Source organism: Hesperophylax consimilis, chromosome 29 (assembly GCF_061612785.1).
Source record: "Hesperophylax consimilis isolate HC1 chromosome 29, BYU_Hcon_1.0, whole genome shotgun sequence".
In the NCBI taxonomy this organism is placed as follows: domain Eukaryota; kingdom Metazoa; phylum Arthropoda; class Insecta; order Trichoptera; family Limnephilidae; genus Hesperophylax; species Hesperophylax consimilis.
In genome coordinates this window covers 5,407,609-5,695,966 of record NC_142864.1, presented here as the reverse complement: position 1 = coordinate 5,695,966, position 288,358 = coordinate 5,407,609, and the positions used below count along the sequence as shown (strand labels likewise).

Sequence of the window (288,358 nt, the reverse complement as noted above, 5' to 3'; positions counted from 1 at the left end):
AGAAATACGATCTCATCGCTCCCAAGAACTGCTACCACAGCAACCCAGTTTACACTGCCGCCAGCTGGATCATGTTTCCTACCACCTGCGACAGTCCTTGCAAGGAGCTGAATAAGCAGGCAGAGAAAGAGTATTGCGTGTCACGTAGCCCCAACTCTCCTAGCTCATCTGGCTACAAGTACTCCAACCAGGATAACAACCGTTTCAAGAGAGGCGATTCTTCAAGTTCGTCTTCCTCCAGCAGCAGCTCTTCATCCTCTTCTTCTTCTTCCTCCAGCGAGGAGAGCCAGGAAAACCAGAACCACGAAAAGGAACTGAGGAAGTCCCAGGCCTACGGACAAGACCAGGGCAACAGACTACAGAGTCAGGTGCAGTACTACGAGCAGAAGGGACAGACTTGCTTCACATACAGGACACTCCCCGCATGCCCGTCCAACACCCAACCTCAAGGAGAAACTCAAATAAGGGTAAGTCCACTACCCTCACCAAAAAATCTACTATTTACTATTTCAAATCTAGAAGTGTCTAGAGATTATACTTATTGATTTTTTACGTACATTTTACAGGCAATCCTTTGCTATTGTTTATATTTCATCCATCCGTATCATCTCCAACAACTTGAATTATAATAATTTGTTTGTCTACTTCCAGGTAAAGGTTCATTGCCAGTCCTCCAATAATTCCCAAGCGAAGAAGTACAAGGAACAGATCAAGAATGGTCAGAATCCTCAGCTCAACGAGAGCCAGCAAAGACCAAACGGGGAAGCTTACTTCAAGATCCCAGTCTCATGCGAGGAATGAGAGGTCTATATATATATCGTCCTACCATGGATCAACAGATACTCAAGAAACACTACCCCGACTCGGTCAATAGCACTTTACTAACAAAACAACCAACTTAGAAACAAGACTCAGTCAAAATACTCACCAGTTAGATCGTCCCAATCGATCACGATATTCGTAATTAACATTTATTTTGACCGAGTGATGACAATGGCAAATAAGTATATTTAATGATTTTGAACTATGTATTTATATATTATTATGTAGTATTTAGTATAATTTAGTAAAAACAGCTCCATTTTGGAACCTATTATTGAAGTTATGTATAGCAACTGTGATTTGTAGTTGACAATAATAGTACACAAAGCAATAAATTATTTATTACAAATATTTTCTTTAAATACAATCTCAAACCCCTACATTCCACCCAAGCACCATATAACCAAAAATGTACAAAAAATCAAAAAAATAGTTAGGCCACAATTTTTTATGTTAATTAATCTCTGGAATCTATGTTGAAAAGGGTTTAAATGCGTGCGCAAAAAAAATTATTTGATAACACGTACAACAGTGGAAGATACTTTCAATATTGCCCTGGCGTAGGACCATCATTCAGAATTGAAAAGTTGCTTGGAATGGCTTTGGTGACCAGATCTGAATAGATCCAATCATCCTCTTCCCCATCTCATTCCCCTCCCCCCTACATTCAGCCTCGCAACAAATCCCAATTGGGGATGCCATAGTCTCTCTGGCTCCTGACGATTGGGAGCAGTTGGGACTCTCGTGCAGTTTATTATTCTTAAAAAAAACATAGTAAAACATAAAAACAAATGGTAACATAATTATTTTTAAGTATTTCTACTTCAGTGAAGAGAACAAGCTCTCGATTTTGGTGTAGGAGTAAAAATTAATATCATGGAGTGTATATTAGTTTGAATTTTTTTTGTTTTACATCAACCCCACATCTTTGGAGATGCTGGATGGAGGGTCTTATTAAGGTGGGAAAGTTCTGCGAAGGAAAGTGGGTAAGAATCTATCAGCGTGTCCAGGAGTGACGTTTAAATATATCCCTCCCTCTGCAGCGCAAAACGATTGGTCGAGAGCAGAGATGTGCTTTATTTCAAATAAATCCATTTCAAATGGAAATGCAAAATGCAAAATGGGTATTTTCCATTTTGCATTTTAAATGCTTTTCTAAAAACCATTTTGCATTTTGCATTTTAAATGCTTTCTCGATGCATTTTCCATTTTAAATGCTTTTTTGCAACATTCTTCCTACTATCTCCACTTATCTTTTTATCATAAGTCGCAAATATCAGTCGTTCCACAACCTTGCTATGAGAGATAATTTACATTTGTCAAGTTGCTCCCTGGTAGAAGCCCTGGCAATTGAGTGATACCATTACAAAAAATTCTGATTCAAATAGCTACTGAACATTGGGCCATGACGCTGTAATATTAAATGTTAGATAGCAGTTTCTATGTTTTTACGTTGGCAACATTAGTCCCGCGCAAATAATCTCTAGTCGTGGTGTTTTTGGATTTACCATCATGTAATATGTTTGTTCTACATTGATGTCCATTATTAAAAGACAAAATTGTTCAAAAATTCTATAATTATTTTAATTGTTTGACTTGAGAAACCATTTTGCATTTTCAATGCATTTTGAAAATAGGTATTTTGCATTTTGCATTTGAAATGCTTTTCTAAAACCCATTTTGCATTTTGCATTTTCAAATGGAAAAGTTTTGACCCATTTCCATTTTGCATTTGAAATGGTTTTGGGTATCCATTTTGCACATCTCTGGTCGAGAGACCATTTGGAGAGGTTAAGGGTCTCAAAAACAGCCTGTCCCGATCTGGCACGCCACGCAACTGTTGGGCAGGCGTATCCTGAACACACCTCATCCGATGAACACGGGCACCCCTACTAAATCAGTAAACGTGGCGAACCACTTGGGCTGACCTATAACAGAGATGTTGGTTATACAATAAATTGTTATTGCATATATAATTGGAAGTGGTAACATTAAAAAATGTAAATTTGATTCGAAATTTCTCTCCAAAATTGGCGCTATACAAATCATCCAAATATTATTATTATGTTATATTAATGGCGAATTAGGTTCAAATTGTTTCAATGTATTATCTCGATTATTAATAGTCGAGCCAATCAGGGAAACTTGCCAGCAACGCGGGACACGGCGTGACCATCACACTTTCGGTGATTTGTCCAATAAATGAATCTGACAGTATACAGGCAACTCGCATTGTTTATTTTTATTTATTTATTCATTTTCAGGAAATCGACAGTTTACATTTAATCAGTTTGTACATAAGTATTATATAGTAAAATAAAACCAATTATGGATTTCCTCCTTGTGACTTTAACTGAGACAACATAATATGGAACAAGTTATTTAAATTTGTGAGAAAGGAATATGAATTAAAAAATTTATACTTAAAGATTACTTATATAAAACGAAAAATTTACAAAACAATACATTTATAGCCATGGAGAGAGGTTGTAGATATAAATCAAATCATAATAGAGATATAAGCAATAGAGACATAAACATTATTCACAAACCATCAGATAAATATTATTTTATGGACCTCTTGTATTAGGTAAGTTCGCAACTGAAAATATCCACCTTGGATAATACGCTATTGTAATTATTGCATAGTCTGTTCAGGCAAGAATTCTCCTTAGAGTTCGTTTTGCTTTGATCAACCCTGAACAGGACACAAAAGCGTGTTGAACGCGCAGGTACTTTGATACATTAGTACATTGTAATCTTGTTTAAATTTTATTATTTTAATATTTCTACAGCGACGTTAATGTGATTTTTTTTACAAAAACGGCGCTATGAAAAATCATACAAATATTATTATTATAAGATATTGTGCATATTATCGTCCCGTTTCTGTGTACGCACAACGAACGACACGATACAAACAGCGCGGGCGAGTCTAAATACACATACATTCTCAAATACTTTGAAACGCGTAAAACACACTGTGGTGTGAAAGCGATCTGTAAACCGTATCCAAAATGCTAGAACGTACGTTCTTTCCGCGCATGCGCACTGAGACCCACAAGCCAATATGTTCGTCAACTTTATACGATATTAATTACAGCATCCAACGTACAAAACACGTCTTTAATGCTCATATGTATAATGCACAGAATCGTATACTCTATTACTAATCCATTGGATTTTATGCGCGCTCTGCTTTGACAGTTTGCTGTGAGCTCGAATACTGAAGTCGAATTCTTATTGAATATTACTAACCTGCGATTTACTTTTTAATCATAATTTAAATAAATAAAAATGATTCCCCAAAATAAGATGGATACTTCGCCAACGTGTTCTAAATGGTAATAGAGAATTGTGTGGTTGTATAATTGAATCATTAATGCGAAAAAGTTTTGTGTCTCGGCCATTTGCGGAAAAAAAACTTACTCTGGATACTGGAATTATTGAGTTATTGAGCTTAATGGATTTATGGAGATAGTTTAAGACGGTACCCATTGTATCTTGTTCGTGGGCTAGCGTCTAGATGTGCATATTTGATATCAAGTACGTAGTAAGTACGAGTATAAACATTTGATGTCCAGAATCCCTTCTACAAAAAGTCACCGACCGCCACTGCTAGATACTGTACACGTCACCTGGTAATTAAGGAATAAACATACCACTTAGCAGACATTACAAGGAAACATATCATAGGTACCCAACATGAAGTATCTTATTCTTGTATATTGTTACATCACTGTAAATCATGTACTGTTTGTTTCTATAATATATAATAAAATTAAAATATATGTATACTACGTATGTAAATATGACTAAACTTTCATTTGCTTCTTTCTTGTCATTTATCACTATGCCTTTTTGTCAAACTGAAATTTAATTACTTATAATTATTCTCGCTTTGTCTTAACCTTATACATTCACAATGTAAAATTAAAAAAAATACTGATTTTATTTTATCTGTCATTTTCATAATACTGTGTAAAAAAAACCTAGCTAACAACCATTCTCTAAATTTACATTTCAACACAGGCGTTTTACACCTATTGATATAGGAAATACGTCATTATTGTAATTAAATGTAATATTAAATTAATGAAATTAATCGAAAATAAAATCTGCTTATAAATTACTAGTCTTTTTGTAATGGCCCACAAATTGCTGGCTGCATAAACAAATCCAAAAACGGATAAAAAAAAGGTTCGGGCTTGTATCATAAATGAAATGTTTTGTTACACCATTTAGTTTACACTTTTATGAATGTGTTATAATTTAACCACCACACTTATTTTTAGCGTCGTTATGCCAGGCGGTTCGTTTAAAAACGAACATTCAGATCCTGCACAGAAAATTTCCATAATGGACAGCGCTGCAACCTTTTGCCTTACTTTAGCGAACTTTACTTTTCTGCACATGGTCTTGTTATTTCAATGTGCGCTCTTCGGTGGTCAATGTACGACTGATGACGTAGTTAATTCAAAGAATTCTCGAACCCCCCTATAGTCCAGTCAGTGGGGGATAAAAAAGGGCTCCACCTTGCAAAAGGTTAGGTAGTAGCGATTTTCACATATGTTGTTAAGATTGGGACTCAAAAGAAAAAAAAAAGTTTTCGACCTTGGGGGGGGTCGAGCTCGACCCGCCATCTTGGATTGAAGGTGCCAAAGTTTGTTTTTTTTTCAAAATAATTATGAAGTGGTTGATTTTACAACCAAATTGTCGAAAGCAAACTTAAAGACAACTAAATTACCTACATTTTTTGTAGAAAGTTTTTTTTTTGTAAGTCTAATAGGTAACGAATTACAGCGGTTGAAAGAAGAAAATTTTGACAAAAAATTGTAAAACTCCAGTTTTCTTGATAAATTTTGTACGAACATATTACACAATATCATTATTACGTATTTCTACGTTACAATATACTTATATAGCACCATCCGTGTGCTCGATGGCGTTGATTTGTTATAGTGGGATCCTAGTCTACAGCTGACTTGGCAATACTGATTGAGTCCTGGTTACGATCGAAGAAGCACATGTCTGCAGATGTTCTTTTCGATGAAACAATGCCAGTTCAAGTTTCACAAGAACGATTTTTAGCCAGTGAAAATAACAAAGTCCGTCTGATTTCGATGCTTACAAAGCAATTTATACAGGATGATTTTACAGTTAAGCAGGCTGAAGAAGATGCTGATGAGTTGATTGTCAATACTGCGATTTCCTTGTGTTCATCATATGACGCTGTTTTCATTATTGGCGAAGACGTTGATCTCCTAGTTCTGCTGACAGCATTAGCACCACCCAAAAGTAGTATATATCTTCGCAAACCCGGGAGAGGCAAAACTTTTGAAAGACTGTATAAATATAATAATAAAGAATAGTGTGAAATACAAAGAGGCGGCTGAGAATATTCTGTTTCTTCATGCCTTTAGCGGCTGCGATACAACATCGTCCTTCTTCAACCAAGGAAAAACAAAATTTTGTTCGCTTGTGCAAAACGACACAAGACTCAATGCCATGATAGGAATCTTCAAACAACATGATGCAACACCAGAAGACATAGCAGTTGCAGGAACACGCTTTCTTGTTGCTTTGTACGGGGGTGACATGGATAAGGAAACCTAGGAAGAAGTCCGCTACAAACGTTTCGCAAAGTCGACAACAAAAAGCAAATTCAATCTTGCCTCTTTGCCACCAACGAACGACGCTGCACGGTACCATGCATTTAGAACGTACCATCAAGTCCAAAAATGGTATGGAATCCAAAAAAATCCAGAAAACTGGGGCTGGAAACGTGACACCAACGGGCTTGTTCCAGTAAGAATGACAAAGAAACCAGCACCCGAGACTTTATTAAAATTTATTTCATGCAATTGTAAAAAGGATGCGGCGTTGCATGTAGCTGCAGGAAAGCTGGATTGAAGTGTTCTATTGTATGTGGGTGCTGTAATGGTCAAACATGCCGAAATTCGCCAGAGGTTCACATCGATGTCGAGGACGAAGAAGAAGAGATTTTGTCAATGGAAGCCCAGAATCTTAGTATCACAGGCAATGAGTTAGATGACGACAATGATGACGAAGACTGTTATTAAGTAACATAATTTATAGTAACATAATTCATAGTAATGTAACATAATTTCGAAATCTACCATCGCTGGTATATCTGTGGAGTAGACCTACTGGAGATACCACAATAAAAAAATGCGCCATGTTCTCTACCTCATGGTGGTGTGGAAATGAGTAAGCAAAATTATTATAATTATGTAATTAATAACCCGAAAAAATTACAAAGTTGGGAATTTCATAATTTTTTAGAAAAATATTCACATTTCCGCCACTGTAACTCGTTACCTATTAGACTTACAAAAAAAAACTTTCTGCAAAAAATGTAGGTAATTTAGTTGTCTTTAAGTTTGCGTTGACCAATTTGGTTGTAAAAACGACCACTTCACAATTATTTTGAAAAAAAAACAAATTTTGGCACCTTCAATCCAAGGTGGCGGGTCGAGTCCCAAGGTCGAAAACTTTTTTTTTCCTTAGAGTCCCAATCTTAACAACATATATCAAAATCGCTACTACCTAACCTTTTGCAAGGTAAAACTCCCCACTGACTGGACTATAGTGCCAAAAATATTTTCACGTGGTTTACCTCCAGCTAGTCGAAATGATACCCAGATTTCATAATAGGGCAAGTGCAGGGATATCTATAGTAAAACTCGCCACATTAATTTGGATGTCTATGGTAAAACTCCCAACATTAGTTTGGATGTCTATGGTAAAACTCGCCACATTAGTTTGGATGTCTATGGTAAAACTCGCCACATTAGTTTGGATGTCTATGTTAAAACTCGCAACATTAGTTTGGATGTCTATGGTAAAACTCGCCACATTAGTTTGGATGTCTATGGTAAAACTCGCAACATTAGTTTGGATGTCTATGGTAAAACTCGCCACATTAGTTTGGATGTCTATAGTAAAACTCGCCACATTAGTTTGGATGTCTATGTTAAAACTCGCCACATTAGTTTGGATGTCTATGTTGAAACTCGCAACATTAGTTTGGATGTCTATGGTAAAACTCGCCACATTAGTTTGGATGTCTATGTTAAAACTCGCAACATTAGTTTGGATGTCTATGGTAAAACTCGCAACATTATTTTGGATGTCTATGGTAAAACTCGCCACTTAAGTTTGGATGTCTATGGTAAAACTCGCCACATTAGTTTGGATGTCTATGGTAAAACTCGCCACGTTATTTTCAATGTCTATGGTAAAAATCGCCACATTATTTTGGATGTCTATGGTAAAACTCGCCACATTAGTTTGGATGTCTATGGTAAAACTCGCCACATTAGTTTGGATGTCTATGTTAAAACTCGCAACATTAGTTTGGATGTCTATGGTAAAACTCGCCACATTAGTTTGGATGTCTATGGTAAAACTCGCAACATTAGTTTGGATGTCTATGGTAAAACTCGCCACATTAGTTTGGATGTCTATAGTAAAACTCGCCACATTAGTTTGGATGTCTATAGTAAAACTCGCCACATTAGTTTGGATGTCTATGTTAAAACTCGCAACATTAGTTTGGATGTCTATGGTAAAACTCGCCACATTAGTTTGGATGTCTATGTTAAAACTCGCAACATTAGTTTGGATGTCTATGGTAAAACTCGCCACATTAGTTTGGATGTCTATGGTAAAACTCGCAACATTAGTTTGGATGTCTATGGTAAAACTCGCCTCATTAGTTTGGATGTCTATAGTAAAACTCGCCACATTAGTTTGGATGTCTATAGTAAAACTCGCCACATTAGTTTGGATGTCTATGTTAAAACTCGCAACATTAGTTTGGATGTCTATGGTAAAACTCGCCACATTAGTTTGGATGTCTATGGTAAAACTCGCAACATTAGTTTGGATGTCTATGGTAAAACTCGCCACATTAGTTTGGATGTCTATAGTAAAACTCGCCACATTAGTTTGGATGTCTATAGTAAAACTCGCCACATTAGTTTGGATGTCTATGTTAAAACTCGCAACATTAGTTTGGATGTCTATGGTAAAACTCGCAACATTAGTTTGGATGTCTATGTTAAAACTCGCAACATTAGTTTGGATGTCTATGGTAAAACTCGCAACATTATTTTGGATGTCTATGGTAAAACTCGCCACTTTAGTTTGGATGTCTATGGTAAAACTCGCCACATTAGTTTGGATGTCTATGGTAAAACTCGCCACGTTATTTTCAATGTCTATGGTAAAAATCGCCACATTATTTTGGATGTCTATGGTAAAACTCGCCACATTAGTTTGGATGTCTATGGTAAAACTCGCCACATTAGTTTGGATGTCTATGGTAAAAATCGCCACATTAGTTTGGGAATGTTCCTTTCAGTGGTTTCATATAGAACAGTTTTCAAAGTACAACGTGGTTTGATGATTTTGTCTGAATGTGGCATTTTCAATACTAAAAATTCATTTTAAGACTTCAATATTCCATGATTATTTGAAAAACAAATAACCGCCTTAATATAAAAATAATAATTTTATTTATTCCGGAATGTGGGTGGGTTAGTGCAATCTGGTCACCAAACACGGTTAAAGACATTTAAAGCAACATTTCAACTATGAACGGTGGTCTTACTGGGATACTGATCCGATACTGAGAGTGTTTATCACTCTTGCAAGTATAATTTATATTAATTTAAATTAATAAATTGTGAAAAAACACAAATTAAACAAATAAAATTTACTTGCGCACGCCGGATTTGAACCCGTGACCGTCGGAATGCTAGTCGAGAGCATTACCTCTCGACAAGGAGGTCGTCACATTTCAACTTCAGAATTCTCAGAAATTAATTAAATCAAAAAGATCGGGAAAATTTATTGAAGATAATTCATTATATTGATACAGTTAGTTGGGTAATATTATTTTTTTAATTACTATAAACTCAAAACTAAAAAAGCCAAATTTTTCTAAAAAATCGTGAAATGGCGAATTATTTAGTGGCCTATATTTCATTATATAAAATCCAAATATATAAAAGAGCACATTTGGATATTTGCTTTATAAACATTTTATATAAAAGAGCACGTGAATAGCAGTAGCAGCATGTGAATATTTGCCATAATAACATTTTATATAAAAGAGTAGACATATATTTGCTATATAAATATTTTATAAAGAACACATTTGGATATTTGCTATATATGCATTCTATATTAAATAGCACATAATATGGATTAAAAGAGCCCATGTGAGTATTTGCTACATAAACATTTTATATAAAAGAGCACATATGGATATTTGCTATATATGAATTCTATATAAAATGGATATTTGCTATATATGTATTATATATAAAAGAGCACATATGGATATTTTATTTAAAAGAGCCCATGTGAGTATTTGCTACATAAACATTTTATATAAAAGATCACATTTTATGGATATTTGCCATATAAATATTTTATAAAGATCACATATGGATATTTGCTATATAAATATTTTATAAAGAACACATATGGATATTTGCTATATATGCATTCTATACAAAAGAGCACATATGGATATTTTATTTAAAACAGCCCATGTGAGTATTTGCTACATAAACATTTTATATAAAAAAGCACATTTGGATATTTGCTTTATAATAACATTTTATATAAAAGAGCACATATGGATATCTACTATATAAATATTTTATAAAGAACACATATGGATATTTGCCATATATGCATTATATATAAAAGAGAACATTTAGATATTTGCTATTTAAACATTTTATATAAAAGAGCCCATGTGAGTATTTGCTACATAAACATTATGCAAAAGAGCACATGTGAATATTTGTTATTTAAAAACTTTAACTAAAAGAGCACATATGGGTATTTTCTAGAAAATCTTTTTCATTCAAAAATATATTATTTAACTAGCTGTACCCCGCCACGTGTTGCTGTGGCTCTGTCTGCCTGTGCAGATAGAAAAACAATAGCCCATGTTGCTTTTATAACAGATTTTGAGGTTTTTTTTTTAGGTTATATTTGTCCAAAAAATTAGGCTGTTTTTTTTCAAAAAAACATGTTTTTACCTGTCACAGGTGACATCTATAAAAACACGCATGTGTTCGAATGCTGTGTCAAAATTTCAAAGCAATCGGTACAGAACTTTAGTAGATTTGAGAATTTGAAGAAATGAAATTTTTTATTTATAATGATTTGGTTCAGTATTTTGAACTCCAATCCAAATTTCAGTTTTGTATTAAAAGGGCATATTCCTCTTAAGCCCCCTCAATCCAAATTTCTACCGATTTATAACATAATTCTTTTGGACACGTCAAGTTTTTAAGTTCCAAAAAAAATTTACTTTATATTTTTGAGATATATATAATATCTATACATTTATGGAGCCGAAACGGTAATTATATCATATTATATGATCATCTCCAGAAAAGTTCCCACAAAAAAACTCAACACATAAACACGCTACAAGGTTCACAGAAAACTTATTAATCCCAAAAGCAAATAAACTATATTTCAAAAAGGACCACACTACATGGCCATTAAAGTATATAACAACTTTCCACGTAGCATCAAACAAATAACCGACATACTCAAATTTAAATCATCACTAAAAACATTTCTTTTAAACAAATGTTAGTACACCTTAAATGAATACCTTACATAAATTAAAAGTTGTGTAATATAATGTGTATTTGTTGGGTTAGCTGGAAGAAATAGGATGTAACCTATAAGCTATACCCTTTGTACTCTGTATTTTTGTGCAATAAATATATATTTTTTTAATTTATATGAAATTCCCTCGAAAGAAAAGAAATCGCAAAAAATACTCCGAAAATTATTAAAATCACGTTTTGTTCTATTATTTAACATGCTACAAGAATGAAAAATTTCACACTACTTTTTTAAATGCAAATAACCATTTGTCGAGAGATTTTTACTTTATTTTAAATGAGTCGTGTTTTATTAAATATTTTCACAATTTTCGCTTAATTATTGTCATTTTTAATATTAGCGCGCTCCCTCTAACATCCGTATTTACATATCTCCCTTTCAAACCATCTTATTCTTCTTTTTGAACGCTTACTACGGAGCCTAAAATCAGCCTTTAAGAGGAAGCTACAAGCCAAAAATGTGTATATTCTTTGTATACCTTATATCGTAGGTAATAGGCATTACAATCGCTCGACAAACGGAGTCTAGAAACGTTCGATTTCAAGCACAAAACTGGTTTTTATTTATTTTGTAAATAGTTTTATAAGAAAGCAAAAAAGTTAATCAAGTGAAACTGTCACAGATAATCATGGCTATTATACGGTATTTTTTAAGTTGTTTCCCTTATGCGTTCATACATTTCTATTGAAAAAAAATTTTTTTTAGTAGTTTACATTTATATTTTTTATTGGGTAATTTATTTTTTTTATTTGTATTCTACTCAATTGAAACGATAGGAAAACGTTCAATGTATCTAAAGCATATTTTTTGGTATTCATAATCGCAGTTATTTGTCCTGTAGACTATTTATTGTGTTTACAAAAAATTCCTAGATTTCAGAAAGAGTTTGTTTGAGGTAGTCAAGTACTGAATCACTGTAATACTTTTGGCCGTATACATAATATATTCATACTATTAAATTTTAATATATGAAATTAAATCCTCTGAACGGGAGATCCCAGTGAGGATATCATTATCTCTATTTGTTACGTTAAAGGAAGATAATGAAACATTTAGTATGGTTAAACCTTCGAAATATACCTTATATGAGTTATTAACGAACTAACCAACCATCACGCCGTTTCCCCGCAGGGGTAGGCAGAGAGGATGGACCGCCAAACAAATCGGTCTTGGCACACGCTCCTTGCCTCATTCACATTCATACATACTCTTCTATTATTCTGTCTCTTGACATGGCCCGACTGGAGTATCTGATTCACTTGATCGTGCCATATCTTCCTCGGGCGTCCCCGACTTCTGCTACCATTCGCATTTGCATCGTATATTCTCCTTACACTCCTTTCTTCGCTCATTCGCTCTATATTCCCAAATCATCTAAGCGTCCCTTTCTTAATCTTAGTCATTAAGCTTACATCCGCCTTGCACTCTTTGCGGATCTCCACATTCCTCACACGATCATACATTGTTTTACCACACATATGCCTCAGGGATCTCATTTCTATCAATCTTCAATCTACTTTCATCTTTTCTTTGCCAGTTACATGACTCACTTCCATACATCAGGGTAGGTACCAGCACTCCATTGTGGAATGCTAACTTCGCTTCTTTGGACAATTTTTTGTTAAACTTTTAAGATAAGAATAAGACTTGACGAAATTACGTCAGTAATTGTTGAATTTCTCTGAGATCTGATTTCAACTAAGCATATTTTCTCGAGTGGTTCGATGAACGGACTTTACAATGTTATTTCAATGTTATTGCACACTAGTAAATAATAATTGTCGATTAATGCAATTTTACGAGAGATATAATTTGTTACAATAATATGGGCCGTTTCCATGATGTATTAATTGCGAGGAGTGTTTGATTATGTCATTTGTGTGGTACATTGGAAAACTTTTTGACATTCTTACGTACAGGCACTTACATGAACTCCACACGGGAGGCTCTGGTTAAATCATTTTACCTCTGGGCCTTTGCGGATGCTGTGTGGAGAGGCTTTATAATTAAAGGAAGGAGACGAAGTTCTGGAAAGGAAAAGGGTTCGGGTTGTAAGTAATCTGAGGGTCAATGTGTCCGGGAGTGACGGACTTAAAAGCTGTGCAAAGTGATAGGTCCAAAGAGTCCGGCTGGAGATATCGAAAGGTTTCCCTCAACCAGTCTCTCCAGATCTGGCAGATGGACGGAAGTATCCGCCGCCAAGACCTGGACAAACCCCACCACCAGAGAAGTCACCAAACGTAGGGAACCACTTGGAACGACCATGGCAGAGGTGTTGGTTATCCAATGAATGGTTTCCGGGCGACGGTACCCATACCCGCAGGCCAAATTGAAAGCCATTCATATTACTGAGCGTTGAAGGCCAAATTGAAGCATTGAAGAGAAACACTGATAGAAGTATGTTGAATTAAGCTAAATTTCACCTTACTACGAATATAATTGAAAACTTTTTCCAATGACGAAATTCTGCAGAATTATCCTTGATTATCGGGTTCTGTGAAAGTCCTATTCAGGTACTGTTATTATATCATTATAGGCTAGTTGCTTTACAGCACTGAAATAAAGGCAGAACTTGAAAATGAACGTTGAAATTTGATGAATTGTTCAAATTCTCCGAAACAAGCCGTCCTTAGACTTCACTTAACCGCATCTGGTGTAGTCGTATTCGCTGTGCGTACCCATGTGAGGCACAAATAGGGCCTAAAGGTTTCTGAATTGTGTAAATGTGGAAATATTCAAACAAAATAATACACCACAGAAGAATGCCTTCATCTCCCTGGTCTGCCATCAAGATCCACACGACCACAGATCATACACAGAAAAGATAATTTTAACGTTCAGAAATAATTATTGGAACACCCCTCGCAGCACTCTACACAAATGCATAAACATATTTTATCCAAATAATCTCATGCAAAAACGCATTAATCAACAAATTAATAAAGTGTGCTTAAATATCATAACATCAAATGTTGTTGATCGAAAACCACGTGGAAAAGCGCTGAGTCCTCTATTTCGGGGTATATAAGCTGACCCAAGAGCTCAAATCTTCAGACGGTCCTGTCAAGCGAACTGGCAAAGGTCCTCTCTTGCGACATGAAGTTCCTAGTATTCTTCTTCCTCATCTTCTACTTTGTCTTCTTGTTTGGTAAGAAATTTGATTGCTTTACTTGGTTTTATAAAATTGCATCCAAATTTATAACGTGCAGACTTTCAAATTCATTTTCTTTAAAATCTTCATTTGGCAGTGATACTTATATATTTTACTTAATTTATTTTATGTCAATCAAATATGTCTGGTTAATTTTGCTTCTTTCCAAACTAAATCCTCATTTCTAATGCTTTAATGGCCCACTTAACTCTGATCGCTAGGGATATCAAACTTTGAAGGCTACAGCTGTATAAAAATATGCCCATAAGCTTGCAACAGTTACTCTCTGCAGGGCCGGCCCTGAACCAAATGGTGCCTGGCGATAGTAAAAATATCAAGTGCGCTATGTTAGGTATTATCAGCGCCTTATCAAGTCGGCGCTAGGAGCAGACAGCGCCAATTGCGCCAATTGTGCCAGCACAGGGCCGGCCCTGACTCGTTGAGAGATGTAACACAACTAATTTTTTTAAACCTGTTTCAGTGTCGCCTGGTTTGGGGCACGATCAGCAAGACAACGACTCCAGCCAACAACACCAGGGAAATAACAAATGGAATAACGGCAAAGAGAACCATGACTCCAACCAGCAAAACAAATGGTCCAATGGTAAGTTGATAAATCCAGCCAATCCTTGAATAACCAACAGTAACCCTTACGTTATGCTCATTATTCTCTTCAGTCTTTAATCTATAAAAACCCTAGAGCCCTTTAAAGGGTCACTCATCGATTAAGACAACTAGAGACTCGTGAGAGATAAACGAGGTATTACAATTATTCGCAATGCCACAATGTTCTCAATATTTTAACATAAAGCTGACTCTGCTGATGTTTGTTTAGAATGGCGTTACGGTTACGCGTACACCTACGACTTGGATTCGCGCACCCTGACCTCCATAGGCCAGGAATGGGCCGGAGTACACCTCGAGGGAAGCCTAACCTTCATCGCTCTGGACTTCAAGCTTTACGGAAAGCTGAGAGATGTCAAGTTCAGCAGGGTGCATCAACATCTCCCGGAAGGACCTGAGGCTCCCCTTCCCCAAACACAGCCACAGTCCTACCCCGAGCTGGAGCAGCCCTTCGTCGCGCACATGCGCGGTGGCTTGGTCCATCGCCTGGAAGTACCCAGAGGAATGTCCTTGCAGGCAGAGAATTTGATCAAGGGTATCCTGAGCGCCTTACAGGTAGACACCAGCGGCCATCACCTCACCGAATCCAAATCTGCTTTCCTGGATAAAAACAGCGGAAATGGCGTCTTCAACAACATGGAAGTTGATGTAACCGGAAAGTGCAAGACCCTCTACACCGTCAATCCTCTTCGCCTGGATGAGCTCCAGCGCAAACCTTACCTCGCCCCCTTGGCCGATGTCTCTCAACAGAAGCCTGGCCAGCTCTTGGAGATCACCAAGTCCAGGGACCATGCTGACTGCGACCGGAGAGTGGCATATCACTTCGGAGTCTCCGAGAGTGCCAAGTGGGAACACAACCCTCACAGCAACGAAAACTTCATGGATGTGAGTGCTTTCACCTCTTTTGCAATCATATTTTTATATATATACTGTCCTAATCACACATTCATTCAACTTACAAAGACCCGTTAAATGAACGAAGTTGTTTTGATTGCAGCGCGCCACATTCACTCGGCTCATAGTCGACCAGGGCAATAACACCATTTACTCCTCTTACTACACCACCAAGGTGTCTGCCAGCCCCGTCCTGCACAGGAAAGACCAGGTCGAGGTCGTCAGCAGCGTCAACATGACCCTCGCGGAGATCTTGCCCTTGCCAAGAAACCGAGCTGAGGAGCAAAAACCTTCCCAAGCTCGTTTCTCCAACATGCTCTACAGGCTTTCCAGCCCCAAGGCTCAGCAAGAAAACAAGGATTACTCATCATCTAGCTCCAGCAGCTCTTCCAGCAGCAGCAGTGAAGAGAGCCATGCTCAAAAACAGCAAAACAAACAGAAGCAACAACAGAGGAAACAGCAAGAGAATCAACAGCAGCAGCGCCAAGCTGCTCATTCCAGACAACGCAGGTAAGCAGCTTACTCGAAACAATTATGTTGATACTGTTATTATTTTGAACGAATTTAAAAAATACATGCCTATTTTACTTCAGATCGGCTATTCCTGACAGACGTGCTGAACAGAATCATTACCAAGAAGAACGGCAGCACTCTGGAAACAATAACCAACAACAAGGATATACTCGTACCTTCAAAAATAAGTATAAGAGGAATGAGTCATCTGGTTCCTCTTCTTCCGAATCCGGTTCTTCTTCTTCCAATCCTTCCTCTTCATCCAGCTCTGAGAGCTCAGACAAGTGGCAAGATTCCCCCAATATGGATGATAGGCCCATTCACTCCGGTTTTGTCAACCCAGATCTGCACCAACAAGATCAAAATTCTCTGGTCGAGCAAATCGTCAAGATGACAGAAGAGATCGCCAGCGCTATTGACAACGATCAAAATCTTCCCAAAGCAGATATCTTGGAAAAATGGAACATCGTTGTTGAAGCTGTCAGAGAACTGGACTACAAACACTTGGAACAGGCCACCAACCAAATTCAGAAGGCTGGAAAGAATAAGAAGAATTGGAATCTTTTCCGTGACGCCGTTGCCCAGGCTGGTAGCCAGCCTGCGTACAAACAGATCAAGTCCTGGGTTCAGTCCAAGAAGATCCAGGGAGAAGAAGCTGCTCAGGTGATCTCTCACCTTCCGAACACCCTGCACTACCCGACAAAGGAACTTCTCGAAGACTTCTTCAAGTTCGCCATCAGCGACCAGGTCAAACAACAGAGAAACCTGTACGTGACTGCCCTCCTTGCATCCACCAAATTCATTCGCGTGGCCCACGTTGACAACTCCACAGTCCACCGTTACTACCCCGTGCACACGTACGGTCGCTTGGCAAATAAGAACTTTGAGATTGTGACTGAAACTGTCCTCCCCTATCTGGAGAAGGAACTGCGTGAAGCTGTTCAGAAGAAAGACTACAAAAATGCCCAAGTCTACATCAAGGCCATCGGCAACGTGGGACATCCAGCGATCGTCCAAGCTTTCGCCCCCTACCTGCAAGCGCAAGTGCAAGCGCAGACTTTCCTGCGTACACAGATGGTCATGAACTTTAACAACCTTGCCCGATTGTACCCCGAGTCCAGCCGCCTCACCTTATTCAACATCTACCAGAACCAAGGCGAAAACTACGAAGTGCGTGTAGCTGCCGTGACTGAGCTCATGAGTTCCAAGCCGACCCAAGTCATGCTCCAGCGTATGGCCCAGAACACCCACACTGACTCCAGCTACCAGGTCCGTTCCGCCGTACAGTCCGCTATCCTGAGCGCAGCTAGCGCATACCAGCGAGAGCATCGCGTAATGTAAGTCACCAACTCACCATTCTTTTTACGTATTTGTTACAGTATTTGATACACTTGTACTGAACTCGTGCATTATTTTACAGCGCCAAGTACGCTCAAGCTGCTTCCATGATGCTGAGCGAGAGAGAATACGACATCCAGTACTCCAAGCTGAAGTTATCCGAGTACGACAACGAGGAGATGAACGTTGGATACGCCAGTAAATACTGCCAGATTGGATCACTCGACAGTTATTATCCCAAGAATATCAAATTCTCATTCCAAGGGAAACGCGGATCTTCTATGAAGCCAACTAAGGTAAAATGGCTGACGATCTACCTAACACAGTTTTCCGATTTGATATCTGGATAAACACTAATGAAAACAAATTTGTGCTAACTTTTTTAGGTACACGCCGCCGTCTCCAGCGTCAAGCAGTGGATGGAAGCTATCGCGCAATGGCTCAATAAGTACCAAAAGCAACATGGACAGGAACAGGGACAGCAACAGGGACAGCAACGCCAGTCAGGAAGGAACGGCAACAATGGAAACGTTGAACAGATCGCTCAAATGCTGAAGATCAAGGGCTACAAGCAGGAGCCCCTACAAGCCCATTTGTTGTTGGAACTTTTCAGTCAACAGCGATTCTTCTCTTTTGGTGCCGAGTCCATCAACCAATTCTCAGACATGATTGGATCATCTGGTTCCCTCCAGAGGGGAGTTAACTACTCCTACACAAAAGTGTTGAGTAAGGAAGATACCATCATCATGTTCCCCATGGCTATGGGAGTTCCATTCTATCTGAAGTACAGAACCCCCGCCATCCTCAGTGTAGAGGGACAGATCAAAGCTCATCTCACCTCCCACGATTCCTTCACCGTCAATGTCACCACTGACGTAGACTTTCTTTATTCCTCTAACGTCGATGGAAGAATCGGTTTCCTCAACACTCTCGGCAAGCAGCTTGAATACGTTGTATCTGGTGTCGTTCAGAAAATGCAAGTCAAGATTCCCATGAATGCCTCCGTCGGAATCGACGCCCAAGGCAAGGTCGACATTGATATGAACATCCGCACTGAATCCGACAAGGACGTCGATATCTTCCACTACAGCTCCTGGCCTTATACCTCAATCTACCCCAAGAAAGGCAAGAAGCCCGTGGCTCAAGAGCAGAACACAAAGGTCAGCCAGAAGAATAAGAGACCCACTTTCATCTATAAAACATACGGACTAGAAGAACTCGGGTTCGCCATCAAGGTTGAAGCCAAAACCGACGAGAAACCCGGCACAGACCAGTTCTATCGTTTAGCCCTCTCCAACCCCGTGGCCGCCGCTGCCTTCCTGCTGTCCAGCAATGACATCAAACTGTACACCTACAACCTCAAGTACTCCCCCAGGGAATCTGAGGCTTCTGAGATAAGCTTCTCTGCAGCCTACAGTAAGCAGCTTTCCAAGTTTCTGATATTCAGTATGTAGTAGTATTTCGTTAAAGTCACCATTTATGAAAATAATACCTTTATTACTAAAATTACAGATTCCTCGGTAAGCTTCAAGCCCAAAGAAGAGTGGCAAGTTGGAACCAGCGTCGGAGACCTCTGGCAGAGCCCCAGCAAGGAAGCTACTCAGATGATCAAGCAGGTCAGGAAGGGAGGTGAAGAGAGGAGGAACTACATGCTCCAGATGGCCGCTGCCGGTATCAACAGCGCCGAAGCACATATGCTGGACTTCGAATTGAGATCCCAAAAGGGAAAGAAAAACTCTCGCTACGTAGCTACCGCCGCCTGGGCTAAGAGCCTAGTTGTCACTAAGGCACAAGGAGCCTTCTACTTCTACAAGAAGAACGCTCAGAACAAGGAGTTTGAAGCTGCCGCTACCGCATCTGCCGACTTCTCCATCGCCCCCATCATTAACTTCCAGAAGGCTCTCGAATTCCAACCCTTCACCAAGATGCAATTCGCTATTAAATACGGAAAGGACGCCAACTCCGGCGCATCCATCGACATCCAGGGTAAGATGGACCAGACACAAGATCGTAAGGATTACGTCCGAAACCTTCCAGTGGCCAAGCACTGTCTGGCTCAGATGAAGGAAGGAAACCAGCTGCTCTCCGCCTGCCGTAACGCCACCGGCAGTGCTAACTCCATGGACCGTTTGGTACTGATCGCCCACTACCAGAATGTCGGAAACGAGGTGCAGAACACCACCTATGGCATCTACAAGACCGTTCGTCAGTTGGCCAGCGACCACGTTGAGGAAGATTGGGTCAGCTACTCCGGAAAGGACAAGCAGATTGAGTTCCAGATGAGACTCAGCCCGAACCTGAGAAGAATGAATGCTTCTCTGAGCACTCCCAAAGTATACCTTGGCCTGATCGATATTCCAGTGAACTCTTATGCACAGAGCCTCTTGGGTGTACACCCTACCTTCGGCTTCTTCCGCGGAGTGAACAAACAGGCATTCGGCAACCAGGGATTCGGTGAGTGCGCAGGCTTCATTCTCTGAATACTTTTGTTATTTAAGTATACTTTTATCATATCATTAATGAATAATATGTAATGTATCTTTCCAGCTACTTGCTCCGTGGAAAACGACAAGATCGAGACCTTCTCCAACAAGAGCTTGGACTACTCTATCGACAGCTGCTGGCATACACTCATGCAGAACGGTTCAAGCAACACCGAAAATGGAATTCAATCTTCCCCAAAACAAACTTCCGTCGTTATGAGGTCTCCCGAGAAGAACAAGAAGGAAGTTCGCATCTACTACAGGGCTCATAGCGATGAAGACATCGAGATCACTCTCGGCTCCTCCCCCAACAAGATTTCCGTGAGGCGCGGGTCCAAGCAGCCCTACGACTACTCTGTATCCAATCAATACGTGTCCGACCTGTATGGAGAGCAATACAGGAGCCGCCTGGTTCGCGCCTACAACACCCCCAGCGGAGAGCTCCTTGTCATCTTTGGAAACAACGAGCTGATCACCCTCTACGATGGCCAGCGCCTCAGTGTATCAGGATCCGAATCCTACAAGAACTCGACCAGTGGAATCTGCGGCACTATGTCCGGAGAGAGGTCGGACATGGTAGCTCCTGGCGATTGCTATTACCAGAGCGAAACTGACTTTGTTTCTTCGTGGATGTGGAATCAAGAGCAGAGTTGCAGCGGACCGTCCAGGGATCTGCAGCGCCAGGCTCGCAAGGCCGCTTGCATTCCCTCCAACTTCTTGCCCTCACGTATCTACGTCAGCCCGGAAAACAACAGGTTCAACAAAGATCACTCCTCATCTTCCAGCAGCTCTTCCTCTTCCTCCAGCAGCTCCAGCAGTTCTAGTTCCAGCTCCAGCAGTTCCAGCTCCAGCTCCAGCGAGGAGGACAAGGACCAGCAGCACTCCGGACAGAGGCAGACCAAAACCTACGGAGGCAAGCAGCAGGGATGCACGCTACAGCGCCAAGTGCAGTACTACAAGCAGAACGGACAGATCTGTATCTCCCAGAGGCCCCTGCCCGCCTGCAACAGGTCTTGCCAACCCGATCAGTACATGCAGCTGCCGGTGAGATCAATTTACCTTCTGACTGTATTTTAGATGGCCTGCTCTTCTACCTCTTATGCACCATTAATGTCCGATTACCTTCTTAACTCATTTTACTGTCTTCTTCCAGACCAAGGTGATTTGCAAGTCAGCGAAGGACCAGCAGCAGAATCAGTACAAGGACCAGATTGAGAAGGGTCAGAACCCTCAGGTGGAAGGCTCCTCCAACAACGAGGTCATCTTTAAAGTGCCCGTCTCCTGTGGAAGCAAATAAGGAACTAAGACAACAACGTCAATACCAACAACAAGGAAGAATGTAGACTGTAACTGTCTTATAATATGACTTATGTTCTTTACATAATACTTTCCACACAAAGACAAATACGCTTAATAGATCTTTAGCAACGTAAACAATTACTTTCTTAGAATATTTGAACCATTCTAACAACGACCATGGCTATACTTTTTGATTTTGAGTTGGCAAGGTAAAATCTTTGTTCTATCGAACAAGGATTTACTTTGAATATTTTTTATAAATATACCTGTATATATGTATGTATTATTTTATATTGTTTTGTATTATATTTATATCCAGTAGAAAAAAAATCGTTTTATAAAATATTATATCTATGTATGTATATTCATATATAAACTTTTATTTAATATATTGTAACTGTGATGGCTGTTCTTAAATACATATATTGTATGCTTGTTTATTGATTATATATATATTATATTTATATTAAAGAGCAATATTTAGTAAAAAAAATCATTCTTTCATTTTTTGTGAGTTTACCTTGCCTGTTACTTGCATGTTTATTTTTTTTTAACGTGATGAAGAGTCCCAACCGTATGAAGCCAGTGAGACTATGACTTCCCAAATTGGGGTATGTTGCACGGCCAAAGCCATTTCAAGCAACGTTTAATTAACTATTTATTTTTAATTCAATTCAATTATATTCAACCTATCAACGTTTTTGAAATTGTGAAAATCCTATCAACGTTTTTTGTCTATATGCTACACTAGCATTGTTGATATTGCCAGTATTTTAACTGGAGTTGGACTTATTATAGGGTGTTTGCTATTATACTTCGAAACTCTCGGGATACTTGTGGGCAGGGGAGAGTAATTTAATAACCTAAATTATAGAGTATGTGATGTTGAATAACTTATATATCGCGCACAAAACTCTCATTTGGATGCGTGTTAAAGATGGACAACCGAAAAATATGTGATATAACCCCTTGGGACAGGTAAAACTTTGAAAATTTCGCAAATCTAAATATAATATTGAAAACCATAATCGAAATTAGAAAGTTAGCTAAACACACTGCACGCTGCAGCGCATCTCTAGGTAGTCATTATTCAGTGGACTGCAAATGTAGCCAGCTGCACTTTAGAGGTTAATCTTGATATCATCGCATGATAAAGAGCTGAAAGTCCCCAGCCTTTGCACTCCTATTTCTACGATTTTAAATGTTGAGACGGAAGTCGCTCAAGAGAATCAGATACTTGAGCGAATCCATGTCAAGCATCAGAATAATAGAAGATTATGTAAGACCGAGTTTTTTTATTTATTTTTTTATTCTACAACAGAACATTCATTCCAGTTACAGTACAATTTTACATCATATCAGCATTTAACTAAGTGACTCTTCAATAATTGTTTTAGGTCATTTAGAGAACAGTCACTTACATCCAAATTCTTTGCAAGTTCGTTCAACAGCATCACTCCCCTCGTCATGCTGTGCTTTGCCAGGACGTCGGTTTTGCCTTTTGGTACTCTGAATAAGTCATGGTATCGACTTCGGCTGTAGTGGTCTGGTACATATAAATCATAGCATCCCAAGAAGAATGGGCTATCGATAAAATTGTTCCAAATTTTGACTAGACTTGCTTTCCGCCTAGTTTCCAGACTCACAGAATTAGTTTCCGCAAGTAAGTCGATATGGTGCATGAACCTAGGATAGGTTCCATGCATCCGCACATAGACATACCTGAGGAATTTCTTCTGGATTTGCTCTATCATATCAATGTACTTCTGGTGGTACGGTGCGCAAACATCCCTCCCATACTCCAGCTTGCTTCTCAGTATGCCATCGAACAATGCTAACATAGCATCTTGGTTATTGAACTGCTTGCATGTCCTAATGACGAACCCAAGAAGTTTGTAGCAAGACTGAGTGAGCTTCGATATATGGTATGGTAGTTGTTTGGCCGTTCGTCCTCTCTGCCTAACCCTGCGGAGAAACAGCGTGATGATTTTATTTATTATTTATTTATTTATTTATTGGATGATTTTTACAGCGCCGCTTTTGTGAAATATCACCTCAGGGGCGCTGTACAGTTAATGCAGATATTACAAAAAAATATATAAATATTACAAATTGAAATTGAAATTAAGTTAAATAAAATGAAGTACAGAAACAGGTGACACGGAGATGGAGAATCTGCTGCAAGAATCCTAGGTGGTGAGGAAACTGGACCAGCTGCTACAGCGAGAGAGTCCACCGCGTCCACCAACAGTGCCTGCACGAGGTACGTCATCCTTCCAGGTATGTGTCTGCTGCTAATAGAGCGCTGACACAATGTCCTCTCATGGATTCCAGACCTTGGCAGCACCGCTGTGACATTCGACGAAGGTAGAGGATGGAGACTCTGCAGCAAGAATCCCAGGTGGTGAGGAAACTGGACCAGCTACTGCAGCGAAAGAGTGCACCGCGCCACCAACAGTGCCAGCACGAGGTTCGTCATCCGTCCAGGTATGTGTCTGCTGCTAATTAAGCGCTGTCACAGTATCCTCACATAGATAACAAACCTTGGCAGCACCGCTGTGACGTTCGGAAAGTCCATCTCCTTGTACACTTGTTTCTGGTGATTATGTTAGTGGTGCATTGTTCCGCAATAAAAGGCGGCGGACGGGATAATAAATCACCTTGGGCACTTGTTAGGGCTTTCAGAGTTTCCAAGAATAACATTGAAAACATCTGGCGTACCTACAGTTACCGATTCTCGTCCCAAGTTCAACCTCAGCGAATTTAGAATATTTTTAGCACAATTTTCGATTATTCATTTTTGAAATACTGCACTCTAGTCACATTACTATTAAGTTCTGATTACTAATTAGTAAGTTAATTTAAAATGTTGATTCACTGATTTTTAAAATAACTTCAAAGGGATGTTGCCTCGTTTCCCTTGAAAATACTAAAAAAACACAAAGCGGTTGGAGACGGCATGACGCGTCCAGCTGCCACAAAGGGCGCTAACTTAACTAAGATTAGTTAGTTACTTTCTCTTGTGAACCCCACATATTTCTATCACCGACCACCACTGGAGAGATGGCTAGATGTGATCCCACGTGAATTTTCGCGATTAGTAAATAAAGCTATAACATGGGTCCAATAATTTTTATTGTAACAAAAAAATATTTTACATTTGTGTTGGACTTCATATCAATAATATTCAGAAAAAAAAAACACAAAATCATAAAAAATATCTCCACATTAATATATATAAATTCAATAATAATTGCTTTCATTATGTTAATATTTTTACATAATTTTATAAAAACTTTACATTATTATTATTATTACTAATTTCAAGCTGGGTGCAAATTACATAAATAATAATAATATTCTTAAATTAAACATAATTCATTTTAGTTATAAATTAAATTATTCAGGGAGATATTAGAAAATTTGGATGGAAGCTATTTTTATGTTTGGAATTATACACAATTATCATGAAAATCAAAAATATGCGAAACTAGGACTTTTTTTAAATATATTTGTATTATTAAAATAACACGGTACCCATTTTTTTACATTTTGACTATAATTTCAGTTGTCAAAAACGGAAAGTGTTTTTGAATTTTAGTCCCTTAAAAAACACATCCAAAGCATTAATTTTCACAAAATAAATAAGGACAATAATGCAGTTTTTTACTGTAAAAATCGCGATAAATTAAACTGTAATTTGTGGCGCTTTATCTGCATACCCCGTAGGGGCACAATTTTATTAGTATTAATAAATTAAAAACAATTAAATAAAGAATGAATGTTAATTTTTTTCTCATACAACTTTCTCAGTCAAATAAATAGGAAAAATAAATTTATTATTATTTATAAATAATATTTCCAACCCAACAGTCTTAATTTATTTTTAATAAATTGCTAATTGTTATTTATTGTTATTTTATTTCGTTTAATTCACAATCGGGACAAAATTCTAGAATGGTTTTTTAAATAAAATAACCGGAACGATTAATCATTTCACAATTTAAACAGATAAAATAATATACGGTGTATACACGGCACGTTTCAGAGTGGAAGATACTCTCAGTATCACCCTGTATTCAGAATTGAAACATCGCTTGAAATGGGTTTAGCCGTGTTTGGTGACCAGATCTAATTAGCCAGGTACTCCCCCATTTCCCTCCCCACTATTTTCAACCTCACAACATAACCCAATTATTGAAGATGCAATAGTCTAACGGCTCCCAACCTTCCCCTTCCCATCTCCTTCCTCTCCCCACTACCTTCATACCCCAATTGGGAATGCCATAGTTTCAATAGACTCTTTTGCAGTAAAAGCCATTTCAATTAAGTTTCATTCGGAATGGTTTTTTTCCACCAGGGCGATACTGAGAGTACCTACTAATTATCTATTCATTTTGACTGAAGTTACATATCAACATTTGTAAAATTATACATAACTTTTTAACGACGAATCTTAGTTTGTATACTAAAATAAACAAAACAAACTCTGCGTTCAATGCTGTTAATAATATGTATTCACCAATCAAACTGAGCAAAGGCTTAGTTAAAATCACCAGTCGGTATCACCAATGCGGCTAAGCATCATTTTCACTGAGCAGTTTACAAAGTTAAGCCATCCATCTGAGAGGAAGAACAGTTCATTTTGATCAATGTACCACAAACATTGGAATTAAGGCGATGCACTACGTAGTAATGCAAAATCATGTGTTTTTGGTTTGAAAATTTGGTCGCCTAGAAATGTTTCAGATGCTTAAATTAAATACTGCGAGTAGAATACATTCTGGCCTTTGAAATAATCGAGTATTTTTTAGATAAGTCTTTTTGTAAGCCCAGAAAAAATAATGTAAAGACCTATGAAAACTGCTTTAAAGTTCAAAATCTCCTACTTACGAACCCATTTTCGGTTATAATTTTATTGTATAATGTGGCAAATTAAGTTATTTATAAAATGAACGAAAAAAAATTAAATATTTATGCCTGAACATCCACAAAATAAAATAAAAGGCACTTTTTGGCCATGTTTTTTTCTTGCATAAATCAAAACAGGCGGATGGTGTTAAGCGGGAATTTAAACCTTATCGCCATCTACGTAGGGGTTGTTATTGATAGCGGCTCAATTTAAAATATTACACGACGTAGTGCATCGCCTTAAGTGTAACGCTCATTTTCGCACAACATAATTTAGCTTGTGCTCAATTTTGATTGGTGCATTGAATAAACAATGCTTAGAGAAAAGAAAATCCATCAATTTTCACACAACTTGGCGTGTGTTAAATATCGGTAGGTGAATGCGGTCGTCAAAATATTATAATTTTTTTTTATATTGCAAAAACCATTTTAGAATGAGCGTCCGGATGACGTGAATTCAAAAACACTGTAGTTATATATTTATATAGAGCTAGTTCTATATTATTTACATATTTACAGGACTTAGTTATATTATTGGGGAAATTAATACAGAAATATTTTTTCATAGTAATTAATCTATGAAATTATAATTGCTATTTAGAAGAATGAAAAAATAATTATGTATGTATTTAAAATGTATCAAAAATATGTAACAGGTATAATTTGAGATTTTCACGGCCAAAAGCATTATAGAAATTTATTTTTGGGCTATTATGCCGTGTCAGGGAAGATGTGTAACCGTACACATCAGATTCGATCGATTACATATCTGTCCTGATAACGGAGGCATCCCAACATGGCATAATGGCCCAAAAATAAATCACTATGTGTAACAGGTTCGAAAATTCTCCTTCTGAAGAGATAATGGACAGATAAACAATTTCCTTTACCTCTCCGGGGCCTAAGAGCCGAAAATTCTTATGTGAATTGGCAACATCAGTGTTCTTTCAGATCGTCAGTACAGATCACATCACTTCTGTGGATTTTATGTTCAGTGCATCGCTCACAAGATTTACAGCAGAAACAAAAAATATTTTTTTTCGTTATTAACCCCTCAATCTAATTTGTTCACGTTTGGGAATTGGGAATTTGGGAATTAATTTTTTTTTTAAATCAGTAATTTAGTTAGAAAAAACGCAAGTAAAACTTTTTTACGTTTGCATTAAAAAAAATTATTTTATTTCAACTAATAAAATTTCATAATTTTTTTCGGACACGTTCAGAAATATTTAATTAATTTGAATTTTATTGCAAAGCGGAAATAATCTGACCGTATGACAAAATATGCGAGACCTGAGGGGTTAAAATAAATATTTTAATTGCAAAAGAGAATTTCCCATTAATAATATATTACCACTTCACTATTCTTTAATTAATGTGATAATATTAAAAATGATGATAGAAAATTACTGATTAAAATATAAACTGCGTAATATAATAGACCTAAATAAATGTCAGTTAAATCATAACGTAAATGTATTATTATTTACAAAAATTTGTACAATTTTTTTTAATATTTTGGGGTCCGTAATTGATTTGCTTTTCAAATTGACAATAATAACAATAATGTACCATTTATATAAATTTGTAATCATCGATATAAAATTAATAAAAGTGGCTTCCAAACAGTGTTACACAATATTCGTCTTACTAATTAGATTCTTACACGCCAGTTCAACGTTGGTGTGGTAAAGCCGGCCTTGAGCCTGGTTTAAGACCGTTTTAACCATATAAACACAATGGTAATAGGTATGATTTTTGGGGTATTACGCCGTGTTGCTCTACCTCCTTATTTAGCCAACGTTTCACTCAACGTTTCGCTCAACGTACACTCAACGTTTCACTCAAAGTTTCACTCAACGTTTCACTCAACGTTTCACTCAAAGTTTCACTCAACGTTTCACTCAACGTTTCATTCAACGTTGAGCTCAATAGTTCTTGATATCTGGTAATTGACAACTACGCCAAATCTAAACACAGAAAACCATTTTAAATTATACTGTAATACCAGCTTTTAGAGGATTGGAGTTGGCAACACGGTATCATATCCACCTCACCACAGTCTTCCGAACTTCACTAATGCTGTTCGAAACATTGGCTAAAGAAGGGGGTAGCGCAACACGGCATAATACCCCAAAAATAAAACACTATAACCACGGTAACAAGTCAAGTTTTCACTGTTCTGACCTCACACGCCGCGTAATATTCACACCGCGTTTATAAGCGAGGCTGGTATATGTATCGATTAATCTTGCGCAACTGCACATAGCCATTGGAACTATGACATCCTCAATTTGGGGAGCGTAGTGAAGCCTAGCTATTCAGATCTGGTCACATTTTAAGAAATATTACTGAAGAGTCCTGATTGATCGGAACAAGTGGGACTATGACATTCCCAGTTTGGCGATTTGTAATTTTAAATTTGAAGGGGAAAGAGATGGGGAAGAGGAAGGTTGAGAAGTGCCCATTTCAGATCAGGTTATGTCAAATGGCTAAAGCCATTTCACGCATTGTTACGATTCTAAATGGTGGTCCTCTCATCAACGATCTCATTTTCCTATGTCTGATTTCGAACCTGCAATATCTGCTTCAGGAGTCAAGGAGCTTATCACTCACAGCCAATAACCACTTTCTCGTGTTTCTGTTTTGTTGTTAAAAAAAAAAAAAAAAACAGTGGGTTGTAAAAAAGGGGACCAACTGTGAATTACGGCACAAATTAAAAATAAATATTTATTTTAAGTTCAATTTATGTAATTATTCACAACTGACTTTCTTTTTAGACAATACTGGTATTGAATCACAATTTCTTCAATGATTATAATATTTATGCGTATCTTCTATTAATATAATTGAAAATTAAGTCTCTTTTCCATCGAAAAAATAAAATAAAAAATAGTGTATTCAACTTTCCGTTGGTAATTCAACACCTGCGGAACTTTTCCGTATATATCATATAATACTCGGCCATTTGTAGCAGTACATTGATAAGACGCATTGCATCATGCAAAGATAATAGAGACAAAGGGAGACACGGCGTAGAAGCGCGCAGACTGTCGCCTCGCTACGACCAAACTGCATGGACTGAAAGAGATACAGAGACGGAGCGCCTCTGCGCGTAAATGCTAGTCCATCTCCTTTGTATCTATTATCTATGCATGTCCACAATGCAAAATAATTTCCGATAGAGGCCATATCCGTTCAGTCATAACATAAAATATATAACTCAGTCAATGGATTACTGGGATACACTTATTCAAATCACAGGCTGCAAAACAATTAACTTTGTCATATTATTAGTCAGGTGGGCGGTCACTACTGCAAGTCATTCTCTTGGGGCTTGGAGGAGATACTTCCTTGACTCTCGGGGTGATATCTTTGACTTCTTTGACTTCCCTGGCTCTCGATGCGTCTTCTCGGATGCGGCTCGAGTCATCTTTGACTCGCGTCGCGTCCGATTGTCTTCGCGAGTCGTCATCTTTGACTTCTTTGACTCTGCTGGTGTCGTCTTTGACTCTGGAAGCTTCAGGTCTTCTTGAATCGGCGGTTTTGTCTCTGTATTTGTCACCGCCGTCTTTGTTGTGTTGTCCATTGCTGGTGCGGTGTTTGATGGAAGACGAAGAGCTTTTGTTGTGAGAGGAGTGGGAGGATCGGTGCCGATCGTGCGAAGACCTGTGACGATGTTTGCTGCTTGAATCTGAATGTTTCCTCGAATGATGCCTGTCGGAAGAATGACTCGACGTGGAGCTCTTTGACGAGATCTCACCGGGTTTAGGAGGTGAGGTCTTTACACCATCTGAACTATCTTTCCTTGCATCAGAACTGTCTTTTCTCGCATCTGAATGCTTAGAAGAATCATCTCTTTTACTCTCAGATTTAACAGAATCATTTTTCCTCTCATCTACGACACTTTTAATAGAATCTCCGCTGGATTTTCTACTATCCGTCCCATTGGATTCCGGCTTCTTCACGTCCGCTCCGTTCTGTATCTTCAACACGCACTTCTCTTCTTCTTTAACGTCGACTTTAGCGGTGGCACTTCCTATTATAGTTTCCGTCAAGCTTTTAATGGCTTCTGACGTCATCAAGCGTTTTAATTTGTTTTCATCTTGCAAGCCTTTCTCTTTCTCGGCTTTCTTCTCGGATCCTTTAGACTTCTCCTTGTCCCTGTTTGTTGAAGAATGGCTTGTACTTTTGGAAGTTGAATGAACAGAAGAGGAGCTTTTTTTGGGAGTGGAACTGCTGGAATTATGTTGGGGTTTGTCGAGGGTTCCCGTGGTGTGTGGGGTGGTTTCCAGAGTCTTGGCTTGAGGCAGATGTTTGTCCGCGGCCTCGGTGTGATCTTTCTTGTGGACTGTTCGAGCTTTGGCGTCGGCACTGTGGGAAGTGACCAATGCCCTCATCTCTATCTTGTCCTTTTGCTTAGAGGATGAAGAGGAATTTGTCCTTTTGCGGGATGCTGTGGAAGAAAGAAACGTATGAGACAATAGTATTCATATAAGTTTAACGTCATTCAACGGGTGTATTTTTTCATAAAAGGGGTGGTTACTTACAGTTGTGAGAATCAGTGGTGGCTACCGGAGGGGGGTTGCTGATCTCCTCGGGGGCACCTTCGCTGGGGGAAGATTCAGATTCGGGGTAGTACTGCTTCAGTCTGAGATGCCAGGCTAGCGGGCAGAAGGAAAACATTATTCATTATGTTTATCCACCTTCACAACATAATCAGGACCTCTTCGAGACATGCATTAATAAATCCCTTCGTTCAGCTCCTATCTTAATAAAAAAATCATTTTAAAAAAGATTACATTTCTAACGATTTTCTGTTCAGCGATTGAACAAAGTTTAACTTTAAAACATCAAGAAATTTACATAAATAACAAGGGATTTAGAACACATTGCAACTGAAAGAGATGGTAACTCACCAACGCTGGTGACTGCGGAGACAGTCCTGAACTGATGGATGATGTTTCTAGGCAGGAAATAGATGTCATTGTCTCTCAGCGGGAGGCGGGTGTAGCGAACGCCTTCGCGGCGCAGCTGGTTGAGCTTGGCCTCCTCTAACCTATTAAACGAACAATACAATGTTAAAACAAACAAGAAAATATAATGTCAGAAGCTGGAGCCCTGCAATTGCAGTGTTGAAGAATTGTGCGCATGCACGTTACGAAGCACTGCAATTGCAGTGTCAACCTTATACATTCATTTTGCCTTTGGATATTACTTCTACTGGGTTCGTTAAACACAAAACATGTGACATTATCAAGTATGGTATTGTCTTCATGTTGGCCTTACCAAAAACGTGTTTCTATTTATTGAATATTCTTGCCAGGTCCTGTGTGTTAAATGACACGGTCAAAGGATGGGTTGTTTTTATAGAATTTAAACAATTCATCAAATTTCAACATTCATTTGCAAGTTCTATGAATGTCCTATTCAAGTTCTGTTATGATATCATTATAGGCCAGTTACTTGACAGAAGTGAAATAATAACAGAACTTTCACAGAACTTGAAAATTAACTTAAATTTGAAGGACTGTTCAAATTCTCTGAAACAACCCGTCCTAAGTTAGGCAATTCATTTGCTAGGTTGACCGATTGACGATTTAGATTTAGATCTCGATTTGACAAAATGTCAATGGATATATTTATAGTTGCAGGACATTATTATGAGGTTTGAATGATCTGGCGGGAATCCATCACGATCGGGAGGGAGCGTAGATTTGTGTATCGATGTTTTGAACACAAATATGCGGCAGTGCATTGCACAAATGCACTAAGGACCGCCTCTGGATGCGAACAACAAGGGGTGGAGTCATTAAGTTACCAGTTGATGCACTGCGTGATGGGAGGTTCGTGCAGATCAAGTTGGAGGAGCTGAACCAGTTGTGGGAAGTCTGCGGCGTGGAAAGCCACCACATCCTTGGTGATACGGCCCGCCCCCGTAGCAGCGGTGGAACCCACTGACTTCAGAACACCTGAACACAAGCAAAGATTGTTTCTTCATTATAATTGAACGTATTATTGCATACATTTTTTAACAATATTAATTTAAGGTATTACTCATTTTGCAATGAAAAAATGCGCAAGTGAACGAACAGAGCTGGGTAAAAATAAATAGTGAAGTAGTCCTTAAGTCTTTAATGACTAAACTAACTAACTAAATATCCGCAGGGGTAGACAGAAGACGGACTGACAAACAACTCTGTCTTGGTACACACTCCTTGCCTCATTCACATTCATACATACTCTTCAATCTGAGGCGTCTCCGACTTCGTCTATCATTCACATTTGCGTCATATATTGTCCTTACACTCCTTTCTTCATTCATTCGTTCCACATGCACAAACCATCTGAGCTTCCCTTTCTTAATCTTACTAATTACGCTTACAACAGCCTTGCATTCTATCAAATCTCCACATTTCTCATACATGGTTTTACCACACATACGCCTCAGGAATCTCATTTCTACAGCATTCTGTCTACTTTTATCCTTCCTCTGCCAGTTCCATGCCTTTCTGCCAAACATCAGGTTTACTTCTTTGATAGGTTTTTTGTTAGCGCCTCAAGCAAAACTAGAAAATGAAGATAATGTTGGAAGCTCTTAAAAATGATGTAAGTTGACATGGTCGAATTAGCTCAGTGGTCAGATCAGCACTTGCCCGGGTAGGAAGAGGTCCTGGGCAGAGGTGGCCCGTGAATGAAATTGCCAGCAGTGCATTTCACTTTTAAAATGTACTTAGTGTGTAATTTAGGTGGAGAAAATTAATAAATGGGGCTACCAACTGCAATTCATTCTATTTACTATGTTAAATCTGTAAGCTAATTGATTAAGGCGATGCACTACGTCGTGTCATATTTTAAAATGAGCCGCTATCAATAACAACCCTTACGTAGATGGCGATAAAGTTTAAATTCCCACTCAACACCATCAGCCTGTTTTGATATGCAAGAAAAAAACATGGCCAAAAAGTGCCTTTTATTTTATTTTGTGGATGTTTAGGCATAAATATTTAATTTTTTACGATCATTTTATAAATAACTTAATTTGCCACATTATACAATACAATCATAACCGAAAATGTGTTCGTAAGTAGGAAATTTTGAACTTTAAAGCAGTTTTCATTGGCCTTATACATTATTTTTGATTATTTGACTTGATTATTTCAAAGGCCAAGATGTATTCTACTCGCAGTATTTAATTAAAGCATCTGAAACATTTCCATGCGACCAAATTTTCAAATCAAGAACACATGATTTTGCATTACTACATATGGCATCGCCTTAAATAATACTGCTACGTCAGCGTTCCCAAAATCATCTCAAGAGTAAAGGACACACAATTCATCGTTTAAAATATAGTGAAGCTGTTTGAATTCACCGCGCACGAGTTCCAATGTGTGAATGTCGTAGCGCTTACATCGTACATTAGTATTTCTAAGCGAATACATTCCAGACGAATTGGATTACGCATGATCAAAGTGATGCCAAATTCACTCGCCGTCAAGGCCCTTCGATAATGCACGGAGGGAGTTACATCTCTGCACTGCTCTAACACATGATTTGACATTAAGAGTGTAATCTGTCTCGCTCATGTAACCGTTTCGGCTGATCGGGCTGTCTTTATATCGCCCGATGCTGTTTCAGTAGTATGGTAAAAAATGGTTCTGTGCATATCGGAGTATGCACGACCCGTCTGCTTTTGCACGGGAGTCTTGTACTAGAAGATAGCTCAAATAATGAGCGGGCGAGAATTACGACTGGAGCGTACTTTTGTACATCGATGACTGAGGCACAGATGTCATTGTAAGTTGGTATGTGAAGACTAAAGTCAAGCAGTGAAACCGCCTCTGGTCCTGGGTTCAATTCCCAGACGCAATTGAATCTTTTTATGTTTCATAGGGGCCGTTCAAGTATTATGTAAGCACTATAGGGGGCAGGGGGGTCTTTGCTTTGCTTATTTTTGATGACATGGGGGGGTGGGGGGGTCGAGATAGTGATTAGGTCAGCACTGCTCAGCAGCAGTAATTTTTTTTTACACATTGGCAACCCACACATTGTCTATGTTTGAAAACCGAATACATATTCGGAGATTCCCACAAATAATTAATACGTTTAGGTACTCGCTTAAAAAACAGAATACATTAACAGAAAAATGCATATAGGTACCAATTTTTACGTAAGCATGGGAGGGGGGGGGGGGGGTAAGAGCTTTGCTTACTTTTGGTGACAAGGGGGAAGAGGGGGTAAATAATTGTAATAAATCTGCTTACGTAATACTTGAACGGCCCCTTATCTTTCATTTGAAAGTCGCTGAGTTTCAGCTCGATCGGATGTTGTGAAGTGGATTAATTTCCACTCCAAGATTTACATTCATTCATTCAGGCATGAATGCAAATAATGCAAAAACCATCGGGAAATGTCCTCAGTGAAAGACTTAACAAAGATCTACGTGGCTCTTAGCCAATCACTCTTAGAATACGGTATTATCGAATGGGGCAGTGCAAGTGACTATCCTAAAATCACTCATCACTTGAAACCCAAAAGCCATAGTGAAAATTATTCTAAAAGTCCCTGTAAGAATCCCTGACAATATCTCCAACATACTTAACATCATGTCACTTGAACAACTTTATTATAAAAAAAATACTCCTTTACATTCATAAATACAAAACCCAAGAAATAACAACCAACACTTATACTGGGTTTTCCAATAAGAGGTTTTATTTTGAATAGCCCGCTATTTCGGTAGATGTTACTTTTGAAGCTGTCATTTTTTGACAGTTTACAAGTAGAAACTACGCCATTAATAAAAATGGAACGATACACGTTTCAACAATTTATTTATTTATTTATTTATTTATTAAACGCCATAAAACGCTTTTACAGTAATGTGAAACATTGGATTATAAGTACACAGTTCAGGGCTGTCAGAGACTTGACAATTAGAAATAGCATTTTTCATTAAAATAATACATCCACAAGCAGTTTTTATTGATGTTATACATTTCACATATATGTATATATGTGGAATGTATATGTATAGAACACCATGCATTGAAATTATTAAAATTCACTTGAGTGAATCAAATGCAAATCATCTTGAGTGATGAGGCCCATTTCCACCTCGGTGGCTTCGTCAACAAGCAAAATTATCGCATCTGGGGCACGGAAAACCCATGAGTTATTGTTGAAAAGCCTCTCTATCCTCAACGTGTGACTGTTTGGTGCGGTTTATGATCTGACGGAGTCATTGGACCTTACTTTTTCGAAAATGAGGCTGGAGCAACAGTTACGCTGAATGGATTACGCTATCGAGAGATGATTAATGATTTTTTATGGCCGGAATTGGATGGTATTGATCTGGACAACGTTTACTTTCAACAAGACGGCGCTACGTGCCACACAAGCAACGAAACCATTGATCTTTTACGATTGAATATCAAAATAACACCTCTTATTGGAAAACCCTGTATTAGAAACACTAGATCTTAGGGTCAAAAACGGTTCCATGATAACTCCTCAAAATGACAATTCAACACAACTTTAAAAGGTGGTAATAAACAAAAACTAGGTTAAATAGTTATATATGTAGCCTATTTAACCTCGTTTTTGTTTCATAACTTTATAACACTTTTTATAGGTGTATTGAATCGTTATTTTGACGAGTTATCCGGTCACAGTCAAAAACATATCCAAAAAGCAAATACAACATTTGGGCAAAAAGCTTCCTATACTAGGGTACCAAACTCTACAACAAAATCCCACTCTCATTCAAAGCTCACAACAATATTATAACATTTAAATCTCAAATGAAAAGGTTGGATACCAAACATAGGGATATCAGAAATACATAATATACTGACACCAATACAGACTGAAATACACCATGTAATATATTTATTTCAGAAACAATACTATTTCATATTTTATTTTTGGAATCACTTATGAGTAAAACTTCAAATTGTAATTGACATATTTTTTTTTTTTAAAAAAGAAAGACAAACATTCCCGGGTTACGAATAACCTGACAATATTTGAAAATCTCCTACTGCCACCACAGAAAGCTGAAAATGTTACTTGTGTTGTGATGGTGGACTTAGCCAGCCGAGGAATCAAACACACTACGCCTGAGTGGGACCCAAACGCGATGTCAACTCGGCCACTGACCGGTCAATAATTAATTATCTATTTTATATGTTTATAATTACTCTATAACATCCATACTACAAAATTGCAATAATATGTAAATGAAATCCTCAGCACGGGAGATCCCAGTGATGATATCATTATCTATATTTGTTAAAAAAAAGAAAGTTAATAAAACAATTATTATTATTATTCACAAAAACATAAAAATCAAATATATATGTATTTTCAAAATGCTCAAATTTGCATAATGCATATCCGATGCCTAGTTATCAATTTGGTGGAAAGAAACTTTTGAAAATTATCAGTGTCAAAAACGCAAATGAAAATACTGTCCGTGCTTTACCCTTGTAAATAAAGTAAAGTCCTTACCGACAGCAGCGGTTGTGATCCTGTCCAGCCCGTGTCCCACGTGGTCCGCGTGTGCACGTGTCCTGTCCTCAAACAGGGTCTCCCTCGCCTCGCTCCAGCGGGGTAGGTATTGCAGGTTGCGCAGCTCATTTATGCCAGCCCTGGATACAAATAAACAACAGTGTTAGGTTAGGTTAGTAAGGGGTAGTACACTTACCCCAAACAAGGGTTTTGTGCGATATCAAAGTTTTTTTTTACACATACTCTATAATTTAGGTTAGCCTAGAAACCTTATATGGTAATTGATTTGCATTTAAAAACAATTATCCCTGTTGTAAATTTAAAATTATTTCAGTGTTGTCACCTTAATGATGTAATTATGGATGCACTTTTAAATAGGAATATGCAGTAACAATTATTCATACATATTATTTCTTACTTTTTAAACATCTTTTGTATTTATCTCGAAATAGTATTAAAAAAAAGTCGCTATCCGCGTCTGTCGTTCATCTAATATACACAATGGATTTTTATAGGGTTTTCACTATCATTTAGAGAATTTCTTCCGAAAGGTTTATGTATACAATACATGTATATTATATTTGTAGAACGTAGAAAAAAGTCGATGTTTTGTAATCAAGTCGAAAAAAAAATTCAGGTGCTTACAATGCTAACGCTGGCTAAACCTTATGAGAAACATCAAAATAATGCACAAAGTGTAGTTATCTTGGTGTACTAAATAAAAGTCACAGTTTATTCAGTTGTAACGTTTATTCAAGAAAGCACAAATAGCAATTACTACACACACGAAAGCGCGTTTATTTTAAGAGATGGTGCGAGAATTATTTTAGCGTGGAATGCTAGTGATTAACTGGGTCAAGGTTACAAGCGCGGCGCTACACTGTTGGCTGACTGATGACTCACTGACTCGCTGAGTCGGGCCTATTTATATAGCCAAGCCGACGGCGGCAGTAGCTTAGCGAGACCGCTGGTAAACTGCCTGCTACTCGCTGGATCTCGACGTTTCGATAATGCTTTAATTATGCCTAGGCGATTGTCTAGAACCTTCTGGCAGATGCGCGTAATGTCTAGACGGCTCGATGTACCTACTGGGCGAGCGCCGCCGGGCGCGGTTAAGTAGGTAGGCGCTCATTGTGCTATAATAACAAGTGGTAGGAAATGTGATAATGTTATACATATAAAATTCGACGCATCTCCACAGAGTTCTAGGCTTAATGCATCTTACATTGGCCGTCCTTCCGGAACGTTCTAGTAGTATCGATCGCTAAAAAAGGAATAGTACATCTTACAAAGGGCGGCAGAAAAGTCCAAAATGGTACATGTCTATCACGTCAGCTAGTTTAGTGATAAATTGAAGATGTCCACCGACTCTGCATAATTATTTCCCTCCATTCATATTATATTATGGTAGTTAGTCCCGGAATTTTTGCACTGAATAAACCCGACTTCTAGTATTTCGTAATGGAGTCTTTATCAATACCAGCAATTCTGCACTAAAAAATGCATCATTTAGAATTTTATACAGAAATACCAAGTCAGTGAAAATCCTTCTGCCCCATAGACATATGAATATTAGTAGACCTGCCCTAAGTGATTAAAAGCGTATTATTCCCCACTCCCCATACCGGTTCCATTGGAGCCGGCTGGGCTCGCGTATGGCTTCCCGTGAATCTTGAGAATGTGACATCATCATTCTTGTTCGAACCAGCGTCGAGCTATGGTCGAGGCATTTTACGAAATAACACGGCAAAATGGTGGCTTGTGATATGAAAACTTGTAAAAATAGATGTGAAAAAGAGAATAAACCCAATTGTCGTATTACATTCCATATGTAAGCATTATTTTAAGCTTATTCACATCGTATAATATAAATCAGTTGTAGAAACATATACTATCACATCGAGATACATCTGGACGCAAAATACAAAGCCGTTTGCATAAGAATCAGGGATGTGCCTTCGCCTTTTGCGCTTTAGGTACCACGTGTTAGGTACGCGCTTGTTTCGTATGTACGGTACTGCTGGAACGAGAAGGAGTGCATATCATGTAATGCGCTAGGTTATACCGAGTGGCGATGTGTGATAGAAAATCATGTTTTTTGTTTTTAATTGAAAAAGTGTCATCGGAAGGCAAAATGATGTCCAATTTTTTACTCCAAATACTCTTAGGACGGGTTGTTTCGGAGAACTTGAACAATTCTTCAAATTTCAAAGTTAATTTTCAAGTTCTGTGAAAGATATTTTTAAGTTCTGTTTTTATTTCAGTTCTGTCAAGCAACTAGCCTATAATTATATAATAACAGAATTTGAATAGGACTTTCACAGAACCCGTTAATGAACGTTGAAATTTGATGAATTGTTCAAATTCTCCGAAACAACCCGTCCTTAGGAATCGCTGGTAAAAACTGTGTGTATATAATTTCATTTGTTTTTTTAGTTGTTTTACTTTTCTTTCTTAAAGATTTCAATATTTTATTATTAATAGGAACATAGCGGTTGTGACAACCCTCCAACATTGGTCGAATGTAGCGATTCTCAAGTGTGCGCATCGTTGTTACTGGGAAGTAAATTATGAACACTTATAAAAGTGTCTTAACTAAATACGTAAACAAAATATTCGACTCTGAAAATAGAAGAAATTTTTTTTGCCGAATTTGGACTTCGCAAATTTGTTCATAACGTGGCGAGTAATTTGCGCTCCCATGTAAAAATGTCTATTCATTTAAAAGCAGATTTTACTTTTAAGAACTAAATGGTGATATTATAATGCGAGATGCCTATATACTGTCAGATTGATTTATTGACGAATCACAGTCAGCTTTACCTCCTTCGTTCTTCAACAGTTGATTTTACCCCTCACCTTTAATTTCTAGTCTATATATTCATATGTCTGTGTTCTGCCCCCAATTTAGGCATATTCAAATCATTTAAAAGAGAGTTGTAATTCAACGTAAGGTGAGCCATTTTTGAAAATTTTTATGTTTGCATAGAAAATTTTAGTATTTCAAAAATTATACGTTTACTTTTAATAACTAGCTGTACCCCGCCACGCGTTGCTGTTGCTCAGTCCGTATGTGCAGATAGAGTAACAATAGTGCATGTTGCTTTTACGTCCAACAGATGGCGCTGTTTTTACCTGTCACAGGTGACATCTATATAATGTAGGTGAATAAAAACACGCGCGTATTCGAATGCAACGTTGTGTCAAATTTTTAAAGCAATCGGCGAAGTACTTTCAGAGATTTAAGATTTTGAACAAACAAACATTTATATTTTTATTTATATAGATAATAAAATTGGAAATAGTATTTGGATACATTCAGAAATACTCCATTTATTAGTGGTTAATACAAATAGGTTAGCATTAGATTTGTCTTTAGTGAAATAATGATATAATAACCTTCTTTTTTTGATAGGACTTCGTCCCAACTCTGCGGTAGGAACAAGTTGCTCTCCGGGCCTTATCCAGAGGATGGGTCCATCATTACTCTCCTTAGGCTCCATCTCCACTACCGACATGCTGCCCCACGGCATGGTCTGAAACAACAAAATAAATGCAATCAATTTAACAGTTAAGGCGATGCCATACGTAGTAATTCAAAATCATGTGTTTTTGGTTTGAAAATTTGGTCGCCTAGAAATGTTTCAGATGCTTTAATTAAATGCTGCGAGTAGAATACATTTTGGCCTTTGAAATAATCGAGTATTTTTTGGAAAAGTCTTTTTATAAGCCCAGAAAAAAATAATGTAAAGGCGTATGAAAACTGCTTTAAAGTTCAAAATCTCCTACTAACGAACCCATTTTCGGTTATGATTTTATTGTATAATGTGGCAAATTAAGTTATTTATAAAATGATCGAAAAAAAAATATTTATGCCTGAACATCCACAAAATAAAATAAAAGGCACTTTTTAGCCATGTTTTTTTCTTGCATAAATCAAAACAGGCGGATGGTGTTAAACGGGAATTTAAACCTTTTCGCCATCTACGTAAGGGTTGTTATTGATAGCGGCTCAATTTAAAATATTACACGACGTAGTGCATCGCCTTAACCTGTTGAACAACGGACAGGAAAAAGTCCAAATATCTTCAACTGCAGGACAAGAATTTGCAGAACTGTGTGAAAATTACACTGATGAGTTTTGATCAAATGTCAGACCAAAAACTATGATTTATGTATTTTTGCGAATGTTTTCTGTTTACTAGATAATGTACGATACTATTTCATGTTTATATCATAAAACGATTCCCCAGAACGTTTGAAGAAATGGTACTCGAGACTGGCCAAAACCAAGATTCCTCTAGAGACAGATGGAGTTTATGAACTCAGCTGTTCCGGATGTGACAAGGTTTATGTAGGCCAGACAGAACGGACGATCTCCAAAAGGATATCATAACACTTTCGAGCATGTAAACTCGACCATCCTGACAAATCGGCAATCGCCGAGCATTTAATTGAAGCCGGCCATTACTTTTGATTTGTTCCCAAGTCATGGAGAGATCCAAAACGCATAGAGCACGCCTAATTATGGAGGCAATTTAAATTCATAAAAATCTCATCAACGTTAATAAAGGCGACGGGGCTCAGTAGCTCTTGGTATCTGGTAATTGACGGCTACAACAAAACTAAACACAGTAAACCATTTTAAATTTTACTGTTATACCAGCTCTTAGAGGATTGGAGATGGCACCACAGTATCGCTTCTGAATACATAAGAACACACAACACAATTTTCGTTTACACATCTGCCCTGATGAAGGATACTGTAATGCTGTATGAAATGTTGGATAAAGGAGGTTGTGCAACACGGCATAATACCCCAAAAATAAACCATTATAATGCTTTTGACTGTGGAAATCTCAAATCATATCCAAAGACATTTATAAGAGATATTTATAACGGTGATAACATTTATAAGAGATATTTATAACGGTGATAATATTTATAAGAGATATTTATAACGGTGATAACATTTATAAGAGATATTTATAACGGTGATAATATTTATAACGGTGATAATATTTATAACGGTGATAACATTTATAAGAGATATTTATAACGGTGATAATATTTATAAGAGATATTTATAACGGTGATAACATTTATAAGAGATATTTATAACGGTGATAATATTTATAACGGTGATAATATTTATAACGGTGATAATATTTATAACGGTGATAACATTTATAAGAGATATTTATAACGGTGATAATATTTATAAGAGATATTTATAACGGTGATAACATTTATAAGAGATATTTATAACGGTGATAATATTTATAACGGTGATAATATTTATAACGGTGATAACATTTATAAGAGATATTTATAACGGTGATAATATTTATAAGAGATATTTATAACGGTGATAACATTTATAAGAGATATTTGGAACGGTGATAACATTTATAAGAGATATTTATAACGGTGATAACATTTATAAGAGATATTTATAACGGTGATAATATTTTTAAGAGATATTTATAACGGTGATAACATTTATAAGAGATATTTAGAACGGTGATAACATTTATAAGAGATATTTATAACAATGACTTACCATCCTGAGGAATGGGTTGGACTCGAGCATGTTGAGCAGCTCGGGGAAGAAGCCGCCAACTTCCTCGTGCACGGTGCCGACCAGAGATATCTGGTGCAGCGGCCCGCAGCGGAACGTGCCCATGGAGTAGGTCTGCTCCACCTTTGAGGGTATCAGACAACAGTTAGGATGGGATGTTACTACAACAGCGCTTTCAAAATCATTTAACTATTATTATGAGCGTAGCATAAAGAAGAACAGAAGAAATGTAAGCGCGTTTCGTGATTCAAAAATTCCCAGGCATCGTCCGGAAAAAAGCGATCGTGTGGTTACAAGCCACCAAAGAATGCTAGTTTACTACTTTTAAATCACGCCCTTTCTGCTAACAGTAAGAAAGATACGTCTGCACCCCTTCAATTCAATTTAGTTTAATATTTTAATAACATTTACAAAATTGTTCATTTTAGTGAGTTTTTAAATACATTTGTGATGAAGAATTATTACATAAATATAAACAATGGGTATATCAACTAAATATATGTCCATATCCAAATTGATTCTGTTCAAAAGCAAGATAGCTCTCCCCACTGGTATGATCATTGGCAAGTTAGTCCTGCAGGCTGGGAGACAACTGTCTAAGCTGTCGGTGACGTAGATAACCATCGGTAACACAGAAATAAATGCTCTCCATGATAAATGAGTTTATACAGTAGAACCTTGTTAATTCGAAATCCAGCGGACATCAAAAACCAAATTTCGAATTAACAAATTCCCACGTAATTCAAAATTTTATAAAAAAATTTTTTTAAAAGACGCCGAAAATCGAGTCCCTCGTTTGCCCTTTCAAATTCGGGTATTATCTTTGGAGAAAATTCGTATTAATACGAATTATTCCCCTTTAAATCGAATTTTCGCAGCCGATTACCGCCGCGGTCAGTCTTTCAAGTTCAGTTATTACAAGTAAATTTGTAAAAATACCACACATTTCCGTGTAAATCAAATTTTCGCGACCGGCCCTTTAAATTCGGATATTAGAAATAAATTTGTAAAAATACAATATATTTAAGCGAAAATAAAAATTTCGCGGACGATTTACGTCGAGGCCGACCTTTAAATTTTTAATTCAAAGTAAATTCGTAAAACTACGACATATTTCGGCGCAAAATGAATTTTCTAGGGCCCTTCAAACTCGGATATTCGAAATAAATTGGAAAAAAATACAACTTTCCAGTGTAAATCGATTCAGATTTACAAAATAATAGTACTAATTAAGACCATGTATAACCACGTAAAAATACAATTTTGGGCGTTTTACCGCCACGGCTGTCTTTTAGATTCAGATTTACAAAATTTTATGATTAATTTTCGCAAAAATCGAATTTTTTCGAATTACACAAACAAATTTTTGTGCGCAGACAAAAATCAATTTCAAATTAATGAATTTCTAATTAAAAAACCATTTTGTATGAATGTATATGAGGATATTTTGATCGAATTAAGCATTTGTTAGAATTATGGGGGTTCTACTGTATCCACTTATTATCAACGAATCACTGAAGAAATGTGTATATCCCTTCTGACCCGTAGATAGTTTATACCGAACGTACCTAACAGAAAGTCGGTAGGATAGAACCACAGGGTCGCCACATTCCCTCATGCAGAGAAATCTTATTTCTTCTGAACTCTCTCCAACATGAGCTGGTGTGGACTTCAAATTACCGACCCACTTTCTCCACTACTCCCTACGAATTGAATAACATTATGAGAACCCTCCTGGTTAAAGCTAAGCAGTAAGTTCGTAATATCCTTGATATTAGTGTAAGAGCTCGCCCATAAATGTAGCTAGATATTAGTCTATTAGATTATCCATAGTGCTTTGTTTTGTTGGGCCGTAGTTTTATTTAATTTGAGAGTTTGTGAGAAAACCCAGAGACACAACAATTAACAAGGAAGTTACCTGATGACTGTAGCTGACCATGGTGGTGGTGTAAATGTCGCTGTTGCGCGCCAGGGCGCCCGCCTTGACCGTGAGCTGCGGGTGCGTGCGCGCCATGTACTGTAGCAGGCACGGCAGGTAGGCTGCGGCACCTCGAACTACCCCCGCACTGTAGTACGCCCAGCCGCCGGAATCTTCGCTGAAAACCAACTGCAAGGAATAGAGACCAATTAATATTAGTGAACAAATAACGTTTGTTAATTTAAATCAGGAATTTTCAAGATTCTGATATGCTTCGATCATGATGATGAAAACATTGGTCATTGGACATACTTCTTCCACAGGGAACTAGTCAATATGGACAGTGCACTTACTGAGGGAGCTGGTAGGACTGCTAACGAGACACTACCATCTCAGGAGACACATTCAGTTGTTGGGAGTAGAAAACACCAATAGATGCAGGAAATGTAAAGAGAATGAAGAGACTCTAATTCACCTATGGTGCCAATGTCCCGCACTGATGGGAACAAGTCTCAACTACCTGAGAAGACACATTGTGGAACCAGAAGACATAGCCGCATATCCAATGACAACCCTGGTGAACTTTATAAAGGAAACGGGTGACTGTTAAAGGAATGAGGTAAAATGAGAGATACTCACGGGTCAGTGAGCTAATTCAACCATATCAACTTACGTCATTTTTAACGGTATCATATTTCAACTGAGAGTTACCAATATCATCTTCATTTTCTTAAAGCATATTTTTTTGACTGCTAACTTATGTACGATTGCAAGATTCTACCCAAACTAAATGCAATCTAGATAGTGTCTTGAATAAAAACATCCACTTTTAATTAATTTGAGTGGTCAGAGCACTTCCCTGAAAAGGAAGAGGTTCCTGGTTCAATTCCTAGATGCGACAGAATCTTTTTCTGTCTTTTCTGTTTCACATCTTTCATTTGAAAGTCGCTAATATCGTCTTCAATGAAAAATTATGACATCTGACACGGAATTTGAGGAACACTTTTTCGCAGATAAAATAAATATATTTGCAAGTGACAAAATGACAAGCGAATAAAATTTATTTAACCACTCAGAACATTAGAACGTCAAAAGACGTAAATATGATAATAGCGGTCAAGACATTAGAACGTCTTTTCACGTAAACGCGCGAGATTTTACAAAAATCGATTTATTTCCATCACTAGTATACGGATTGCCATGATTTAAAAAACAGAGTATCGATAATGAATAACGCTACGCGTCTGTATTCAAGAATATCTATGGAAAGTAGCGGTGCATTATCTAAGCCGATTGGATCTGTCATCTTGTTCGTTCATAATTTATTGCGTTTCTAAATAATTTATTAAAAATATTTTAGTTTGGACGGTTAATATTTTGAGGTGACTAATAGTTTTTAATTATATTTCTTCAGTATATAAAGTGTTATTTCTTTATGATACTCGGAAAAAAGTACATTTTTCACGGCTTTGAAATAATGCTAAGCGATTCTTACATATTTTTGACGTTTTCATAAAATGTATATTTAGATACGCAAATATTTACGTATTACAACACAATACGATAGTGGATTTCATAATCTTTCCAAAACATTTTTTAGAATGAGGCTACGTTTCCCAAAACGTGAGTTATGAAGCTTTTAGCAAAACTCGAAAATAACACAAAAATTATTACGTTTTAACAGTTCTCAAAGGAACACATAGTAAAAAAATGTCTTTGTCTGAGAGGTTAAGTATGCTAGGAGTATTTTTGAGCTCAAAGTACTATGAGATCTAGGCAAGTGCAGTGAGTTCCTAGCATTCCAAGGGTTAATAAATAAATTAGTGAGGTAATAGATTAAGACAGGTCCCATGAGCGTACCTTGAGGAACTCCTCAGCCAGGGCTCCCTGCTGGTGTGGTGCCAGCATGTCGATGTCTTGCTGCTGCAGATACAGAACCGAGGCACCTCCATTAGGATGCACGTCTAGGTAAATCAATCTGAAACAATTATAATCATTACAATTTGACACATCATAGTTTTGTTGAGATCAAGCATGTATGGTATAAAATATGGTATAGTCCACGAGAATGCTGTTCCATTTCACCAGGATACCTGCATATGGCTTCCTACTTTATATTGTGATATTATATTAAAAAAATTGTTGTTTGCTTATTGATTTAATAAATTAATATAAGGTTAATTGGCAAATCTATATATATATATATAGAAGAGTGTTTGTGGCGGGCGGGCAGCCTGACTTTTTTTTTCATACAAATCTACGAGATTGATGAAATTTTGCACACTTGACCTTCAAAACAAGAGGAAGGTCACTGTCTACAAAAGATTTCGAAAAACCACCCTCATCCCCTTTCCCCACCTCTTAAAGCAGAATTTTGGACGCTTGACACTAAACATAATACACAAATGAAAGAATATCTTTGTTTTAAACCACTTTATTACATTTATATACGTCGACCGGTTTCGGTTGAACTCAACCTTCATCAGGACAGTACAAATATAAACTTAGTTTATTTTTTCAGTTTATATTTGTACTGCCCTGATGAAGGTTGAGTTCAACCGAAACCGGTCGACGTATATAAATGTAATAAAGTGGTTTATTTAGGCAGTCAATATTTGAAATAAACAGACGGCAGTATTTTAGTTCTTGTATCGAGAACTCCGCATCTATCAACTACTTGTAGCAATCCGTGTATTCCCATCAAAACTAGCTAATTTTCCATAGAAAAGATACTGCTCATTATTTATTTCAAAAGTTTACGACAAGTCAACAAGATTATGGTTTTTTATTACATTCATTGAAGTTAAGTGACAGAAGAAAAAAATTTGATATTGTATATTTATACAAAATTAATCGTCAGGTGGATAGCCCTAGTATTAACCTGTTAACCGGGCGGGATGTATAAATACGTCAAACGTAAACAGTATCGGGTACGGGTAGGACTTATGTATACGTCCTTGAAATATATGTTGTGCCCTGGAACGAGCAGGACGTATATTTCCCAGCAAATCACACGGAAATTGAGTTTTGAATTTTTCATATTTTATTTTTTTAACTCAATTTTTCTATTTTGTTTGTGTGCTTTTGTTTATTGTTCTGTAATTATTACATTTTTTATATTTTTGGAATCTTTATAATTGCTTGTAAAATTACTAATTTTTTAATTCGATGTTTCCATTTTTACAATGCATAAATAAAAAATAAGAATATGAAATTACGTCCTCCGGGCGTGACATACTGATACGTCCTAGTGAAGGAGTTCGCGCCCGTTGGATGCTGCGTAATTCAAAACGGAATTCCCCGGTTAACAGGTTAATGTTGATTCACTTTCATGTTCCTACCATTAGATCAAAGTTCCCTAGTATGTATTATTGTGACAATTATTCAGGTTGAGGTTTCAGGTTACAATTCTATTATAAATAGATTACACACCATTGGCAACTCTTATGCTATGTTAGCTGATGTTTGCAATATGCCTTTATTGAAGTATAAAGATATACTAATTAAACATTTTAGCAGTGCATATTTTAAAGAGATCACTGCATAACAGGTTTTCTGTTTTGTTTTTGTTTCTTCTTTATCTCTTTCATTAACTTTGCACTAATGTATATTCTTTTTTATTTTGTCTTGTTTACCTATATAATCTAATATTTTTTTCATTTCTTTCTACATTGTACTATGACTGTCAATAACTATCATGTAATTAAATGGCACTTGCGTCATTAATTCTAAATAAATATAAATAAAAATGTCTGTTTGTTTAAAATCTTAAATCTCCGAAATTTTTTCACCGATGGCTTTGAAATTTTGACACAACGTTACAATCGAATATGCATGTGTTTTTATATACCTATAGTACATAGATGTCACCTGTGACAGGTAGAAACATGCTTTTTAAAAAAAACAGCGCCATCTGTTGGACATAAAATCAAAATGCGTGGCGAGGTAAAGCTAGTTCTAAATAAATAAACAGTGTTTTCAAAACAGAGTGACAACTTTTGAAAAAAATATATAGAAAATTTAATTGCCAAACTAATGCAATAACTGTATGGACTGGCACCCTCGCCACGGAGAGTTGATTGTTTATATGGGACAAACAAACAACTAGAGTTGCTTACTAAAACAGAGCAAATTGACTCGGTTACGGGACAAAATAAATTAACAATAAATAACATCTCCACAATGATTTATGTTGATCGTGCGCAGCTTATTTGTATTTACACAATTGTTTCATAAAGATCAAATAATGCAGAGGGTTTGTAATACGATAAGATGTTTATATACAGGGTGGCCAGTAACTAACCAGTTACATAACACCATAGACATCCAAATTTATAAGACTTGCCCTAACGTGAAAGGGGCCGTTCAAGTATTATGTAAGCACTATAGGGGGGCAGGGGGGTCTTTGCTTTTCTTATTTTTGATGACATGGGGGGTGGGGGGGTCGAGATAGTGATTACGTCAGCACTTCTCAGCAGTAGTTATTTTTTTTTACACATTGTCTATGTTTGAAAACCGAATACATATTCGGGGATTCCCACAAATAATTAATATGTTTAGGTACTCGCTTAAAAAACAGAATACATTAACAGAAAAATGCATATAGGTACCAATTTTTACGTAAGCATGGGAGGGGGGGGGGGGTAAGAGCTTTGCTTACTTTTGGTGACAAGGGGGAAGAGGGGGTAAATAATTGTAATAAATCTGCTTACGTAATACTTGAACGGCCCCAAATCTGTGTATCATTTCGACAGGCTGGAGACAAACCACGTGACCGTATTTTTGGCACCGGGAGGGTTCGAGAATGCTTTCAATAAACTACCACATCCGTCGTACACTGAACGCCGAAGAGCACCCTTTGAAATAAAAATACAGGGTTTTCCAATAAGAGGTGTTATTTTGAATAGCCCGCTATTTCGGTAGATGTTACTTTTGAAGCTGTCATTTTTTCAGCTGACATTTGTCAAGTAGAAACTACGCCATTAATAAAAATGGAACGATACACATTGAAATAATTAAAATTCACTTGAGTGAATCAAATGCAAATCATCTTGAGTGATGAGGCCCATTTCCACCTCGGTGGCTTCGTCAACAAGCAAAATTGTCACATCTGGGGCTCGGAAAACCCAACAATAACAGTTATTGTTGAAAAGCCTCTCTTTCCTCATTGTGTGACTGTTTGGTGCGGTTTATGGTCCGGCGGAGTCATTAGACCTTACTTTTTCGAAAATGAGGCTGGAGCAACAGTTACGGTGAATGGATTGCGCTATCGAGAGATGATTAATGATTTTTTATGGCCGGAATTGGATGGTATTGATCTGGATAACGTTTACTTTCAACAAGACGGCGCTATGTGCCACACAAGCAACGAAACCATTGATCTTTTACGATTGAATATCAAAATAACACCTCTTATTGGAAAACCCTGTACTATGCTAAAGTAAGGCAAAGATTTACAGAGCAGTCCATTGTGCCATTTTGTAGCGATGCTATAAATGAGCACGTTGGGTAAATTATAACACATTTCTAAAAGTGTCTAATATCTAAATAGTGTAACAAAATATTTAATTTTGGAAGCCAGCCCGTACTTTTGCTTACCTGGTTTGAGATTTGTAGTTAATTTACACAGCCGGCAATTTGAGCGCCATTGTAAAAAGAACTAGTAATTCGTAAGCAGATTTTATTTACGAGGATTGATTAGTGACAATCACAGAAAGGGAGACGGTCACACAACCTCCTGCGCTCCGTGCACTTGGTATTTTCCCCCTTTCCTTGATTGGCTAGTCTATCAGTTGTGTCTATGCATAACACTATTACTAAAAACCATAGAGTTTGCCGTAATTATTGCGCCGTGCGCCAGCTGAGTGTAATTTTTCACTTGTTTTATCCAAAATTATATTTTATTGAGTAGTCTTACCAGATAATATGTCGATGTATGTATATATCATAATTAGATTCCCCATAATAGCTTCAAATATAAAAACTATTTTTTTTACTCTGTGGTGTCACAAAAAAAAAAAAAAGTTTTATTATGTTTTCAATAAAGTTCAATATGATGTTTTAAATGTAAATAAGAACGTACAGTAAATACAAAAGCAATGGAGTGGAACTCTGATATCGGTGACAGATTGTTATTAATATTTTTAGTAGGCAAACGAGAAGTGAAAATATTTTAAACACAGTAATATGTTCCTATAATCCAAAACATTCAAAACCGGAGCCTGTTTGGATAAAATTTTCGGATTACCGGAATCTTTAAGAAACTGTGTTATTTTCTAAACACGTGAAAAGTTGGACGATTTCCACAGTATTTTAACGTAGATGCCATATATTTTATATTATATTTTACTGTCCAAATCGGATAATGTGTATCTGCCAATTTTATAAACACTTGTTAACTTTGTAAAACTCTCTCCGCTAAATTTCTTTAAATTACTCATTTTCTTCTATGGTCAACATCGTAGACAATCAAATTGATAGACTTGACCATCATGGAAAGGGGAACAAAGCAAGTTGCGGAGAACGGGAAGGCAGCGTGACCTTTCCCTTTGTGTGATTTGTCAATAAATGAATCCGACAGTATACAGGCATTGTAATATCGAGACTACCGAATTACAAGTCCTTTTTACAATGGCGCGCAATTTGCTGTTTGCGTAAAAAATTTATCTACAAATCGTAAATCGTGTAAACAAAGGGTTATGTCTGTTTCCAAATTGAATATTTTGTTACACTATTTAGAAACTTTTACAAATGTATCATAATTTACCCACCTCACTCATAAACATTCAGATCCTGGGCAGAAAAGTCCCACTATAGACTATGCTGCAAACCGTTGACTTACTTTAGCAAACTTTTCTGCGCTTGGATCTAGAATAAAATCTGTTTTGCCATCGGGCGCCCCCTGTAGATATAATAGTTTAAATAATATAATAATATATAATCATCTGAGTAGGTACTGTTGGAAGAAGAGAACAACAGATGGGGATAAACAGATTCTGTCAACATAAACAGAAAAAACAAAGCTAGACGTTTTTAAACAGACCACAGAGACGAGCAAATACAATACAGCAGTGGAGGAAGATTAATGTACCGCTACAACAAACATGTAAACATTCACTTAACAGAGCTGGCTAAAATTACTACTTCATAATGTATAAACTACACAGAGGGCAATTAATAGCAGGATTCCAATTAACACACTTCGGCCGTGAAAGGTAGTTCTACCCGTTCGGTCGATTGATGCTTAACGCCGGGAAGGGTAGTTTTACCTTTTGTGCCGACCTCATTTCAATGGCAGAAAAGACGGAATTATTCAATGTTTTTATATGAATATTATATACCAATCTCTTTGTAAAGGTTCCAACTATATGTACATAATTATCGAATCGTGATGCAAGTCTTCTTTTTATATTTATATTCGTGCCTTTCGTTTACATCGTTATTTCAACAAAAGGATAGTATATTATTTGTTATTGTAATTGTAATTCCTGGAATGAGGGTTTTTATGACCGTGAAACCCGATTCGATTCTCTATCTTGACGGCCGGCATAGTCCAGTGGTAACGCATTGGACTGCCATTCCGAAGGTCGCGGGTTCGAACCCGGCGTGCGCAAATAAATTTTATTTGATTAATTTGTGTTATTTCACAATTAATTAATTAAAATAATATATAGTATATTTGCGGCACGTTCCAGAGTGGAAGATACTACCAGTATCGCCCTGGTGTAAGACCACCATTCAGAATTGAAACGTTGCTCCAAATGGCTTTAGCCGTGTTTAGTGACTAGATCTGAATAGCCAGGTACTTCCCCACCTTCCTCTTTCCCTTCTCCACTTACCTTCAGCCTCACAACATCCCCCAATTGGGGATGCCATAGTCTCACTGGCTCCAGACGGGAGCAGTTGGGACTCTTGTGAGGTATTCACTATAAAAAAAATAAAAAAAACTCTATTTTGCTCCACTCAACTCTTATGTGCGAGCGAGCGAGAGATGTCGGACATATTTAAAGAAAGCAGGATGGGCAAATACCAATAGGCAGACCGTAATAAACATGTTACAAGGTTAATTGAGTTGCATTTCAAATAATATTCGATTTTCGTTTAGTACTTTTATAGCTTGGGTATGCTGAGTTACTTACTACGTAGAAATTTTTATTAAAATATTTTAATTACTTTCGAAGATATGGCGATTTAAACCAAAATAAAGAAATTAGCGCGGGACCTTTACATTCGCGCAGGAACTTATTATTTTCGCCCGAAGACACCGTAGCGATAGCACAAAAAATACCAGCTGGAAATGTGATAATCGGGATCCAGCCCAAATTTGACCCAAATAAGCAAAGTTTAAGGCAGATAAAACAAATCTTTTATGTGAATATCGAACAAGAGTCCCAGCAGCTCCCAACTGTCTGGAACGAACGAACCTATGTAATTCTCATTGGGGTATGTTGTGAGGCTGAATGTAGTGGAAGATGGGGAAGTGCCTGGCTATTCAGATCTGGTCACCAAACACGGCTAAAGCCATTTCAAGCTACGTTTCAACTGTGAATGTTGGTCTTACACCAGGGCCTCGATTCTCGATGATGTCATTCCACTTGAACAATGAGTGATTCAACCCATTCGTTGTTCGAGTGGAATTACTTTTGACGTTTGGCATATGTAAATGTGTACCTTGGACGAGACTCAATAATAAGAATGTCGACCAATGTATGCACTTTCTACAGCGATTGCGAGCGGCCTGGATTGGAGGATATAAAAAAGATTAAAAAAAAACATTTTCGGGTCAAAAATATGGTCACATGGTTTGCCTCCAGCTCGTCAAAATAATACTCAGATTTCGTGTTTAGGCAAGTCTATTAATTTGAATGTCTATGGGTTTCAGTGAACTTTAAAAAATATTGGTTTTTGTAAATAGACTGAATCTTTTCCCTTTGTTTGTATTGTCTATAGTGACCGTTGAGTTTTATAACTCACCGATGGTATTTGAGGTTGTGCGGGGTGACGTGATGCTGTGAGGACAGGGGGGCCCAGCCGTCGGGGGCCTCGTGCTGGCGCCGGCACTGCACCCCGATGGAGCAGCGTCGCACGCGAGCCCTGCGTCTGCATCTCCGGCAGCCTCCGGCGCTTAGGTCGTGCAGCTGGGATGAAGCACCTGCAAACGTACAATGGATCAAATACAGCTACCAACAAAACACCCTTCTCTTACTGTGTCTTTTGAAAGGAGAAAGGTTAGAACTCTAAATTGTCAAGGACACAAAGGACCGCACAAGATATATGCTTTCCAAATATGGAGTCCTTACTTCGCAAAGGATATAAATCTGTTAGAGAGAGTACAGAGACGTTTCACTAAAATACCAAGAGCTCTGAAAGATCTACGATACGAAGATAGACTCAAGGAACTAAGATTACCAACCTTACAAGAAAGAAGAGAAAGGGGTGACTTGATCGAGACTTTCAAAATTTTATCTGGACATTACAGTTGCCCTAGCATCCAACAAATCTTCACTACTAATAAAAATATAAATCTCCGTGGACACTCAAAAAAATGACCAAAACGCCTTTTGCATCTAATCCTAGAAAACACTTCCTTGCAAATAGAGTAGTGGATGCTTGGAACAAACTCCCACAACATGTCATTGATGCAACAAATATAAATCAATTCAAAGCTCTATTGGATTCACATTTGGAGAGAAGAAAGGACTTAGTTTAAACTTAAAACAACTCAATTACTGTCAAACTTGTTGTGAAATCAGATATGAGCGCATCAGCAGAATGCTGCCTGCTCATTACATAATAATAATAACAAGAGTCCCAACTGCTCTCAACCATCTGGAGCCAGTGAGACTACGGGATACCCAATTGGGGTATGTTGTGAGGATGGTAGTGGGGAACATAAAGCCGATTCTATTCAGATCTGGGAAAGCCATTTCAAGCAACGTCGCGATTTCAAGGCGATACTGAGAGTATACGCAAATATACTATAAATTATTTTAAATGAGTAAATTGTGAAAAAACACAATTTAATCAGATAAAATTTACTTGCGCACACAGGGATTTGAACCCGCGGCCACGTAGACCGTCTTTATTGTAATAAATTAGCAACTATAATGTCAAACATAGGGTACAGTGATTTATAAATTAGATACATAAAATGAACCATAGAAAATAATAAATAACAGTAGGTAATATATAAAGTATAGAAATGCATACAGTTAAGTTGAGGTTTTTCATAACCCACACCATTTTGCTAATTATTGTTTACCTTAGCTAATGATTGTATAACTTTGCTAGTTATTGTATAACTTTAAATTTTATTGTATAACTTTTTTTTAAATTTCCACAGTTCCGCCAAATGGTTCCTACCTTTGCTAATTATTGTATAACTTTGCTAATTATTGAATAACTTTACTAATTATTGAATAACTTTACTAATTATTGTATAACTTTGCTAATTATTGTATAACTTTACTAATTATTGTATAACTTTGCTAATTATTGTGTAACTTTGCTAATTATTGTATAACATTGCTAATTATTGTATAACTTTGCTAATTATTATGTAACTTTGCTAATTATTGTATAACATTGCTAATTATTGTATAACTTTGCTAATTATTGTATAACGTTGCTAATTATTGTACAATTTTGCTAATTATTGTATAACTTTACTAATTATTGTATAACTTTGCTAATTATTGTATAACTTTACTAATTATTGTATAACTTTGCTAATTATTGTGTAACATTGCTAATTATTGTATAACATTGCTAATTATTGTATAGCTTTGCTAATTATTGTATAACTTTGCTAATTAATGTATAACATTGCTAATTATTGTATAGCTTTGCTAATTATTGTATAACTTTGCTAATTATTGTATAACTTTGCTAATTATTGTATAACTTTGCTAATTATTGTATAACTTTGCTAATTATTGTATAACTTTGGTAATTATTGTATAACTAGCTGTACCCCGCCACGCGTTGCCGTGGCTCAGTCTGTCTGTGCAAATAGGGAAACATAGCGTGTGTTGCTTTTACGTCCAACAGACGGCTCTGTTTTAAAATAAAATAGCATGTTTTTACTTGTCCCAGGTGACAGGTGACATCTATATGATATAGGTAAATAAAAACACATGTACATTCAAACGTATTTGAATGCAATGTTGGGTCAAAATTTCAAAGCAATCAGTGAAGAACTCTTGGAGATTTATGATTTTGAACAAATGAACATTTACTTATAGATAGAAGACAGAACATAATAATTATTTATTTTACTGTGCAATGTGTGGTGGTTAGTGCGATATCACATTCAGGTGAAAGTATATATGAATCCTATAATTTCTATACCCGCTATATCCGATTTTTTGACAAAATGATCTGAGTATGACATCTTGTTCACATTTTTGCGAGCAACAAGAGGAGCCTAAAATTGAGTTTCAAAACCCTCCTTATCACGACCAAAAACCATGATAAAACTGCGAGTGAGAAACCAAATCCGCTATATCATACAGAAAGTTACTATCAAAACGCGCTATATCGGATTCAACCAATCACAAGCAGTTATTTTGCCAAAATACAATATGGCCGCCGCTCTGACGCCACGCTCGTGTGTCAAAATGATCTACGCGTGTGTTTCTAAACCCGCCATGTCGGCTCAGTTGACTTTCAAAAGCCTCTATATCACAAAGTGAGCATCAAAATCCGCTTTATCCATTTTATTTATTGAAATTACTTAATTATTGCAAGACATATATAGAAAAATAAATGCTTTTCGAAATTTTATTACTCCAATTCATTATATAAAAAATTGTAATACAATAACTTATGTACTCTAGAGATGTGACAGTTTTTTGTGGTTTTCTCCAAATCAATGAAAGTTGATATAGCGGGTATAGAAATTACAAGACTCATATGGAAATGTGAAAGTACAAGCAAAATAAAAATAACATCCTTTATTTTGTTTTCTCTACATAGGAGTTACATACACAAGAAATTATTTGCCTAGTGGGCCTATGTCATCTTTGGGGATGGTGTGTGGATGGTCTTTTTGAGAGGAAGGAGTGAATGTGGATCTTGAAGAGACCCATGTTGTAGGATGAAGGAAACACAGAGTTCCAGACCAGAGGTGGCTGCCAAATTCAACAGTAGGGCGCACTTGCGATTTGTCCAGGGTCAGAAGTTGTGTACTATTAAAGTATCTGCGGGCCCTGTACAGTACGCCCAGCTTCTGATAGGCTAACTTGACGCGATAGAGAAAAAAACGGTTTAAAAATTGAATGTCTGTTTACATGTCAAAAATTGCATTGTTTGTGGCCATAGACAACATACAGAAATGGTAATATTCAATTTGCTCCAAATAAGTACTGAACTGTACTAACATACAAAATTCACACATTTTAACAAATGTTTTAGTTTTATTTTTTTTAATTTTATAAAACCCAAAAAGATGGAATAAACACTTATAGGTGCATTCATTAAGGCGAAGCTTAACAATGCAAAATCACTATTTTGATTAATCTTTATAATGAATTGGTGTACATTATGAATACAAAAAAATGTTTTAGATAAATTAATGGTTTTCCTATCGTTTCCCTTGAGTAGAATACAAATAAAAAAATAAATTACAATAAAAAATATAAACGTAAACTACTAAAAAAATTTTTTTCAATAGAAATGTATGAACGCGTAACAGTATAATAGCTAAGATTATCTGTGACAGTTTCCCTTGATTAACTTTTTTGCTTTCTTATAAAATTATTTACAAAATAAATAAAAACTACTTTTGTGCTTGAAATCGAACGTTTCTATACTACGTTTGTCAACCGATTTTAATGCCCACTACCTACATTTGAGAATATAAGGCATACCAAGAATATACACATTTTTGGCTTGTAGCTTTCTCTTAAGTAGTGTTCACAGTGAGCTAGATAAATTTTTGGAATGAGCCAAGCCGAATCCAAAATCGAATGCGCGGTCGTAAACTCTATCGGTCAAGGTGTTTAAACGTGCTATTACTTGAATAGTTTTCATCAAGAAGGCCAAAGAACTTCCAGAGATTTCAGAATAAATCATCTTGATCTCCAAGGAAAGGGGCGAAAGCACCACTTACGGGATCCGAGCCAGCCGTAGGAGTAGCAGCTTGCCACACCAAACTACATATCAAGAGGTGGGTCAAATCCCAACACTGGAAGGAATGGAAGAAGGCACCCGGAATGAGGCAATCTAAAGTACTCATAAACGGACCGGACCCTAACCGAACCAGGCAACTACTCGATATGGACAGAAACTCACTGAGGGAACTGGTAGGACTATTAACGGGACACTGCCATCTCAGGAGACACATGCAACTGTTGGGAGTGGAAAACACCAACATCTGTAGGAAATGTGAAGAGGAGGAAGAGACTCCGATTCACCTATGGTGCCAATGTCCCGCTCTGCTGGGAATAAGGCTCAGATACCTGGGAAGACACAGTGTGGAACCAGAAGACATCGCCACATATCCAATGACAGCCCTGGTGAACTTCATAAAAGGGACCGGGTTACTGGCAAGGGAATGAGGTAAAATGGGAGATAGTACAATGGGCTTATGGCCTAAGTGCTCGCGGGAAACATAAGTAAACCGCCTCCGACTTTTTAAAAAAAAAAAAGAAAAAGTCTTGATCTCCAACCATGAACATTTTTAGTTTCCGAAATCAAGTTACGGGTTATTCAATAATATCTTAGAATGAATATAGTCTATAATTAAGTTAAGCGCGTGCTACCAGACAAACAAACAATAATAACCGATTGGGTTGATCTGTGCAGCGCCAGAAGGCAATAAGACTGTCACACGCGCACTGTATAAACTGCACAGACTGAGTAAATAGAGCAAGCCGTCTGCCGGGCAATAAATTAATAGCGCAAACCAAAACAAAACGGTAAATCCACATAGATTCAAAGTCATATATTTTAAATACCGAAATAAACTTAATTTTGTTTTTACACAGAATCCTCTGTGGAAAAATAAACTGTAGAAAAATGGAAAATACGTTCTTAGTTAGTTAGTACTTGTTTTGTTCGGTTAAAAGTACAATAATTAACAACTCCCGAGACGATAAGTTTATTATTTATAAAATACAACAGGTAGATGGTCAAAATGGAAAGAGCGATAAACACACGTACCGGGCCTTTTGTAACTTCGTTCGCATTGTAAATTCATCAGAAAGATACGCTCACTATTATTCTAGGTTATATTGTTTATTTGGAGATGGAAAGGTTGACAGAGATATTGAAAGAAGGGTAAAAGCGGGAAACTCCGGCAACTATAATATCGAGATAATTTTAAGATTAGATAAACATTAAACCTACCTAAATGTGGCCTACCACTCTACAAGATTTATATGAACTAATTGTATTGTATTACATTGAAGAAGTGCTCGACTAACCATTGCACGGTGGGGACGGGATTTATTTGTACTGGTGTACTGAAATCTCACTACCCGAAAAATATATAAAATTTCACGGACAAGTCACATACCCAATCAGATATCAAAACTAGCGATGAGTCGTTCATGAACAAGCCGCACAATTAAACTAGCACTTTTTGATGAGCCATACTCCTTTGACTCCCGGTAAAACGTACCACGACTCAATTGAACGGGTCACTCTTTTTTTTCAGGAGATGTTTTAGAGAAACAGTGCCATTAAAATTACCCAATTACGTACTCCGGTAGTCTGGCAGTCCGACATCCGGACTTGGATACATGTACCTAGACGTACTAACTACCTAGCATCTTGTTTTTCTCGTTGTACGAAGCAAAGTGCCGGTACCAAAAGTCTAACTGGTATTACGCACTCGGAGACGTGAACGGTGTCAGGCAGTCCGACATCTGGACATGGATACATGTGCCTAGAACTACTAAATACCTAGCATCTTGTTTTTCTCATTGTACGAAGCAGAGTGCCGGTACCAAGAGTCGTACGATTATTCATACGACTACACTGGGGTGCCGGGAACCGTATCGGGAAAGCCGTAGCGGGGAAGCCATAGCGGGGAAGCCATAGTGGGGAAGCCGTAGCGGGGGAGGGAGAATATCTGGTGGGAATAGACCATAATAATGCAAGTTATTTTCATAAAAAAGATTCCCTCTATGAATAACCGCCAACGCATCGATGCATTGTAAAAATGTAATGTTTTGCATTTTTTTAACGGATTTTATTACGCTTTGTTGACTATGTTATTTCTGTGTTGCAACTGTATTTTAGAATAAGAATGTCTGAGAAAAATAATGATGATATCTAAAAGACGATAAAAGATGTAATATTAGAAGTTAGATACACAATAGTAGATCAACACAAGAGAATTTCCTATTCAGAATCTTCTTAAGGCGATGCCATACGTAGTAATGCAAAATCATGTGTTTTTGGTTTCAAAATTTGGTCGCCTAGAAATGTTTCAGATGCTTTAATTAAATACTGCGAGTAGAATACATCTTGGCCTTTGAAATAATCGAGTATTTTTTAAATAAGTCTCTTTATAAGCCCAGAAAAAAATAATGTATAAGGCCTATGAAAACTGCTTTAAAGTTCAAAATCTCCTACTTACGAACCCATTTTCGGTTATGATTTTATTGTATAATGTGGCAAATTAAGTTATTTATAAAATGATCGAAAAAAAATTAAATATTTATGCCTGAACATCCACAAAATAAAATAAAAGGCACTTTATGGCCATGTTTTTTTCTCGCATAAATCAAAACAGGCGGATGGTGTTAAGCGGGAATTTAAACCTTATCGCCATCTACGTAAGGGTTGTCATTGATAGCGGCTCAATTTAAAATATTACACGACGTAGCGCATCGCCTTAATACCTTAGAAGATTTTTATGATTCAGAATTCAATGGATGTAACCTGATATAAATAATGCTGGTTTTACACAATGTTGTCATACAATAAATTTCTATACATATATGCACAAATACATATTTACAGTGAAGAAATGCATACATATTTCTGCATAATTTTTATTAACCCTTACCACTCATTTGTGGGGTGCCAGCCGACATCACTATTTGTACGCTACAACTCAGTTGTCGGCTGGCGACAAGACAAGACGTGCACGCGCGGTGTATTTTCGTGCGCAAAACTTGACACGTGACATTGTTTCTTATGATTACTCGATAAAAAAACATTTAAATTCACGTTTTCATAAGATTTTGACTGTTTTCTGTTTTTATTTTACTATAAAATAACCTTTGCAAATTCACATAACCTTAAATGGCGGGAACTTGGCGTGATATGGCATCTGAATACCAAGTGTTTTCGGAAGATGAATCTTATGAAAGTGAAAGTGAGATGCAGAGGAGCGATTAGAAAACAAGCAACAATTCATTGCCAAACTGGACAAAGGTTCTAAAGACTGTACTGTGTGCGATAACAGAAAGATTCCAGGGGGAGACGCGAAACAGTGTGGTTTTGTGAGACCTGTTCCAGAAAACCTTCCAAAATTATATTTTATATATTATGTTCCATCCTGGAGAATGTTTAAAAAGTACCATACTATGCTAAAATATAAGTAGTCCATACTGTTTTCTGTAAACTGTTTTTTATTTGAAGAATAAATCATAACGAATGAATTTTCTACGATTTTTTTTGTAACTGCCTATCAATAAATTAATACTTTGCCATTATTTAAATTAGACTTGGCTGACAAAAAATATTAAAAAATAATGGAGTGGTATGGGTTAAATTCACGGTAGGTGTTGAATGATGGATTCACAAATTACAGCATCCTATTTCTACAAAATATGGGTTGGAAGACTAAAGACTTATGATAGACTTGACTACTTATGGTAGACTAATGCCTGCTTTACACCATCTTTTTTTCATTAAGTTCTGTCTATTCCTAGTGATTCAGGATGAAAAAAACGTGTTCTATTTTGGTGGATGGTTCCGTGAGTGGTATATCTATGTTGGTACTGATTTTCTTAGTTATTACTGTTAGGTATTATGAATTTCATGTGAATTTTTTATTATTTGAGGTTCTGTTGTGAGGAAATAACTAAAACTAAACCCTTCCACACACTTTTCCACAAATGATCATCTAGTCAATCCACATTATGCAAGTGCATTATATAAACATAAATTATAAAGTGCCTACCTATAATATAACTTTAAAGAAAAATTATTTTAATTTACATTTTCAAAATTGAAACTGATTTGTCGGGAATTCAGATTATCCTGTGATTTTTCACAGATTCTGCGGCAGCATTGTAATATTTTAACAGAAATTTATTTTCAAAATTAGAATTATAATATCCCGGGTTTTTCACGCAAATAAATCGCCAAAAAGCATCCTACACAAAAAAAACGCCATGCGTTAATATCTCACCTCTCTTGACGAGTTCTTCTTCAGTAGCCCTGGCTATCTCCTTGCTGGGAATGAAGTCATCTTCTTCTATCTTTTCCATCTTTATCTCCGTCATCACCCCCACTTCCCTCTTCACACCCTCCACCTTCACGGGCTCCATCTTCACAGCTACCGCATGCTGCTCCGATGACCCTTCAACCTTCACTCTGCACTGAGTCTCCGCATGCCTCTTCCTACTCCTGACGCAGTTTCTGTTGAGCATCGTGGCCCTGTCCTGCTTCATCCGATGCGGCATTTCCAGATTACCGTAGCACGGTAACTGCCGTATCTTCGGAAGATTCGAAAACTTCACGGCGCTTACTGAAACTCCGCGGTGGTTAAAAAACAAGCGTTCACCTATCACAATCGGCGCAGCTACCACATTTCCTCTACTGACTTTAGGATACTTGAATTTAAACAGTTTGGTATGCAAAAAGGTATTGATTAAACGGATTTGTTTGGTGACGGAACCGAGAGTTTTGAAGGCTGTTGAATTGACGAAAAAAACGTTGTTCATTCTGTTTTGTTTGACGGAGGTTTGGAGCTCGAGTAATAAGTGAATACACATCTCCATGACGGAGTGGTGGGAGAGACGAGGGGGTGGATCCGAAGATATAGTCTCGAGGGTGTTGCTGTCGGAGCTGGTGTTGCTGCAGCTGGTGTTGGGGCGGGATGGAGAGGCTCTGAAGCCGAATCCTCCCGAGTCGAAGACAGGCCAGACTCCGGGTTTTCTAGGCACTTTGCAGATGGAGTCGTTGGGGGATTTGGAAACGTCTTCTGTGTCATCGTCCCTCTTGCGCTTGCGTCCTGGAAAATAATAAACATAACAATAAGTTTTACGTAAAATTCTAACTGCTGACAATTAGTCCAGGGTAGAATTTGCAATGGAGTATGTTTTCAACGGTCAATTTCCATCAAAGAGAAAAGATATTTTGAAAAACTAAGGCTTTTCGTTTTTATTAAGATGATTTATGGCAAAAGTAACAATTCTCCACAGGGATGGAACACCGCAGCTGCATTCAGGTACAGGCAGGGTCGGCCATAAACCTTAAGGGTGCAATTGGAGCAATCCGCTCTGATCGCCTACTTGCTAAGACACCAAGGAGTCAATAATAATATTTGGATGATTTATATAGTGCCGTTTTTGAGCAAAATCACCTCAAGGGCGCTGTAGCGCTGATAATACCTAACACAGCGCCCTTAAGGTTTTAACTAGCGCCTAGTGGCGGTTAGCCCTAAGGAGCAGAGGAGCAACGCACTCCCTAAATTTCTGCCAACCTAAAAATTCCCAAGCGCCGAAGAACATAGAAAATTTTCTACACACCTCGTCACAAAAATCGATTCAGTTATAACATAACACATAGGTACAAATATGTCTATACAATGCGCACAAAATCAAAGCGTTTTGTACCTATATTCAGAGTAGTGGTTCGATTCTCATTTCGCTAAAAGAATTTTTACATATTTTATGATTGAGTCGAAACCGTTGGTAGGTAAATTGCCTTGTAAAAATATTACCGCAAGGGGAACGGCGTTCCAAATTTTTAAACCATATCAAAAGGAACAGATTGTTCAGTAGATATTGTTGTCGACAATGTGTCTCTAATTTAACATGTTCTCTTTTTGTTGAATGTTTGGCTCAGCATCGGCCGACACACAGCAGAATGCAGAGACACCTTGTGACAGGGCAATATGTCATTGGGATTCGTTTTTTCGACAGACGACAAGAAGAACTAACAATGAATTTGACTATTAACATTGATTTTATTAAAAAAACCAATTTTATGTATTACAGTAGTTTTCAAAAGAAGTTTTATAGGTAATAAAGCAGATTGGTTGTGCGAGTGCGATAAACAGAACAGTTTTTTTGTTTACCGTGCTTAGTGTTTAGATGGGGATTCAAAAAAAAAAGTGCGAGATGTTCGAAATATAATTGGTTTCTTGGTTTCATCACTAGAATCACTTCGGACTTCAAAAACGTAAATACCCTTAGAACTCTTTACTGCTCCTTGGTTCGCCCCATCTTGAATATGCTTGTGTTATCTGGTCTCCTTTTTATGCTGTCCACATTCGACGCATTGAATCTGTTCAACATCGGTTCTTAAGAGGGATTGCTAGAGGGAGGCTAGGTTTAGAAAAAGGCAAATACTCATATGATGAAATTGAACTAACTCTAAACCTCTCTCCTTTGGAAGTCCGTCGGGAAAGAAATGACCTCATTTGCTTCTTCAAAATTATAAATAGTATTATTGATTCACCTACTCTACTGCAACTCATTCCCTTCAATATCCCCTCGCAAAGACTCAGAAATAATGAACTGCTCTTCCTCAACCATCATTCGACAAATTATGGATATTATTCACCATTGTCCAGAATGTGTAGACTGGTCAACTCAAGTCAAAACCTTAACTTTTTTGGGATAAGTCTGAATGATTTTTGCCAGTCGCTAAACAAGTGACGGAATATTATAAGTGTCCTGTGGTCCTGACCCACGGCGTATTCTTGACTTGATTCGACTTGTCACTTTATTTTCTTATATTATATCTACCATATGTCTTTGCTTTCATGTACCTTTGTCTACTCCTGTATTTTTCATTTTACTTTATTCGTGTTATTATTTTGTAATTCAGACGATATCTGTTAATAAATAAATAAATAATATCTCAAGTATTTCAGTTCACAGATCAACTATCAGCAGCTAAATTTCTCTATTGTGATAAGTTTCCTGAATATAGAACAAATTTTCCTGAACTCGATTTCTGTGCCTCTATAAATATGAAATATTTTGGATAAGTTTAAATTAAGGAATAAACTGTTTACAAATGCCGATGGGTCAATAAACTATTTTCGGATGCTTTTCCGAGTGTGTTAAATTGATAAAAAAATGTGTATAATCCCTGTGACATCGGTAGAGAGAGAAAGGTATTTTTCAACGTTAAAAAGAATTAAAACTTTCTTAAGCAATACAATTAGTTGAGATAAATTCAATTATTTGTCAGTGCTGAGCATTGAAAAACGCCTAATTCAATATATCGTCGGTGCATACATAATATGAACAATGTAAGCTTTAGTACATTCTGAGATAATCGATAAAAACTGTTTAAAAAAATAACGAAACGGAAAACGAAAGTTCTATTTATGAACAAAGTAGGAAATATACATTTTATTCAGTAAAATAAAATGTTATTTGCAAATATTAATTATTTTGTATCAGAAAATCACATTTTAATGCGATTTTGCTCACATGGTTCATATTCTGTGCACGGTTTTCGTCACATTGTTCATTTTCAATAGCAGCTGTCAAAATATTTCATTCAAGTCTTGTGTTTAAAGTAGAGATTTAAAATGGGAGACTATTATCACAAAATATATTATGTGAATGTAGTGGTGTGCAAAGGATATGACATTTTGTTTTATTATTTATATCAATTTTTGTATAATATTTTGGAAAAGTATAAATTATGTGAATGAAACTTTTTATTTTAAGATTCCCAAGTTTTAACGACACACATCTTTGTCATCACAACACCCATATTTACACAGAAGAAAATCCATCTCTAAAATATCTTAAAGATAACTAACTAACTAACCATCACGCCGTTTCTCCGCAGGGGTAGGCAGAGAGGACGGACCGCCAAACAACTCGGTCTTGGCACACATTCCTTGTCTCGTTCACATTAATACAACGTTTTATACATGCTCTTCTATTATTCTGACTCTTGACATGGTCCGACTCAAGTATCTGATTCACTTGGTCGTGCCATGTCTTTCTTGGGCGTCCTCGCCTTCTTCTACCATTCACATTCTTAGAGCTCTGCTAATTAAAACTAGTAACCTCCTGACAAGTTCAGTGAGTGGACCATTGCTCTCATTTTTCACACTAGTTTTAGTAAGTTTATTCTTTAAGAATAAATTTAATAACTCGATAATATTAATAGCATAAAATCATACTTCAATGAAATACATAATAGTAAAATAAACACAATATTATATTTTTTAATGATGTTTTTATTGGAATATAATTACTAAAAAAGAGGAAACATAATTCACACTTAAATTATTTGTTTTTTCTCCCACAATTCTACACATAAGTTAGAGAATCATAAAATGGGTGATGATCCTTATCTATTACCAGTTTTAACTCTTGCAAATGCCTGAATTTAGAATCTGATAAAGCAAGGGGTTTGGTGTATAGAGGCAATGGGGGAACATAGCCAGTCTTGCGGCGTTGGAGCAATTCCAGCCAATCCTTCGACTGGTCTAATTTATAGAGGATATCCCCCGACGATAAGTATTTAAAAGCCCTCAAATCTGTGACAACGGGATCCCCTACTTTCTTTCCCGGTCTCAAAGATGTTAGGTTTGTATTCAATGATTCGTAATTTTAAAAAAAGTCGAAGTGGACATTTTTTATATTGTATGGCTGTTTGGGTCGAGCCATTTGCATGCGAGATAAATAATCACTTGGAGAATATATTGGTGGCTTGAAGTAATGCTCCAGCACCGAATGGACATTGTCGGCTTCCATCATAGTATGGCCCTTCTCCAGAAAAATTTGATCTATTGTGACTGACGACCTTTTAGAGTAATCACTCAATGCACTTGCCAGTATTCTGTTCCGATTTTGGTAATTGCAACCATCGGAAATAAGGATGACATTCTTATACTGTAGGGGTAAGCTCTCCAGGTAGTTGATTATACAACTTGTGAATTCATTCGCGGTCACACCTCCATCTGCTTCATGCCACGTGTAGAGAGTGACATCTGCATTGTTTAGGACGTATAATGTGAAGTTGTGGAGTTGAAGTTTCTGCTTGTAGTATACAGCAGACGCTAGTAATTTGGGAGATAACAGTACACTCTGCAAGTCCATAGTGACAACTAATGTAGTCTCACTGGCAGATTCTTTTGCTGCATTCTTAGCAATTTTCGCTTGATCCTTGCGTATAATATGCTGCTCATAAACTTCTCCTCCAATAGTACCGCATTTAAAACCCACACAAATATCACATTGATCTTTGCGTGGGTGGTGAATGGAAACCTTTTCAGCTTTTAAAACGTCACTGAATAAGTTTCTGTTGACTTTTGGCACATTATTTTCAGTGCACCAAATACTGAAGACTGAAAGCATGTGTTGCTTCGATAAAAAGAACGATTCCACATATCGTCTATTTGTTTGTGATCTGCAGTAGTGACTCGGAACAACTGGCAGAAGATTAAGCCATTTTTAATACTATCCACTGCTTTAGTATGCTTGGCAACTTTTTTACTTACAGTGTTAGGGGATACGTTATCCTCGTCATTGACAACTTGATTATGATAGCTCCACCTCCTGAAAGTGCTTTTTGTAATGCTCAACGTATTCATAAACATTTTGTGACACACCTTATATTTATCCCCGTCCTTGGTAAACAGATATACATCACGTCCTTGTGTCTTTTTCGTGCAATCTGCGCTTTCACGACGACGCTGTCTTATAGCACGTACTGCTACAAAGCCCAGGAAATAAGCTCTCTTCTCCGACCAAGTTTTCAATTTCCAAAAACTGTTGAATGAACTGAACAAGTGAATCAGAATCTAATGGTAAAGAAACATTTGTATTATCATTTTCTGGGATCCACTCTTCAGTTAATTCACACAGACTTTTGTCTCCAGAGATAACATCGTTCCGTGTGGAGCCAATGTTATTCGACAGGTTTGGAATAAATTCTCCAGTCACAGGACATAACATCATGTTGTCATACATTTGATTGACTGGTTCAAGATCTTCAACATCCATTTGATTGACTGGTTCAAGATCTCCAACATCCATAACCTCTGATACAGAACTACGTATCGTACTTAAACGTACAATCTCCCTCGTGCGGTTTCGGTACATTCTGGAACAAAATCAAAATTAAATACATAATTCAACATCTTTCCTGCTACAGTACTAGTACAGTAATAAAAATATGAACTCACATAAAAATTTTTGAACTTGTCAGCAAACAACAGTGATTTCTCTACACGTTTCTCTTATTATAGTCAAAGATATATTTATCTGTAAAAGAAGATACACAGATTGAAATATACATTACATAGTACGCACAAATATGACAACAATATAGTAAAATATAGTTAAAAGACAGACAAATACTTACAGATGCCAGTCAGATGATAATGACATGTAATGCTTAGAATAATCATGTATTTCTCTTATTTTTGAGTTAAATTTTAGTATTAAACTTTCCCTGAAACATAAAAACAAAATAACTTTAATATTTTTCCACATTGTGTCAAAATTCGAAGTTTATCACAACACTGGACTCAAATTATTGACGCTTCAAAGGGCAGCCATTTTTCATAAATCCTCGGATGACATTTTGTTACTGTTTTTAGGAAAATACGTGAAATTTATAAAATAAAACATAATAACTTACCGCTACTTTATAAACCAAATGGCCACGAACCGTCTAACAATAATATTATGTCGGATTTATTTATTTATTCACTTCAAAAACAGCTAGAGCGTGTACAAGGTAGAAAATATGCGGGAACAACTTGACAACTGTCAGTGTAATCATAGATGTAGAATATGAACAATGTGACCATAGATGCGGAAAAAAGCGCACATTTAATATGAACCATGTAAAATAAGTTCACATGGTTCTTATTGAGATGCAAAATTTTGACTGCCTGCACATGATTCGTTTTCTATCTCCATAAATATTGGTTATTAGGACATGGTTCATATTGTAGAAGGTTGAGAAAAAAAAACTAAAAAAAACTGTATATTTAGTTCATTTTCGTCAAAAACGTTACATTGTTCATATTATGTATGCACCGACGATATACCGGACTTCAACTCCAGGGTCACCGACGTTTTTTGCCAGTAGAGACAACAGGGGATCAACCTGATCTACTAATAGGTAGGATTTTTTAATAACAAAATTTCTTTTTATTACAGTGCGTAGGTATATATTATATTTAAGATTTTTATTTTATTCCGTTTGGCTCAGAGACGGACTAGGCCCTTCCTAGTTTATCAAAAAACAAATACAGTCAAACTTGGTTATAACGATCACGGCTATAATGAGCAAATCATATTTTAATTCAGGCTAATCTTCATATAATTGTTGACTGTTATAACGATGTCGATTCCCTGATATACCGAGCAAATAATTTTGTCAACACAATTTCTGAATACATGAATGGGTCGCTGGGTCTGAAAAGTAGTTGGAAATAATTCAAGAATTTTTCTCAATGTAGTAACAAACAAAGGGGCGGGAATTTCCTATCCCGTTAGGGACGGATTCATATTTTTTATGGCACTACCTGTGTAAGATTGTCGGCTATGGGAACCATTTGCTATTCATCGGGCACAATGTAAAATTGTCATATAATCTGCGAAATGTGAGCTTCGCAAATTTGTTCCCTTTTTACATCTTCTTTTGTATTACAACTCAATGTCAATATTGTTTCAAAAACCAATAAATATGCTTATGAAGGTACCTAGTAACGAGTACCTACATCCCTCCTGCATGGGGTAAATTTATGCCAGTGATGCACAACTTTTTCAGCAGAGGAGCCGCTTTGCATATTTTTCAAAACTTACAAATGGATTATTTTTGTTTTCGTTGAGGGGCAGGTTGACAGCGAAATCTAAGATTAAAGGTTTCTGTTCAATTTTGTTCAGTTTGTTGGAAATGCAGCATAAATTAACCAAACAAAAATTTTCCATCAATAACATAGCTTTAGAAAGAGTCACGGTAATGAGAGATCTTGGAATTATTTTGGACGAAAAACTAAGTTTCACCAATCATATCCATCAAATTGTGAACAAAGGTATGAAAACACTAGGCTTCGTATTAAGAACAACTAAAAACTTTAATTCTTTACAAGCCATTAAACTATTATACGTATCTCTAGTAAGAAGTCTAATTGAATATAACTCAGTAGTTTGGTCTCCATCTTACAAAATTCACATTAACAACATTGAGCGAATACAAAAAAAATTTCTACGTTTTATAAATTTTAAATTAAATATCCCTGTCGAAGACTTAAAATACAATTTCTTATTAAATACTCTAAAAATACATACATTAGAAAATAGACGTAAAATAAACAATTTAACGTTCTTATTCAAAATACTTAACTCCAAATTCGACTGTTGTGAACTCCTGCAACTTATAAACATACATACACCCACAGTAACAACACGACAAAATACAATATTCTACAGCAGCACACATAAGCGTAACTACATTGCCCACTCTCCGATACAACGACTTCACACCATGGGAAATCATTACTTGGGTGATGTTGACATATTCAATACCAACTTGGCAAGTTTTGTGGATCATTTAAAACATTTATTTCAACAATACTCCTAAACACATCATGTAAACCTACAAATAGCTGTAATTTTCTGTTTTTGTTTCTTGTGTTTGTATGACTTGTTGCATAGCTTTTATCAAATGTAATTTTATTCTTATGTTTTATGTTTCAAAGTATCTGTCAAATTAAAATTATACTACCAACCATGTAAAAGCCCTCTGGGCGTTAATTAAATAAACAAAAATTAAATAAAACTCTATAAAAAAATGTTCTCAGCCAGGGGGTTTCAAGAATTACCTGAAACATTTAGATTTTTCTCTATGGTCAAGTGAGCCGTATGAAATTGACATGTGGGCCGCGGGTTGTGCATCAGCGGGTTGTGCATCAGCGGTTTGTGACAAATAAAATGTTTCAGCCGAAAACCAAAACAATCCCGCATTTATGACAAGTGCGATTTTACAAGTGGTAGGTAGTAGGTACAGCACGCACAAACTAGTGATAAAAAGATACACAATTTAGTGATATTTATCTTGGAAGCCTTGAACCAAGTGATGATAGTTATAATGCGTTTATTGTTTTGAAGAGGAAATTGAGAATCACAAAAGAAAAAAATCATTGATAATAAAATGTTTGTAATATAAGGGTATTTTTCAAATTTATTTTGTTAATAGGTAATACCTACTTGTATTTTGAAAATCTACTGCATTTTGCGAATATATTGATAGTAGAGGCATTTCGGTAGGTACATATGACTTTTAAAAAACCGATTTGGAGATAACGATTAACGGCTATAAGGAGCAAATTTAGTTGGTCCCCTCGTGCTCGTTATAACCAAGTTTGACTGTACCCTCTTCTATTATACCGACTCTTGGCATCATTCCGTGTGTTCCTGAGACATCCCTAATTTCTTTCATCTAAGTAAGTACCCAAAATTTCACACTATTTGGTTAGATAGATCCAGAGAAAACGGCGGTAAATGTTCGAACCCAAGTCTTGCATTTGTGCCCATAAAAATGATGATATTTCCACAAATGTTTTTGAAGATTTTATCAATGATTAATTCATTGAATCATTGTCATATATTCTCCTGATTCTCTGTCCATCTACTTTACGAGTCCAAACTTAAAAACATACTTTCTTCTCTTCATCTTATTCACTACTAATAATTATTCAGACATACATACAAAATGACACTGTTCATCGATTCGGTAGCTTTTATCAAATATTTGACAGAGTTTGAAACACCCAAGTTTTTGAAAAAAGCTGACACTAAAAATGAAAAAGAAAATTGCAAGCAATAAACAAGACATTTCATGACCAAACAGAACATAATAATAGCCCCACATAGTATCATAGTAACCTTGAACTTACAAAGGTAAAGTGCTTTAGATGCATAATATACTTAATAATGAATGCTAATTTAATAAATGTTACATAAAACCAAGCAGTCTGTTGAACCCTTATCATTGAACTTGTAAATTATTGTTTAATATTACAGATGTGGTAACACCAATAAATTTAACTAAACATCACGCCGTATCTGCCACAGGGACAGGCCGCCAAACAATTCGGTCTTGGCACACACCCCTTGCTCTATTCACATGCATACATACTCTTCTGTTATTCTGACTATGGCCCGTCTCAAATATTCGGTTCTGTCTTTGATACTTTGTAAGACGGTAGACTTTGTTAACAATCTGGTTGATTTGACAAATATCGATCTGTCGCATCATGAAAATGTAAAAAAGCAGTAATACCCATTTGCAGCACTATCGGAGGAATATTTTAAATCGATTTACCAAGGAAAATACGGAACGCATAATCAAATTGGCCAGATTTCAATGCAATTAAAAACCGATCGGGTCAGTGACATAACAAATGTCATCAGAAGATACGTGAAATTAGCAACGAAATGCGAAAATGACCGTGTTTTGAGGTTTGGAACAAAGTTTTGCCAGTCTAATAAAATCTTCCATGAATATTACTATAAGTAATGATTTTAACCTGCTCTATACCGTCAACGCTGCAGCAGCTTATTAGGGAATTTTTATAAGTAAGACTGTTTATGAGAATAAGGAACTTCAGTCCATTATTTTTATTAATAATGACACTAAAAACTGTGCGACTAATCTCTATTTGATATTGAGAAAAATGCCCGTACATTATTAACTAATCAATTTGTAAGTCCGTGACTCTAATATAGTAAATATAGTAAATTGGAAATATCATGTATATGGCAAATTATTTTTAGGACATTACGTTTTAATGTAGTTGTGCACAACATTAAAGCAAATAAAATAAGAGTTTGAAACGCCCGTCCGCAGTGTCCAAAGGTATTGGATGCGAAGCAATTGCAAAAAAAGCAATGTTCCACACACGACAAGTGTGTAAAATGAAAAACCGACACGTTTATGTCACCATCTCTTTAAAACATATGATATTCATTGTGCTGTTTCCCTTACGGCCATGACCTAAGCGTCCCTAAGCTTTCTTTGGTACCTAATTTTTACTTCGACGAAAGAATTGAAGAACTGGTTTATTCTATGGCCAGGGACAAAAGATGCCAACTTGGGGACATTCTTTAAATTGACCCAGCGAATCGTGTGGATTTGTGAATGAAAGCTTCTATTAGAGACAAGAGATGTCACTGCTGGTCACACGCCGCTGCGGCTCGCAGCTCTGCTGTTTCGTGGTACATTTCAAATAAATTAAGAATAAGACCAGTTGTTTTGATGCACATGATATATTATTATTGTTGTCTTATAATTTTGGGGGGTCAAACACCAATTGACCTAAGGGAAGAACCGCTACTGCTAAATAGCAGCATATTTATTTTTACAGTTAGTTTTAAGAGTTAAAATCATTTTCAAAGTTTTAATTTTATCAATGCCCGCTAAAAAGTCGGTATCGCTACAAGCGGCCTTGTGACATCACAAGAAGCTTACTTTTTATACCAACAGGGTCTGCAATAATAGTTGTTCTATTTCAATATGTTAGATTCACAAATATCTGATAACAAAACATAAAATATCAAAATATAAAACCGTGATCACTCGCGGCTAGAAACAGTCGATGCAGTGATGCCAACCAAGTAGGGAGTTTTGAAGGGATAGAGTTTTATTCATTTAACGATTATTTATTAATTAATAAGTAACTATTTATAAACTAACTAACTAACTGTAGGTGTGGCAATAAGGTGTCCTACCCATTGTGTGGGCAATACCATATTGTACCGTCAGTTCTAGAATAAACTCCTTTGCAAGCTGATGTGCCTTTCAATTATACCTCCGTACATTACACTAACCATCACGCCGTTAACCGCAGGGGTAGGCAGAGAGGACAGACCGCCAAACAACTCGGTCTTGGCACACACTTCTTGCCTCATTCACATTCATACATACTCTTCTATTATTCTGACTCTTGACATGGCCAGACTAGAGTATCTGATTCACTTGATCGTGCCATGTCTTCCTCGGGCGTCCCCGACTTCTGCTACCATTCGCATTTGCATCATATATCCTCCTTTCACTCCTATCTTCGCTCATTCGCTCTACATGCCCAATCCATCTTAATTCAGCGTAATTAATATAATAAAACCCATACATTCAAAATCGGCGTTAATATATATTTACATATATATTTTTCACTCGAGTTCCTTATTATGAAATACTTAATACTAATCAAATTCCGTGCAATAAAAAAGAGAATATTGATTCAAATGTAAAAGTGTTTCAATGGATTGCACAATAAAACATTATTACGTTACGTATAGAATAACATAACCTAACCAAGAAATGTTTTAAAGCGCATCTTTAGAGTTAACTTAAAATTTGTCCAGCTTTTTCAGACATTTGTACGATAATTCTATTAACAAACCATGACATTGGAGCAATTCACAACTCGGTACGTTTTCTGGCAGACAATAGTTTCAAGGGGTTATTGACCCTAACGATGTGAAATCGTACACAAAGCATTACTACCGTATTTGTTTCGTATGCATCGTTTCATTATTTACCGTTATTATGAAATAGATTAAAGAGAATTTTACATCTTTGGCAATAATAATAGAAGCATTAATTTTCCCGCCTTTTAAAATAGACTACCGATGATCACTCCGTTTCTCCGCAGGGGTAGTCAGAGAGGATCAACCGCAGCATAACTCTGTCATGGGCGTCATGGCAAACGCTCCTTGCTTCATTAACATACATACATTATACTTTACATACTCTTCTGTTATTCTGACTTGATCGCACCCTGTTTTCTATGGGTGACCCTGACTTGTACCATTCACTTTTGCGTCATATAATCTCTTTACACTCCTTTTTTCACTGTCCGCTCTACCATCTAAGCATCTATTTCTCTTAGTGATTTCGCTACAACTATCTTAGTAATTACGCTAAATCAGCCTTGCATTTATTCTTTGTTGCAAGAAAAGTTGTTATAAATAAACCAATTCATATTTTAGTATGTTTTTTGTTAGGTTTATTATAAGGTTTAGTATGTATCTGACATAGTTTCAACTATTTAATCTTTACTACTAATCGGTTCATACTGCTTTGTTTGTTTTTTGATTTGAGAGAAAAATTTACATGTCATTTTGAATATATTAATATCACATTGGGTGATATAACCTGATAGGTGTTTTTGCACAGTAAAAAGTAGGTTAACCGTCTGCAAATAAAACTGTCCAATTACTCGTAGAAATGCAAAATGTGGTTCTACATTCACTTACTGATAAGGTCGAGATAACATCATAATAAATATCAGGCTAATTTTGAAAGCATGAAATCAATCGATTGAAAGGTGTTTTTAGGGTTTTGGGAATGATCTATACGTGTGTTTGAAATTGAAACAAGGGCATAAATACCTTTTATGTCATTATTTGGCGACACAGGCTGTGATTTGGTGCCAGAAACACCGGACGTGTAATAACCCATGTTGGAGAGTTTTCTGTAGTCGTGGTTCACTCTTCGACGTTTCCCACTGTCGCCGGAATCCTTCTTGCTGTCTGTGTGGCTTTTTTCTCGTCTCGGGAGAGGCGAATCGTCCCGTTTACTCTCTGACGATGGAGGTGCCTCGGACGCCATTGTTTGCATCAGATCGTGACACATATTTTCCCGCTTCTTGCCGCACTCCTTGGGGAAAATGTGACGCAGGGAGGCGGCATTATAATTATTTGCACAATTCGCGGGTCTGGAATCGTCTTTTAGCGGCGAAGCACCGAAAACATTATTATTTTTCTTTTCTATCGGAGTCAACTCCTGTGACGCCATGTTGTTGAAATTTACTTTGAAATGTTGCCAGAGCGCTGAAAGTGTTGCCATTGCCGTAAGTACCGAGTTGGCAATTTTTTGAGTAGGTACGGAATCTACGGAAGTTATGTTTTGGTTACTATTTACGGTAGGAAAAGTAAAGTACAATTCTCAAAACTACATATAGGTATAGTACCCATGTATTCTGTGGTTAACTAACCTAAAAATACATTTTTCGAAGAACAGTTCTTCTAAACGTGAAGACTAACGTCAAATCACCATTCTCGATTAGTCTTTATTACGAATCGGCTTACAATATGAATACCATAAAATATTCTTTAGATAAATAAAGCTTTTCCTATCGTTTCGTTTGAGTAGAATTAAAATAAAAATTTTAATTACTTTATAAAAAATATTAAAGGGTAAACCACAAAAAATGTTTTTTTTCATTAGAAATGTGTGAATGCATAAAAGAAACAACTTTAAAAAATACATTATTAAGTCTCCTATTATTTGTGACAGTTTACCTTGATTATCATTTTTTCTTTCTTACAAAATAAATAAAAACCATTATTGCGCTAAAATCTGGCAATTCCGTTTGCCAAGCGATGTTTATGCCTATTAGTTATTATATTACCTATTTTGGTAGTGATATAAGGCACACTAAGAATGTACACATTTTTGGCTTCTGTATTGACTAATCATTTACTTTCATTTTTTTTATTGTTGCCATTTGTATATTGAAATTTACAAATGTCTAATTTATTATTAATTAAATACATTCATTATTACATTTGTATTTTTATTGCATTTTCTTTTAATTAATATGAATCCTACAATCCAACTTGAATCTAACAGACTTTATAGTTTCCGGCAACATATTATAATATGATATATTATATTCCTTTGTACAGTAAATTATTTTGTGTATTCGCTTTGTCCAATTTCGTCGCACGTTCTTCTATTAAGAGAAAGCTACAAGCCAAAAAAGTGTATATTCTTGGTAGTCCTAAATCCTGTATCTAAATTTCGCCAATAAACAATTAGATAATGTTAATTGTGTTAATCTCAAGTGACCTATCAGGTAAGTATTGAACTGTATATTTTCTCCATAAATAGTTAAGTAATAACATAGACCACTGTACAAATGTATTATAAGTTTGTACAGCGCCCTTGAGGTGTTTTTGCACAAAAACGGCGCTATACAAGTCATCCAAGTATTATTATTATTATTATTATTCCTTATATTGTAGGTAATATGCATTAAAATCGCTTGACAAACGGAGTCTAGAAACGTTCGATTTCAAGCACAAAAGTGGTTTTTATTTATTTTGTATTTAATTTTATAGCAAAGCAAAAAAGTCAATCAAGTGAAACTGTCACAGATAATCTTAGCTATAATCCTGTATTTTTTATAAGTTGTTTCCTTTACGCGTTCATACATTTGTATTGAAAAAAAAAATTATTAGTTCACATTAAATTTTTTATTGAGTATTTTATTTTTTTATTTCAAAATAGTGCATTATTTAGCTTTAAGCTTCGTCGTGAATGTAATTGTTGTACATAATTTTCTTTGAAAATACATCAATATGCTACCTTGTGCCCTTGAGGTGATTTTCTTAGGAAAACGGCGCTATACAAATAATCCTATTTTATTATTATTATGTGACTATAAATACCTTAGCTTTAGAATGATATAATTAGATCTCCATTTTTTACATTCCTGTAAGCTTCCATACAAAATTAATATTGCAATATGGCGGACATCAACCCTTTTTTGTAAGAAAGTCTCTCAAGAATTTTTGTCAGATAAAGATAAATTATTTTTGTTGTTTGTTTTGGGGTGTTATGCCGTGTTGCGCTAACTCCTTCTTTAGCCGACGTTTCATCACGACGTTTTTACACATCTTCGGATCTACCGGATCTGCCCTGATGATGGACACTGCAACGCTGTCCGAAACGTCGGCTAAAGAAGGAGTTAGCGCAACACGGCATAACACCCCAAAAACAAACAACAAAAATGCTTTTGGCCGTGAGAATCTAAAAACTTAAAAAGGATAAATTATATTATTAAACTCAGGTTCTTATTTCTGCCATCACCCACATTGAGATTCGAAACAAATCTAGTGCACCTATATTTTTAACTTATTTTTTTACATTACCATCTGTTGCGTTTCTTAAAAACAGTTATTGCAAATATAGTTTTTAAACATGCATTATTATATGGGTAGGATAGATAAGGTTTGACCCATGTCCCATTTCTGAGATCAAAGAATGTTTCAATAAGTGGAAATATAAGTTATACTTAATCATATCAAGTATTTTTTACTAACACAAAGTTTTTGTTTGTCTCATATTTATACTGGAATCCATTATATTCTAAAAATAGCCAAAATTAATAATTCATTATGAACGTAACAATCGGTCAGCGAGATAAAAGTGAAGTTACAGTTTTCTTACAAATTCTCCAAACAAAACGAATGTGTTTTCGAAATATCGATTAGAGTAAAAAATTAAGTAAAAATGTGGTTAGCGTTTTTGACAACATTTTTCACGTTTGATATTAAAATTTTATTATTTAGAAAAAGTAATGTTGATTTTAAATGCCCATACGGGAAAGATAATTTTATCTAGTTTCTAAAACAGTATTTGTTTCAACGGAAAATTAAATAATAACATGTATATAGCGCATTTGAAATACACAGAAAATATTGAAAATTGAACAAATGGGATTCAGAAGGTTTAAAAGTGTCTGCAAGTAAAACTTGCAGCCGATTTCTCTTTTTACTCGTAGTACCCAACGTCTTTTTTTGTCAAAATCTATGGAAAAAGTATTATTCCATTATTAGTAAGGGGATTAGTGTTTTACTTAATTTAAAAAATAACTATCAAAGTGGCGATTAGCCGAATTGGCGAATTGGGACGTAAAACAAACTATTAGGTAGAGGGGTGCGCCTGTTCTCACATTGCTGGAGGATTGGGGGCGGAGCTACGAAGTTTGCCGAGTGAACACGAAGGCTCAAAGCGGCTCGGAACTACGAAGTTTGCCGAGTGTACACGAAGGCTGGCAACAATCAACTTGATTTTGAATAATTTGTTTGAAGTCTTGAAGTTTGACTGTGGTTTGACGTTCGAAAATCTCTCAAGTATGAGGGAGATTTTGAGTTGAAAGAAACGAAACATGGAGGTCGTTATTAGTAGTTATGGACCTTTATGGACTTAAGCCATTAAAAACTAGAAGAGACTCCGCAGATATAATATATCTCCATAAAATTATCAATGGCTTTATTGATTGTTCTCCCCTCCTGTCTGAAATTAATTTTAGAGTTCCGAGCGTTAGAACTAGAGAAAAATCACTTTTTCATCTCCATAAATGTTCTACTAATATAAGACAAAATGCGTTTATATTCAGAGCCTGTAGTATATTTAATAAGAATTTTAATGATATGGACATATTCTCAAGTAATTTAGGAACCTTTAAAAGATATGTAATAACTAACATTAAATAATTTTAAATATTCTACTTGAAGTTATCATGTTATTGCTTTGAATCCTTTCCAGTTACTTACCTTCCAATTTATACTCATGTGTTCAATTTAGTTGTAGGTATACATTTATTATATTGTTATTATTGCTATTGTGTAGTGTTATTGATTGCTGCTGTGTTGAAATTTTACAATACATTTTGTTTTGAATTTTAGTTGGTTATTAGTATATCAGTTAAATTTAAATTTTTGAAATTTAGCTGGTTATTAGTATATTATTTGTGTTCCTAGATCTGTTATTATTTTTTATTTATTATTTACAATTTTGTATTTTTTGTAAATTTCTCAGGCCACGGGTACAGAACCCTTAGTTTCTTGTTTTAATATTTTTTATTATTATTATAATTTTAAGTGAAAATCTGTTATTGGATTTTATCTTTATTATTTAGTTTATTCTTATATATGTAAATAATCTGTTGATTTTCCCAAATAAATAAAATAAAATAAAATTAGTAAACATTTACAAGACATAATCAACCCTACGGACATTTTTTTTTTAACCTAACCTAACCTAACCTAACCTAACCTAACCTAACCTAACCTAACCTAACCTAACCTAACCTAACCTTCTACTTCCTGGTTACGAAACCATTACTAGGATAGGTTATTGTACTTTTTATTACTAACCTCCAACTTACCTAGCTCTGGTAGTTTGTATTGATATTTGAAGCTTATGTTTGTATTATTTAAGCTTTCTGCCAGAAGCCTGACCTCACAATTGTTATTTAATCTTATATATTCTAGGTTTTCCGAATAAAATCACAAAGTAGAAGAAATTTGTGTTTGATCCGTGACCCATCCTGATATTCCTTTACGATAGGCCTACTTCACTAGTAACTCTTAAGATCATTTAAACTTGAATGCACTACTTGTATTTTTATGACAAAGTGCCTTCTTCGATGTAATTGTTATGCAGTCTTATGGAGAAATAACAACCAACCAAGAAAGCCGAGTTCTCATTGTCACAGGTTTAAATTTGCCGGGCAGATATGAAGTGAAGTTCGGATTTCGTAGCTCCGCCCCCAATCCTCCAGCAATGTGAGAACAGGCGCACCCTAGGTAGAGTCACAACGATAACGGACGTTATCACCCTCTTTGAGATATAAAACATTCTTTTATTGAATTAGATCAGTTTCTTGTCGTTTCCCGCCATTAGCAGCCGTGGCCGAGCGGTTAAGGCGTCTGACTAGAAATCAGATTCCCTCTGGGAGCGTAGGTTCGAATCCTACCGGCTGCGACGTTTTTTATTATTTTTTACCGGCTGCGACATTTTTTTATTATTTTTTTACCGGCTGCGACATTTTTTTATTACTTTTTACCGGCTGCGACATTTTTTAATTATTTTTTTATAAATATTTTTTTAATCTTTTCTAATAAGAACTAAATTTATTGACTGACCCGTTTTTTCATTGGCATTTAATCGGTCTGTAAATTTGTTAGTAGACAGTTTCGAAAATCTTTGCATGCAAGCCGTACTTGACTATTAAGACTGACTTTGACCAAACACCCTATAACATGGTCCAAACTCCCGCAAATTGAATTTATTATTTTATATTTGGTGGTTAAGAGGAAGCTACAAGCCAAAAATGTGTATATTCTCGGTATACCTTATATCGTAGGTAATAGGCAAAATCGCTTGACAAACGGAGTCTAGAAACTTTCGATTTCAAGCACAAAACTGGTTTTTATTTATTTTGTAAATAATTTTATAAGAAAGCAAAAAAGTTAATCAAGTGAAACTGTCACAGATAATCTTAGCTATAATACTGTATTTTTTAAAAGGTTTTATTTCATTTATGCGTTCATACATTTCTATTGAAAAAAAAAATTTAGTAGTTTGCATTTATATTTTTTATTGAGTAATTTAATTTTGTATTTGTATTCTACTCAAGCGAAGCGATAGGAAAACTTTCAATTTATCTAAAGCATATTTTTTGGTATTCATAATGTACACCAATTCGCTATAAAGATTAATCAAAATAGTGATTTGGCATCGCCTTAATCAAGTAGGTAGGTACCCAGGTATTTAAATAGCTACTTAAATATTTTCATTTCGGAGGAAATTTTGGTTTCGATTTATTAAATACTAGCTGACGTGTAAAATTTTTGGGGTAAAGTTTTGAGGTTATGAAATCTATAGTAAAAAGTTTTCTTTTTATAAGTTTTTGTTTCACATGATCATGCCATGTCTTTTTCGGGCGTCACCGACTTCCACCATTCACTACTGTATATCACATAGTTAATACATTAAAATTCTACATTATATTGCCTTTAATTAGACTCCATTTCTCATTCTAGTGCACAACTAGTGTCCAGTAGTTTTGGAGACTATAAGGCACAAACAAAGAAACATTCATTTTTATATATACCTACACATAGACTACCTAGCTGACGTGTACCAGGCGTTTTTCGAATTTTCGCTACTTTCTACAAATATAATATGCATGTATTATATACATGAACCTTCCGGAAGAAATTCTCTAAATGATAGTGAAAACTTTATCAAAATCCGTTGCGTATTTCAAAATAACTATACGCACAAATAGCGACTTTATTATACAAGAAGAAACATACATTTTTGAACGCGAGGTCTACTGTTCACAGTACTAGTTGATATGTAGTTTTCAGAAGAAAGAACTTGATATATTGTATGATGTATGTGTTATATTATGTAGAATTTACAATAGAACAAGTCCCGCTAGTAGTGTATTTATTTAAATTTTTATCGCACTTTTTGATTTTTTTGGATTATTTAGTAAAATAGACAAGACCCGCTGCAATCTACAAATAACAAGCAGCCGTGGCCGAGCGGTTAAGGCGTCTGACTAGAAATCAGATTCCCTCTGGGAGCGTAGGTTCGAATCCTACCGGCTGCGACACTTTTTATTGCTTTTTATCCAGTCTTTTAATGTTTTTCTCATAAGAAAGAAATTTATTAAGTGAGCGTAGTGCTTTGGATTTCGTCTGTCTGTAAATTGGTTTGTGTTTTCCGTGTCCGGTCAATTCTGTCAAGGTGGTAGCCGTGTTGGATAGTACCGTTTTACACCGACAGAGTTCGCATGATCGTTACGAGCTTTCCAAACTAAATAATCAACATTACACGAGACTTACTGTCCGCAGAAGTAACGTTAACGTTGCGTTAAACTTCGGTACATATCCTACAAACTCTGGTGTACCACAGGGATCCAATTTTTAACCCTTATTATTTTTAATTTTTATAAACATTCGAAAAAATATCAATTTCGTTCTTTTTTTTACTTTTTATTGATGACATTATGAGAACAAGGTTAATACTGTAGATAATTTCATATTTACTGGAGTATTGCTAAGAAACTCGATTTTAACTTCCAAACATGTTTACATTGAAAAGATCTGTAAATCAGTCACAAAATGTTTGGGTTTTGTCATACACAATTCAAAGGAGTTGACAAACATTGCAGTTACAAGATTGCTTTACTTTGGCTTAGTGCGTAAAACATTACTGAAAGTTAAACTTGGTGTATGGGGGCCGGAGGACACCGCCCATGTTCCATAGTCGGGAAAATCCTAGAGACATTTTTTTATGACACCTCTACATGAAATAGTTCAGTTTGTACTCATGGATATTTGCAAAAGCGTTTGTCTCACTAATGCAAAGTATCTGCGACCTTCGTTCTGCGAGGAATGTCGCATAACTGCCTATGGCTTATAAACTCCTGAACGGCTAATACCTGACATCCTGACTGAAATATAATTCTTTTTACGGGATAATTTTAAGCGAAGCAACCAACACAGACTACTGATTCTTCCCCGATGCAGAACTAACTTACCAAAAATACTGGTGCCCCTTGAAAGTCTTTCTAGGTTAATTAACTACCTTGCTTGATGTGTGGATATTTTCTGCTAGTCTATGCTTGCAACAAGTTTAATCACGACCTAGCCTTTATGTTTTAACCATATCATGTACTTAACTGTAATTACTGCATTTACTTAAAATAGTTTATTTTTTACAATTTTTATCGCACTTGTTGAATTTTTTAGGATTATTTAGTAAAATAGACAAGACCCGCTGCAATCTACAAATAACAAGCAGCCGTGGCCGAGCGGTTAAGGCGTCTGACTAGAAATCAGATTCCCTCTGGGAGCGTAGGTTCGAATCCTACCGGCTGCGACATTTTTTATTATTTTTTAATATTTTTCTGAGAAGAAAGAACTGTATTAACTAAGCGTAGTGCTTTGGATTTCATCTGTCTGTAAATTGGTTTTTGTGTTCCTTTCCCGGTCAATCCTGTCAAGGTGGTAGCCGTGTTGTATAGTACCGTTTTACTCCGCCAGAGTTCGCATGAGCGTTACGAGCAAATAATCAACATTACGCGAGGTTTACGGTTCACAGAATTACTATAATTATGTATGATTTACAATAGACAAGTCCCGCTACAATTTACAATTAACAAGCAGCCGTGGCCGAGCGGTTAAGGCGTCTGACTAGAAATCAGATTCCCTCTGGGAGCGTAGGTTCGAATCCTACCGGCTGCGACACTTTTTATTGCTTTTTATCCAGTCTTTTAATGTTTTTCTCATAAGAAAGAAATTTATTAAGTGAGCGTAGTGCTTTGGATTTCGTCTGTCTGTAAATTGGTTTGTGTTTTCCGTGTCCGGTCAATTCTGTCAAGGTGGTAGCCGTGTTGGATAGTACCGTTTTACACCGACAGAGTTCGCATGATCGTTACGAGCTTTCCAAACTAAATAATCAACATTACACGAGACTTACTGTCCGCAGAAGTAACGTTAACGTTGCGTTAAACTTCAGTACATATCCTACAAACTCTGGTGTACCACAGGGATCCAATTTAGAACCCTTATTATTTTTAATTTTTATAAACATTAGAAAAAATATCAATTATTGCGTTCGTTTTTTACTTTTTGCTGATGACATTATGAGAACAAGGTAATTGGAATACTGTAGATAATTGCATATTTACTGGAGTATTGCTAAGAAACTCGATTTTAACTTCCAAACATGTTTACATTGAAAAGATCTGCAAATCAGCCACAAAATGTTTGGGTTTTGTCATGCACAATTCAAATGAGTTGACAAACCTTGCAGTTACAAGACTGCTTTACTTTAGCTTAGTGTGTAAAGCATTATTGAAAGTGAAACTTGGTGTATGTGGGCCGGAGGACACCGCCCATGTTCCATAGTCGGGAAAATCCTAAAGACATTTTTTTATGACACCTCTACATGAAATAGTTCAGTTTTTACTCATGGATATTTCCAAAAGCGCTTGTCTCACTAATGCAAAGTATCTGCGACCTTCGTTCTGCGAGGAATGTCGCATAACTGTCTATGGCTTATAAACTCCTGAACGGCTAATTCCTGACATCCTGACTGAAATATAATTCTTTTTACAGGATAATTTTAAGCGAAGCAACCAACACAGACTACTGATTCTTCCCAGATGCAGAACTAACTTACCAAAAATACTGGTGCCCCTTGAAAGTCTTTCTAGGTTAATTAACTACCTTGCTCGACGTGCAGATATTTTCTGCATGACTTACAACAAATTTGATCACGAACTAGCCTTTATGTTGTAACCATATTATGTACTTAACTGTAATTACTGCATTTACTTAAAATAGTGTATTTTTTACAATTTTTATCGCACTTGTTGAATTTTTTAGGATTATTTAGTAAAATAGACAAGACCCGCTGCAATCTACAAATAACAAGCAGCCGTGGCCGAGCGGTTAAGGCGTCTGACTAGAAATCAGATTCCCTCTGGGAGCGTAGGTTCGAATCCTATCGGCTGCGACATTTTTTATTATTTTTCATACTATTTTTTAATGTTTTTCTCAGAAGAAATAACTTTATTAACTGAGCATCGTGCTTTGGATTTCGTTTGCCAAATTGTAAATTGGTTTGTGTGTTCCTTTCCCGGTCAATTCTATCAAGATGGTAGCCGTGTTGTATAGTACCGTTTTACTCCGCCAGAGTTCGCATGAGCGTTACGAGCTTTCCAAATGAAATAATCAACATTACGCGAGGTTTTCTGTTCACAGAATAATTTTTTTTCAATTTTGTCCGCAAAAGAAACTTTTTATGTTGTAAAAAATCACGGGATGTACCTAACTGGACTTGCCAAGATGAAAACTGACAAATTTTGTTTACACAGAACACAGCGTCAAAATAATCGCCTGGAAAAATATGATATTACAGAAGTAATTTTTTACGGTTACATGATATTTTATCAAAATGAAAATTCAACACACCTTTAAAAAGTGATATAGAGTCATTTAAAGTGATGAAACAAAAACTAGGTTTAATCGTTACCTATGTAACCAATTTATCCTAGTTTTTGCTTCATCACTTTTCATGACTTAATATCACTTTTTGTAGGTGATTTTGATGACATACCCGGTCACAATTTTTTACACCAGTTCCAATTTTGAAAATGTCGTACCTATGCACAAAGCAATTTGAAGAACAGATGATAATATATGGCGATAAAGTAGGTACCAAAATAATTTATCAACAATTGTACATTACTCTATTTTTGAAATTCACATTTCTTTTGTTTGAATTTTTGACATCTATTTTCGTCTTTGATAAGACGAAAGTTCACCTTTTACCTTCTATACTATTATTTTTTTTACGAATAACGATTTCATGGTTAAAATCAAAGATATTCTTCTAATATCTTTGGTTAAAATCATTTTCAAAGCCCGCCAAAACGATCGAATTCTGGCGGGGTACGCGTGACGTCATACATACCTCGGTGGTCGATTCAACAAATCAAAATCGAAATCAACAAATTCCACTTTAAATATTTAGCCAGATTTCCAAAATATATTCATTTTTTTGAAATAATTTGTGTACACAGTGGTACGCAACTTGGCACAAATTGTATGTGGCCGACCAACCCGTGAGGCAGCGGTTTAAGTTCTATCAGAACCCGTATATTTTTAATTACATCTTGCAATTTTTTTTTCAAAAATGAATGAAGTGGAAATTAACCCACTTCCGACATCCGATCGAGCTGAACTTCGGTAGATGGACTCGTTGTCGATGACAATGCGTACTGTTAACTTTTGGTGGAAAACACGCTTACACAAAGATATTTCTTTGAAATTGGGAGACGGCAGTTAATACACGAAATAAATGTCGGTCCTAACTAATCGGGATTCAGGTCAGTTCTTGGCGCGGTTGACTCCAGTCCCCGGGGAGGAAGATTCAATCCTCAGACAAACCAACTTTTTTTAAATGTTTTAAAAGACATTTTCAAAGTTCACAGATGTTAAAAACCAGTCCCTGGGGAGGATGGTTCCAACCTCAGTCAAAACCAAAAAAAACTTTAACTTATTAATATAATTTATTATTATCATCTTATAACCGTTTCTTAGTTGTGTCAGTATCGGTTTGGCTATCGACAGCGCAACCGTGCTCGTGATATTGATATGAAAATAATTGGAAGTGGAACCTATCGATCTGATATTGTTAAGTTATTGATAAGTTATTAACTAGACCACATGCAAATGTAATTGAATATCGTTTAAAGAATAAATAAAATAACTCATTAGACATTATTTGCGGCACGTTAAATTTAACACATGTTTTAAACAACCACTAATGTAGGGTGAATGATTGTTTATCAGTTGTTAAAAATTTAAAACACGTTTATTAGTAAGGGATTAGGTGCGTATCGCACTGGTAGAGACCAATATTCATAGTCGAAACGGTGCTTGAAATGGCTTTAGCCGTGTTTATTGACCAGATCGGTCGATCAGATCAGATCGACCGCCTCTGTGGTCGAGGAGTAAGGCCCTCATTGAACACCCGGCGTGCGCAAGTAAATTTTATTTTGAATAATTTCTGTTATTTCACAATTTATTAAAATAAAATAATATATAGTATACTTGCGTAAGTTCCAGAGTGAAAGATACTCTCAGTATCGCCCTGGTGTAAGACAACCATTCAGAATATTGAAATGTTGCCTGAAGTGGCTTTAGCTGTGTTTGGTGACCAGATCTACTCCCTCACCTTTCTCTTGCCCATCTCATTCCCCTCCTCACTACCTTCAGCCTCACAACATACCTTAATTTGGGATGCCATAGTCTCACTTCTTCCAGCCGGTTGGGAGCAGTTGTGACTATTGCGCGGTATTCACATAAAAAAAAGATTTGAATTGCTAGCCATTTACCAATTTTCTTCTTCCCTCTCTTCCTCCACTCCTCACTCTCTTCATCCTTATAAAATATCCATATTTTGGATGCTATAAACCGATTGGTTCAGGACAGTTTCTTGTGCGACAAAAAAAAACTAAGTTTATTTTTGGCATTATCTTTATTCATTTACAGCCATCGAAATCAATAACAAAGTTAACTAAATAATAATAATAGGTATTAATAATAAAATTTGAAAAAAAAACACGTGCCTGTCAAAATAGCATTTTTCATTGGCGTGATGACTAGTTGAGCCGAATGGGTAACCGCTAGCTGTGTAACACCCTGAAGTAAATTACATAATGTTGCAATCAAGTATTTCTTCCTATAATTTGCAAAAATGCAAAGGCTACCAATACTCCAGAATATAAAAAGTTTAAATGAAAAAAAATCTATCATAATAATATTTAATAATAATAATAATAATACTTGGATGACTTGTATAGTGCCGTTTTTGTGCAAAAACACCTCAAGGGCGCTGTACAAACTTATAATACATTTCTACAGTGATCTATGTTATTACTTAACTATTTATGGAGAAAATATACAGTACAATACTTACCTGGTAGGTCACTTGAGATTAACACTTAATTAACATTATCTAATTGTTTATTGGCGAAATTTAGATACAGGATTTAGGACTTAATTGAAAAATTGAACATAACTGGACTTTCTCTTAGGATTGGTATATTTAATTTAAGGGTATGACAGCTTAAAAAGGTAAGTTTTTAGTTTAGACCTGAATTCTGTTGGACTTGTTATGGATCTTAGTTCCGGAGGGAGTTTATTCCAAGCCTTCGGCCCAGATACTTCGAAAGCGCGATCACCAAACTTAGTATTTGGCTTGCGCTTAGGTTCTATCAGTCTGCCTACAGCTGATGATGTTGCTGATCTAAGTGTTGACTGCCTCAGACCAGTGTTTTCCGGGAAGCATAGTTCAGAGATGTAGGGTGGGGCCATTTCATTGATGGATTTAAACACCATCCAGCACAGTTTGTACTGGATTCTTTCAGGGCACTTGAGCCAGTGAAGGTTACGAAGGTGTTCTGAAATGTGCGAATATTTTGAAACCCCGGTTATGAAACCGGTTTAGGTACGCGAATACTCGGACAAATATAGTTTAAGGATGTGTAATTCTCTAAATATTAAATTTCTTCCGTGTTTAATTTGGGCGGTGTGATATTGATACGTGAAATTCACGCCTGTGTAATTTTGTCAAATAAATGGCCATTTTGGCCAGAGAATTGGCACATTGCTAGACATTCCAACAGAGACTGTTATGCCTCAATACAAAGGACTATCTCATCAAAATAGTGGTTTCAACCATTTACCCATTTATACAAAAATATACATTCAAAATATTTTAAAGCCTATGGTTTTAACAAACTTGAATAGCCATTTAAGGGCACACAACTAACTTAAGGCCCCGTAATAAGCGTTCAAAGATTATATAAAAGGGAGAAATGTAAATACGAATGTTAAAAGGAACGCGATAATACTTAAAGAACGATAATAATTAAGAGAAATAGAGAAAAAGTTCAAATTGCATTTAAAGATACACTGTGATTTTTTTCATGCCTATAACATATTAAATAATAGAACAAAACGTGTTTTTAATAATTTTCGGAAATTACTTTGCGATTTTTTTCTATCGAGAGAATTTCATATAATTAACGTTTCGGCATTACAAATGTATAGATATTATCTTAAAAAATAACATATATATTTTTTGGAACTTAAAAACTAAGAGTTACAGAGAAACTTACTTAGATACTTTTTTGTCACAAAATACCAAAAAAGTTACTTAAAAATTAGAATGTTTGAAAAGATTCGAAATATTAATTTAATATGATACTTATGTCTTAGCAATATTAAAATAATTATTCACATTTCCAATATTTTAATGTGCCATAGTACTTGTAACTTGAATAAATTTAAAAATCAAATAATTGCTTGTGGTAATATGAGACGTACGTGTTGACTGAAGAACGAGATGCAAGCAGAACGTAAGAGCATGGTACAAGAACTCGGGGACGAACGATTCATTCCTCCGAGTAACGCCGGGTAGCTAATACAGGGTTCTCCAATAAGAGGTGTTATTTTGATATTCAATCGTAAAAGATCAATGGTTTCGTTGCTTTTGTGACACGTAACGCCGACTTGTTGAAAGTAAACGTTGTCTAGATCAATACCATTCAATTCCGGCCATAAAAAATGATTAATCATCTCTCGATAGCGCAATCCATTCACCGTAACTGTCGCTCCAGCCTCATTCTCGAAAAAGTAAGGTCCAATGACTCCGCCGGACCATAAACCGCAACAAACAGTCACACGTTGAGGATAGAGAGGCTTTTCAACAATAACTCTTGGGTTTTCCGAGCCCCAGATGCGACAATTTTGCTTGTTGACGAAGCCACCGAGGTGGAAATGGGCCTCATCACTCAAGATGATTTGCATTTGATTCACTCAAGTGAATTTTAATAATTTCGATGCGTTGTTGAATCGTGTATCATTCCATTTTTATTAATGGCGTAGTTTCTACTTGTCAAATGTCAAAAAATGACAGCTTCAAAAGTAACATCTACCGAAATAGCGGGCTATTCAAAATAACACTTCTTATTCGAAAACCCTTGTATTTTATTAAAGATCAAATATTTTTTGCAACGTTCATCATTGTTTCAGAGTCAGGCATATATTTTTATTTTCTGGTTATTATTACCAGATCGTTCAAAATGTCCCTGAGAAAAAATTATTTTTCTAGAATACATTATGATGTTTTGCTCGGGGGTTCGTAATATTCTCAGCACACCACTAACGCCAATCGTCATAATTTATTGCTGAACAACAACATTATATAATTCAACCGATCAACAAGAATAAGCAAGTAGGTTGGGATCGACCATGACCTTGAAATAAGCGCTAAAATTTTCTTCCGTTCCCCGTTCCCGCCGTTTCCGCCATTTTCGCTTTTATTAATTTTATTCAATAATAATGTAATTTGAATTTCGTCTGTCTGCAAATTTATTTGTAGGTTACGTTTCAAGGTGGTGGCTGTTTTAATGGTTTGTGAAAAATCGTGTTTATATTTGGACTTTATTACAAGCATTTTTTCAATATTATGGTAGTTAACTTCCACCTACCTGCCTGACTTAAAACTATGCCATACATAGTAATGCAAAATCATGTGTTTTTGGTTTGAAAATTTGGTCGCCTAGAAATGTTTCAGATGCTTTAATTAAATACTGCGAGTAGAATACATCTTGGCCTTTGAAACAATCGAGTATTTTTTACATAAATCTTTTTATAAGCCCAGAAAAAAATAATGTATAAGGCCTATGAAAACTGCTTTAAAGTTCAAAATCTCCTACTCATGAACCCATTTTCGGTTATGATTTTTTTGTATAATGTGGCAAATTAAGTTATTTATAAAATGATCGACAAAAAATTAAATATTTATGCCTGAACATACACAAAATAAAATAAAAGGCACTTTTGAGCCTTGTATTTTTCTTGCATAATTCAAAACAGGCGGATGGTGTTAAACGGGAATTTAAACCATATCGTCATCTACGTAAGTTTAAAATATTACTCGACGTAGTGCATCATAGAAATAGTAACGTTTCTTTGGACAAATTGTATGATATTATGTCTGGAAATTTTTGGTTCTATTTGATAGGATAAAATTACAAACATACATTTTTGGACTTGAGGTCTACTAACCGTTTACAGAACTACGATGTGGAATATCTTATATAATATTCTTCTTCTCTAAATAGTTAAAAATAATGTCGCTATCTATGTCTGTCTGTTTGTGCGCTTAGTTCTTCTAAATTACGTAACGGATTTTTATAGGGTTTTCACTATCATTTAGAGAATTTCTTCCGGAAGGTTTACATATATTATACATTCCAGTGGCGGTCGGTGACTTTTTGTAGAAGGTATGCTGAACATCAAATGTTTATACTCGTACTTACTACAAACTTGATATCAAATATGCACATCTAGACGCTAGCCCACGAACAACATACAATTAGGTACCGTCTAAAATTATTTCCATAAATCCAATATTTCCAGTATCCAGAATAAGTTTTTTTTCCGCAAATGGCCGAGACATCAAGTAGCGAATAGTGGCAGAAGTCTGAGAATTACAATAACTAGTAAATTGCAATAACTAGTAAATTACAATAACTACAAATTACAATAACAAGTAAATTACAATAACTAGTAAATTACAATAACTTGTAAATTACAATAACTAGTAAATTACAATAACTAGTAAATTACAATAACTAGTAAATTACAATAACTATTAATTTACAATAACTAGTAATTTACAGTAACTAGTCAATTACAATAACTAGTAAAAAACAATAACTAGTTAATTACAATTACTATTAAATTACAATAACTAGTAAATTACAATAACTAGTAAATTACAATAACTAGTAAATTACAATAACTAGTAAATTACAATAACTACAAATTACAATAACTAGTAAATTACAATAACTAGTAAATTACATTAACTTGTAAATTACAATAACTAGTAAATTACAATAACTAGTAAATTACAATAACTAGTAAATTACAATAACTATTAATTTACAATAACTAGTAATTTACAGTAACTAGTAAATTACAATAATTAGTAAATTACAATAACTAGTAAATTACAATAACTAGTAAATAACAATAACTAGTCATTTACAATAACTAGTAAAATACAATAACTAGTTAATTACAATAACTAGTTAATTACAATTACTATTAAATTACAATAACTAGTAAATTACAATAACTAGTAAATTACAATAACTACAAATTACAATAACTAGTAAATTACAATAACTAGTAAATTACATTAACTTGTAAATTACAATAACTAGTAAATTACAATAACTAGTAAATTACAATAACTAGTAAATTACAATAACTATTAATTTACAATAACTAGTAATTTACAGTAACTAGTAAATTTCAATAACTAGTAAATTACAATAATTAGTAAATTACAATAACTAGTAAATTACAATAACTAGTAAATAACAATAACTAGTCATTTACAATAACTAGTAAAATACAATAACTAGTTAATTACAATAACTATTAAATTACAATAACTAGTAAATTACAATAACTAGTAAAATACAATAACTAGTTAATTACAATAACTATTAAATTACAATAACTAGTAAATTACAATAACTAGTAAATAACAATAACTAGTAAAATACAATAACAAGTTAATTACAATAACTGGTAAATTACAATAACTAGTAAATTAAAATAACTAGTAAATTACAATGGTTAATTATTTGCGAATGTGACCGGCCATGACATTGATGGTTCCGTTATACATACTGTACTCTATTTGGCTGTCGGCAGATATGCAAACTTACAAAGTACCTATGCATTAGCTTACTAATCCCAATTACATACAACTTGCAGACAAGTCGTGTCAACAAAGCCCTTATCAGGCAAGTATCATTAGTTTCAATTCAATTGAATAATGATCAGTCATGACTTTGACTGCTTCCGATTTACATCCATTTGTCAGTATATATGTCCAAAGACTTGTAAACTCGCCCAGTTGCTAACGAATCCTAATTTATTAATATCACACTAAGGGCCATAGGTTGTGTAGGTAAATAGCCCTTACCCAGCATGTAATTTGAACAATGACCGGCCGTGACCTAGATATGTTACAACCTTAGATAGATTTAGAGTGAAGATACTGAGACAACGCGCCTGATTACTACTAACTGTGTCCAGTGGACTTACTTCAGCGGCCCTTAGATATTCTTTGAATTGCTATCCTTTTACTAACCGGTGCTACATTTTTTTTCGTTTACTATGAATATATCCTTTCAATTTGTTTGATTAATATGAACGTGTTTTGTCTTTTAATTGTATATTTGGTTTCAACCTAGGTACCTACTACCTACCGCTTATTTAGCTTTCGGCAGACTTGAAAACGTACATGTTGCGAACTAAGTCTAGAGGAAGCTACAAGCCAAAATGTATACAGGGTGTATCGGCACTAACCCGACAAACTTTAACCAGCTATTCCTTAGCACATTTGGAGTAAAAAATGTTATGTACACTTTGCTGTCCGGTAACATTTTTTTTCTTTTAAAAACAAAAAATAAATAAAATTTCCACACTCCGCTACTGCCCACAGTATAGGGGTAAAATAATTGGCAACGCCGCGCTACTGTCATCTCTTTCACACATATTCTGTCTCAAGTCCCGTGTGGTTCCCGCCACCCCGTCTCGTATCAGTGGTCAGTGCTGTTTTGGGAGTTCGCATGTCATCAAGTTTCTAGTTTCGTTTTTGTTTTGTTATCTAAGTTTTTACTGTTGAAATATGCCCCTCAATTATCCACCTGCCGAGCAAGCAGATATTGTTTTTGTTTATGGATTTTGCAATGGAAATTCACGAGCAGCCGTAAGGGAGTATCGCATGAGGTTTCCTGGAAGACGCGTCCCACACCATGCTACCTTTGTCCAGGTTTGTACCCTATCAATTGTTTATTGAAACTATTTACATTCATTGATAATGCCAAAAAGCGCTTTTGAAATTTAAACTGGGAACATTAAAAACATAACAAGGGGCCACCAACTTTAAAAATGTAAATTGTACTTTAGGTGATTTGTGTTCAGTGGTCACTAAACGGCGTTTTAAAAAGTTAATTAATTTTAATCTCTAATAAATGCATCATTCACTGCAATTGAATTCACTCCCTTTCTCACCATGGGATTATTTAAATTACTTGAATTCAATTTCACCCCTGTGAATCCAAGATATCAACCGTACCTAGTTAAGAAAATTATAATTTAAAACACTTTGTTATACATTTTACTATAAAAAAATGAAATAAATGAAGAGAAAACGTAAGTTTTCTGATATGTGCCTAAAATAAGTGTTCTTTAAAAATAAAATGAGTGAAAAAGCCCGCGATTGTTTATTTGACATTATTACTGAGCTGAATAATAAAAGCAGTTGTTATTTGTTGTTTTGTTTCAGATGTATCAACAATTGCGTGACTGTGGCATCGGACGGATTGAAGGCGCCGGCGGAGGACACAACATCGTTCCTGTGGCAGTTGAGGAGAGAATCCTGAACTTAATTACCGAAGACCCCACGCTGTCCGTGCGTCGGGTCGCTCTGATGATAGGACACAGGGAACACATGGCGGTATGGAGAGTTCTGAAGAAGCACGGGCTCAAACCTTTTCACTATAGGCGCTGCCAAGGCCTCATGGAGAATGACCACTTTTCCAGAGTCGTGTACTGCAGAAGAATGCTGCATAATGTCATAAGAGATGCAGACTTCATGAAAAACATATTGTTTACCGACGAAGCACAGTTCACTAAAACAGGAGTGCTAAATGTGCACAACTTGCACCATTGGGCTGAACAAAACCCCAAGCTTGTTCGGGAGTCGTCGAGCCAGGACAGATTTTCCATCAACATGTGGGCAGGAATCCTGGGAAATCAAATACTCGGTCCAATCGAGTTGCCTCCCAGACTAAATGGACCGATGTATTTGGAGTTCTTACAAGTGCAACTGGGCGAGATTCTGGAAGATGTGAACCTCGAATTACTACGGAGAATGTGGTTCCAGCACGATGGAGCCCCACCACACTATTCGATTGCCGTGCGGAACTACTTGGATGTCGAGTTTCCTGGTCGTTGGATAGGCCGTGGAAGTCCGGCCATTGCTTGGCCACCAAGATCACCCGACCTGACCCCCCTGGATTACTACCTGTGGGGGGCTCTCAAGGAAAAAGTGTATGCTAAGCCAATAGCCTCAAGAGAGCAACTGCTCGAACGAGTGATGGAAGCCGCTGCAGAAATTAAAGCAAATCCTGCAAACTTAAATAATCAAAATATAACAAGACTACACGCTTGCATCGAAAATAATGGTAGTCACTTCGAACAAATGCTCCAATAAAAAAATTAACATAAACTACATGTCCGCATTTTCATTTATTATTTATTGGTAAAATTCTCACAATGTCATTCATTTACACATCAATATTACCTACATATCAATATTTAATAAAATCTGTAGAAGAGTATGCCCGTCGGCATTCAACAAGTTTTTCGACAAGTGTGTCGAAAAGCGTCTTCTCTCTTTCCTACACACTAAATATTAATGGTTAAAAATGAGACGACTGATGCTTGTAAGCGCGCCAATACGTAAAAACAACGAAACTCGAATAAGAATTGCCAGGTGGGTTTTTTAATCGCTTTAATCTGACTTTAAACAATAATTAAACACGTAAAAATTATTTAATATAATATTACAGTACAGTACTTTGAACCTTCGCAATAAATTTATTTGATTTTAAGTTTAGTTTGTAGAACTCCATTTCAATTTAGAGATTTTTTTTATTTTAACAGTCTTATTAAAAAATTTATAAAAACAGTGTGTTTATAAACAAGTTCTGCTAGTTGTAATTATTATTACGCGTGACAGCTGTTTCACCTTCTGACGGCATTATCAAACTTTGGTAAAGCCACTTACAGACGACGTAAGTGATAACTTTCTTTTTTTATTATTCTGGCTTTATTGATTTCCGAGTAAATTGTCGTAAATTATTATTTGCTAATCCCAATATTATTTGCTAATGCTAATAATTAAGTGAAATTTTAAACAATGCAATAATAGGATTATTGCATTGTTAATTTCACTTAATGTCGTTGGTATTTCCAACTGATGACTCAGGGGTTTATTTCCCTGAATAATTAAGTATTTTGGGGTCTAATTATTATGCATTTCATTACATCCGATAATTTAAACAATTTTTATGTTGAATTGGGGTAAGTTTTATGGCTAAGGGAAGGAGTGGAAGGTGAGGAAGTACCTGGATATTCAGATCTGGTCACCAAATACGGCTAGTCATTTCAAGCAACGTTTAAATTCTAAACCTGGATATTCAGATCTGGTCACCAAATACGGCTAGTCATTTCAAGCAACGTTTAAATTCTGAACCTGGATATTCAGATCTGGTCACCAAATACGGCTAGTCATTTCAAGTAACGTTTAAATTCTAAACCTGGATATTCAGATCTGGTCACCAAATACGGCTAGTCATTTCAAGCAACGTTTAAATTCTGAACCTGGATATTCAGATCTGGTCACCAAATACGGCTAGTCATTTCAAGCAACGTTTAAATTCTAAACCTGGATATTCAGATCTGGTCACCAAATACGGCTAGTCATTTCAAGCAACGTTTAAATTCTGAACCTGGATATTCAGATCTGGTCACCAAATACGGCTAGTCATTTCAAGCAACGTTTAAATTCTAAACCTGGATATTCAGATCTGGTCACCAAATACGGCTAGTCATTTCAAGCAACGTTTAAATTCTGAACCTGGATATTCAGATCTGGTCACCAAATACGGCTAGTCATTTCAAGCAACGTTTAAATTCTGAATTAATTAATCAATTACGAAAAAGCGTGGGGTTAAGAATATTTTTTTTAAATTATAGTTGTAATTTATTGTCGATTTTTTAAAAAAATTGCGATATTTTAAATAAAATTTAATAATTATTGTTTAAATAAATTAGCAATCTGGCAGCATTCATTTGCAGGTGGTCAATCCAATGCAGTCATGACGTTTGTGTGAGTGCTTTCCTTTGTCTCAGTGTGTTGCGCAGCAGTTTTATATGAACCGTTTTTTGATTCATCGGGATTGTTTTTAAAACTATACATTCTTTGTACCTTCAAATTAGTGGAAATAAACTTAAGTGTGTCAAGCTGCTCGTTATATTCCGGTAATTCTGGAAGGCTTTTAACATAAGCAATAATATTCATAAATCACATTCCGCGAAGTTGTAAATAACTAAATTTATTAAAAAATATACGTTGTAGGATAGCCTAGCAAGTAACATTTTGACAGAGCACTTACGGTGATTTAAAAAACAACGGCGCTGTTCAAATAATCCAATTATTATTATTGATAAGTACCTAAGTGAGGAAAATTGTTTTTAAAAGTGCTCAGAATTATTGGACTTCGATTATAAATTCAGGAAATCTACTAATTAGTTTCTTAGTTTCAAAATTAGACTATTTAATACGTGAAACGCGTAAGAGGTGAAACCAAAGCATTCCAGAGGTGAAACAATTTAGATACAAAAATAAAACTGATGTGTACAATACAAGAAGACAATCAGTGATTCGCATACGAAAAATGTGAATAATCATTATTGTTAAATAAAATATTTCTTTTCTGGTACTGGATTATGTAATACGGGCTTCGTTCGCAGCAACACGCGAGAGTTGCGATGTTGCTTTCAAATTTTGACAAAGGATAAAACAGTGGTGACATGTGGTGAAAATATGTTTAATTAATTTTTTATTAAAAAAAAACGTTACCGGACAGCAAAGTGCACATAACATTTTTTACTCCAAATGTGCTAAGGAATAGCTGGTTAAAGTTTGTCGGGTTAGTGCCGATACACCCTGTATTATTGGTATATCTTATATTGTAGGTAATAGGCATTAAAATCGCTTGACAAACGGAGTCTAGAAACGTTCGATTTCAAGCACAAACCTGGTTTTTATTTATTTTATAAATTATTTTATAAGAAAGCAAAAAAGTTGATCAAGTGAAACTATCACAGATAATCTTAGCTATAATACTGTATTTTTCAAAGTTGTTTTATTTACGCGATCACACATTTCTATTGTAAAAATATTTTTTTTAGTAGTTTACATTTATATTTTTATTGAGTAATTTATATTTTTATTTGTATTATACTCGAGTGACATGATAGAAAATCCTTCAATTTATCAAAAGCATATTTTTTGGTATTCATAATGTACACCAATTCGTTATAAAGATTAATCAAAATAGTGATTTGGAATTAAGCTACGCCTTAAGCAGACGTAAAACTTCCCGAGGGAAACCTCTACAAACATTTGTGTTTTTAGTAATACGTTCATCAGAAATAATTCAAATAAACACCACGTTAATAAATAAAGTCGACTGTAAATGTTGTTTTTACACGACTTATCATCACATGTCGTTAAGATTCCCACATTATTTTAGAGATTTGATAGGGCAAATTCAGCCTCAGGTCTGTCCAATACACCAAGGCCGCGCGTCGCATATTTTTCTGCACGGCTGCTTCACTTACGTTGTTAAGATTTTGGCTTATTTTAGGATATTGTCTCGTTTTGCACGAAATCACGTTTATTTGCGTGTAAGTGTGGTAATGCGTCAACAAAGCCCCTCCCCAACAAGTAGCAGTAGTTGAAAGTATCGACATTAAAATCGATGGACCAGCCCATAGAGAAAGGGGAACAAACTAAGTTGCGAGAACAGGGAGGCGGCGTGACCGTCTCCCTTTCTGTGATTAATTTGTAAATAATAATATTTGGATGACTTGTATATTGCCGTTTTTGTGCAAAATCACCTCAACTTCGCTGTACAAATTTACAATACATTTCTAGAGTGATCAATGTTATTACTATTTATGGAGATAATATACAGTACAATACTTACCTGGTAGGTCACTCGAGATTAACAATTTTTCCAAACAACATTAGTATAAATAAACCACTTACAACAGTAGCAAGAGACAATAGAACACCGAAAAGCAAGATGACAAATGTCACTATTCTTGAAGTATTTTATCAAGATTGACTAATAATGACAATATTTGGATGATTTGTATAGCGCCGTTTTTGTGCAAAATCACCTCAAGGGCGCTGTACAAATATATAATACATTTCTACAATGATCTATGTTATTACTAACTATATATGGAGATAATAAACAGTACAATACTTACCTGGTAGGTCACTTGAAATTAACACTTAATTAACATTAACTTATTTTTTTTTAGCGAAATTTAGATACAGGATTTAGGACGTAACTTGAAAATTGTAAATAACTGGACTTTCTCTCAGGAATGGTATATTTAATTTAAGGGTATGACAGCTTAAAGAGGTAAGTTTTTAGTTTAGACCTGAATTCTGTTGGACTAGTTACGGATCTTAGTTCCGGAGGGAGTTTATTCCAAGACTTCAGCCCAGATACTCCGAAAGCGCGATCACCAAACTTAGTATTTGGTTTACGCTTAAGTTTCATCAGTCGGCCTAACTTAAATCGAATATTTGGTTACCCTATTTAGTTAGACACTTGTATTGTAATTTAATAATCTCACTCATTTTTGCGTCGCTACGCAACCCGATTTATACACGGTTCTGTTAAAAACGAACATTCAGACCCTGCGCAGAAAAGTCAAGCAACGGACTGCGCTACGAACTATTTGCCTTACCTTACGGAACTGTTATTTGTTATTTCAATGTGCAATCTTCGTGGTATATTAAAAGCACTCTCCGCAAGCACCTTCCCGGTGCCAGAATATTTCGTGTGGCTACCTCCAGCTCGTCGAAATGATAACCGGATTTTATGTTCGCGCAAGTCTATCAATTCGAATGTCTATGGTTAAAAGTCATTCGGACAATGGCCAACCATGACCTAGAACCTAGACCCTAAACATCAGATCTACCTATTTCTACTCTCTTCCGCTTATTTACCAGTCATAGATTATACAAGTAGTTTTGTGAACTTTTCTCTCATTTAATAAATCAATACCAGATTTGTAAGTACCTGCTTAAATACGTACCTACTTAACCATATATTTTACGTAACATTTTTAATAACATTTCGAATAAGGAATTATAAAATTTATCCAAGGAAACGTCACTCAATGACAATTCTTTTTTTAAACTTTCTACAGGCAGGTAGGTACCACAATATTATGCAACTTATTCAAAGTTAGTAATCTAGTCAAAGTAATGCTTGTATGAATAATCAATTGAATGAAACAGATACAGAGAAAATACAAACAAATTTACAACAGATAAAATGTCAACGGTAAAGTAAACAGGACGTCACCACGCTCAGTTAAATATATGTGGACATTTACGGTCGAAACTATTATTCAAAGTAATGTCAGATAATAATAATAATATTTGGCTTATTCATATAGCGCCGTTTTCGTGAAAAATCACCTCAAGGACGCTGTACAAATATACTCATTCGATAATAAGTGCGACTGACTTACAACTAGGATTCATAATAACTACAGGATTTTCCAATAAGAGGTGTTATTTTGATATTCAATCGTAAAAGATCAATGGTTTCGTTGCTTGTGTGGCACCTAGCGCAGTCTTGTTGAAAGTAAACGTTGTCCAGATCAATACCATCCAATTCCGGCCATAAAAAATCATTAATCATCTCTCGATAGCGCAATACATTCACCGCAACTGTTGCTCCAGCCTCATTTTCGAAAAAGTAAGGTCCAATGACTCTGCCGGACCATAAGCCGCACCAAACAGTCACACGTTGTGGTTAGAGAGGCTTTTCAACAATAACTCTTCGGTTTTCCGAGCCCCAGATAGGACAATTTTGCTTGTTGACGAAGCCACCGAGGTGGAAATGGGCCTCATCACTCAAGATGATTTGCATTTGATTCACTCAAGTAAATTTTAATAATTTCAATGCGTTGTTGAAACGTGTATCGTTCCATTATTAATGGCGTAGTTTCTACTTGCCAAATGTCAAAAAATGACAGCTTCAAAAGTAACATCTACCGAAATAGCGGGCTATTCAAAATAACATCCTTATTGGAAAACCGTATATTTACTTACGAATAAGGTCTATAACTACTGTCGCGAAACTTAACGCTAAATCACTATTTTAAATAGTCTTTGTAACGAATTGGTGTACATTATGACTAACGAAAAATATGCTTTAGATAAATTGAAGGTTTTCCTATCGTTTTGCTTGACTAGAATACAAATAAAATAATAAATTACCCAATTAAAAATATTTTAAAAGCTACTAAAAAATATATTTTTTCAATACAAATGTATGAACGCGTAAAAGAAACAACTTAAAAAAATACAGTATTATAGCTAAGATTATCTGTGACAGTTTAATTTGATTAACTTTTTTGCTTTCTTATATCTTAGAAAATTATTTACTAAAAAAATAAAAACCAGTTTTGTGCTTGAAATCGAACGTTTCTAGACTCCGTTTGTCAAGCGATTTATTGCCTATTAACTACAATATAAAGTAAACCAAGAATATACACATTTTAAATAAAAAGCTGGATACTTAATATAGGGAGATCTGAAATAGAAAATATACTGATATCAAACACAGACTAAAACACTATCTTACTTATTTTAAAATTATTAAAAAAAAATATATATATACTTCATGATAAATGTTTATAATTAAATTCATATGTTACTTTGTTGTAATATTAATTTCTTATTATTAAATTATAATATTTAAATGACATCCTCAGCACGGGAGATCCCAGTGAGGATATCATTATCTCTATATGTTACTAAGAAAAGAAGACAATAAATCATTTTTAATATTATTATTTATGGCTTGTAGATTCCTCTTAAAAATCTCTTAAAATTATTCGTAATGCTGTTAAAATCGGGACTGCAGGCTCTTAATAAATGAATTGACAGTTTTCCTAATTTATTTATTCATTTATTTGCAAGAAACGAACAGCTTTTACATAATATATAATGATAAATATTAAAGTGAGCTGAAGTCAAGCCCCAGAAGTTTCTTATGCTAAAGTTCATTGGAAGTTTTAATATCTTCATTTTTGGTTATAGGAAGGGGAGAGGAAGAGGAATATAGGAATAGGATAGGAGATGCTCCCGATACATTCCATACTCTCATATTAATAATAATAAAGTATAAGTAAAATACGAATGTGTTATAGCGATCTAGGAACACGTGTTCATAAAAATTCTATTTTTTTCGCATTTCATTATTATGTAATAACATGATAAACGCAGCTACTTGCACACCTGTTATTCACCTATATATTATGAAAATATTAATAATTTATTAGGAAATGGCTCGCTGTCACCTTTTTAAACAGGATTTTAATATTATTTTTTTAATGATAAACCAATGTTTAAAAGACAAGGTTTTTATCACAGACATATGAATATATAGACCAGAAATTAAAGGTGAGGGGTAAAATCAACTGTTGAAGAACGAAGGGGGTAAAGCTGACTGTGATTCGTCAATAAATCAATCTGACAGTATATAGGCACCTCGCATTATAATATCACCATTTAGTTCTTAAAAGTTAAATCTGCTTTTGAATGAATAGACATTTTTACATGGGAGCGCAAATTACTCGCCACGTTATGAACAAATTTGCGAAGTCCAAATTCGGCAAAAAAAATTTCTTCTATTTTCAGAGTCGAATATTTTGTTTACGTATTTAGTTAAGACACTTTTATAAGTGTTCATAATTTAGTTCCCAGTAACCAACGATGCGTACAGATATTATCTCGATGTGATAGTATATGTTTCTACAAACTGATCCATATTATACGATGTAATTACGCTTAAAATAATGCTTAGATATGGAATGTAATACGACAATTGGGTTTATTCTCTTTTTCACATATATTTTTACAAGTTTTCATAGCTAAGCCACCATTTTGCCGTGTTATTTCGTTAAATGCCTCGACAATAACTCGACGCTAGTTCGAACAAGAATGATGACGTCACATTCTCAAGATTCACGGGAAGCCATACGCGAGCCCAGCCGGCTCCAATGGAACCGGTATGGGGAGTGGGGAATAATACGCTTTTAATCACTTAGGGCAGGTCTACTAATATTCATATGTCTATGGTGTTTTTATGCACAGCACAAAGGATAATAAATTATTATAAGCAATAATTAGTCGCCTGTAATATCAATACAAATTGAAAATATCTTAAATAATTGGTTGTTTACAGGTGAAAAAAATATAATAAGCAGTAATTTTTGATTGAAGTACTAGTACATATTGAAATATGCCGATGTGGCTCAGTGGTCCAGAGCGTCTGACCGGACATCAGAAGGCGCGGGTTCAATTCCCGTCGGCTGAATTTATTTTTACCAAGGAGATATTTTCAATTTGTATTGATATTACAAGCGACTAATTATTGCTTGTAATAATTTATTAGGATTTTAATAAATCAGTAATTCTCGTTTTTATCCGCTCGGAGGGCTTTTTGAGGAAAGGAAGGAGAGAAAGGAATCTGGAAAGGAAAGGGGTATGAGGTGTAGTACTTTGGGGGCCATTGTGTCCAGGAGTGATAAACGTTTGAGTTCATCCCTCCCACCGCAGCACAAGGCGATGACAGTTTCTCCAAATCCGGCCCGCTACGCAGAAGGTGGCCAGATGCTTCGACACATTTAAGAACACCTTCGCAACCTTCACTTGCTCAAGTGCCCTGAAAGAATCCAGTACAGATTGTGCTGGATGGTGTTTAAATCCATCAATGAAATGGCCCCACCCTACATCTCTGAACTATGCTTCCCGGAAAACACTGGTCTGAGGCAGTCAACTCTTAGATCAGCAACATCATCAGCTGTAGGCAGACTGATGGAACCTAAGCGCAAGACAAATACTAAGTTTGGTGATCGCGCTTTCGGAGTATCTGGGCCGAAGGCTTGGAATAAACTCCCCCCGGAACTAAGATCCATAACAAGTCCAACAGAATTCAGGTCTAAACTAAAAACTTACCTTTTTAAGCTGTCATACCCTTAAATTAAATATACAATTCCTGAGAGAAAGTCCAATTATATCCAATTATGTCCCGAACCCTGTATCTAAATTTCGCTAATAAACAATTAGTTAATGTTAATTAAGTGTTAATCTTAAGTGACCTACCAGGTAAGTATTGTACTGTATATTATCTCCATATATAGTTAGTAATAACGTGGATCATTGTAGAAATGTATTATATATTTGTACAGCGCCCTTGAGGTGATTTTACACAAAAAAGGCGCTATACAAATCATCCAAATATTATTATTATGCTTCCGTGGCCAAGACCTTGACAATCCTCACCTCAATGCATGATGTAGGCATTTTATCTACTGTCCACTAGTTGTTTAGCTGTGGACCGAACCAACGAACTTTTCCATTCAGTTAGTCCATCCCAATTCACATAGAAGCTTGTGGAATAGCATCATGCCCGCATCCAATGGTAGCGATGATTTAAAGTCATTTGGACAAGGAACAGCCGTGACTTTGGATACTTATGGTTTTCAATTCAATACTTATTTTGCTATAGACGGGCTCCGTGGTCTGTCCACTAGCAATCCATAGGTTGCGGGTTCAAATCCCGGTGTGCACAAGTAAATTTTATTTAATTAATTTGTGTTATTGCACAATATTATTCAAAAAATATAATATATTATGCTTGCGGAACGTTCTGGAGTGAAATATACAGTATCGCCCTGGTGTAAGACCACCATTAAGAATTGAAACATTGCTTAAAATAGCTTAAGAGGAAGCTACAAGCCAAAAATGTGTATATTCTTGTTATACCTTATATTGTAGGTAATATGCATTCAAATCGCTTGACAAACGGAGTCTAGAAACGTTCGATTTAAAGCAAAAAACTGGTTTTTATTTATTTTGTAAATAATTTTATAAGAAAGCAAAAAACTTAGTCAAGTGAAACTGTCACAGATAATCTTAGCTATAATACTGTATTTTTTAAAGTTGTTTTCTTTACGCGTTCATACATTTCTATTGAAAAAAATATTTTTTATAAGTTTACATTTATATTTTTTACTGAGTAATTTTTTTATTTATTTGTATTCTACTCAAGCGAAACGATAGGGAAACCTTCAATTTATCTAAAGCATATTTTTTGGTATTCATAATGTACACCAATTCGTTATAAAGCTTAAACAAAATAGTGATTTAGCATTAAGCTTCGTCTTAAGCTGTGTTTGGTGACCAGATCTGAATAGCCAGGTACTTCCGCCACCTTACTCTTCCCGATTTCCTCCCCTACCACACTATCTTCAGCCTCACAACATATCCCAATTGGAGATGCCATAGTCTCACTCCAGACGAGCAGTAAAGACTCATGTGCGGTATTTACATAAAAAAATAAATTTAAAAAAGGCCAAGATAACCAACTTTCGATATTTTTGATCCATTCTTGTTTAGCTGTGGAACAAACCAACCAACTTTCCCATTTAGTTAGTTGATCCAAATATATTTAGACACTTGTGGTAGAGCCATGGATGATTTCACTAAATGAGTATTGATGATTTAAAGTCATTTGGAAAATGTCCAGCCATGACTTTCGCTACTTTTGATCCATACTTGTTTAGCTGTGGAACAAACCAACCAAATTTCCCTTTTTTTATATTAACTCCACACATGCCGTGCGGAGGGTCTTTTTGTGGAGAGGAAGGAGTGAACATGGGTCTTGAAGAGTCCCATGTTGTAGGAGGGAGGAAACACGGAGGCCGGCAGTTCGTTCCACAGCCGAGCTGTTGAACCTAAGAACGAATCGTAGAAGCGACCCGTTCTCATGTGACAAATGTCAACCGTGTACAAATGTTGGGCGCGCGTTTGGCGTGTATCCCGGCTACGCACCAGTGCCGAAGGGATCAATGACGCTAGTTCCTCAGAGCATCTTCCATTGTAATACCGATAGAACAAGGACAGCATACCTACCTGACGCCTGTGCTCTAAAGATTGCAGTCCGTTTGTTAAGATTGGGGAATCTATCAAACTGACCGCCCGTTTTTGCACAGAGTCAAGGGTTTTTTTCAGGTATTTAGGGGCTCCGGACCAGAGATGGCTGCCAAATTCGACAGTAGGGCGCACTTTAGTTAGTCGATCCAAATATATTTAGACACTTGTGGTAGACCCATGAATGTTTTCATTCAATGAGTACTGATGATTTAAAGTCATGATTTGGACAATGTTCAGCCATGACCTTCGCTAATTTTGATCCATACTTGTTTAGCTGTGGAACAAACCAACCAACTTTCCCATTTAGTTAGTCGATCCCTTCCAATGTTCATAGACACTTGTTGTAGAGCCATGGATGCCCTCATACAATGAGTAGCGGTGATTTAAATTCATTGGACAATGTCCAGCCATGACCTTCGCTAATTTTGATCCATACTTGTTTAGCCGTGGAACAAACCAACTAACTTTCCCATTTAGTTAGTCGATCCCTCCCAATGTTCATAGACACTTGTTGTAGAGCCATGGATGCCCTCATACAATGAGTAGCGGTGATTTAAAGTCATTTGGACAATGACCATCCATGACCTTGACTGTGTTTCCCTGGCGGATCTTCTCATCAAGAAGCTGCAGAAGCATGAGAAATAATGAATACCATTGATTCTAGCACCAGCAAATAATAATAATAACATGACAGGCAGTACCGTCATGCCGTAAGCTTGCTTGTTCGCTGTTATGTAAGTAGTTTTTAGTTTGTTATATTAGTAATATAGCTACGTGAAGTATTGTGCTGTTGGCTGTTGGCTGTTATCATGCCGCCTGTGTGTGTGCTCCGCCCTGTGATGGTGTTAGTGCCCGCGAATGCGCTAATGGATCGTTAAAGCGGGACGCGTGTGTTTGTTTGTTTGTTTACGCCGAGTGACGTCACGTGTTTATTCTGAAAGGGGGGTCTCACCCGTGACTGACCAGGCAGAAAACTATTATTAATTTAGTAAAAAAAATATTTAATTTATTTATTTTAATTTTCTTTTTTAGTTTTGTTTTATTTTTTGATTTTATTTTTATGTTTGATTTTGATTTATTTTTACAATCGTAAAATCTCATAATTAGAAACGTTTTATTGTTTAACCTCTATAGTGCTGCAGGCTATATTTGCAGTCCAGTAAAATTATGACCACCTTAAGGTGCACTGCAGTGTGCAGTATGTATAGCTAAGTCGAAATGTTTAGAATGTATTTCGTTACTTTTAATAAAAATTCCAAGCTAAGAAAGTTGATATTTTAGAAGTGTGCCTATTATTTCGATTATAATGTTCAATATTAAATTTGGATTTGAGAAATTAACTAAATTTCCCCCGTCTTAAGGTGGATAATGTGATAAATTAAGTTTTTATTTTATTATTTTGACCAAAATATACCATTCCTGAGAAGAAAAGTCCAGTTATATTCAATTTTCCAATTATGTCCTAAATCCTGTATCTAAATTTCGCTAATAAACAATTAGATAATGTTAATTAAGTGTTAATCTCAAGTGACCTACCAGGTAAGTATTGTACTGTATATTATCTAAATAGTTAGTAATAACATAGATCACTGTAGAAATGTATTATAAATTTGTACAGCGCCCTTGAGGTGATGTTGCACAATAACGGCGCTATACAAGTCATCCAATTATTATTATTATTATTTATTAAAACCGTTTTAAAATTTTGATGACCTAGCGCATTCACTTGTAGATGCAATTAGAAAATTCGATTTATAAGAATACTCCAGATTAATTGAAGATGGAAAGCAATCCGCTTTTTATCCATTCTAGGGGAAATAAGTAAATTCTAAACTCTATTAACAAAGTAGTCTTGATAAATTATTTTCAAAAAAACGTAATTGTTTACGTAAAACACGTAACCAAGCCATCGACTTGTACCCGAACTTCACAAAATAAAATATAACATGCAATTAGTTTATAGTTTTTCCGGGAATTTCAATTTCCTTACACGTCGAGGTGGACAGCCCTAAAAGCAATAGTTCTATGTTTAGATCACAGTTCCAACAAATACAAGGTTTTCCAATAACAGGTGTTATTTTGAATAGCCCGCTATTTCGGCGGAGTCATTGGACCTTACTTTTTCAAAAATGAGGCTGGAGCAACAGTTACGGTGAATGGATTACGCTATCGAGAGATGATTAATGATTTTTATGGCCGGAATTGGATGGTATTAATCTGGACAACGTTTACTTTCAACAAGACGGCGCCACGTGCTACACAAGCAACGAAACCATTGATCTTTTACGATTGAATATCAAAATAACACCTCTTATTGGAAAACCCTGTATATACCTATGCAGATAACTTAGAAACAAGCATGTTGTGTTGTTGCTGGTTTTATGGTGGGCGTAATGTTATATTAAATTAAATAAATCTACAGGAAAAACATTCAAGAAAATCATTTTCTGCTTTATTTTGAATATCGATTCTGTTTATCCATACAGACAATTAATACATTGTTTCAAGAAATAATATCTAGCTTTTGTAACCACAATTATTTTTTATCTCAAAGAGGAAAACCTTCAAAAATCAAGCAACTTTGTGGACACCTTTATCAGCACAACTCAGCATTACATTTGTGCTAAATTGGTGCCTTCTGGTAATTCGTTTATTATTTTTGTATTAGTATATAGTACAGTCGTCATAATAACTAGTTGTAATAGCATAGGTACCAAGATGACTTTATTGTTCTCAACTTATTGTGAAAAAAATTAGTAAGTAATGAAAAATGAGTCCGAGTAAATAAATTACAACAACAATGAGTACAGCAACATTGTAAGAATTCGTTGTGATATTTTATACTAAAGGTGATTTTTTCTGTCTTTTAAAGAATTCGAATCGAAAGATATATTCATACACTATGTTTGGAAACTCGTAGGACAACTGGAAACTGTTGAACTCAGATTGTTTAAACTAAAGGGTTAAAAATACTTTTAAAGCCGGTTTTATAAAATAAATTAAACAGCATATTTATTTATTTATATATACGCCTGAAAAGGCTTTTACATAAAAGTGATACATGATGCAGTGTACATAGGAGAGTATCTGTATTATACAGGAGATACTGACAGTAAATAGATGTAATCCATTGTAAAGTAGGTACAAAATACACAATTGTGAAATTGTGATTACAAGTATAATGAGAAAATATTAATAAATAATGAAAAAAAAAATAATATGACTAATTTACCAACGCTACTCTAATTTGTAGGATTCGACAAAGTGTTGGTATAGATTATGCTTAATTCTATAAATGGAGTCAATAAATAAATCAATAGCACCCCCATACTTGTTGCCCAGATCATGCATCTTATTGGTCAGTGAGTGTGTCTGATAGTTGGTCGTGTATGTATTGCAGAAGAATGTTATGTTTGTCTTGTATTCCTAGTCGGCACATGGAATTTAATAGTGGCAACGATGGCAGGACCATCAATTAAGTTGTTAATCCACAAAATCCTTTACAAATTTCATGCCGATTCATCAGTTTCACGTTAGTAATATGAGTTTCCGAACACCGTGTATAGTAGGTACCTAAGTATGGTAAACAGACTCAAATTGAAACAGGATAATTGATAACATTCAACGTTTAATAATGTTTTGTTCCGTGTGTAGGTTCCTAGGGAATTAACAACATTAATAAAATATGTGTTCAAAACTATTGGCATTTTTTAAAATGATTTTTCAGCAGCACCTATCTAAAAATTAGATTACAGGATAAATTAATTTAATCCATTGACAAATAAAGAAAATACGTTGAAGTCAGACAGTGGCATAACCTCTCTTCACACATCCACACATGCATACAAGTCCGAACGACACAAGTCGCTTATTTAGGTATGTTGTTGTTTATTTTATTCGACAGCGCTGTTCCGTCTCTAGCGGCCTGTGCCGTGCTCAGTGCTCGGCCGGTTCAGTGTAAGTTCCACCGCCTCAAACACTGCGCCGCGAACGCTTCGATAAAACACCGAAAGTTACACCAAAATCAATCAAGTACTTGCCGAATTACAGACGAATTAATAAAACAAAAAAAACAAACGCCATCTTTGAAACGGCGATCGCGCCAAAACTCAATCATTCAAATTCGCGCGGTAGAATACTTCAACTGTCACTTTCGGGCCTTTCGGCGGGAAGAAATTGAACGATTTTACAATATGATTAGTGTCATTACAATGCCAGCAATTATTTATGATTGTTTTATGGTCGTTGCTTCATATTCGATCTGATTGTAGTATTATTCATCATGTCGGAGAGTACGACAAATTAATTATACTAGAGCGAATGCCGCCTCCGGCTGATCTGAGAAATGACAAGACAACAAGAGAGTCTAGCTTGAAACTTTGCAAAACTAATACAAATTCGGACATTAGTCTATTTATAGATGCTTTCGTTAGCATTTTGCAATTGAAATATCTTCTCATCAATCAAGACATTATAGAAAGTTGAAAATAATGACAATGTTTGATAAAATTTTGTTTTAAAATCGATTTGAAGTGTTTTTTGTCGTTTTTTTCGTGATTTTTTCACACACATCGAATGGCGGATCACTTATCTCGTGTTCGCGAATATTTTCGTCGTTTTTGGTCGGCTCTTTATCTGAGAAGTGCGTACAGCCGTTATCTATGGCCTAAGTTTGTGCACATTTTTCCCGTGTCTATTGGTGTGTGAGTGAACGCACACGGGCATGAATTGTTTGTTTAAGAAGTTACCCACACATACACGGGGCTATTTTGACATTGCTTATTTGTTTTACACTCACAACTGAAGTTAGTGTGCTGTGTATTATGTGGTGTGACGCAATGAAACGGTACGGACGTTAGTTCCTGGAGGGTAATTATAATTATGAATCGTTCGATTTTTTAAATTTCGTTTTTAAACATTCAAATGGAAGAGGAACGGAATTTTAATAAACATTCAAGAAACATACATATACACTAGAATACTTCCCTACCTAACTTCAAATTAAACTTAATTTTCAAACTGAATAGGCGTCGAATTCTAATACAAATCCAAGTACCTACCTACCTAAAGAGCCTAAAATTATTTCGGAGAATCTATTCGTTCTATTTTTTGAATATCAATTTTACACTTTCCAAATGAAAAGGCGCGAAATTCAAATAAATATGAATTTATCATTTTAGTACCTACCTACAACTAACTTAAAATTTGACGCTCATTGTGTGTTCGATTTTTAAACTTTCAAAGTAAAAAAGTCGTGGACTTCTAATACATACTTACACATAGATAAATTATTTTAGAACCTACCTACTTAAATAACTAGGTAGGCTTTATAAATTTCAGTGTATTTTGTCACATGTTAAATTTTTGTTTTAAAATGGCGGAAAATCAGTGGTGGCATAGGATTATTTACCAAAGGAGTGACTAGTGACTGACTAGCCATCAGAAGTGGTGTTTGGGACGTTTGTTTGTTAAGTGTTGCCAGTGTTGGTGAGGTGAAGTGTTCACAGTGAAGTGCGGCAGGATTTACCCAAAGAACTGGAGGCAACACTGAGGCTGCAATAAGGGTAATCCCCATACACTTATAATAATTATTTGAACCACCAGCTGTCTTGTACCCGGCTTGCTCGGGGACTTATGAATATAATATTACTGTATTAAATAACAGTACACGTCCAATAAATTAAGAACAAACTTACGGATATTGCGTTTGTATTTTATTTATATGGATGTAACTTCGTTACCTTTTTCTTCTTAAGAGGAAGCTACAAGCCAAAAATGTGTATATTCTTGGTATTCCTTATATTGTAGGTAATAGACATTAAAATCGCTTGACAAACGGAGCCTAGAAACGTTAGATTTCAAGCACAAAACTGGTTTTTATTTATTTTGTAAATAATTTTATAAGAAAGAAAAAAAGTTAATCAAGTCAAACTGTCACAGATAATCTTAGCTATAATACTATATTTTTAAAAAGTTGTTTCCTTTTTGCGTTCATACATTTCTATTGTAAAAACATATTTTTTAGTATGTTACATTTATATTTTTTACTGAGTAATTTATTTTTTTTATTTGTATTCTACTCAAGCGAAATGATAGGAAAACCTTCAATTTATCTAAAGCATATTTTTTGGTATTCATAATGTACACCAATTCGTTATAAAGATTAATTGAAAATAGTGATTTGGCATTAAGCTTCGCCTTAATCAAGTAGGTAGTTACCCAGGTATTTAAGTAAATACAAATATTATCATTTCGGAGGAAATTTTGGTTTCGATTTATTAAATACTAACTGACGTGTAAAAGTTTCGGGGTAAAGTTTTGAGGTTATGAATTCTATAGTTAAAAGTTTACTTTTTATAAGTTTTTATTTCACGTGATCAATGATCATGCCATGTTTTTCTCGGGCGTCACCGACTTCCACCATTCACTACCGTATATCACATAGTTAATACATCAAAATTCTACATTATATTGCCTTTAATGAAACTCTATATCCCATTCTAGTGCACAAACAGTGTCCAGTAGTTGTGGAGACTATAAGGCACAAACAAAAATCTACTCAAGGGAAACGATAGGAGAACCTTCAATTTATCTAAAGCATATTTTTTTTGGTATTCATAATGTACACTAGCCTAGTCCTCCATCATTGCACAAGCAACTTTTTCCCTCTATAATGAAGGCAGTAAGAGTAATTTTGACGGGCTCCGTGGTCGGAGGGTAATGCTCTCGACTAGCAATCCGAAGGTCGCGGGCTCGAATCTCGGCGTGCGCAAGTAAATTTTATTTGATGAATTTAATGATTTATTTAGCTAAAATAATATATAGTATATTTGCGTCATGTTCTAGGGTGGAAGATACTCTCAGTATCGCCCTGGTGTAAGAACACCATTCGTGACTTCCCCACCTTGATCTTCCCTATCTCCTTCCCCTCACCACTACCTTCAGCCTCACAACATACCCCAATTGGGGATGCATAAGTCCCACTGCAGAGGAGAAGTTGGGACTCTTGTGCGGTATTCATATTAAGAAAAAGATGTTTGGTCAGTGAGAGATGTGCCGAAAACGAATAATTACTTCGGACTTTACGTGATGTGACCTCATTGCGAAAAAATAAATAGGTGTGAAATCACATAGGATCAATAACAACGATATTACAGCTTGACACACTTACCTTTGTAGTATTCAAATATTTTATAACTTTTAAATCAGAGGTTCCCAAAGTGGTCTATAACCCCCAGGGGTCGATTATCTCGGGGTCCAGGTCAGCGAGAAACAAATTTGAGGAGTCCACGAGATTCAAATGGAAGCTACAAGCCAAAAATGTGTATATTATTGATATACCTTATATTTTAGGTAGTAGGCATTAAAATCACTTGGCAAATGGAGTCTAGAAACGTTCGATTTCAAGCACAAAACTGGTTTTTAGTTATTTTATAAATAATTTTATAAGAAAGAAAGAAAAGTTAATCAAGTGAAACTGTCACAGATAATCTTGGCTATAATACTGTTTTTTTTTTAAAGTTGTTTCCTTCACGCGTTCGTACATTTCTATTGAAAAAAGTGAATTTTCAGTTAAAAATTTTTTTATTGAGTAATTTATTATTTTATTTGTATTCTACTCAAGCGAAACGATAGGAAAACCTTCAATTTATCTAAAGCATTTTTTTTGGTATTCATAATGTACACCAATTCGTTATAAAGATTAATCAAAATAGTGATTTAGCATTAAGCTTCGCCTTACATCAAGTCATCAACATTCAGGAGTTCCGTAAGATACAATACACCTAATACAAATAACACAGTAATAATAGACTGAGAAATTTTTATTTTTTAAATATTTTTCATATTATTTTTTATTAATAACAAAAAGATACACGAATTACAAATAAATATAGTACAGTTATTAATTACATCATATGATTTAATGTACCCCCATAAATAAGCAGGGCTTGTGTGTATGGGGTGAGTTATTATATTGATTTAAATTTGATATTTATTTATTTATTCAATCGCCATATAACGCTTTTACAATACAGTGATATTCGAATTACAAGCGTACAGTAGTAAACAAAATAATAATAGCAATAAATTAAAGAACAATTAATGTTTACAAAAAAACACTATTGCAAGTGATGCATTTATTTATATAAGTGTTGTAAGACAATGCCTAATTCAAAAGAAATACAGGGTTTTCCAATAAGAGGTGTTATATTGCTATTCAATCGAAATAAAAACAATGGTTTCGTTGCTTGTGTGGCACGTAACGCCGTCTTGTTGAAAGTAAACGTTATCCAGATCAATACCATCCAATTCCGGCCATGAAAAATCATTAATCATCTCTCGATAGCGCAATCCATTCACCGTAACTGTTGCTCCAGCCTCATTTTCGAAAAAGTAAGGTCCAATGACTCCGCCGGACCATAAACCGCACCAAACAGTTACACGTTGAGAATAAAGAGGCTTTTCAACAATAACTCTTGGGTTTTCCGAGCCCCAGATGCGACAATTTTGCTTGTTGACGAAGCCACCAAGGTGGAAGTGGGCCTCATCACTCAAGATGATTTGCATTTGCATTTGCATTTCAAGTGAATTTTAATAATTACAATGCGTTGTCGAAGCGTGTATCGTTTCATTTTTATTAATGGCGTAGTTTTTACTTGTCAAATGTCAAAAAATGACAGCTTTAAAAGTAACATCTACCGAAATAGCGGGCTATTCAAAATAACACCTCTTATTGGAAAACCCTGTATATACCAGTGTAACAATAGTTGAACTACTTTATACTAGGTTTCTATAAAACCTGCCAAAAGTGGAAGTATATACTTTGATAATATGATTCAGTTCAAGTGTTCAGAATACTTTTTAAGGTGACTTTTAAATTATTTTGTGTTTGTATTTATGTTTCTATTTTTTCTGGTAATGAGTTAAAATAATTAACTCTTTTATTTATTTATTTATTTATTTTTTAATTTTTTTTTTTTTTATTTATTTTTTTATTTTTTTTTATTTTTTTTATTGGAAATTTATTTGATACATACAGGTAGATATTTAATTATACAAAATATAAGGCAGTAACAAAAAGATTGAACTGTCCTATTGTTTTTTTACATTTCGGAGTAGGAAGTATTGACGTTTGTTCAAAATTTCTGTTATTTTTAAAGGGTGCAACTTTATTTTGAAAATTATTTTTATAAATTTGTAATGTTGCATGGTAGAACTATAGTGTAATTAATTTTCCGACCTTAACTTGTTTGAATAAATGTTCGGACGAAAATGAATAGGGTTTTTTAAAAATTGTTTTTATTATTAGTTTTTGTGATATGTAAACTTATTTGATATTTGTAATTTTATATTTCGTAAAATTGTTTATTTTATTATATATAAATATAGTCCACGTTCCTTTTCTTGTCAGAATTAATATATTCAAGCAAAACATTGCACATTGGATGTTGCGAATTTTCCTAGTTCCTTGACTTGTTTTTGAAAAACGTCCAGGTAGCCCAGTCAATGAAGGTTTTGTGTCGGAACTAATTCCCCGGAAGCTGAATTTTTCACAGATGTTAGAAGACCTTTAAACATGTATTTTTACAAAAGTCCCCGACTTTCCCCGTTGTGCTTCCTTCCCCACCCCCTCTTGAATATATTTTTCAAAGCCTTTCGGAATACGCTAATATCTCCTTAATGGTTTTATTAAATCAGATTATTTATTTTTTGTTTAGTTTTTAATTAGTTGTTCTAAAAAATTGTATTCTTTCATTTTTGCGAGAAAAGCTATACAATCTCTACAATTTATTAGTAAAGGAAAAATATGAGTTTTTAAAATAGTATTTCAGAATATATTTGCACATAACTTTTTTCTGAGCCTGTTAACGAAAAAAAATAAATCAACAAAACTTGTAGACAATATTTTTAGCTATAAAATAATGTATATAATGATGGGTTTTAATTTATAATAAGGCACGTAGGCTGAATAAGGAGCACGGCGCGCGGCAGCGGCTCGAACGCGCAGCGGTTCGCGGCGCAGCGAGAAATTACAAAAACCTAAGGAAAGTAATGATTAATTCATGTGTTTGCTTTATTTTTATAACAAATTCATCTAAAGTTGAAGAGTTTTATTGTTATTTACCAGTTTTAGTTCGGAGGGGGGGGGGGGATATAAATATTTTCCCCTACCCAATGAAGCGCTTTCATTATCCACCAACCGCCGTGCCCTGGTCTGGCTAAACAGTCGTATTATGTTGTATGATTGTAACTTATTATTTAAATAAAGTTATGTGAAAGAAGCCAAAAATACCTAAGACAGCGTGGGATTACCCTTTCATCACATTAAAATATTGCAGACTTATGTTATGGCGAAGTTCTGAAAAATCTTTTGTGGAAATTCTCACTTGTTTTATTATGTGCACTTATCAACAATAAAATACCGAAACAACAAATCACTTAAAATAGTGCATAGATCTAAAATGGTTTACTTTCAAACAAGCTTCTTAAAATATTATAATGACAAAACGGTTTGTAAATTATATACTTATCAATATTATCTATGACAAAATTAGGCAAATATTCAAATAATTTTCTAGTCAAGGGAGTCTTCCATTTCTTCGTCATACTGGGGTGTGTTCAGACATGATAATCCGTTACAGTTGTCGCACATGGCAGAGTAGGTAAATCCAGATGTTCTGCAGCCACAGTAATTTCCACATCCAGACTTGCAGGAACAGGACACCAAAGAAATAAGGTCGTCAGGAGCAAATGGTTTCATAAATTTCTTCTTTCCACCATTTTCATTTACATTTTCATACCTCCATCCCCAGTTTATAGGGTTTAGTTTGTTTCCTAACCAAAACTGTACTTGCAAATAAACTCTCAACAAATTTTGATGACACTATTCTGAAGTCGGTGGTAGTTTTGCCAAGTCAAATTTAGATTTAAAAGCTGATTTTGTCGTTAGTCTGGTAAACTTATAGTATCGAGCTTCGTTTAAATTAGAGAAGCTACCAAGACCATACATGGCGAGAGCGAATTTTTCTCCATTTTGCAACAAGTTCTCTTCAGTTGCATCTTTTTTCCAGAAATGCCTCAGCTGCGCGTTTTGCTTCGGGATTGTTTTTCATCATGTCAATAGCTTTTAGCTTTCCTAACCCATATAAAGGTGAGGTCGTATCACAGCCCGTAATAGTGCGTAAATAGCATGTGATTTAGAATATATTTATGTATCATTAAAGGTTTCTTTATGATGTAGAAAGTTCTTGAAGGGGCCTTTCCACCAACATCTTTACAGAAAAAAATAGATTTTCCTTCAGGAGCAAGACTTAAAAATAATACCAAAAGATCACTATCCGTGCCAACAACAATCAATTTTGAGAAGATGTTGAGTTTTTCGATGCCGGTTAGTACAGTGTCAATATGTATCACCTGCGGCCGTGACTGTTTTCAAAACAGATTCACTAAATTCATGACATAGTACTTCAATCATTATTTTTGTTGTTATTCTTATTAGATAAGAAAGCTTCCTTCTTAGTCAAACAACGTGTAGTGAAGTTTAATCCAATATCGCATGATGAGTTGTTAGCCGACCTTCGTCTTTGCTCTTCATATTTTACAGTTGGTTCTTCAGGGTATCCATCGAAAACGACAATAGAATATTTGCCAAATATAGTATGGACGAAACGTGAGTATTATTTAATGATGTCTCCGTAAGAAGTTTCAGTTTCCCAAACAACAGAGTGTAGGAGGTATCTCCCATCGATGACTATAGCAGCATTTTCCAAATTAACTTCGTCATGAATACTTTCGCTAAATACTTTCGCCATACATGATTTTGTTCCTTTACGAAGGAAGACTTCATCAAAAATAGACGGGGGTCTTGAAGCCAATTCATATCCTAAGTAGGTCTAAAGCTTGCTAGGACTATCACTAATGCACAGTATTCTGTTAAATAACTGCTGGGGGTTTACTGCAACTTGTCTCGTCCTAACACTTGCGGATTTGAATCTTGCTGGGTAGTCACCATGTCTTTCCTTTTCAGTCTTATATATCCAAAATTACATCCTTTCATTTTTTGAACAGCTGCCAGGCCCACCTCATAAGCATTATCACAATTGACACTATTATCTGAAACAAACCCTAAAGATAAAGACATCAACTCCCCTGAGAGCTTGGCGAACGGGCTGTGCTGTCTTTGCCATGATGTATATTTTCCTATATCTAGCTCACCCCTTTTCTTCCGTGATTCACGCAGCTCAACATGATGTTCACTAAAATCAAATTCTATACCTATGAATTCTTCAATGCTCTCTTGCACTTTCACGCAGTAAGTGATTCCAAGTTTCCACTTTGACAAAGCGCTGTCAGTGATTCCGCGCCCATGTGTCAAACCGCCAACTGACTTCATTGGTCGCATGAGACACTGCTCGATGATGATGTCCGTCCACGTACCGGACCAATATCTGTCGCTTCTTCTTATTATAAAGTACCCATTTTTAGTGAATAGTTTATATTATTCTTTGGTTATTCTTGATTCGAGTTGTAACATACTTTGAACGTACATATGTGCTGATTTTGCGTATGGTAAATGTCCTGCCGAGTTGAAAAATGGAAGCATATCAACAATAGTATTTAGGTGCATTTTCCGATTCCCGGACTTCTCTGCAAATATAAATCTAAGCATGAGGTCGATGCAATGTAGAAGGTAAAGCCACAACTTGGCAGTCCTACTCGATGATTCCTTAATCCTGTCTTCACTTGCTTCAGTATATGGAATCGTCTCTTTTAGATTGTCATCATTATTAAACTCCTCCATATCTTTTTTCCGCGTAACTAAATCTTGATACATATTTCTATTTGTCTTAATTTACCATCAATATCTTGGTAGTCTTCTCTCATTACGTGGAAAAGAGACGCTGCTGTTTAAGTGTAGGCTCTGTTTGCCCGAGAATATTAATACCCACATGCTCCAGGGACTTGTGAGGACGCGTAAACTGATTCTCAAAGATTTCCCACATACTTTTATTTAAATAATAAGTTACAAACAATCATACAACATAATATGACTGTTTAGCCAGACCGGGGCACGGCGGTTGGTGGATAATGAAAGCGCTTCATTGGGTAGGGGAAAATATTTATATTCCCCCCCCCCCTCCGAACTAAAACTGGTAAATAACAATAAAACTCTTCAACTTTAGATGAATTTGTTATAAAAATAAAGCAAACACATGAATTAATCATTACTTTACTTAGGTTTTTGTAATTTCTCGCTGCGCCACGAACCGCTGCGCGTTCGAGCCGCTGCCGCGCGCCGTGCTCCTTATTCAGCCTACGTGCCTTATTATAAATTAAAACCCATCATTATATACATTATTTTATAGCTAAAAATATTGTCTACAAGTTTTGTTGATTTATTTTTTTTCGTTAACAGGCTCAGAAAAAAGTTATGTGCAAATATATTCTGAAATACTATTTTAAAAACTCATATTTTTCCTTTACTAATAAATTGTAGAGATTGTATATCTTTTCTCGCAAAAATGAAAGAATACAATTTTTTAGAACAACTAATTAAAAACTAAACAAAAAATAAATAATCTGATTTAATAAAACCATTAAGGAGATATTAGCGTATTCCGAAAGGCTTTGAAAAATATATTCAAGAGGGGGTGGGGAAGGAAGCACAAGGGGGAAAGTCGGGGACTTTTGTAAAAATACATGTTTAAAGGTCTTCTAACATCTGTGAGAAATTCAGCTTCCGGGGAATTAGTTCCGACATTGGGTCTTTTTTTCCCTTCATTGACTGGGCTAAGGGTAATGACGTTTTGATCTACGTTCAACATTTAAGGCGATGCCATACGTAGTAATGCAAAATCATGTGTTTTTGGTTTGAAAATTTGGTCGCCTAGAAATGTTTCAGATGCTTTAATTAAATACTGTGAGTAGAATACATCTTGGCCTTTAAAATAATCGACTGTATTTTTTTATAAGTCTTTCAATAAACCCAGAAAAAAATAAAGTAAAAGGCCTATACAAAATGTTTTAAAGTTCAAAATCTCCTATTTACGAACCCATTTTCAGTTATGATTTTATTGTATAATGTTTCAAATTAAGTTATTTATAAAATGATCGAAAAAAAATTGAATATTTATGCCTGAACATCCACAAAATAAAATAAAAGGCACTTTTTGGCCATGTTTTTTTCTTGCATAAATCAAAACAGGCAGATGGTGTTAAGCGGGAATTTAAACCTTATCGCCATCTACGTAAGGGTTGTTATTGATAGCGGCTCAATTTAAAATATTACACGACGTAGGGCATCGCCTTAAATGTACTTCACACAGACTTGGAAACTAAGTTTTAGAACATTTCCACTATGGAAATGGATCGTTGAAGAATCGAATATCATATGATAAGAAGAACTAACAAAGAAATTGGGGCAGTACTAGCTACAGAAAGAAATTCCCGTTGCTTGTCCTGCTTCATTTTCATTTGGCGTTTTACCTCACAAGGGCGCCCCTGTCTGCACAATGTTAAGACAGAGGAACTATACCGCCACCCGGTTGTTGGGCAGGCAAGGGAAGGGAATCTAATAGGTTTAGAAAAAATCCAATATTCGGCAGGCAGGGGGTCTGCGGAAAAAAATATTTGCCAAATGGTCTGGGGCAAAAAAGTTTGTGAACCTCTGCTTTAAATCTATACCTATTAGCGACGCTCCCGATTGCAAACACTGTGAGCGTATTAATTTAATTAAGAGGAACAGGGTCTGGCCTTTTTCATACAAAACTAAAATAATAATAATAATAATGTTTATTTCAGCTGGACAGAGCGGTGTGCAATGCTCTGCCTGTCATAAAAGTTTACATTTAAGTTAATACATAAAAAATCAATAAACAAATAAATAAAAAAAATAATAAATTGATCAACACATTAGGACTTATGGTGGCTTGAGTGAAATTCTCCATCTCTGGTGTAGAGGTGCTCCCTGCCACTGGGCAACGGCCTGGACAAGAGTGTTGTCCGATCTCTGGTATCGCTGACTCGTCCCAGCTATTCTGTGGCGCATCAAAGCAGCGAACCCATGCACCCTTCCTTCGGTGAACATCTGTGAGGCGCTGCATCGCCAGGGGAGGCCAAATAGGGCTCTGTATGCGTGGCTGTACTGTACTCGGAGTGTGTTCATGACGCCTTGTGTGTATGTCGTCCATAGCTCGCTAGTGTAGAAGCTCATAGAGTACGTTTGGAAAAGTTGCTTCTTCACTGGAGGACTGCACTTGTTGAATCTTCTGGCAAGCATGTTAGCTCGCACACTATGTACTCTTCTTTGGCGTTCTATCTCTTTCTATGTAATAGGTGTGTTGAATTATCATTTCGATGAGTTATGATGGAACCAAATTTCATTATAATTGCATTATATGTTTTTTAAATTATCATTAACTCGCAAAAAATTGTCACAAATAAAATCGTGAAAATTTCATCAAATCCAAATTCAAGTTTTATTTGAAGATGGCCGCGCAGCCGTCCTTTACCCAATGCTTCGGTCAGCGTTAGAGTGTCTATCATCAGGACAAATGTGTAGATGGTGGTAAAGAGTCTTCTGTTTATGTATTAGTTATAGTTAAATTAGTGTGGTTTTCGGCGTTTAGTTTTGGTGTAGCCGTACAAAAAATTTGTAACCTAAGAATATTATTTTTCTTTCAGTGACTGTATTTTTGTGTCCCAGCTTCCCGGAGCCAGAGTAACTATGATATGGCAGTTTGGGGGTATGTTTGAGGCATGATAAATAAGAATGACATAAACAAGAGCAAGGTGGGGAAGTACCTGGTTATTAAGATCTGGTCACTGAAATTGGCTTCAGCCATTTCAAGCAATATTTCATTTCTGAATGTATCTACCGTTACATTGAACTTTTGACAACTACAGCCCTTTTGTCTTTACCCACATATGTAAGTGTGCCGAGTAGAGATTACAAAAACTCTTACAATCAGGAATTAGTGTATAGGACGGCCTGGAGGCTCTGTTCTCTTTGTTAAACTCTCAAAATCTCTCTCAGATTCTCGAAACCTCACGGTACCTTGTACTTGGTGCTCACCATGGAGGGGCGACCCTATATACTGGTACTACAGACATCTTTCGGATAAGTCTATATCTAAGGTCTATTCTACACTAAAGCCATCTATGTATTTAACTGTCACGTTATTTTTTTGAACCATTTAAGAATTTTGAAAAGTGAAATTTAAATCAATTCGTTCCTTTCCAAACAATTTATAGCTACAAGTGGTGTACCACAGGGGTCTCATTTAGGCCCAATATTATTTTTACTGTTTATAAACGTTAATTAATTGTTAATATATTTGATAACGATATAATTGTATTACTTTTTGCAGACGATTTACAAATATTTAAAAAAGTGAAAATCGTTGAAGATTGTATCAGTCTAAAAAATAACTTAAACAGGTTAATTAATTGGTGCTCTCTAAATAAACTTTATCTCAATATAAATAAGTGCCATTCAATAAGATTTTACAAAATAAGTCAACCAATTATTTATTCATATGAACTTAATAACTAAATTCTTACCTTTGTCGAAGAAATTAATGAACTGGGCATCATTTTCGACTCTAAATTAAACTTTATATCTCACATAAACTCAATTAACAACAAGGGAATGAAAATGCTTGAATTCATTCTTCTAAACACCAGCGCCTTCAGAAATATTTCTACGTTGAAAATTTTAAATACATCTTTAGTTCGAAGTTTAGTCGCATATAACTCCTCGATCTGGTCCCCCCATTATAAAATACATTCAGATTCAATAGAAAAAAATTAACACAAATTCCTAAGACACATTAATTTTAAACTCGATATTGCCATTGAAAGTACTATAATTACTTAATAGGAAGCTACACGCCAAAAATGCGTATATTCTTGGTATACCTTATATTGCAGGTAATAGGCATTAAAATCGCTTGACAAACGCAGTCTAGAAACGTTCGATTTCAAGCACGAAACAGGTTTTTATTTATTTTGTAAATAATTTTATAAGAAAGCAAAAAAGTTAATCAAGTGAAACTGTCACAGAAAATCTTAGCTATAATACTGTATTTTTTAAGGTTGTTTCCTTTATGCGTTCATACATTTATATTGGAAAAATATTTTTTTTAGTATGTTACATTTATATTTTTTATTGAGTTATTATTTTTTTATTTGTATTCTACTCAAGAGAAACGATAGGAAAACCTTCAATTTATCTAAAGCATATTTTTTGGTATTCATAATGTAGAGCAATTCGTTATAAAGATTAATCAAAATATTGATTTAGCATTAAGCTTAGCCTTAATGAAAAAATTAAATTTATTAAAACTCTCAGATCGAAAAATTATATCCGACTTAATAAATAATAATAATTGGACAATTTTTATAGCGCCGCTTTTGTGAGTTATCACCTCAGGGGCGCTTTACAGTTGATGCAGGTATTACAAAAAATATAAATATTACCAAAATATAGTGAGTTAACCCTTAACTGCATAGTGTAACACATCTGATATAATTAGCTTTTTTTATTTTTTTTTCATTTTGACATCTGTTGGTGGGTTTTGGTATTACAGTATTGTTTTTACATTATTTCTGCATAATAATGTTGTCGAAAAATTACAATAGATTACACACAATAATTTGAAATTTTGATTTTAAACTTGAGAGTTGGAGGTTACAGATTGTGTGCATTTTGATGTCCAGTATTATATCAAAATATAGTGTTTTTTCGACGTGTTGGATCGTAATTATATTATTTCACAAATAATAAGGTACGTTTATGTGTTTTAAATATAAATTTTATGTGTATTATGTATTTTGACAGTCTAAATTTGACAAAACGTTATTATATCATATATGTAACACTATGCACTGAGACCACTACAGTGGTCTACACTTATCTGACAGTGACGATGGAATGGATTTTACGGATGATGACAGTATAGCTGATGAAAATTATTGCGCCGTAGAAAATTACGATTCAGGTGATCAAAGTGAACCTGAAGATATCCACTTGGGAGATGGAGACGTTGAGAATCATCTACAAAATAATGTTGACGGTGATAATGTTTTATCTAGTCGCCAAACTTATATTACAACGACAACGCCCGTTTCGTCTACTTCAAAAGTTTTGAAATCGTCAATTTTGTGGAGAAAAAAAACCTGCAGCTTGAAGACTCCGACATGGAATTTACAGGAAACAGGCAATTGCCCTTGGATTTGATGGAATCGGAAACCCCATTCGATTTTTTTAAATATTTTTTTACAGATGCTATTATCAATAAAATACTAGAACAGTCAAATCTCTACGCTCTGCAAAAAGATGTTTCAAGACCTGCAAATATTACTACGACTGATTTGCATAGATTTATCGGAATATGTATTTATTCCTCTTTGATGCGTGGACTAAATATTCGGTCCCACTGGTCCAGTGATTTGTATTTTGAACCAATAGCATCAACAATGACTGTCAACCGATTTGATAAAATACGTCAATTTATCCATTTCAACGACAAAACACTTACCGAGAGAAAATCCAGCTCATAATCGTCTTTTTAAAATCAGACCTCTACTCACGGACTTAAATCAAAGATTTGCATCAATTCCAATTGAAAAATATATTTGCGTTGATGAACAAATGTGTTCAACTAAAGCAAGAAGTTATATGAAACGGTACATGCCCATGAAACCCCACAAATGGGGTTCTAAACTTTTTGTATTGAGTGGCGTATCTGGTTACGCTTATAATTTTGAATTTTATTCTGGACAAGAGAATTGCTTGCCAAGACTTGAAAGTGAACCAGACTTGGGAGCCTATGGAAATATTATTGAGCATCTATCTGCAATGGTCTGACGTACTGCCACTGCCAAAAGTACAAAGTCCCTCTATGTTTTAATAAGAACAAAAACTGTTTTACGGCATTTCATTTAAATTAATACTTTCCCCTGTTTTTATTTGTCTTCATTTTATAAGTCATTAATAAGTTCGCTTTATTCACTGATAATTATTTTTGTAACATTAGGTAAGAGCATTTTTTAAGACATGGATGCATAGTGTTTCACATATGATATAATAACGTTTTTCTCAAAATAAACAGAATTTATGGATAAATATTTTTTTAATTATTTTTCCCTATTTTTAATTTATAAAAAGAATGCAAAAATATATATTTTTTTTAAATAAAAAAAGTCATGCATTTAAGGGTTAAGTAAAATAGAATGAAGAACAGGAACAGGTGACATGAAGATATAAGATGGATACTCTGCAGCAAGAATCCGAGGTGGTGAAGAAACTTGACCAGCTGCTGATCAGCGAGAGAGTCCACCAACAGTGCCAACACGAGGTTCGTCATCCATCCAGGTATGAGTCTGCTGCCAATAAAGCGCTGACACAATATCCTCACATAGATAACACACCTTGGTAGCACCGCTGTGACGTTCGACGAAGATAGAAGATGGAAACTCTGCATCAAGAATCCTAGGTGGTGAAGAAACTGGACCAGCTGCGGTAGCGAGAGAGACTACCGCGTCCACCAACAGTGCCAGCACGAGGTTCGTCATCCGTCCAGGTATGTGTCTGCTGCTAATAAAGCGCTGACATGTGTCTGTTGCTATTAAAAAGCGTTGACATAATATCCTCACATAGATAACAGACCTTGGCAGCACCGCTGTGACGTTTGATCAGTCCATCATATCTAGTCTCTATTAATAATAATAATAATAATATTTGGACGATTTATATAACGCCGCTCTTGTGCAAAACCACCTTATCTCTCCTAGTCTATTTTAGTCTCTTCTAGTCACTTCGTAGCTATCCATGCCACTTAGTGCATCTTCTCGACCCTTTTAGACTCTTTCCTGGCTCTAATACCTAAATAAACACCAACAAAAATTAAAAAAAAAAAAAAAAACATCACAATTTTTTCTATTGTGTCGTGATCCAACGATTTCATACCTCTGTCTCAGACCTATAGGGCTCGCTTATCGCAGGCTATCATAAACAAAATCTTGAACCAAAATCAAAGTGAAGTGTATGTATGTCATCTGAAACAAAACAAAAAACAAAAACAAAAATTTTAAACAAAATATGGCTTATCTGTTGTCTAGGTAGATATCCTCGGTTGAAGAGGTCCCGCAAATCCCAAACTAATGACACCACTTGACACTTGAGGGGCCAAGCTCCGGTCGCATTGAGAGTCTTTGTTCTGGCTTCACTTTCCAAATTTTATCGGTTTAAAATGCTATAATAATTGCGAATTCCGGCTAAACGGTAAAAGTTACGCACATTTCGTGAAATAGGAAGGTAAGCACTATATAAAACACTTGTGCTGAACATTTTTCAGCAATCTCTGAGCAAGGGAAACCTTCTGAAAGGATTAAACAAACCGGAGCGGTTAAAACACTCGTATTTATGTTAAAAATTGTAAATGGTAGTGTTGACAGCCTTGATTTAATTAACCTCATTGAATTTCATGTACCCATAAGAGCTACTCGTTCTAAAACCCTCTTTAATTGTAACAATTCCAAGACTGATCATTTCAAACACTCGCTTGTACCTAGATTACATGAAGTTAGTAATAGGTACGCAGATGAAGCAGATCTGCTTAACTGCACAGAAGCTAGATACAAGAAGCCTATACTATCATATCTTCTAAATCATTACTAATATAACGTAAGTCTGCTCATACTTGTTGATAATAATTTGTATGTACTTTTATTTCCTTCTAGCATTTATTTTATACTTTCTCTCGTCATTTTATGATCAAATTCCACAGTTAAGGCAAAGCTTAATTCCAAATCACTATTTTGATTAATCTTTACGATGAATTGGTGTAAATTATGAATACAAAAAAATGTGCTTTAGATAAATTGAAGGTTTTCCTATCGTTTCGCTTGAGTAGAATACAAATAAAAAAATAAATTACTCAATCAAAAAATAAAAATGTAAAGTACTTAAAATTTTTTTTTATAGAAATGTATGGACGCATAAAGGAAACAACTTTAAAAAAAAATTCTGTTTTCACTCTAATATTTATTTATGTACGCCCCAGTGGGCTTTAACATGAAGTAAATATAAATGTAAGTAATACAGTTGTGTTAACAAGGTATTACAGTATTATAGCTAAGATTATCTGTGACAGTTTTGCTTGATTAACTTTTTTGCTTTCTTATAAATTTATTTACAAAATAAATAAAAACCAGTTTTGTGCTTGAAATCGAACGTTTCTAGACTCCGTTTGACAAGCGATTTTAATGCCGTAATTGTAAAAAGCATTCACTTTGTGGCTCATCATAATTTATAATAAAAACACATAAATTTTTAAATATTCTCCTGACGAAGGAAGGGATCTTCCGAAACCGGTAGAGTGAAAATAAAACTATCGTGGTCAAAAACAAATTTATGTGTTTTTATTATAGATTTTAATGCCTATTACCTACAATATAAGGTATACCAAGAATATACACATTTTTGGCCTGTAGCTTCCTCTAAATTGCTATTCTGTGACATGAATTATCGTGTATCGTATATTTATACCGTTGATATTCAATAAATAAATAAATTACTGTAGGGGATTGATTAATAAAAATTTATTTATTTATTTATTTCACGCCTATTAAGGCTTTTACATACATATATATAAAAAATATTTACGAAATTATACATGAAAATAGTGCAGGAAACGACTATTAAAACAATTGCAGAAAAATAAATATAAAGTCAAAATATCACTCAACTTGATTTGATCTACACAGAATGCAGGCACAACATATAAAAAATCCAAAATATTTTTTTCTATTTCAGTTGACAAAATTATTATATGTTAGTCAAATCAAATTAAATACCTTTATTCAAATATTCCACTACTATAATATAATATAAAAATAGTTTTATATGAATCCCCAGTTGGGAGGTTGTGTCGCTCTTGGGGAAACGACGTGACGGTAAGTTAGTTTCTGAATGGTTTAAACAAAATGATATTAAAAATCATTTAAAAAAAGTTAAATTAGGAAACATACGTATTTTTTACCATTGTTATTATTACCCTTATATTACAATATCCCCACAACATTAATAGTCATACTAATTAAACTTCGTTAATATTTTATACAATTGATAAACACCGTGTACATAAAAACCTTTCTAATAGAAACTGACATTTAACAGCCATAAAATAGTTTATTAATTTATTAAGATTTACAGAAGACATTAACTCTTGACCGGCCAAGATACCAAGCAAAAGGTTTGTAACCAAGTGGGTCTTCGACTACCCCATGAATTTTTCTGTGTTATGGGCTTTTAAACTATAGAAATCCCTATTATTCAGTCAATTATTAATGGTAACTTAAGTATTTTCTCTGGAATACGTAAAATACTAAAATGATATGTCAAGTATTTAAGCTAATATAAGGATGTTAGTAATTTTGGGTACTACCTACTCCCCCACTTGGCTGCGGGATAGTTAAAAAAACTGTCACCCTTCGCAATTAGTGTTGAAAAATAAACCGAAATGCGCATGCGTGGATTCGTTGTCGTTAAAGTTTTTTTTATTGGTACCAAATAGAATCTAAACTTTTAAAGTCTTTATAAAATGTGTAACTAACTAAAACACAGGTTTGTGAAATGTTTTTTTTTATTAGCAAGGCTGTAGTATGTTTTTCTGTGTCTGTGTTTGTAAATAATAAATTTAGATAGAGGCTAGGAATCCTTAATAAATTGTACAGCCCCCTTGAGGTGATATTTCATAAAAACGGCGCTATACAAGTTATCCAATTTTCTTAAATCTTCCCCACAGGAAAAATTAAACCCTTCCACCCACTTTTCCACAAATAATCATCTAGTCAATCCACATTATGCAAGTGCATTATACAAGCATAATAAATACAAAAACAACACGTCAAATCACCAGAGATCAAATGGAAAAATAATTCACCGACTCCAGATATTTTCATATCAGAGGGTTCGGCTCGGTAGAACTTCTAATTGGACCTATAAATCCTACTGATCCCTCAATATAAATATTTAAAAAATCTTTCGTAATCCTACATGTATTTAAAATGATTTTTGCATGTTTATGTATAAATTCTTTGACAGATCTAATACGCCTAAATTTTGAATGAGAGAGCTAGGTATAATGCCAGTAGCCGAAATAACAAATGGAATTATTATTATTATTGAGGGGGAGGTGAGAGTTACGGAGGGTCATTATTTGGTTTTAGTCTGCTGGAAGTGTGTTGGATGGAAGTGAAGAAGTGCAGAAGTGTGAACGTCTGAGAAGACGGTTTTAGTATTTGGTGCCTAATCTATTTTTCACGTGTCCTCTCCATCTAACAGCCAACCCACTGTTGCTCTCAGAGTCACGGAGAACTAGGGTTGCCACAAGTCACAACAACGGATTATTCGAATTTTATATCAATTTATTTTTGCTAAACCATATTTTACCATAATATAGAGTGATAAAGTAAAATCACATCACCACTTAAAGTTGTATGTAAAGGTTAAACTATTAGGTAGATAATTTTTTTTTGTGTTTAATTCGCAGAACTCCTTTTAATTTTTTTTAAAATTTACTGTAAATCAAATTTAATAATATTATTATTAAGTTCTGCAAGTATTTTTTGGTTATTGTTATTGTTTCAGCTGTTTCGGCTTTCAAGGCCACTTTAAAACTGTCAATAATAATATTATTAGTAAGTAATTATAAGCAATAACTAGTCGCCTGAAATATCAATACAAATTGAAAATATCTCCCGAGTAAAAATAAATGCCGCCAACGGGAGTTGAACACCTTCTGATGTCCTGTCAGGCGCTCTGAACCACTGAGTTATGTCGGCTTATTTTCAAAATGCCAAATAATTCAATATTATAGTTTTTTCCTACAAAAATAAAGTTGGTTGTTTTATTGCTTATAATTATTTATTATCCTTTATGCTTTGCATAAAACTTTGTCTTATAAACATTAGTGTTTTTAAAAAATAATAATGTTATTGGTATTAATTTATTTACATTAAATTTAAAAAAGGAACATAACTGATTGAGCGTAGCGAAGTCCTGTATTAACTCGCTCGTTTTTCATTGTGTTTGTCTGTAAATTTGTTTTTATGTTACATTTTTGCTTCAAGATTGTGGCCGTTTTAAAAGTTCAGTAAAGACATTTTTTTCCAATTTGAAATACTCGTGTAAAGTGGTAACAGAGCAATATGTAGTAACTTGGTTGATATTTATAAAAATAAACATGAACAGTTTATTGTAGAGCATATTTGTACTTGGCAAAACTTAACTACACCAGAATGGGTGTTTGACAGGACATAGCTAAATTAATACAGCGATAAAAGGTGCACATAAAGAAGTATGAAAGACATAATGATATATTGAAGCGTATTGAGCGTAGCGAAGTCCTGTTTTCTCTCGCTAGTTTTTCATTAATAATAATACTTGGATGACTTGTATAGCGCCGTTTTTGTCCAAAAACACCTCAAGGGCGCTGTACAAACTTATAATACATTTCTACAGTGATCTATGTTATTACTTAACTATTTATGGAGAAAATATACAGTACAATACTTACCTGGTAGGTCACTTATTTTCGTTTATTACGTTTGCCTTTAAATTTGTTTGTACGTTACCTTTTTTTTTCAAATGGTGACCGTTTTAATAGTTCAGTAAAGATATTTTTTTCTCAATATTATGGTACCTACCTGCATGAATAAAGTTTGAAAAAATAATTTTCATTGTGTTGGTGACATTTTGTTAGTAAAATTGTAATTATAAAAAAATGATTTTTTAACACCATTTGAGAAACGTTTATCCTGATAAAGAACCATTGGTGTTTTAACATGTCGATCCATTTTGATTAAACAGTGGTATTTGTAAATTTATTTTAATTAAAATGACGCCACCAAAGGATTTTGCAATTATTGAAGAAGAAAAACATGTGACCTAGACTATATATTTTACAATTAAGTAGGTAGGTATTTCAGTACATGCTTACAAATTTAATAATTTTGGAGAAAATTTTGGTTTTAATTTATTAAGGCGATGCACTACGTCGTGTAATATTTTAAATTGAACCGCTATCAATAACAACCCCTACGTAGATGGCGATAAGGTTTAAATTCTCGCTTAACACCATCCGCCTGTTTTGATTTATGCAAGAAAAAACATTGCCAAAAAGTGCTTTTTATTTTATTTTGTGGATGTTCAGGCATAAATATTTAATTTTATAAATAACTTAATTTGCCACATTATACAATAAAATCATAACCAAAAATGGGTTCTTAAGTAGGAGATTTTGAACTTTAAAGCGGTTTTCATTGGCCTATACATTATTTTTTTTCTGGGATTATAGAAAGACATATCTAAAAAATACTCGATTATTTCAAAGGCCAAGATGTATTCTACTCGCAATATTTAATTAAAGCATCTGAAACATTTCTAGGCGACCAAATTTTCAAACCAAAAACATATGATTTTGCATTACTACGTATGGCATCGCCTTAAGAGAAAATTCGAAACTTACCTATTTTGGACGCGAGGTCAACACATGTACTGATCACAGTACTACGAGTTCCACATTGTAAAGAGACAAATCAAGATTGAGAACAAGAATTCGTGTGAATAACTGTGTTATGATTGTATTTATATTTACCTTGAAAGATAGGTTTTTCAACACATTTTTATTAATGCTCCATATATGTATGTCAATATTGAATCAAACATCCCTGTTTAGGTACAGTGTGGCGCATTGTTGGTATTTACATGCCAAAGCAAACATTAGCATCCTGTTTTATTTACGAGTATTGTCTGGCACATCCTGTTTTTATTTACACATACAACACACGCACACACATACACACACGTGGAGTTTACTCGAAGTGAAGGACTCGCATACACACTACCACACCAGTGCAGCTTAGACCTACTCAGAACAAATTCAACAAACCACGCAGAGATATAGAATACATTAGATGGGCATTTGCAGTAAAACTATGACTAATTAACTAAAATTATTGTTCAACTATGTACGATACAAATACGCACTCACATAAAATATTAATATCCTATGAAAACACTAATGACTGAATGCTATAGAAATGAGATCCCTGAGGAGTATATACGTAAAACCATAATAATCATATTTGGATGATTTGTATAGCGCCATTTTTGTGCAAAATCACCTCAAGGGCGCTGTAAAAATATAAAATACATTTATTTTAATATCAGCGGTATAAAATATACCATATACAGTAAATTATTATTATTATTTTTTTATTTTTTTTTTATTTATAATTGAATTTTTTTTTATACATACATGGTTACATAAAATATTGAAAAATGTATAAAAAATATTGAAATAAATGTACATAATTGAAAAAAATCCCACGAAGGCGAAGCCTGAGTGTGGGTATTATAAGTATTTTTATCTTATTTCTATGGTTTAAGTGGAGATACAATATCAAATATAAATTTAAGTTATTTTAAAAGAGTTACTGTAGAGATGCAATACAAGAAACTAAATCATGAAATATGTAAAAGTTTTAAAATAACACAAAAAATAAGGTAAATACTAGTTTTTGAAGACATCTAAAATAAACAGTGACATCAGAAAATATACAATTAACAGAAACTCTAGATGGATATAAAAAGTTAGAGATACGAGTACATGCAAAAACTTATAGGTAGACTAGGTTAGATTAGTATTGATTGAAATATATGATAGTATAGATACATGATATAATATATTACAATAGCTAAAATGTATGCATTTATTATTAGGTTTTGGTTGAAAGTAGGTAAGTGCCAATCAAGCTGTTGGTTCACCTTATTGAATATTATTATTGACCCAAGTTTCCTCAGTTGCCCCAGGCAGTTCATTTTTACATTACTTACATTTTATTGGTCATGATTTAAAAGCCTTTTTGTACCTAGCTTCTGTGCAGTTAAACAGATCCGCGACATCTGCGTACCTATTCCTAATTTCATGTTATCTAGGTACAAGCGAGTGTTCGAAATGTTCAGTCTTAGAATTGTTACAATTAAAGAGTGTTTTAGAACGATTTTTTTACAATGATATATATTATTACTAACTATATATAGAGATAATATACAATATCACACTTACTTGGTAGGTCACTTGAGATTAACACCTAATTAACATCATCCAAATGTTTATTAGCGAAATTTTGAAACAGGATTTAGCACATAGTTGGAAAAATTGGATATATTTGGATATTCTCTCAGGAATTGTATGTTTAATTTAAGGGTATGACAGCTTAAAAGGGAAAGTTTTTTAGTTTAGACCTGAATTCTGTTGGACTTGTTATGGATCTTAGTTCCGGGGGGAGTTTATTCCAAGACTTCGGCCCAGATACTCCGAAAGCGCGATCACCAAACTTAGTATTTGGCTTGCGCTTAGGTTCCATCAGTCTGCCTACAGCTGATGATGTTGCTGATCTAAGAGTTGACTGCCTCAGACCAGTGTTTTCCGGGACGCATAGTTCAGAGATGTAGGGTGGGGCCATTTCATTGATGGATTTAAACACCATCCAGCACAATTTGTACTGGATTCTTTCAGGGCACTTGAGCCAGTGAAGGTTACGAAGGTGTTCTGAAATGTGCGAATATTTAGAAACCCCGGTTATGAGCCGTGCTGCTGCATTAAACACTGATTGAAGTTTGTCAATTTGATATTTTACCCACTAGTTACTTATAATGGGGAGGAAAAGCGGTGGGCACCTCAACTGTTCTAATTTATTCTATGGGGTTAATCTATAGTGTTTTATATCAATGTATCCACAAATGTAGGACTGATGCACGATGGCATAGTGGTAAAGGTGATGACACACACATTGTTGGTGACGTCACCTTTCAGGTTGGATGTTCTGTCAATTTATCGAGTGAATGTTTTCGGTTGTCTTTATGGGTACCACGGACACTAATGACTGCTTTACACCATACCTTTTTTCATACCGATCCCCATATCGGGACCCACACGAAAACATTTTGCTTTACACGATCACTATTTTCATACTTATTATTTTTTTTATGTAGATAGTTGCCATTAGATAGGAAATAATATTTTGAGACGGTATTAAATCTTCAAAAAATGGCAACACCTTGAACATAACTATAATAATAATTGGATGACTTTTATAGGGCCGTTTAAGTGCAAAATCATCTCAAGGGCGCTGTACAAATTTATAATACATTTCTACAGTGATCTATGTTATTACTTAACTATTTATGGAGATAATATACAGTACAATACTCACCTGGTAGGTCACTTGAGATTAACACTTATTTAACATTAACTAATTGTTTATTAGCGAAATTTAGAGACAGGATTTAGGACATAATTGGAAAATTGAATATAACTGGACTTTCTCTCAGGAATGGTATATTTAATTTAAGAGTATGACAGCTTATAGATATGATTTGAGATTTTCACGACCAAAAGTATTTTTGTTATTTGTTTTTGGGGTGTTATGCCGTGTTGCGCTAACTCCTTCTTTAGGCAAAAAAAAATTAATTGTTGAGGAGAGAATTTTAGATGAGACATGACGCAAAAAAAATATGTTCCACTTTTTTACCTCCAACTGACCTCCAACTCTTCCAACATTTTAACTAAAACTACCGAATCAGGTCTACATGCACCGCTTATCGCGTTCTAATAGTGGAACAGTTTCCTCAAGATATTATTAGCACGCAGTAGCACCCCTAATTGTAGCTCTTTTGTATAGCGCCGTTTTTGCGAAACATCACGTCAAGGGCGCTGTACAATTTATTACGAGTTCCTAGACTCTATCTAATTTTATTATTTACAAACAGAAATAGAAAAACGTATTTACCTGGTAGGTCACTTCAGATAAACACACTTTTTATTAAAAAAGTTTACGACTTTGCATGCAGAGGACACTAAAATAAAAACACTGGATATTGATTTTAAGAGAAAGCTACAAGCCAAAAATGTGTATATTCTTAGTATACCTTATATCGTAGGTATTAGGCATTAAAATCGCTTGATAAACGGAGTCTAGAAACGTTCGATTTCAAGCAAAAAACTGGTTATTACTTATTTTGTAAATAATTTTATAAGAAAGCAAAAAATTAATCAAGTGAAACTATCACAGATAATCTTAGCTACAATACTGTATTTTTTATAAGTTGTTTCCTTTACGCGTTCATACATTTCTATTGAAAAAAAATTTTTTGTAGTAGTTTGCATTTATATTTTTTATTGAGTATTTTTTTCTTTATTTCTACTAATGCGAAGCGATAGGAAAACCTTCAATTTAACTAAAGCATATTTTTTGGATTTCATAATGTACACCAATTCGTTATAAAGATTAATCAAAATAGTGATTTGGCATTAAGCTTCGCCTTCATTTTTTTCTTTTACCCTCTATTACAATTAATATTACATTTATTAGAATACTGGTGGCAAAAGTCGATTTGATATTTACTTAAAGAAACTGGAGAATTTAGGACTCTTGATTGGAGGATTTTTATAAATTAAGTTTTTAGACTATCACGGGACTTTTCACTGTCTGAAAGGTCGAGTTTTAAGTTTAGCTCTGAATTCTGTCGAGTCTGTGATCATTCTCAATCATGTTGCAGTCCATTCGGGACTCGATTATACTCGGCTAAAGCCATTTTAACCAACGTTTCGATTTAGAAATCTGTTTTTTCAGCTGAGCGATTCAGGATAGGGTGTTTCAATGAGTTTGAACAATTCATGAAATTTTAAGTTCTGTTATTATTTCATCGTGGGCCAATTCATTATTCAGATTGCTTGGATAATTTATTTTGCTAAATTTTCTTCTTTGCACTACGTCGTGTAACATTTTGAATCGAGCCGCTAACAATAATACTTCTTATAAGTTTTAAATTCCCGCTTAACACCATGTTGTGATTTATGCAAGAAAAAAACATCGCCAAAAAGTTGTTTATATTTAATTTTGCGGACGTGCACGCACAAATATTTAAATATTTTGCTGTCATTTTATAAAGAACATAATTTGCCAAATTATACAATAAAACCACAGCATAAAAGACGTACATAAGTGAGAGATTTCGAACTTTAAAACATTTTTTATTGGCCTGTTACTTTATTTTTTTCTGGGTTTATTAAAAGACTTATAAAAAATTCAGTCGATTATTTCAAATACCAATATGTGTTCTATTGGCAGTATTTAATTAAAGCATCTCAAACATTTCTAAGTGAACTTATTTTCAAAACAAAAACACTTAATTTTGAATTACTTCGTGGTTCATCGCCATAAGGCGAAGCAATGCTAAATCACTATTTTGATTAATCTTTATAACGAATTGGTGTACATTATGAATACCAAAAAATATGCTTTAGATAAATTGTAGGTTTTCCTATCGTTTCGCATTAGTAGAATACAAATAATAAAAAAAAAAACTACACAAAAAAAAAATGTAAACTACTAAAAAAATTTTTTTTCAATAGAAATGTATGAGCGCAAAAAGGAAAAAACTTTAAAAAAATACAGTATTATAGCTAAGATTATCTGTAACAGTTTCACTTGATTGAAACAACTTAAAAAAATACAGTATTACAGTTAAGATTATCTGTGACAGTTTCACTTGATTAACTTTTTCCTTCTTATAAAATTATTTACAAAATAAATAAAAACCAATTTTGTATTTGAAATCGAACGATTCTAGACTCCGTTTATCAAGTGATTTTAATGCCTATTACCTACAATATAAGGTATACCAAGCATATACACATTTTAGGCTTGTAGCTTCCTCTTAATTTAAGAATGATCACAGACTCGACGAATTCAGAGCTAAACTTAAAACTTACCTTTTCATACAGTCGTATTGTAAATAACTACATGAGGAAATGTAAACAACTAAGAATTTGTAAGCTTTTTAATGTAATTTCACAAAATTCTACAGTCTTAACACATCAGTCCTCGGAAGGACATTACTAGCCACAAACATCATATTTCATTATATCCTCTGAAGGACAGATCTAACCGGGGCGTCAATATTTACAATTTTTTTTTCTTTAATTCGTAAATATGTGATATATTTTTATTTTATTTTATATTATAGAAACAAACAGTACATGATTTACAGAGATTAAACAATATACAGGAATTAGATATTTCATGTTGGGACCTATGATATGTTTCTTTGTAATGTCTGCTAAGTGGTATGTATATTCCTTAGTTACAAGTTGACGTGTGTAGTTTATAGGTTTGTGTGTGACATGTGTAATGTAAGGGTGAGTGTTTGTGTGTGTGTGTGTGTTTGTCTGTATGTATGCGCATTGAACAGTTTAAATTATTGACATGATGCCACACGTTTGAATTTGGGCAGTGAATCCGAAAAAATGTCAATGTTAGAGTTAAGACAAATATTATTTAGAGTATGAAGAGCTCGGTTAATTGGCGAATTAGATGCTGCATTTGTTTTTGTAAACATTTTCATGTTTGATGTTAAAAATGTATTTTTTAGAAAGATTAATGTTTTTTTGAAATGCAAATATTTGAAAGATAATTTAATCTAGTTTCTAAAATAGTATTTCTTTTAAAGATAACTTCAAAATTAAGTAATATGTAGCACATTTTAGATACCTCGGGAGCATTCCGAAATTCCAAGAAAATTCACCATGTCGTTGGGACTTGTTTGTAAAAATATTTAAAAACCTGAAGGGTTAGGATTCCTAAATTCTTCAATGCTTATCAACTGTACTGTTGCCACTAATATTTTAATAAATGTAATATTAATAATTATGAAAGGTAAAATAGAAAATGTACTATCATGTTAGGTCTAGTGTTTTTCTCGAAAAATCGAAATCGGAAAAAATATTAGTTTGTGGTCTTCGCTATTTATCACTCTCCCACTTGTGTCACAGGTTACCGGACACTGTTTACACAAGTACGTTATTATGTAGTTCTTTTTCAAATGTTTCTGGCTTTCACACTTCAAGGGGTGTTCTAGGACATAATTTAAAATTAAGGAGAAGAGGAATGTGAATTTGCATATTAATTTTATTTAAACTGGAAAATTTCAAAATCACATCGAAGAAAGGAGTCAAATTCAGATTTAGAAGAGATGAGATGTTGAATGGAGTGGAAGCTATTTTAGATAAGGCTTGATGGAAGAGAGGATATTTGTTGCCACTTCTAGACCACAGAATGTACAATCTGGGGAGTCAAGCACGTGAATTTTAAAAAGGTTAAAGGAACGGAACAGTGTCCAATTCTCATTCGAATAAGTGAGGAAAGTTATGTTTTCGAAAAATGGGTGAATTGTTGAATCCACGGGTTTGATGGGATAGTCCTTTGTGTTGAGGCTTAGCAGGTTCCCTTGGGTTGACTAGCAATGTGCCAACACTCTGTCCCAACCGGGATCTGTCTTCGGAAAAAATGTCATAGAGGGGAATGTGATTTACGAGGTTGCTCTTGGATTGGATGCTTTTTGTTTTGCCAAGGAATCCGCAATATCATTACCCACGATGCCAACATGTCCAAGAATCTAAATCAGTGATACGGTTATCCACAGCTTTGATTGGAGACTATCAGCACTCAAATAAGGTTGCAAAGTGATCATCAGGATAAAGACGAAGACTGGATTCAAGTTTTTGGTGGGAATTGATAGTCAGGGAGGATAAGTGAATGTTCAAAATTGTTTTTGATTTCATATTTGAATGATTTATATGTTGACTGGTCAGTGGCTGAGTTGGCATCGCGTTTAAGTCTCACCCAGGCGTAGTGTGTTCAATTCGTCGGCTGGCTAAGTCCTCTATCACAATGCAAACAAAATTTTCCGCTTACTGTGGTGGTAGTAGGATATTTTCAAATATTGTCAGGTTATTCGTAACCAGGGAATGTTAGTCTTTCTTTTTAAATTAAAAAAATTAATAAACAAACAGAAAATAATGTGCATTGTTAATATTATTATTTTTTTAGCCTTGTTTCTCTGCCTATCAAACGAATTTTTGATTGATTATCTCCTACCAATATTTTTTGTACTGGCCGTTATCTGTGTTGTTTTCGGCACAATAATAAATGCGGATTTGCGTGAATCATTATTATTTTACGATACTAAACTCTTGTCGCTGATAGGTCCGCTGTGACCTCTCAATCTTTCTCATAAATGACACGTGTAACCTAACCTAACAAAAATAATGATTATAATGGAGCTTTCAGTGGCAGGATTATATGTACACACGGCTTCAAGACAACTCAGAACATTGTCAAATCAACACACTAACATACTTTTATACCCGCCTCCCAAATTACAAACTTTGTTGCGAGCGGTCTCTTCTGCTGTGTCCATTTAAAACAACTAGCATAGCTCGGAAAAAGGTTAGGATTTATTAAATCCGGCCAGTGGCTGTTCTTCCCTTAGGACAATTGGTGTTTGACCCCCCAAAATTATAAGATAACAATAATAATCAATTATGTGCATCAAAACAACTGGTCCTATTCTTAATTCATTAAAAATTTACCACGAAACAGCAGAGCTGCAAGCTGCGGCGGCGAGTGACGAGCAGTGACATCTGTTGTCTCTAATAGAAGCTTTCATTCACAAGTCCATACGATTCGCTGGGTCAATTTAAAGAATGTCTACTTTGGCATCCTCTGTCCCTATAGAATAAACGAGATGGCACTATATTTTTCGTCGAAGTAAAAATTAGGTACGGAAGAAAGCTTAGGGACGCTTAGCTCATGACCGTGGGGGAAACAACACGATGAATATTATATGTTTTACAGAGATGGTGACATAAACACACGTCGGTTTTTCATTTTACACGTTTGTAGTGTGTGGAACAATGGTGGTTTTTCAATTGGATAGTTCGGGAAAAGTTTCAAATAATTATTTATGTTGTTATCGATTTAGAATGAAGCTGAAGAATGAAACAAAACAAGAAACGTAAAAGATCATTGTCAAAAATAAAATCAAACTGTTATTATATTTACTTTAATGTTGTGCACAACTACATTAAAACATAATATCTTAAAAATAATTTGCTGTAAGTACATGGATTGTGTAGTTATTTCCAATTTACTATATTAGCGGACTCTAAATACTATAACAAATGGATACAGATAATAATACAGGGTTTTCCAATAAGAGGTGTAATTTTGATATTCAATCGTGTGGCACATAGCGCCATCTTGTTGAAAGTAAACGTTGTCCAGATCAATACCATCTAATTCCGGTCATAAAAAAATCATTAATCATCTCTCGATAGCGATCCATTCACCGTAACTGTTGCTCCGGCCTCATTTTCGAAAAAGTAAGGTCCAATGACTCCGCCGGACCATAAACCGCACCAAACAGTCACACTTTGAAGAAAGAGAGGCTTTTTAACAATAACTCTTGGGTTTTCCGAGCCCCAGATGCGACAATTTTGCTTGTTGACGAAGCCACCGAAGTGGAAATGGGCCTCATCACCAGTGGCGGCCGGTGGTCAAAATATGTGGCGGTTCACCGGATTACAACATTAAGTCATAAAATAAATTAAATAAAGGTACATACCTATTTATAAAGAAGTTCTATTCTCTGCTCCTTTAGTTTAGCGAAGACCTCTATCAATGCTAAACACTGATAGTGCGTTCAGTCTGTCCTGGCTCAACGTGTTTAAAAAAGATTTTATTCTTTTTAACGTTGAGAAACATCTTTAGCTTTTAACTGAGGTCATTCCAAAGGTCATGAATGGTGCACAAAAGTTTTAGTAACTTCACAGTCTCGGGAAAGTCTTCTAATAAACAAGTACTATAAAAAAGTTGTAAAATTGATAAAGCACCGTTAGCTTTTGAAAAATCGTCGCGGGCGTAAATTTCACAGAGTTCACCTTTTACTGAACTTTATTTAGGAAGTCATACGTTTTAAGCGTCACATTGAAATCATGTTCTGGGAAATTTGACCTGTATCGATTTTTATTAAATAGCTCATTATGGTGTTTAACTTAGACACGGTAGCCTGAATTCAATTGAATTCTTATGTCAACTTTTCCTAAAACCTTTAAGCTCAAAACTTTTTGTAAATGTAAATGACAAGAATTATGTTTTTTGATTTTTTCAGAAAGGTGAGTTACATCAGTAACACCGCTGATTGTCCAAACTGAATCAATGTCGTAAATTAAACACGGAAAACAAAATAAACTATTCAATTGATCACATGCACAGAGCTACAAAGCTTTGTTATACATTATTTTGTTAAATGATCGAGTATACTTCTTCGATCCAGATTTGCACTCTTGTTTTATTATCAGTTCAGGTTTTAGGTGGACCGGCATTTTTTATTATCACTTTTTTTTCAAAACTCGACCTATTGTTCTTAATGTATTCCACATTCAAACTCATTCTTAATTTATACTTTGAACAAACACAAAAGTAATCATAAATTAGTACAACCTACAATTGATATGCCTTATTAATAATTGATATACAAGATCGATATAACCTGCAATTAAACTTCAAAACTTTCGCAGAGTAAGAAAAGTTTTAAATTCAACAGACGATGCCCGGTAACGGCGAGTACTGACTGAACTGATAATAAGTAATCTGACCATCACTCATCTCTTAATGACATGTTTTATCCTGTATGCTTGTATCGAAGAAGCGGAACATTCGCTGAAAAATAGCAGATGGTAAATTGAAACCACGATATCGACAATAATATCAAACATACGCGTTTTAGTTTAACTTTCTACTGAATAAACCGTTCCTTCTGATGTGGTGGTAAAACCCCGAACGCCGTCCTTGATAAGGTATTATTTGCAAAGAATAGTATGAACTGGTATGTACCCACGCTTTCGAATGTTCCACAGAATATGCGACAAAGCAGTTAAATTTTGGATCGCAATCGAAAACGAACTGCTACGAACATAGGCACAAGTCAAAGTCGGTCTGCAAGTTAAGCGCGCTTAATAAATAGGTACCTTTTGTATGAGATATTATAACCGAACCGAGTTTCGTATTGTGATTAGCCATGTCGGAAATCTTGTTGGTTGTTCGGCGCTCGGGAGCACATATTAGCTGGCCGCCACTGCTCATCACTCAAGATGATTTGCATTTGATTCACTCAAGTGAATGTTAATAATTTCAACGCGTTGTTGAAGCATGTATCGTTCCATTTTTATCAATAACGTAGTTTCTACTTGTCAAATGTTAAAAAATGACCGCTTCAAAAGTAACACCTAGCGAAATAACGGGCTATTCAAAATAACACCTCTTATTGGAAAATCCTGTATAAGGGCATTTTTCACAACATCAAATAAAGATTAGTCACACATTTTTTTCAAATGATCTACCACAACTGAATCCCTAGAGCCGCCTCTGGCTGATTTAACATCGAATATGAATAATATCGAGACCTTTTGATTTTCGATTATTTGTGTTTTTTGTAATATTATTATAATCGAAACGCAATTAATTTTGGAGTGAGTACCTCGAGTGACGTATGCCCACAATCTATTCTAACCAAATACATAATAAATAGGATGTTACTCCTATATAAATAATACGACCATTTATGTAGGTACCTACCAATAACATTGTAAAGATAAGTAAATTAATAATTGCCTATATCAGAAAGGAGACATGTTCATTTTTTTAAATTAAATAATAGTTTTATTCTTCACATTTTTACAATTATGTTTAGTGTATTTTCATAAATTTTTTCAATATTTCAATTTGCCGTCATCTTCTTCCTCCTTTCTTATTCGGGTCCCGGACCCATCGTTCTCCAGGCAACCCAGGCTACTTCTTTAAAATATTCTCTCATTTCAGCAGTCTATTTTGATAGTCAAAACCCTGGACCCCATCTCTTTCACCATACAAATGTGTTGACCATGCGCAACGATGGGTGCGCCTGATTTTCACATTGATGACTTCGTCTCAATACTTAGTTACTAGCAGTTCTGTAAATGACAGACTTCACGTACAAACAATTCAGGACGGGTTGTTTCGAAGAATTTGAACAACTCATCAAATTTCAACATCAATTTTCGGGTTCTGTGAAAGTCGTATTCAAATTCTGTTGTTATATCCTTATAGGCTAGTTGCTTGACAGAACTGAAATAATAACAGAACCTGAAAAAATCATTCACAGAACTTGAACATTAACTTAATTTTCTCTTATTGAATAAATCGAAACTCTCTAAAATCGTAATATTTGTAAGTAGACACTTGAACACCTATTTACTTAAATATGATTTAAGATTTTCACGGCCAAAAGTATTTTTGTTATTTGTTTTTGGGGTATTATGCCGTGTTTCGCTAACTCCTTCTTTAGCCAACGTTTCGGACAGCATTGCAGTGTCCATCATCAGGGCAGATGTGTTATACCTATTTACTTAATTGATAAACAAGACTATCTGACATTTGAAAAAAATCTCAGTTGATTCTTTTTTCGTAATGACATGCTTATTTTTTGCCGAACGATGTTTTTGTAAATTGTACCGTTTACCAAATAATGCGTTTTATAAAGGCAGTATATAATCTACCATAAGTATTTTCCTCAGAATTGCTAATTATATGCAGAGAAATGATTTTGATCGTGCCTGTCGGCTACTGCGGCGCACGACAGGTTAAAACGACCACCATCTTTAACCGGAATCGGAACGTAACAAACATTTCTGCAGACAGGCGAAATGCAAAATGCTCTTGTAGTCAACAGTTAGAGTTAAAACAGGACTTCGCTACGCTCAGTCAATCATAACTAACTGAAAATCACGCCGTTTCCCCGCAAGGGTAGGCAGAGAAGACGGACCGCCAAATAACTCAGTATTGGCACACACTCCTTGCCTCATTCTCATTCATACATCGTCTCATACATACTCTTCTATTAATATGATTTTTGACATGGCCTGACTCAAGTATCTGATTCACTTGGTCGTGCCATCTTCCGTGAGCGTCCCCGACTTCTGCTACCATTCGCATTTGCGTCATATATTATCCTTACACTCCTTTCTTCGCTCATTCGCTCTACATGCCCAAACCATCTAAGCGTCTTTTTCTTAATCTTACTCACTACGCTTACATCAGCACTCCACATTTCTCACACGCTCATACATGGTTTTACCACACATACGCCTCAGGGATCTCATTTCTACGGCATTCAGTCTACTTTCATCCTTTCTTTGACAGTTCCATACCTCACTTCCGTACTTCAGGGTAGATACCAGCACATTGAGGTACCATTGTGGACTGTGGCCATTGTGTATCCTGCATAACTTTCACGGTTCAATGAACTCATATTTGCTTTGCATTTAAGTTTCGTTATCAAAATTGTAACTGATTTTGTAACAAAATATAATATTTTGAACAGAAAATTATTTGAATGGTCTTTTTCAAAATTGGTTCAAAAACAGATATTTTAAGAATACGGACTATCCTGTGTTTTTTCACGGGTCTACGCTAGTGTACCTACCACCAGCTTAACGTAACAATTTCTCATCACATTTAAAGATATACATTTATTTATACGCCTTGAAGAGTTTTACATGAATACATTGTTATAGGCAAGAGCAAAATATTTGTGGGTTCACCAGAGTAGAGCATTACATATATGTACTCAAATGTATTTATAAGTAAGCTCTACTCCCCGCACATTTTGCCTAGATATACTACACTATTGCTAAAAATTCCCTAGACGATTTACTTTTTCCAAAAAAATCCCTTCAAAATTCAAAACCCCCAGATCTGGGGACTTCTCCCTAGACATAATAATAATAATAATAAATTCTTTATTCCAGGATGTGAGGAGGTTAGTGCAATCCCACACATCCCATAGAGGATATAAGTACAGATAGTAGTTACATTTAGTAAAATAAATAAAAAAGAGATTAAAAAAAAAATTTAAAATTAAATTGAAAATGAAATTAAATTAAAGCAGAGAAGCACGGGAATCCATCGGATCTAAGATTGTGGGAGCAAGTATCTTTCTCCAATGGTCTTCAATGCTCGATCCTGAAGTCAGACGGGATTCTATGATAAGAATGTTTCTGGAATGGTTTATCCTTTCCCTCAGTCCTGCAATCCTGGTTCTTAACAGAGCTGTAAATCCTGGAACTCGCCCTTCTGTAAACATCGAGGAGGCACTGCAGTGCCTGGGGAGTCCGAACATCAATCAGTAAGCGTTGTTATATTGCATCCGAAGCCTTTCCATTGTTCTTTTCTTGAAATTAGCCCAGAGCTCGCATGTGTACAGGGTGGTGCAAAAGGCTATGCAGAGCGTCCTTTTTACTCGTGGACTACAGAGCCTAAATCTTCTACTGAGCCTGTTACATTTTATACTCAGTACACGCCTCTGCCTGTCAATATCTTCATCATCCGTTAACTTGTTGTTGATGACATGTCCTAGATATTTTGTGGTTTCTACTGTTTTCAGAATCTCACCATTCAAAAAGACTGGGGGAATGTTTTTTGGGCCTTCCCCGTGTTTTATGACCAACAGTGCTGTTTTTTTTCGCATTATAGATCATGTTGGTTTCGTGAGCAAATTCTTCACAGATTTTCAGGAGAATTCTTAATCCCTGTATTGACGGTGCCATCAGAACCATATCATCTGCATATTGTTAACACATAGACCTCCGATGTGGCAGCCCACTCCAGCATTGTTTAATCTGTGGGTTAATTCATCCATGTATAAGTTAAACAGTACTGGGGACATACATCCTCCCTGTCTGACCCCGCTAAACAAGAAATAGGGTTCTGAGAATCAATCTTTCATAGATAGATAGATAGATAGCATCACTGCGAACCAATCATCCTCTTAATACCATAGTCATACCTCCCTAATCCTGGAGGTCGGGCATTTAAAAAATCTGTGAGCCACTAATACTGTGGTATTACGGCCTGAGTATGCAGTACGATTATGTGGAACGTTTTATACTAACCTGTTCTTATCTCTCCATATTATCTATTATGAGCAAAACAGGGATAGTTTGTTGTAAAGTATGTTTGCATTTAGTATTTTGTATTTGAAAATCAATTTTGTAAAAAATATTTTAAAAATGGACATGTCACCTTTCTGATATGACTGACTTATTCAATATTATAACAACGTTGGTGAATTAAATCAGTAAATAAAAATACGAATAAACAAATAATATTTAAAGATAAAGTACGGTGGGTTAGAATAGTAAGTACATACAGTACTACACGCTGTGTATTAAACTCTATACATACACATGACACTCAGTGTACGTTATTATATGTATTACACTATCGCCACCAGAATATTGGTTTGTTCTTTACACCATTTTAACAAATTACGGGAAACTAGCGTTAAATGTTGACATGTTTATTTATGCAATTTCTTTTTGTCAAGAAATATATTTTCTCTTATAAAATATCGCTATTTTCATCAAAATGTCTTATAAATACGTTTATAATTACGATTTTATTGCGTTATTTTGTGTTCTTTATTCATAAAACGCCCTTCTGTTTTCCACTGTTAATCATGGACATAAAATAAATCAAGACAATTTGTTTTTGCGACAAAGAAGTGAGTATTCCTTTGTTCTTCGTTCACAATGTTCAAGCCGAATGACTGTCATTGGTCAAAAAATCAAACCATTTAAAACAAATTTTTTAATTATTTTTTTTTATCAAGGGTAAAAATATGTTTTCAAGACAAGGTTTTATGCAAAGCACAAAGGATAACGGGAAGATTTTATCTATTTATATTTGTGTTTCAGGCTCATAATTATTGCTTATAAACATTTCTTTACTGCAGTAAATCTATTTGAATTTTGCGCCTGGTCGCGCCATCTCTGTGGTCGGCTACCAGCTTATTTCAAAGAATACTTTTTTTTAATTGAGGATCGGTCATTTCTTCCCAGTGAAAGGTTCCCAATTTGTTGTGCACTTTTAAAATTTCTTTTAAAATTAAAAAAAAATAATGGTTCGTTTGGGTAGGACCAACATATATATTTACTGCTGTAATGTCATTCAATTTCAAAAAATTCTGTTTATGTCTGCATGTGAATGCGTAGTTGCAAGCAATTAATTTTTTATGTATACCAACTTTACCTCTTAAAAAATCAACCGAATGTTTTAATACTAACGAAGTTTTTAAAAACTTTCATACAACTATTTTTATTATGTAGTGAAACAGTTTTGACTTTCCCCTTCGGTCCTACGCATCAAACGGCACGACCTAGTTGCGACATCATTTCATAAAATTTTGAAAAAATGCGTGGGCGTGTATGAATGCAACCAAAAGTTGACACAATACACTGTCATCGACAACGAGTCTATCTGCCGAGTTTGAACGGTGACGGGATAAATCATCACAATGATAATTCATCACATCTTTAAAAAGTTAGGTTAATTTTTATTTTCTCGGTTTCTAATTACTTTATTTCACTTTTGAAAAGTGTGTTGAATTGTTACTGTGTTGAGTTATCATGGAACCAAGAAATCAAGGAAAGGTGAATTTTGTCGAATAATTAGTATTTTAATGTGGAACAAACGATCACAATAATTTTTTTTATTTTGGATTTGCAAGAAAAAAAGACTAGTAAAAGTTTTTAAAATCTTCTATTTTGTATTGGATAAATAAGGCAATACTAAAAATTAATTTATATGTAAAAACTCATTTCGTTAAAAATTGCCCATAGAACAAATCAATATTATGCTAACGCTATGTTTGAACGTTGGCGGTAATATTCGCTCAATGTCCTTGGAAAACTGTTTTGTTTGGACAAATAGGGCTGTCAATTCATAAATGAATAAAAATAAAATGTGTTTTTTTTACATTACGATTTTTTTTTTGCTTCTTACTATTTGTCGAATTAATAATGCTCATTCGTTATTATTATTTTTTTTAAATCATATTTTTTGTTATAATACATATATTTTCAAAAGTATTTTAAGACATAAAAAATGGGTTTGACTGAGGATTGTACTTTCCTTCCCAGGGACCGGAGTATGTCCGCTTGTGTTTACGTGATTGCAACCAAAAGCTGATAGAATGCATTGTCATCGATAACGAGTCTATCTGCAGAGTTTCAGCTCGATTGGATGTAGGAAAGTGGGTCAATTTCTACTTCCAAGATTTGCATTCGTTCATTACCGAAAAAAAGTGAAATTCAAATAAGTGTTTAAAAAGAAATCGTGACATTGTTTGAAAATCTCTTACTACCATCGCATTAAGCGCAATATATTGCCTGTGTCGTGATGGAGAACCTTGCCAGCCGTGGAATTGAACTCACGACGCCTGAGTGGAACCACCCGCGCTGTCAACTCAGTCACTGACCGGTCATTGGTGAGATTTTTCAATTGCAAATGCTTCCCAACCTTCATATTGCCTATCTCGTTCCCCTCCTCACTTATTTCAGCCCCACAACTAGAGATTGTTGATACATGAGATGGGTTGTCACCGCGGTTCCAGTTACAAGGTTTAATACATTTTCACCCATACGAATTATATGTGAAATTTTATATGCAAATCAGATAAACATACATTAGCGGACGCCGGGATTTGTATTTGTGACATCTGGATACGTAGTCAAGGATCTTAATAGCTAAGCCACGAGGACGTACTTCCTCTCCAAACTTTTCCACAGGGCCTCTTACGAGGTAAAGATTATATAAATAACAATAACCATGTTTTGGTTCGTTGCAAAACCTTGCGAATCTCGCAACATTTGTCATTGTACAGAAATTGTTTATTTAGGCGAGTTGCTACAAGTTTTTTGCTGATAATGTTATTTAACGTGTAACAATAGACAAATATTATAACTCTTTATTTCAACGATTCTATAATTATCGGAGGCCGCGTTACATCGGTTGGAAATAATTAATTTAGGGAGCACTAGATTTCCAAAAATTGGCTTAAGTGTGGTGGTCAATATTATTCAGAGATAACATTATTATTTATATTTTCGTATTGTAATTTGTTGATGTGCTTGGTTCATCCATAAGCATTGATTAATTAGTAAATTATAAAACAGGTCTCATTGGCGTACCTTGAGGAATTCCTGAGCCGAAGCTTTTTGGTCGAAAAATTATACCAAATTTTCATGTGTTTCATGTTATGTTAATGTATTTCGTAGTACATTTTGCAAAGTACAGAATGGGGCGGAGTGACTGGAAAAAAGTTTTCAATATTTTCCAAATGTCAACAAATAAAAAATATCAAAAGAATTTCTTACTTTTTTTTGTGAAAATTAAATATATGCGTTAGTTCTGCTGTGCTTTGCTTTACGCGTGACAGCTGTTCCACCCTCATAAATGGCGAAGTTAATGATCAAATACCAATAACAGAAACGCTAAGGATATCAAACATAATTTTTTAATTCTTTGCTATTTTTCTGAAAAAAATAGACAACTATTCAAGGTCTGAATAAACAGATTGCAAACTTTGAGGAGAGGCGAGGTGAGAATTCTATCATTGTTTTACCGGTATTTCAATGGCAGTTCTTGAGTTTGACAGCTCGGCTGTGGAACGATTTGCTGGCCTCTATGTCTCTTCCCTCCAAGAATACGGGTCTCTTCAAGATCCATGTTCACTCCTTCCTCTCCTAAAATACCTTCCACAAAGCACCTCAAAAATGAGGCCCTGGGAGATTTTTTTCCTCTGGGTCTCTAATGTGCAAATAATGTTCCTCTCCATGTTCGCAACGAATTTTACATGTTTCTCTCGATACAAATCATCCATCCACTGCGATGATACTAACAACAGTTCACAAAGAAATATATTTATTCTTTCATCGTAAAGCTGCTTCCTTCAGTTCTTCATTCTCGTCATTATGTTGTTTTGTTATTTAGCTTGACATAAACACTTATTATTGTGATTGAAACCAACCCATGACGCATTTCATGACGTCATCACTCAATGACGTCATTCGAAAGATTATTTTTAGTTATTAACTTTTTAATCATAAATAAAAATGTAAAACTTTTATAAATACCATTTTTTCACGTTTCCTTGTGCCTCTTTGTGATTTTTTCACGGGGCTGAAGCAAGAATTCTATATAATGTGTACTTATTCTGATTTGAGAATAGTATGCAGATACTCTCAGCATCGCCTTGGTGAAAAATCTCCGCTCTGAATCGAAATGTAGTCGCCTAAAATTACTTCAGCTGGACTTTTACACGGATTATAAGAACAGAGTTACCTAGTGAGCTATCGAAAATAAACACAATGTTTATAATGCTTAAAATACCATTAAACTTATAAACAACTAATATAAAATAAACTAGAAACTATAGCAATACTACATATAAGACAAATCACATTACAACGCTACTATAATTTGTAGGATTCAAGTACTGGTATAGATTACGCTCAGTTCTATAAATGGAGTCAGTAAATATATCAATAGTACCCCCAAACTTGTTGCCAAGATCATGCATCCTATTTTACTATTAAATTATTTTTAATTTTATTATTAAATAATTAATCAATTTACAGTATTATTAAAGTCAATAATTTTAACTAAAATAATTCATACAATTAGTTTTCACTGCTTTTGATTTTTTAATGTTCCTCTTCTATGGAAGCTGGCGCTTGTGTCTAGAAGAGTGGTGAGCATCAAGATTCAGAATATTTAGTGTTTGTAATAAATTATGAATATTAAAATTTATAATTAATTAAAAAGATAGTTTCATCATTTTGGTATTTTTACATTGAACTTCTCTTTAATTGCTTTTAGTAGGTGTTTATCGTTTTTTATTGTTCTGATATTTTCGGGTAGGCTGTTGAAGTATTTTTTCCTTAGATATATGTATTGATGTTGAGCAAAAGTGGGGTTAAATTTTCTTGTTGGAAATATATGTTTTTGACGAGTACGACTTTCAGTTTAAAAGCTGTGATTTTGTTTTTCTTTTATTATTTGAGTTATTATGTTTTTTTGGACAAGATCATTAAATTTTTGCACTTTAAATTCTTCAAATATTAGGTGTGTTGGTTTTTTCAATATTATTGGTTAGATGATAGTATTGTTGGTTTGTATGTATTTGCAGAGTAATGTTACATTTTGTTTTGTGTTTGACAGTGCATAGCGAAGTCCTGTTTGAACTCAACCGTTTGGAATGTCATTTTTCCGTAATTTTTTTGTGTGTTTGTCCATTTCTGGTCCAAGATGATGGCCGTGTTGGATACTGCCTTTTTTTGCATGAGCGCTTTTTTTTAACATTAGCTCCACGGGAAGCCCTATCATCCTTGGGGATGCTGTTTGGAGGATCTTTTTAGGTAAGGAAGGATGGGAAGTTCTGGGAAGGAAAAGGTTTTGTAGGAATCTGGGGATCAGTGTGTCCATCCCTACCACTGCGGTGCAAGGCGATATTCCGAAAGAGTCCTATTGGAGAGGTCAAAAGGTCTCCCTCAACCAGTCTCTCCCGATCCGATCTATTGTAGACAGACGTATCCGCCGCCAAGACCCGGATAAACCTCACCCCATGAATACGGGCACCCCTGCTAAGTCACCAAACGTAGCGAACCACTTGGGGTGATCTATGGTAGAGGTGTTGGTTATCTAACGAATGGTTCCCGGGGCGGCAGGGCCCATACCCGCCTCCCAAATTATATATTAAACTTGTTTTCTAACTGGGTTCTATTTTAGGCACAGTCTACGAAGCTCTGCACCATAAAGTGGCCGTTTATTAACTCTTTATTTAAAAGATTCTATAATTATTGGAGTCTGAGTTACACCGTTTCATCAGTTGGAAATAACTCACATAATGACTTCAGTGCGGTGTTAACATCGTTTAGAGAGTATTTTCATGTATCTACATTCTCATTGAGTAGTTTCATAACGTGCTTGGTTCATCCATAATCATAGATTAATTAGAAAATTTTAAAACAGGTCTCATTAGGGTACCCTGAGGAATTCCTGACCCATAGTTCTTTGGCTTTCAAACTTTCATTCCTTATTTTTTAATTAATTCTAAACTAAGAACCTGTTTCAGATTCTTATTTTCTTTACAATTTCTAACAAAAACATTATTTTCATATTCCTATATTTAAAATACATTTTTTTAGTTTGACTGACGATTGAACCTTCCTCCCCCGTGAACTTTAAAAATGTCCTTAAAACATTGAACCTTCCTCTGAAGGGACTAACTAAAATGAGTAAAATGCGCTATTACTTAAGCCAAATCGTAATCGGATAGTACCGAGATTAATTTCGTATACTAACCGCTGTAAATTTTTATAATGTCATCCCCATTTCAGAGAAACGCGTGTGAGTGCGCGTGTAAACATGCTACCATATCGACAGCGAGTCTTATCTGTCGAGTTTCAGCTTCATCGGATGTCGGGAAGTGTTAATTTCCACTCCCAAGATTTGCATTCGTTCATTCATTACCGAAAACAAAATTAAAATATAAATAGATGTAATTAAAAATGCATTATTTTGCTTCTCGGGAGATAAAAATAGATGCTCCTCATTTTCATTGAACTAATACGAAATGTTTTCAAATAATTTATGCGTGTAAGGACATTCATCGTATCTGGATATTTACCAATAATTTTATATTCAGTCCAAAGTACACCACTGTTATGTATACAATATATCCACTGTTTATATCTCTCTTCACATATTATATAATCATGTAGGATTGATCTGCAAACAAAACTGGTTTGTGGTGATTTTTTCTCTTTTACGAAAATAGCCCAAAAGCATTGAGTTATATATAAATAGAGTCTACATTCCTTGCAATATCAGTGAGAAATTTTGTTCCCGTGCGGTAAGTAGGTAAGGGGGTGTGACGGCTGTTGATGTCGCCCGAATCCTTCCAACCGCGAAAGAACGAGTCGAAGGTGACCGGCAGCGCAAATGCTCCACGAGTTTTAAACATTAGTAAGTCAATTTACACGACTACTGATTGTGGTAATACCCTACTTACCGATGAAAGGTAAGCTTTCATTGCTTTCCCTATATTTTCCAGTACGACTTATACAATATATCAGCGTACATGTCGGCATTTTGAAGTTATCGCTTGAGACCTGTGGCCGGCGAGCGCTTGTAACTGACTGATGCCCGCGATATCTTACATCGGACAATGAACCGATATGCGTAGACCATACTTCGAACTCCAAAGCTAGCTCTATCTTTATATCTCAATGCCTAAAAGTGGTTTTCGCCATCTTTCTATTACCAAGTAAATTCAAGTATAAATTACTCACGTTAAAACCGAAACATAAGATTGTCCTTATCAAAGAATTCAGTGTTACTATTTTAATTTTTCTTATCACACGATAAACACACAAATAATTTTGTATGCCTTCAATGTTTATTTAACGTTCATAATATCCGGTAGACAACTGGTTTTAATCTATTTTTTCCTTGTGTTTTTATATATTAATACTTATTGAGGAATTCCTGTGAAAATATTACCTTATGACATTTAAAAAAATCGTATCACTCAACACATAAAGCCTAGAAGTTGTGATAAGAGAGAAAACGGATGTCACAAATTTACCTAAGAATCTTCCTACCTCGAATTCTTGTTCGGAGAAAAATGAGTATTGCTAATTTATTAAGAATCTCTTCAAGTTATTGATAATCAAGTTAAAAACGGGATTGTAGGCCGTTTTCTGATAATCTTTTAGTAAATTCCTAATATATTGATTGTTATTGATTATTAGCTTGATAGTATATAATGACTAAATGTGAAAATATTATATGAAAAAAAATATATATATTTGAACACGTATTCCGACATCGTGATAATACATTCGTATTTAACTAAAAATTTATCAGAAAACCTATCCATTCATTCGTTAAGGGCCTGCAATCGCGTTTTAACCGGATTACGGATAATTTGAAGAGGTTCTTAATAAATTAACAATATTCATTTTGCTCCGTGTGGCCCCAGGCAGGCCTAGTCAATAATATTGTATTTTTATCCTCAGGGCCTATGTAGGCCTGTTACGGAAAATTCGACCGTGGGTTCGTCTAATATGCTGGGGCCGCGCGTTGCATATTTTTGTAGACGCCTTCTTGACTTAGGTCGTTATGATTCCGACTTTATTTTAGGGTATTGCGGTGTCTTAAATTGGTTCGCGTACGGCCCGCAGACAACGGGTTTTGTACCACTGATGTACATCTTTTAAAACAGTTTATGACCAGATAAAATGTATGTTGATTTTATGCGAAATTAATAACTGGTAAGAATGTTAATTGATAAAAAAATTACAAGATTTAAAAACCGTACGAAATTGTGAGCACTGAACTATATATTTATATAATTTTATCGAATAAAAATATAGCCCCTTTTTAACTTTTGTAGACATACAAATCTGTATTTCAAAGCTCCATAGCTCACTATCTTATATTACGATGTGATCCGAAGTTCTTCAGTTCCGTGTTAAAAAGGGAGTTGATTAGTTAAGGAAAAACATGGCCAAAAAGTGCCTTTTATTTTATTTTGTGGATGTTCAGGCACAAATATTTAAATGTTTTTCGATCATTTTATAAATAACTTAATTTGCCACATTATACAAAAAAAACCGTAACCGAAAATGGTTTCGTAAGTAGGAGATTTTGAACTTTAAAGCAGTTTTCATAGGCCTTATACATTATTTTTTCTGGGCTTATAAAAAGACTTATCTAAAAAATACTTGATTATTTCAAAGGTCAAGATGTATTATACTCGCAGTATTTAATTAAAGCATCTGAAAAATTTTTAGGCGACCAAATTTTCAAATCAAAAACACATGATTTTGCATTACTACGTAGTGCATCGCCTTAATGAGGTCATTATTTTAACAAATTTTGTTTCTCTAAGCCCGAACCAATGTAGCGTCGTTGGCCCGAACGGATTCAACTCGTATACGACTTCTTTCAATTCTAAGAGCTTCGTTAGTTCAACTGCGTTCGTTAATTCGTGTATATTGACAGTTAACCGAAGCTTATCTTAAATTAGTTTATCGGCCATCGGAATATTTCTTATCAATCGTTGACATATCGTAAAAATATCGCTGACTTACCATATATGACCAATTTAGTGAATATCGTATTGACATAGGGCTTAATTGATCGTCCGTGCTAGACCTCCTGGTCACCAAACACGGCTAAAGCCACTTTACATAACATTTCGAGTATGAATGTTGGTTTATATTTATCATTTTTAAGGAAAAATAATAATTAAAAAATATATTAAATCTCTTATTCTCTTGTAGTTTTTTCATCTTGTTTTTACTGGACTACCCGAGTGTAACGGACGTAGTTGACCACATTATTTAATTTCATAAAAATTGTTTTACTTTTATAAAATGTGCCTACCCCACGCCACTGGCAAAATCACCACTCCCCGCCACTGGCCATTTTGTCCAATTTTCGGCCCAAGCGGCTTGAAAACTTTGACTCCGAATGGCATCGATACCGTACCGCCCGCATACCTGCCGCGTGGATCGATGTCCAACATTTTTTCTATGTAAAAATTACTAGGAAAAATCAATTTTTAAATGTTGCAAATGTATGTATTTTACTTGTTCATCCCTCGGCGGTAGTCAAATAAACACTATTTTCGATATACTACCACTGAGGAGATATTAAAAAAGCTGTTTTTCACACATATGTACAACCAATTTCGAACAATATTTTTTAACTTTTTTGCGTGTACAAAAATCCAGGAACCTCGTAGCATAGTGAATCTTATCTCTTTCTGAGCGCTATGTTACGGGGGACCTGGGAAAAATGCTAACTTAACATGTTTTACAAATTTGATCGCTTTGAGATCATATTTACACATTTATTTACAAACATTTCTTATTTTTTGTCGTATCTTGGCAAACAAAAAATCTAGTTGTCAAGATACACATTCTCATAACTACTATGCATTTAAACTATGTAATTGTCATTCATGTAAGCGTTCAAAATCTTTTCTAACTCGCAAATTTAAGCGACTACTATCACCAGTGCTGCCGACAAAATGAATATGCAACATTTTTTCGGATCCTATAAACTCATTGTTGGCGCGGGTACAACCCCCCACCACTTTTGGGCTCCTAGCCCAATGTCGGGCGCGAGTCAGGCTAATTAAATATAAGCAGCCACATAATTAAAAATAAATCAGTTCATCTTTACCACCGAAACCAAGCGTTTTATTATCTACAAGTGACTCCTGCCCAACATCTGCCTCACCTCGCCAAGTCTTCTGCTCCAAGATCTTCTGGTGTTACCTCTTCAAGACCAGCCGGCCCTCCTCTGGAAAACCGCCAACGCCAGAAGCGAGCAGAGACGACAGCACACCCAGTGCCCACTATTCACCAAGCCTGGGTGCGGGAGGCAGATTTCATCATCAAATATTGCTACTATCATCAGCATCGGCCGTAAAGGAGCATTCTCATCGGTTGAAGACACGGTTTGGACCCGGCGCCTAAATCTACAGTCTTGTGCGGACTCCCGTCCAGTACACCGAGGACTTGTTGTTTGAAAGATGATAAAACTGTCATGTTATTACATTGGCGAATTATTCACCTGCGTCACAAAATTTCATAAATTTTAATACATTATCTATAATTTTATAATTTTTTGATATTGATTTTGCATGTGAATATTAAGAAATATACATTATTTATTGTACATAACTGAATTGCTTCATTAACAACATTTTATATTTGTTTAAAGATAAATTGAAGATGTCCACTGACTTGCTATAATTATTTCCCTTCATTATTATTCTGGGCAAAGGGGAGTACATATCGTAGTTAGTCCCAGAATTTCTGCACTTCATTACATTGTGGAATCCGAAAGCTCATCAATTCTAGCAATACCGGGCTATCAACTAAATCATTTAGAATTTTATAGAAATACCAAGTCAGTGGAAATTCTTCTGTCTGACAATTTGAGCATATTCATATAATTTAACAGAGTGTTGTAGTTTAACAACAATTGCTGGAATACCCATTTTAAAATTTATAAAATGTAAGAATTTGTTTTGTATTCTTTCAACAGCTAGTACATGTATATTATAATGTGGGTTCCAGACAGCAGAATTGTACTCAAGTTGACTTCTTACATAAGCAAAATGTAACAATTTAATACACTTTATATTGTTAAAATTTCTGGTTAGCCTAGTCATAAATTATTTCCGACTTTATGTCCGGGTTAAATCTTCCCCACAGGAAAAACTAAACCCTTCCACACACTTTTCCACAAATGATCATCTAGTCAATCCACATTATGCAAATGCATTATATAAGCATAATAAATACAAAACAATACAAGAACATTACGTCAACTCACCAGAGATCAAATGGGAAAATAATTCACCAGCTTCAGATATTTTCATATCAGAGGGTTCGGCTCGTTCTTTAATAATAATGAATTAATTCATTATAATTAATTTTATTTCCTGTAATATTAAAAAATCTGTTAATGAAAATAAGAAAATACACAGATTTAGGAAATGAGATAAAAATAAATTGGCATTCTCAGACTATAAAAATATTACCATTCGTTATTTCGGCTACTGGCATTATACCTAACTCTCTCATTCAAAATTTAGGCGTATTAGATCTATCAAAAAATTTACATATAAAAATGCAAAAATCAGTCATTTTAAATACATGTAGGATAACGATTTTTTTTTAAATATTTATGTTGAGGGATCAGTAGGATTTATATGTCCAGTTAGGAGTTCTACCGAGCCGAACCCTCTGATATGAAAATATCTGGAGTCGGTGAATTATTTTCCCATTTGATCTCTGGTGAGTTGACGTTTTGTTCTTGTATATTGACTAGATGATCATTTGTGGAAAAGTGTGTGGAAGGGTTTAGTTTTTCCTATGGGAAAGATTTAACCCGGACATAAAATCGAAAGAAATAAAAAGAATTTATTTAGAAAACATACATTTTGGTAGATTTAGGCTCTTCTTCCACGGGGATGTGCAAGTATCCGATATTTATGTTGTGTACTCATGTAGCGAACAACTTGTCGCAAACTCCTTACACGTCGCTACTGAAATCACGAGACTCGCATTGCCACTTATTAATATAGTTGAATTCTCGAAACGTCAAAAATAGAAAGCTTTCATAACCTCAAAAACAAACAGTAACTACAGCTGTCTTTTTAAATACATCCAGAGGCGGATTTGCCCTTAGGCCTATGTAGGCCCGGGCCTAGGGCGGCCAGATATTAGGGGCGGCCAATCGTGACAAAAAGTCACAGATGATAACAAGAAATTACTTCCTAAGTACCTAAATATTCTACGTACGAAATAGCGAAATGCAAGAGCGTGTTCACACACAGCACACAGCGCCCCCCCACGCCCCGCAGCCGCCCTCGCCACACCTATCATGCTCCGTCGCTCGCCTGCTCGCGTATTTCCAATCCCTACCGTGATTCAGTTGCGCTAGTGACTGAACCGCGTTAGGTATTGCTATGCATAATAGCATGTTCACACACAGAGCTATAATACGCGTGGGATGGCGTATTTCAGCATATCGCTCGCCATACTTTCCAATTTGGAATAAGGATCGAAACAATGCTGTCAGTTTGTTAAAATGGATACGAACTGAAGATCTTCAAACCATTTATCCAAACGTGGATATTGCTCTTCGAATGTGTGTGTGTACTCCCGCCAGTAACTGTTCTGGAGAACGATCATTTTCTTGTTTACGACGTGTAAAAAAATATTTACGCACAACAATGGGGGAGCAAAGGCTGAACAATCTTGCTTTGCTTAACATAGAAGCAGATTTTTTAAGGAAATTGGATTGCGAAGATCTAATTAATGATTTTGCCGCACTTAAGTGCAGACGAGAATTGTAACTGCCAGATTTTTGTTTTGAGTTCAATTTTTTTTATGTTAGATAATGCTTTACGTAAATTTTTTTACCAAGGATTTAATTTGTATTTTAAGTTTAGTCATTATATTCGAATATGTACCTTAAGTTGATTTTTATTTAAAAGAGGTGCTGATTTCTTTTATTTGTTTGAAGACTTAATAATAACTTTTTATCCAGCCCGTATCTGGCAACCCTAATTGTAACTGTGAAACACTTATATATTATTGTATGAGAATAAACCTGAAACTAGTTAAATAAATTAAACCTAAAACTGTTTTAAATGTTTTATTCAAATCCTTGAAACCTTAGAAAGTATTACAAACTAGCAGCTATTATAGTTAACTAAATTTCTGAATCGATTTCGATAAAAGTTGTCAATAAAGTAAATTCATTATGTAGTCTATAGTCTATATCAGGGGTCTCCAAACAACGGCCCGCCAATGTCATCAATCCGGCCTGCGACAATCGACAGTTATACAGTAATTGAGCTAGCGAATTTAGCAAGCGTATTTTTTTACATTAATTCCACACAGGAGGCTTTGAGGAAAATATTTTCCCTCACGACCTATGTCATCTTAGGCGATGCTGCGTGGAGGGTCTTTTTAAGGAAGGGAGGGATAGGAAGTTCTGAAAAGGAAAATGTATGAGGGGTGGGTAGGAATCTGGGGATTAGTGTGTCCAGGAGTGACATACGTATGAATACATCCCTCCAACTGTGGTGCAAGGCAATGGGTCAAGATAGTCCGGCTGGAAAGGTCGAAAGGCCTCCCTCACCCAGTCTCTCTCGATCCGGCCCGCCACGCAGCAGGTGGGCAGACGTATCCGCCGCCAAGACCTGGACAAATCTCACCCCATGAACCATGAATGATAATGGCAGGAAATTTAAAACGGTTTTGACCCTAGGAACTTACTGAAAAGTTTGTATACTCCTGGTCAATATGATGGGTACTGAGAAAGGGTCGGCTACATGGTCTGGGGCCTAGGGCGGCCAAGACTGCAAATCCGCCTCTGAATACATCTGTTTGAATTTAATTTTTTGTATTATACCGGAAGTCGCGGCTTCGAATACCAATGTCCAAGTTCTAAACTAAATTGTGTGTTTTATTCCACATTTAATTAGGGCTCATTTGATTGGATTAAATCACAATATTTACAACAATTCATCTTCAACCCGCTTCCACAGCGCACAGCGCGGGTGTAAACTGTGCACCCTAAACCTTAAGTTTAGACCTACCGAATTCAATCTTTAAAAGCTTAAGAGGAAGCTACAAGCCAAAAATGTGTATATTCTTAGTATACCTTATATCGTAGGTAATAGGCATTAAAATCGCTTGACAAACGGAGTCTAGAAACGTTCGATTTCAAGCACAAAACTGGTTTTTATTTATTTTGTAAATTATTTTATAAGAAAGCAAAAAAGTTAATCAAATGAAACTGTCACAGATAATCTTAGCTATAACACTGTATTTTTTAAAAGTTGTTTCCTTTTCGGGTTAATACATTTCTATTGAAAAAATATTTTTTATAGTAGTTTTAATTTATATTTTTTATTGAGTAATTTATTATTTTATTTGTATTCTATACAAGAGAAACGATAGGAAAACCTTCAACTTATCTAAAGCATATTTTTTGGTATTCATAATGTACACCAATTCGTTATAAAAATTAATCAAAATAGTGATTTATCATTAAGCTTCGCCTTAACGTGAAAAATATGTTTTTTCTTTAACATTATTAGCGCCATATAGCGCTAACATTTTAACTTGAGTTTCGTAATGTATGTAACTACATACTAAATATTATTTGGGGCACGATACAGAGTGATAGATGGGTACTTTCAGTATGGCCCTGCTGGAAGACTTCAATTTAGAGTCGACAGAAAAAGCTTTCAATCCAATCAAACTATTTGTGTTTGTTATTACCACATATTAAAGAGAAACACAAGAAATTCCATGGGGACGTGTTTCGTGTGCAAATATTTGCCAAATCGAGGCTTAAATTTCCAGTACAAAACCGTGTTGAAATGGAATGGAGATCTACCATGTCAGGCGAGACAGAATAATGGGCTATTGGGCCAAATTAAACCTTTGTTTCCATTCAAATTTATATGGATGTCACTTATAATTTTCTTCTTTATTCTGTGGTAGGTGATATCAATCTAATATCCGGCTCATAGTTGAGTGAACAAATGCGTCTGGTTCTCACTCAGGCATCGCGGGTTCAACGTTCTGTTTCCTAAATCTCTATTGTCAAGTTTTTATTGGGAATATAACATAGGAATGTTTGTCTTAAAATATAGATACATAATATTATATTCTTTCATGACTGAAACCCGAAAAATTCGCGTTATTTTTCGGGAATAAATAATAATCAATAGAATTTTATACATAGATATTCATTCATAGAATGTTATATGTACCTAGATAATGATTCATAGAATTGAATATGTCGATAGTAATTCGTAGAACTTTTTAATATAGATAATAATTCATAGAATTTTAGGATAAACTATGTTATTTTTTATTAAAAGTATTGTTATTTCATCTTTTTGGTTATTGTATGCGAGAAAAATGGCGGAACTACGTTTTTTTAAAATCGAAAATGACCAAACTTTTCGGCTTTTTCGACGTTAAGTTAGCTGGGGTCCATTTTATAGATTTTCAAGCCATGTATTTTATTTAGTCATTTCTAAGCATCAAAACCGTACACAAATGTATATTTAGAATGTTTTTTGTTTTATTTTTTGAAAAAGAAAGTTAAACATTCTCGAGTTACGAATAACCTGATAATATTTAAAAAAAAAAGGAAGACAAACATTCCCTGGTTACGAATAAACTCATAATATTTAAAAAAAAGAAAGATAAACATTCCCGGGTTACGAATAACCTGACAATATTTAAAAAAAGAAAGACAAACATTCCCGGGTTACGAATAACCTGACAATATTTAAAAAAGGTCCACAGTAAGCGGAAAATGTTGCTTGTGTTGTGATGGAAAACTTAGCCAGCCGAGGAACTGAACAAATTACATCTGGGTGTGACCCAAACGCGATGCCAATTCAACCAATGACCGGTCATCACTGTATATGTGATATATGATCTTATTTTAAAATTCCACGTGAAAAAATATATAAATTTGCGTTATTCTCGGCCGATATTTCAGGTCTCTCCTTATAAAATACTAATAGTTCTTCAACTAACTAACATTATGTAGCTATTATTGTTTTATTCCAAATGATCAAATTCCAAACGTCAACAGGAAATGTTGCGCCGTGTCACTTTTAGTTCTAAATATACATAATTTATGCTAAACAAGCAAATACAAGCAAAATTGTTTGGCAAAACTTGATTTAACAAATATTTAGCGCACTGTGGAAATATACAGAAAAATACTGCTTTCCTCTAGACATTCCAACTTTACTCCTTATTTTTTATAAAAGCTTATATATGTCGCTATGTTCCAGGTATTTATATTTTTTCCATTTTTCTATTTCTAATTAATTCACTTTCAGCTAAGTTCGTATTTTTTAAATACTTATTAATATATTAAGGCGATGCACTACGTCGTGTAATATTTTAAATTGAGCCGCTATCAATAACAACCCTTACGTAGATGGCGATAAGGTTTAAATCCCGCTTAACACCATCCGTCTGTTTTGATTTATGCAAGAAAAAAACATCGCCAAAAAGTGCCTTTTATTTTATTTTGTGGATGTTTAGGCATAAATATTAATTTTTTTTCGATCATTTTATAAATAACTAAATTTGCCACATTATACAATAAAATCATAACAGAAAATGGGTTCGTAAGTAGGAGATTTTGAACTTAAAGCAGTTTTCATAGGCCTTTACATTATTTTTTTCTGGGCTTATAAAAAGACTTATCTAAAAAATACTCGATTATTTCAAAGGCCAAGATGTATTCTACTCGCAGCATTTAATTAAAGCATCTGAAACATTTCTAGGCGACCAAATTTTCATCCATCTGAGTGGAAGAACAGTTCATTTTGATCAATGTACCACAAACATTGGAATTAAGGCGATGCACTACGTAGTAATGCAAAATCATGTGTTTTTGGTTTGAAAATTTGGTCGCCTAGAAATGTTTCAAATGCTTAAATTAAATACTGCGAGTAGAATACATTCTGGCCTTTGAAATAATCGAGTATTTTTTAGATAAGTCTTTTTGTAAGCCCAGAAAAAATTATGTAAAGACCTATGAAAACTGCTTTAAAGTTCATAATCTCCTACTTACGAACCCATTTTCGGTTATAATTTTATTGTATAATGTGGCAAATTAAGTTATTTATAAAATGATCGAAAAAAAATTAAATATTTATGCCTGAACATCCACAAAATAAAATAAAAGGTACTTTTTGGCCATGTTTTTTTCTTGCCTAAATCAAAACAGCTGGATGGTGTTGAGCGGGAATTTAAGCCTTATCGCCATCTACGTAAGGAGTTTTATTGATGGCGGCTCGATTCAAAATATTACACGACGTAGTGCATCGCCTTAATAAAAATAGATAAATCAAATGAAAATAATTTCCCCCTGGGCATATGTTATCTTTGGGGATGCTGTGTGGATGATCTTTTTAAGGAAGAGAAGGCGACGATGTTATGGTAAGGAAAAATGTGTAAGAACAGTGGGTAGAAATCTAGGGATTAGTGTGTCCTGGAGTGAATCCATGAATGAATTAATCCATCCCTCCCACTGTTTTATAAGGCTTATTATCGAGAGAGTCCGGCTGGAGAGGTCAAAGGGACTCCCTCATCCGGCCTCTCCTAATCCTAGGACAAACCCCACCCAATGATCCCGATCATCCCTGCTAAGTCACCGAACGTATCTTGGCACTCCGAGTTACAGCAGAAGTGTTGGTTATCCAATAAATTAAATGAAATTAATAAATTGCGTATATAATAATGCAGTGTTTTCTCTGTTTTTTTATATTCTCGAAATTACAATAATGAAGCTATTTTAATGTTCTATTTGCTGCCAAAACGATATGTTCGTTTTTATTCGTGAATTCGGGCGATTTTTGTGACAGTCGTCTTACCAGACATTATCACTTTCTATGTCATAATGACGTTGTAGCCAATTGGAACCGTTTCCGAATGTGCGGTTCTAGGTCGTTTTTTAAATCAATAATAATGTATGAAAATATTACAATTATTTGTCGTACGATAATCATAATCAGAAAGTTAAATATTAAATCATCCATATATTTTTAACGGTATTCATAGCTACCCCATTATTATAAACAAATTAGCCGACTAATTAATTAAATAACTGTCTAGTTTAAGTTATATGTCATTGTATTAGATGTAAAACATAAAAATTTCGTGCGGTTTTTCCTGTCATAAAAATCTGTCAGGTAAAACAGGGATTTACTCCGCCTCTGCGCAACTTGTGGTAAGCTTACAATTTCCCTCAAGAGATGTCGGTATTTGTCTCTTTTGGAAAGATTTTTATCCTGAGCGAAAATTTTTGCTTTTCATTTTCATCAACAGTACCCACTTTTCAAAATAATAAAATTATAATATTCGACTGTGTATTTGTAAAACCCTTCCAGCCACATTTTGTAAATGTTACATTTCAGTGGATTCATATAGAATTGTCCTCAAAGTACACATAACATCGATAAGTAATTTTTGCTAAGGCATATTTAATACTAATAACAAAATGTATGTATACAGATTTGTAGGTTATTTCTAGAAAATCGTAGATGAAATTACACAACCCTCAAATCTCTCATCTATCTGTCTATCTTTTATATTATATATAAATAACAATGTATTGTTCAAAATCTTAAATCTCCCAAAGTTCTTCACCAATTGCTTTGAAACTTTGACACAACGTTGCAGTACGGATGTGTTTTTACATACCTATATTATGTAGATGTCGCCTGTGACAGGTAAAAACAGGTTTTTGTTAAAAAAAAACAGTGCCATCCGCTCGAAAACATGCTTTTTTTGCATCTGTTGGACGTAAGAGCAACATGCGCTATTGTTTCTCTATCTGCACATACAAACTGAGACCAAAAAACGCGTGGCGGGATATAGATAGTTATAAAAAGAATTACAATAGTTTTACGTAATTAATTAGTTTTACAAATTTATAAGTATTCATTTTTATAGTCTCCTGTAAAATTTTCATTTTTTGGCTTGAAGGGTTTTACCAAACCACTGTCAAATTATATGGTATTCCGATTTTGAAGGTTTTTTGTTTGCAGACATAAGGATTTAAAGATTTAACGCATAAAAAATTATAAATCATTGGGTGTTTTGTTAGTAGGCGATTTTTAAAAATAAACTTTTGGGATTGTAAATGTGGGTTTTTATTGTTCCAGAAATTTATTATTAAAGATATTATATGAATGAAATTCTTAGTAGTGAAAAGTGAATATTAATTTTATTTACCACAAACCTAACAAATAATCTTTTAATGTCAAAAGCAGTAAAATCTTTTCAAGTTAAAACCACCATTTTCAGCCCATTACGTAATTTACTGAAAAAAAAATAAAAATGAGATAAACATGTATAAATTAAATTAAAATATTAGCAAATAGCTGACTTGTATCCGGCGTTGCTAGGGGTTATCCTTAAGAGATAGACATATACCATGGTGGACTTTTCTGTAGGTCTTTTTAAGATATACAATTCCATAGTACACACAGACATAGGAATTAATAGACGAGAAGATAATGGCGAGGGGTAAAATCAACTGTTGAAGAACGAAGGGAGTTAAGCTGACTGTGATTCGTCAATAAATCAATCTGACAGTAAATAGGCATCTTGCATTATAATATCACCATTTAGTTCTTAAAAGTAAAATCTGCTTTTGAATGAATAGACATTTTTACATGGGAGCGCAAATTACTCGCCTCGTTATGAACTAATTTGCGAAGTCCAAATTCGGCAAAGTAAATTTCTTCTGTTTGCAGAGTCGTAGTTAGTTTCAGAGTATTTAGTTAAGACACTTTTACAAATGTTTCATAATTTACTTACTCCAGTAAACAACGATGAGCACACTTGAGAATCGCTACATTGTGATGTGATAGTATATGTTTCTAAAACTGATCCATATAATACGGTGTGAATAAGCTTAAAATAAAGTAAAATAATGCTTACTTATGGAATGTAATACGACAATTGGGTTTATTCTCTTTTTCACATCTATTTTTACAAGTTTTCATATCACAAGTCAACATTTTGCCGTGTTATTTCGTAAAATGAACCGATGATGCCTCGACCATAGTTCGCACAAGAATGATGACGTCACGTTTTCAAATTTCACTTGAGGCCATACGCGAGCCCAGCCGGCTCCAATGAAACCGGTATGGGGAGTGGGGATAATACGCTTTTAATCACTTAGGGCAGGTCTACTAATATTCATATGTCTATGGTAGTACATTATTTTGATGTATCTCACAAAGTTTAGCCAGCGTTAGCAATGTAAGCGCCCGAAAATATTTTTTTACGACCCGATTACAAAACATCGATTTATTTCTATTTTCTATAAAAGTAATATGCATGTATTATATACATAAACATTACGGAAGAAATTCTCTAAATGATGGTGAGAACCATATCAAAATACGTTGTGTAGTTTAGAAGAACTAAGCGCACAAACAGACAGACGGGGATAACGACTTCATTCGAATACCTTCGAATTGCTTGTCGAGAGCCTTTCCTCTCGATCACGGAGGCCGTCATATACAGGTTTTTTCCAATAAGAGGTGTTATTTTGATATTCAATCGTAAAAGATCAATGGTTTCGTTGCTTGTGTACCACGTAGCGCCGTCTTGTTGAAAGTAAACGTTGTCCAGATCAATACCATCCAATTCCGGCCATAAAAAATCATTAATCATCTCTCGATAGCGCAATCCATTCACCGTAACTGTTGCTCCAGCCTCATTTTCGAAAAAGTAAGGTCCAATGACTCCGCCGGACCATAAACCGCACCAAACAGTCACACGTTGTGGATAGAGAGGCTTTTCAACCATAACTCTTGGGTTTTTCGAGCCCCAGATGCGACAATTTTGCTTGTTGACGAAGCCACCGAGGTTGAAATGGACCTCATCACTCAAGATGATTTGCATTTGATTCACTCAAGTGAATTTTAATAATTTCAATGCGTTGTTGAAGCGTGTATCGTTCCATTTTTATTAATGGCGTAGTTTCTACTTGTCAAATGTCAAAAAATGACAGCTTCAAAAGTAACATCTACCGAAATAGCGGGCTATTCAAAATAACACCTCTTATTGGAAAACCCTTTACTAAGGAACCTTCATCTGATGGTAGGAACATGAAAGAGAATCAATATTTTAATTATATTTTTAACAATATTCAGAAAAAATTGAACCGTTTTAATAAAATCCAACCTTTACTAAACGAGAATAATATTTTTGAATGAACCATTCTTAACGATAGCGAAAAGTTTGTTTTCTGGAAAACGAAAACACAAATATTTTCAAATGCGTCGAAATTATGGTACAGAGTTATTTTTAATGGAAATCTTTTCGGGCCATCGTTTAAAAAATAATCTCATGCTTTGAACAATGTTTTTCCTGCGAGATTTTCTTCTTAAAAAGGTTGTTTTTGTACAAAACCATACCTTAGCAACCTCGAGGGTTGGATTTCTACTAATCGTTTAATAATAAATTATTATTCTTTTTCATGAGCCTTATGGCGTCCTGCATTGGACATCGACATTTTTCAGTTAAAACGGAATAATACCCTTAAATAAAGTCTGAATTTTTTCATTAGAAATGCATGAATAAATGTAAGAAATAACTTTAAAAAATACAATATTATGGCTAAGATTGTCTGTGACAGTTTCCCTTGATTAACTATTTTATTTTCTTATAAAATTATTCACAAAATAAATAAAAACCGCCAGCGACTCAGTTTGCCAAGCGATTTTTATGCACACTAAGAATATACTCATCATGGGCTGATAAAATAAATACCTATATGTTTTATATTATCAATAATCATTATAATTAATACCTACCCCTTACCAATAAACAGCTTTTAAATTTTACATAACTGATAAATAACCATTTATGATACATTAATGGTTGTGTATCCGTTGTGTACAACTTAAAACACTGTTATTGGAAACGCTCCTAAGAGGAAAGTACAAGCCAAAATGTGTATATTCTTGGTATACCTTATATTGTATGTAATAGGCATTAAAATCGCTTGACAAACGGATTCTAGAAACGTTCGATTTCAAGCACAAAACTGGTTTTGGTGAAACTGTCACAGATAATCTTAGCTATAATACTGTATTTTGTAAAAGTTGTTTCTTTTATGCGTTCATACATTTCTATTGAAAAAATGTTTTTTTTAGTAGTTTACATTTACATTTTTTATTGAGTAATTTTTTTATTTTATTTTACTCAAGCGAAACGATACGAAAACCTAAAATTTATATAAAGCATCTTTTTTGTATGCATAATGTACACTAATTCGTTATAAAGATTAATCAAAATAGTGATTTGTCAATAAGCTTCGCTTTAATCTATATACTCGTACATCAACCTATTTATATTTATTTATTTATTTATATTTATTTATTTATCGTTTCTTTACATTGTATCTTTTTTTAAAGTTATAATTTTTAACCTCACTAGGACAAGCCTGTGTTGAGGTTAATAATTTTACAAAATATTAAAAAAATAGTACAAAGATTATAAGAGATTTAAAATAGTACAAATATTTAAAAAAAAATTCAAATATTAAGATAACAATATTGTTACATTGACGTTTCTGCGAATTGGATACCTACATGGTACCTATCAGCCTATTCATTACAATATAATGCTGTAAACATGTAGGGTGACCATGATATTTAATTGCAATAAAAATGTAACAAACTATTATTATTTTTTAAACAGAGAAGAAAGAAAGAGAGAAAAAAACATTTACATTAAAAAAAGAAAAGGATGAAAAAATTAACTTATTCAAAATATTATGCCACAATTTAAAAGGACAAAGATGAAAGAATATGTTGGAAATCCTCGGATGGCAGAAATAATTTAACATTCTTTTTAAATGTACACAAGGAATTTGACGATTTAATGTGATCTGGAAGGCTATTAAATAAAAGTGGAGCCTGGTACAAATAATGTCTCTGCCCAAATGAGGATTTAGGGTGAATTGCCATAAAGTTCAGACCAGAGCCAATTCTTGTAGTACGAATTTGTTGCGTTCTTTTAGCAGAACTAATATTGTTAAAAAATCTGCATAACGTTTGTAGGATAAATAGTTGTTTTAAATTCATGATATTACATTCCTTATAAAGTAAGTATATAAATAAGCACATTTATTAAGAGGTTGATGAGATTTTGCATTCTTGACTTTCAAAACAAAAGGGTGGTCACTGTCGACACAAGATTTTAAAAACCACCCCTATTTCCATTTCCCATCCCTTAAAACAGTATTTTGAAACTTCTTAATGAAATTTTGAATTTGACAAGACAAAATTAAATTTATTTGATTTCTTAAAACCAACCCCTCCCCTTTTTCTCACCCCTTAAAGGGAGTGACAGATTACGCTATACGTTCAAATCGTTTTATATAACTCCATATTGCTCGCCATACAATCCCATACAGACCTGTCACACCTAAAAAGATGATGTGTTATAAGTGAGAGAAAAAGAAAAATTTGAGGAGCGCCGTAATTACGCGGCTGTCATCTGTTAAAGTGACAGAGCCCATACAAAGAAATGATATTCGGCGGCAGTTACTCAATTGATTTGACCCCCTCTCCTGAGTAAGATTATAGCGTAGTGTGTCAGCCCAACAAATTATGCGCGTATTATATAACATAATGTGTCTAAGGCTTTAAGCAAAAACTCTTGATGAAATTTTGCACACTTCACGTGAACGTCAAAATAAGATGAAAAATACTGTCTAGATTTGATTTTAAAAAAATAAGCTCGGGTAACGCCGGGGACTTCGTTCCTTCGGGGAGAAGAAAATCCCGGTGTGGGTTTGTTTTTTAAACAAATCTACAGTTTTATTCCGAGATTGATGAAATTTTGCACACTTGACCTTCAAAACAAGAGGAAGGTTACTGTATAAATGAGCTCTAAAGATATTTATGGTGTAGCCGTCGAATTCAAGATACCAAGAACTTTGATCACAATCTACACATCTACCATGTTGTAGGACACTGTAACGCTTTCGAAACGTTGGCTAAAGAAGGAAGAAGTGCAACACGTGGCAACAAGTGGCGTAGTTAACCAAAAATAGAAAAATATCATAATTATAAGTTTCACATACAAAACAGCACACAAATAGAAAAGGGGGAGGTTAAGTAGAACAAACAAGAAGAAACATAAAAGGAAACAGACAGGGATGTACAGTATGTACACATAAGTACAGAGCCAAGGTAGGAATTTAGCCACTGGATTGCAAATGCGCCAATTTAAATGCCTCCGATTGCTTTATTGAAAAAAATTGCAAATTATCTCGTGTTCTCAAAAAAGCCTGCAAAAATGAAACAAACTGTAAAATACAGGTTAACTCATTGGCTATATAGCATCATAACAAGTTTGTATGACTCCATGTAAAAATTCTATGTTATGTTTTTTTTAATGTTGGCGAAAAATTAAAAAAAATGATCGTCTGGATATCTTGAGCTATCGAGGCAAAATTATTTATTTCGCGTAGTCGCTCCAGTGGTTAAAAGAAGGTACTTACCCACTAATATATTGGTAAAAATAGATTATGCTCGATTACAAATACAGGGGATAGAAAACGAGAGAGAAAGAAACAAAACAAAGTACATTCGAATTTACAAATCTCCATTTCAAAACATCTTCTTTTTTGGCCAAGAAAATCTATCACAAATCGCATATAACCGTGTAGCTAATATAAAAATGAAAATCAGGTTTTTAAAAATATTTATCACGCTAAAATTTAAAAACGTATCTTTGCCCGACCGCGTTCTAGTCCATTGTAACACAAAACAATTTAACTGTCAGTCGGGTGATAAACGATGCAGCGCAAATATCCCGTTTTCCTTTACTGTGAAAATTTGTGCGAGGAAAGCAATGACACGTGTACATAGTCCTGTAAATATATTTTGTTGAGTGAGTACTGCACAAGAGTACCAATTAATTACCCAACCGTCTATAGCCAGTGAGACTATGGCTTCCCCAATATTGGGGTATGTCAGTCCCGAAAGCCCTTCTGGGCGGAAGGAGAGAGGCTCCTCCGATTACTCTCACCCCAGAAGATAGGTGAAAACTTGAGTGGCAAACGGCCAATGTGGGAAATGCCCACCTCATACAGGACCCCACCGAGAGACAGCCTGGGGTCTCATTGCCTCGCAAAACCTGGTCCGCCATCAATAGGTTAAGGTGCTCCCATAGCCGCTGTGCCCACATGATGCACAGATGGGGCCTTAAAATGTCGGCGATGTGTGAATGTGGTGCAGTACAGACCACCTAACATGTGGTCAACGAATGCTCGCTGTATTCATTCCCTGGCGGGATTGACGAGGTCATGGCGAAGCCTGAGGCCTTAGACTGGCTCGCAGACCTAGATGTCCCTCGTTGGGAAGGAAAGGAGATTGGATGACAGAAGTTTGGGGAGTAGTTTGCTGTTCAGATCTGATTCACCAAACTTGGCTAAAGCAGTGGCCTTCCACCAGGGCGATACTGACAGTTTATGCCACTCTGGAACATGCCGCAAATAAACAATATTGTATTATTAATCAAATAAAGTTTACTTGCGTACACAGGGATTTGAACCCGGGACCTCCACAGTAGACAAGGATCATAACACGAAGGCCGTTCTGGTTGAATTGTAATTTTTTTCGTTGAATTACGCTGAGTACTAAAAATTGATAAAATTTCAAAGTTAATTTTCTGTTATTATTTCAGTGTTGTGAAAAAAAACTGGCCAATGATAATACAATAACAAAACTTGAATATAACCTTTACAAATTTGATGAATTTTTCTAATTCTTTGAAACAACCCATCCTTGGTTGAAAAAGATTTTCGCTATCCATATTCGATATAAACAGGGTTTTCCAATAAGAGGTGTGATTTTGATATTCAATCGTGTGGCACATAGCGCCATCTTGTTGAAAGTAAACGTTGTTCAGATCTATACCATCCAATTCCGGCCATAAGAAATCATTAATCATCTCTCGATAGCGCAATCCATTCACCGTAACTGTTGCTCCAGCCTCATTTTCGAAAAAGTAAGGTCCAATGACTCCGCCGGACCATAAACCGCACCAAACAGTCACACGTTGAGGATAGAGAGGCTTTTCAACAATAACTCTTGGGTTTTCGAGCCCAGGTGCGACAATTTTGCTTGTTGACGAAGCCACCGAGGTGGAAATGGGCTTCATCACTCAAGATGATTTGCATTTGATTCACTCAAGTGAATTTTAATAATTTCAATGCGTTGTTGAAGCGTGTATCGTTCCATTTTTATTAATGGCGTAGTTTCTACTTGTCAAATGTCAAAAAATGACAGCTTCAAAATTAACGTCTACCGAAATAGCAGGCTATTCAAAATAACACCTCTTATTGGAAAACTCTGTATATAACAAAAATTTATTTTATTTTATTTTTAAAAAACCTCAATTTGTCCGTCCAATAAGAGCGCCTTTTTATTTATCTATCTATCTATATAAATTAAATTTTAAATGTTCGTTTGTTCAAAATCTTAAATCTCTGAAAGTTTTTCATCGATTGCTTTGAAATTTTGATATAACGTTGCATTCGAATACGCGTGTGTTTTTATACAATCTATATTGTGTAGATACCACCTGTGGCAGGTAATTTTTTAATATCACCATTTGTTGGACGTAAAAGCAACACGCCTTATTGTTTATCTATCTGCACAGACTGAGCCACAGAAACTCAAGTATCTGGTTCACTTGGTCGTGCAATGTCTTCCTCAGGCGTCCCCTACTTATTATTCTTACACTCCTTTCTTTGCTCATTCGCTCTACATGCCCAAACCATCTAAGCGTCCCCTTCTCATTACGCTTACATCAGCCTCGCACTCTTAACGGATCTCCACATTTCTCACATGATTTTACCACACATACGCCTCAGGGATCTCATTTCTACGACATTCAGTCCACTTTCATGCTTTCTCTGCCAGTTCCATACATCAGGGTAGGTACCAGTACTCCATTGTGGACTGCTAACTTCGCTTCCTTGGACAATTTGATGAATTTGATTGAGATGTTTTATTACTATTTAAAATCATTTAAGACATTTAGAAATCCCTGACCTGATGGTTATAATTAAATACCGTGTACCCAATAAATATAACACTAGACTCAATGCTTAAATTAATGTGGTTGCTTCTCGCACCAATTTTATGTACAGTAATTCTTGTTCTCCGAGATTGGATCGTGGAGGGGAACGAATATTGCTCTGTCAACATATTTCATATTAAGAAAATAAATTTATTTAAAAAGCAAATATAAACGTAGATATGCAACAATCTCTATAAAAAATTGTAACCATCTATGTAATACAATATTTTGTACAGGAATACTTTAATCGTATCTCAATGACTTACATTTTGGAAAAATTAACCTGATGTTAACTTGTGAGTGATCGATTTGCAAAATAACATCAAAAATTATTTGTACAAAATAATATTTTACGAATTATTCTCTCTTTAATACGGATTTAAGTTTTTTACTCCCTTCATGCTGCAGCGTGCTAATTAATAAGCGCCGCATTGTGCTTATCTCTGCATAGTGAATTCACATCTGAAAGTACCCTGAAAGATCGGGGCTTTTGCAATCAGACTACGGTACGGCTCGCCCGACTGTGCTATGCGGAATATCTACTATAGGTAAGTATAAACAGAACTGGAGACTAGAGATGGAAGAGTAGAACATGCCAGAGAGACTGTAGAACTGTAGAGTGTAAAGTGGGGGGAGGGTGGAAGTTGGGGTGGTGGCGCAAGAGACGCAAAGGGAAGTGTATAACCGTTTTTTTCACAAGTTCCTTTCTGACAGATATTTCAGCGCAGCTCTGGGATTGGTCTGAAATTTGCAAAGGACGTATATCTACAGAGGCGTCTCATTTAAAAAATTAAATTTTTAATTTAAGTTAACATTTTCTCCATTAAAGAAGAAGATAATAATTAAAAATCTCAGTCTCAAAAGAATCTCAATCTTACTGGGACAGCATTTTGACCACTCGATCATTGGGACCAAATTATCAAACGTTATATTTTTATTTTCTTTGTCTTGTTCTTTATCATGTTTCAAGGTAGAAGAAGTTGGGGACGCCCTAGGAATATTTAACGCAATATCTCTGCACCGTAACGAGATACGGAGTCGAATTAAAGTAGATGTAATGTAGTTTATTAAGGCGAAGCTTAATGCTAAATCACTGTTTAGATTAATCTTTATAACGAATTGGAGTACATTATTAATACCAAAAATATGCTTTAGATAAATTGAAAATTTTCCTATCGCTTCGTTTGAGTAGAATACAAATAAAATATTAAATTACTCAATAAAAAATATAAATGCAAACTACTAAAAAATATATTTTTTCAATAGAAATGTATGAACGCATAAAGGAAACAACTTTAAAAAATACAGTATTATAGCTAAGATTATCTGTGACAGTTTCACTTGGTTAACTTTTTTGCTTTCTTATAAAATTATTTACAAAATAGATAAAAACCAGTTTTGTGCTTGAAATCGAACGTTTCTAGACTCCGTTTGTCAAGCTATTTTAATGCCTATTACCTACGATATAAGGTAAACTAAGGATATACACATTTTGGCTTGTAGCTTCCTCTTAAGCTTTTAAAGATTTCATTCGGTAGGTCTAAACTTAAGGTTTAGGGTGCACAGTTTACACCCGCGCTGTGCGCCGTGAAAGCAGGTTGAAGATGAATTGTTGAGGTATACAGTAGTGAATGTTGTAAGAAGTCGGAGGCACTTGAGAAAGACATTAACAATGGGAAATCCACTAGTTACATGTTAAATGTAGCTTCATAGAATTGTTTTGGGAGCGCCTATTGTAAACTTTTAAATGCAAACTTAAGTCGTAGTATGTTCTCTTTCTAACATTGTTTAAATCATATATCTCACAGTATTGCACAGCAATCAGAAATATATCCCAAAAATACTAAAGGGGTTAATATAGATTGATGTTTATATTTATTTTTCGGAATAACTTTATTGAGTAATATCTCAAATTGTAATATTTAATTATTGAAGACAATATTAGCGATTTCTAAACGAAAAATTGAAACAGAAAAATCAGAAAAAAATTATGTTTATATCTTATTATTTATTCCAAAAATACCGTTAAATACAGAATAAAACATGTTTCAAAAAAAGAAATACGAACAATTTTACACAGTGTAAACATGCTGATATGGTACCTAAATTTTGTAACTAAAATTTACAATCAGGCTACAGGAAACAAAGTGTTAATTTTTAGTATTTTTTTAAAGTATGTGAAATGCTTGTTTGTAAGTTATTTCTATTAGAAATATCTGCTACTTCTGCATATTGTTTACCTAAGCTGGTTTATATCCAATTTTCCAATTATGTCCTAAATCCTGTATCTAAATTTCGCGAATAAACAATTAGTTAATGTTAATTAAGTGTTAATTTCAAGTCACCTACCAGGTAAGTATTGTACTGTATATTATCTCCATATACAGTTAGTAATAACATAAATCATTGTAGAAATGTATTATAAATTTGTACAGCCACTTTGAGGTGATTTTGCACAAAAACGGCGCTATACAAATCATCCAAATGTTATTATTATTATTAAGGGAGTTTTATAAACGAATTGGCATTGACATTATTGTTGCAGCGAATTATATTTTTAGTTCGTGTGACTCTATTAAGAATATGAAATGAAATCAATTGTAATAATGCAGAGCTGTCAATAAGGGAATTAATGATTTTAAAAAGAAACATGACCATGATCAGATACCAATCTTCTGTTGTACGGGCTTATTGTTTTAGATTTTTCATTAGATAGTTTTATTTTATATTTATATAGTCTTAAAAAATATTATAGGCATAATACTGTGTTTCCTCGTGGTATATATCTCCATATTCAACCTGTTAGTGGCCGAGTGGTCCAATGCGTCAGATTCGCGTGCAAGCGTCGCAAGTTCACAAACAAAATTTTCCCGGGAAAAAAAACCTCTTTTTTATTTTTGACTGAATTCGTGTTTTATAATGATAAAAAGTAAAAAAAAATAAAATAAAAATGAAAAGTTTCTCGCTTGAACTATGAGTTTCTGGACACCGTGTAAAGATTAAAATTATTCACATTAAATAGTGCAACGAAAATTTCTCAAATGTCTCACAATTTGAGAGGCGGGTTTGGGTACCGACGCCCCGGTAACCATTTATTGAATAACCAACACCTTTGACATAGGTCACCCTGTGATGTAATGTATCGCTACGTTTGGTGACTAAGCAGGGGGGCCCGGGTACATCGAGTGAGGTGTGTTCAGGATGCCAGCTGCGTGGCGTGCCGGATCGGGAGAGGTTGGTTTTGGTGAGACCCTTTGACCTCTTGAACTGATCTCTTTTCACCCATCGCCTTGCGCTGCAGCTGGAAGCATAATCCCTAAAAATCCATCCACACAGTATCCCCACAGATGACATAGGCCTTGGAGGGAAATTATTTTACTTAGGGCCTCCTAATAAATAAGATATGTTGAAAACATCATTTTTAAATAATTTTATTTGTTTAATTTTCCCTCCCCGTCCCTGTAGGGGTAGGTAGCTCCTAGCGCCCCCGGGGGGCGTTCACCCAGAGACCACGCCCCCCTGCGGGAACGCCCCCCGATCAATGCCCCGGGACATGAGGCTCCGAGGCTGCAAGGCTGTGGGAGGCATTAAATGTACATTCCTGAATTCCTCAACATTCCCCAGCTAAGCTAAAAACTAACTTGTACTACAGCACCATAATACCAAATGTACATTTCTTTTATTTAAACAATTTATCACACGTAAAATCTATTATTATCAAATTTATGATCTATTCTTGTTCTCTTATTGCTACATTGTCATATTGATTTGTGAAGCGGGTATGACTACCGCCACCCCGAGAACCATTCATTGGATAACCAACACCTCTGCCATAGATTACGTTCTGGATTCATGGGATAAGGTTTGTCTTGGGTCGGATCAGGAGAGACTGATTGAGGAAGACCTTTTGATCTCTCTTGCCGGGCCCTCTTGACACAACGCCTTGAAACGTAGTGGGAGGGATGGATTAATACTTCCATCACTCCTGGACACACTAACCCACAGATCTCTACGAACACCTCGTACCCTTTTCTCCCTTGAACGTCCTTTCCTTCATTTCGCGTAAAAAGCTCAGTCGAAGAAAGCTTGTTTGAATAATAAAGTGAATGCAGCAGATTTTCGTTACGGGAAATGGAACGTGCAAACATATTTTCGGATATAAAACCAAGCGTCGTGTTCTGACATCACTTAAACAGCTACCTCACATCTTGATTGGCCGCGTGCATTAAGAATGCAGACAATTTTGTGTCAAGTTGCTCTGCGTATACTCGTACACGGGTCCCTACTACGGTTTACAAATAAATGCAAAATCATGTGTTTTTGGTTCGAAAATTTGGTCACCTAGAAATGTTTCAGATGCTTTAATTAAATACTGCGAGTAGAATACATCTTGGCCTTTGAAATTATCGAGTATTTTTTAAATAAGTCTTTTTATAAGCCCAGAAAAAAATAATGTATAAGGCCTATGAAAACTGCTTTAAAGTTCAAAATCTCCTACTTACGAACCCATTTTCGGTTATTATTTTATTGTATAATGTGGCAAATTAAGTTATTTATAAAATGATCGAAAAAAAATTAAATATTTATGCCTGAACATCCACAAAATAAAATAAAAGGCACTTTTTGGCCATGTTTTTTTTAACTTGAATAAATCAAAACAGTCTGATGGTTTTAAGCGGGAATTTAAACCTTATCGCCATCTACGTAAGGGGTGTTATTGATAGCGGTTCGATTTAAAATATTGCACGACGTAGTGCATCGCCTTAACCGACGAAAACCGAGGTACATGTGACGTCACTCGTACCCTATCAGATTTCGATTGTTGAAAAATGCAAACTTTGAATATTATTTTATCTATGAAATCGACATTTGTAAAAAATATTAAAAATACTGGTATTTAAGTTAGAAGTAATATTTTTTTCAGATCATGAATCTAACGCGAGCTGAAGGTATTGTAAGTTTTGTTTCCCAAGCATTTCCATGCTACCAGAACGTTACTTTTCCTAAAACTTTGTATAGAAAATTGTTTTTTGCTTGTGATTTATGCAGGCTAAAAAATTTCGGAATATTTTGTAAGTTAGCGAACACCTATGTTTCTTATTATTTTATTTTCGCAATAAATTTATCTAAATGGGTATAAAACTATTTTTGGTCTATTGATTCACAATTTTTGTATGCTTCTCCTCGTAAAACGCAAAAAATAACGAAATTATGTTGAAATATGGTTCTTTTCTTCCTGTAAACATTGTTAATATCAGTGAAACTACATAACTCTCTAATCCTTATTAATTATATTGGCGGGGGTTTGCATGAAGAAAAAAAGACAAATAACAATAATAAAAAAAGTTTTATTATTTTCTCTTTTTGTACCAAATAGAGATGGATATCCCCACTGGGATCTCCCGTTCTGAGCATTTCAATTATATATTATTAAAATTTAGTAGTACGAATAATATGAAGTAGGTAATTATAAATATATTTGATGTAGTGGCATTTCTGAAATTATTATAATGAAAATAATTTTCTGTTATCGCTTGTCTGAATTATTGATCCAATCAGTTTCACTTTTGAAAATGACACTTACATTTAAAACAAATCCGAGTTCATTGAACCAGAGTTACAACATGGACAGACCCACAGCCGAAATTTGTTATTTTGATTATTATATAGAGTTTTCCAATAAGAGGTGTTATTTTGAATAGCCCGCTATTTCAGTAGATGTTACTTTTGAAGCTGTCATATTTTGACATTTGACAAGTAGAAACTACGCCATTAATAAAAATGGAACGATACACGCTTCAAATTATTAAAATTCACTTGAGTGAATCAAATGCAAATCATCTTGAGAGATGAGGCCCATTTCCACCTCGGTGGCTTCGTCAACAAGCAAAATTTTCGCATCTGGGGCTTGGAAAACCCAAGAGTTATTGTTGAAAAGCCTCTCTATCCTCAACGTGTGACTGTTTGGTGCGGTTTATGGTCCGGCGGAGTCATTAGACCTTACTTTTTCAAAAATGAGGCTGGAGCAACAACGGTGAATGGATTGCGCTATTGAGAGATGATTAATGATTTTTTATGGCCGGAATTGGATGGTATTGATCTGGACAACGTTTACTTTCAACAAGACGGCGCTACGTGCCACACAAGCAACGAAACCATTGATCTTTTACGATTGAATATCAAAATAACACCTCTTATCGGAAAACCCTGTAGATTAGGATGGACACTGTAACGCTTGTCCGTAACGTTTCCTAAAAGAAGGAGAAACCGCAACACGACTTATTAACCCAAAAATAACCATAATATATTTTTAAACTCCTTAAAATAAAATATTTGCAATCTTGATAACTTTTGTGTTATGCATATTGCCTATACTCCAGGCGTTTGTAGTTGTACATGCTAACCGGATAACTCATCAAAATGACAATTTAACACATCTTTGAAATGTGATATAAAATCATGAAAAGCGATGAAACAAAAACTAGGTTGAATAGTTTATGTAGGTTATATTTTTGGGGTTAGTTTTTCATCGCTTTTTACGACTTTATATCACTTTTTAGAGATGTGTTGAATTGTCATTGTGTTGAGTTATCAAGGGACCCTTTAATATAGCATAGTTCGATTATTTTACATCGAATGTATTTGTTAGGCGGCATAGCTGTTTCTAGTAATTAAGCAAATCCACTTAAACCGTTTGTACATGTCTTCCTGGGACGTCCGGACTTCTTCTAGTATCCACTTTCGCGTCATATCAGCGAAATAAACAGAATTTATTCTTCGATACTTTTTATCCAAATTTTTAAGTAATCTTCTTTGCATTAAGGCTACCTAGTAAGCGTTCAAAAAGAAGAAGAAAATTAGGATATATGGATATAAGGATATAAGTAAATACGAATGACAGAGGGAGAGCCCTAATATTAAAAAAGAAATGATTTTGATCAATAGGCGTGAAAATATTTAATAAAACACAATTTATTTAAAATAACGCAAAATCTCTCGACAGATGTCCTAAGTAGCATTTAAAAAAACACTGTGAATTTTCCACGCGTATACAGAGAATAATGAGTAATGCTTTTTTATCAATGTGAAATATTAGGCATTCAGAATATATCTGAAAACGTGTTGAACGCAGGTAGCCTTGTCCGAATAAATAATGGACGAGATGCGAAATTATTATTATTTTTAAGAACACGTGTTCCGATTTCCTCACAACATATTCGTACTTTACTGATAGTTTGTTATTAAATTGGTCAAATCATTCCTTAAGGCGAAGCTTAATCACTATTTTGATTAATCTTTATAACGAATTGGTGTACATTATGAATACCAAAAATATGCTTTAGATAAATTGAAGGTTTTCCTATCGTTTCGCTTGAGTAGAATACAAATAAAAAAATAAATTACTCAACAAAAAATATAAATGTAAACTACCATAAAATATATTTTTTCAATAGAAATATATGAACGCGTAAAGGAAACAACTTTAAAAAAATACAGTATTATAGCAAAAATTATCTGTGACAGTTTTACTTGATTAACTTTTTTGCTTTCTTATAAAATTATTTACAAAATAAATAAAAACCAGTTTTTTGCTTGAAATCGAACGTTTCTAGACTCCGTTTGTCGAGCGATTTTAATGCCTATTACCTACAATATAAAGTATACCAAGAATATACACCTTTTTGGCTTGTAGCTTCCTCTTAAAGGTCTCTAGTCCGGTTATTAAATGAAAAACTAATAATTTGACCAGATTTTTAATAAAGTTTATATCAATATTTAGTAATATTTTCACAAGGATGTTAATGTGATAGATTGACAATATCTTAAGTGTCATTCCTTATTTATTATCCCCTCGGTCTCTAAAATACTCGCAGCTAAGCGCCATCTATGGGTAACCTAATTGACTAATCTAGTGCCATCTATGGGTGAGCTCATGCACTAAAATCAAGGATATCACAATTTATTTTATGAAATTTAGTCCACTTAATAATTATTTTATCTTTTTTTGCTTTCAGGGCCAATGCTCATGGTTCATCTACCTCCACAGGTAAGAAAAACTACTATGTTTTCTATACATAATCGTAATTAATAACAAAAATTTGATGTCTGTTCAAAATTATGTGTTTATTCAGAAAAAACCATTAACCATTCAAAAACCATTAAAAAACCGTCAACCAACCAATCATCATACCTTTGAAACGTACACGACATACAGTGCTATTCCACACGCTAAATTATAAAACAAATGCAGCATCTAATTCGCCAATTAACCGAGCTCTTCATACTCTAAATAATATTTCTCTTAGCTCTAACATTGACATTTTTTCGGATTCACTGCCCAAATTCAAACGTGGCATCATGTCAATAATTTAAACTATTCAATGCGCACACATACAGACACACCCTCACACACACACACACACACACACACACACACACATACATTACACACGTCACACACACACCTATACCTACACCTATAAGTACACAAGTCACCTGGTAATTAAGGATTAAACATACCAATTAGCAGACATTACGAGGAATTATATCATAGGTACACAACATGAAGTATCTTATTCCTATATATTGTTTCATCTCTGTAAATCATGTACTGTTTGTTTCTATAATATATAAAAAAAAAAAAAAATAACCACTAAAAAACCGCCAGTCAATTGTGACCCTATAGAACTTTCATTAGAAGTAAATATATTTAATTCAATTTGATACAGAAAAATATACGGTCGCATCTTAGACTCGAACCCAGGACCTTCACCTTTCCGGAGCGCGCTCTATCAACTGCACTAATGGGACTCTATTTAACTGTAACTGAATAATGCAAAGCTGATGTAAGCATAATAAGAAAGAGTAAGATTTAGAAAGAAACGCTTTGATTGTTTGGGAATGTAGAGCGAATGAACGAAGAAAGGAGTGTAAGAAGAAGTAGAAGTAGTCCCGAGAAAGACATGGCACAATCAAGTCAATCAGATACTTGAGTGGGTCCATGCGTCAGATAATAAAAGAGTATGTATGAGAAGTTGTATGAATTTGAATTAGGCAAGGATCGTGTGACAAGATTGACTTGTTTGGCGGTCCGTCCTCTCTGCCTACCCCTGCAGAGAAACGGCGTGATGTTTAATTTGTTAGTTACTTCAAATAAGAACTACCAACAATATCATAATTTTTCTCACAGCACATTTTTATCGGCTGCTATCCTTTATGTATGATCGGAAAATTCAACTCAAACTAACCGCAATATAGATAGTGTCTTCGGTTAATATAAACCCTATTATTATTTTTATGTGCGACATCTATTGGCTTTTCTGCAAGTCTACCATGAATATTTATATTTATTTTTGGAATAACCTAGCGAATAAAACCCGAAACTGTAATATTTTAGTATAGAAAATACAATTTGAGGTTTTACTTATTTGAGTGGAAGAATATGGAATTATAGGATGGGGATCTGCTGTATCTAAGTATATATATATATATATATATAACCTAAACACAATTCAAAAAGGAATCATAAAGATGTACCAAATGTACAACAAAAATATGCTAAAAATATACCATTGAAACTATTAAAAAATACTGAATCATCTACAATACCGCATATTCATCACACTAGGTCATATAATAATGATATAAAAATATTCCAGGTCATAAAACCACATTCGGACAAAGAAATTATATTTATTTTGCGACTAAATTCCACAACATCATTCCCCCTGATCTAAAGCGAATAGAACATTTGAATGATTGCAAATCAAGAATAAAAATCTGGCTGAAAGAGATTAATGAAAAAACTCGACGACAAGGAAAACTAATAGAACAGAAATGAATTACTTTAGTCCGTCTCAGCACAGGTCACCCTAGTGAGAAGGACTAAGAAATAAAATTTACTATACATATAATATTTTATATCATATTTTGTATGTACACTGTTTAAATATTCGCTATAATTTAAAAACAAATATTGCTTAATAATGTAGGTATCCCGAACAAGTAGAATTTTATTTAAAAATTTTACCCTGGTTAACTTTAAACAATATATGAAATATTCAAATAGAAATAATCTGATGACTCACAATCAATGTTTCCTGAAATAAGTTTTCTGACCTTGTGGTGGTACTTTTCCAGAAATAACACAAATACCGCATCGAATCTGCGACTGATTTATTAATTTGCTAAAATAAAATAATAAAAAACGTTCACCTAGGAAGAGAAAAATGATTATCAGTTATCCTGACCGTTCCTCTCGATTCTCGTGTTGGAATAATATGACTTAATTAATTGACAGAACGTTGCCAAGAGCCATAGCATTCCTGAAACGTTCCCCACTTCTTCTACCATTCATTTGCATTATATATTCTCCTTACACTCTTTTCTTCATTCAATCTACACGCTCAAACCATTTAAGCGTACCTTTCTTAATCCTACTCATTACGCTTTCACCAACCTAGCATTCTTTGCGAATCTTCACACTTCTAACCTAAACGATCATACATGGTTTTGCTACACATACGTCTCAGGGATCCCATTTATAAATTTAAAATCTTACTCTATTCTAAAACAATACTCGTTTATGTTCATAAATTCAAAACACAAGAAATAACAACTAACACATATATTAAAAAAGCACTAGATCTCCAGGTCAAAAACATAGCCAACAATAATAATAATAATGATTTGTATTGCGCCGTTTTTGTGCGTTATTACTAACTATATATGGAGATAATATACAGTACCATACTTACCTGGTAGGTCACTTGAGATTAACACTTAATTAACATTAACTAATTGTTTATTAGCGAAATTTAGATACAGGATTTAGGACAAATACAACTTTTGGGCAAAAAAAGGTCCATGTTCTATGGTACTCAACTCTGCAATGAAATCCCACTCTCATTGAAAACTCACAATAATATTATAACATTTGAAGCTCAAATAAAAAGGTGCACACAAAATAATAATATTCGGATAATTTATATAGCGCCGTTTTCGTGTAAAATCACCTCAGGAGCGCTGTAAAAATATATTTATTGAATAATAATAAATAACAATAACTAGTGACTTACATCTAACACTTATATCTAGTTACTTACCACTAAGGCCTATAACTACTGTGTTAATGACAAATATATATTTACATATGTAGAAACTTGCAACTAACATACTTACATTTAAAAACACATCGATAAATACAAGTCAAGGATCTATGGATATCAGAAGAGTGTGTATAATGGTGTATGAAGCAAGGAATATTTTCCAATACAGAATAGTGTGGCGGTCCATTATCTCTGCCTACCAGGGATATCAGAAATATAAAATATACTCAGACACCAATTAGAGACTGAAACCAAAAATACTCAACTGCACTAAAAAACACATTGTAATATATTTATATATTTTTTTAAATATATTGCTGCTAAATTTTAATAATACATAAATGAAATCCTTAACACTTGAGATCGACATCATTGAGGATATTATGAAAATTACCTATTGATTACATTAATTATGTCAGTTTGATGAATCAATTGCATCTAATAACACTGTCTGACAGGAGAATTATTTCAGACCTGGTTGTGTTACACAGAGTCATTAACAACTTAATTGATAGTCCTGCCATCATTGCCACTATTAAACTCCATGTGCCGACTAGGAATACAAGACAAAATATAACATTCTTCTGCGATACATACACGACCAACTATCAGACACACTCACTGACCAATAGGATGCATGATCTTCGCAAGAAGTATGGGGGTGCTATTGATTTATTTATTGACTCCATTTATAGAATTAAGCATAATCTACCCCGACACTTTGTCGAATCCTACAAATTAGAGTAGCGTTGGTAAATTAATTTTAATGATTTGTCTTATATGTAGTGTTGTTGTAATTTCTTTTTTACTTTATATTACTCTTACGTTTTACTAATATTGCTTCATATTTAATTATTTCTTGATATTTTCTCATAATACTTGTAATCACAATTATAAAATTGTGTGTTTTGTACCTATTTACTGTCAGTATCTCCTGTATAATACAGATATTCTCCTATTTACACTGCATCATGTATCACTTTTATGAACAAGCCTTTTTAGGCGTATATATATATAAATAAAACAAATTTTTGTTAGCGCCAACTGCGTTCAGTCCTCCATTAATGGAGTTACCTGCATTTACCCTTAGTTCAATATCTCTTATTGTCATTTCATCTCTCGTAAACATGCTTCACAAATACACAAATTTATCTACCTGTGTTTGGACTGAAACGTTTAGTAATAGTAAGCATTAGATTAATGATACAAATCATGTTTATCATCCTTTACAACTTTCATAAGGCTGACATCAGTAGAATTCTTTTCAGCGATTCCAACGTCGCTTTTCAGTACGTTATAATGGAGCGCTGGCTTCCTTCCAACTTACAACACTTCGAGTTCCATTCAACACCCTTACGAGATAGACATACAGCCTTCATTACGGAATTATTCATGATTAATTTATATTTCATCACAACCTTTTTTTTTTTTTTTTTTTAAAAAGAAAGACAAACATTCCCGGGTTACGAATAACCTGACAATATTTGAAAATCTCCTACTACCACCTTTATGTCAAAATTTTATCAATTACTTGATTCGGTGCAAAAGGAGGGCGGTTGCAATCCTTTGTTAACAGACCGATTGCCATCTATAATTGACGACTAAATGTGGGAATTCTGAGTCTGTTCTACAGGTATTTTAATGGAGCCTGCTCTCGTGAAACTCGTTCACAGTTGATTTTGGCTTCGTTTTTGTGTAAGATCTTCATACTCGACTCGTTTTTGACCGGTCGGTGGTCGAGTTGACATCGCGCTTGGGTCCCACTCAGGCGTAGTGTGTTCAATTCCTCGGCTGGCTAATTCCTTCATCACAACACAAGCAAAATTTTTCAGCTTACTGTGGTGGTAGTAGGAGATTTTCAAATATTTTCAGGTTATTCGTAACCCGGGAATGTTTGTCTTTCTTTAAAAAAAATAATAATCCTGGTCTCTTCAAGACCCGCATTAATAAAGCCCTTCCTACAGCCCCTACCTTAACCCGCCTCACAACGCTGCCCAACCGAGTGGCGTACATAGCTCCCCTACCATACTGTACAGACAGGGGCGCTCTTAAAAATAATAATGATATTTTCTATGATTTGCGAAATCTCATTACTTTAATCTCCTAAATTTAAAAAATAACTAACTAGGGTGTTCGGTTCTATCGCTATTTCAATAGAATAACTTGAATTTTATCAAATTAATCATCAAAACGTCACCAATTCTGTTAATCCATCAAAATACTATTTTTTTGAAGAGATCAATTTAAAACATTAAAATTATGTTTTAAAATATCACCATAACACCACAATCTCTCATAATATCACCATAATAATACATTCTCTCATAATATCACCATAACAACACCCTCTCTCGCAATACCACCATAACACCGCCCTAACACCGCCCTCTCTCGTAATATCACCATAACACACACTCTCTCATAATTCCACCATAACACTTCTCTCTCTCTCTTAATATCACCATAACACCACACTCTATTATAATATCACCATAACACCACCCTCTCTCATAATATCACAATAACACCACCTTCTCTCATAGTATCATAATAACACCACACTCTCTCATAATATCACCATAACATCACACTCTCTCATAATACGACCATAACACCACACTCTCTCATAATATCACCATAACACCGCACTCTCTCATAATACGACCATAACATCACACTCTCTCATAATAATAACACCACACTCTCTCACAATACGACCATAACACCACACTCTCTCATAATATCCAAAATACCAAAACAATTAAATGGAATGAAATTCAACCAAAAAATCTGACGAACATCAAAATATCACTGAAAGTGTTTCAGCGCATATTTCAGTGGAGTTTGGGTTCGTCGCGTCGCTCGATAGCTTCGTTCATGTCACTGAAAAGCTCTTTGCTGGGCGCTTATGAGCGCGACTTCCTCCCTTTGTCACTCTACAGTATACCGCGCATAGCTCTACGCTGCTCGCCATTGTACTACGAATCTACGGTGCTACGGTGGTACGGTGCTACAGGGCGTTGGCTCTACGATCTACGGTCTACGCAGGGGAACTATGAAGCAATTTAAGCGTTGGTTTTCTTTTTAAAATATTATAGATTCGAGTTGATTTTAAACAGCTGTTGAAGGAATCTGATTTTCATAACCTATAAGTAACGATTAAACGATAGGAAAACATCAGAACAAGATCAATAAATAATTGCTACAAAATTATCAATTATTGATAAATGAGTTCCAATTTTTAAAATACTTCATTCACTGTCTGAATTTTTTAGACAATAAGGAAGTTGAGTGAAAAATATTTTGACTTATAAAAAATATGTTCATGTAGATCAAAAAATATCGATTCTAAATATATAAATATATTTCTATATTATTATTCTTACAATTAGTTAAACGTTCTTGAAAAAGCATTCAATAGCAATATACTGTATACGCTCCACGATTGGTCGAAAGAATTCTGTCGTCACATGTGTCGTGACTTGTACGTACAACGGAACACCTATGGTGCATCTCTTTCTATTACATGAGAGATGGTCGATTTAGATGAGAGAGGTGTATAGGCCAAAGGTTTATTTGGGTTTGTCAAATATATGTACGTATTTGTTATTATTATTATATGAAATGGATTTCTAAAGATACATATTCGTATAGTGCTTTATAATAATATGTTGTTTATTGCATAACTTAGATGTTTTTATTATTATACATGTCACAAAGCATGTGATACACTTCAGGCCGCCGGCCGCTCAGAAAAGTCTCACAGTGAACTGGGCTGTAAACCGTTATTTTACTTTTGGTCTTTACTTTTCTGCGCGGTGGTCCTGAATTCGCGCGGGGAACGTCAACAAGTAGCGACGGCGATACCGTACAAGTACCGTATCGGGCGTGAAAAGCAAATATTCTAACTTAAAATATTAATTTAACTATGAAATCTTAATCAATTTTCTTTTTTTTTTTAATAACATCAATTATAATAGACGGTTAACATTGGTAAAAAAATTACTGGAATTCCTTGTTGAAGAATTAAATTTTTTTCCATACATAATGCTTAAGCGACGTGGTTTTCACAGTTCTAATGACGTCACACTACACCCCGCCTGTTACCGCTCGGATTCCGCTCGTTTTGGCGGGCTTAATAAAATTTAAACTTTGAGAATTAATTTAACTATGAAAACAAACTTAAAAAAAAAAAAAAAAAATACCAGTATTTAAGTTTGAATGCGAACATTGATAAAAAAAAATAAAAAAAATGGACTCAACTTCCTTATTATTTACAATAATTTTGAAAATGACATTTGTAATCAAAACATATTTTACAATCAGAGTTAACAGAGTTACAATCGCAGACAGTTTTTTTTTTTTGGTTATTATAGGTTAGAGTTTTCTAAATATATATTTTTAGGTTATCACGTCGTTTTGCTTTTCCTTCTTGTTTATCCAACCTTGATTCTGTCTATCATCAGGGCAGATTGATGATGTAACGCTGTCCGAAATGTTGGCTAACGAAGGTTAATTTATCTGATTTTGTGCCATATATTATTCTAGATGCGAGTTTATTGAAACTAGTTTAAAGAACAAATATTAAGTACTTCTTTGGGTTCCATGATAACTCAACGCAGTGACAATTCAACACACTTTTAAAAAGTGATATAAAGTCATTAGGAACGATGAAAAAAAAACCTAATTAACTCAGTTAATAAAGTTTTTGTTTCATCTTCTCTCTCACTTTCCATGACTTTAATAACTTTTTAAAGATGTGATGAATTATCATTGAGATGATTTATCCGGTCACCCTTCTCTGACCCTTTCTCCTCCCCACCATTATTTTCCACCGCCTCACAAAAATCCCCAGTTGTGGTTGCCATAATTCTACTGGCTCCAGACAGTAGAACTCGTGTGCAGCATTCTCCATCAAGAAATCAACATGATAAAGCTCTTTCTTCCAAGACAATAAATAAAATTATTTATTTATTCGCACCTTAAAGATTTTTGATAACATGTATACATTGTTATAGGTAAGTTCTTCAGGAGTACAATAAATAGTACGTAACAAAATAAATTGAGTATGAACGATATAAGCAGGTAAAATAGAAATCATCATAGAGAGTTCTGTTGTACAAAAGATTTCAATAATTGTACATAATAACAAGAATACAAAACAAATACATGAGCTAATATGAAAACGTATCTTGGTTGTAGTAAATTGGTTGATATTAATAAATATAAAAATAAACAATTTTTTGTACTGTTTTGCATTTAGCAAACCTTTATTACGCCAGATTGGATGTTTTACAGACCATAGCTAAATTAATACAGTGATTAAAGGTGCACATGAAGAATAATAGAAATTAAAGAATAATGATAAATTTATATCACCTTCTAATTAATTCAATAGTTTAACAGTTTATAAATCTACAGGCGAAACAGCTGTCTGTCAGAAAGATAAATCCAAGCATCCCGCTTGATATTTTGAGATATCGCAAAGTAAAAGCTGTCGTACAAATTGTAATATGATAAAAGCAATCCGAATTTCTTCATAAAAAGTTACATCAATCACATTTTCTCGCAAATCATTCTTACTATCATTTTCTTTGAACACTCTTATGCAATATCGTGACTTACTATTGAACTACATACAATGTTTTGTGTGTATAATGTTGTTGCTTCTAATAGTTCCAATGTTTATTTTCAATTTTTAAAAACACATGTAACACTTACACGATTCTTATTTATATTTCTTTTCAGCATGAAATATACTTTACTTATCATTTCATAGTACAGGGTTTTCCAATAAGAGGTGTTATTTTGATATTCAATCGTAAAAGATTAATGGTGTCGTTGCTTGTGTAGCACGTAGCGCCATCTTGTTGAAAGTAAACGATGTCCAGAACAATACCATCCAATTCCGGCCATAAAAAATTATTAATCATCTCTCGATAGCGCAATCCATTCACCGTAACTGTTGCTCCAGCCTCAATTTCGAAAAAGTAAGGTCCAATGACTCCGCCGGACCATAAACCGCACCAAACAGTAACACGTTGAGGTTAAAGAGGCTTTTCAACAACAACTCTTGGGTTTTCCGAGCCCCAGATGCGACAATTTTGCTTGTTGATGAAGCCACCGAGGTGGAAATGTGCCTCATCACTCAAGATGATTTGCATTTGATTCACTCAAGTGAATTTTAATAATTTCAATGCGTTATTGAAGCATGTATCGTTCCATTTTTATTAATGGCGTAGTTTCTACTTGTCAAATGTAAAAAAAATGACAGCTTCAAAAGTAAAATCTACCGAAATAGCGGGCTATTTAAAATAACACCTCTTATTGGAAAACCCTGTAGTAATCGTAATTGGATAACTTATATAGCGCTGTTTTAGTTAAAAATCACCCCAAGGGCGCCGTATAATTTATTACGAGATAAACATACTTACCTGGCAGGTTACTTTAGATAAACACACTTGTAATGTTTACAAATTTGCACGCAGAGACACTATAGTAAAAACACTAGACTGAAAAACTTTATTTTAAAAGACTGAAGAATTTAAGACTCTTTATGACTTATAAATTCTTAGTTATTTACGATGAAAGGTTTGTCACTTGATACGACTCTCTAAAAATATACCCAACCATAAGCATTTACTCTGTACCTCATCTTTATCTTAAGTTAGTTACATATATTTATTTATACATAAGTATATAAATATTTTTTGACATTTTAATATTGTATTACTTAAACAGGATCTCATTTTGTTTTGTTTACTCCTTGTCTTATAAACTTCTATTTAATATCCTTTGCTGTTTTGGGTGCTCTTTATAATTGACGCAATTCTAATTTCATGTTATAATTTACATCTTACACTACAAGTTATATTATGTAAGAGTCGAAAGCGGTTAATAATACAAATAAATAAACGAGTATTAGTCATTGAAGGTAAAGTTAACAACGCTCAGACGACAAATTTATCATAGAAAAATTAGAGACAGATTTGGTTTGAGAACTTCCTCCAGAACTCCATAAAGGAGGGTTAAATGATTTCACTCTGGGCTCATGTTATCTTTGGGGATGCTGAGGCCCCAAATGATGTAGGAATAACAGATGCTGGTTTTCCGCCGGTGTCTGTCTTGTTTCACGGACGTGCACCAGTGCATAGGGGATCAATGCTGCTAGATCTTTAGAGCAGAATCCATTAAAATACCCATAGAACAGACTTAGCATGATCACATTGCGTCTGTGAAATAGAGATGACAATCCATCTGTAAACAACGGATTGTCAATCAGACGGAATTTCCACCATTCAGTATTTTGGGGATCCAGCCCAGAGGTGGCTCTCAAATTCATTTGTACAGAGTTAGCATCTGGTCTCTCTTGAAGAACCTTCTAGTCCCATACAAGACTTATTATAGTGTAGCTTATAATGATTTGAAAAGTCGCTGTTGATTCAAGCTCATACATTTTCTTAATGCCAATCAATTTTTGGAATAACTTAAAAGAAATAATTATTATGTTATATTATATTCCGTTATACAAATTAAAAAAATATAGATTTTAATACGCGTTAATCAATTTTCTAAACGTTGCTTATAAAGCCAAACGCGTCACTCATAAATTTTCAAATGATCCTTAAAAGCAACAAAATAAAAATCTGTTTACATAAATGATAATACAAAAAATAAATAAATTTTACTTGACTGTATTATAAACTTTATGCTGTATTTTAAAAACTTTTTTTTTCACTTAATAATAACAAAAAAACCACAACCCATTGCTAGAGATATTTCAACACGTAATAGAAAAACCTTTCTAACTTATGGTTTTTTTTTAAAATGTGATTCCGCACAAGAGTCCCAACTGCTCCCAACCGTCTGTAACCAGTGAGACTATGGCATTCCCAATTGGGCAATGTTGTAAGGCTGGAGATAGCTAGGAGGTGAAAGTGATGTGGAAAAGGAAGGTAGGGGAGTAACTGGCTGTTCAGATCAAATAAAATTTAATTGCGATTCGAACCCGCGACCTCCGACTTCCTAGTCGTAAGCATTACCCCTCGACTGCCGAGGCCGTCGTAAATCAATTTATAACAAATCTTGAAATTTTTTAACCGCTGAGTGAACTTATATTTAATACGAGCGATACAATCTGATCAGCCAGACACGTCCCAACCATCCTCTTGCCCATCTCCATTACAATTCCGCAAATGGGATTACCATTTTTCCCCTGGACTCCGAGTCACACAAAAAAATAGAAATTTTAGAATAACGAACAATTCAAAATGATTTTTACCTATATGCAAATCCAAAGAATTCGTTAGAAAATGCTGCAATAAAATTACTGAAAGAAAAAATGCTACAAATAAAATTGATCTTAACACTGATATTAAGCATTTTTATCAATATTTTTACCATACAATTCTAATGTGCAAAATTTTAAAGCCTTTTTTTTTAACAGTCAGGGTTGGGGCTGCGGGGGTATGCAGTGAACAGTGCCGCCATCTTGGTAGGCCAGGGGCGCCGTTGTGTGTTGGGCGATACGGCGGCCGTTTGCTGCATTTGTACTGCCTGTCTGCCTTTGCAACTCGGGTGGAGCAGGGCAAGTCAAGCGGGGGACGCGTACGGAATTTGGGCCTGATTTTTGAATGACACAAAATCACAATTTTGTATACGTTTCGATCAATGGATACGTCCAGACTAAGCCGTAAAACGCATCGAGCAGCTAAATAACCAGTAAATAAAATAATTATATAAAACTTTTTTTACATTAACCCCTGGGGAAAATAATTTCCCTAACAGCCTTTGTCAACTTTGGGATGCTTTTAAGGAAAGGAAGGAAGTTTTGGGAAGGTAGAAGGTATGAGGGTTGAATAGGAATCTGTCAGTGTGTCTAAGAGTGACGGACATATGAATATATCCCTCCCACTGCGGCGCAAGGCGATGGGTCGAGAAACCAGTTAGAGAGGTCAAAGGGTCTCCTCAAACCAGCTTCTCCCGATCTGACACGCTACCTCGCTGATGGCCAGGTGCATCCTAAACACACCTCTTCCAATGCTAATTCACCAAACGCAGTGAACCACTTGGGGTTACCGGTGTTGGTTACCCAATAAATGGTTCCCGGGGCTGCGGTAAACGCGCCTCTCAAATTGAAGCTGTCAAAAGGGCAATTATGACTAATAGTGTATTTGGGCCTTTCCAAAAAAAGAATCAGCGCTTTTGATTGCATCACTGTTTCCTATTTATTTATCTTTTTCCGATTTTATGTCCGGGTTAAATCTTCCCCATAGGAAAAACTAAACCCTTCCACACACTTTTCCACAAATGATCATCTAGTCAATCAACATGATACAAGTGCATTATATAAGCAAAATAAATACAAAACAATACAAGAACAACAAGTCAACTCACCAGAGATCAAATGGGAAAATAATTCACAAACTCCAGATATTTTCATATCAGAGGGTTCGGCTCGGTAGAACTTCTAACTGGACCTATAAATCCTACTGATCCCTCAGCATAAATATTTAAAAAAATCTTTCGTTATCCTACATGTATTCAAAATGACCGACTTTTGCATCTTTATATATAAATTTTTTGATAGATCTAATACGCCTAAATTTTTAATGAGAGAGCTAGGTATAATGCCAGTAGCCGAAATAACGAATGGTAATATTTTTTATAGTCTGAGAATGCCAAATTCTTTTTATCTCATTTCCTAAATCTGTGTATTTTCTTATTTTTTCATTAACAGATTTTTGAATATTACAGGAATTTGGAATAGCGACATCAATGATATAAGTTTTTATTTTTTATTTTGTCATGTAAAACTATATCGGGTCTATTATGACTAATCGTTTGGTCTGTTAGTATGGTTTTATCATAATATATTTTATAAAATTCGTTTTCTAAAAATGAATTTGGTTCGTATTCATAATATGGTATTATATTACGGCAGTCAATCAAGTTATGTTTAATTACCAAACTTTGGTGAATTATTTTTAAAACTTGGTTATGCCTAAATGTATACTCGGACGGTGAAATATTATTATTAATAATTGCATTTGGAAACTCGAGCTGCGTTATTATAAAAAAAATACTTCCAGTGCCAAGCAATTATTTGCGCATTTATGAAAAAGGCAAAACGAATATACTATCGGTCACAATCACCTCATACATTCCTTTGGCCCTTTGTCGCAAACGATTGCATCTACTCTAGCTAAGAAACAGATAATATCCGGGTGACCTGGGATTTTTTTTTTAAATGCTCAAATAATTGCTTAATTGGAAAGGGAACTTGTTTTTATATTATTAACGCAGCTGGAGCTTATAAATTTATACACATTTGTAATAATAATATCATAATAGAAAACTGGGTGACGCCGTCAAAAGGGCCAATCCACCGATGGAAAGGTCCGAATATACCATTTAAGTCACTGTAAGATGACGCGGCTGTTTTCGACACCTCGAGGGGTTCAGAGAAAAAGAGATTGATTCTCCTTTTTGCCTAATGAATACCTGTGATTTCCGATAGAGAATATATTCGAATACCCCACACCAAATAGATTAATTACAAAATAAAGCCAAGGTAGTTTGTATTCGAATTATCAGTTTGTGGGGTCACCCTACGGTTATTTGCACTATAATACAGTCAGTTTCAGATCAGAGGCACGTTAGTACAATAAAATCTCTCGGCGAATGGCACTTGAGATGAGTATACAACTTCCACTGTATAGCAAAACACAACCGATGCAAAGTAATAGAAACTTGATTATTTTCTACAGCAATCGGACTGTCAAATTGTGACAGAGCAATAAGTACTTGAACACTCGTCGCAAGCGGCGTTTGAATCCTCGTTGTGCAGATTCAAAAATGAATTCTTGAATCGTTGCTCTGCGATTGGCGAAGAACACAACAAAGCCATTAGGTACCAATGGGGTCACAAAACGGTCACAATAATTGATTTTATACACTTCACTTTGCCCTTTTGATTGCTTTATCGTCTATTTGTCGGAGGCGGCTTTGTGCGTCTGAAATGTCGATGGCGAATTTGTTAAAAAAAACTGTTAATCTTTCTCACATAATAACAGATAATAAAATTGAAGTTTCCAATTTAATAATCAAATGAGAATCAACCTAACCTACAAATTACATTACCTTCAAAGGTACTTTGCAGAATGCTAAAGGTTATATTTTTGTTGTTGTATTTAAAATTCACACAGAGATAGGATCGCATTATTTGTGAAATGTGTTTACAATGATATCTAGTTAACCTTCTGATATGACATTAATTAAATCATTGATACAATAATGACGCCTCATAATTGAAATAAAATTATCGATTTGAAATATTTAATTTTTTTTTCTACATTACGCATTTTTATATAGTTTCTGCATTAACCATCGAATTTTTCAACGTCATTTACAGACAGCTCAGCAAGTATCATTTGGCGATTGAAAAAAATAGTCAAACAGCCCCAATGACCTTTTTATACTTACATGTTACCTCAAATTTGTAATCTTCTTCGTTGTATGTAGGTGCATAACCGTTTTATTAAGAGCATGACAGAATAAAAAAAAAATGTTAGTAAAAGGCTGACTTATTGCAAGGTGGCAATTACAAAAAACCGCAAAATTATTTTGATCTCATATAATTTTCGAATCATTTTGTTTAACCGCTCGAGCCACGTAGTGCTATATCTGTCACCAAATTACACATCCTCATAAAACTCGTCCTATCTCCTTTTCTATCATGGTTAAACGGATATTGTTAACAGATTTAGAAAGTGAAAACAACAAGCTTTTGTTTGCATTTAAAAGTTTACCATAAACGCGTCCGAATATTTTGAAATGATTCTAATAAGCCAAACAGTTCACCCTGTCAAGGTTAGCCAAATTAGTGAATAATTATTATGTTAAAGGACAAAAGTGAAGTGACAACCTTTTTATGTTTAGTTAAGTATAAAATTACGAATAAAGTTTACTAGAAAAAAACCACTGGTAAAAGATTTGAAAACTTTAGGTAGTGTTGACGCAAATATTAATCTTCCATTAACATTATCCTCGCAATTTTTCCCATCCTATTTTACCACAAGTACCTGTCATTATCCGACTGTACCCACGTTTTTGTGTGACATTTTACAACAATAAAATTAAATGTCAAAGCAGTTTATTGATGAAGCCTGTTTGATGAACATCTATTTGTTATCAGTGCTTTTATTGATATCAACTCAGGGTAGAAGGCCTGTGCAGTGAATATATTCGGTTCCCTCAGTGTCTTTCGTATCCAACCTGGATGTTATGGAAGCTTGTGCATAAAATAAATCATATCTCCTGTGAGTGAAACCAACCATCATCATCTTTGAAGAGCTTCAAAGAGGTAAGTCGGATTCCTTCCTTAATCCATATTCACCATCTCCAACCATAGTTGTGTCAACTTCAAAGTTCACAATCAATTTTTACAGTTCACTCTTGATTCATGATTCATGCCTATTGCGATCACAAGTAGGTTTTGGTTAAAAGTTTAATATTTTTAATTACAAATGGCCGTTCTGAAAAGTCTTTCATCTGATTTCAAAAACAGCCAATCTATTTAAAATTGAATGTTGGGTGAGAATATTGTGATGATAAAATATAATTTTGTCTATGTCCAAGGTGTTAATACGGGGATTTTCCTGGCTGCATCAACCGCAAGTATTAATCCGACTTCGTTAATGTGATGACCACAGCAACTAGTTGCCTATATATTTTTTTGCTTGCATAACCTCGGTTAGGAGATGACATCATGAAGAAGAAAAATGTTTACTCTCAACAGAATTTGTTTATTTAATATCAATCACAAGCACACACAAGGAACGCTTCTACGAAAAATACCATATTCTATTTATGTAAAGGAGATTTTCTGTGGCGGGCAGGCTGTGTGGATTTGTGTTTTATTCCAAGATTGATGAAAATTTGCACACTTAGCCTTCAGAACAAGAGGAAGGTCACTGTATACATGAAATTTCTAAAAAAAACTCTGCTTAAAGCTTGGAACTTCATGTAGTTCGCTATGATACAGGGTTTTCCAATAAGAGGTGTTATTTTGATATTCAATCGTAAAAGATAAATGGTTTCGTTGTTTGTGTGGCACATAGCGCCATCTTGTTGAATTTAAACGTTGTCCAAATCAATACCATCCAATTCCGGCCATAAAAAATCATTAATCATCTCTCGATAGCGATCCATTCACCGTAACTGTTGCTCCAGCCTCATTTTCGAAAAAGTAAGGTCCAACGACTCCGCCGGACCATAAACTGCACCAAACAGTCACACGTTGAAGATAGAGAGACTTTTCAACAATAACTTTCGGGTTTTCCGAGCCCCAGATGCCACAATTTTCTTGTTGACGAAGCCACCGAGGTGGAAATGGGCCTCATCACTCAAGATGATTTGCATTTGATTCACTCAAGTGAATTTTAATAATTCAAATACGTTGTTGAAGCGTGTATCGTTCCATTTTTATTAATGGCGTAGCTTCTACTTGTCAAATGTCAAAAAATGACAGCTTCAAAAGTAACATCTACCGAAATAGCGGGATATTCAAAATAACACCTCTTATTGGAAAACCTGTATAACCGACTGTGTTTTGGTATATCCCTTGATGCCACATTTTTTGGAATGTTACTTTTCAGCGATTTTATAAAGAATAATCTTCAAAATACAACATGGTACATAAAGTAGTTTTTGCTAACCAAGGCATTTTTAATACTAAAACTAAATGTATGCCTAAAAACGTTTTTATGTTATTTTAAAAGATGATTTTAATTACTACCCTCTTCAAATATCTCATATTTGTAAATATATTTTTTTTATATATAAATAATGAAAAAAAAAACTTTCATATAAATTTTAGAATTTTTAATTTATTTTACGAATCCGTAAATATTAGTTTTTCATCGTCTCATGTAAAGTTTATATTTTTTCTCCTTGAATAAATGTATATATCCTCTACTAAATACAATACAAAATAAAAATACAGAACACCTAATCGGCAGAATTTCGAAGCAATTCAAAACAAATCGGGTCAATGACATCGCAAATATTTTTTTTTTATTTAATATTTGAAAACATATATTTTTACATAGATAAGTATACAGGATAAAAAAAGATATAAAACAATAGAAATTAAAGTAGCCTAAATATATATATATCATCCGAAGAAACGTGAAAATGAGCCTGATTTGAGGATTTGAAGAAAGTAGTGCCGGTCTAAAAAAGTCTTGCATGAACATGAGTAAAGATTTTAACCCGAGCGATATACGGACCTCTTCACCATATTGCTATACCAACGCTACAGTATTAGGGAATTTTTATAAGTAAGACTGAATCTGATATATTGCAAATTAATAATTCATTAACATTCAGAATGGATCCATCGCCAATTTTAGCGAGAAAGAAGCAAATATACCGCACAGAGTTTTGGCGGTCGGACGGAAGAACTGACGAGTCACGAGACTGGCCGAATAAAGTGTGGTTTCGTTGCTTGTGTGGCACGTAGCGCCGTCTTGTTGAAAGTAAACGTTGTCCAGATCAATACCATCCAATTCCGGCCATAAAAAATCATTAATCATCTCTCGATAGCGCAATCCATTCACCGTAACTGTTGCTCCAGCCTCATTTAAAAAAAAGTAAGGTCCAATGTCTCCGCCGGACCATAAACCGCACCAAATGCGCCAATTTTGCTTGTTGACGAAGCCACCGAGGTGGAAATGGGCCTCATCACTCAAGATGATTTGCATTTGATTCACTCAAGTGAATTTTAATAATTTCAATGCGTTGTTGAAGCGTTTATCGTTCCATTTTTATTAATGGCGTAGTTTCTACTTGTCAAATGTCAAAAAATGACAGCTTCAAAAGTAACATCTACCGAAATAGCGGGCTATACGAAAAAAAATTGGATGTTGAACGTGTAATAATCAGTTTTCTTAGGCTGGAAATAGTGTCATGCCTACGGTAAACGACCGACGACATTGCGCTGACGAGCTGGACCGCTGGTCATTTTACGCGGCGCATAGCGAATCGCGTGGCACTTAGAATCGTTCAACGCGGTTCTTTCGAATGGTCATTTGATGACAATGTTACATTTTGATTTCTGCGAAACAATTGAACCTTACATTAAATCGTGGCGGCATCCGTGGTCAAGAAGTGAGGCTCTCGACTAGCAAGCTGGAGGTCGGGTGGTTCAAATCCCGGCGTGCACAAGTAAATTTTATTTGATTAATTTGTGTTCATAAAGTACTCTTTCCGAAAGATACTCTCAGTATCGCCCTGGTGTTCTGACACAATTTAGTGTTGAAAATTTGCTTGAAATGACTTCCCCACCTTTCTCATACCCATCTCATTCCCCTCCCACTACCTTCAGCCTACCAAGATTTTCTCAGATTCCATTTAGAATCTTACGAGAATCATTCAGAAAGTTGGTTTGCGTTGAAAACCCCTGCAATCGCGAGCGTCTTGCTGTCCCCCTCCCGCCTCCCCCCCGCTACGCGCGCCTGCGCAGACTACCCCAGCACAAGCCGCCATTGCCGGCAAGCTGCGCGCGCACCCTCCATCCCGCTCTGCGCCTAACGCGCATGCGCCCCCCTCCACAGGGCAATGTTTATATTATTTGTATTTCAGCTGTGTATCATGTAAACTAACTACTACGAACGCCAACACGAATGGATGTTGGTTAAATATTGCCCTGCTTATTGTTGTGGGCGAACCGAGCGCAACACAGTCGCGCGCTGTTGTGTTAAGCGAGCGGACCTTCCCCAGCAGCTCCTACAAATAATATCTACAAACAACAACCTTAACTAAAAGTAATTAAATATTATTATTTTTATTTCATTTATAATAATAACAATAATAGCAATAAAATTCTACATTGACAAATAATAATCACTCATCGCTTATCAGTTGGTCGATCTTTTTCAAGTGTTTTCAATATTGTTTATTGTTTTTTTAATGGTAACCTCACCATAAATAAATAAAAACACGTATAAATAACATTAAACAAATAAAAATACATAATAAAAACGTTAAAATAAATACGAATCTTCAAGTTTTATGCAATTAAAACAATTTTAACTAAAAATATTCAATTTTTCGCACAAATTTTGAATGTCGCTCATAAGCGCGCGAAATTTTCTATTTCTACCAAACTTTTCTTTTTGGTGTTAAAATTTTAAATGATTGTTTTGTTGTTCGTTTTTTAATAAACAGTGACGGGGAGCTACTGATAGTAAGTTATCTATATTGTTTATTGTAAATAACGTTAGCGGATAAAGTAACATTATAATTTTGTTATCTGGGCTATTTGTGTTTACCGAATTACACCTTTTTTATCTCAAGGATACTCGCATATTTATTTTTCCGATAAGATTTATCAATTTCTTCACAAATTCTCTAACTAACTCCATAAATATAATGAAAATTTGCAGGTTAATATAGATTATCTTCGAATTAAAGATAATAATATTCTTTTTCAAGGTTTTAAATTTAGCGTCAATTATTTGTCAAGGTTTAAATAATTATCAGTCGATTTCTTTTCGAATTTTAAAATATTCATTAAAATTTTGTCGAATTCTCTTTTTGAATTTAAATAAATTCACACGAAAATTGATATAATTCTCTTTTTAAAAATAATTGGTTCATAAGAAATTGTTGAACAATGTTCTCTTTTTGAATGTGAATTGATTTTCAAGAAAAAAATTTGTGTTCCCTTTTTAAATTTGAAGTGATAACATGAATAATGTTGAATTCTCTTTTCGAATATGAATAAAATTGATTCTTAAGCATATTGTTGAATTATCACATTGAATTTTAATTGATTCCTACGAAAGTTGTTTCATGAAGTTTAAGGATTTTTTTGTCTTCATAATAATATATTCCTTCTCATGTTAATTACTGTAACTAATAAATCATTAAATAAACCGAAATCATCATTTTGCAACTCATTTCAAATGTTTCCGTTAAATTTAACGTTTTTAAAAGGAAATTTACGTTTGTCACTTATAAGTCACAACCGATTTTTTTCGTATTTATTATCGTTCAAATGATGTCTTTCTTTTGTTTTAAAAACGCAGTTTTTTGTTTACATCCAAACTTCTGCAGCGGTCTTTTCTCCAAATTCAAATTTGACGTAATTTAAAATCCATAATGGCGGTCGCTCATATCCGTCGTTTCCCGCGCTTTTCTCGAGCGTAGGTACTATCGCTTATAAGTTACTCCCTTAGGTACTGCACAGAAAGAGTTGTGACCTCCGTTACGAATAAATTCTAGTTATGTCAAATACTATATTATAACGTTAAATGAGTCAACAAGTTGCACAAAACCTCAATTTATAAATTTTTACGATTCTAAAACTTTTTTTTCAAGACAAACATTCTCAGATTACGAAATACCCACAAATAATCGAATTTTCTCTAATCTCATCCATTATAAACGTATAATATTGATTGGAAGATAGTAGAGCAGTATTGAATACGCTACACCTGGGTAGGTACTACGGAACCCGACGCCTTTGTTTACTCGGTTACTAATCGTTTGTTTTGGTTTACGATGTTTTCGGTATCCTACTAAACTAGGTCAGATGCTGTTTCGTTTCGTTTTTTCATCGTGTCTAATACGGGTCGGGAATTCATCGCTTCGATAAGGCGCATTAGTACGAAGACATCGATAAGAATTTTATCGATCATGTCGGTAACTTGTTTTCTTTCCCAGCACGACTGGAGTTCGCCAAGAACAAACAACAGTTCACGTCAACTAATTTAAACTATTTAGTCGACGTAGATTATTTCATTCGTCGGCGATTTATAGTCGCATTCGGGAATGATGAGATGTCACCGACAATAACTACTATTTTAATATGACATCAGACCTCTTTCTTTCAAAACCATAATTTTATTTCTACGTTCTTTCCTCTCAGGACACTTCCTGAAACCTTTTATCCTGTTCTCATGTCTTCGGGAGAGACATTTGGACATCTCCAACAGGACTCTCTCGGAACATTGTAGTGGGAGGGATGGATTCATAAGTCCGTCACATCGACTTATCACACGTCCTTGACACATCGACTCCCATATTCTTACCCACAGAACTACTTCTCCTTCCTTTCCTAAAAAGACCCTCCACGCAACCTCCTTCATCAGGACGTCCTGTGTGGGGTTAATGTAAAAAAACGTCTAATTCTCTAATCCCTAACACGACAGGAACCACAATTTTTTGGCCCAGCAGTAATGCTTGATCATGAAAGTTTCTTTAAAAACAAAATGACAGCTTTTCCTCCCAACGTATTTTCTTGTCCATTTTTTCATTCTTCTGATTCTGAACTTAATACGGCAGAAACCTCAAATCTTTTGGCCAGCAACAGTAGTTCTTGATTGCGGCAGTTTGTTTAACAAACACATGACATCAGACCTCGGCGGCTGTAAACTCTGCAGTAGTTAACATAAACAATTAAACAATAAGAAACCTAAACAAGGCAACCGAGTGTTTGGGTTCGAGAGCAGAAACACGTGCAGTAAAGCTAAAGTTCGCTGGGCGGTTCCAATTTGCGCGGGAAGCGATTTTTTGTTGTTGTGTTATTGTTAGTTCAACACATCCATGATTAAATAATTATTAAGGTTGTGTGTTAAACAAAATCATATAATAAAGGAATTATTAAATTAATTCAAGATTTAACTGTGAAGTACGACACGTATACCAAGCAGTTCAACATTAGTAAAATAGTGTAATAAGAACTTTACGGGTTCACTAAGGAAACAGTATTACACCTGTATCGTTCCTCATAAAGGAACGTAATATGTTACCTTAACCGTTTGTTTTACAAAAGGAGTTTCAATGCGTATTTTCTCTCTTCGGGTTAGCTGATCGCGAAGCAGACGGTTTACTAAGCATTGCATGAATCAGACCTGCCAGAGGTGGTGAAAGTTAGGTTAATTAAATTGTTAGAACAAGAACATGACCTATTGCTGCAGAGTCTCCATCTTCTATCTTTGTTGAACGTCACAGCGGTGCTGCCAAGGTCTGTTATCTATTTGAGGATATTGTGTCAGCGCTTTATTAGTATCAGACACATACCTGTACGGATGACGAACCTCGCGCTGGCACTGTTGGTGGACTCTCTCGCTGCAGCAGCTGGTCCAGTGTCTTCACCACCTAGGATTCTTGCTGCAGAATCTCCATCTTCTATCTTCATGCCACCTGTTCCTGTTCTTCATTTTACTTAACTTAACTTCACTTTATTTTTGTGATACCTGCATCAACTGTAAAGCGCCCCTGAGGTGATATCTCACAAAAGCGACGCTATACAAATTGTACAATATTATTATTATTATTACCGGTCATTACAGCTGTGAGATCTCTTTAAGGGATCACATCTGTAATCCTAAGTGTTGTGTTGAGGTAAAAAACTAACCAACAGCATCTCTCGTCCTGATTGGTAAGAATGAGAAAGTATTTGACATCAAAGAACTAATCAACATGCGCTTGAAAAATTGCTTGAAAAGGTTTGATAAGTTGTCCCATTAGTTACTAGCTAGGAACTTATCCGATTACAGTTAATTTTTTTTAAACATTAGGTCCTAAGGAAAATTATTTCTCTCAGTGCATACGCCGTCTTTATTGTAACTTTTTGGGGGGTATTTTTAAAGGAAAGTAAGGAGAGGATGTTTTGGTATGAAGGGTGGGTTTGTCAGTGTGTTCTGAGTGACGTATTAATATGAATCCATGCTGTACAGTTGGTGGGCAGACGTATTCGCTGCCAAGACCTGGACAAATCTCACCCTATGAGCTCTGTCATAGTTGGCCACTTGGGGTAACCTGTGGCTAAGGTGTTGGTTATACAATGAATGGTTCCCAAATTATTGCTTCGTTTCTCCTGCTCGTACTCATGTAAAATGAGAACGGGTTGTCATGTTCTCATGTAAAGTGAGAATGTTTGTACAGTGTAAAAATACAGGAACTACATCGCTACTCAGTTGGACAGCTTAGACTATGGGAAAGGATTTATTGTTCCAGGAACCACTTCCAGATATCCTATCGAGCTGAAACTCAGCAGGTAGACTCTTTATCGATGACAATACATTCTATCAACTTTTGGTATCAATCGCGTTCATACACGAGGACATATACGCATTTCTCTAAAATCGGACGATAATACAGCAGTCAATATACGAAATAAATGTCGAAAAATGAGTATAGCTATTTTATTAAGAATTTCTTAAAATTTTGGAAATCCCGGTTAAAAACGGGATTGCAGATCTTAATGAATGAATTAATAGATTTCCTGATAAACTTTTAGTAAGTGACGAATAGAAGAGAAATACTAAGGACGGGTTGTTTCGGAGAATTTGAACAATTCATCAAATTTCAACGTTCATTTTCGGGTTCTGTGAAAGTCCTATTCAAGTTCTGTTATTATATCATTGTAGGCTAGTTGCTTGATAAAACTGAAATAAAAACAGAACTTGAAAAAATCTTTCACAGAACTTGAAAATGAACGTTGAAATTTGATGAATTGTTCAAATTCTCCGAAACAACTCGTCCTAAATGTTTTCGTATTTCGTCAGTATATATTAAAAGTGTATGAACGCGTATTTTGATATACAAGAATTTATCAGGAAGCGGCCTGAAATCCTGTTTTTAACCGGATCACAAACAATCTGAAGAGATTCGCAATACTCATTTATATTTGTGTACACGGTCGGCATCGGGCAAGGTTGGTAACGCAGTTGACTCATGTCCCTGGTAACGAAGGTTCAATCCTCAATCAAACCAATGTTTTGTTATGGTTTTTAAGTTTTAAACCACATTTTAAAATGGATTATTAAAAAAAAACTGGGTTGATTTTAAGAACACGTCCTCTACTTTTATTAAATCGTCTTAATTCGTGGCAATTCCACTCTTTCCATACTTATTTATATAAACTATAATTTGTTTACCTTACTTCGTGTATTTCTGCATTGTTTGTTTTAAACTGTAAATGCGCCGTTCGCAAATCAGTAAATAAAGTTATTTATTTATTGTCGGGCATATTTAGCAATTTTTAAATTATTAGGTAAACATTTCCTCACTCGCATACCGGACTAAAATAACTGGTATTCTTCCACACTAATGTGAATATGAATTTAAAAAATTATATCTTTTTTTATTTTTTGAATAACTTATATACAAAACCTTAAATTGTAATATTTAATCATCGAAGACAATATACAATAGACATAATTTGAAACAGAAAAGGATAAGATTAGACCTCAAAGTTTTGCCGGGGATTTACTCTACCACTAAGCTAATTCCACCCTATCCCCTTTGGTCATTTTATTAATATTTTTTTAATGTGAAACCGCACTGTTCCCAACCGTCTGGAGCCAGTGAGGCTGAAGGTGGCGAGGAGTGGAAAGAGATGTGAAAGAGGAAGGTGGGGAAGTTGCAAACTATTCAGATCTGGTCACCAAACACGGTTGATGCCATTTCAAGCAACGTTTCAATTCTGAATGGTGTTCCTACACCAGGGCGATACTAAGAGTATCTTCCACTCTGGAACGTGCGGAAAATATACTGTTTATTATTTTAAATGAGTAATTTATGAAATAACACAAATTAAATTTGATTTGATTTGAACCCGTGACCTCCGGCTTGCTAGTCGAGAGCCTTACCCCTCGACCACGGAGACCGTCAAATTTAACTGTATAATATTTCCACTAAGAGCTATCAACGATATCTTCATTTTCTTACCGAATATTTTGATTGGCTGCTATTTGATTATGCACGATTGCAAGATTCTTCCTGAACTACATGTAACCTAAATAGTGTCTAGGATAAAAATATACATTTTTGTTTTAATGCAATATTTTAATTTTAATTCTTTATACCGAATCTTTTTATACTGCAAGAGTCCCAACTGTAGGGATTCAGATGGCAGCCCCAATCGGGGTAAGTTGTAAGATTGAAGTTAACGGGGAGGAGAAGAAGATGTGAAAGAGTAAGGATGAGAAGTATCTGGCTATTCAGATATAGTTACTATTTTAATTTCATCTCATTATTCTTCATCTTCATCAACCCAAGTGGAATGCAACGGCCGTTGATTTAGCAGTGATGCCCGAGTTTATGGGGTAAGAATTGTTCATATCTTGGTGACAGATGCGTCTGCCCACCAACTGCGTGGCGGGCCGGATCGGAAAATACTAATTCAGTGAGACCCTCCGTCACTCCTAAACACGCTAACCGCCAGATTCCTATCCACCCCTAGTACATTTCCTTTCCAAAGCTTCCTATTACACGGCATCCCCCAAGGTAACATGAACAGGCCCTTGTTAAATCCTACCTATAAATAAACTGCATAAAATAACTCAACGTATATTTAAATCAATTAAATTGTTTGTTTTTCAACATAAAACTACAAAAAAAAAATAATCAGGATCGACCAACTAATAAAATCTAATAACCTCGAATATTTTTCAAAACGAAACTATTTATCGTCTAACCATTGTACATACGTAGTCCATATTTACGAATCAATATTTAAAAATAGCTAAATATCAAACATTTTTATCTACAACAATAATAATTTAATGTTAAACATAAGGAACATTATAATCTGCACGTTCATAAATCGCGATAATTTAATTATTTTATGGAAATGCACCTTTTGGAAGTTATTCTTTAAAATATTAATACGAATTATTTGTTTGCGCCCGTACATACACAATATATAAACTCAATTATTCCAAGAAAGGCATACAAATACAATATTAGATATTGTATTTGTTTGCCTTTCTTGTAAGAGTTGAGTTTTTATACGAACAAATCTATTTATTCGTATTTGAAAATTGATTAATAATTCTCTTTTTAAAATAATTGGTTCATAGGAATATTGTTGAATAATATTCTCTTTTTGAATATGAATTGATTTGCGAGAAAAATTTTGTGTTCCCTTTTCAAATTTAAAGTGATAACATGAATAATGTTGAATTCTCTTTTTGAATATGAATAAAATTGATTCTTAAGCATATTGTTGTTATATTGCGTATGTACAGGCGCAAACAAATAATTCTTTTAAATATTTTAATATGAATGAGAGGATTATGAATTTTTTTAACAGTTTTAATAAAAACTAAATAATGTTTTATATTGTTTAAAAAATGTTACATTTTGTTGTTATTCGAAATTCTCATCAAATGTTGCTACTCAAAATATAACTTTGCACAGTAATAATTTTGAGCAGATTAAATTAAAAATAACTTACAGTAGTTGAATGAAAATTGTTTCAAAGAATTTTCTTTCTAAAAATCAAAATAATTAATTAGTGTTTACATTATTCCTCCATCAGTAAAACGGACTCAGTGAGATTAAAATTAATGATGTGTTGATTTGATCAATAAAAATTGTTCTCGGACGGTTTAAAACAAAGTTATTGAAGAAGAATATACCAATACACACAAGATGCTGTACGCCATACGACAGGTGAGTCTTACTATTTATTCTTATGTACGACTAAATCTGAACAAGGAGGTATCTATATGTATATGAATGCGTTGTTAGAGCTGCAAGGATTAAGGATTTCAATTTTGACATTATTTGGTTCCTTATATTTTTTAATGTGAAATCGCATAAGAATCCTAACAGCTTCAACTGTGTGGAGCCAGTGAGACTATGGCATTCCCAATTGGGGTATGTTGTTAGGCTTAAGAGGAAGCTACAAGCCAAAAATATAATGGTATACCTTATATTGTAAGTAATAGGCATTAAAATCGCTTGACAAACAGAGTCTAGAAACGTTCGATTTCAAGCACAAAACTGGTTTTTATTTATTTTGTAAATAATTTTATAAGAAAGCAACAAAAGTTAATCAAATGAAACTGTCACAGATAATCTTAGCTATAATACTGTATTTTTTAATGTTGTTTCCTTTACGCGTTCATACATTTCTATTGAAAAAATATTTTTTTTAGTAGTTTACATTTATATTTTTTATTGAGTAATTCATTATCTTATTTGTATTTTACTCAAGCGAAACGATAGAAAAACCTTCAATTTATCTAAAGCATATTTTTTGGAATTCATAATGTACACCAATTCGTTATAAAGATTAATCAAAATATTGATTTAGCATTAAGCTTTGCCTTAAAGTACTGGCTAGAGGAAGAAGATGGGAAGGTGTGGAAGTACCTGGATATTCAGATCTGGTCTAGAACCCACATTACATTATTCATGTATGCTTGTACAATTAGCTTTATTGAAAGAATACAAAATAAATTGTTAAGTTTTCAATTACATGAATATGACTAAATTGCCGGATGGAATTATTTTCACTGACTATATAAAATTCTAAATGATGCATTTGATATTCCAGAATTGTTTACATTGATAAGCAAAAATTTAACACTAGAAGTTGTGATTAATTTCACTAAAACAATAATACATATTTTAAAATGTCTTTTAAAATTTTTCTTTTTTTTTGGTTTTGATTTGATTGACAATTGAACCTTCCTATCCAAAAATTGGGGTCGAAAACTCGACCAAATTCACGTAGGACACACATTTTTTTCGTATATTAACTGTTGTAATTTCATCCGATTTCAGAGAAATGCTTATATGTCCGCATGTTTGTATGTGACTGCCACCAAAATTTCAAAGAATACATTTTCGTTGACAACGAGTCTATCTCCTGTGTTTCACCTCTATCAGATGCCGTAAAGTAGTTTAATTTCTACTTCCAAAAGTTTGCATTCATTAATTCATGAAAAAGTGAAATGCAAATAGATTTATAACAGTTTCTGTCGCCCTAATATTGCTTGATTTAACCTGATTTCCTGCATAAAGACTAGGTCACTGAAAAGTGATCCTCCCCTCGCTGTGGAGCGACCGCGAATTGCAAGTGAAGGAACCCGATTACACCCCTATCCCCTGTTGAGGGATGCCGAGCATTATAAGGGATGAATAGAGAACCATATCGCTTAACAGTGCCGCAGGACTCGCTACTCAGTACTGCAAGTTAAAGGTTGTGTTTCGATGATAAGAGGTGTTATTTTGATATTCAATCGTAAAAGATCAATGGTTTCGTTGCTTGTGTGGCACGTAGCGCCGTCTTGTTGAAAGTAAACGCTGTCCAGATCAATACCATCCAATTCCGGCCATAAAAAATCATTAATCATCTCTCGATAGCGCAATCCATTTACCGTAACTGTTGCTCCAGCCTCATTTTCAAAAAAGTAAAGTCCAATGACTCCGCCGGACCATAAACCGCACTAAACAGTCACACGTTGAGGATAGAGAGGATTTTCAACAATAAATCTTGGGTTTTCCGAGCCCCAGATGCGACAATTTTGCTTGTTGACATGGGTGGAAATGGGCCTCATCACTCAAGATGATTTGCACTCAAGTGAATTTTAATAATTTCAATGCATTGTTGAAGCGTGTATCGTTCAATTTTTATTAATGGCGTAGTTTCTACTTGTCAAATGTCAAAAAATGACAGCTTCCAAAGTAATATCTACCGAAATAGCGGGCTGTTCAAAATAACACCACTTATTGGAATACCCTGTAGTATGAATTAAATTCAATTAACGTAAAACAATTTTAATGTTTGATTTTAACGCTTTAAAAATCTTGCGTTACCTCTGACCTAAACTAATTTGTAAATCAGAATGACTGGTTTTATTATTCTACTTGAGAACCTCACAATAGTACCAACTGCCCCCAAACGTCTGGAGCCATTGAGACTATGACATCAGTGGAGTGGGGGAGGAGATGGGGCAAAGGAAGGTGAGGAAGTTTCGGGCCATTTAGATCTTGTCACCAAACAAACATGGTTAAAGCCATTTCAAGCAACGTTTCAATTCTGAATGGTAGTCTCTGAGAGTATATTCTACTCTGGAACGTCCGTAAGAAATGTGAAATAATTTTTTTTATTATTTTTTTATATTAACTCCACACAGGAGGCCCTGAAGAAAATAATTTCCCTCAGGGCCTATGTCATCTTTGGGGATGCTGTGTGGAGGGTCTTTTTGTGGAGAGGAAGGAGTGAACATGGGTCTTGAAGATTCCCATGTTGTAGGAGGGAGGAAACACAGAGGCCGGCAGTTCGTTCCACAGCCGAGCTGTTGAACTTAAGAACGAATCGTAGAAGCGACCCGTTCTCATGTGACAAATGTCAACTGTGTACAAATGTTGGGCGCGCGTTTGGCGTGTATCCCGACTACGCACCGGTGCCGAAGGGATCAATGACGCTTGTTCCTCAGAGCATCTTCCATTGTAATACCGATAGAACAAGGACAGCATACCTACCTGACGCCTGTGGTCTAAAGATTGCAGTCCGTTTGTTAAGATTGGGGAATCTATCAAACGGACCGCCCGTTTCTGTACAGAGTCAAGGGTTTTTTCAGGTATTTAGGGGCTCCGGACCAGAGATGGCTGCCTAACCTATAATACAAATATAGTTGTTTACAGTAGTAATTAAGTTGAAATCAAGTGTAATTAAAAAAAAATTGCGTGTGCAGCGGAATTCGGAAACATTACCGTTGTGAGTTGTGAGGCTGAAGTTAGTGGGGAGGTGAAGGAGATAGGAAAGAGGAAGGCGATGGGGATAAAAACGTGGTGAGGTGCCTGGCTATTCAGATCTGGTCACCTATTGTTCCACAATATTAACGATCGCTTCTTGGAATTGAACCCAGGAATTGCTCTACCGCTGAGGTAATACGACCATATCCTCTTCGGTTATATTTAACTGTATCGTACGTCGACTAAGTGTTACCAACGTTATCTTCATTTTCTTAACGCATATTGGTATTGTATGCTATCTTTATGAATGTTTGCAAGAATCTATCCGAACTAAATACATTCTAGATAGTGTCTTGGATAAATGTAACATTTCAATTTTGATTTGCGACATCTGTTGACTTCTCTACAAGTCTAGAATGATTTTTTATTCATTTTTGGAATAACTTAATGACTCAAAACTCAAAATGTAATAATTAATATTGTCTTTAGTGATTAAATATAACAATTTGGAGTTGTACTCTTATAAGTTTTTAAAAATAAAAATAAGCTATATTATACTAGAGAAACACTTTTGTAATCAGAGCAGGGCCCGATACAGGTCCTTGTGGAATTAATGAAGAAGCATTCAATACAATCCAATTACGTTACCTTGGCATACCTAATCTATGCGTTGGTCCAAGTGTAACACGCTTTAGGATGCTGATGACTTTGCCATTACAGCATGATGTAAATCAGCGTTATAGATTAATCTCCAGTTGGGTTAGGTTAGGTTTTAAATGTGTTTGTATAATATAATATATTAAGGAAACAGTTTTGTAATCAGAGCAGGGCTTGATACTGATCCTTGTGGAATTACTGAAAACATTTTCAATACAATCCAATAACGTTACGTTAGCATACCTAATCTATGCGTTGGTCCAAGTGTTACACGCTTTAGGACGCTGGTGATTTTGCCGTTACAGCATGATGTAAATCAGCGTTGTAGATTCATCTCCAGTTGTGTTCTTTCTGCTCTCTCGGCAACAGTGGTTGTTTACTTCTGCTTGTATAAACACCAGGCAATCGGCTAACACAAGGCGAGGAATAAACAATAAGCTGAAATATAATAAACAATAAACTAAAATTTAATAAACAGCCGACCAGCTAAACATCAACACGGCACGGCAAACAATAGTGCTATGTTTACCAAATAAAACATGCCGATGTAATATAATAATATATTATGTTTTATATAATATAAGGCATTGCTGTTCGCACCACGAAGAGACGTGCGCAAAACCGTGTTTTGTATTTAGCAGTTATTTTTCTCTGATTTATTAGTACAACGCGTTAGATTGGCATTTGCTTTCTACTAAAATAGCGCGAATAAAAAGACTGGTAAGTTTGGAGTCGGTTTATTCATAAAAGTAAAAATATTCACATATTTCCGCCTACTGCAGTTTAATGTAACAGGAAAGTTAGTTTTTCGATATCACGAATTTGAGCCTTAATAAAATGTTGTTGATTTGAGAGGTTTATTGGATTAACTAATTATTGGATAACAAACACCTTTGCCATAGGTCGCTCGAAGTGGTTCGTTTCGTTTGGTGATTTTGCAGGGGTTCCAGGGTTTATCGCCTGCCCATCAACTGTGTGGCGTGCTAGATTGGGAGAGGCTGGTAAGGGGAGGCGTTTTGACATCTCCAACTGGTCTCTGGACCCATCGCCTTGCACAACAGTGGGAGGGATATATGTCCGTCACCCCCGGACATACTGATCCCACCCCTCATACCCCTTTTCCTTCTCAGAACTTCCATTCCTTAAAAGACGACAAAGGACTTGAGGGCAATTATTTTCCTAGGGGTGTCCTGTGTGGGGTTATAGTAAAAAAAGGTTCTCATTTTGTTTTATTATTGAATTCATCCTTAACTTCTAGTTTTGTTTTAACTTCTAGCTTAGTCCTTAATTTCTATTTACTATCCTTTGCTGTTTTATACGCTTATAAGGGCTCGTTATTATTTACGCAATTCTAATTTATGTCTTAAACTTGTGTGACATTTTGTAAAAGCTGAAAGCTAAAAGGACAAAGTTTGACGAGTTTTTCTCAATAATTCTAGAATTTTCAATTTAGTGGGAATGATATATAGAGAAAATTAATAAAGACCTAATAGTATTTATACTGATTCATACCATAATGTATACATATTTTACGTGTAAATTTTCAAGTACACTACCTTACAGTAACTCTTTACCCTATGATCTTTTAAAATCTGCATAATAGAAAAATGGAAAAAATAGAAGACATTCAAATATAATTAACCCGTGTAAATAGTGCCTATAGTGAACTTATCGAATTACACTCTCTGGCAACCAGACGTAAACATTCTGATGTAGTGCTGCTACACAAAATTATGCATGCATCAGTTGATAGTTGATACACCAAACATCTTATCGACACCATTAAAAAAAAATCAACAAGGAGGATTAAATACATTTTCTACATGTCGGATAAAGCCCCCCGCATACCCAATTTCTACAGATTTATAACAAGTTTTTCTTTGACTCATTAAGTTTTTAAGTTACAAAAAATAAATGTTATTAATTAATTAATCTATATTATTAATTATATGAAATTCCCTCGATAGAAACAAATCGCAAAGTAGGCTCCGAAAATTATTAAAAAAAAACGTTTTGTTCCGTTATATATGTTATAGACATGAAAAATTCACAGTGTATCTTTAAATGCAACTAAAGCATTTGTCGAGAGATTTTCGCTCTATTTCAAACGAGACGTATTTTATTAAATATTTTCACCGTTAAAGCGAAGCTTAATACCAAATCACTATTTTGATTAATCTTTATAACAAATCTGTGTACATTATGAATACCAAAATATGCTTTGGATAAATTGAAGGTTTTCCTATCGTTTCGCTTGAGTAAAACTCAATAAAAAATATAAATGTAAACTACTAAAAAATATTTTTTTTCAATAGAAATGTATGAACGCATAAAGGAAACAACTTTTAAAAAATACAGTATTATAGCTAAGATTATCTGTGACAGTTTCACTTGATTAACTTTTTTGCTTTCTTATAAAATTATTTACAAAATAAATAAAAAAAAGTTTTGTGCTTGAAATCGAACGTTTCTAGACTCCGTTTGTCAAGCGATTTTAATGCCTATGCCTATTTTAATGATTATTGTTTTTTCAATATTGGCGCGCTCCCTCTAACATTCGTATTTACATATCTCCCTTTCAAACCATCTTTTAAATCACCGATACATTGTTGTATTGTATTTGTATGCTTTTCTTTAAAGAATTGAGTTTTGTACGGACAAAATCATTTATTCTATTCATATTGCGTTTGTACAGGCGCAAACAAATAATTCATCTTAATATTTTGATGCATAACTTGCAAAATGTGAAAAAAATGATTATATTAAGTGTTATAAATTTTCGTGTCCCTGTTAAATCAACTCGACTCCACCATCTTTTCCACAGTGACAATCATAGCACTAACTATTTGTATCATTCACCGTTGGCGCGTTTTCACCGCACTGCCAACACGTATACAGACCTTTTTGATATTTTCAAAACCTCACCGTCTTGCATCAAGGCAAAAATACTTGGTTGTGAATGTAACTGATATGTTTGTGAAATGTTAAATGTCTGTTTGTACTGCATCATACTGACTGTTGTGTTCTTCTTTATGTGTAACATATATATGGTGTTCTATACATATACATTCCACATATATACATATATGTGAAATGTATATGTATAGCATCAATAAAAACTGCTTGTGGATGTAAAAATGCTATTTCTAATTGTCAAGTCTCTGACAGCCCTGAACTGTGTACTTATAATCCAATGTTTCACATTACTGTAAAAGCCTTTTATGGCGTTTAATAAATAAATAAATAAATAAATATATTAGCTTTATCTTAGATCGAGCAGTTTATCAATAATTTTATGGTTAGCCTAAAAACTTACCACACAAATACAGGATATTTCTATATATATATTCTTATATGCAAGTAATGTCATAGTTTTCAAAGTCCATCTCACTAGTGTTTCCTGTTTTGAGGCGGTCTGTAGTAGTTTTTCTAAAATATTATTGCATTTATTAGCTAGATGTATTTTCATTGTATTCATACCGTCTTACTCAAAACAGATAATACGGAGTTATTAAAAAGGGTTAGTAGAAAACGTTACTCATAATCTCTCGCATGCGTAATGCGTATACCGGTCTTAATATGGCAGTATCCGTGGCTGACAGATTTTTAAAACGCTCGTCCCGTGTTAGATTACGATCGTATTAAGACGGAGATCGCGGAATTAATTAACAATCTGGTTGATTTGATAAACGAAAAATGTTAAAAAGCAGTTAAACCCTTTTGCAGCAATCTAAATATCGATTTACTAAAGCAAATACGGAACGCATAATCGAATTTCGAAGCAATTCAAAACAGACCGGGTCAATTACATCGCAAATTTCTTCTGAAGGAACTTGAAGTTAGTAACTAAACGCGAAATGAAAAATCACCCTGTTTTTTAGAATTGGAACAATATTCGGCCAAATCCTCCTATAGATTATACCAATGCTGCAACGGCGTATTAGGGAATCTTTTCAAGCAAGACTGATCATTTTTACACGTTGATTTTCACTCAGTATATACTAGTTCTGCTATTTTTTGTTTGATTTAGTGGGGCTATAGTTAAATAAGGATATATTTACTAGTGTTCGGAAATAAATAAAATAAAACACGTAAAGCCGTCGGTTTCAATGAACAAATGAAGTTATTGATGTATTTAATATCATGTAAATGCAAGCCATGAAATTTGGCAGTATAATGAAGCAATTGTTTTAGTAATCGCAAAACGAAGCGAATTGTTTTGGCTGATTTGCAACTAATAGCACGTTTGGTGAAAGCATTCTCATTGGTTTGTTTATTACATTATGTTTAGTTGGAAAGACAAAGAAGAACGATATCCGTTAGAGCAGATATGCTGTCAAGGCGTTTTCACTTTTGCAGTACAAACGTCAAAAGGATACTATTCAACGCATTCTGCACTTCGCTGTACACGTCAGAACTGTGGTTAGATTACACTGCATCCCAATGGCATAAGCTAAAAGTCGCTTGCTAAATAATGCTTATCTCCAACTGTTCCGCCTACCGACATACTGCAGCGCTACGGAAATGTTCTTGGAGGGACGGGTGCACTCTTTCAGAGCGCTTCTCCGCCATCACATGGGAAGCTTATGGTGCAGACTACTCCAGTCAAATAAAAAATCACTGCCATGGTTTCCTGAATGGAGTCCCCCCTGATGGCCCTATGGAGATGGGAGATGTTCAAATGTCCTCCATGAACGGCTGTTTGCACACATTTTTCACTTCTATTTTTATTTGTCTGTTATTTCAAAATATTTATTGTATTGTATTGCACTACCCCTGCATACATTCTAGAATAAACTATTACTATTATAAATAACTAACTAATCATCACGCCGTTTCCCCGCAGGGGTTGGCAGAGAGGTCCTTAACTCATTCACATTCATACATCATCTCATACATACTAATCTATTATTCTGACTCTTGACATAGCCTGACTCAAGTATCTGATTCACTTGGTCGTGCCATGTCTTCCTCGGGCGTCCCCGACTTCTGCTACCATTCACATTTGCATCGCCCAAACTATCTGAGCGTCCCTTTCTTGATCTTACTCATTACGCTTACATCAGCATTGAACGCTTTGCGGATCTCCATATTTTTCACACGATCGTACATGGTTTTACAACACATACGTCTCAGGGATCTCATTTATACAGCCTTTCTATGCCAGGGAAGGAAGCTAGCAGTTCACAATGGAGTGCTGGTACCTACCTTATTACTATTATTATTACTTAACTTAGGCAGATATATATGATTAGAGTCTATTTAAAAAAAAATTAAGTAAGTCTTTTATTTTGCAACACTTTTAATGAATAAAATCTAAAATTGTAATATTTAATCATACGATAGTATTAGCGACTTAAAAACAAAAATTTGAAACAGAAAAGATTTAGTCGCATTTAGGAATCGAATCCAAAACCTTAGCATTGCCGAGTATATGCTCCACCATTGAGCTAATTTAAACCTATTCTCTTCGGTCAAAATTTAACTCTATCACAGTTTAACTAAGAACCACCAACATCATCTTCATTTTCTTAACGCATTTTATCTTTATGCATGATTGCAAGATTCTTCGCTAGCTAAATGCAATATAGAAAGTGTCTTGGATAAAGAAATCTATTTTATTTTAATGTGCGACATCTGTTGGCTTTTCTACAAGTTTAGGATGGACATTTTAATTTTTGGGATTAATTTTATTCTTATTATTATTGTTTATTTACTAACGGATCATGTCCAATTACAACATACGACATATTTTACACGAAGTAGAAATGTTATAATAGAGGACAATTGAAAAAATACTGCTTTGACAAAAATAGGGCACAAAAACAATAAAGATAATGTCAAGTCAAGAACAGAACAAGGTTTTGATGGAGTTGGACTTCTGCCACATCAATATAAAATATTAATTGCGCAATGACTGACAAAAATCATTAAGGTTTATACCAAATAAATCAAGGTTCTGACTTGAGTTGACAAGTCCTGCCATTCTGGACATTGTTGAATTGTATCCATAATTTGTGGAGTGTTGATTGAGGAAAAGCAATTCGTTATTTTAATGAGTATAACCTACTATATTATAGACAATATTAACCACTTTACATTAAAATATACCGTAAAATACGTAAAATTTTAAACTTCAAATGTTTCTGCTTTCTCCAAGACAAACTGGACGTATCTTATGCACTTAAATTAAGTGTACATTCTGTATCTCCTTCCGTGATAAACCTAATATATACCTATTCAATTGTAACCAACTGTCAATAAATACTCCCACACCCTCCCACAAGTCCCTACGTTTCAATTGCTTGTTTGTTTATGTCTCAAAAAATCGATAGCTCTTTTCCCCAAATCCTTTAAACCCGTAGACAGAAATACTTGCTCTGCCCATAACTCGAAACTTTAACACCATAAAGGAGCCAACGAATCTATATATATAAAAATGAATGTTTCTTTAGTTGTTCCGTACGCGTTCCTATGCAATTCAAGTCGGGGACGTTCGAGAACACTCTAACGCATTATCTCTGCACTAGAATGAGTTACCGAGTCAAATTTTAAATCGACATGATCTAGTTTTTTAACAGTAACAATGCGGATCAACGTAATACTATATAAAGTGAATGGTAGAAATATTCGGGGCTGCCCGAGGAAGACCCGAATCAAATTATTATTTGTGGTAAAATAAGACGTAATTGATGAACGATGTAAGAAGAATATTTGACTTTTAAGTGAATGGTTACGTAATGTCACCATGGTTATTCAAGCTATACATGGATAATTGTAAGCAAAAATTGAAAGAGGTGGGATTGGGCGCGAATGTGAGTAATCTGAGAGTATTTTACCTGTTGTATGCTGATGATGCGGTGCTGATTGCTAACAGAATGGCAGATCTACAGTCTCTCGTGTCTAGGATGAACGAAGTATATATGAAGAATGAGTTAACGATGAATGTAAGTAAGTCTAAAGTAATGGTAATGGTGGTTGAAAGAGAGAGTACGAAAACAGTGTGCAGTATAATTGTGAATGAGGAATACTTGAAGCAGGTGGATGAGTTTGTGTATTTGGGAAGTATGTTTTAGAGAGATGGGAAGGCTGACAGAGATATTGACAGAAGGGTAAATGCAGGTAACTCCATTAATGGAGGACTGAACGCAGTTGGCGCTATCAAAAAATTGTCCAAAGATGCGAAGTTAGCAGTCCACAATGGAGTTCTGGTACCTACCCTGATGTATGGAAGTGAGGCATGGAACTGGCATGAAAGTAGACTAAATGCTGTAGAAATGAGATCCCTGAGGCGTATGTGGAGTAAAACCATGTATGATCGAGTGAGAAATGTGGAGATCCGCAAATAGTGCAAGGTTGATGTAAGTGTAATGAGTAAGATCAAGAAAGGGACGCTTAGATGGTTTGGGCACGTAGAGCGAATGAGCGAAGAAAGGAATGAAAGGAGAATATACGATGCAAATGTGAATGGTAGCAAGTCGGGGACGCCCGAGGAAGACATGGCACGACCAAGTATGAGACGATTTATGAATGTGAATGAGGCAAGGAGTGTGTATCAAGACCGAATTGTTTGGCTGTCCGTCCTCTCTGCCTATCCCTGCGGGTAAACGGCGTGATGGTTAGTTAGTTAGTTAAGTGAATTTTTGAAGAAGTTGCGGACGCCCAGAAAACATATGGCACCATCAATTTCAATAATTTATTTCGATATTAATAATGCACCCAGTTGTCACAACTTCAAAACGTTACCCCAAACCATTTAGAAGTCCCTAAGTAATGCCGGGTACACGTCAGCTAGTACAAAATATAAATCATAACAATGGGCTTGTTGTAGATATTTTATTTTCATAACAATCAGAGTTCTCCTACTCCGCAACTGAAACACAAGCAAGATGGAATCTAAATCAATCATTCTATAATCACTACCTTCATGTAATTGTTATAAAATTCCACGTGTTATTGAATTACGCTAACATAAGTCATAAAGCAAGTTTAAGGCCTCCGTGATCGAGAGAAAGGGCTTTCGACTAGTAATCCGGAGGACGCAAGTTCAAATCGAGGCGTGTGCAAGTAAATTTTATTTGATAAATTTCACGATAAATTTAGTATCTCAGTATCGCATCGCTGTAAAACCACCACTCACAATTGTAACGTTGCTTGAATTTGCGTTGCATTGATTGGTGACCACATCTGAATAGCCAGGTACTCCACCACCTTCCTCTTTCTCGCCCCCCTACCTTCAGCCTCACATACCCCAATTGGGGATGCCATAGTCTCACTAGCTCCAAACATAAGATAATTAAAAAAATCTATCTAAAAATTGCATTCGTGCTAACAATTTTGCCTACCAACAGGAGCCTTATTGGAATGGTATGTTGTTTGTGCTCGCAAAATTCGAAAAGTAGTGCACCGATATCGCTGAAAATTTCAAAGTTTATTCTCATTAGTGCCAGAAATGTTTATAGAGTAGATTTAATGGTAAAATAAGTCGAGGACAACCGAGAAATACTTAAAGACATTAGCAATAGTAAAGAATTGCTGTGTCTTAACTGAACAACTCTCGAACTGAAATTTAAACTATTTTTAGCTTACAGCATCATTTCTATCGTGCTGAAATTTAAAATATTCATTCGATACAATTGGTTTTATATTAAATTAATCTTTTTATCACCCTCTCATAAGCTCCTTGTATCATCGCGCTATATTCCCCGTGAATTTCTGGAACAACCGGCCGCACCCTTAGAGGACGCGCTCGGTCGCGTGTCTCAACAGCGACTGTGTTGCCCCTCATGAGCGAGTCCGTTTTATACTACCGGAAAATACGGCGCCGAACGCCAATTTTGAAAATGGAACGCGAGAGCTTCATTCATGGCGGCGGGAGATTTGAGTGAATGGAATATTTAACACAGTTATCCACGTTTTAGGAGAAACACAAATTATGCAATTTTCCAGTTTTTATTCATTTAATTTAATTATTTACTATGTTATTTTATGATGAATACCATATTGATTGTTGTGGAATTTAGGGGGTTAATATTTTTTATTTATTTGTACACAGAATTTTAGTATCAAAACCGCTGAAATCATGTTGACTTGTTTTTAGCGTAGGTACATAGAGAAAAATGATCATGTTAAAAAGTGACAGCATGCCAACTTCCTGATAAAATATTAGTCATTCTGAAAATATCGAGAACATGTGGTATTTTCCTAATACATATAATGACAGAATACGACAATATCAGTTTGTCAATATCAATATCAGTATTTTTATGAACACGTGTTCCGCATTCCTCATTCTGACTGATAGTTAGGAACTCTTTCAATTTATTCGTTATAGGCCTGCAGCCCAATTTTCCCAACAGGAAAACGAAAACGAATAATTTGACCAGATTTCTAATAAATTATCAGTAAGTTTTCTACAATATAAAAAAAAACTCCGGTGCAATGAACTCTAGAACATGGATTTGTTTTGAATTTAAGTGTCATTTTTTAACATTAAAATCAGACAAGCGATAAAATTGGTACCAAAATGAATTAATAATTCATTATTTGAAATGTGCATTTCTTTTGTTATACATTTTGACAGATTTTTTTTATTTTTCAAGTTTACTAACGGTGTTAATTCAAAAGGTAAATTTCTGAACGTCTCTAATCCTGAGGCAATAAATACTCTCAGCTTCACAAATTGAACGAATTTAATATCCCGTGATTTTTCACTTTTCACACGGTTTGACCTTGTCTCATCTGTGACACTGAAAAGTCTAAATAATTATTTTTTAAATGACTAAATAAAAATGATTCAGTTAATGATCTAATATTATTTTTACTTATTTTTGGAATAACTATCATATTTATATAAAATTATTATTCTAGACTTGTGGAAAAGTCAATAGATGTCGCACATTAAAATAAAAAATATATATATTTATCTAGGACACTAACTAGAATGCATTTAGTTCACAAAGAATCTTGCAATCATTCATAAAGATAGCTGTCAATAAAAATATCGGTAGTTCTTAGTAGAAGCGTGATATTTAATATGATCGAAGGTTCGAATTAGTTCAGTGGTAGAGAAAAGCCCGGCATAGCTGAGATCCTGGGTTCAATTCCTAATCGTTAATATTGTATTCAATGACAAAATTAACAAACTTTTTGATTGAATTTGTAATTTACGTGATTTAATCTCCGAATGGCGCTATATAAAGTGGACGGGTCAAAAAAATGAGACTAAACAGATTAATCTTGATTGACAGTAATAATTGATGTACTTCTTCTTAAAAATGATTTTTAGATTCTTGAAACCCGGAAAGCACTTTGCGTTTGAAAATGAAGCCAATTATCCATCACGAACTTGAATTTTTCTTTTAAAGATAGACACTAATTTCTGACATTTTTTTAAATTACTCCTACTGGCATTATTATAAGTGGAAAATTTTACTTATGCAATGATGGACGACTTAGCTTGCAGATAATTGAACCCATGATTGAAATAAATAATTGGATAGTTAACCCCTTGGGTACTTTTGAGAGATATTAATCACAGACAAAAAACATCCATCTTTTGGGAGATATATCTCCCAGCCTGACACGGTCTCATAAAAGATATGCCATCTGATTTTTTACTGCGGTCAAATATAAGATTTAAATTGTGCTGGAAAGAGAGAAAATCACACTTTCAGTTTGCATACAAAAGTTTACCATAAAAGCTCACGAAAATTTTTAAAAATATTTGTCAAGGTTTGAAAATATTTAAAACTTTGTTTTCTTATAAAAACATACAATGAATTGACAATTACTTTTATAATACCTTTGTCTAGTAACTATGTTTTTTTATTTTATTTTGAGTTTCGTGTAGAGTTGAAATTCGCTGAAGTTGAAGTTGAACTTGGGACGAGAATCGGTAACTGTTGTACGCCAGATGTTTTCAATGTTATTCTTGGAAACAGTGAAAGCCCTAACAAGTGCCCAAGGTGATCTATTATTCCGTCCGCCGCCTTTTATTTCGGAACAATGCACCACTAACATAATCACCAGAAACAAGTGTACAAGGAGATGGACTTTCCGAGCGTCACAAGGTTTGTTATCTATGTGAGGATACTGTGTCAGCGCTTAATTAGCAGCAGACACATACCTGGACGGATGACGAACCTCGTGCTGGCACTGTTGGTGGCGCGGTGCACTCTTTCGCTGCAGTAGCTGGTCCAGTTTCCTCACCACCTGGGATTCTTGCTGCAGAGTCTCCATCCTCTACCTTCGTCGAATGTCACAGCGGTGCTGCCAAGGTCTGGAATCCATGAGAGGACATTGTGTCAGCGCTCTATTAGCAGCAGACACATACCTGGAAGGATGACGAACCTCGTGCTGGCACTGTTGGTGGACGCGGTGGACTCTCTCGCTGCAGCAGCCGGTCCAGTTTCCTCACCACCTAGGATTCTTGCAGCAGACTCTCCATCTCCGTGTCACCTGTTTCTGTACTTCATTTTATTTAACTTAATTTCAATTTGTAATATTTATATTATTTTTTTTTGTAATATCTGCATTAACTGTACAGCGCCCCTGAGGTGATATTTCGCAAAAGCGGCGCTATAAAAATCATCCAATAAATAAATAGAAATTACATTTTACACGATAAAAACCATTTTTGCGTCTGAAATTTAAATATTTTTAATTTTATAAATTGATTTGTAATAGTGAAATTTGAAGATTTCACATCTGCTTCATATGCTGTCATCTGCTTTCTAAAAAAGTAATTTATTTTGAAATATGTTTAAAAACAGCGAATTTATCAGGAATTGAATGTAAAGCGAAAATATTTTCCGTGTCATTTGCATTCAGACTTGACGAGTAGGTTCTACCATTACTGAAAACTTCTGTAAAGCATACACTTAGATGTGATTATTAATACACGGAGAAAGTTTATTGATACAAAATATTGCTAATTTATTAAAAATCTGGTCAACGTTTTCGTACTCTTGTTAAAAACTGACCAAAGGCCTTTAACAAATAAATTGACAGATTTATTAAGAAATTATCAGTAAAACACACATATGTTTGTAAATCCACATCGGAAAACGTGTTTATAATAATTCCTTTATATTTTTGACCAAAAGCGCATCTGCATGAACACATGTTCCGATGTATTAAATATTTTTATTTTTTTAAACATTGTTTTACCAACCAGCCTGAAGAAAGTTTATAGAAAAATCAATTGCACTTAAGATAGTGACGTTTCTTTGGACACATTGTATAATAAGTCCTCATTTGAAATAATAAAAAAAACACATAAAATATATGGATTATAATTTAATATATAGATATTTAAGTACCTACTTATATATTTTACCACCTTCACAGACATAAACTTAACTTCCATATTATCATGTTCCTTAATCTATTTTGTTTTAACTTGTCGCTCTCCATCTTTAATATATTATTCTCATTCACAGGATTAAAATTAAATTTAGTATTTCTTATGTCTGTCTCAACACAGGACTTTTTCACTGAGAAAGAAATTGAACAATCAATTATAATTTATTAAGTTTTATCATGATGAATAACTAAAATAAATAACACCATTGAATCTGTCAGCTCAGAGATGCTAACAGAACGAAAACGTTTAATCTGAAATATGAATAATCAATAATTTCAATTCTCCTGTCGCATATAACATACAACAGTTGTCGCTCATGTGATACCATGCTACCATAAAACATTTTGTAAACTTTGAAGATATTTCTCCAATAGATTGTGACAATCTTCTCGACGATTAATAATCTTCAATTAATTGAATAGTATAAAACAAAATCGCATTCCGCGACTGTCTTTTTGTGCGCTTAATTCTTCTGAACTACCCAACGGATTTTGATAGGTTTTTCACTAATCATTTAGAGAATTTCTTCCGAAAGGTTTACATGCACTTAATATTTATAAAAAGTAGAGAAAAATCGATGATTTGTAATTAAGTGGTAAAAAAATATTTAGGGGCACTAAATTGCTAACGCTGGCTTAACCTTATGAGATACATCAAAATAATGTACTACGGAATTGTATATCTTAAAAATGCCTACAAAAAAGTATTTAATAGTATATGTCTATCTCTTAAGGATAACCCCAGCAACACTGGGTACACATCAGCTAGTTGCAAATAATTTATTAATTTATACGTGCTATTAATAATATTCAATTAAAACAGGGTCTGCTATGCAATTGCTCAATCTATATCATAATTTCGTGTTATTGGCTGGGGAGGAACAAATTATAGCATTTTAAATGCACTTCAAATAATTAAATGATTGGTGACTAAGCCAGTCTCAAAAAATCAATAAATATTTTCTAATGAAAAACTTTTTACAGCATTACTTACAATAGACAAAATGTATAATTATTTATTAACAATAAAAAACTAACTTAATGTTCTAGATTCTTATTTGGAGAGAAGAAATAACTCAATTATGTGAATATGCAGTAAATGAAGGAGATGAAGATCTGGTTAAGGATAATGTATAAGGGGTGTGTAGAAATTTAGGCCAGTATATACAGGAGTGACGGACTTTTGAATTAATCCCTCCCACTGCCATGCAAGCGATGCAGGTAAGCAGAAGCATCCGCCACCAAAATCTAGACTTATCCTCACCACAGGAACCCGGGCACCCCTGCTAAGTCACCAAAGGTAGCGAACCACTTGGGGTGAACTATGACCCATTTGTTAATTATCAATTAATTTAAAGTAGGTACTTACCTTTAATATTAGAACAGAAAATTATTTTATTTGTCCTTTTCAAATTTGGAATGCGATCGTCAATCTATAAAAATGTTAAATTCAAATCCGTTTTCCATTCAAAATTTCAAATTCCGAACAAAATTTTCATTCAGAAATTTTCTTGGCAAATGTTTCAGATGCATCACATAACCACACCAAAACAATCAAGCAAAAATAGTTTCATAAACAGTAATAACTCACACGCCACAAGGCTCAAAATAGCTTGGATTCCAGGGTTCATTTAGCATTATTTGTATTGGCTCAAGTTCCCCTACTAGTAAACACATTTCTGTCATGCAAATTTGGACTTTAAAGTTCAGACAATATGGTCTATTATGCAATAAAGTAGTAACGATACAATATCAGTTGTTGTCTTAACGAGGGCTGCTCTATTTTTTCTTTTGACGGAAAAATAAAACAGGGGTGTATTAGATTTAAAATTACAATAAAAGTATTTATAATTAAAATGTTATAAATATATGCGATTTCCAAGAAAACTGATGTTGCCTTTTTTACCATAGCTTTCGACTCCTAGGCCCCAAACATGCCAATTAAATTGGTTAACAGTTCAAGAAATAATTTCGAGCTTCAAAATATTTAATATATTCCACTAAAATTAAGGTAAAATTTACCTTACTTCCGGCACACAACACGCCAGAAACTGTGCCCGAAACAATAATGTGGAAATTCGCAAAGAATTCAAGGCTGATGTAAGCGTAGTGAGTAAGATTAAGAAAGGGACGCCTAGATGGTTTGGGCATGTAATGCGGGTGAATGAATAAAAGAGTGCAAATATGAAGTCGGGGATTCAGAAGGAATACATGGCACGATCAAGTGAGTTGAATCGGGTCATGTCAAGAGTCAAAATAACGGAAAAGTATGTTTGAAGCTACGTATGAATGCGAATGAAACAAGGTTAATACTCTCTGATAATAAATACCGAAGATTTCGTATTTTTGTTTTGCCATAAACCAAATTAAATCAAGCTAATTAAATATTAATGATTAAATTAAAGTATTTGTGACGTTTTTTTTATATTGTTGCTAAAAATGAAAACAGATGTAATTTTATTAATTTTCCATACTTTCATATTTAATGTAAATAAAACACGGAAAAAGATATCGAATAGGTATCCAAAAAAATGTCGACGAATTTAGAAAATTAAGTCGAAAAAAACTTTCCTCTGTAAGTACTACTATAAAAACTTACGCCAGAGTTTTCCAAAAATACTTCCATCTCCAGTCTAAATTGTTTTCGCCGTCTGCGAGGTCCGCCATTTCTTGGATTATTTTCAAATCCGGAAACTTAAATGAGTTCCGGCTAATTTATTCGCGCGCTAATGTACGGGTAGGTGCTGCCATCTGTGAACGCTTTGACACAAACTTCAAGTTCCGTCGGTTCAATGTTCCTTTTTCAATTTTCCCTCGGCGGAAGCGAGCCCTCTGATTGGCGCGCGCCGCGGCGGCCATCTTGGAAAACTGTGTATATGTACATCAAATTTACATAAATTATATAGCCGTCTCTTTTCAAATTCAAACACTCGTGTACGTGCGTCCCTCTCGCTCGTTAGTGACTTTGTTCGCTCGTAGATGGCAGTACCGATTATTTGTGTTGGGAAATAATAATAAAAGATGGCGTTGGTCTGGCTTTGAGGTAAGGTTAGGTTCAACTTTACTGGTGAATATATTAAGTGGCTACCTGCAACCGCTGACTGAATTGAAATTTTCAATTTTAAAATGTCGGCGAAGTAAATGATTTTCTCATTATTTAAATTAAGGTTGGGAGTTATTCTGCGCTAACGAATTAGCTATACGATAGGTACCCATGGGGAGTTAGTTTTCTAGCTAGAATTTACATAAAAAGGTTGCATTATAAGTTGTCAGAGATGATTCTATTATAAAATTACATAAAAAGCATATAAATGAGATTGAAATAGCATTTTATGATGATGTATTGCAGTTTTTTGAAAAAATTCCACTCTTGTGTTTTAATCTTGTAGATTTTTGTGGACCCGTGAAAAATCACGGGTTATTCTGAAATCTTGACAAATTAGTTAAAATTTTGGAAAAGTTGTTAAAAATATTATAATATAGGTAGGTACCTAGTTACTTTATCGCTTTTCCGAATTCTTCACACGATCAGTTACAATTTTGAAAATGACACTTAAATTTAAAGCAAATTTGAGTTCATTGAACCAGATATGACGCAGGACTAACGCACAGCACAGACATCCGAAATTAATTTTTTGATGATGGATAATTTTAAACCAGGTACAATTTTGAAAATGGCAATCAAAATACTTTCCTGTTTTTATATAGGTAGGGACTTTATCGCTTGTCTGAATTACTCAAACAATCAGTTCCAACTTTGAAAATTATACTAAACCAGATTTCACGAAGAACTTACGAGTGAGACTGAGATATTTAGCATATAAAACAATTTTTGTATAATATATTAACGTTGATTCACTTTCATATTCCCACCATTAGATAAAGGTTCCCTAATACGTATTATTGTGACAAACATACTACGGTTTTAGGATAAAATTCGGTTATAAATACATTACACACCATTGGTAAATCTTATGCTATGGTAACTGATGTTTTTAATATGCCTTTATTGAAGTTTAACACTGCACTGATTATAGTTAAACAGAAGCAAAGTTAAAACTTATGATTAGAATATTCAAGAACTGATATTTTTGAAAGAACTACTGTGAACGGTAGGTTTATGAATAGCATAGGTAACACAGACTTTGCATAAATGCTTATTTTTGTTTCCGCTGATAATAATTGTTTGTGAACATCATCAGTGATAGAGTCATCTCTTATAAGTGATAAAGAATCATCACTTATAATGATCTCACTGCGTTTGGAACTTATGAGTGCTTTCGTTGGAACTTTTAAGTACTACGAAATTGGAATTTAAAAAATGTTAGCAAACAAAGTCAAATGTTATTATAGCTTTCAATTTAAAAAATCTTTTAATATTTATTATATACTCTAGTGGACCCCGCAACGTTTCGCTATTGCTAACGACTTTCTTTGTCATCACCGACTTCTTCCATCATTCAATACAATTATCTATTCAAACCTTACAATGAGAGTTAAAAAAAAATCACACAATGTTTACCTAATATTTTGAAACGTTAAGGCATCAAATTTACTACAAAAGTGTAACAGAGGATATATCGTTTTCTTATTATGTAAAAAATTAAACGTCTTCTGTGATGTCTGTACGAATGTGAATGAGTGCAAGTGAGATGGAATGCTTGCAAAATCTTATAAAAGGCGATGCACGTTAGTTGTGTGCCTCTTTTGTTACAAGCAGCTCCCCAATAAATGTCAGTACAATATCACGTATTATTATTGTATACGACCTTCACTCGCTACAATAATACTCCAACCTCTACACCACAATGGCAGAGAGCTACATTTGGCATATAGGTATTACATTTGGCGCAGCCGGTAGGATTAGAACCTACGCTCCCAAACTTTGCAAATATAATTTTGAAGGGTGCTTATTGGGGCACCTGTGCAAATATATAGCTATGTCTAAAAACTCTATTTCACTTCTATTTCCATTATATTTAAAAAAAAAAAAATTAATTAACCATTCCTTTAAAAAACAAATTACGAAATGGATCCTTACACACGGAATACATTACAACTACAATTCTCCATCCTCTTCTTGCAACCCAAACTAGCTATACATCATTTTTCTTATTTCTCTATTTTATATTATTGTAATGTATAGATTCTGTACAAACTGTAAAATTCACCCTCCATAACTCAGGGTCATCCCTAGCATGGAGGGTGAAATATCACAAAAAACCACATGTACTCTCGTAAATCATGTATAAATAAAATATATAAACGAAATACTTTGTTTACATCACTTTTATTAAAACAATGTATTTAATTTAAATATTAGTATTATAAACAAATTGTGTGCAATTCCAGTAGGTGTAATTCTATTCGTGTATAATTTCATCCAAGTTAATTCCAGTCTGGTATAATTGTTCCCTAACACCGAGTAGTTCCCTAGACTCGCACGTTTATAAAGTCCTCTGTAATGAAATGGTTTATATTTTCTTTAATATCATTGATATGAGTATATGAGCTAACCCATAGATGGCGTTAGCTGTCGAGAATAATCCAGTCGGTGTCCAGATTATTCCAACAGCCTGCTAATTAAAATACCAAATCCATTATCAACCTATCACAATAAAAGTCCAAGTGTTTTATTTAAAAACCACGAAAATACGACAATACTTTCTTTGCTCAATATAAATATACCCAAAGACTAATAAGAAAAAAATCGTGTGTCAATTTAGAATATTTTACTATGTAAAGTATAATCATTCGCATAGTTAAGGCTCCATAATAAGCCTTAAAAAGAAATTAATTTGAAAGGGAGATATTTAAGACATGTAAAAAAGTTAGAGGGGGCGCACAACCATTAAAAAATAATGATAATTAAGCGAAAGTTATGAAAATATTTAATAAAACATGACTCGTTTATAATAGGGCAAAAATCTCTCAACAGGTGTCTAAAGTAACATTCAAAGATATACTGTGATTTTTTTTATACATATGACATGTTAAATAACAGAACAAAACGTGTTTTAATAATTATCGGATTTTTTTTGCTATTTTTTTTTCTACCGAGCGAATTTCATATAATCACCGTTTCCGCATTACAAATGTATAGATATTATCTTCAAAAACAACATTTATTTTTTTTGGGAACTTATAAACTTAATGTGTTCTAGAGAAATATATTATAAATCAGTAGAAATTGGGAATGCGTGGGCTTAAGTAAAGCGTCCAAAATATTTCTAAGCGATAAAATTTTCAAACCGTAATTTTCCTTTCCTTCGAAGTGCTTTACCTTAAAATATACTTTAGTAATAATTACGAAGGTTACTTTGGACGCGCGTCAAACATATTAGCACGTGTAAAATGTATAAAATAAAAATATATTTTGCAACTATTTTAATAATTTATAATTTGTTTTCATAATTTTCGGAGCATACTTTGCGATTTTTTTTTAAACTGCATATAATTCCCGTTTCATCATTACAGATGTACAATTGTACATATACAGGGTTTTCCAATAAGAGGTGTTATTTTGATATTCAATCGTAAAAGATCAATGGTTTCGTTGCTTGTGTGGCACGTAGCGCCGTCTTGTTGAAAGTAAACGTTGTCCAGATCAATACCATCCAATTCCGACCATAAAAAATCATTAATCATCTCTCGATAGCGCAATCCGTTCACCGTAACTGTTGCTTCAGTCTCATTTTCAAAAAAATAAGGTCCAATGACTCCGCCAGACCATAAACTGCACCAAACAGTCACACGTTGAGGATAGAGAGGCTTTTCAACAATAACTCTTGGGTTTTCCGAGCCCCAGATGTGACAATTTTGTTTGTTGAAGAAGCTACTGAGGTGGAAATGGGCCTCATCACTCAAGATGATTTGCATTTGATTCACTCAAGTGAATTTTAATAATTTCAATACGTTGTTGAAGCGTGTATCGTTCCATTTTTATTAAAAGCGTAGTTTTTACTTGTCAAATGTCAAAAAATGACAGCTTCAAAAGTAACATCTACCGAAACAGCGGGCTATTTAAAATAACACCTCTTATTGGAATACCCTGTATTATCTTCTAAACAACATTGGACGGGTTGTTTCGGAGAATTTGAACAATTCATCAAAATTTCAACGTCCGTTTTCGGGTTCTGTGAAAGTCCTATTCAAGTTCTGTTATTATATCATTGTAGGCTAGTTGCTTGACAAAACTGAAATAAAAACAGAACTTGAAAAAATCTTTCACAGAACTTGAAAATGAACGTTGAAATTTGATGAATTGTTCAAATTCTCCGAAACAACCCGTCCTAATAAATTGAATTTTTTTTTATTTTTTATTTTTTTTTTTTTATTTGGTACATTATTTTGTTACAATTTATGTTTTCCAGTAATGTAGGCCTCACTGGGTGGCTTGCCCGGTGCTGAGGCCTTCATTTTATAATATGAAAATCTTATCTACATATTACATTTAAAGAGAAGATAGTAAATTTGAAAAGAAAATAATAAATTTAAAATTAAAAATAAAAATACATAATAATACATTTAAAATTAAAAAAATAATACAATGAAAATAATCTTGTGTGTTTGTGAGTGATGTGTGTTTATGTTGGTTTTGTGTGTTACGTGTAGGTTTTATTTTTATTTTATGCTATGACATTTTGGTAATATTGTCTTTTTTGTTGTTTAATCCATTTTGTAATTTTGTGTGTGAATTTATTTTTATTTTCCTCAATTTTAATTTCAATTTTTAGACTGTTGAAAGCTTTTATAGCATGGTATTGGTAGTGTCTTTGTCCAAATGTTGAATTTACTGTTGGAGTTTTAATGTTTTCTTTGTACGCTTGTCTAACTGGTCTAATTATTAAATTAGATTAATTAATTAATTATTAAATTGTTATATTTTGTCTATGTAAGAAGTTAACTTGAGAACAATTTTCCTGTCTGGAAACCACATTATAATATACATGTACAAGCTGTTGAAAGAATACAAAACAAATTCTTAAGTTTTATAAATTTTAAGATGGGTATTCCAGCAATTATGTTGAACTACAACACTCTGTTAATTATATGCTCAAACTGCAGACAGAAGAATTTTCACTGACTTGGTATTTTTATATAAAATTCTAAACGATTTAGTTGATAGTCCGGTATTGCTAGAATTGATAAGTTTTCGGATTCCACAACGTAATACTAGAAGTCAGGATTTATTTCAGTACAGAAATTCTGGGACTAACTACCATATGTATTCCTCTTTGCCCAGAATACTAATGGTGGAAAACAATTATACCGAGTCAGTGGACATCTTCAATTTATCTTTAAACAAATATAAAATGTTGTTAATGAAGAAATTCAGTTATGTACAATAAATAATGTATATTTATTTATTCTCATGTAAAAGCCCCCGAAAAAGAGCGTTAATAAATAAATAAATAAACATATACTTTTTAAAGAACTTAAAAACTTGTGAAAAAGAGTGTTTTAGAGAAATATGTTAAGAAATTAAAGTGCGGGGGGAGCTTAATGATGAAGGCTTCATAAAATTGTGTTGGGGATCATTAACCCTTGAAAGGCCAAGATGCCAAACAAAGCATAAATCATGGGGTCTTCCGACGACCCCATGATTTATCTGTCTTATGGGCTTTTAAACTAGAGAAATCCCAATTATTAATGGTAACTTAAGTATTTGGTCTTCCGACGACCCCATGATTTATCTGTCTTATGGGCTTTTAAACTAGAGAAATCCCAATTATTATTGGTAACTTAAGTATTTGGTCTTCCGACGACCCCATTATTTATCTGTCTTATGGGCTTTTAAACTAGAGAAATCCCAATTATTAATGGTAACTTAAGTATTTGGTCTTCCGACGACCCCATGATTTATCTGTCTTATGGGCTTTTAAACTAGAGAAATCCCAATTATTATTGGTAACTTAAGTATTTGGTCTTCCGACGACCCCATTATTTATCTGTCTTATGGGCTTTTAAACTAGAGAAATCCCAATTATTAATGGTAACTTAAGTATTTGCGCAGGAATACGTAAAATACTGAAATGATATGTCTAATATTTAAGCTAAAATAAGGAGGATACTAAGGGGGAAAATTAGTAAAAATATTGGGTACTACCTACTCCCCCACTTGACTGAGGGATAGTTAAAGATATGTCGACTGTATCTGAAAATCTGCATTTGAACAAATTAATAGTTCACATTATGCGGTCAATTTTATTGAAATTAGTGGAATGCTAAAACATACAAAAAAACAAGAAATAAAAATATTTTATGATGTGTTGTTCCCCAATCCGGTTCTGTATCCATGACCCCTGTTGTTGTGTGTAGATATTCCCGTGTTTGTTGGGCGCTGGGAGGATTGGGGGACTTAGTCGGGGGAGGTGGGGGGAAATTCCTCAAACAGAGGGTGAGACACTAGTCACTATTGTGCCCGTCAGATTCCTAAACTTATTATTATAGACGTAATTAAAATTCTACAACTTACATCTCATTCTAGATTTAGAACAGCGAAGTTGAAATAATTAAAATTAACATTTATGGGTTTGAGATATTTTTTCATAATTTATAATTTTATTTATTTATATTTTACATACATAAGAAACAATAACATAAACCTGTTATGTAGTAACCTCATTAAAATAAATGACGTTAAAATGTGTTATTAGTGCAGCTTTATACTTCACAAGGAACATATTAAGGCAAAGCTTAATGCTAAATCGCTATTTTGATTAATCTTTATATTGAATGTGTACATTATGAATACCAAAAAATATGCTTTAGATAAATTGAAGATTTTCCCATCGTTTCGCTTGAGTAGAATACAAATAAAAAAAATACTCAATAGAAAATATAAATCTACACTATTAAAAAAAACATTTTTTCAATAGAAAGGTATGAACGCGTAAAGGAAACAACTTTAAAAAAATACTGTATTATAGCAAAGATTATCTGTGACATTTTCACTTGATTAACTTTTTTGCTTTCTTACAAAATTATTTACAAAATAAATAAAAACCGGTTTTTTGCTTGAAATCGAACGTTTTTTGACTCCGTCTGTCAAGCGATTTTAATGCTTATTACCTACAATGTAAGGTACACCAATAATATACAAATTTTTGGCTTGTACCTTTCTCTTAAAGGTATCTGCGATTTTAGCATAAAAGTTCCCAAGTGTGTGCAATCTATTTATAACTGAGTTATATACTGAGACTGTGGTATAATAGTCACAATAATACATACTAGAGGACCTTGATCTAATGGTAGGTACATGAAAATGAATCAACATTAATATGTCAGGGCTATCCAACTGATAATTTATAATTTTGTATAAAAATATAAGATGAAAAATTTTTCTTCTATCACTTAACAGCAATTTCAATGAATGTAATAAAAAATCATAATCTATTGTTTCTAAAGGAATTCAAAGCCTAAAATTAATACACCTCAAAAGTGTATTAATTTGGCATTAGACAGGTTGGTCGTTTGCTCAAAATCCGATGAAGTGCAATTAAAAATTAAATTTTGAAGTTACCATTTTTAATTTATTTAAAGAATTCGTGCCCTTGGGACAAGAAGGTTCTATGTGACATTTTGCCGAAATTGAATTTTTTGCACAAAGTTTCTTAAAATAATTATCTAATCGATTCTAAAATATGTCCTAGCTGTACCCCGCCACTCGTTGCTGTGGCGTAGTCTTTCTGTACAGACATAGAAACAATTGAGCGTGTTGCTTTAAAGTCCAACAGATGGCGCTGTTTAAAAGAAAAACATGTTTTTACGGGTGACATCTATATAATATAGGTATATATAAAAACACGCGCGTAATCGAATGCAAAGTTGTGTCAAAATTTCAAAGCAATCGATGAAGATCTTTCAGAGATTCAAGATTTTTAACAAACGAACATTTTTATTTATATAAATTTATCTCTGCACTGGAATGAGTACGGATTCAAAATTAAATCTATTTATTGTAATTTTTCTACAGTAACAATGTGAATTTTACGATACTACGCGAAGTGAACGTAAAAAAAAGTCGAATACACCCGAGGAAGACATTGTATGTTGAATATAGCACATTTCACATTTCTGTGACAAAATGTAGCATACGCTATGAACGAAGAATGGGGTGTAAGGGGAATGTATGAAGTAGAAGAAGTAGAGGATGCCCGTATACTTTTTTCAAAATATTCCTACTCTTACTCAAAATCTTACTCCAAACCATCAGCAACGCAGGTAGAATATTAATAAAAATAGTCATTTAATTTTTTAAAATTTTTATTTATTTATTTATTGAAGTGAAACTTCTTTAGGCGCGTAATGGATTTTCGATGGACGGAGTAAAACCGAGTCAGGATCGACACGAAAATGCGGGTACCCCCACCACCGCTCACCGTTCACTGTCCCTCTCTCACCATATGCGCTTGTTGAGGTGGGGGAGCCGCTCACGAACGTTCTCTCTCTTCTCTTCTTTCCTCTCTCTCAGACACCAGCGAACTGCGCCACGCCAAGCATCAGCTGCTTGGTTAGTATACTGCGTCGTGAGTGTAATACGAGTGAAATACGTAATTGATTGTGGTTCATACGGTTTAACAAAAGAAGTTTCACTTCTGTCTTGCGTAGGCTTGACACACCCACTTTTTTTTTATTTACTACACGCCCTGGTGGGTTTTTCTATAAAAAAATACAAGCATTTTGTAACAGAGTAAACACTTAAAAATTAATACAATAAAGAAGAATGTAAACATAATGGCAAAAATGAATCCTCACGCATATAATTGAGTTTAAAAGATTCAACAAAACAAAATAGTAGAAGCGGAGAAGTTATATGGGTACATAGGTCTATTTGTGTCTAGAAGAATAAAAGTGTTTTCAAATGAAATATATCACCCAGATCAGAATATTTGTTTCCGAGATTGTGAAGTCTCGAAATCGGAGAATTTTGGTAAGCTAGTGTCCTGGTGTTATTGAAGTAAAAAGGTAAGAAATGTCGACTTGATTTTTTGGGAACATGGATATTGATACATTGAAGTAATTCGGGACAGTCAATTTTAAAATGTAGTATTCTTTGTAACAGTATTAAATCTGTGCTTATTCTTCTTTCTGAATGTTTCAATAGAGACATTTTATCTAAGAGGTAATTGTAATTTATGTTTTGTATAGGAATATGCAATTTATAATTTATAAACCTTAGAAACTTCCGTTGAATCTTTTCAATGTTATCTGAATGAATATTGAAAAATGGAGACCATAACGTAGAGTTATACTGAAGTTGGCATCTGACAAGGGTTTTATATAACATAATAAATGTTCCTAAATCATTGAAATCTTTTGCAGCTCTCAAAACAAAGCATAAATAAAAATTTTAAAAAAAATTAAGTAAAACATACTTTATTTTTTATTTGGGAAATTTTTGTGGTTTTCTTTTCCAAGGACACGAATGCATTTCATCCTCAAACGTTAATTTTTTTTTATTTTTTATAATGATAAACTAATGTTTATAAGACAAGGTTTTTTATGCATAGCACAAAGGATAACAAATTATTATAAGCAATGATTAGTCGCATATAATAAGCAGTAATAATGATAATAACATTTGGATGATTTGGCAAAATCACCGCAAGGGCGCTGTACAAATATATAATACATTTCTACAATGATCTGTGTTATTACTAACTATATATGGAGATAATATACAGTACCATACTTACCTGGTAGGTCACTTGAGATTAACACTTAATTAACATTAACTAATTGTTTATTAGCGAAATTTATATACAGGATTTAGGATATAATTGGAAAATTGGATATAATTGCACTTTCTCTCAGGAATGGTATATTTAATTTAAGGGTATGACAGCTTAAAAGGGTTAGTTTTTAGTTTAGACCTGAATTCTGTTTGACTTGTTATGGTTCCAAGTACTAGTACATATTGAATTATTTGACGTGTTGGAAATAAGTCGACGTAGCTCAGTGGTCCAGTGCACCTGACCGGACATCAGAAGGTGCGGGTTCAATTCCCGTTGGCGGCATTTATTGTATATATTTTTAATTTGTATGAATATTTCAGGAGACTAATTATTGCTTATAATAATTTGTAAAATTAATGTACGCACCGCCCTGGGGAGACTATGTCACAAAATAGTAAAACTGTCCCAAAGAGCTTTTATACTTACATTTATTTCAAATGTATAATCGTCTCAGTAATATATTGGTGCAAAACCGTTTTATGAAGAATATAAATAAGTACTTCTGCTTGTGTAAAAAAATCTGAGTTGAAAAAAGAAGTGTATATGTTAAGGCGATGCACTACGTCGTGTAATATTTTAAATTGAGCCGCTATCAATAACAACCCTTACGTAGATGGCGATAAGGTTTAAATTCCCGCTTAACACCATCCGCCTGTTTTGATTTATGCAAGAAAAAAACATGGCCAAAAAGTGCCTTTTATTTTATTTTGTGGATTTTCAGGCATAAATATTAAAAAATTTTCCGATCATTCTATAAATAACTTAATTTGCCACATTATACAATAAAATCATAACCGAAAATGGGTTTGTAAGTAGGAGATTTTGAACTTTAAAGCAGTTTTCATAGTCCTTTACATTATTTTTTTCTGGGCTTATAAAAAGACTTGATTATTTATGTAAAAAATACTCGATTATTTCAAAGGCCAAGATGTATTCTACTCGCAGTATTTAATTAAAGCATCTGAAACATTTCTAGGCGACCAAATTTTCAAACCAAAAACACATGATTTTGCATTACTATGTATGGCATCGCCTTAACCCAGTGAGATTGGAGTTAACCCGTAGAGTTTATAAGCTACAAGACACAGAATGATGAGTGCCACTTGAGGTAGTGTCCTGTTCCCTGTGGCCTGTGTTCCAGGGTGGCGAGTGGCACTCATAAGGGATTCCCCGGCTGCTGTTGAGGGGGTGGATGCTACAAGTGACACTGTTAATGGGGTTAAATTAACACCTTAGCTATGGGGTGGTTGACTGTAGCGTAATTTATCTTAAGGCGAAGCTTAATGCTAAATCAATGAATAAATAATAAATTGGTGTACATTACGAATACCAAAAAATATGCTTAAAGATAAATTGAAGGATTTCCTATTATTTCGCTTGAGTAGAATACAAATAAAATAATAAATTACTCAATAAAAAATATAAATGTTAACGCGTAAAGGAAACAACTTTTAAAAATTACAGTATTATAGCTTAGATTATCTGTGACAGTTTCACTTGATTAACTTTTTTGCTTTTTTATAAAATTATTCACAAAATAAATAAAAACCACTTTTGTGCTTGAAAAATTTATAGACTCCGTTTGTCAAGCGATTTTAATGCCTATTACCTACAATTGTGACTATATAAGGTATACCAATATACATATTTTTGGCTTTATTTTCATTATCTTTTTTTTAGATTTCAATGGAAAATTTATTTCCTATGTATTCGTAAGATATTGTTAACTTTTTGTGGCTGGCCATACATAGTTACAATATTAACATTTTGTGGCTTGCCATACATAGTATATAACCAACAACCCTGCCACAGGTCACTAACGTGGTTCGCTACGTTTGTTTACTTAGCAGGGGTGCCCGGGATCATGGTGTGACGTTTTTCTAGGTCCGAGACTAGTTGAGGGTTAGTTTTAGTTATTTTCCAATAAGAGGTGTTATTTTAAATAGTCCGCTATTTCGGTAGATGTTACTTTTGAAGCTGTCATTTTTTGACATTTGACAAGTAGAAACTACGCCATTAATAAAAATGGAACGATACACGCTTCAACAACGCATTGAAATTATTAAAATTCACTTGAGTGAATCAAATGCAAATCATCTTGAGTGATGAGGCCCATTTCCACCTCGGTGGCTTCGTCAACAAGCAAAACTGTCGCATCTGGGGCTCGGAAAACCCAAGAGTTATTGTTGAAAAGCCTCTATATCCTCAACGTGTGACTGTTTGGTGCGGTTTATGGTCCGGCGGAGTCATTGGCCCTTACTTTTTCGAAAATGAGGCTGGAGCAACAGTTACGGTGAATGGATTGCGCTATCGAGAGATGATTAATAATTTTTTATGGCCGGAATTAGATGGTATTGATCTGGACAACGTTTACTTTCAACAAGAAGGCGCTACGTGCCACACAAGCAAAGAAACCATTGATCTTTTACGATTGAATATCAAAATAACACCTCTTATTGGAAAACCCTGACTATTGATTATGGCAGTGGTTAGTGATAAATATTATGTATAAGTTGTATTGTAATTAGTAATGATATTACGTACATATGTTATATTGTAATTGAACATAAACATCCTGCCTTAAATTATATTTCTATTAAAGAAACATCTGTATTTAACATTACTGTGTGTGTGCATGTATTTATGTCACTACTCCATGAGGACAGCCATCGAAAAAACATTTATAATCATACATTATATTGATTAAAAAATATCATGCATATATTTGATTGGTTTGTTTTATTTTTTCCGCAGGGTACCCCACTGGAACCGCCCCCTGAGCTGCGAGGCACCGCACCAGCCCGCCAGCCGCCCTCGATAGAACTGGACCGCTGTCTGGACAGGTAGGCACCTTACACTCGTCTTGTACACTGCATCTTTTCACGAAATATTCGCACTATAGGCAGGGATGATAAGCTACGAGCTGCTCGCTAGTGCCACTGACTGTTTGTGCATGACCACAAATCACAGCTTAAAATACCTTATGTATTCAGTGTAGAGTCCGTAGTGACCGTATCTCATATTTAAGATTAATAAAAACAGAACTTACCATTAATTTTTTTTATGTAAAACGGTTTGAAAATGTTATAAAACGTTTTTTAACTATAAAATTAGCGGTAAGCACCAGATTTTATTTTTTAGACGATGAATTAGTAACTTCCCGAGGGATCCCTCTAGAAAAATTTGAGAATTTATTAATACGTTCATCAGAAATAATTGAAATAAACCCCACGAAAAGGTCGATTTTCTAGGCCTGCTAGGGCAAAGTCGACCGTAGATCTGTCTGTTACGCCGGGCCGCGCGCCGAATATTGTTTTTATTCAACTTCATAACTTATGTCGTTAAGATTCCCACTTTATTTGCAACCGCGGGTCTGTCAGGGCAGCTCGTCACTTTACGTCGTTAATATTCTGGCTTTATTTTATTTATTTATTAATTTTCGGGAAATCGACAGTTTACATTTAATCAGTTTGTACATAAGTATTATATAGCTAAAATAAAACCAATTATGGATTTCTTCCTTCTGACTTTACCTCTACTGAGACAGCATAATGGAATAAGATTAAATTTGTGAGAAAGGAATATGAATTAAAAAATTTATACAAAACAAAATTAGATTATATAAAACGAAAAATTTACAAAACAATACATTTATAAGTACCTTGTACTTTAGTTAACAGAATAATATTATTGTTGTCAACTTACTTACCAATGCTTCTTTTGTTGACATTTTTATTTTTCGTACATTTGTTACTAAAATTTTGTTTATTTTTGTCTACCGGTCACGAAACGACCGTGTCATGAACATTTCTTTTTTAGGTTTAAATTTAATGTTATTATTATATTAAGTTTACATATATGTAATGTTTTAAATGATATAATTATAAAGCTGCACATCTTGATACAGGAATGCCCTAGTGAGATGTGCAGAGTACGTTTTTTATGTTAAAAACTGTTTTTTTTTTTAAATAAATAAATAGCCATGGAGAGAGGTTTTAGATATAAATCAAATCATAATAGAGATATAAACAATAAAGACATAAACATTATTCACAAACCATCAGAGAAATATTCTTTTATGGAACTCTTGTATTTGATAAGTTCGCAACTGAAAATATCAACCTTTGATAATACGCTATTGTAATTATTGCATGGTCTGTATGTATATTTTGTGTTTTTTGTGTTGTAGGTGGTCCCCGGGCGAGCCCCGCAGCGGGCGCAGGAGAGCCCGGGACAGACCGGACTCCAGACACTCGCCCCCCAGGCATCACATATCGGTAAGTCAACCACCCACCCTTATTTACCCCTCATGTCCATTTAATTCCATCAGACAGGTATACCAGCTTTCGAGACAGTCCAATTTTCTAAATCCCGATTTATCTCTGTTGTTCTTTGGACTTCATCTGTGTATTTGGACGCAAAAATAGTTTTGAAACATTTTCATCGTTCCCGAGTGTGACTGGAAATCACCGACAAACAAACAACAGTTCACAACAACTAAGTGCTTTTAATATATTCGACGTGAACTGTTATTTGTAGGTTAGCAATCTGCAGTCATGCTCTAGAACAGTGGTTCTTGACCTTTTTGGAGGTACCGAACCCCACCAGTTACATATGCGCATTCACCGAACCCCTCCTAATTTGAAAAATTAGGAGTAAAATGTCTATGGTCCGTATATAATGACTATGGTCATTTTCGGGCGACCATCTTGACCGGTAATCGCAAGCTCTACCGCTGCGTGATCACCTGCAGCCAATCATATAAGTCGGGGGTCTTGACCTCCACCGAACCCCCGAGACTGACTCACCGCACCCCTGGGTTTCGATCGAACCCAGGTTAAGAACCACTGCTCTAGAACGATGAAAAGTTATCGACATTATTGATAAATCGTTTATCGTTCAACTGTGCTAGATATCCTGGGAGGCATATGACACCATGTCCCATTTTCATAATTTTATAGAAGAGCACTAATAAGTTTTTTGTAATGGAATTTTTGGATTATTTCAACAGCCAAAAACTGTTTTATTATTTATTGTTTCTTTAAAAACTGAAAACATAATGACAGAAAAAAACATTTATTAACTATCTCAATATATTTTAAGGGATTGTCATCATCTCATTTTTTTTTAAATAGGGTGACATGGTATTTGTAAATTATTGATATTTTATGTTGTTTTATTAATTTGGGAGGCGGGTACGGGAACCACAGCCCCGGTAACCATCTTTTGGATAACCCACATCTCTATCATAGATCACAAAATACTCTCAGAATCACCCTAGTGTAAGACCATCATGTGTGAAACATTGCTTGAAATGGCTTTAGTCGTGTTTGGTTACTAGATTTGAAAAGCCAGGTATTTCCCCTCCTTCCTCTCCCCTTCTCCTTCCCCTCCTTACTATTTTCACATAGTTTTTTTGTCGTCATATTGTTGTATGCCTCTAAGTATGGGGTGTTACGGAGAATTATTATTTCAGTTCTGTTAAGCAACTAGCCTAAAATGATATAATAACAGAACTTAAATAGGACTTCCACAGAACCCAAAAATGAACGTTGAAATTTGATGATTTGTTAAAATTTGTTTATTCATTCACTTATTTAATATATTAATCGAACGACGGATAGGTGTGAAGTGATAGATAAATTGAAAGTTGAATGTTATTGGTTGGTGGGTGGGATTGAAAGGGACATTTAGCGAAGGGGGAGTTAAAAAATGACCATTGCAGGTGTCTTCCCCGCCATCGCCTTCCCATGGGTCCCCGCGCGGCTCCCCGGCGGAGCGCTCCCCGGCGGCCGGGGGCCCCGCCTCGCCCTCGACGGCCCCCGGAGCGCCCGGCGCCCCCGGTCCGGGCCCCGACCTGTTCTCCGTGCAGCAGTTGCTCGAGCAGCCCCTGCTGGCCCCCCAGCAGCTGCAGGCGCTCATGAAGCACAGGTTCCTGCAGCAGCAGCATATGCACAAGCAGGTAACTAACAGACTTCTCCTTCTCCTCTTTCTCCTCCTGCTTCTCCCTCACCTTTTCAATATTCTTCTCCTTATTCTCCTCCTTCTCTTTCTTTTCATTATTCTTCTCCTTCTTCTCCTGCTTTTCTTTCTTCTTCTGCTCATTTTTCTAATCCTTCTTTTTCTCTTTCTTTTGTTCCTGCTTCTCCTACTTTAATTTTTTCTTCTCCTCCTTCTTTTTCTTTTCATTATTCTTCTCCTTCTTCTCCTGATTTTCTTTCTTCTTCTCCTTCTTCTGCTCATTTTTCTAATCCTTCTTTTTCTCTTTCTTCTGCTCATGCTTCTCTTACTTACCATTCTTCTTCTTCTTTTACCCATTCTTATCATCCTCCTACTTCTTCTCCTCATCCTTTTACTTCATCTCTATCTTCTTCTCCTTCTTCTACGCCACCTCCATCTTCTCGTCATTCTTCTCCTTCTCCTCCTTCTCGTTCTTCTTTCTTCTTTCTTCTTTCTTCTTTCTTCTTTCTTCTTTCTTCTTTCTTCTTTCTTCTTTCTTCTTTCTTCTTTCTTCTTTCTTCTTTCTTCTTTCTTCTTTCTTCTTTCTTCTTTCTTCTTTCTTCTTTCTTCTTTCTTCTTTCTTCTTTCTTCTTTCTTCTTTCTTCTCCTTCCTTCACTTCTTCTTCTCTTTTTCTTTTCCAATAATACATGTTTTGATAATATTTTTCTCCCGGCAGCTATCATCAGAGCTCAGCAAGCGCCAGATGGAACAAGCTGCCCAACGACTACAAGACCAGCTGCAACTTAGTATTCTCCAGGGACATGCTTTGCATGGCGCTCCCGATGGCCCGGGTAAGTCAACACCTTATCTACTTTATCTTATATAACTCTTTTGCTCCCTCTTCTGTGTCAAAAATAACAACCATCATCGTGAAAGCTCTTCTATTGTGTCAAGTATTCTTGATTCCCTTGTGCCAATTCTTCAGGGTTTAGCTTCATCCACTTAATTTATACCAAAAATAGCAATTACTGCAATGGAAGTCCTTTTATTGTTCACTGGAATGCCAACAATTATGATGAAAACTTTCTTTTGTGATAAGTTTTCGATAATTCAAAATATCTTTATCTTCTTTCTTCTATTAAATATCAATGATTTTCATAGAAGCTCTCTGTTATGCCTCAAAGTCTAATCCATTATTTTGTCCTCCAGGGTCTCTTCAGCAACTTGGAGCTCAACAACAGTTAGTGCAACAACTACAAGCAGCCCAGAGACAGTATCTCCTCCATGGTCTGCCAAGGCCTCCAGCGCATGGACCCGCTCATGGTAAGTCACAATTTCAACATTAAATTCTTATTCATCATCAGGTATCTTTTATTCGTCCCGTGTTCCTGCCTTCATGTCATCAGTTGCACTTTTTACATTATCCAGCCTGTCTCGTGTCCTAGGGCTCCTGTCCTCCATGGTGTTCGGCGCTGCGCCCCCCGAGCTGGGTCCCCCTGAGGAAGATGCTGCTCATCCCCTGTTCGGCCATGGGGTCTGCAAGTGGCCTGGCTGCGAAGCACTATGTGACGACTTCCAAGCATTCCTTAAGTAAGTACTCCAATCATTTTTGCGTTGCAATTCCCATATTTCTAAACTAATCTCTCTTACTTCTCTCCGACATCGTAAATCTACATCCCATTTGAATTTCGTAATCATTGTGAAACACAGTTTATTATAGGAAATTTAAGGCTCGATATGCGAATTTTTTAGATCAGGAAACACATCCACAAGGCATTTCTTGTTGTTATTTGTTAAATGCTTCGAATAGGTAATAATAATTCAAAAGCCTTCGATCGAATTTTTCAGTAGTTTTGACGTACCAAATTTACAACGAATATACGCAAAAAATTTACTAAAACAATTGTTTAAAAATAAGGAATCTTATACTAGACTGCTTATTCATTATACTAGATCGAATCAAAATGACATTAAAAAAATCATTCCAAGTTGTGAAAGCACATTCGGTCGAAGAAACTACATTTATTTTGCAACAAAAATCCACAACATCCTTCCCCCAGATATAAAACGAATAGATAATTTTAATGGTTCAAATCAAGAATGAAGCTGGAAGAGCTCAATGAAAAACAACAACAAAAAACGACATAAAATAAAATTTAACAACTTTAGTCCGCCTCAGCACACCCTAGTGTACGTACTTAAAAATAAAGTCGGAATCTTAACGTCGTAAGTGAAGAAGCCGTGTACAAAAATATGTTACGCGCGGCCCTGGTGTATCGGACAGACCCAAGGTTGAATTTGCCCTAACAAATCTCTAAAATAAAGTAGGAACCTTAACGACATAAGTAATGAAGTCGTGTACAAACAATATTTGTCGCGTGGCCCGGCGAAATGGGCGAACCTACTGTCGATTTTTCCCTAGCAGGCCTAGAAAATCGACCTTTCCGTGGGGTTTATTAATAATTATTTCTGTCCAGATGAATATCTCGGGGTTACTAATTCATCGTTGAGAAAAATAAAATCGTGTGCTTACCGCTAATTTTATAATTGAAAAACGTTTTATAAAATTTTCAAACCGTTTTAAATAAAATATTTTATTGGTAAGGTACTGTTTTTATTAATTTTAAATACAGATAACTTACATACGTAGGGATCGTTCTAAAAAATATTTATTTATTCATTTTTGGGAAATTGACAGTTTATATTTAATCAGTTTGTACATCAGTATTATTTAGTAAAATAAAACCAATTATGGACTTCCCCCTTGTGACTTTAACTGAGACAGCATAATTTAAATTTGTGAGAAAGGAATATGAATTAAAAAAAATATATATACAAAACAAAAGATTATATAAAACGAAAAATTTACAAAACAATACATATATAGCCATGGAGAGAGGTTGTAGATATAAATCAAATGATAATAGCGATACAAACAATAGAGACATAAACATTATTCACAAACTATCAGAGAAATATTCTTTTATGGACCTCTTGAATTTGGTAAGTTCGCAACTGAAAATATCAACGTTAGATAATACGCTATTGTAATTATTGCATAGTCTGTTCAGGCAAGAATTCTGCTTAGAGTTCGTTTTACTTTGATCTACCCTGAACAGGACAGAGGAGCGTGTTGAACACGCATTAATATTAAAGTTGAGAATCCGTCGGAATTAATTAAAATGTAAGCCTCGAGCAAACCCCCGTTATCAGAGTCTTAAATTCACCATAGTATTTTGTATGTATGTACAATGTTTTATATAGTCGTTAAAATTAAAATAGTGAAGAGTCAATAAATAAAGTGTAATTAGGTTATGTAAGAAAGAAAGATACTCGCTATTATATTGAATTTGTTGGTATGAATATCTAAGGTAAGTTTTTAGTTTGGACCGAAATTCTTTTGGGCTCGTTATGTACACTGTTCCTTAGTTACTATGTTAATAAATAATCCATGCTTTGATAAAATATCACGGAACATTAAGGTATCCGGTATTACACGATCAAATAGCTTGATTTATTATACCCCTCTTCCTAAAACACACATCAAGTTTTCGTAAAAAATTACTTTAATGAAATAAGTTTGGCAATTTTTCATCAAGTAACTATATACCCACTTGAAACATAGTACTGAGGAAATTGATAGAGATATTTCACTCTAATGTAATGTGACAAATCAATTTTAAATTTGCCTACGAAAAAATGGTTTTAAAGGAGAGAAAATAATTTTAATCAATATATATTTTAAAAGTAAGTGTACAATTTTCGTGCCGCTAAAACTCAGAAGTGAGTCCCGATACGATCAAGGGAGTTATATGGTGTGGTAGCCCTCTATCCCCCATTCATGAAGAAGGTTCTCGTTTTTACATGAAGGGCGTGCTTTTGAAGATATAAGGGATGGAAGTTTCACCCTCTACAAATTTCTAGAACAGGCTTCCACAAAATTCTGGAATGTTTTCGGATGTTCGGGAATAGTCTGGAACGTTTGGGAACATCCCGGAACATCCCAGATCATAATGAACTAAAAACGGGATTACAGGCCGTTTCCTGATAAACTTTTAGTAAATTCATAATCGTGATAATACATTGGTATTTCTGAATAGTATAAAACAAAGTGTCGTCGTTTGTGCGCTTAGTTCTTCTAAACTATGCAACGGAGTTTAATAGGGTTTACACTACTAAGTGTCAAAAAATCAAAATGGTGCCGGCTAGTGGTTGATTTGATAATTGTGAAATGTAACGAGAATGTTACACTTTAACCTAAATAAGTTTTCTTTTGTCCGGCTTAGTGGCTAAGTGAATAAAGGCGTTTAGTTCCAGGCGTCGTGGGTTCAATCCTTTACTAGCTAAATCTCCATCATTGTTCAAACAACACAATACAAACAGCCAAAGATCGATCTGTTCCGATATCAAACGAACATTCGCATAGCAGGACCTCGATTCTCGACGAAGTCATTCCACTCGAACAACGAGTGGTTCGACCCACTCTTTGTTCTAGTGGAACGACTTGTGACCAGAGATGTGCAAAATGGGTATCCAAAACCATTTGAAATGCAAAATGGAAATGGGTCAAAACTTTTCCATTTGAAAATGCAAAATGCAAAATGGTTTTTAGAAAAGCATTTCAAATGCAAAATACCTATTTTCAAAATGCATTGAAAATGCAAAATGGTTTCTCAGGTCAAACAATTAAAATAATTGTAGATTTTTTAAACAATTTTGTCATTTAATAATGGACATCAATGTAGAACAAACATATTACATGATGGTAAATCCAAAAACACCACGACTACAGATTATGAAACCACAAAAAATTTGCGCGGGACTAATGTTGCCAACGTAAAAACATAGAAACTGCTATCTAACATTTAATATTACAGCGTCATGGCCCCATGTTCAGTATTTTTTGTAATGGTATCACTCAATTGCCAGGGCTCCTACCAGGGAGCAACTTGACAAATGTAAATTATCTCTCATAGTGAGGTTGAGGACCGACTGATATTTGGGGATTATGAAAAAAAGATGAGTGGAGATAGTAGGAAGAATTTTGCAAAAAAGCATTTAAAATGTAAAATGCAAAATGGTTTTTAGAAAAGCATTTAAAATGCAAAATGGAAAATACCCATTTTGCATTTTGCATTTCCATTTGAAATGGATTTATTTGAAATAAAGCACATCTCTGCTTGTGACGTTTGGCGTGTCGAGAATCAAGAATAAGAATGTCGACCATGAATGTACTGGAGAATCTATACCCAGGGTAAAAACAGTTTAGAAAACTCTATTATATAGGCGTGGTCGCATTAAATTCTAAGGGCGTATCCGCACAAAGGACCGCCCCCTGGCATTCTAATATTTATTGTACATAATATCACAGTTAACTTACAACGTAACTCCTGGGAAACTATTCCGTTGCCAAGTTATGCTAAAGTTCCTACATATTAGCAAACTATGATGTTGTGCCTTAATTTATTTCATCAGGTTGGTAACATAGAACAATGGAAAACACCATAAGTGATTTCTATTAAAATTTGAATTTTATTTATTTATTTATTGCATCTTTCTATACATAAAACACTTTTTTTCACATAAAAATCAACCTCACTAGAACTAAGCCTGTATCGAGGTTAACAATTTACATTTGAGTGAAGCAAACATAAGAGTAATCACAAACATAAAGTAATTCTACATACAAACACAAAATATTTCAAAATTAAAGAAAAAATAAGTATTAGATGTGTTACCAGATGGGTAATTTGACAGTATATTGTAACAATATTTGAACCATAACTAATCATTAATCATAATTCAAAAGAAGAAGCAAAGTAGATAATAAAGACAGATAGGGTGACATTCAGTTTTTAGCAAATGGGACTTATCTGTAATCTTATTATTTAAGAAAGGACAAGGATAAAAAAATATTAAGACAATCGTCTGTCAATACAAAAATCTTAAATAATTTTTAAAATTTTACTAAGGAATTGGTAGACTTAATATGATTTGGAAGAATATTAAACATAAGTGGTGCCCGATATAAATAATTTCTTTGACCAAAAGAAGTTTTAGTATGTACCGTCACAAAGTTCAATGTAGAGCTAATTCTAGTTGTCCGCATTTGTTGTGTTCTTTCAGCAAATTTAATATTGATAAAAAATCGACAAAGTATTTGAGTGATATATAGCTGTTTTATACACATAACATTGCATTCCTTATAAAGTAGGTTGGATGGATAACAGAATTTTTTTTCGTGGTTAATAAACAAAGTGTTTTATTTGATTTAATATAATATGTCTAACCACAAAGTGATTGCTTCCTACGAAAAAAAAAAAAAAAAAAAAAAAAAAAAAAAAAAAAAAATTTTTTTTGTACATCACTTTAAGGATCAATTTTTGAGTAATATTTAGTGGTTCAACATTGGACTTTAGACATGATCCCCAGCATACTATGTTATAAGAAAGTCGAGATTGGACTAAGGCAAAATAGACAGTTTTTATTTTCTCTTTGTCCAATATGTGTCGAAGTTCTTTAAAAATAAATGTAAATACAAAATACAAATTAAAACAAATGTTTCATTTGACCCAATGCCCTAGCGCTCTGTATCACTTACACTAGCCTGACATCGTAGATCTCCTTCCCATTTGATTTTCAATAAAACCAAAATTTAAAGAATAGGTAAAGAAAATTGAACTTAAAAATTCAAATCCAGGGATTGCAGTAATCGGATCATTGGAAAACTTTGACCGCCTAACTTTGTTGAAGTGTAAAAATTGATCAATATTTAAAATCGACTGAACATATAAACTATTTAAATAATAATATAAGTTATTTCTTCAATGTTAAAATGTAATTTTGTTTGAACCACTATATATATTTAAAAAAAAACGTCGGCGTTTATAAAAAATACATAGTTGTTGAAACAAAGTTACATTGTTTCATTCAGTGCCCCGCGTTGTCCAGGCTTTAGTTTTTTTTAAACTCAAATGTAGACAGTGACTTTCCTCTTGTTGTGAATGTCAAGTGTGTAAAATTTCATCAGTCTTGATATAAAACTGTAGATATTTATAAAAATTAAATGTACCTCGCCCGCCCGCCACAGACGAATCCCTGCAATGCTTCACTAATGTCTTTTTTGGTCGTCTCCAACTTCTTCCTTCATTAACTACTGTATACCACAATGATACCGTTAAAAATTTAATTCAACTCCATATCTCATTACGGTGCAAAGATATTGCACTCAGTATTGCTCGGGTATCCCCAATTTCTTCTACCATTTAAACATCTCTAAACAATTCTGGCACTAATAACAACAAACTTTTAAATTTTCACCGATGTCGATCGACTCGAGTTTTGCGAGCATAAACAAAATCAGGGTGAATTTTTATATATAACTAGCTGTGTACCCGGCGTCACTGGGGGTTATCCTTAGGTGATAGACACATACCTCCGTGGACTTTTCTATAGGCCTTTTTAAGATATACAATTCCGTAGTACATTATTTTGATTTATCTCATAAGGTTTAGCCAGCTTTAGCAATATAAGTGCCCGAAAAAATATTTTTTTACGACTTGATTACAAAAGATCGACTTTTGTCTGCTTAAGTATAATAAGCATGTATTATATATGTAAACCTTTCGGAAGAAATTCTCTAAATTATAGTGAAACTCCTATCAAAATCCGTTGCGTAGTTTAGAAGAACTAAACGCACAAACAGACAGACGCGGATAGCGGCCTTATTTTACACTATTTAGAAAAGATTATTTCAGAAAAGTGTTTTTTACTGATCTGCGCCTGTATTATAATAGTGTTTGAGGGGAACTTCAAGCTGAAACCGGTTAGTATCCTGTTAAAAATCATATTAATATTTATTTATTTATTTGTAAGAAACAAACAGCTTTTACATACATAATATACAATGATAGATATAAATATACAAGTTAACTGAAGTCAAGTCACAGAAGTTTCTTATGTTAAAGTTTTAATATTTTAAAATTAATTTGTTGTCAAAGGAAAGGGGAGAGGAAAAGGAAAATAGGAAGAGGATAGGAGATGCTCCCGATACATTCCATACTCTTATATTAATAATCGATCGTACGCATTACTTCATATCGATATTTCTTTAGGTTATTACCAAAAATGTTAATGCTGTAAAATTTTGTATTATATTGTGCACATTTACGAGGAATTGGGGAATTTTATCGAATGTTTGTTCTACAAGAGGGTAGATAAAATAAATCAGATTGTCGGGTTGATCTAGACGGAATATGAAGATTTATTAAATTGGTAAGTTCTGGTGAGTCCAGACCATTATTTAGGATTTTAAACAATAAGATTTGATCAAAAATTAGACGTCGTGTTTGGAGGGAGTTAAAATTATGAAATTTAATGGATAATAATTAAAAAAAAACAATAACAGCGTTCAATCAAAAACATACTATGTAATTAAAAAAAAAAGCAATAATAACTAAATAAAACACGCTTCTTTATATCCCTAAAGAAAATGGTCTCAATGATTCCATTTAAAGTGATTTATATTGCATTAAATTATTTGTATGTGTATGGATTCAATCCTTTACAATTTAAATTGAAAGGTTTTGCTGTTATTAGTTCGGCAATATCTCGAATTGTAATTATTATATTATAATATATCGTGGTGCTTTCAGCGAACTTTGTAAAGTAAGCCATAGATTAGGTGGCACTATACAAGGCGTAGATAATGCTGTGTATTGTGGAAGGGGATTCCATAGCGGCGGGGAAAACACACACTGAAGGCGGGAAAACAACACAAATAAAAGATGGCGGCGGGGATTTAGCGCGCTTTTCAAGATATGAAAGGGGTTGGAAAGCGTTGGTTTACGAGGCAATTTCTACAAATAGAAGCTTTTACACTTTTAAACAGTTTTTATAAGTCGTATTATACTTCATTGTTCTAATGTTAAATTAATGTTAGAGGGAGCGGCTTATATTAAAAATCGATAATAATTAAGGCGATGCACTACGTCGTGTAATATTTTAAATCGAGCCGCTATCAATAAAACACCTTACGTAGATGGCGATAAGGCTTAAATTCCCGCTTAACACAATCCATATTTTTTGATTTATGCAAGAAAAAAACATGGCCAAAAAGTGCCTTTTATTTTATTTTGTGGATGTTCAGGAACAAATATTTAAATGTTTTTCGAACATTTTATTAATAACTTAATTTGCCGTATTATAAAATAAAACCATAACCGAAAATGGGTTCGTAAGTAGGGGATTTTGAACTTTAAACAGTTTTCATAGGCCTTATACATTATTTTTTTCTGGGCTTATAAAAAGACTTATCTAAAAAACACTCGATTATTTTTAAGGCCAGGATGTATTCTACTCGCAATATTTAATTAAAGCATCTGAAACATTTCTAGGTGACCAAATTTTCAAATCAAAATCACGTGATTTTGCATTACTACATAGTGTATCGCCTTAAGCGAAAATATTTTATAAAACATGACTCGTTTGAAATAGAGCAAATATCTCTCGCCAAATGCTTAAGTTTGCATTTAAAGATACACTGTGATTTGTTTCATACCTACAACATATTAAATAACAGAACAAAACGTGTTTTTAATAATTTTCGGAGCTTACTTTGCAATTTTTTCTATATAAGGAATTTCGTATAATTACCATTGCTGCATAACAAATGTACAGATATTATCTTTAAAAATAACATACTTTTTTTAGGGAACTAAAAAAAAAGTGTTAAAGACAAATATGTTACAAATCAGTAGAAATTGAGAATGTGGGGACTTAGTTAAAGCGTTCAACATATTTGTAAGTGATAAAATTTTCAAACCAAAAACACATGATTTTTCATCACTTCGCAGTCCTTTGCCTTTGAACGCGCGTCAAACGTATTAGCACGTTTTTTTAAATTTTTTTATTTCAATGAGAATTTATTTCTATTTGTTTTCATACGATGATTATACGTATAATATATTTATTTATATTTTACAATAACGTTGAAGTTATATGAAAAATGTTGACGATTCATGTTCCTGGTTGAAGTCAGACGTGGAATGCGTTGTGCGGGCCAAAGCAAACAAAACACAAATATCACGAAATACACAATAAATACCTGTATATATATGATTAAATGTACTGTATATGTATGTTTATATATTAACAATACCGTTTACACGAAATAATTACCGCTTATATTCTTACTTAGTCGAAATTTTTTCCACTATTAGAACGCGATAAGCGTTGCCTGTGTGATAGAGCGTTAGAAGACTTGGAGGTCAGTTGGAGGTATCGTCATCGAGGTATTGTCTCATCTAAATACAAAACATCTATGGACCATTCTTTGCTTAAATTTCATTATGCAGAACTGTGTTCCATTATCATTATGAAATTCAAATGTGATGGTGATATACGATGTCAAGCAAGTATAAGAGAGAACGCGTGTTAAATGGGCTAAAACCGTAAGGTACTAAGTCATTGGCGAAATTGGTTTCCATTTAAATCTATTTAGAAGGTTTTTCTAGTGTTTTTCTTTCTTTACATTCTATGACTGTACTATACATAAATTTAAAGAAGCGTAGCTAGCAGTCCACAATAGAGTGCTGGGACCTACCCTGATGTATGGAATAGAGGCATGGAACTGGCTGAAGAAGGATGAAAGTAGACTGAATGCCGTAGAAATGAGATCCCTGTGCCGTGTGTGTAGTAAAACCATGTATGTTCTTGTTCTTGAGAAATGTGAAGATCCGCAAAGAATGCAAGGCTGATGATGTAAGCCAACGAGTAAGATTAAGAAAGGGACGCTCAGATGGTTTGGGCATTTTAAACATTTTATTATACAGGGTTTTCCAATAAGAGGTGTTATTTTGAATAGCCCGCTATTTCGGTAGATGTTACTTTTGAAGCTGTCATTTTTTGACATTTGACAAGTAGAAACTACGCCATTAACGATACACGCTTCAACAACGCATTGAAATTATTTAAATTCACTATTATTAATTATTAGAATTCCATCGAAAAATCATCTTGAGTGATGAGGTCCATTTCCACCTCGGTGGCTTCGTCAACAAGCAAAATTGTTGCATTTGGGGCTCGGAAAACCCAAGAGTTATTGTTGAAAAGCCTCTCTATCCCCAACGTGTGACTGTTTGGTGCGGTTTATGGTCCGGCGGAGTCATTGGACCTTACTTTTTAGAAAATGAGGCTGAAGCCACAGTTACGGTGAATGGATTGCGCTATCAAGAGATGATTAATGATTTTTTATAGCCGGAATTGGATGGTATTGATCTGGACAACGTTTACTTTCAACAAGACGGCGTTACGTGCCACACAAGCAACGAAACCATTGGTCTTTTACGATTGAATATCAAAATAACACCTCTTATTGGAAAACCCTGTATTATAATATAGCTAACTCAATCATTTATATCATCGCTCCGCGGTTAATCGGTTCGGTTAAAAACGAACATTCAGATCCTGCATGAAAAGTCTCACAATATACTGTGCTGCAAACCGTTGCCTAACTGCAACGAACTTTATTTTTATGCGCAGGGTCTGTTTATTTGAATGTGCGCTCTTCGGCGGTAAATCATTTTCTGACCATCCTGGTGGCAAAAATATGGTGACGAGGTAGACTCTGTTGAAATGGTATCCAGATTTCTTGTTAAAGCAAGTCTATCAATTTGAAAAAAGATTCTTGTTAACCCTCAATATCTGACATTTAACCCTCAAGATCTGACATTTAACCCTCAAGATCTGACATTTAACCCTCAAGATCTGACATTTAACCCTCAATATCTGACATTTAACCCTCAAGATCTGACATTTAACCCTCAAGATCTTACATTTAACCCTGAATATCTGGCATTGAACCCTCAAGATCTGACATTTAACCCTGAATATCTGGCATTTAACCCTCAAGATCTGACATTTAACCCTGAATATCTGGCATTTAACCCTCAATATCTGACTTTTAACCCTTTATTCGCCAGGCACCTATCCGCCGCCCACGCGCTGGATGACCGTTCGGCCGCCCAAGCGCGCGTGCAACAGCAGGTAGTCGCGCAGCTGGAACTACAGTTGAGACGCGAGCGGGACCGGCTGCGCGCCATGACCCGGCACCTGCACGCGGCCAGGCAGGGCGGGCCCGAGCGCGAGGGTCCGCCCGCCCCCGCACCACCACCGCCCTTGCCGCCCATCGCGCCGGAACCGCCCAAAGGGCAGCTGCCTGGTAAGAAACTACTTTCACTAACTATTTTATTTTACTAATATCCATACACTGAATGCAGAATATTGTAGATACCGTTATATCGACATTCTTCACACTACGGTTTCTAGCACGTGTACTGACTACATCCGTCATCTATGGTCAGTTAACGATATTTGCGAGCACGGTCAACAATTGATAGAACTCAGCCAACGCCGATAGGAAAATTTTAGCGCGGCCTCTCTAAAGTGTCATTGTTCGCTTCGGTTAGCTGTCAATATACAAATCTTGTTATGCAAAATTATTGGCTTATTAATAAACGGGGGAGAACTAACGAAGCTCCTAGAATTGAAAGATGTCATATTAGCCGCCAATTTAATCCGTTCGGGTCAATGAAGTTACATTGGTTTGCGCTTGGAGTAAAGAAATTTGTTCAAATATAACAAGTTGTGGCTAAATACCTCATTATCTAATTAACTACTTTAAAAAGTATATACGAACTGCCAATGCATATTTAAGTTTCAATTCAACATTGTCAGTGTTACCATCGTAAAACGATTTCAATTTCTTGTCTATATTGGCTAGGCTATCGACAACGCAGCCGTGCTCGGGATATCGATATAAAACCGTCTGAAGTTAAGTCTATCGATCCGACGTTCTTATGTTATCAATTTGATCGTGCTTGAACCCAAGGATAGCGTAGTCCCCTAACCAGGAGTTTGTTTCAGGGCCCATAGTCCTCGGCAGCGGCTCTTCGCGGGCCCCCTCGCCCGTGGGGCCCATCCGAAGGCGCGTCAGTGACAAGACCGGAGTCTCCATTGCCGGAGGTCAGCCCCACTCACTTAGTACGTTCGCAGTCAGCCTCTCTCTAATAAACAAAAAATCAATAATAATTTATTTGTCTTCAGTTCTTCTATTCTCCTTATCCTTTGTTTTTTCAGTCCTGCTTCTTTCTGTTGTCATTTTTTTTCCTAATATCCTCTTTTATTCTTTCATAATATCACCATAAACTGCTTATTACTTTTTACTTCCACTTCTTTCTTTGTTGTCTTTCAGTCCTGCTTCTTTCTGTTGTAACTTTTCTCCTGATATCCTCCTTTATTATATCATAATATCATCATGAACCTTTTCTTATTTCTCATTTGATAGCTTTAAACTTATTTTTCCATTCTTCTTTGAGTTCAGTCACGCTTCTTTCCGATTACATTTTTCTCCTCATTCTTCTTTCTTCAGTTACCATTTCGTGATCCTTTTTTCATTTCTTAGTTCGATCACTTTTTTCTGCCTATTTTCAGTCCTGTTTTACCCTTTTTTTTCATTTTTCTCCTGGTTCTTCTTTATTCGTTATATACGAACCTCGTTCCACTGTGTGGTAATTTTTTTCGTCTCTCTCCTCTTCATTCTTTGTTGTTTTTACTATTATTTTTACTTGTCCATTATTTTCCATTTATTACCCATCTTTCATTTAATTCTCGCTATTTATAGTGTACTATGTTTTTCATTGCCCTAAATTATTATGTGTTTTTCGTGCGTACTGTAAGTGAACAATATTCTATCTCGAAAAATGAAAAGAAAATTATGGTGTGCAATATTTCTCACTTAAGAAATCATGCTTTTCCTTAATCTGACCTAAACTTTTGAAAGGATTTCTCCTAACCTTGTAATGGCAGCCACATGACCCACTAACCTACTGGTTGTCTTTGATATGACTGATCTCCGTAACACTACAACAATTGCAAGGAGTGAGTTTGTTATTTTCACTAACTCTGTTACAAAGCTTGATTGTCCTTGAAGATTCCTGTAAACTTATGACCAAAAGTACTGAAAAAGAGCTATATAACTGAAAGAATCCTGTGAGTTTGTTATTTCCACTGACCGTGTATTGTAACGACGCTTGCTTGATTGCTCAATAACCGTGTGCTAATTCAGATACTTCAACAGTGCTTATTTGACCTTACGTATTCCTGTGAACTTTTTATTTCCATTAACCCTGTGACGATGCTCGCTTGATTGACCTGCTAACTAACACATAATTATAAGCATCCTGTGAGATTGTTATTTCCACCGACTTTATTGAGAATGCTCAAAGACTGACCTGGAGGATTTATGTTAACTTGTTATTCCCACTGAACTCTCGCGCTCGCTTAATTGACCTACTAACTAACACATAATTACATACATCCTGCGAGTCTGTTTTTTTATTTCCACCGACCTGATCGCGACGCTCTAAGACTGACCTGACGGATTCCTGTTGGCTTGTTATTCTATCGACGACGCTCGATTACGCTAATAGTGATTGACCTAACACCTTATTACATAAGTATTCTGTGGGCCTGTTATTTCCACTGACTCGATGACAACGCTCAAAGACTGATCTGGAGGATTCCTGTTAGCTTGTTATTTCTACTGACCATGTAACAACGCTAGCTTGATTGCTAACGTTGCTTATCAGTCTGACTCAAATAATCGAAAGGATTGCATTGACCCTGTATTTGTGAATGCATGCTTGATTGCCCTACTAACCGTGTGCTAAATGGTTGCTTGTTCTCCAGGTCTTCCCTATATGCTCGAGAGAGCCGGCCTGGATGTGCAGCAAGGTAAAGAGTGGAATTTCTACTTCTGCCACTTGGGTTTGCAAAATGAATATCTTCTAGATATACTTTCGTTTCAGTTCCTTATACTTTGCATTTATCATTCTACTTTCCAAAAACCCAGGTAAATTGGTAGAAGTATTTGTAAACATTGGGTGGAGGCTTTTGTTTTGTATTGTAAATTAATATTCTGCTGAAGAAATGTCTAGAAAACAAAAAAAGTATCGAAAGGCAATTTTGATGAAATTGGAAACAATTTATTTTTATTTCTGCTTATTTTTGTTGGTTGGTGATGTTTTTAGAAAACATTGATGATATAATTATTATTTCAATGTGATGATTGATTGGTCAACAGCAAAAGATATTGGTTCCTTGGCTCTTTGTTCAGAGATGTTGTGTTCGAAACCCACCATACAATGCTTTTAAATGGATTATTAACTCATACATATACTTATTTAAAGGTTTGTTTATTTTCATCTCGTTCCGGGGTGGTAGAATCTTACACCACCCGATGAAACACCATTCAAAATATAGATGATCTTTCAAATTACTTCAACAACAACATTTACAGTAGCACTGGGAAGTAGTTGTGACTTTCTTGCGTGTTTGCAGTAATAAATTAACAGCCTGCAGAAAAGAGCAGTAAACAACTCCTTGGTTCTTTTTGAAAATTAAGAAACACGAAGCCAATCGTGTTCTATCGCAAAAATGAGCAATTTATTGGATAATGTGTTATTATCTGTTATGTGTCTACCATAATGTATGTGTATTTCAATCTTGTTGTAATTTTTTCTAACACGTCTTATATTTCAACAGAAATCCAGAGAAATCGTGAGTTTTACAAGAACGCTGATGTCAGACCTCCATTTACCTACGCATCCCTCATACGACAGGTAATTCATTAATGTACCTACATCTGTGCCTAAGAGATCAAAGCCTTTACACCTGGATACAATTTTCGTAATTGTTAAATCACTCACATTTGCATCATTCCTAGTTTTCAAAAGTCTGTCCAATTTAAAAATCAGTATTTTATTTTATAGGTATCAAATCTTTACATAAGTCTTTATATCTGGATTTCGTTCTAATGACAATAACTAATATTTGTGTCTTTCCCAGTTTCAAAAATATTAGAAACTATCTGTACCCCGCCACGCGTTTTTGAGGCTCCTTCTAGAACTTTCAAGAGCTTTCTCGAAATTTCCGGAACCTTCTAGACTCACAGACAAACTCTGCCACCTAGTTTGAAACCTTCTTGAACTTGCTTCTTCCAGAACCTTCTAGAGCATTTTAGAACCTTCATAAACTTTCTGGAACCTTCCACACTCACCGACACAGTCGGCAGGCCCATTCTGAAATAATCTGAAGCATTCGTGGCCTTCCCATAACAAAGTATATTTTCGTCACCCATTCCCACCCACGCTCAGCCACCCCCACCAAACTATCTTACTTTCGATGTGACACCAAGGGCTCTCTACAACTATAACCACAGGTCGGTGGCAGTGGCTGGTTGTCAAGAAAATTAGGCTGGAATTGAAACACGGGTTTCTTTTTTTAATATATTTAAGATTAGATTCTAAAATCAGTCCCAGGAAATATCCCAAAAACATGTCTTAATGTATAGAAAACTAATGGTTATTTACGTTCACAGTCCATAATCGAGTCTCCTGATAAACAACTGACCTTGAACGAGATCTACAACTGGTTCCAAAACACCTTCTGCTACTTCAGAAGAAACGCTGCGACGTGGAAGGTAAGTCAAATTTTTTGACATTTTTTGAAAAATATATATCCGATTGAATAGGATACGAAAATAATACATTATTACGAATATATAAATAATCCCAAAGCAGATGTTTTCTATTGTGATTTCGGTGTTTTTCAGCATTTTCAGCGGTGCCAACAAATTAGAAAACTATTTTTATTGGTTCTTATAATTTTTCTTTTAACAAATTTGAGTTTATGATATTGTTAGTTACTCTTTTACATAGCGAAAAGGGTGTAGGTATTGCTATGTTTAGCAAGTTTATCCAAGCAGCTAAACTGATTAAACAAATATCATGTTTTCGAAAGATTTTTTTTTTATTTGGCGCCCAACGTGGGGCATTTTTAAAAAAACTTTTTATTTTAAACATGTTATTATTTAGTTGTGTTCAAACTCATATCGAATCTTTTCTTAATTCATCAATTAATATTTTTCATATACTTTACGTAAGCAAATCTACAAACAAACACATTGACCGCCGAATATGATGCTCCTTTAAGATGACTCAGCAGTTCCTTTGTGGAGATACTGGGTCGATTTATTAAATATTTCTCTCTTTGACATATTATATGCAAATGGGCTTTTATCTCGTATCAACTTTTGTATTATTATATTTTTGCTAAACCTGCAGATTTTTTTATTGGTATGATGTTCGTCATAATATATTAATCCTACAAATAAATAGTATTTGTTCTACGCTGTTGATTTGTTCAGCAAATTTTCTTTGAGTTTCTCCGATTTTCTGAAACGTACTCATATATAATAAATACTTCATCGTTGAATATTTCTTTGGTCACTTTTCAATTCGAATTTGTTGATCCATGGCCAAAATAAGGCACTATATTAAAATATCAACAACTTTATTAAACAACGTGGTCTTGGGACAATAATTTATTGTAACAATAAATTATCATTCATGACATGAGTGCAATAATAGTAATTCTGTTAAAACTGTTTTGTTAATTGTCCTCACATTTGACACAAGTTCTTTTGCTACAATTTAATTATAATATAATAACATAATATGCTTCGGGAATATTACGTCATCTTGCTTTCCGATGATTTTTTTTTCAAAAAACAAAAATAAATATCTCTATCATGCGTTGCCACTGATCACACTGCCAGACATCGCAATACATCACGTGATAAGCGCTCAGTCTCGTCATTTTGTTACTCTAATGTCTCTTCTATAGTGCTGCAGGAACTAGATGGAATGTGTATCACGTGACCCATTAGGCTAACCCAGTGGCGACAGATGATGGAAAAAATATATAAATTAAAAAATATATATTGAAAAAAAAGTCATTGTAAATCTACATTTCTTACTAAATCGTTCGGTTACGTTTTGATACAACGTGTTGTTATAAAGTGTTGTTACAACGTGTTGATACAATGTCCGCCAAAACAAACAAACTAGCATTTCTGACTATAACCATTGATTTACAAGGCCAGTGGAAAGTTTAAAATTGTTCTCCTGACAAATGTAATTTTTGCACATATTTACCAAAGATTTTAGGTTGGTAATTTATTGGTATTAGGTTAATCAGAAAATGTACCATTGAAGTAAGTATTAAGTTTCCATGGTGTTTTTTTATGGTGTGCAGTAGGAAATTTTGATGAATGAATAATTTATAGCCGTTGATAATTATGGAGTATGAAAGGATTTTTCCAACAAGAAATGTAACAATTTGATAATTGTATATTTGACTGCAGAGCTGGTAATTTGCTCGCTTGAATTGTATAACCGACTGCCAAAGTCCTGTCTGTTGTTGAGTTACCACTAAATGTCCACAAACCACTAGAACGCCGTGCGACACAACCTGTCGCTGCACAAGTGCTTCATGCGCGTGGAGAACGTGAAAGGAGCTGTGTGGACCGTTGATGAGGTGGAGTTCTACAAGCGTCGGCCGCAGAGGTGTGCGCAAGCTGCCGCCACCCCTTTGGCATCTGCTCTGCAAGCTCAGGGGTACGACTCAGACACAGGGATATCCATCTCTCTAGTCTATATAAATCAAATATCTTGTAATTGAAGAAAATATTGTTGGAAAGATCAGATTTGTTGCTACTCAATTTCTTATTAAAACCTCTGGCATATTGACCTATATACTATTTCTTAAAGATACTCCCAATTCCGCTTCTCAGTTAAATCCAAATTAATGGAATATTTCTTAACGTATCCGAAAACTAAAAACTGTTTTTAAAAGGTGATGAAATATGCTTTCAATTTTTATGATTATAATTAAACATGTATTTTTTTAAATATTTAAATTATGAAATCAAACATCAAAACGTTTAAAAATGGCTCACCTTAAATATCACTGAACCAAAATTATTGACCAAAAAAAACTCGTGTTTTATTAGATAAACATGTTTTATAAATAGTGTTGCCACTTCACTATTCTGTCATTTCATATAAATATAATTAATAAAAAATTATCAAATTTCAAAAATTTTCTCAAATTGCTATCGGAACCTTTCGATTCATAGAGGTCTAGATTCTTGTAATTCTTCTGTGGTTAACTTCTAGATTTGAATATAAAGCGTGTTGTTTTTTGTTCTTTTCACAACCATTTCTACAAGATCATATGAGCTGTTCCCAACAGCCTGAGTGTTAACACTTAGTGCAATTGTGAGAGATGTTTTTCTCCCAGCCTGACACGGACTCAAAAATCAAGCTATCTCATTTTGTACTATGGTGAGATATAAAATTTAAAAATTATTAGAAAGAGAGAACACCACGCTTTGTAGTTACATTCAAAAGTTTATCATGGAAGCTCACGAAAAATTTGAAATAATTCCATGAAGTAACATTTATTTGAAAAAAAATTGTCAAGTTTTGAATTTTTTTGAATAAATATTATAAGTGAAACGAAAAAGTGAAGTGACAATATTTTTTATAGTACCTTTATCTAATTAAATGTGTTTTTTAATTTTGTGTACAGTGGAAAGTGACCATTCAGTATGATGCACAACTTGAAGACTCTAAACTGTGTGAATGTGGACTTTTTCAGATGACAGAGCACATTGTAGAAGAGTGTCCACACCACCAGTTTTTTGGAGACAGTGCTGTTCTTAAACGCCGGATTCTTTTGAATTCTGATGAATCTCAGCCTCTGTTAGTAGCCATCATCGGTCTTAAAACACCCGAAGTCCACTTTGACAATATTAATTGAAATTTAACAACATATAATTATTAAGATTAAAAATCACTTCTTTTTAACTTCCAAACCCTTAAACATGCTGTAAACTGCTTTGAAAGGATTGAAGATCACTATGAGAGCTAACAGTGATATATATCAATACAAAACAGCTGTCGGGGGTGGAAAAACTATAGTAAATGTGATTAGAATGAAGAAAACTATGGTCGCAATTTACTATTTTGATTAGAAGAATGTTTTGATATCATGCATAGTTTATTTTAATGAAAATAATAACACTGACTTGTAATCCAATAGCAACTACACTCCCAAGGAAAATTGCAAAGAGTTCATTTGGCGTTCTATCGTATTGGCCCTAAGTCTATTCAATCGTAGTGATTAACTTTATTTTACCGTTGAAGTTTGGGAAATGTTACATTTATTCACCGCTAGGAGCGCTGAAGACGTGGCACCACCGTTGGTTTTAATAGTCACTCAAGACGTTAATTGCTCTTCAAACTTGCGGTAAAGCTTTGCAAAGAGTGTTTAAAGTAAAAATACAGCACGTCCCTTCAAATCAAACTGGCTAGTCTTGGACAAACTACAAATCTGATCTTCTCCTCGTATTTTACTTCAAGATAACTTTACAGGGTCAACGCTATTAGTAAATTAATTCGGTTAGAACCTAGATTAAATTTTTTAATTATCATTTTCATTGTAAATCTATTATATAAAATCATTAACGTCCTTTGCATTCTGTGGAAGACTGGAATTGATTTTGTATTTGTTGTATCCTTTTTATTCTGTTTCTGCTAGTGTCACTTAAAATAAATCAATGCGGTTAGTTTTTTTACTGATAGCGGTCAACCTGTATATATGTGATAAAATGTCATTATCAAATTGAAAAAAATTCACACAAAATTGCGTATTTAAATAAACGAGCCTAATTTTCAACCAAACTGAAATTTTATCGCATATTATCAACAACTAACCATTTTATTAATAAGAAATCGATAAGTTAAAATCTGTGAATTGCAATTTGTCTTATTTTTACAAAATTAAAAATTCTGTTCTCGACGTAAATGAGATTAAAACAAAACTTTGCTCTATTTTTTAAAGCTGTTTTACGCACCCAAATCAATAAAGTGTTCAGAAACCAAATTAATGTATTGATACTTACCAGCAAATTTGCAAAGATTTCTTCACTTGTCGATTTGCATTACTGCTTTCAGCCCTGGGGACCAGAATGTTTCAGAATCGACGTGTTTTATTGTTTTATTTTTGAAAATAAAATGTTACACGCAATCACAAAAATATTATACAAATTCACAAAAACAAAACACTGAACAAGAAACACAAACAATTTAAGGCATGACATAATACACGAAAATAAAAACCACGTTAACAAACTTCTCATAAAACACATACCACTATAAACAAGAACAATTGAAACAAAAAATACTGCAATAATGAACATCATCACTACAATATTTCAAAATACAAACGAACACATACTACTACACGTAACATAACCTATGCACTCATATACTAACAAATGAATACATTTACTGCACAGAAAAATATTAACAAATGAACACAAGATCATTCTTTCAAAGAATGTTTTCTTATGACAATTATATGGAACTTAAAAAAAATATACTTAAATATAAAATATACAAAATAAAACAATTTCAAATAATGACAATATAACACTGACAATATGCACATTTCACAAAACACAAAAAGAAATCATCTCTGCCATAACAACAAATCATGTTTAAACTCATCGAAAAAAAGACAAAAATATCCACGTAACTCAATATGAAAAGCATGATCCAACACACTATAGGGAGTGACCCTATGCACCAAAACCTCTTTGGCAACTATTGTACATATTTCTCACAACTTTCCACAATCTCCTGTTTATATTGCACACAACCAATATAATATCAAAACACTTCCTATATTCTGTATTTTCTAATCTATTCTAACATTTTTCCAAAACTATGTACATTTTAAACGACTAATATAAAGTTTAATGTTTCATTTATAATGGTTATGAAGGCATAAACGAATAGAACACACATTTTAAAATTAATTTCAATTTTTATTTGGAAATTTTAATCTGTTTTTCTAAGATTTCAGCTAATTTAAAAAAAATTAGATGGTTCAGTTTTAAAAAAGCTTCGTGGCTATTACAAATGAAATGTTATTTGGAGAAATTATGAAATAAAATTGTATTTGTTATTGAAGATTTTTAATGTGTGTGTGTGTTTTTTGGGTGTGGGCATTACTCTGCTAAACTACTTGTCATGTCGGTATTTGTAATTTCTCCGTCTTGTCCAGTTTTTGCTTTCCCAATATGCTGGGTGGAATTGGGACAAATGTATTGTTTGAAATATTTATATCTACTTTGGTATATAAGTGTGTGCGTGCGGATGTGCGTTTGTCTATCTCTCTGTCTGTGGTATTTATAGTTGTCTCTTTCCTGCATGGGTGCTTCTTTCACTTCGTCTTGAAGCGGCAGCGGCGAGCGGCCGTCTATTTTATACAAACATCCTGTATTATATTTTTATTTATTTACTTCTTAAATGGTGAACTTACCAGAGTAATTATGCAGTCGCCGAAGCCAAAAATTTTTATTTTGGATCTAGGGCAAGAACCAAGTCAAATCAACGGATTCTCTTAGACTAGAACAAGTACAGCATAATCCACTTAACAAAAACATAGTCGTACCTTTAAATACCAATCAACAGATGAGATTTTGTGTGTTAAAGATGTTGCCTACTAAACCAGAACACACTACTTATAAGAAACGGGTTCCTGAATGGTTCCTCAGACCAACGTCTGACTAGTTCCTAAGTCTCCTTCGCTAGGTCCATGCAACGGTACAAATGTTCTGCAACGCTTAGCCATTCATCTACTACTACTACTACTGTGTTTCAGGTGCATAATGTGTTGTTTTTACCAAATTTGCCTTTTGATTTGGATTTCAGCCCTGCCAAATCGTAATGAGTTGCTTGGGTTAAATAATGAATATATCTTGTGTGTACGAACAGGCTGGATTCTCCACGGTGAAAGGTAATAACGGAAAATTTAGTTGTTTGATCTTCGAATGCGCTTCCGACTCTCAAGGATCTATTTCTCTTCCTCCCCCATTCTTACAACAACTCTCCTAATCTTTTCAACAATTATTATCGCCTTCATTTCTTGTGACCAGGATGGAGCGAAGTAGAGAAATGGGCTCTTCCGAATATTTTGCTAGACATGTTTAAATTTATTTGTCTTTTTCATAATAATATTATCCTTTATATCATTTTCCATCCCCTGATATATTATCTTTTTATCCTATACATATCTTCAGGTCTACTTGAAAATCCACGAAGAAAGCTCGTCTCAACTTTTTATTGCCGTTTCTTGAAATTGTAAAGTTTATCTTATTTTACTTTTCCGAAGGTAAGATAAATGGATCGTTTATTACATAATTGGTTTATAATTTAAAAAAAAAATTAAAACTTTCAAACCAGTATTATTTTTTAAAAAGTTTAGAAATACTTTGCAAGAACTCTTTCTTTTATAAAACAACTGTTATTCTTTGATATTTCCGATGGAACGGCAATTTAAAAATGAGATTGATGGTGCGGCAAATATGATCAAAATTATGATCATCTTCAAAAATGTTCCGAAACTCCACTCATTTCAGAAAGACTACATTTGTTATCAATTATGTGACCAGTAAACATTTGGGATACTCAGGATTTATTTCATTATCAATAAGAACAAAGAAATATTATCATTACGTCAATAGTCACTTAGCGATAATATTTCAGATGGTATTCGCAAAATCAACAATAACCTAACATGGACCCTGAGAGAACATTTATGATTTATAAAATTTAAGTAAATGAATCCGTGCAACTTCACTCTTGGAGCTGAAGAAAGCTCGCCTGGTCTCTTTTTAAGAATCGGTATTTTTAAGGGATTTAAAATCATTTATTATTTTGGTCTTGAGTTGATCATCAAGTGCAGTTTGAGTGGAGTTTTGGAACCACCAGTCTGACCATTATAATCACGTGTGCGGAACGTTGACAGAACGCCATCCGGACCAATCTGTCGCTGCACAAGTGTTTCGTGCGATACGAGGATGACTTCGGGTCCTTCTGGATGGTGGATGACGCTGAGTTCGTTAAACGTCGCCACCTGAGCCGCGGCAGGCCGAGGAAGTACGAACCGGGGCCCACGGGGGGACAACAGTAAGACTGGCACTGTTGCTCTGAGAGTTCGATCTTTTGGTTGCCACGATGGAGGCTCTGTAACAACTGAGATGGCCTTTTTCATGTTGTCAATTCGCAAAATACCTCAAAAGTGTCTCTAAATTCCATCATCAATATATTCTCAATTTCTAAATCCAAGAAACTTCATTTCAATTTTGCTCAAAATAGAACCATCTTCCACAAGCCTGATCGCCAAATATCGCTGTTCGGCTGAACTGAAACTATAAAAGATGTTGAATTTCCTGATCAAGTCTTTGAAATCTTCAAGTTGATTCAGTAACTTACCATTCCACTTTTTTACACAAACTTGTTGGCAATGTCAAAAAAGGATCAAAGTTGTTTTCAGAGCTGAAACATTCCATAAAAGAGTCAAGTGTTTGATGTATTGGTTAAATTTTATGTTATTAACAAAGGTTACCCTTCTAGCAGTTATGCGATCCCTTTTAGATCTTTACAAGAATTTTAACATTCTTATAGGTGCTAATTCAATGCTCTTTTTACTTGAAAACTGTTTTTTATTTTATTTAGGAAGTAGGTATATAATGTTAAATTCATTTAATATACATTTTTAGAGCTGTGAATAATGTATATTGTTTCCTTTGTGTTCGGTAGCAAAAAATAATAAACAATTAATAAAAGCTTTTTTGTCCAATACATCAACATTACGATTAGTTTTATGGATTGATCCAAAACCAAATAAGTGTCGTGTGCGTATTACTGGAAAAATCACAACGTACTGCCGTCATTGATTTAGCATGAAAAACAATAAATCCCATAACCAGTTAGACTGAAATCAGGATTCATACTCGAAATACAAGAACAAAATTGGCTTCGTTTATAAAACTCGGCGTTCCGCAAGGCACCCACCTTGGACCTGCTTTATTTTCATTGATTTAAATAAATTGGTTTCTTGGATCTATTGGTTTTCGAAATTATATAAACTTCACCTGTTCCCTAATATATTGTATTCCTCTATATGTATTATATTATCCATCCTATTTCTATCAACCTTTATAATTTCTCTATACATAATAATCAACAGCAACCATTATAGAAAATAGTTATCCGTGTCTCACGGTATTGGCATTAGTTTCTTCGATTAATAGAATCTCTGTGACGGTTGTGGTGAACTTGGAAATTAACTTTAAACATTTGTTTCATCAATTAAAATGTTGTTTTTTATTGTAAGTTTACTACTAATTTTATTTTCAAAAATTTCTGGGTTTTTTAACTAAGAATGTTGTCCATTTTTCGTGTATTTTTCTTTTATCTTTTCAAGTCATTTTTTATTTTTGGTATTTTTGAAAATTTTTGTTTTTGATCACCACGCTGTCACAGTTTTTAAACTCCTAGAGTTGTTTAGTTAGATGTGAAGGCTGTCTGTGTGCTGGTGTAATAGTCATAAATACTAAAAGCAGTGGGCATATTAATTAATCTAAGGTGTACCTCTTAGAATAACTCAAATTGCTGCGTGGATTATGCGTCTCATCAAATTAGGTTTGAAATACCAAAATTCTCAAAACTTAAAAACTGAAACTTCGTTGTCGATGTTTAAAAATTAAGTGCTTGCTTTTTACAGCTTTTCATTTTAGTTGCTGTAGAAAAGTGGTAATTTTATTAACAATTCGTGTTATTAATATTTTCTATATCATTTGCATATATAGCGTTAGGGAACAAGCTTGATGTATTTTTGATATAGCATACCTACACGGTTTTTGTAATCTAAGTATTTTTCATCAAGCAAGTAGAAAATATTAGTTAAATACAAATAATAATAATATTGTGCAGTGACGTTAAGAATTAGACCTGCATTTGGCAGTAAAATCTGTCTTTTTTCTATGTAGGTAGCAACAGATATATAATTTTCTAAAACTTGGCGACATTCTTGGAAATAAATAACCATTGCTGTCCCACGTTCTAGGAAGAATAAAAATTGTTTAGTGGTAGAATAAACCTTATTTACAAAAATCCTTCGATGAAGACAACTAATATTTATGTTATCTCTACTTGATTTTGATTCAGAAACAAAACATCTCTTGGTTCCGTGTATACTTCAAAAATGTAAAAATACAATTCTTACCGCTGTAAAGATCCTACAGAGTTCTAAAGATAAGTTTTCAAAAATGTTTTTTTTTTGACAAAAGCAACTTTCTCAGAACTGTTATCAATTGAAATCTTACAATAAAATAAACATCTGACGATTTATCATTTTCTTCTACTTGAACCAGGGATTTAAAGTTTATTAAGAACTCATTCAGACTGACAACATTACAAAATACGTCATCAATAGTTAGGTTATGTGGAAACAACCAAGGCGTTCATCATTTATTTATTACAAAGGCCCACATGGACTTTTACATATTTTACGATGATCCATAATATGAAAGAGGGGAATAATCAATTCAAAATCTCTTTGAGAAAGAAATCGCGTTTCTAAATTGGTTAAATACTAGGGACGGGTTGTTCCACAGATTTCGAAAAATTCATCAGAGTTCAAACTTAATATTCAAGTTCTGTTATTATCCAGGTACTGTGAAACAACCGGCCCATAATAAAATAATAACATAACTTGAATTTAACGTTCAGAGAACTTGAATTTAACTTTAAAATTTAATGAATTGTTCAAATTCTGTCCTTATTCAGCAACTATCGGATAACTTTTGGCCTACAATCTAAAAATGAACGGTCGACCATAAAAAAGCAGAAGAATATATTTTTGAATTATTCATTTAATAAAATATTTTTTAAATTCAACAAAAAACGTTTCTAAATTATGCACAAAAACTATTTTACAAAATACAGGGTTTTCCAATAAGAGGTGTTATTTTGATATTCAATCGTAAAAGATCAATGGTTTCGTTGCTTGTGTGGCACGTAGCGCCGTCTTGTTGAAAGTAAACGTTGTCCAGATCAATACCATCCAATTCCGGCCATAAAAAAATATTAATCATCTCTCGATAGCGATCCATTCACCGTAACTGTTGCTACAGCCTCATTTTCGAAAAAGTAAGGTCCAATGATTCCGCCGGACCATAAACCGCACCAAACAGTCACAGGTTGAGGATAGAGCGGCTTTTCAACAATAACTCTTGGGTTTTCCGAGCCCCAGATGCGACAATTTTGCTTGTTGACGAAGCCACCGAGGTGGAAATGGGTCTCATCACTCAAGATGATTTGCATTTGATTCACTGAATTTTAAGTGAATTTTAATAATTTTAATGCGTTGTTGAAGCATGTATCGTTCCATTTTTATTAATGGCGTGGTTTCTACTTGTCAAATGTCAAAAATGACAGCTTCAAAAGTAACATCTACTGAAATAGCTGGCTATTCAAAATAACACCTCTTATTGGAAAACCCTGTATTTCATTTTATTTGAGAATTCCGTGCTCCAACGTTATTTACATTGTAAATGAGCTTTGTTGATGAATGCATTGTGGACTAGGCTTAGATTAGATTTAATCTTCGTGCATTAAAAGCTAGAATGCACTGTAAATGTTGCGGTATATATTAAAAAAGGACGCATTTTCCAACTCAAGATGGAGCCTAATTAACTGATTGGCGTGCCGTTCGCTGTGCTGCTCTAAATGTTTCCTTTCCTTTCTCTCTTTTCTTGTTTTGTCTTGGACCAACCCACTCTCTGCTCTCTTCAAAATCGATATAATTTTTAATGTTTTTACGTGTTATATCAGGTTTGCAATATTTTTCTTTCAGAGCCGATTAAACAATGTCGAAAAATCGTCACTTCATGTTTTTACCACGAAATTAATCTGTCGACCTGTTTTGGAAAATGCTATGTTTCCTCCTCAAACAAATATTTATATTTCTTATTATATTTTGTTGTTATTTATCACCGTAAAACTGAATGATTACTGATTTTTTTCTCTCTTTTTGTTGTTAGTTTAAATTTTTTTCTGCCAAGAAAAGGGTTCTTTCAAAACTGGTCGTCAGTTTCTATCTAATATTTTAACTTTATCTGAATTCGTAATACTTTTTGTACAGCGGAGAATGTCAGATGATTGAGCAAAGGTAATCTGATTCATTTTAAGAATATGTATCCTTGTGACTTTCTACATATATTCAATTTGTTACTACAATGTTTATGGTCGACAATTTCATCAAGGGTTTCAGCGACATAAAGCATTTTCTGGCAGTTTTTGCCTGGTTAAAACATACTATGTCTGTAAAGAAAAATATTGTACAACTGGCTTGCAATGCTTCCCTACGTGTTGAGAGCTGATAGAATGGTCGGTATGGATTGGCATTGTTGTGCATCGCTAATCGTGTTGTCCCGTTTGCTGTTGTGGCTGAACTCCTCTGTATCGTATTGTCGTGATGTCGTGCTAACGTGTTGAGCACACTGTCTTGTCAATTAATAGTCATTTAGTGAATGGATAACTCGCTAGGAGTCGCTAGATGTCAGCATATATTCTAACTATGATTAATACTTCAAAGAAGTTTGCTAGATGTCAACCTTTACTAAGATACATTTGGAACTTCGAGGGAATCCGGAAGATGGCACCACCTGGAAAATCTTAAGAAAACCTTTCTAGGGAAAAATAAGTGGTCTAAGTCAGTAAATATGATTTTTGTTATTATTGGTAGAATCTTAAAAATAAATTGGATCGGTTAGTGGCTGGGTTGGCATCATGTTTGGGTTCCGCCCGTGCATTGTGCGTTTAATTCCTCGGCTGGCAGTAGTCCCCGTAATAATGTTGGTTGTGGGAGATTTTGTATGGGATTGTAGGTCATTCTTTAAAAAAATGTTATAAATATAAATCTAATTTAGCCGTCGTCCCACGGATCGGTAAACAATCGACATAAACCGAGTGCTTAAACCCTGCGCTAAATGATTAAATTTGTTACAGTTCAGTGTGGAACTTTTCTGCGCAGGTTACAGCACTTGGTTAGTGTCGATTGCTTACCGAACAGTAGGACAGCGGGCTAAATCTTTGAATGAGTTAGTTTTACAAGTTTCTCACCAATAATAACAAAATACGCATTTTTGGACCACTTAGACTGGAATCGCACTACAAATATTGTGATGCATGGTTTGGTATCAAAAACATCGTAAAAAGAATGTTCCTTCCACGGTTGGGAGACATCATCTTAAACATTTATAATATACAGCAATCTACATTAAATAAATGTTAATGATTTCTCTAAAATCAACGGTGTTCAAATTTCTTCTGGAATGAAGCGTTTTGCAAAAAAAACGATAGTATAATTATTATTGTATATTTCAAGAAAAATGTTAATAATTTTACACCATGTACCAAGAAACCCAAAAAGCCAGTTCTTTAAAGGTAAGTACTAAGATCATGATCTCCTTTGATCTCTTTATCTATGCATTTTTGTCTTTTTCTGTGTATTTAAATTTTAACTCTCTGCATGTTTTTGAACTTTTTAACTATTTTAACTCGCATGAATTTTTAACCATCTTTTAATATCTATTTATATCTCCTTTTAAACTTTTTTAAAAATCTTTTCATATTCTTTTTTTACATATTTTTCATCTTTCCAAAAAAACATAAAAAATCCCAAATATGAACACAAATCACCACACAATAAACACAAAACACATGAAAATACTGAAAACAAGTGATATGACTGGTCCTACTGTGAATTATAACTTGGAAATTATTGTTTTTTATTTTTTTGTAAAAGATCATCAAAATTTAAAAAAAAACCTATTTAAGTGCAGTTAATCAACTGAAATGAAAATGAGTAGAAATATATCAACTTTGCAATTAAAAACCTTTTGTTGATCTGTTACAATAAAAAGTTACTTAATTTGGTAAGGTGACTTGAATTTTCTCGTAAAAATTTTAAAAATTCAAAAAATTATTCTTAACTTTATTTTTTTCCGAAAATTCACGCCATGCTTAACCAAAATATTTCTTAACAATTATTACTTTTTTATATTTTGAAGATTCTAAACTCATTTTTTTTATTCAATGAAACAAAATTTCTCTTATTAAGAAAAAAAATATAATTAAAAAAAAATTCAAAGATATAAAATTTTCTGAAATAAAAATTTAAATTTTAAACAATGTTTACAATTTTTAACAATTAATTTTTTTAACCTTTTTTTTGTTCGTTATAATAATTTCAAAAAACACTTCAAATCAATAAAAAAAAATCTAATTCATTTTAAATTTTAATCAATATTTTAAATTTTTGTTTCAAATTAATAGCTTTTCTTAGAATTTAATAATTAAATGATGGTTCTTAAAAAAGACAGTTGAACTAATAGTTGTGTAATTGCAACCAGGTGTATGATGTCGCAAAGTCCCCCCAGTTTGCACAGCCCCCAAGGTTATAGTGAAGCCATGAAGAGAAACCTTCAGGTAAGGAGACGATAAAGATAAATTGTTTTCCTTTTGATAAGCGACAGAAGAATTTGACTGACTGAAACTGATGGAATATATGATGTGACAATAATTACGAATACCCACGGTAGACACCTGATATTATATGAATATATCAATGACATAAATGGTTTTTTAAAACTTCATATTTTGGTCGGTGGTGAAGACCACAATGTCCCGATAAAATTTTAAAATTCTTAATCAATTCACCCATTTCTCTTCTTTTTTTAATGAGGGTAACTACATCGCCACCCAGTCGGCGATCCTGTTAGGTGAGTAGGGGCTATGTGATGTAGACCGTCTTAATTGCCAGGGAAATTCCAGATGCTTGTTCCCAGTTAATGCTATTTTACACAAGAACGAGTCAAGAAAACGATCTGTTCTCATGCAATTACTGTGAAAGGATGTTTCCTTAAAGGCTGCTAGCTCCTGCGAACAGCCTCAATAGATTTTTTTTATATCTATTGCGAACGTACATTAGGGAAGTCAGTCAATCTATTGTCAACGAATTGTTGTTCAGACTTAGCACCCTGTCATATACTGATAGACAGATTTTATAAGTTTGTGGACTGTTTTAGGGCATGATGGAGGATTGTAGCCTACCCTATTTGGGGGCCGAGGACCACGTGACGGGACCAGAGGACTACCAGTCGCTTCATGATGAGTACAGGTGAGAAATCTTTGTGATAGTTCTAGCTACAAGATATAGGTGGCTCTAGTGTAGATAAGTATTAGAGGTTACAGACTTATCCGATAGATGTCGGTAGTAGAAAGGGTATCCCCTCCATGGTGGGTACCAAGCTTTGAGATTTTGTGAGTATAATAGAGATGGCCTGATCTAATTGACCTCCAGGTCATCAATTCCCTTTCGTTTCTGATTATCAGAGTTTTTAGACCAAATAAAGACATAACATTTCGTTGTGAAAGATTTATTATATTATACAAATTGATATTTTTGGATATGCATAATTTTGAATATGCCATTTTTGTGAAAAATATTGTATACCTATTGTATTTCTTAAATTTTGCTTTGTTATTTACACATGTTCTTAACATTTATTTTCTATCCTTTGCTGTTTACAAAATCATAAGGGCTCGTTATTATTTACGAAATTCTAACATCTCATAGTCTAACATGTTATAGTTTATGTCTATATAAGTTATATTATGTAAAAGTCAAAAGCCGTTAATGATACAAAAATACAGGGTTTTCCAATAAGAGGTGTTATTTTGATATTCAAAGAAACTTTTCCCGTAAAAGATCAATGGTTTCGTTGCTTGTGTGGCACGTAGCGCCGTTTTGTTGAAAGTAAACGTTGTCCAGATCAATACCATCCAATTTCGGCCATGAAAAATCATCAATCATCTCTCGATAGCGCAATCCATTCACCGTAAACTGTTGCTCCAGCCTCATTTTCGAAAAAGTAAGGTCCAATGACTCCACCGGACCATAAACCGCACCAAACAGTCACACGTTGAGGATAGAGAGGCTTTTCAACAATAACTCTTGGGTTTTCCGAGCCCCAGATGTGACAATTTTGCTTGTCGACAAAGCCACCGAGGTGCAAATGGGCCTCATCACTCAAGATCATTTGCATTTGATTCACTCAAGTGAATTTTAATAATTTCAACGCATTGTTGAAGCGTGTATCGTTCCATTTTTATTAATGGCGTAGTTTCTACTTGTCAATAGTTAAAAAATGACAGCTTCAAAAGTAACATCTACCGAAATAGCGGGATATTCAAAATAATACCTCTTATTGGAAAACCTGTATATAACACATCCCTCTCAGAACAGATATCGTCTAGTGCGGAAGCTAACGTACATGCACATGTATCATATTCAATTTCAATAAATGCCATGATTGGGTTGGCGGGAATGAGTTAAAAATCTAAAAAGAAATTACGATTTATCTCTGAATATTATACAATAATTTAAGTCTGTTTGCACGCTTAGTTCTTCTAAACTACGCAACGTATTTTGATAGGGTTTTCACTATCATTTAGATAAATTCTTCCGTAATGTTTATATGTATGACACATACATATAATATTTATAGAAAGTAGAGAAAAGTCGTTTTTAAAAATGTTTATCACAGAATTAAAAACCTGAAAACTTAACTTTAAATCAAGCTAGTAAAAAATTAACGCATACAACTTTTCATTTTTTTTCAAATGCTATCATTGCCACTTTTATGCGCAAGAAAATTGGACATTAATCTGTTATAACTCTAATAAAATTCTAGTTTTTGACACCCGAATTGTTGAATTGATAGGGAAACGTTAGACCACAGTAATATTATAGGTATTAATTCTGCTTTTTCTGTCCTACTATATAAACGAGAAACGTTAGACCACAGTAAAATTATGGGTATTAATTCTGCTTTTTCTGTCATACTACAATCAAGTTTCCTATTTTCTACCATAATTAATTTAAAAAAATGCCCCCCCTTTTTCAAAATTCTATCCTTCTATTCCTTCCCAACATTCTACATAACAATTTTTTAATAAATAAATAAAAAATGATTTCAATATTACGCATTTTGAATCGATGACCAAAAACAACAACCTTTATTGTTAAAAGCTAAATACAATGTTAAATGGGTTGTTCAATTCTTTACGGGCCTGTCGTAGTCAGTCGCCCATTTGTTATTATGGTCTAGACAAGGCCAATATTAGAGGTGGAAAGAGTAGACGCGCCAATAGTAAATACAGATATATACATTGGTGCTTACTTCAGAAGCTCACTCCCTTTGATAGAATCCCAAACCATCGATATCAAAAAAACGTATCTACCAGATGTAATCCCCGTAGTTCGGAGGTCTTTAAAACATTTGAGTAAAAGATCAATTGTGAGTGGCTGATCAAACACGCTACGGCTTATTTCTGGGAGTCTGTGTGCTCTGAGGATACTGCATACCATCTACATTCTGCAGTCTGTGGTCCGTGCATTTTATATACCCCCCATTGTCTATGCGCTGAGTTATGGGCGGGATCATAGAACAATGAAACTCAAAGAAAGAATTTCTATATTTTCTGCCATATCTCCGTTAAAAATTTAATTATAATATCGAAAATACTTGCAAACATTGAATTAATTACAGTTTAATTTTTTTCATTCGTTGTTTTTTGGGGAGATAAAGGTTTTGTCGCCTAACGCAGTTTGATCATATTTCCATGCTTGGAGTTTCGCGTTTCTGTGGTGGGGCATATTATTAATCTCGTTGGCACACAGATCGTGGGGAGGATTAGTGCAAGCTCTGGAAAATGAAGGGAACAAAGATCGGTCAAGGAATGAAATTTGTCAATGGCCACTTCAGTGTAATTATTTTTTTAGATTTGACAATCTTTTTTTTTCATTTTGATAGCTTTTGTGATTAGAAAAACGATTGATGTTGCGGAATTTCAATCATAATATAGGGTTTTCCAATAAGAGTTGTTATTTTGAATATTAATTAAGGAATTAATGTTTTTTATGGCCGGAATTGGATGGTATTGATCTGGACAACGTTTACTTTGGAAAAGTTTCCGGACCGTGTTATGTCTCGAAGAGGTGATCACAATTGGCCACCGAGATCTTGTGATTTAACACCTTGCGACTTCTTCCTTTGGGGCCACGTGAAAGAGAAGGTCTACGCCAACAGCCCAGCGTTGATTCAAGACCTCAAAGATGGAATTCGTGAGGCTATCGAGGACATAAGGCAGCCACTTTGCGATTTGGTTATGGAAAATTTCATGAAAAGGATATCGTCCTGTAGGCGTGGTCGTGGTGGTCATTTGACTGATGTTATTTTTCACTATTAACGGCATACCTTCCTCTTCATAATGAAATAAACATCCGATCATTTATATTAAAAATGGCTTTTTTCTTTGAATATCAAAATAACACCTCTTATTGGAAAACCCTGTATTAAACATTTTCCATTTTATTTTAAAAATTCGTTCCTTTCTTTGATTATGTACTGCTTACGTCATTATAGGAATTATATTCAACAGATTACGTTAGTTTGTTAGTAATATTAAATGTTTATAAAAACAGTACTTTGGCATAAATAGATTATGTAATAGTCCGCCAAGGCGCCGATAAGTTTCCCGTCTCTCTTCCATACATCACGGTAGTATGTACAATAAACAAGGTATTTTAAATATTGATTGTTCGCTGCAGGTCGAGTTTGATGAACGGGTACAGTCACTCTCTCCAGAGCCACGCGAACAGCGACATAAAGCCAGAGAACCTCAGCTCCTCTTCAGATGGCCAACTGGGCCGCCATGGACACCCACAGGAACCGCTGGACGTCAAACCCAACATCTTCAACCTGAAGAACGAGTTCAGTAACCACTCCGCCATGCACCACTCCAAGCACGAGTACAACAGCAAGTCTGACTTCCACCCGTCCATCGAGAACTCCGTTAACTACGAGAGCGAGTCCTACCACAGACAGAACCTACAAGACGAAAGAGATCACTGCGAAGATGCTGGGAGAGGTCTGCACCACATCAAAGGAGCAGAAGGACCCATAGTCGACATGATGGATGAAGAAGACGACGATATAGAAGAAGCAGAAAATCTGTCACTTAACAATAACGGGTCCAACGCTGATCCTGCGCACGCCGACAAGATCAATTGATCGATGTGGAAATATTATTAGTTCAATTAGTATTGTTCCTTTAGTACATGTTTAAAAAAAACTTGATTCGAAAGATTTATGAACGGCCCACCCACAAGCGACCAAACTCTTCTAAAATTATTACGAATTCCTTGATTCAATTGCAGGTCTAGGCAGCTCTTATAAATCACCAAAAAAAATTTTCAACTCTGCAAACCTCACATAAAAACAGCTTTCTACCGAAATGCATTATTAAAAGATCTAATTTAGGATTGCTTAATACATTATAGTGAACATCTTAATATTTTCACGCTAACTCTGACAGCCGAATAAGGAACATCATTTAGCGGAGATAAAATAGAATTATTAAAACATCAGTAAAAAAATGATTTTATGTCATGGTGGCAGAGCTGCATTGCCGTTTTTTTAATGCTACGTATACATACCCGATCCGAACTGCCGAGCTGAACCTCAACTTATGGGAATGTAACGAAGTATCCGCAAATGGCGCGAAACGCCGCTTGCAGTTGCTTCGTTTCTTTCCCGTAATTCGTTGCTTGGTTCGCGTTTCGGTTCGCCAATGTATACGTACCATTATATATATTTTTGAATTATTGGAAATTAACCCACTTCCCGACATCCGATTGAGCTGAAACTCTGCAAATAGACTCGTTGTGGATGACAATGCATTCTATCGACTTTTGGTGGCAATCACGCGTACACGCGTGGACATATACGCATTTCTCTGATTGGCTGATATTTTATTGATTTATAGCTTAGATTTTTGATCAAATCATAGATCTATATCATTTCTAAAATAATTTGGTCTAGCTTCTAGTAAGTGTGGTAAAGCCATTCAAAAATCATGAATTTCTTCAAAAGAGATCGTGTCACTCGCATGTTTTAATTTAAAACACTGGAACTATGTAAATTTATTTTTGATTACCGTTTCAATGGTTGTTTAATGAAGTTTTATTAAAATTATTATTATTCCTTGTTTGAAATTTTAATACTTTACAACACAAATTGTAGGGGATGTCAATGAAAATAATTTTATTTATAGTTTTTACCAGGTTTTATGAAAATTTTATTTCCCTGTGGTGATGGCAAAATTATTATAAATTCAAACACAAAACTAGTTTGCCTGAAATTGATTTAAATTATGTTTGGTTTGATTGATGGATGTTACCCTATTTTACAATTAATTACACTAATACATTACTGTAATATAACATTGATTTAAATGAATTGTTGTATTTAAAAAAATGAGACCGAATGATTCATTTTTACAATGTTGACATTCCGTTTTTTAATAAGCTGGACTTATATCGTTTTAATTAAGTAGTAGGTATTATTTCATTTGTTTGTCTATTCATAATTATTGACTTGGTGCTCGTTACATTATTTTCACTTTCTGCATTGATTGTATTAGTTTTTACTGTGGGAGCATTAATTTTTAACTTAATCCGATTATAAATAGTATCGAGCCCCACGTTGGGCGCCAATAATTTCATACAAATTATGGTTTTTTTTTTAATCCCAAAATTTTGTAAATTGTGTAGATACGAGTTTGTCATGAGCCCTGTGACTTGTAACTTTAAATTAAATTTAAATAATAATCGAAAATTTTTGAGAATATAAAAAATTGTATCATTCAAGTGCATATCTGCATTGAAAATAATGCGAACGTAATGTTATAATTAATCAATGTTTTGTATACTTAACTAGAATTGTTACGATATTAGTAATAAATAATGATGTCAAGTGTAGATATTGCTTCAACCATTTTGAGATGTAATAACTAGGCCTCGAATTATATGTCAAAAACGAATTTTTATATATTTTTTAATCATTGCATTTTTTTGTTTTCTGGCCATTAAAGATTCTCAAGCAACTCCGTTATCCCATCACAACAGCGTTTCGTATTGAAATTTGCGCGATGTATGGACAATAGACAAGCTTTTCATTTTTTTGGTTTTACTCAAATTTAAAAGCTTTAAAATGTTAAGTGTCCCGCCAGAGTTGGAACGCTTTTGTTATCGCCAACTATTGAAATATCTCTCGTGGCCCAAGGGTTGTGGCGCCAAGTGGCGAGTATATTCTAAAAATAGACCATTGTCCGTTGTTTGTTAGTGCTCTTACATCATTGAGCGGGGATAAGTCAGAGAAGAGTCTCGTAATTCACTCTGCGTGACCAAAGAATCAGTCATAACTCTGCAACGGACAGGATTTCTTGAGTTATTCGTGCGTCGTCGTGTATATCTTGAGGTGTGCTAAAAATAAGCTGAATAGAAAAACATACATTATACCCAGTGACGAAAGAATAACGTTTTCACGGAAATAATAACGAAAGTGTAAATAATAATACTACAAAACCCAATTTTTAGATTTTTCTTACATATTTGGAAATGACTTGGAAACATTTATTTTGCATTTTAATTGTTATTTACATAACCCAGCCAATATTTAAAACACTTGACTGTGTACGTGTGGTAAAATTATTCTAGATATATAACAACGGAATCGAATAAACACTGTCAGTATGTACATAAATATATTATAAATTATATTAAATCATATTATTTGACTTAACATCGTGTTGCATCGATTATAATAAAATTGTTTTTGATGCCAACAAAGCCATAGCAGTAATTTTCGAATAATTAAATAAAATATTCAAAGTCAAAATGTTTTTCTTAAATTTATTTGTTAATTTTTTCGAATAATTTCTAAATTTATCTGATAGAGTATAACTTTTTATTCTGGTGGATATAATCAAAAATAATTTTAAGAATCTCTCGTAATAAAAAATATGATTATTATTGTCTATGTTAAGATTTAATTAGTAGGTAAGCATTTAATAAATACATTATTGTCTCTGGACCTTAAAATTGTCTCTAGGTATGTATATAACATAAGGGTTAGTTTTAATGTTGCGAGGGTGGTATTTTGAAATCCAATCTTTAGAGAAACTGGTTTTGTATTTTAAAACATATACGGATTTAATGTGTTTAACAATAAATAGCAAAATAAAACCTTTTTTTTCAAAGTTGAATACTGGGCAAGAATTTCAAATCATCAACCTCAATATTTCTGTAATTTTTTCTAAGTGTTCAGGGAATCAATCAAACTTTAAATAAATAAAAAATTATTATAGTTGTTTTTTTGCAACAGTTATTTTGACTTTAATAGTATTTTGGATGTATTCAAACTGTATACCAAAGATAAAGCAAATAAATTAAACAAAACTTTTTTTAAAACATCACTAAAAAAAAAAACACTGGTTTGAACTTTTGTTTGGTAATAATAATATATTTTTTAAATCATGGAAACTATGCACCCATATTTTAGTTACCAATTAATTTATTTCGAAGCAGATCCATTGAAAGTTTTTTTATCTCTTTGTTTCTTTTGTTACATTCATCTTGTGTTTGATTTTTCAGTATTGTTACCATTATCTTGCGCTCAATTTGTATTTTTTATCTTTATCTCGAGCTTGGTTAGTAATATTCTTTATCTTCAATAAATTTTGTAATATACTATACCTATCTTGAACTTGGTTATCAATGTTACGTTTATCTGCACTCAATCAATATGTTTACCTTTATCTTGTACTTGGTCAGTAATGTTACTTTATCTTGCACTTGAAGAGTATTTTTCACTGTCTTTATCTCGATTTTGGTTAGTAATGTGATCCCTATCTTCGATAAATTTGTAAGTGGTTGTTAATGGTCAGTGGTTGAGTGGGCATAGCGCTTGGGTCTCACCCGAGCGTCGCGTGTTCGATTCCTCGGCTGGCTAAGTCCTCCATCACAACACAAGCAACATTTTCGGCTTTCTGTGGTGGTAGTAGGAGATTTTCAAACATTGTTGGGTTATTCGTAACCCAGGAATGTTTGTCTTTCTTTTAAAAAAAAAAAAAATATATATATACTATACCTATCTTGAACTTCGTTAACAATGCTACGTTTATCCTTCACTCAATATGTTTACTTGGTCTCTCATAGGTTTATCTTATACTTGGTCAGTAATGTTACTTTATCTTGCACATGAAGAATATTTTTCACTGTCTTTATCTTGCGCTTGATTAGCAATGTTACCTTTATCCTGCACTCGATTAATTTGTTTATCTGTATCTTCTACTTGGTCAGTAATGTTACTTTATCCTGCACTTGAAGAGTATTTTTCACTGCCTTTATCTTTTTACTTGACTAATAATGTTACATTTATCTTGCATTTGGTTAATGATGTTACCTTCATCTCGTACTTGGTCAGTAATGTTACATTATCTTGAAGAGTATTTTTCACTGTCTTTAACTCGAGTTTGGTTAGTAATGTGATCCTTACCTTCAATAAATTTGTAATATACTCTTCCTAACTTGAACTTGGTAAACAATTTAACGTTTATCCTGCACTTGATTAATATGTTTACCTGTATACTTGGTCGGTAATGTTACTTTATCCTTCACTTGAGTAGTATTTTTCACTACCATAATCTTTTTACTTGACTAATAATGTTACATTCATCTTGCATTTGGTTAGTAATGTTTCATTATCTAACTTAATGTCTCTCTAAGATTGATGGTATTAATGTATACGGAATAAAACGTCAAATACTAAAAGCATTTACGAAGAATGACGTGAAAGTCATTAGCCTTTTTTCAAATACATATACATAAAACCCTACGATTTACGAATTTGATAGCATTTAGATATTGCATTTAATTATTTCCTTTATTTAGTTGTGCATCTTCTTCTTCCTCTAACAATGTAAATTGAACACCTCTGTTATATTAACGAATTTCCAATCAGTGTCATTTCTCTTTATAAAGGGTTTTCCAATAAGAGGTGTTATTTTGATATTCAATCGTAAAAGATCAATGGTTTCGTTGCTTGTGTGGCACGTAGCGCCGTCTTGTTGAAAGTAAACGTTGTCCAAATCAACACCATCCAATTTCGGCCATAAAAAATCATTAATCATCTCTCGAAAGCGCAATCCATTCACCGTAACTGTTGCTCCAGCCTCATTTTAGAAAAAGTAAGGTCCAATGACTCCGCCGAACCATAAACTGCACCAAACATTCACACGTTGAGAATAGAGAGGCTTTTCAACAATAACTCTTGGGTTTTCCGAGCCCCAGATGCGACAATTTTGCTTGTTGACGAAGCCACCGAGGTGGAAATGCAAGTGAATTTTTCATAATTTCAATGCGTTGTTGAAACGTGTATCGTTCCATTATTATTAATGGCGTAGTTTCTACTTGTCAAATGTCAAAAAATGACAGCTTCAAAAGTAACATCTACCGAAATAGCGGGCTATTCAAAATAACACCTCTTATTGGAAAACCCTGTATTTAAAACATCACCGTTAAATGGCGAGCCTAGTTCTGTTTCATCCATTGAACAAATTTTGATCAGCGAGCACAACTGTTGTGTAGTTATGATTGAAAACTCATCACAATTTGATAGAAAATCGGCTTTTAAAGGTCTGTCTGCATATAAAGACTTCCATGCGCAAATAGTTTGTGTAAAAGTTTGTGCAAAAAACATTTGAGCATTATACAGTTTTGCTATCTTAACATACGTGAAAATAAGACATGACAATAAGCGTATAGACTAAATAACATTAATGGCACTGATTTACCATTGGTCCCAACCGAACTTGTTTAAACTACATTGCTTATTTCAAATTAAAAAATCTTATTTTGGCTGCATTCTAACAATAATAGTTTAAATACAAAATGGATAATGATTCAATTTCCTTTAAAAAAAAATAATTATTGATGTTTTCACATTGGTTAGCAACATTTGTTTAATGTTTAAATTCTTTGGTTGAGGAAAAGTAATTGAATTATCTGTACCCATGTGATTTTAAATCCAAATAGTGAAATAGGCTTTGTAATATTTCATGTAGACAATGAATGATTTTAGTATGGATGTATTTAATTTTAATTTATGATAAATTTAGTATCTACAAGGAATTTAAGGGTAATTTTTTCCATATCAAAACATTAAACGAGAAATATTTAACCAAATTTTACATAAGTACAGTGTGCAGTCAATCATTTGCAAATATTGCGTTGAATTTCTTAGGCAGTTAAGTGTACATAATATGTATTTAACATTTCATTTTTATCCAAATTTTCAACAAATAGTAAATATTAATTTGTGAATTTTTTTTTTTTGTCGCTGAATTAGAGTTGACACAAACAACACAAACTTAGGGTTACACACAAGTGTATTGGTGCATCTGTCTTTGCGAAAAGTCACTGAGAAACAGAATTTTGTATTTTTTAAATCGATTGAATTAGAACAAAGTTTTTTGTTTTATTTGTGCTGTTGCCGTGCTGTTGCCGTGCTGTAACTGTGTGAATTATAAAAGCACCCAATAATAAAAAAAAATGTGTATTACCTTCAAGTATGATGTAAGCAAGCGATGCATCTGTGCGAGTAGGTAGGTACTGTGTTTGTGTCAACTCTGGTTGTGATATCTTTTTTTTGTGGTAAAAATGTTGACCACCAAAGTTTTTATAAAAAAAAAATTTGTTCTCTTTTTATGAATTTTTTACATTTCACCTAATTAAAAATTTTGTTCATTGTTTTATCATTCGATATTTTAATAAAAGTGTTCATACCGTAAATAGATACATTGTGTAACGTAAAAATTTAACATTTCATCATATTTGACGAGAATACGACTACTTCATAATGTATACATAGATTTATAAAGTAGAAATCGTAAAGATCTAATATTGTTTTAAAAAGGACAATGCAATTTAAATTAACAAACTACTCAAAACATCATTTCTATGCAAGGGTAGGCAGAGAAGATAAACCTGTTGCATAGAATTGTAAAATTTTATATATTTTATGGCGCAGGTCAATTTTTTTAGTGAATTTTCTACAGATGAGAAATAATATTTGTGCAATAGATTCCAATCTGCATAAACAACGGTTGGTCACATAGCATTGTTTGGAAAAATACTGAGTCACTTAACATCGCTTGGAAAGTATACCGAGAACAGTTGTTTTCTGTCATGCTTTAGAAAATTATTGTTGACGGTTTGTCACTTAACTTTGCTTGTAATGTATACCGAGAGCAGATGTTTTCTGTCGTGCTTTATAAAATTATTGTTAACGGTTTGTCACTAAACATTGCTTGTAATGTATACCGAGAGCAGTTGTTTTCTGTCGTGCTTTAGAAATATTATTTTGCAATGAAATGCAAGAAATTTTTTTGGGAAGTTATGTTATATTTAATTGTTATGTTATCTATCGAAAATGCCGTTGCTAAAAAAATTGACCTGTCTCTGGAAAGAAACTGATAGAAATTTGCTGTGGGCAAGTACATGTGCCCGAAGTAAGGTCATATTTTACTTACTTCTGGTGAAAGTGATCAACAATGTTTTTTATTCAAAATAAAATTAATTTCATTGGTCTGGGATGTTCGGAGTCGAAAGATCTTTATCTAAATTGGCTATATCAGTTTTCTTTCAAATCGGTACGTAGATCACAATGTGTAAAGCTTGCGGTATATATATAGAAAATAGGAACACGAATAATATGCACTTTTAATGGAAAAACCAATGTGCATCAGTTAGGTAATAAAGAGAGGTAAGTATTTCAGTTACCAAAAATGTAAAATATTACATTTTAAAAACGTCACGCCATATTTTGACAAATAATTTTTTTTATTATGTTTTCACTAAACCCAAACTGACAACATAACCATTCAAGCAGTTTTTGGCATATTATGTCAAGTTTGCAAAAATGTTTTAGCGATCGTTTGCCGTGGTGTGCCAAATTTATAGAACCTAAAAATATGGGATCAACGGGGAAATATAGGTGGATTCATTAGCTTTAAACCGCATTAAGTAGTTTCATATGTTCACATATTAATATTTTGAGGAATGGTTTTAATTAAATATTAAAACCTAACCTTAAAATTAAAAGTCACATCAATAACAATGGCCGCCAAGTAACAATTGGTTTTAATTTTAACGAAATATCTATTAAAATGCATTATTTTCTTACTTATTTAGTTAGCTACTACAAAGTATTTTCAAATGTCTCTATTTTCTTTATAATTTACCCAGCTTGCTTTATTGTAATTTTCATATTTAAAATCTCGTCGTCCTTTTTAAAACGATTGATATATGTATCTTTTAAATAACTAGCAACATACTGAAGCGTATAATATATATGATAATACATTTAACTAAACAAAATATTCATCATAATTCCATTAAAATAATATACATATATTTATTAGCAACTTTATACTAGTGTCGTAGAGTTAACATTAGACTAACGTACATCAGTATGCTAAGGTTAAAATAAGGTTCTACTTGATAAGTTTATTATTACTGTTTAATTAATTGTAATGTGTGTGTAAATATAAATAGGGCGGAGTGTTTGTTAGTAGTGAAGGTGTATTAGCCATGAAATGACAGTCATAGCCAATAAAGTATTCAATAAACAGTGTTGAACAATTGTAACACTTTTCTTTTACCTGCCCGAATAGCTGCAGTAACCCTGATCACCCACAAAAGAAGAAGAAACATTAAGGCGATGCCATACGTAGTAATGCAAAATCATGTGTTTTTGGTTTGAAAATTTGGTCGCCTAGAAATGTTTCAGATGCTTTAATTAAATACTACGAGTAGAATACATCTTGGCCTTTGAAATAATCAAGTATTTTTAATATAAGTCTTTCTATAAGCCCAGAAAAAAATAATGTATAAGGCCTATGAAAACTGATTTAAAGTTCAAAATCTCCAACTTACGAACCTATTTTCGGTTATGGTTTTATTGTATAATGTGGCAAATTAAGTTATTTATAAAATGATCGGAAAATATTTAAATATTTATGCCTGAACATCCATAAAATAAAATAAAAGGCACTTTTTGGCTATGTTTTTTTCTTGCCTAAATCAAAACAGCTGGATGGTGTTAAGCGGGAATTTAAGCCTTATCGTCATTTACGTAAGGAGTGTTATTGATGGCGGCTCGATTCAAAATATTACACGACGTAGTGCATCGCCTTAATAATAACAATAATTGGATGACTTGTATAGCGCCGTTTTTGTGCAAAATCACCTCAAGGGCGCTGTACAAACTTTTAATACATCTCTACAGTGATCTATGTTATTACTTAACTATTCATCTTCATCGTCATCTTGTGGAGGGTCTTCATAAGGAAAGGAAGGAGAGGAGTTCTGGGAAGGATAAAGGTATGAGGGGTGGGTAGGAATCTAGGAATCAGCATGCCCAGGAGTGACGGACGAATGATCTATCCCTCCCGTTGGAGAGGTCAAATGGTCTCCCCATACCACCAGCCTCTCCTGATCCGGCACGCCTCGCAGGTGCATCCTGAACAGATAAACACGGGAGCCCCTGTTAAATCACCAAACGTACCGAACCAATGATTCCCGGGACAGTGGAACCCAAACCCACCTTTTTTTTTTTTTTTTTTAACATTATTTCTGGCTTTCACCCTTCAAGGGTGTTCTTGGCCATCATTTAAAATTATTGAGAAATGAAAGGTGAATTTAAATATTAATTTTATTTAAATGGGCAAATTTCAAAATTATAATGAAAATTGGAGTCGAGTTCAGACTTAGAAGAGATGAGATGTTGAATGGAGGGGAGGCAATTTTAGATAAGGCTTGATAGAAGAGAGGATATTTATTTAGAGAGGGACAACCAAAAAATATGTGATCTAAAGTTCCCACTTCTAGACCACAGAATGTACAATCTGGGGAGTCAACAACGTGAATTTTAAAAAGATGGGAAGGAACGGAACAATGTCCGATCCTCATTCGAATGAGAGAAGAAATTTCTTTTTTGGAAAAATGAGGGAATTGCTGAAACCACGGTTTTGATGGAATAGTTCTTTGTATTGAGGCATAGCAGGCTCCCTTGGATTGACTAGCAATGTGCCAATACTCTGCCCAAACATTGCGGGATCTATCTTTGATGATGGAAAAAATGTCAGATAGGGGAATGTGGTTTACGAGGGTAACAACAGGGTTGGACGCTCCTTGTTTTGCCAAGGCATCCGCAATATCATTACCCATGATACCAACATGTCCAGGAATCCAAATCAGAGTTAGAGTTTTACCAGAGCTTTGAATGGAGGCTATCATCTCTCGAATAAGGCATACAAAGTGATCATCAGGATGAAGAAGAGGACTGGATTTAAGTTTTTGGAGGGAACTGAGAGAGTCAGAGAGAACGAGGGAATGTTCGAAATTATTTTTGATTATATATTTGAGAGATTCTATTATTGCAATGCACTCGGCTGAAAATATTGAAAATTGATTTGAAATTGAATGAAATATTCTGTCATTAGAATTATTGTGGTAAACGTTAATACCTATACCACAGTTAGGAGAGTCGGGAGATTTGGATCCATCAGTAAATAAAAGAGAAAAGTTAGGCCATTTAGATGAAATAATGTCATTGAAAATATTATTGACAGTTCGGGCCGGGAGATTGGAATGACTTTTAAGGATTCCGATCCCTTCTATTATTGTTGGGGATAGGGTGACGTGACTATATTTTAATTTGTATAAGGGAAGTAGATCATTTTGGATGATGTGAAGCTCTGAGAGAGACTTAAAATTTTTACAGATGTCAGGAAGAGGTTTAGTTGAAGCTCTGATTGTAGATGAATGGGTTGAGTCAATGAACAACGAGACGCTGGGGATAACCTGATGACATTTAGAATTTAAACATTTAAGAACAAATTTGTCAGCAAATAGTTGGCGCCTTAAATAAAGAGGAGGATCAGAACATTCTACTTGAAGGGAATTGATGGGTGACGATTGCATCGCTCCAGTTATAATTCGCAAAGATTTAGATTGAATTTTGTCTAATTTATCAAGTACATTTTTTGAGGCAGTACTAAAAAGTGGGCAGGCATAGTCAAGATGGCTTCGAATAAGTGCGTTGTAAAGCAACTTAATGCAAGTAGGGTGAGCACCCCACCAAACGCCAGATAAGGATCTGATGATATTTAAATTT

At 34.5% G+C, this 288,358-nt stretch overlaps 4 protein-coding genes, 5 non-coding genes and 1 pseudogene across 17 annotated transcripts in view; 8 read left to right on the top strand and 2 right to left on the bottom strand.

Annotated features, from left to right (window-relative positions):
• The window catches only part of LOC149409816 (vitellogenin-like), a 9,859-nt gene extending 8,714 nt beyond the window's left edge, over positions 1-1,145 (top strand). Inside the window, exons 12-13 of the mRNA XM_089649079.1 lie at positions 1-467; positions 652-1,145. The exon at positions 1-467 is cut by the window's left edge and continues 275 nt beyond it. Of these exons, the coding sequence (XP_089505205.1) occupies positions 1-467; positions 652-801 (617 nt within the window). The 3' untranslated portion in view covers positions 802-1,145. The remainder of the gene's footprint in view (positions 468-651) is intronic.
• A 14,762-nt stretch (positions 1,146-15,907) lies between these two features.
• On the top strand, positions 15,908-21,916 carry LOC149409815 (vitellogenin-like). The gene is made up of 8 exons (XM_089649078.1): positions 15,908-16,171; positions 16,284-16,606; positions 16,891-18,030; positions 18,114-18,327; positions 18,418-19,447; positions 19,544-20,485; positions 20,579-21,558; positions 21,668-21,916. The coding sequence occupies exons 1-8, from the start codon at positions 15,923-15,925 to the stop codon at positions 21,809-21,811; spliced, it is 5,022 nt and encodes a 1,673-aa protein (XP_089505204.1). The 5' UTR covers positions 15,908-15,922; the 3' UTR covers positions 21,812-21,916.
• Positions 21,917-25,223: 3,307 nt separating this feature from the next.
• On the bottom strand, positions 25,224-75,723 carry LOC149409814 (uncharacterized). Its single transcript, XM_089649119.1, has 12 exons — positions 75,311-75,723; positions 62,110-62,934; positions 53,712-53,889; positions 46,599-46,716; positions 44,739-44,927; positions 42,803-42,943; positions 40,639-40,775; positions 37,240-37,379; positions 32,546-32,696; positions 31,644-31,783; positions 31,275-31,388; positions 25,224-31,180 (listed from the first exon to the last, which is right to left on the bottom strand). Exons 1-12 carry the CDS (start codon positions 75,714-75,716, stop codon positions 30,018-30,020), a joined length of 3,702 nt encoding a protein of 1,233 aa, XP_089505245.1. The 5' UTR covers positions 75,717-75,723; the 3' UTR covers positions 25,224-30,017.
• A 4,672-nt stretch (positions 75,724-80,395) lies between these two features.
• On the top strand, positions 80,396-80,477 carry TRNAS-AGA (transfer RNA serine (anticodon AGA)). The gene has a single exon. It is a non-coding gene; the product is annotated as a tRNA-Ser (tRNA).
• A 1,557-nt stretch (positions 80,478-82,034) lies between these two features.
• TRNAS-AGA (transfer RNA serine (anticodon AGA)) lies at positions 82,035-82,116 on the top strand. The gene has a single exon. It is a non-coding gene; the product is annotated as a tRNA-Ser (tRNA).
• A 1,192-nt stretch (positions 82,117-83,308) lies between these two features.
• Positions 83,309-83,390, top strand: TRNAS-AGA (transfer RNA serine (anticodon AGA)). Its single transcript has one exon. It is a non-coding gene; the product is annotated as a tRNA-Ser (tRNA).
• Positions 83,391-83,673: 283 nt separating this feature from the next.
• Positions 83,674-83,755, top strand: TRNAS-AGA (transfer RNA serine (anticodon AGA)). Its single transcript has one exon. It is a non-coding gene; the product is annotated as a tRNA-Ser (tRNA).
• A 1,194-nt stretch (positions 83,756-84,949) lies between these two features.
• Positions 84,950-85,031, top strand: TRNAS-AGA (transfer RNA serine (anticodon AGA)). The gene has a single exon. It is a non-coding gene; the product is annotated as a tRNA-Ser (tRNA).
• A 24,883-nt stretch (positions 85,032-109,914) lies between these two features.
• LOC149409807 (uncharacterized) lies at positions 109,915-284,913 on the top strand. Of its 9 annotated transcripts, none has more exons than XM_089649297.1 (17): positions 109,915-109,967; positions 111,351-111,574; positions 181,087-181,118; positions 239,205-239,293; positions 240,640-240,727; positions 242,176-242,412; positions 243,128-243,242; positions 243,601-243,714; positions 243,837-243,981; positions 254,373-254,611; positions 255,316-255,432; positions 257,995-258,071; positions 258,830-258,931; positions 260,746-260,909; positions 272,627-272,702; positions 273,302-273,393; positions 276,889-284,913. In XM_089649297.1, exons 3-17 carry the CDS (start codon positions 181,092-181,094, stop codon positions 277,349-277,351), a joined length of 2,145 nt encoding a protein of 714 aa, XP_089505423.1. In that variant the 5' UTR covers positions 109,915-109,967; positions 111,351-111,574; positions 181,087-181,091; the 3' UTR covers positions 277,352-284,913. The 9 variants fall into 9 exon arrangements, with proteins under 9 accessions (XP_089505423.1, XP_089505424.1, XP_089505419.1 ...); XM_089649298.1 differs by lacking the exon at positions 109,915-109,967 and adding an exon at positions 109,968-110,042 and having other exon boundaries at positions 111,400-111,574; XM_089649293.1 differs by lacking the exon at positions 109,915-109,967 and adding an exon at positions 109,968-110,042.
• On the bottom strand, positions 242,515-243,093 carry LOC149409808 (uncharacterized; annotated as a pseudogene).
• Positions 284,914-288,358: the final 3,445 nt, after the last annotated feature.

Bases quoted from the DNA above. Each gene is read 5' to 3' on its own strand.
- LOC149409815 (XM_089649078.1), top strand. From the start codon at position 15,923: ATGGAAGTTGATGTAACCGGAAAGTGCAAGACCCTCTACACCGTCAAT. The intron at 16,172-16,283 runs GTGAGTGCTTTC...TTTTGATTGCAG, and splicing joins GCAACGAAAACTTCATGGAT to CGCGCCACATTCACTCGGCT. The intron at 16,607-16,890 runs GCAAAACAAACA...TAAGTATAAGAG, and splicing joins GAGAGCCATGCTCAAAAACA to GAATGAGTCATCTGGTTCCT.
- LOC149409814 (XM_089649119.1), bottom strand. From the start codon at position 75,716: ATGGCGTCACAGGAGTTGACTCCGATAGAAAAGAAAAATAATAATGTT. The intron at 44,928-46,598 runs GTACGCTCATGG...TATTCCTTGCAG, and splicing joins TGGCTGAGGAGTTCCTCAAG to TTGGTTTTCAGCGAAGATTC. The intron at 42,944-44,738 runs GTAACTTCCTTG...ATACCCTCAAAG, and splicing joins TGGTCAGCTACAGTCATCAG to GTGGAGCAGACCTACTCCAT.
- LOC149409807 (XM_089649297.1), top strand. From the start codon at position 181,092: ATGCTCATGGTTCATCTACCTCCACAG. The intron at 254,612-255,315 runs GTAAGAAACTAC...AGTTTGTTTCAG, and splicing joins GCCCAAAGGGCAGCTGCCTG to GGCCCATAGTCCTCGGCAGC. The intron at 273,394-276,888 runs GTGAGAAATCTT...TGTTCGCTGCAG, and splicing joins TCGCTTCATGATGAGTACAG to GTCGAGTTTGATGAACGGGT.